The sequence below is a fragment of the Nuphar pumila genome, chromosome 3, assembly GCF_984573655.1.
Source record: "Nuphar pumila chromosome 3, dmNupPumi1.hap1.1, whole genome shotgun sequence".
NCBI classification, from domain to species: Eukaryota; Viridiplantae; Streptophyta; class Magnoliopsida; order Nymphaeales; family Nymphaeaceae; genus Nuphar; species Nuphar pumila.
The window spans coordinates 54,892,653-55,181,010 of NC_143251.1; the positions used below are offsets into that span (position 1 = coordinate 54,892,653).

At 37.4% G+C, this 288,358-nt stretch overlaps 4 protein-coding genes and 1 long non-coding RNA gene across 8 annotated transcripts; 2 read left to right on the forward strand and 3 right to left on the reverse strand.

Annotated features, from left to right (window-relative positions):
• Window positions 1-9,943: 9,943 nt before the first annotated feature.
• On the reverse strand, window positions 9,944-31,350 carry LOC149842914 (pentatricopeptide (PPR) repeat-containing protein). The gene is made up of 4 exons (XM_090000765.1): window positions 28,596-31,350; window positions 11,187-11,347; window positions 10,885-11,030; window positions 9,944-10,131 (listed from the first exon to the last, which is right to left on the reverse strand). The coding sequence occupies exon 1, from the start codon at window positions 31,348-31,350 to the stop codon at window positions 29,014-29,016; it is 2,337 nt and encodes a 778-aa protein (XP_089856891.1). The 3' UTR covers window positions 9,944-10,131; window positions 10,885-11,030; window positions 11,187-11,347; window positions 28,596-29,013.
• Window positions 31,351-39,080: 7,730 nt separating this feature from the next.
• On the forward strand, window positions 39,081-54,411 carry LOC149842915 (uncharacterized). The gene is made up of 3 exons (XR_016431100.1): window positions 39,081-39,122; window positions 39,875-40,196; window positions 54,264-54,411. It is a non-coding gene; the product is annotated as an uncharacterized LOC149842915 (long non-coding RNA).
• A 12,738-nt stretch (window positions 54,412-67,149) lies between these two features.
• Window positions 67,150-136,336, forward strand: COP13 (Proteasome component (PCI) domain protein). Of its 2 annotated transcripts, XM_090001639.1 has the most exons (13): window positions 67,150-67,221; window positions 67,357-67,559; window positions 69,008-69,123; window positions 69,311-69,557; window positions 69,820-69,877; window positions 69,964-70,053; window positions 94,053-94,115; window positions 126,601-126,690; window positions 127,008-127,166; window positions 127,267-127,388; window positions 135,380-135,452; window positions 135,525-135,595; window positions 135,679-136,336. In XM_090001639.1, the coding sequence occupies exons 2-12, from the start codon at window positions 67,375-67,377 to the stop codon at window positions 135,591-135,593; spliced, it is 1,272 nt and encodes a 423-aa protein (XP_089857765.1). In that variant the 5' UTR covers window positions 67,150-67,221; window positions 67,357-67,374; the 3' UTR covers window positions 135,594-135,595; window positions 135,679-136,336. The 2 variants fall into 2 exon arrangements, with proteins under 2 accessions (XP_089857765.1, XP_089857766.1); XM_090001640.1 differs by lacking the exon at window positions 126,601-126,690.
• A 35,548-nt stretch (window positions 136,337-171,884) lies between these two features.
• LOC149842917 (adenylate kinase 4) lies at window positions 171,885-185,566 on the reverse strand. Of its 2 annotated transcripts, XM_090001641.1 has the most exons (7): window positions 185,406-185,566; window positions 181,586-181,731; window positions 181,347-181,466; window positions 181,008-181,175; window positions 174,843-174,932; window positions 172,132-172,209; window positions 171,885-172,061 (listed from the first exon to the last, which is right to left on the reverse strand). In XM_090001641.1, the coding sequence occupies exons 1-7, from the start codon at window positions 185,512-185,514 to the stop codon at window positions 171,978-171,980; spliced, it is 795 nt and encodes a 264-aa protein (XP_089857767.1). In that variant the 5' UTR covers window positions 185,515-185,566; the 3' UTR covers window positions 171,885-171,977. The 2 variants fall into 2 exon arrangements, with proteins under 2 accessions (XP_089857767.1, XP_089857768.1); XM_090001642.1 differs by having other exon boundaries at window positions 171,919-172,209.
• A 7,958-nt stretch (window positions 185,567-193,524) lies between these two features.
• LOC149842918 (cytochrome P450 85A1-like) lies at window positions 193,525-201,598 on the reverse strand. 2 transcript variants are annotated; one of them, XR_016431099.1, is made up of 6 exons: window positions 201,418-201,598; window positions 200,880-201,060; window positions 200,644-200,793; window positions 200,294-200,547; window positions 193,909-194,463; window positions 193,525-193,831 (listed from the first exon to the last, which is right to left on the reverse strand). XR_016431099.1 is itself a non-coding variant. In XM_090001643.1 (4 exons), exons 1-4 carry the CDS (start codon window positions 201,543-201,545, stop codon window positions 200,455-200,457), a joined length of 552 nt encoding a protein of 183 aa, XP_089857769.1. In that variant the 5' UTR covers window positions 201,546-201,598; the 3' UTR covers window positions 200,181-200,454. The 2 variants fall into 2 exon arrangements, 1 of the variants encoding a protein (XP_089857769.1); XM_090001643.1 differs by lacking the exons at window positions 193,525-193,831; window positions 193,909-194,463 and having other exon boundaries at window positions 200,181-200,547.
• Between the last annotated feature and the right edge of the window lie 86,760 nt (window positions 201,599-288,358).

The window sequence follows — 288,358 nt, forward strand, 5'->3', positions numbered from 1 at the left end:
AGGTATTATGACATCAAAGAAAAAAATGTTAGAATATCCATAAATCTCATTTTTTATAAAGCCAGCCAAGTAAATCTGTATATGCTCCTACACAAGTCTCGACTGAAAAGGAATACTATTCCCCTTGGTTGTGAAGAGTTGCATTTCTGGGTTTGTATCGATATTAGCATCAATGGTAAATCAGCAAATGCTCAAGAAGAACATGCTGATATGCAAACAAAAAATCAACATAAACAAGAGAATGAAGTCGGATTTGAGAAAATAGGAAGATCAAATCTGACATATTTAGATTCAATAAGAAATAGATAAGCGAGGAATATAAGTAGACAAAAGAGAGAAGAGTCCCAACCGTGGGCCGATCTTAATGAGTTGTTTGATCCCAATCTACTTTGATACTATGTAAGATTAAAAAAGTAGAAGGCAAAAGAAGAGAAAGAGTCAAGTTGGGGAACTTTAACCTTATGTTTTTCTCTCTTGGAAATATCATAAGTCTCTCTTTGTATGTTATAAAACAGTAGCAATGTTACAAAAATGCCCTGACAAAGATAACAACTTACTAAAAACATTAAAAGGGTAATATAGTAATGTGGGAAAAGGCATGTATATTTGTTACAAACACATTAAGTTGGATCTGGATCACAGATCTAGATCTATATCCAGATCACATTCCAACAACAAAGACATATTTGGCAATAATAAAAAACACATCTAAGTTTCGGTGATTGCAACACCATTTAACAATGGCTATGAAGGAAGTCAACCTTGGTTTGTTCATTAACCATGAAAAAGTTTAGGTGTATTCCAAAACTTGAGTCGCTACTATCCATAAGGGAATTCCCTAACTTTGGCTTTGTGGCAAGGGATGCACATCAATTAGTTTGAACTCATGATATCACATGTTATAATTAGATATTGTAATCATATATTATTTAGTTGGACAATAATTTTTGGATCATGTTTTGGATATTAGTTGATACTAGATCTATCTCATATTTGTTTATATTAAGGTTTCTATGGTTTATTCATTGTTTGCTATATATATTCATTATAGAGAGATAAAAAGGAGCTTGATGAATGAATTATTGACAATTCTAGTTTTTTTTCCTGCGTTTTGGGTTATTTTCACTAATTTCCTACTTGATTATTTTGTAGTTGTGCTAGGTGTCAATTCTTATAGGGTTCAAGAGCTATCCTCCTATTCACTGCATCAGAAGCCCTTTAAAAATTCTACTTGTGTGGATTGATTCAAAAGCTAATTTCTACTAAAAAAGCAATATAGATTGCATTTATTGGTCAAATTTCATTAAGGAAAAGAAAAACTACTACCTTCTAGTTGGATAATAATTTTTGGATCATGTTTCGGATATTAGTTAATATTGGATCTATCTCATATTTGTTTATGATTAAGGTTTCTAGGGTTTCTTCATTGTTTGCTATATATATTCTTTATAGAAAGATAAAAAGTAGTTTGACGAATGAATTATTGACAATTTTAGTTTTTTTTCCTGCATTTTGGGTTATTTTCACTAATTTTCTACTTGATTATTTTGTAGTTGTGCTAGGTGTCAATTCTTATAGAGTTAAAGAGCGATACTCCTAATCACTACATCAAAAGCCCTTTAAAATTCTATTTGTGTGAATTGATTCAAAAGCTAATTTCTACTAAACAAGCAATATTGATTGCATTTATTGGTCAAATTTCATTAAGGAAAAGAAAAACTACTACCATCTACCCTGCACTATGCAAACATTCACATCTACACTTGCCTTATATATAGACATAGATGTCTACTCCAAAATTGAATGTAGCAAAGTGCACGTTGCATCATTGTAGATCGAGCTGCTAAAAGTTTTTAGAGATGGTAGCAATTGTGACTAAGGACTGTATTGTTTTCTTTTTCTTTTTTTCATTGTTGGATACATCGATCCAACATTGTTGACACGTTTGCCCTTGTTTGCTCCTCACATTCACACTAACATTGCTTTTTCATGTTATGCAAACATACTACATATGCTATTAAATAGTGCCTTTTCAATGAAATATGATTATATGTGCTTTAAAATTCATAAAAATCTTAAGTTGTTAACTTTTTAAGCCTTATAAAAACTTGCTCATGTATTGTAATTGAATGATCCAAAATCGAAACCCTAACAAACAAATCCTATAGATCACAACTATAAGGTTGGATTCTAGAAAAAAATAAAAAATTTAGAAAATTAAAACCATCCGCAACCACCAATCTCTTGTTGGGTTTCTCTACTTATTCAGTTTCGCCGCACTCCAAGCCCTATTTGTTGCAGTCTCTTTCAAGCACGTCGCCCGATCTTGTTGAGGACCATTTCGTATTCGCTGGACAGCGATTTGTAGAAGTCCTTATCAGCTGAATGACGATTCAGTTGTTCAGAGTTTGTGGATCAGCGATTTGTGGTTTAGGTTTGGAGCTGCGTAAGTCGACTTTGAATTCGCTGGATAGCGATTTGTGGTTATCGTTGAATAGTGATTTGTGGTTATCGCTGGAATAGTGATTTGTGTTGTCAGTCAAACAGCGATTTGTGGTATCACTGGATAGTGATTTGGTTATCGCTGAAATAGTGATTTGTGTTGTCAGCAGGACAACGATTTGGAGCATCGCTGAATAGTGATTTGTGGTTATCGCGGAATAGCGATTTGTACTGTCAACAGGACAACGATTTGGGTATCGCTGGATAGCGATTTGTGGCTTCAGATGGAAGTCAGTTCGTGTCATCACCGCATGGCGATTTATGGTCATCGTTGGATAGCGATTTGTGGCATCGCGACATGGTGATTTGTGGGTATTGCTGGAATTGCAATTGGTGCTCCTGGCGCTTTGTAAGTTGTGCAAGACGTTTAGTCTTTTCGCATTTATTGCAGGTCTCATCCTCTACTTAAGGGATGGATGAGCGGGAAAATAGAAGGTCGTCTGGTGCACGCAGAACATTAGAGAGAGTGTGTGTGTGAGGAACACTTTTAGGGCACCGAAGGAGTGCGGAGAGAACAAGAGCAAGAAGTGTTGCTACACTTCTTTCAGGACAACTTCGTCAAGCTGGTTCTTCAGATCATTCGTTCTTTGTTCTTCTGTGAGGTATATCTTCTTGTTTATTTGTTACACCTCATGTGTTTGTAAGGCTTATGTCTTTTGGCCACTTTGTAATCTTTGCAAGAAGATAGTGGAAGGTGCTGGCCTATCTGTCGCCGTGGACGTACCTCAGTTGAGAGAGAACCACGTAAATCATTGTGTGCACTGTTGGTTTGTTTTTTATTTCTTCCACTATCATCGTCGCATTGTTTCCATCGATTCATACTAGTGGGGAAGACTCGATCCATTAGTTTGTTTCTGCTTTATCCCCAACATCTGGTATCAGAGCTTTGGTTTGTATATTCGTGTGTGAAGTCATGAAAAACAACGTTGTCGGATGTATGATCAGTTTGAATGGCACAAACTGGATGACATGGAAAACTAAGATAGAAGACCTCTTAGTTTGTAAAGATCCGGATGGACCCACTGAGAGTGTCAGCGGCAAACCAAAAGAGATGAAAGACGATGAATGGAAAAAGCTAGACCAAAAGGCGATCGGTTTCATTCGGCAGTGGATGGACGACAGTGTCTTTCATCATGTTTCTATAGAAACTTCGGCGCATGGTCATTGAACCAAACAAGACTTTTCTATTTCGGAAGCTTATAAACCTCAAGTATAAAGAGGGTAGTTCTATCACAGAGCATTTGAACGACATCAAAAGCATTGTGAATCAACTGGCCATAATGAAAATTGCTTTTGATGATGAGCTACGAGCTTTGTTGCTCCTCAGTTTCCTTCTTGAGAGTTGGGAAACTTTGGTGGTTACTATTAGTAACTTTGCACCTGATGGAACGGTAACTATGAGCCAAGTTATCAGCAGCCTGCTGAATGAAGAGACCAGAGGAAGGTCATCAAATGTTGCTTCTACCTCTGAGGCATTTGTGGTTGAAAACAAGGGGAGAGGCAATAGTAAGAGCAAGACCTCGCACTTCCATGGCCAATCCAGAGGCCACTCACACTCGAGCTCAAAAAAGGATGTCGAGTGCTATTATTGTCACAAGAAGGGGCATATGAAGAGGGATTGCATGAAGCTCAAGTTCAAGGAGTAGAGCAGAGAAAAGAGTCCAGAAGAGAAGCAGGGTGCCACAGCCGCAGTCACAGAAGAAGAGCTCATGGTTGTCTTTGATGGCACCAACATAAATTTGATCGGTCAGGAGACTGATTGGGTGATTGACTCTGGAGCTTCGTTTCATGTTACCTCACGGGCTAACTTCTTCACTTCCTATTCGCAAGGTGATTTCGGTAATATCCAAATGGAAAATGAAGATGTGTCAAAGATTATTGGCATAGGCGACATCTGCTTAGAAACAAGCATTGGCTGCAAGGTGTTGTTGAAAGATGTGAGGCATGTACCAGACATCCGACTAAGTCTGATCTCTGCCGAAAAGTTGGATGATGAGGGCTACAACAATACCTTCAGTGATGGAATGTGGAAGCTAACCAAGGGTTCCTTGGTGGTAGTCAGAGGGACAAAGGTTGGTTCCATTTACACTTTGCAAGCGAAGATCTGCAAGAGTGTTGTGAATACTGTGGAGACCGGTTCATCCACAAAGTGATGGCATAGAAGGCTCGGTCATATGAGCGAGAAGGGGCTGCAAGTTCTGGTTAAGAAAGAGCTCCTGGCAAATGCAACAGATACATCGTTAGAACCATGTGTCTATTGCTTCCATGGCAAACAGAATAGAGTTTCTTTCCATAGAAGCATTGCATCTAGAAAATCTCATGTTCTAGATCTTGTATATTCTGATGTATGTGGACCTTCAAAGATCAAGACACTTGGTGGTGTACTATACTTTGTGACTTTCACTGATGATCACTCAAGGAAAGTTTGGACTTATACTCTGAGAACTAAAGACCAAGTTTTAGAGGTATTCAAGCATTTTCAGGCCATGGCTGAAAGAGAAACTGGCAGACAGTTGATGTGTGTTCGCTCGGACAATGGTGGTGAATACCTTGGGCCATTTGATTAATACTGCATAAATCACGGCATCAAGCATGAAAGGACCATGAGGATGAAACCTCAACAGAATGGGGTTGCTGAGAGGATGGATCGCACCATTCTTGAGAGAGTCAGATGTTTGTTGTCTCACTCTAAATTGCCAAGATCTTTCTGGGGTGAGGCAATGAGGACAACAGTTAATCTCATCAACTTGTCTCCTTCTATTTCTTTGAAGGGAGATGTTCTAGAGAAAGCTTGGACTGGGAAAGAACCTTCCTATGGACACTTGAGAGTGTTCGGCTGCAGAGCATTTGTTCACATTCTGAAGGAAGAGAGGTCCAAGCTTGATCCAAAAGTCAAGCAGTGCATCTTCCTTGGCTATGGACATGAAGAGTTTGGCTGCAGACTGTATGACCCTGTTGATAAGAAAGTGGTCAGAAGTCAAGATGTTGTCTTCTTGGAAGATCAGACCATTGAAGACATTGGTCAGTCTGAGCCATCAGAGTCCAGTAAATGTGATCTTGTTGATATAGATCCCCTTGATGCATCGGCTGTTCAGGATCCTGTGGAGGAGATGCCACCTCCTCAGGATGATGCAGAGGAAGGAAGTGCTGAGACAGAAGTTGAGGGGGAGCCAGCACCCCAAGAGCCACTTCCTCAGACTCCGATAAGGAGGTCTACCAGGAAGAAACAACCATCAAGGAAATACTCATCAAATGAGTATATGATGATTACAGATCAAGGTGAGCCAGAAACTTTTGAAGAAGCTTTGGAGGATGCAAACCAAGTTGAGTGGCTTAAGGCAATGAAAGAAAAGATGGATTCATTGCATGAGAATCACACCTTTGATCTGGTAAAGACACCTAAAGGGAAAAAGGTGTTGAAGAACAAGTGGGTCTTCAAGCAGAAGACTGACGGCAACAACTCCCAACCTAGGTACAAGGCACGGCTTGTAGTGAAAGGTTTTGCTCAGAAGAAGGGAGTTGATTTTGATGAAATCTTCTCGCCAGTTGTGAAGATATCCTACATCCGAACTGTGCTCAGTATAGCTGCAAGCATGAATTTAGAAGTTGAGCAGCTTGATGTGAAAATTGCATTTCTGCATGGTGACTTGGAGGAAGAAATTTATATGGAGGAACCTGAGGGCTTCATTGACAAGGGTAAAGGACACCTTGTCTGCAAGCTGAAGAAGAGCTTGTATGGATTAAAGTAAGCACCAAGGCAGTGGTATAAGAAATTTGATTCCTTCATGATTGAGCATGGATATTCAAGAACCTTCATAGACCATTGTGTGTTTGTGAAGAAATTTCCAAATGGTAATTTTACCATTCTCTTGCTCTATGTGGATGATATGCTGATTGTGGGCCAAGACATCAGCATGATAAACGAGTTGAAGCTGGAGTTGAGTGAGACCTTTGCCATGAAGGATTTAGGTCCGGCAAAACAGATTCTTGGGATGAGAATCGTTCGTGACAGATCACATAGGTTGATCTGGTTATCGCAAGAGAAGCATATCAGAAAGGTTCTTGAGAGGTTCAACATGGACAAGGCAAAGCTTGTTAATTGTCCACTTGCAGGTCACTTCAAACTCAGCTCAAGGCAATGCTCTGCAAATGATGAAAAAGGAATCGAGATGCAGAAAATTTTCTATGCTTCGACAGTAGGTTCGTTGATGTATGCTATGGTCTGTACTCGACCAGACATAGCTCATGTTGTTGGAGTTGTTAGTCATTTTTTGTCAAATCCAGGGAAGGAACACTGAGCAGCAGTGAAATGGATTCTCAGGTATCTTCAAAGCACTTCAAAATTGAGTTGTGCTTTGGAAAGGGTGAACCTATTCTTAAAGAGTTCACAGATTCTGATATGGCTGGTGATGTAGACAGTAGAAAGTCTACTTTTGGGTATTTGGTTACCTTTGCAGGGGGGAGCAGTTGCATGGCAGTCGAAATTGCAGAAGTGTGTAGCTCTTTCTACTACAGAGGCTGAATTCATCGCCATTACAGAAGCCAACAAGGAGTTGTTGTGGGTGAAAAAAATCTTGTAAGAGTTGGGCTTGAAGCAAGAAGTGTGTATTCTTCACTGTGGTAGCCAGAGTGCGATTCACTTGAGTAAGAATTCCTCGTTTCATTTAAGATCAAAACATATCGATGTTCGATATCATTGGATTCGGGATGTCTTGAATGAAAAATTACTGCATCTGGAGAAAGTGCATACTGATGACAACACATTAGATATGCTGACCAAATCATTGCCCAAGGACAAACATGAGAAGTGTCGATTCCTAGCAGGAATGGAAGAAGCTTCCACATAAGTCGATAAGGGGGAGAATTATTGGGTTTCTCTCCTTATTCAGTTTCGCCGCACTCCAAGCCCTATTCGTTGCAGTATCTTTCAAGCACGTCGCCTGATCTTGTTGAGGACGGTTTCGTATTCGCTGGACAGCGATTTGTAGAAGTCCTTATTAGTTGAATGACGATTCAGCTGTTCAGAGTTTGTGGATTAGTGATTTGTGGTTTGGGTATGGAGCTACATAAGTTGACTTTGTATTCGCTGGATAGCGATTTGTGGTTATCGCTGAATAGCGATTTGTGGTTATTGCTGGAATAGCGATTTGTGCTGTCAGTCGGACAGCGATTTGTGGTATCACTGGATAGTGATTTGGTTATCGCTGAAATAGCGATTTGTGCTGTCAGCAGAACAACGATTTGGAGCATTGCTGAATAGCGATTTGTGGTTATCGCGGAATAGCGATTTGTACTGTCAGCAAGACAGCAATTTGGGTATCGCTGGATAACGATTTGTGGCTTCAGCTGGAAGTCGGTTCGTGTCATCACCGCATGGTGATTTATGGTCATCGTTGGATAGCGATTTGTGGCAATTTGTGGGTATTGCTGGAATTGCAATTGGCGCTCCTGACGCTTTATAAGTTATGCAAGACGTTTAATCTTTTCGCATTTATTGCGGGTCTCATCCTCTACTTAAGGGATGGGTGAGAGGAAAAACAAAAGGTCGTCTAGTGCACGCAGAACATTAGAGAGAGAGTGTGAGGAACACTTTTAGGGCACCGAAGGGGTGCGGAGAGAACAAGAGCAAGAAGTGTTGCTACACTTCTTTCAGGACAGCTTCGTCAAACTGGTTCTTCAGATCATTTGTTCTTTGTTCTTCTGTGAGGTATATCCTCTTGTTTATTTGTTACACCTCGTGTGTTTGTAAGGCTTATGTCTTTTGGCCACTTTATAATCTTTACAAGAAGATAGTGGAAGGTGTTGACCTATCGATCGTCGTGGACGTACCTCATTTGAGAGGGAACCACGTAAATCGTTGTGTGCACTGTTGGTTTGTTTTTTATTTCTTTCACTGTCATGGTTGCATTGTTTCCATCGATCCACACTAGTGGGGAAGACTCGATCTGTTAGTTTGTTTTTGCTTTATCCCCAACATCTCTCTTTCTCTATCTCTCTCATATAAGAGTAGGGGGGTGTTGTGTACTATGATTTCCCAAGATGCTCTGATACTATATAAGATTAAAAAAGGAAGAAGGCAAAAGAAGATGATATGTTTAATATGATTTATTTATCAGTAGTTTTTGTCATATCCAATAAGTCATGATTCAATTTTAAAGATTAATGGCGCACAACCAATGAAGATAATGGTTAATAAAGATGGTTTAAAAATAACGAAAAATGTGGCATTGGAATCAATGTCAGCACACAGAATAAATTAAACATGTCAAACATGATCCAAATGTTAATTTAGGTATCATCATATCTACATACATCAAAAGTGAGTCAATGCAGCATTTTTTTTTTTTTGGAGAAAACATTTTCACATGGGTGGTATCTTGTGTCTCAGGGATGCTTTACCCCTGTGAAATCGCCCCTTATATAGCGTGTCCTGTCTCCTTTTAGCCATGACCATGTGATATTAGACTCAGGGCCTTGGTTTAGGCTCAGTTCAGGCTGATTAATATGATTCTTAGGCTGGCACATTTCCTGCGTTTTCTTTAGGAAATCAATGTGTTGAGATGGTGCTCTTCATCGGTATTTGGCTTATTAGAGCTGGGAAATACTAGCGTGCTGGATGAATAAGGTTGCACCATCTTATATTAGGATTCGAATCTCAATTGGTAGGGAATGTTTTGTTTGGATATGTGAGTTCCACGTTTCACCTATCAAATATAGCATTAAAATGAATTTGATCACATTAAATCTAGCTTGACAGGCAAAGCTGAGGAATACTCACTGTGGGATCTGAACTTGAGACACTCGGTTATAATAGTGCGACGACCTAACCATACGGCTATCTTATTCAACCCCAAGAATGAGCTCAAATTGATTTTCACCCTAACTTGTTAGTCCTAAATTTTAGGAGGAATGGTACACAAGGGCTCCGACTCATTTAGTAGGGGCAACTTGTGAATGTCACCAAGATGACTGGATGGCACAAGTTCTAAACCCACGGGTAGCGCCCCTTGCTGCAAGGTCGAAGCTGGGTGTACTTCCCAATGAGCATGGGGGACCTCAAGGGTTTTACCGATTGAAGGCCAGCCAATGTGCAGTCAGTGATTTGGGGGGGGGGGGGGGGGGGGGTAGTTGGATTTGATTTTTAGCTGATATGGCTTGGATTTCTTTTATAGACCTAATGATTAAGTGACCAAACTTAATGGCAGATATTCACAGATAAATCCTGACAAAAAATGTATTTAAAGAACGAGGAAACATTGCCACACACACACACACGGAGGGAGAGAGAGAAAGAGAGCGAGCGAGCTGGCAAAGGGTTATGTACTTCCACCGAAATGTAACAATAACATCAAACCATCAAGCATTGCACAAAAGTTCCATCACATACAAGAGAGAGAGAGAGAGAGATGGCAAAGGGTTATCTGATTCCACCGAATGTAACAATAACGTCATACCATTAAGCATTGTATAAAAGTTCATCACATACAAAACTTGGGTCATCTCCCTTCAAATATACAACTTTTATCACTGACTCTTGAAGGTAACGGGCTAATTTTTTAAGGCTTCTCTATCATCTTCATGGAAAATAAATTTCCTTCCAGTAACCGCCATTTCGGTGTCTGGTATTTCCTGTTACAATAGCACAAAATAAAGAGTTAAATATGGTTATGATATCTAATTAATTATATCCAAGGGAACACTCCAATTTACTACCGTGTCATTTCTTCTTATATGCTATTCTTAATTGGAAAACTACACAAGAATAGCGTGACCTGTCCTTTCAGATGCGTCCATGTGATCTAGATTATATAAAAGCAGTCCTTCAAAAGTACCATATCCACAATCTAGTCACACAATCTGTGAGTTTGAATTCCTCCATGAATGCCTACTTAAGTCAGATGATCATAATAAAGTGTATTCAACACAAGTGGTTGATGACAATGAATTGGTCTGGAGCTGGCTAACTTGAACCAACCGAATCAGAACCCAGGAAAAGTTGCAGTTAAAGTCAGACTCCATTTGGACAAGTCTTTAGCTGAACCATTTTTTTTATAAATTTGGCAATGAAAAAATTAAAGGAAAAGCATTCAGAACAACTAACCATGTAGAAAAGTCTTGCCACCACATTACAGTAAATATCTTCAACATTAGGATTAACACTTCCAAAGGCTTTGAACATAAACAATTACAAAAATCAAGAGAAATAAAAAACGGAAATCTTCTCCAGTTCAACATCTGCTTTTTTTGTGCTCTTAGGTGTTTTGGCTCTGATTTGTGGCAACGAAAAGCAAATTACATAGAGACCTCGCTCAAAAATATGATCAGTTTGACACCTGAAAATGATAAGACAAAGGAGCATGGAAAACAGGAGCTGAATATCACCGTTGAAGGTACATCTGCTCATGGGTGCAAGATCCATTTCATAGAGACATTAGGAGATCCACCTTCTTGGCTATGCAATTTATGCCAGCATGCCAGCCTTTGCACAATGACGAGACATAAAATCATACTCATTTCGATATGCATTTCTGTTATATAGGACAAGAAAGATGAAAGCATTAGAATAGTTCTTGAAAATCAATATCCTCACATAGACACACACATGCACACGTATCCATATCTATACTCGCATTTATTTGAAGCTTGAAACTTAAAAAGTATATTGTACCACAGTGCACACATACCGATGAAAAAAATATCCTTTACTGCTAACTGCTAATCAACAGCCTACTACAATTCATTCCAACTCAAATCTGACTCTCAAGCCTGAACCAATCCACTCAAGCGATAGCTGCATCTGTTGAACAAATTGGAGATGATGAGGATGCTAATCCTGCCAAGTAACCTGTATGAACATGAACAGTTTCTGTAAAATGTTGGTCTTACATAAAAGACAAGGAATCTGGAGAGGAATGTCAAGACAGAAAATAATTGTTGACACGCTGACAAGTAGATGGCAATAAAAGAGTTCAGCTTAGGAATAACTGAAAAAAGGCAAAATGAAAGAGAAGAGCAATCTAGAGAATGTTTGGAAAGTGCGTTCAGCATGTCATCAATTCATCACTTATAGGAAGAAGTTAAAATGCACAGATTAATATACTCTGTGTGTGTATGAGTGCACGCACCATGCATGAAAAATTACACAGTAATGACAACTATAGATTTGCAAGCAAAGCATTTCAAGAGTATAGTTGCTGCGCGTAGTTAGGTAACCATACAACCAAAGTTTTGGAATTGAGTAGACCTCAAATATACTCAATTCAGAGAGCTACTGTGATTCCATGTACACTATCCATGGAAACATAGTTCAAAAGAACCGTAAATCATGAGCTAATTTATCCAGTCTTGACTCGGGACTCTGTTAGGTCAATATAGTAACTCAGCAAGGCTTTGCGAAACTTCTAGTTTATATATTGTTGGTTTGGGTACCGGGTCCACCCATGATGGGCGAGATCCGGACCCGGCCCACGTTAAAGAAAGGGGCGGTTTGAAAACCGCCCATTTTCCCCACTTCTAGGGCAATGTTTTCTGTTGTGTGTACAATGGAGGGAATGAACACTGTAGAGGAACGAGAGACAGAAAAATACAAAGCATTGGGTGTTTGAGAGAGAAGAGAGTCTGTGTGAGACACAGGAAGATACAAAAGGTTGGACCTTTGTGTGTTTAAGAAAAGAGAAAATACTGTGTACGTTGGTACACTGTGGATGACATTATATTGTGTCTTTGAAAGAGAGATCTCAATAGAGAGATATGTGCACAGAGAAAAGAAACAGTAAGAAGAAGAAGATAGTGCGTTTTGTGGTGAATCAACGTGATTAGCATTTGGACTCGTGGAATCATCGTTCTCTCCAAGTGAGAGCACGAACCCGTTGAGCAAAGCAAGTATCAAAGATCCTTATTTCCGCTTCCGCAATAACGATAAAAGGTATGTATCGTTTCCCATCATTGGTATCAGAGCCAAGTTTTTTTTTTATGTTGTTTTTGCTTGCGGAAATATCCCCTTCGTTGATAAAAGGCCGGGACTATATGCGTTCATGATGGACGCTTGCGACAGGGCATCATACGAAAAAAAAAAAATTGAATGTATAGCCAGACCGCTGGCCTAGTCGGCGGACTTGTTACAGCCGCAGGTGGTTTGGGCTCCGGCCAGGCGGTCTGTTACAGCCGCAGGTTCTGCGACTAGGTCGCAGACCTGGGTTGCAGCAAGCCCTATTGTGGAGCAGGCCAGACCATGCGGCACAGGCCGCGGACCTGCCCATGTCCTGCGGCGGCACTGGCTGCATTTTTTTTGCTTCAAGCCTGCGGCATAGGCCGCAGGCTCAGTCCGGCCTGACCCGGCCCTGCGGCACAGGCTGCAGGCGTTTATGCTCCCTGCCTTGCGGCATAGGCCACAGGCCGAGTTCATGGAACTGCGGCACGGGCTGAGAAATTTTTTTTGGCTGAACCCTGGCAGGGCCAGGGTCCATGTGGGTTGAGGCATATTGGCTAGTGGTTGGAGCCATAATTTTTGTTTGAGCCACGGATAAGCCAGGGATTCATGAATCCGTTTTATTATATATTTTATTCATGTATGTGAATGAATATGATATAAACATATTGATTATACGATGAATTTTTAAGTACTTTGGAAGTACTTATTCTATGAGTTAATATCTTATTCAAACAGTCATAATACAGTTTAGGTAAATATAATCATCTTAGGGAAAGTGGGAGATGATTGTGAACATAGTGATCTTTCGATTCCACGCCCTATGAAAAATTATATGTTATCTAATCGTGTGATTATGACTGCATATAGATGTGCTAATGATTAACTCCGCCTGTGTAGTTATACACTGCCGGTCCCAAGCCCGGATAAAGGAGGAGGGTTGCGGTAGGCCTGTGACAGCCAGCATAAAAACTTTGTCATATCCTATGAAAATGAACCAATATGAGAATTTCGTTGGGGCGTTCCCTACTGAGCGATGCGCTGTACTCTCTAGGCCCGGAGGCAGTGATAAATGTGCAAGGGTTGCTAGGTCGTCGCCCAGAAGCGACGCGTCACACCGGCGCCCGGGTGTGGTGTCAAATAGGCAAGGGTTCCCTCACTTTGTTGGACGGGTGGGGGTAAAGAAGTTAGTCCAAGACCATAAAATTAGGTTAGCCACTTGGAACATAGGGTCTTTAACTGGTAAGTTGGTAGAGTTAGTAGATGTTATGTGTAGGAGAAAGATTGATATTTTATGTCTTCAAGAGACCAAATGGGTAGGTGAGAAAGCTAAAGTGATAGAACCTTGGGGATATAAGATTTGGTATACAGGAATAAATAGGAATAGGAATGGAGTAGGGATTGTTATGAGTCGTCAGTTTATAGATAATGTAGTTGAGGTCCGTAGGAAGGGTGATAGAATTTTACTTATTAAATTAGTATTAGGTACGGATATTATTAATATTATTAGTGTTTATGCACCTCAAGTAGGTTTAGATGATTCCATTAAGCATCAATTTTGGGAAGATTTAGATGGAGTAGTACAAGAGACATCTTATGGAGAAAAGCTTTTCATCGGCGGTGACCTTAATGGACATGTAGGCATTAGTAGGGATGGATTTGAGAATATCCATGGAGGCTATGGTATAGGAGAAAAAAATGAAAGTGGAGAAAGGATTTTAGATTTTTGTTTGTCCTATGATATGATCTTAGCAAACACTTGGTTTAGGAAGAGGGAGTCTCACCTAGTAACATTTAAAAGTGGGGTTAATACGAGTCAGATAGATTTTTTTCTACTTAGAAAGAGAGATAGGGGTTGTTGCATCGATTGTAAGGTTATACCAGGAGAAAGTGTAGCTACACAACATAGAGTCTTAATTTTAGATCTTAGAATTAGACAATGCCGCAAAAGGGATAGACATAGGATAGATCCTAGAATTAAGTGGTGGGCACTGAAAGGAGCTAAACAAGGAATGTTTGTAGAGCAGGTAGTTAAGGAAGTTGATTGGTGTCTCGAGGAGGATTCAGAATCAATGTGGAATAAGATAGCGGGTGGTATGAGAAAAGTAGCTAAGGAGGTATTGGGTGAGTCTAAAGGCGGTGCACCACTAGGTAAGGATACATCATGGTGGAACGAGGATGTCAAATTAGCTATTAAGGTTAAAAGAGAGTGTTATAGAAATCTAAGTAAGAGTCGTGATAATGAGAATTTGGAGAAGTATATGATAGCAAAGAAGGAAGCTAAAAAAGTTGTTCGAAACGCGAGGGCTAAGGTATATAAGGAGGTTTATGACAAGTTGGATACCAAAGAAGGCGAGAAGGATATTTATAGGCTTGCAAAGATGAGAGATAGGAAATCGAAGGATTTGGGTATGGTTAGATGTATCAAAGATGAAACGCAAAGGGTTTTAGTCAAAGATGAGGAGATTAAGGAGAGATGGAAAGATTATTTTGATAAGCTATTTAATGATAGTCATGCTCAAGATCTTGGAGACTTCTCCATTCCTTTTCATGAGATAAATCGTGACTTCATGCGCAAGATTCAAAAGAAAGAAATTGCAGAGGCTTTGAAGAAAATGAAATCAAGAAGGGCAGTTGGCCCAGATGGTATACCTATCGAGGCTTGGAAATGCTTGGGAGAGAAAGGTTTAGAATGGTTGACAAATCTTTTTAACTTGATTTGGCGAACAAATAAGATGCCTAATGAGTGGAGGAAGAGTACTTTGGTGCCTTTATATAAGAATAAGGGTGATATACAAGATTGCACAAACTATCGTGGTATAAAACTCATGAGTCATACTATGAAACTTTGGGAGAGGGTGATTGAGTCTAGGTTGAGGAAGGTTGTCATGATATCGGAGAATCAATTTGGTTTTATGCCTGGAAGATCAACTATGGAAGCTATACATCTTCTTAGACAACTTATTGAAAGATATAGAGAGAGGAACAAAGATTTGCATATGGTTTTTATTGATTTAGAGAAGGCATACGATAGAGTACCTAGGGACGTTCTCTGGTGGACAATGATGAAGAAAGGTGTTTCTCTCAAGTACATTAGTATAATTAAAGATATGTATGAAGGAGTAGTAACCAATGTCCGCACTTGTGGAGGGGTGACAACCAATTTTCCGATAACGGTTGGGTTACATCAAGGATCTGCTTTAAGCCCTTTCCTATTTGCGATAGTGATGGATGAGCTTACGAGATCAATTCAAGAAAATGTACCGTGGTGTATGTTGTTTGCTGATGATATTGTTTTGATTGATGAGTCTAGAGCTGGGGTTAATGCTAAGTTAGAATTATGGAGACAAACATTGGAAGCTAGAGGTTTTAAGTTGAGTAAGAGTAAGACTGAATATATGGAATGTCGGTTTAGTAAGCAACGAAGTAGTGATGGGAGTGTAGTGAAGCTTGGTGAGCAAGATATACCGGTGAATGATTATTTCAAATATTTGGGATCCATCATTCAAAAGTATGGAGAAATTGATGGAGATGTAAATCATAGGATAAAGGTTGGGTGGATGAAATGGAAAAGTGCTATTGGAGTGTTGTGCGATCGTAGAATGCCATTGCGGTTGAAGGGAAAGTTTTATAGGACGACTATTAGACCCGCTTTACTATATGGTACGGAATGTTGGGCTGCCAAGAGACATCATATTCAAAAAATGAGTGTAGCTGAGATGCGGATGCTTAGATGGATGTGTGGAAATACAATAAAAGATAAGATTCGGAATGAAGAGATACGTAAGAAGGTAGGTGTTGCACCCATTGAAAATAAGATGCGAGAGAATCGTTTACGGTGGTTTGGACATATTCGGCGAAGGCCTAATGATGCTCCAGTTAGAAGGTTGGAGAAATGGGAAAATATATTAGTTAAAAGAGGTCGGGGTAGGCCTAGGAAGACTTGGATGGAGATGATAGGAAAGGATATGAATGCTTTGAACCTCACCGAGGACATGGCGTTGGATAGAAATGATTGGAGGAAAAGGATTCATGTGGAAGACCCAAAATGAATTTCTTTTTTGGTTCATATCGCTGACCCCAATTGTTTTGGGATGAAGGCGTAGTTGTTGTTGTTGTTGTTGTATAGATGTGCTAATGATTAGATCATAACATGCTTGAATAACATTTTTGTGCATTGTTTTACTCTTATTTTAAAAGGACATGGCTACACCAAGTAAATTAATAATGGACTTGGCACGAATTGAAAAACTGAATGGTGTATGATATATGGCATAGAAAAAATTAATTTACACTGGAGGAGGCTGAGGCCTTGGAGGCTCTCAACCATACTATGGATCGACCTGAAATTGGTAATGGGGCACAATCTCATAGGGACATGGAGACCTATGAGAAATGGAAGCGCATGAATATTGTTGCGTGTGTCACCATACTATGTTCTATGCAGGATAACATAATGTGTCAATTTGAGCATTATAAGACTGCTCAACAGATGTGGATGGCCCTTAAAGATAAGTTTGGGGGAACATCAGCCACAAAGCTAAGGAGGCTGACCATCAGGTTCGATTCATATAGAAAGTCCCCTCAGCACACCATGAGCCAACATCTCAGAGAGATGGCAAACATGATTAGAGAGCTCAATAGTGCAGGGCATACCCTTACAGATGAACAACAGGTTCAGGCTGTTATTCGCTCTCTGCCACACAGTTGGGAGCAAATGAAAATTAATATGACTCATAACGAAAGTATTAAGACTTTCGATGATATCGCCCATCATGTAGAGCTGGAAAATGATCGCCTTGAGGCGACTCAATCATCTAGCATGAGGGCATATGTGGCAGAAAGCTCTAAAAGGCCAAATTCTTTTAAGAAGAAATTTTATAGACCAAGGAGGTTCAAGAAGGGTGACAAGAAGGGACAAGACAAAAAGAAAGAAAAGAAGCCTTATCCGCGCTCTGAGAAGCGTGAAAGCAAGAAAAATAAGGCAAATGCAAAATGCTTTAAGTGTGGCAATTTGGATCATTATGCTCGTGAATGTCATGAGCAGGAGAAGGTACATTCTCTTAAAACTCCTGTGTTTTGTGCAAATGTTTGTAGTTGTGCACTAATTATTGAATCTAATCCTATGTGAATTGTAGACTCAGGAGCTACCGACCATGTGATCAAAGACCGCACAAACTTCGTCGAATATAGAAAAATGTCATCTGGTTCGAAGTGGTTGTTCTTGGGGAACAACACTAAAGCAGAAGTCAAAGGGATCGGGACTTGCAAATTGGATTTGCGAGAAGGGCGATCTTTATTATTATATGATGTTCTGCATGTTCCAGAGATTCGACGAAATTTGATTTCAGTTTCTGCTTTGTCTATGTTAAACTATAAACTTGTGTTTGGAGATGTCAATGTTGACATCTTTTGTGGACATACTTTAGTTGCTTCTGGTTTCTTGATGAATGGTTTCTATGTGTTGGACACTGAACTTAAAAATTTGAATGTTAGTGATGAATGTTTTTCTCTTGTTTCAACTGCTAATAATATGGATGTGGATGTATCCGTATGGCATGCTCGACTTGGACATATAGGGCAAAAGAGAATGGATAGGCTCGCACGATAGGGTCTTTTGGGATCTCTTGCGAAGATTGAAATGCCTATATGTGAGCATTGTCTTGCTGGGAAAGCAACTCGATTGCCTTTTGGAAAGGCAATTAGAGCAACCTATCATCTTCAATTAATTCATTCAGATATATGTGGACCAATGAATGTGGCAATGAGACATGGAGTTTTTTATTTCATTACTTTTATTGATGATTATACACGATTTAGCCATGTGTATTTAATTTCACATAAATCTGAAGCATTGGATTGCTTTAGATCCTTTATGAACATGGTAGATAATCAACTTGATCGTAGGATCAAGGCATTGAGAACATATCGTGGACGTGAATATCTATCCGAACAATTCAAGAAATTGTGTGATGATAAAGGGATAGATAGACAATTAACTACTCCTCGAACTCCGCAACAAAATGGTGTTGCAGAAATGAGGAATAGGACCCTCTTAGAGATGGTCAGGTCCATGATGGCGCAGGCAAATTTACCCATTTCCTTTTGGGGTGATTATTTGTTGACTGTTGCTCATGTATTAAATCGTGTACCATCTAAATCTATTTCTTCAACTCCCTACGAATTATGGAAAGTCAGAAAGCCAGATTCGGCTTATCTCAGACCCTGGGGGTCTGCTGCATATGTCCATAATCTTTCTCATCAATATGAAAAATTGGGTCCGAGGGAAAATAAATGTATCTTTATAAGATACTGTGAACATTCGAAAGGATATGTGTTCTTAGGAGAGAATACAGATGGGAGTATTTCTGAGATAGATTCTAGAGATGCCATGTTTATTAAAAGTAACTTTCCTAAAAGAGGAGAGATAGAGCGTCACATCCAGTTCTATGAATTGGATGATGAAGAACAATCTAAAGAGACGGATCATCATGTTTTAGAGACACAAGAGGATGTGTCTATACCACTATTGGATAGTGGGAGTAACACTCAAGTGGATATCAATTTTGATGAAGATCTGGCAACTCGAAAGAGTTTAAGGAAAAGAATTCCTCGTCGGAGATTTCAAATCGAAGGGGAAGCCTTTGTAGTCATACCCCAAGATGATGAGATACCTAAGAGTGTTAGAGATGCTCTGTCTTGTTCAAAAAGGGATGAATGGCATAAAGCAATAGAAGAGGAAATGAAATCCATGGCATCAAATGAGGTCTGGGATCTTGTTAATCTTCCAAAAGGAAGAAAACTTATTGGGAGCAAATGGGTTCTCAATATTAAGAGGAATGCTGATGGATCAATCGAGCGATATAAAGCTCGTTTGGTTGCTAAAGGATACACACAGATGGCAGGGATAGACTATGATGAAACATTCTCACCTGTGGTCAAATTGACCTCTATTCGCCTTTTGTTAGCCATAGTGTCACATATGGATTTAGAATTACATCAGATGGACATTAAAACTGCATTCCTTAATGGAAAACTGAATGAAGAAATATATATGGAACAACCTGAAAGGTTTGTTACTGCTGGTTTTGAGCGCAAAGTGTGCAAGCTCAAACGATCCATTTATTGATTAAAGCAGTCATCCAAACAATGGTATTTAAGGTTTCATGAGACCATCATGAGCAATGACTTTGATATGATTGATGAGGACCACTGTGTTTATCTTAAGCGTCAAGGTCCAAAATTTGTAATTCTAACTCTATATGTAGATGATATTTTATTGGCTAGTAATCATTTGGAGTTTCTAAAAAACATTAAAGAATGGTTCTCTATTTATTTTGAAATGAAAGACATGAGTGAAGCATGTTTTATGCTGGGCATAGAGATTAAAAGAAATTGTTTAAGAAGACTTCTTTATCTTTCACAAGAGTCATATATAAAGAAGGTCTTAGAACGATTTCATATGCAAGATTGTAAACCCATAGATATTCCTGTTGCAAAAGAGAATGATTTAAGTCTTAAGATGTGTCCAAAGGAATCAAAAGAAATAGAAGCTATGTCCAAAGTCCCTTACTCCAGTGCAGTAGGCAGTCTTATGTACCTTATGATGTGCACCCGACCTGGCATATGTTATGCAGTAGAGTTGGTGAGTAGATATCAAGCTAATCCAGGACAAGCCCATTGGAAGGCTGTCAAGAGGATTATAAGATATCTTAAAGGCACATCAGATTCAGTTCTTTGTTACCATAGTGGTAACATGTGTGTGGTAGCCTATACTAATGCAGATTGGGGCGGAGACCCTGATGAGTGTAAGTCTACGTCTGGCTATGTGTTCTTGATGAACAATGGTGTTATATCTTGGTGTAGCAAGAAGCAAACGTGTGTAGCCTTGTCCACAATGGAAGCTGAATTTGTTGCAGGCTCGTTCGCAGTGCAGGAATGTGTTTGGTTAAGGAGATTCATCAAACATTTGGGACTCTCTTCTGAAGCAATACTGTCAGTGACTTTATTCTATGATAATCAAGCGGCAATTGCGTTTGTTAAGAATCCCAAGTTTCACAATAGAACCAAACATATTGATACGAGATGCAAGTATATGCGCGATATTGTATCTAAAGGCAAGGTTGCCTTGGCATATGTTAATACCCAAGATATGGTGGCAGATCCCTTTACTAAGCCAATCAATAGGGATTCTTATGTTAAACATGTAAAATCTATGAGTATTTGTAAGATTTGATATGCTAATGTTATTCATATTTCTTTCTATGATCATTGTATAGCATGTTGTACATCTATATAAGTATGCTATCAGGTTTGAGATAAATCTTCTCACACAGATTTATCGCCTCAGATGCTGCTTGTGGGCGGGCTGAGATGAGATGCAACAAAATCCAGGGTTGCAGAATTAATTAGCATGTCGGATTTTGGGGATATCATATGATAATAACTCAAAAGAGTGGGAATATAATGAGTTATGATATTCGCCATATATACGTATATGAGATACATCGCCCTAACTAGGTTAGGATGAGGTCTCGTGTATATTTAACTATATGGAGAGACCGACCTTGCTTTCTAAATGTCAAGGGTAACCTAGTTGACTAGATCTGAGGACTTGGATAGACATTGCATGAGAATGTGCATCCTGAAGGACTCAAGTTAGTTTCTCGGGGAGAAACTGAACTAGTATAGATCTGTACGGCAGAGAATTTATGGTGTATGCATACACTCACTGGAGTGAGAAAATCTTGCCGTAATACGTGAGTCATACCACGTATGTGTTAAATTATGTATATATAAATATATATTTATATATATACTTATATATATACATACGTATATATATAAGTATATATATACATATATGTATATATATACATATTTCTTTTTTGTTTTCTTTTTCTCCAAATACCCAATAGGGGTATTTTGGTAAATCCCCATGTAAACTCTCCCCTCTCCTTTTTCTCTCCCTTTTTACTTTTTCTTTTTCTTTTTTTTCTTTTTTTCTTTTACTTTTTGTAAGACCACAAGGGGCCCCACCCTTCTTGTCGTTGGGGCCCCAACGGTCATATTTATGACCGTTGGGGCTCCCAACGACTAGATGGGAGCCCCCTTGTGGTCCCTTCTTCTTGGCTTCCTCCTCTATAAATAGAGGAGGCTTTCCCTTGTATGAGTATTGGGTTTTTTATCCTCTTCTTTATTTCTTCAATAATATCCAACTTATGACTTTGAGTCATTTCTCCTTTTGTGGTCTTTTTGTATACACTTTTAGTGTTTGTGCTCTTGGCTCTTGTGATCACTCTTAAGGAATATTTTGCCTTATTGTTGCTTCCGCCCCTCTTCATTACATGGTATCAGAGCAAGGTTGGTGATCGGGCTTCTCTTTTTTGTTATCTTGGGACGTGTGCCTCTCAAGCTTTTGAAGAAAGGAAGAAGATTTGGTACCTATGGAACGCGATTCTAAAGTTGAGCTTTCTTTTAAGCTCAATTGATTCAATTATCTTATGTGGGCCTCCGCTATGGAAAATCATCTAAGAGGTAAGAAACTTTGGGGTTTTGTTATGGGAACTACTCCTGAACCCTCTCTTGTTCTCACTAAAATTGAAAATGAGGTTGAAAAAGCTTTAGATGGCGATGAGCGCATCAAAGCTATCAATGACTATCAATCCAAAGTTGAGGATTGGAAAAGTAACCATGCCAATGGTTTATGAACAATGTGGACCTCAAAAATTCTGCCAACATTGCTAAATTTAGAAGAGCCAATGAGGCATGGTTCTTTCTTAAGGGTATGTATACCCAAAAGAATCTAGCTAGACAATTTTTTTTTCAAGAAAAAATCCGTTCCACTAGACAAGCGGATATGAGTGTCCATGACTACTTTAGCTCTTTAACCCCTCTTTGGGATGAGCTTGTTCTTCTTGAGCCTAAATGGGTGGCTCCGGAAGATATTGAGTTGAGAAGGGAACAAATTGAAAAGGAACACTTTTTCCAATTTCTCCATGGTCTTCGACCGGAATTTGAACAAGTTAGGGCATCCCTTCTTCATAAAAGTAAAGCCTTACCCATTGAGGACGCCCTTGCCGAAGTATGCCAAGAAGAAACTCGACTTGGCCTAAGTATTAAGAGTGATGAAGTTTTGGCCGTTACTAGGCCAAGATCAAATGTAAAAGCATATAGACCTCCCCACTTTAACAAAAATAATGGATCTAGAAAGGGAGTGATTTGTCACTATTGTAATGAACCGGGACACATTAGACCGGTTTGCCCAAAGCTTAAGGGAAAAGTGGCCGCGGTTGGAGAAAATTCTCTAAAGAAAGAAGAAGAAAGTGCTAAAGAGGGAGATATCAAAGAAACTCTTAATCATATCTCCGAAGTCCTCCAACATCTTCTCAAGACTTCTTCATCTTCAACATCCGGAGCCGCCATCGCCTATTCTTCATCACCTCCAGGTATGTGGATACTAAACTCCGGTGCTTCTTTTCATATGACATCTCATAAAAACTCTCTTTCTAATGTTTTTTCCGAACTCATACCTTCTTATATTTCAACGGCCGATGGGACATCTTTAAAAATTGAAAGTACTGGAACACTTGATTTTAAAACTTCTCAAAACTTTTTTGTTCCTAAGGTGAGAATCATTCCAAAAATTAATCTAAATCTTTTTTCCGTTTCCCAAATCACTGATCATGGATGCCAAGTCTCTTTCTCACCTAAAGATTGCACCGTGCAGGATCTCCAGTCAGGAAAGCTGATTGGGCAAGGCCATAGAAGGGGTGATCTTTATTTTATGGACTTTTTGACTCTTCCACCAAAGTTATTTTGCAATCTTATAAAGGACAAAAGTATTGGAATTTGGCATGAGAGACTTGGTCATCCAAATTTTGTAAAGATGTCTCTTTTTCCTTTTTTGAACAATACTTGTAAAGACAAACACATGACTTGTAAAGATTGCATTTTTGGGAAATTTAAAGCTATTACATTCCCTCAAAGAAATTATTTCACCACTCGACCTTTTGAACTTGTTCATTCCGATGTATGGGGACCTTCCCCTATCTTATCCAAAGGAGGATTTTCGTACTATGTGGTCTTTATTGATGACTTCACTCGATTTTCATGGATTTACTTCCTAAGTCGCAAATCCGAAGTTTTCTCCTTCTTTAAAGAATTCCATGCAATGGTTAAAAATCAATTTTTAGGAAATCTATCAATTCTTAGATCTGATTTGGGAGGCGAATACATGTTCAATGAATTTCAAATCTATTTGAAAGAAAATGAAATTTGCCATCAACGTTCTTGTCCAAACACTCCGCAACAAAATGGTCTTGCGGAAAGAAAGCATAGACACATAATAGAAACCACAAGAACTTTATTAATTTCAAAAAATATTCCAAAATCCTTTTGGGCCGAAGCGGTTCTAACCTCAACATATCTTATCAATAGAACCCCTTCATCTTCTTTGAAAAATCTTTCTCCATTTGAAAAACTTTACAATATGTCTCCCGATTATAAAAGACTAAGAGTTTTCGGATGTAAATGCTTTGTTCTAACTCACAAAAATGATAAACTTTCTCATAGGGCAATTGAATGTATTTTCTTAGGATATGTCGAAAAACAAAAAGGTTATCGATGTTTTGACATACTAAAAAACAAACTTTATATCTCAAAAGATGTTACATTCCTAAAAGAAGAAAATGGTTTTTCACATAAACCAAATGAAAATATTGATTATTCTTTTTTATTTGACTTGTTACCTCAAGAAAACATCACAGATGGTCATGTTGAATCTAGTGAATCTCTCATAGAAGATCATTTTGAACCTCCAAATGATGACCAAAGTTTGGAAGAAAATATACCAAGACAAACACAAGTCTACTCTAGAAGGAATGAAAGTAATCCACCTTGTGCCCTTGAAAAATTCTCTCAAAATGAGTCGATTGAAGAATCCTCTCAAAGAAGATCAAATCGTATTTCTAAAATACCAAATAGATCTGTATCTTATGATTCTTTTTCTCTAAATTTTCGAGCATATCTGCTAGCTCTTCACTCATTTCATGAACCATCTCATTATAATGATGCTAAACAATATGCCCATTGGAATGAAGCAATGGAACTGGAACTTAATGCACTTAAAAGGGCACAAACTTGAGAAATCATTGATCCACCCAATGGCAAGAAACCCATTGGATGTAGATGGGTTTTTAAAGTAAAAACTAAGAGTGATGGCTCATTAGAAAGATATAAGGCTAGGTTAGTGGCCAAAGGATATGCCCAAGAATATGGGCTAGATTATGATGAAACTTTGGCCCCAGTTGCTCGAATGACTAGTGTTCGAGCTCTTATTGCAATAGCCTCTATTAAAAATGGCCAATTTTTCAATTTGATGTCAAAAATGTCTTTTTAAATGGAAATTTAAATGAAGAAGTTTATATGGAACCTTCCTCCGGGTATGAATTTAAATGAAAAATTTTTTAAATTAAAAAAGGCCTTATATGGACTTAAGCAAGCTCCTAAAGCTTGGTATGACAAGTTTAGTAATATATTAATCAATTTAGGATTCACTTCTTGCTATACTGACACTGTTCTTTTTGTTAAGAAGACAGGTGATTTCATTGTTATTCTTCTGTTGTATGTTGATGATATGATCATCACTGGGAGCGACAAAAATGGGGTAAATGATATGAAGTCTATGTTAAAAGAAACTTTTGATATGTCTGACCTTGGATACTTGAGATATTTTTTAAGAATTGAAGTGGCTTACTCCTCGCGAGGATATATCCTATCTCAAATGAAATTAGCAGCAAACATTTGTACCAAGTCAGGAATATCTGATGAAAAGAAAGTTGAGACTCCTGAAGTTATCAATGCAAAACTGAGACTTGAGGATGGTGTTCTTCTTGAGGATCCAACCCCCTACCGTCAATTAATTAGATCTCTCACCTACTTATCCATCACCCGTCCAGATATAGCTCATGCAGTTCATGCTGCAAGCCAGTTTCAGCATGCACCTACTTCAGTTCATATGGCGACTGTAATGAGAATTGTGCGATACATCAAAAATACCATCTCCAAGGGACTCTTCTTATCCTCTTCCTCATCTCTTGAATTAACTTTTTTACTAATGCTGACTGGAGAGGAAATCCCAATGATCGTATCTCAACTACTGGTCTTTGTATTTTTTTAGGTGAATCTCTCATTTCGTGGAGATGCAAGAAGCAGCAGAAGGTCTCACTATCATCCACTGAAGCTGAATATCGGGCCATGGCAATGACAACTATGGAAATCGTATGGCTCAGAAGTCTCCTTGGTGACATGGGCGTCCTCATTTCCTCTCCCACCAAGCTCTGCTGTGATAACAAAAGTGCGATATACATTGCAAGCAATCATATTTTTCACGAGCGGACCAAGCATATCGAAATGGATTGCCATTATGTTCGAGACGAATATCTCGCTTCTTCACCAAAGCGCTACCAACTCCACGATTTATGTTTCTTCTTAGCAAACTTTCGGTCTTCTCCCCGTAAAGTTTGAGGGGGCATGTTAAATTATGTATATATAAATATATATTTATACATATATACTTATATATATATATATACATACGTATATATATAAGTATATATATACATATTTCTTTTTTGTTTTCTTTTTCTCCAAATACCCAATAGGGGTATTTTGGTAAATCCCCATGTAAACTCTCCCCTCTCCTTTTTCTCTCCCTTTTTACTTTTTCTTTTTTTCTTTTTTTCTTTTTTTCTTTTTTTCTTTTTTTCTTTTACTTTTTATAAGACCACAAGGGGCCCCACCCTTCTTGTCGTTGGGGCCCCAACGGTCATATTTATGACCGTTGGGGCTCCCAACGACTAGATGGGAGCCCCCTTGTGGTCCCTTCTTCTTGGCTTCCTCCTCTATAAATAGAGGAGGCCTTCCCTTGTATGAGTATTGGGTTTTTTACCCTCTTCTTTCTTTCTTCAATAATATCCAACTTATGACTTTGAGTCATTTCTCCTTTTGTGGTCTTTTTGTATACACTTTTAGTGTTTGTGCTCTTGGCTCTTGTGATCACTCTTAAGGAGTATTTTGCCTTATTGTTGCTTTCGCCCCCTCTTCATTACAGTATGTCGCACCATAACTTTAAGTCGGCCACAAAAGGAAATGAAGAATGATCCCTGCTTCTTCATTGTGTGAGTCTTTGATATATATATATATATATATATATATATATATATATATATATATATTTTTGTCCTTATTGACTTTTGACCTTATTTTAAGGAGAAAGATAAGTGTTGCTACTTTAGCATGTTGCTTAAGGTCATGTATGATTCGGTCTAAAAGAACATGTTTGGGAAAGCAACTTATCTTGATTTAAAGAATAAGAGTTGGAAATGAAGATCATTTGACATTTTCAAATTATGCACATGTTAAAAGCTAGCTTATTTTTTCCACATCCTTGGGATGTTTGGGTTTATGATAAAACATGTGACATAATGAAAGGCCTTGTCTAGCATAGCTTAGCACTATAATATGTGCAGAGGGATTTAGTATGCTAGAATGTGAAAAATGTATTTGATGTAGGACACAGTGAGCTTCTTACCTGGCTTGTGCAGGTATATGTTGTGTTATCTTATTATTTGCAGGTTTAGGCTATTATGTTACACTAACCGGTACATAATATGCCTCCACTCCCTAAGCTCACGGGTTGCACGGTCCATTTGCCAGTATGAATACACGATGTTATTCACCATATGAGCATGTTTGGTGTTCCTTCTTCTAAGATCTCTTCCCATCATGTGTGAGTGGGAGAATGTTGGTTTGGGTACCGGGTCCACCCATGATGGGCGAGATCCAGACCCGGCCCACGTTAAAAAAAGGGGCAGTTTGAAAACCGCCCATTTTCCCCACTTCTAGGGCAATGTTTTATGTTGTGTGTACAGTGGAGGGAATGAACACTGTAGAGGAACGAGAGAGAGAAAAATACAGAGCATTGGGTGTTTGAGAGAGAAGAGAGTCTGTGTGAGACAGGAAGATACAAAAGGTTGGACCTTTGTGTGTTTAAGAAAAGAGAAAATACTGTGTACGTTGGTACACAGTGGATGACATTATATTGTGTCTTTGAAAGAGAGATCTCAATAGAGAGATATGTGCACAGAGAAAAGAAACAGTAAGAAGAAAATAGTGCGTTTTGTGGTGAATCAACGTGATTAGCATTTGGACTCGTGGAATCATCGTTCTTTTCAAGTGAGAGCACGAACCCGTTGAGCAAAGCAAGCATCAAAGATCCTTATTTCCGCTTCCGCAATAACGATAAAAGGTATGTATCGTTTCCCATCATATATAATTATACTATAAATATATTGTAGATACAAAAATCAGTATCCAATAGCAGAAATATCTATAACATCAAAATATTAACATATACTTATCAGAAAAAGATATTAACTTGTACAATAACAATTAGACAACATCTAGTGATACAACTGACATCTGAATCTTCAAAGATATGAAACATCAATGCAGATTGATTATATTTATGGGTCACTGAACTAGTATCTCAAGCATAATAATCCATTACTTACTATGATATGTAAACCATCCAATTCAACAGTCAATCATCATAGAAAGAAAGTAGTGAACTTTTCAAATTGATAAAATGATCAACATTTTTCCAATGCAAAACCAATGTCACAAATAAAAAATAATAAATGTTAGTAGTTAGAATAGCTAGAATACTATATGTTACTGAAAATTAGCATATGATATAAGTTTATGTATAAATAAAATGGATAAAATTCCATTTCTATCATCATAAATCCTACATATGATGTTAATCATGCAATGAAAACCTAGAAAATTGAAAATGTAAAGGTAGATATGTGCAAAGCGAATCAACCAACTCGGTTGACCCAGTAGGATGGTCAACCAAGTTGGCTTGGAGGAGTCATCTTATCAACCCCACATGTTCTTGCTTATTTCAATTAAGTGCCAATTCTTAGAAAATAAAAAGTTGATTTACTCAGTGAAACACTTGAAAACAAGCATCAGCTAGAAGAATGTGGAACATGAAACAAGACTTGGTGAAGTAGCATATGGAAGTGCTCATAGAAGAAAAGAAATTTAAAGGAAAGATGATAATGCTGAAAGAACATTGCACTAGCAAATTCCTGACCTCCAAAGCTGGCAGTTAACGAGCATACACCAATTAATTCTGTTCACAGGTGAAACAATATAGAGCTATACGTCTTGATTTTCCCTTCAAGCCTAATCCTTTCAGGTGGGCCAGGATTCTCACACAGATCCAGCACTCTCTATCTGCATGGTTCTCCTTCCAGTGTCTTATCTCCTCGCCCACGTGTAAGTAGAAAAGCAGATGCAGCAGTCATTTGCCCTGTTCAAGCAACACAGAATCTGCTCCTCTTTCAACCTTAGGGTATGTAGGAATCAGATTCACACATTTTTGTCATAAGATGCATATCCAGCAAGCAGTTTTTAATTTGATCTCAACTAGGTCCCTGTGTTTGTAATTGTGCATTGAGGAAACTGATATCAGTCTCTTTCTATTGTTTTGGCACTTGTGTTAGTGAATCCTACCAATAGTCTCCGCATGAGCATGAGCCATTTTTGAAATGATGAAATCTAGTAGCATCCCTTAGAACAATCTCCCTTTGAACAAGTCTTGAGACAAACTTGAACCAAGCATGACAGTCGTTACAAACTCTTAAATTTTTCATTATCCTTAATGTGCTTTCCTCTGCAGTACTGATCAACCCAAAAGCAACAGCAAGTTTCTCACTATGGTGCCTCAAGAGTAGCTCTTTTAACTCATCCTCAAGATCATGTAACACTGAACTAGTATGAGGCTCATAACCCAATTCCTTGACTTGTCTGCAAAGCTTATTCACCATTGCATATATCTCCTCTCTTTGTGGGTGTAACCCATCTTCTACTCCAAAAACATGAACCATCTTCTTGATTTGAATCCAGCTGCACCCTGGGTCTTTCTTCACCCCTCTGTCCTTCATCATCTTCCTAATTTCTGCTGCTTCCTGCCATTGACCATATGAAGCGTACACATTGGCAATTGCTGCATATGCTCCACTGTTGTCAGGTTCAATCATTAACAGTTTCTCTGCGGCCCTTCTTGCCAAGTCCACGTTGTTATGAATTCTACATGCAGAGAGAAGGGCACCCCATATTACAACATCCGGTTTGATGGGCATGCTGTTAATGAAGTCATCAGCCTCTTTCAGCAACCCAGCACGCCCAAGAAGATCAATCATGCATGCATAGTGACTCATCCGTGGCTCGATGGCATGCACTTCATGCATCAATCTGAAATAGTGCCGGCCTAGCTCAACCAAACCTGCATGACTGCAAGCTACCAGCATGCCTACATATGTAATGTGATCAGGCTTTATTCCTTTCTCAAGCATTTCATCAAACAGCTGTAGAGCCTCATTACCAAGACCATGCTGTGCTCTTGCCATAATCATGCTAGTGTAAGAGACTGCATCATGCACACCTGCATGCTTGAAAACATATTCAGCTCTGGTCATGCTTCCGCACCGTGCATACATTGTGACAAGTGCATTTGAGATGGAAGTTGTCATTCTAATGCCAGCTCTAATCACCTGTGCATGCAACTGCTTGCCATAATCCAAAATTCCCGAGCTTGCACATACACTAAGTACACAAGCAATGGTGTAGTCATTTGGCTCAGCCCCCTCAAGCAACATCATCTGAAAGAGTGCTAGCGCTTCATGGTCTAGTCCATGTTGAGCATATCCAACAATCATAGCTGTCCATAAGACCACGTCCTTACCACGAACTGAATCAAAAACATCACGAGCAAGCTGCACTTCACCAAATTTAATATAGCCGGATATAAGTGCAGTCAATGTAATCACATTAAGAACAGGTGTTTGGTAAGCAATTTTGCGAGCAGTTTCCAATTTTCCAGACTTCGCATACATTGCAATTAGTGCATTACTAAGATGACTATAAGAGAAAAATTCAAATTTTATGATGTAGGCATGCAACTGCATGCCTGCCTTCAAGAATTCAAGATTGGCACAGGCTGTTATGGCACTAGTTAATGTGAAATTGTCAGGTTTAACCAACTGGGCTTGCATTTGAGCAAACAATTCTAATGCCTGCAAGTCGAACCCTTGCTGATTGTATCCAGCAATTATTGAATTCCACGAGATACCATCTCGATCAGGCATCATTTCGAACAGCTCTCTAGCTTGTTCAATCTGACCAGACTGTGCATACAAAGAGATCAACGAATTCCATGATGAAACGCTCCGCACCCGCATCCTATTGAACACAACCTCTGCAACCACCGGGTCACCGCACTTGGCATACATGTTGAGAAGCGAATTGGCGACTGGAATGTATGCACTCAATCCAAACTTAACCACACAAGAGTGCACCTTCCTGCCGATATCTAAAGCACCAAGAGCAGCACAAGAAGAAAGTATGTTGGTGAACGTGAACTGAGTAGGTGTCACTCCCTCTCGAATCATGTCAAGAAAAAACCCGATGGCGTGTTCATGTAGGCCAACAAGGTTCAGCCCAACCATCATCACCGTCCACGAGACCGAGTCTCGTTCAGGCATTTGATCAAATAGTTGTCTTGCGATTCCGAGCTGCCCGCATTTAGCGTGCATGGAAATAACGGTGTTCCATGAAGATGCATTTCGTTGAGGAATTTCATCAAACAGCTTGCGTGCATCTTCAAAGAGGCCAGTCTTAGAGTAAAAGTTGATGAGATTGTTACAGAGGAAGGCACCGTCGTGAAGATTCAACTTCACCAACAAAGAATGGATCGATTTGCCGCATTTCACGTCGCGGGTATCAAAGCACAAACGCAACAGCGATACGTATCGGTCGACTGATGCTGATGCCGATCCGATACGCATCGCACTCGACTACCGAACGGGGCGGGTCGTACGACCTGTGTTGTGGTTGGAACTTGATGCGGGGTTGCATAAATGAACTCGATTGTGCCTCCTTTGAATCGATGCAGCTCCGAACCGGAGAGTGACTCGGGTTTGGTTTATCGAACCAGCCTATGCACTTTTCCGATCCGTCTTAGTCATTGGCTCGGTTCGCATTTGGCTCCTGTGCGAACAACGGTTTGCAAGAGAGATATGTGGACCGTCCAAACTCGAAAACGTAAGGTCCTCATTTATAGCTGTCGTGGGCCATATTTCAGGCATGGTTTGTGGGTCCGGTTCATGGCTTCGTATTTTTTTCTTTTTCTTTTTCAAAGGCAAGCTGGGGTTAGGCATACCCCACGAGTTATTATTCAACGTACCACTGGGGTTTGAACCTGCAAAGTCCCACCACAAGGAGACATGCACTGACAGCTCCTACCAATCTGCAGAGCCCCATTGGTCCTCAGATCCTTTCTTTGAGGGTGATGCCGAAAGTAGGGGTGTACCGGGGTTTGATTCAACCGAACCATGTAGGGAGTCCGATGCAACATTTTGGATATGAATCTAACCCATTCATATCCAAAATATTGCATGGCCTGAATCAAACCCTGGTACACCCCTACTGTTGGGTTTCTAGGACCTTGGTGTGCAGTGAGGGAGGAGCACCAGAGATACCAAGGAGATAAAAATAAGGATTGTGATTAACGGTTTGTTTTAAGCGGCATTTTCTCGATACACATATCGATATTCTCTTGCAAAGGCAAGGGCTAGGTATATATCTGTCTTTCCTGGGTAGTTGTTTCTTAGCATAACAGTCTTTTTGGATTTTGAAACTTATTGAGAATCCAATGATATGTGGGGCCCACCATTAAGATTGTAGCTCGTGGATTCCCTGTGTTGTATCCTATAAGATATGATCCTCACCACAATGTTTGTAGTTCCATGAAGTTTCATACATGAGACCTTATGATCATATTGAATTTGGATCCTACACTAAATCCAATTTTTATAGTCAATTTAGTTTTTAGATCCAACATTTTTCATTTAGCCATATTAGGCAAACACCCTTATTATATCATAATTAGTGCATCATATATCATATATAGCACTTCATGATCAAACATACACCTAATAAGTTAATGCATGATTTTAAGGGTTATATCAATATGTGAATATGATGTTTTCTCACATGATATGAGATATTTTTTATATAATTATATGAATTTTGCATAATTTATATTCAAGTACAAGGTTTTCACGCATGCTATAGGTTATTTTCTATATAGCCATGTATATTTATTTAATTTTAAATGTGATATTTTTCACATATGCTATGAGTTATTTCTCAAATAGTTATGTGGTGTTTTCATCATCATATGAACCATTATTTTTGCATTATATGATATGAGTTTAGTCATGACATTGTTCTTGCATGCACTAATTTCATATAACCATATAGGTTTTTCATCATGTCATAGTTTAAATTTAACTCTTAATGTGCAAAATCATAAATAAACAAATACATTATATTGGGGTCTCACTTTCTTAGTTAGGCATATGGTTATTACGACTCTTTCATGATCATATCATCGAACACCATCATGTCCACATGCACACTAGTGGAGTATTATGGATTTTTTCAACTCATGGATTCATGATAAAATATGATCTGCCAAATTTAGCAAATACTCTCAATTTTTAAAACTTCTACCATAGTCAATACTCTCACTATCTATGTGTACTATTATATGCAACATGCATAAATTCTCATCATGGAGGTCGATATATATTCAGATCAAAATAATCATAAATATAACTAAAAACATGAATAACACCATGTTGCATACCATGGATAAGCTTATAATACATAAAAAACATTTCTTCGTGCATTCATACAAACAAACCATAAGGAACATTATTTATGATGATTATTTATCATCATATGCAAATAAATTATATCTACATGCACTTATAAAATTATAATTCAGCTCTCACTTTTTCAATGCATTGTATTTAAGCAATATGCATATTAAGTCATCACAAACCATAAGCAATATGAATAATAAGTAAATTACAGCATAAATCTTCATATCTATATCCAATTTACACATGCACTAGATTCATATCCAATAGGAATTATCTCATTATCATTTGGATATGCCAAACATAATAAGTCAAAACAAAGGCTTTAAACTTATCAAAAATAATAATCAACAATCATGTCAATATATAAGTTTAGATCCACTTAAAAAAATTATCCAAAATCATTGAATTTGTATGAGTCCATATCCAAAACCGACTTGAGATGTTATCGTCACGTCCATCATGATCTATATTAAAAAATAAAAATATATGCAAGCTTAAATAACTCGTGCAAAATCATGTATCATGAGAGATCTTACCATTATCTAAATTCAAATGGATCTACACCACACATTTAGTATTATACTAATTTGGATCTATCCAGGTTAAACTAGGACCCATACTTTAGACACCCAAAATTTTCAAGATGCCCAAATAATAACATTATTGGCAAGTGCTTTATCAGATCTTAAGGCAGAAAACCCAAAACTGAGTCATTTTCTACCCTAGTTTACGAAAAAACTCAAAAAGTTAAGTATAACCCTTAGAATTTTAGAAAAAAAAACCCAACAAAATAAAATACTCAAAATACATCAAAATCTCCAAATTTTAGGGTTTGCCTTTCGATAGGTTTTGTCATCTGGTAGATTTGTTGTCTGATAGGTTTTGTCACCCGTTATTGGGGATGACAAAGTGGTCTTCATCATCCAGTATTGTCTAACCCGTCTTGTCCTCTTTTATCCCTAGAGACAACATTCCAAAAATAGTGTTCAGCTTTAGGCATGACACACTTAGTGCCATCCAACTTTGGAGACAACACACTTGGTGTCGTCCAGTTTAGGGGATGGCACAACATATTGTCGTCTAATCCCTGTTTGACCTGTCCAGCTTCGGGGATGGCAAAAGGTTTTGATGTTCAATCTTCAGACGATAAAACCCTTTTATCGTACACTACTTTGAATGTACAAATAAGTCATTTGGCTTATTCATGTCTGATCCCAACTGCCCTACGTGTTTTTTCAAAAGGAATATTTCTTTCGGATGAACTTTCATCTCAAATTGGACTCTTTTGGATATGTCTTAACCTCATTTGGGATAGATCTTAACCTATTTGGGTCAAATCTGAACCCAAAAGATCTCATGATCTAGATCATGTTTTGAATCTTATAAATAAGGGCTCACCCCTATAATCCGATCATCTGAAATTCTCAAGTTTGAATGCTAGCCCTATAGAGAACGCCTAACCTAGCTTTGCCTACACTATGTGTAATACCCAGAATTTTTAATGATTCATAAATTCTGAAAAAAAATTAAATTTTGATTTTGATTTATTCTGGGTATGAATTATAGTTTTAAAACCTTGATTTATGTGGTAAGTATTGATCAAAATGAAGAATTGAATTTATATTTGAAATCCTGATAAAATTTTGTAGTGGATTGTTAAAAATTGGAATTCAAGGACATTTTCATCATTAATCAAATTATAAAAGGTACCCTGGTAATTTTCTAATCTAGTAGCATTTTTCGATAAAATCACCAACTATATAGGGTCAAAATAGTAAATTTTCTTTTGAAAATATTTTCAGGAAATTAATAAATTTGTCAGGGACAAAAACGGTAATTTGCCACACAAGTGGCAGGCCCAACAATTTTTTGAACTATAGAAGGGCAATAAAGTAACTTCCAAATTTTCATATGGCAATTATGAAAGATGGGATTTGAATTAGGGCAAAACATGTATAAAAAAAATAGAAATCAAATAAAATATAATAATTTATATTATTTTATTCCAAAGACCATGGTTTTGGAAAACCACTAGCCCAAAACAAAGGGCAGACATGGTTTTTTCAAAACCATGAGCTGACATGTGTCACCTCACAGTGAGGAGGTGACACCTAGCCCTCTTTTCTCTGTGACAAATGTCATAAATAAATAATAAAATATAAAAAATTTGACAAGTGTCTTTAAAATATATATTTTTATTAAACTCATGTGACATTTGTCACTTGAGTGGGCCCCACAGGGGGCGAAAGCACCTCCTCTCTCCCCTATAAATACCCCCTCACCCCCATTTTCTCTCCCCAAGTTCTGAAGACCTTTCTCTCTCTAAGCTCTCTCTCTCCTACTTTCTCTCTCTAACCTTGAATTCCTCGCTCTAGTTTTTAAGTCTAAACCTCCATTAAATCTTATATTTTTTTTAAGAAACCCCTTCTAGCCTCTTCCCTCTCCTTAGACAAGATCCATTATTTCGTAGGAATTCCAATGGGCTAGATCCAACCTCGAGAGTGTTGCCTGTAGGAGTTTTGCTATATTTAGCAGAAAAATCAGATTTGGATCGCGAAAGTGCTACCCAATTTTTCTAAACCAGGTCAGTACTCAAATTCTTCTTCTAGATTCAAATTCATAATTGTAGGACCTCCTATTCTCCCTCTGAACCCTAGGACTTCTCTTTTTGGATTGAAATTTTGGTAATTTTGCAAATGTAATCCAACCCTGCCTCTATGCAGGGGAAGCTCTCTCAATTTTTTCTAAATATTGTTAAGTATTGAGAACTGCTATAATAGTAGTTCTGGCAAAATTTTTCTAAAAGATTTTTGAAAATTAAAGTTTTTATAGCAGAAGTTCTGCCAAAACTATTTTACATTTTTAAAAAAAGTAGAATTAGTATAGCAGTAATTCTGGCCATTTTTTAGTTATTTTAATAAGAATTTTGACAAAAGTTTTTAAAATATTTCAAAAAATTTAAGTTTATTTAGTAGAAATGATGTCAAATTTTTTATAGTTATTTCAAAAAATAATATTTTTTATAAATAAAATTCTGTTAAAATTTTCAAAATCCTTTTTAAATACCTTAGTCAATTTTTTTGAAAAATCTTTATAAAAATATTTGTAACGCAAAGTTATGTTCAAATTTTTATAACTAGAATTCAAGTTGAGACCCTTTTTCGAATATTTGAGTTATTAAAGAGGAAACTCTATAATTTTTTTATAAATTTGTTTTTAAGATCATTTCTAAATATTTTTTAGATTTTCGGTAATTCCTTAAAAAGATATTTCTTTAAATTTATAAGGCAAATACTGTCCAAATTTTAATATAAAAATATTATCTAATTTAATAAATTTTATCATATTAAATCAAAGCACAAACACTTTATCCTATTCTTCTTCATTTTATAAAAAAACCAAGGTAAGTTATTCTATCAAAATCTTATGATTTTTATATTAGACATGTTTTTGATACATGCATGATTATTTAAATTTGATTCATGATTGAATGCATATTTTAATATCTACATACATTAAATACCTGTTTTGAATGATAAGATTTCAAATTTTATGATTTTGAATCAAATTTTATTAAGTATTATGGTCAAGACTTTGATGATTTTTGATTTTGATAAAAAAAAGAATTTTGTGTAGTATGTTGAATTTTGAAAGATTTTATTATGCAGACTTTCTAAATTAAAAAGGTGCAATAAGGCACCCATTTGCTTCATGAGTCATGTTTACATACAAATTTAGTTTTCGTCTTCACAGGCAAGTGCTCATTTTTACAGAGCAAAATTCTCGATGGGCTGGGTACATAAAACCCTAGTATTTTTTAAAAAAAAGTGATTTGGCTATTGAGCTTAGTTTTGAAATTGTTAAAGTCCTATAAAAAGAACCCTTCAAACCCATTCACGTTTATCCTACCTTGAAAGGGGTAGTTGTACAACCAGGAGTGTCACTGTTATGATGATGATTTTTGGGAGCGATAAATTCTCTAGGGCCTCCTGTTACTCAGGTTGAGGAGGCTGAGACCAACGTGTCTCAGACTGCTGAAGTCAGTGGATGCATTCGATTCTCCTGTTTGCTCACCATTTGTGAGAATCTTTTCGGTTATTGATCACTTGCTTGAGAGTCAGTTTCATTCAGGTATTCGTGTAATCCACATTAAAATAATATACCCCCAAAATGCTTAGTCTGAAGTGTGAGTGTTCTTCATCGTACCATGAGGATGATTAAATATTGAAACAATGATTTTTTTTCTTTGCAGAATTTGATATAAAAATATGCCTTGTTAATATCACACATAATCATGTTTTAAATTGTCATGTTTTAAATTATTTTAAATCCCATAATTGTTCTTATATATATGCATTTTTATTTTAAATTACTAAAATCATGCTTAATATTTAAATTATATGATTTTGATTAATAGCTTACCTGACTGTCATAAGTCTGACCCCATTTTATGGGGATTACAAGTTCAGATATAGAGTAGGCAATATTACAGTGGATGTTGGACAAGAGCGACATCGAAAATTCTAGATTCTCAAGATCTCTAGATTAATTTAGGATTCATTTTAAATTTAATCCTAAATGTTTTATTTTCTATACCTTGTGAAAAATACTATGTATATAATGTTGGTGTAAAATTAATGTTGCTTTTATTATGGTTTGTAAAATGTGACGTACCCGGAGTTTAAAACCGGAAGCCAAAAACCATTTTCACCGTTTATTTAAAAAGAAATAATTTTTTTAAATTTTTTAATGGTTTTAAAAGCCAGGGGCGTTACACTTTGTTCCTCAAGACTTAAACCGTCATATCAATGTGGAGGTGTTGTCAAAGTCATCGAATAACCCTTGTACCTACGCAGAGGTGTTATAAGACCAAAAAGAGAACAAAACCGACCCTCGAGTATGAAAAAAGTAAATTTTCATATCATTCACTTAGATTTATTCTTTTATTCCAATTTTTATTATTTTAGAACAAATACTTATATAATTTTGATCTTTATTGCATATTTGAGCATCTTGATGGTGCAATTAGGGCTATGAAGATCGAAGAATTTATCTAGATCCTACATTCTCGTCAGGCGAAGGATGATCGAGACTCGTATATGACATTTTTATACTTTCAAAATGATTTTGGGAATCTGGGTAAGTTATTCTTTTCTAACATTCAAATTTTTTATCAATAATTTTTTGACGATTCACGGACATTATATATATTTTTATTTTTATAGTTATAATTGTATTGCCAGGAGAATTTGAGCTCTAATGAGCTCAAAACCTCTATTTTTGGGTTTTTTTGGTGTTTGATAAAACCCCTCTTTATTGTCTGATATCTTTTTGTCGTCCGACCCCTTCTGCTATTCGCTTTTCTGCGGTCTTCGGACTTCATCGTTTGTTCCCTTAATTGGATGGGGACTCTTGGTCTTATTCTTCGGTATCTTTTCATTGACCTGCCACCTCTATATACCCTGTCGTCTTGCAAAAACTCCTAATTTAGGGTTTGTCGTCGGGTAGCAGCATTGTTGTTCGATAGCTTTTGTCATCCGATAGCCTTATCGTCTAGTAGCTATTACCGTCACGTAACATTGTTATTATAAAATAAAGATATAATAAATATAAGTATTAACTGCGGTTTTTAAAAGCTGTATTTAAAAATAGTTATTAATTATAATTTAATATAGAGTAGTAGCTAACAATGAGTTTTAACTATTTAATCTTAGTAATAAAAATAAAGTATTAATTAAAACGGTTGAAAATCATACTTAAAAAGTCAAAATACCTTTGTTAATATTCTTGCCAAAAGCGTGTACATCGATGGTTGCTGCAGATCCTGTCCCCCTTGCCTCATGTTCTTCCGGTTGAAGGAAATGAATGCAAGACTCAAGAAAGAGAAAGTAAGGGCCACTAGATTCTTCATCTTCGCTTTATGTAACGTTATTAAGTATTCTATTGTCACAAATTGCACCATGCCCTGATTTTTGTTGTTGTTCTATGGCATTCACATTTGACATTTCTATGACATTTCTAGTTGAAACAACTTTTTCTGTACTAGAAAATGCAGAATAAGAATTTTGCTTATGGAACCTTTGGGAAAATATATTCAGCAGGCATATAGCTTCAGCAAATGTTCTATTTAGATGCAAAAAAAGTCCAAGAAAAAATTTCGATGGATGTGTAATGCTTGTGATGTTCAATTGATCAGTCTTGTTCCCTTAGGTTCTTAGTACATGAAGGTCTGGGTTGCCTGCAGATATGATTTGTTTAATGTAAGCATTTATTGGTATTAAATGGTGAACTGAGTGCAGTTTGACATTAGTGAGACAAATGTAGTTTACTTTATCCATATGTTTGTGATAAATCCTTCAAAATTTATATTGAAGCATTTTGCAGCATTCTAGCTGCATGATACCGTGGTATGTTATTGAAACTCCAGATGGCCAGTCTCATGTAGATTGCATTTTACGAGGGAAGCTAGTCTCCAGAAATAGAGATTGTTGCCCATGTCAAGTTTTCTCTGGTTGAAGAGTTTTAGGTTTAGATAGTGATAAGTGAATATGCATCTGGAATTTAGTTTTAGACAGTGATGAGTGAGTATGCATCTATAATTGTTTCCGACAGTTCGTGTTCAAGGAAGTTTGATATGCAGTGCAGGGACAAGTTCCTTATTCAAAGTGCGGTAGTCCCAGATGGCACCACTGTGGAAAAATTTTCCATGGTTTTGGTGAGTCTCACATATAATCTTCTGAATTACCATCTTGCATTTTTCATATTGTGAATTGTAAACCATTATTTTTTCAGTTTGTAAAAGAAAATGGTAGAGTTATTGAAGAAAAGAAGTTGAGAGTGGCCCTTGTCAGCCCTCCCCACTCACCAGTATTGCAACCTATGGATGGTTTAGTGAAGCTTCAAAGCCTGAGAGAAGAAAGAAGTGCCATAATCTAGCATCAGGAAATGTTGCAAGAGAACTTGTTAGTAACTTCATTTATTGTCTCTCTATCTTAAGCCTTTTTTTCGCTTTTCTGATTATTTGTTATATGTTTTTTTCTCCTCCCTTCTCTAAGTTCTTTATTCTTTCAATCATTGTCCATGGATTTTTTATTTGACATAATTTTTTTTGTCTAGGTGCTAGCAAAGCGAAGAAGAGTTCAAATTCGAGGGTTTATTATGTATCGCGATTCCTGTGATAGCGATTACTCTGTATAGCGCTTACTATGTATAGTGATTATGAAGTTATCACGATTTGTACTTATGTTTGCTAAATCGTATAGCAATTACTAGTTTAGGGCTTATTACTTATAGTGTTTCTTGTGATAACGATTGCTTAATATGTCGATTACTCAGTATAGCGATTATGAAGATACCATTATTTGTACTTATGTTTGATAAATCATACAATGATTACTGGTTTAGGGTTTATTATTTATAGTGTTTTCTGTAATAGCAATTAATTAGTTTAACGATTAATAAGTATAGCAATTATGAAGTTACCACGATTTGTACTTATGTTTGCTAAATCATATAGCGATTACTAGTTTTGAGTTTATTATGTATAGTGATTTCTGCAATAGCGATTACTCGGTATAACGACTATGAAGCTAGCATGATTTGTACTTACTGTTGCTAAATCGTATAACAATTACCGGTTTAGGGTTTATTACTTATAGTGTTTCCTGTGATAACAATTACTTAGTATAGCGATTAATAGGTATATCGATTATAATGTTACCACGATTTGTACTTATGTTTGCTAAATCCTATAGCGATTACTAGTTTTGATTTTATTTTGTATAGTGATTCCTGTAATAGTGCTTACTATATATAGTGATTATGAAGTTACCACGATTTGTACTTAAGTTTGTTTAATCGTTAAGCGATTACTGATTTAGGGTTTATTATTTGTAGCGTTTCCTTTAGGTGCAAGGAACGTCACATAACATTAGTTTAGGGTCTAGAGTTTAGGGAGACGTCATCTGACACGCTACTGATGTTATGCGACGTGCCATTCATTTGCACGTACTAACATTGTTTCGATGATACTAGCAAATGAAACGTCTTTTAATTATTGCGCAATGTAATTTATTTATTTGTTAATATTCTTTTTGCGTGATTTTTAAAAACTGGCGGGATGTGAAACGACATGAAGAATAAATGAATGAAGTGTCGTGTTTTGCAAGGAACACAAGACGTTTCCTTTAAGAGCATGAAATATGTGACGTTTCATTTAAAGAAGAAAAAGAAACTTTCCTATAACCTGCTTCGTGAGCAACGAATAGAAAAATTGATGTTTTTTCTAACCTACTTCGTTGCAAAAGCTGTATCGATGTCGAAGAAGGACGCTGCGATTCAGTCAAACGTCCACAAAAAAGGGTACCTTCGATTCCTATAACCTGCTTCATCTTTTTTACGTCGTTTACAGTTCATTTACTGAATATAATGCTACAGTTCGTTTACTAAATATTCAGCTAATTTTCAGTGCAACATCTACAAAACAAGGTGCCAGAAAACTCAACAAAGTGCTCGAAGAGAACATCGACCGGATGCGAGATGAATTTGCATAAGTACATACTATCAGTAATTTTGTACGTATGAAACCACTATCAGTTATACATTTACGTATGCCATGGGTATGTATATTAACAAGTGCATATTTGTTGTAAACAGACAATACACGATTTCGTCATGTATATTCAAAGAAAGGGAACAACCATGTTGGTCTACATAATCACTCCTTATTTTATGGTATATCGGTTATCTTATATGTTTATCTTTTTTTATTTACTAATGTACCTTCGTGTTTTAAACTTACTATTATTACTGTTTTGTTCAACAGAGTAGTATCCGTCGAATGCCATACATGGTTGAATTTGTAGACAGATTACAATACTGGGGTAACGATGACCAAATGGTAGACTTTTGTTTAAGTGAAAACGTTTGTGACCATATCGATTTGTAAGATGTTAAATCTATTTAAGATCTTGTTTTGATTCTTAATATCGATTTTTAAGCTATCAATATGAATTTGCATATTGATTTAAGATATTGTTTTTATATTTATTATCGATTTTTATGTTGATTCTAAATATCGATTTTTAAGATATTGTTTAGATTCTTAATATTGATTTAAGATATTGTTTTGATTGTTAATATTGATTTCTATGTTGATTCTTAATACCTATTTTTAAGCAATCAACATATCGATTTAAGATATTGTTCTAATTCTTAATATCGTTTTTATTCTGATTCTTAATATCGATTTATGATATTATTTTTATTCTTAATATCAATTTTTAAGATATCAATACGAATTTCTAAATCGATTTAAGATATTGCTTTGAATCTTAATATTGATTTCTATGTTGATTCTTAATATCGATTTAAGATATTATTTTGATTCTTAATATCGATTTCTATGCTGATTCTTAATATCTTTTTTTAAGCTATCAATAAGAATTTTCATATCGATTTAAGATGTTCTGATTCTTAATATCGATTTAAGATATTGGTTTGATTTTTAATATCGATTTATATGTTGATTCTTAACATCAATTTTTATGGTATCAGTACGCATTTTCATATCCATTTTAAGATATTTTATAATTGATTTGCAGATATTGATTCCTACATTGTGGCAATCGGAAAAGCATTGAGTCTTATACGTGTTGGATGTATGAGAACAAAAAATATGGTTATACAACTCCTTGGACTATAACATTGGTGTAGACCGTGACATTGGGCATTTGGTAAGTTTCTATCTTTAAGATTACCGTATCTTGTACCGTGGCTTAGAATTTACTTGCTTTTGCATAAACCATGAGTTGGATTTTTTAGAGACATGTTGGGTGTCGACATTGGCCATGGATGCTCCTTTACAAAATAATGGCATCGATTATGGCATTTTTGTAATGAAGTATATTGAAGCAATATACTATGGACGAGCACCAGAATTCACCGCTGTATGTTGTACACTTAAACATGTTTTATTATCTTATATTATTGGTGACTACATTTTTATATTGGTCTGACTTTCGAGTTTTGTTTTTTAAGGATGATATACCTAGATTCCACACAAAACTATGCGAAATATTTAAGAATTTTCTGGTTGACGAAGATACAAAAACCCAGACTGCAAGAATACCTAGAAAGCTACGAAGGACGCAAGGCCCCCAGGAGTAAGAGGAAGTCCTTTTAAACGTCTACATATTCTTAAGGATAACGTGAAGAGGGTTACATTCTACTGCTGAGAGAGCGAGAGCAATTTTTGGTTCAACTTTCAATTTTTAAATTTTTTGTGTACAAATATTTGTAACAGATTTTGTAAACTGTGTATACAAATTTTGTAAGACTGTGTACAAAATTCACATTGATCCATAAACCAAAATTATGAACCTGGCACACGTGTGTTGAATACGCAAATCACCACCTCAAGCGCCCAAATCGCAACAATGTAAATTCTGTAGGCGTACATTTCAAAATCATAATACAAATATCTTACAAATTGACACATCTTATAATTTATAGGATATTATATCATTTTTTATGAGATATTGTTTTGTTTGTTAATATCAATTTGTAATATATTATACTGAATTGTCGTATATCGATTTATACTATATTATGTATTTTCTAGTGTCTATTTGTGAGATATTGTTTTGTTTGTTATTATCGATTTATAACATATTATGTTGAATTGTCGTATATCGATTTATAAGATATTATGTGTTTTCTAGTGTCAATTTGTGAGATATTGTTTTGGTTGTTAAAATCGATTTGTAATATATTATGTTGAATTGTTGTATATCGATTTGTAAGATATTATGTGTTTTCTAGTGTCGTTTTGTGAGATATTGTTTTGTTTGTTGATATCGATTTGTAATATATTATGCTGAATTGCCTTATATCGATTTGTAGGATATTATGCTTAATTGACATATACTGATTTTTAATATATTATGTTGAATTGACGTATATCGATTTGTAAGATAATGTGTTTTCCAATATCGATTTGTGAGATATTGTTTTGGTTGTTAATATCGATTTGTAATATATTATACTGAATTGTCGTATATCGATTTGTAAGATATTATGCTGAATTGCTTAATATCGATTTGTAATATATTATGTTGAATTGTCGTATCTCGATTTGTAAGATATTATGTGTTTTTTAGTGTCGTTTTGTCAGATATTGTTTTGTTTGTTAATATTGATTTGTAATATGTTTTGCTGAATTGTTGTATATCGATTTATATGATATTATGCTGAATTGATGCATACCGATTTGTAATATATTATGTTGAATTGCAGTATATCGATTTATAAGATAATATGTGTTTTCTAGTATCGATTTGTGAGACATTGTTTTGGTTGTTAATATTGATTTGTAATATATTATGCTGAATTATCGTATATTGATTTGTAAGATATTATGCTGAATTGCTTAATATTGATTTTTAATATATTATGCTGAATTGTTGTATATCGATTTGTAAGATAATGTATTTTCTAGTATCGATTTGTGAGATATAATTTTGTTTGTTAATATCGGTTTGTAAGCTATTATGTTGAATTTCTGTATCGATTTGTAATATATTATGCTCAATTGCTGTATATCGATTTGTAAGATATCATGTATCTTCTAGTGTCGATTTTTATGATATTTGTAGTATGAGTTCTATTGTAGAATTATAATAAAGAATTATAACATTACAACAAAGAATTATCGATTTACAACAAAGAATTATAGAATTACAACAAAGAATTATCGATTTACAACAAAGAATTATCGATATGGCAAGCACAGAAGAGATGTTGATGGTGAACGTGGGAGCTCATACAATCTCACAGACCGCCTTCTTGGAGGCTCCTCCAACACAGGTCTCCTAGACAACGAGGCATCATGGTACAACAATCTTGGAGGAGAAAACTGAAGTAGGGAAGATGGTGGCTCCAATTTCAACTGCAACCGCTTTCTTGGTGGGGTTGGCTCCTCCAGCATGGGTTTCTTCGGCGATGTTGGTGTGTCGCGATAAGACAACAACAAAACAAAGGGTGGAAAAGATGGAGGTTCCTCGATTTGTTGGATATTATGCTGAATTGTCGTATATCGATTTGTAATATATTTTGCTGAATTGTCTTAAATCGATTTGTAATATATTATATTTTTTCGAGTATCGATTTGTGAGATATGATTTGTTAATATTAATTTGTAAGCTATTATATTGAATTTCTTTATCGATTTGTAATATATTATGCTCAATTGTTGTATATCAAATTGTAAGATATTATGTGTTTTCTAGTGTCAATTTTTATGATATTTGTAGTATGATTTCTATTATAGAATTACAATAAAAAATTATAACATTACAATAAAGAATTATCGATTTACAACAAAGAATTATAGAATTACAATAAAAAATTATTGATTTACAACAATGAATTATAGAACTACAATAAAGAATTATAGAATGCTAAACATTACAACGATTTGTAAGATATGAAAGTTAAATGCTACAACGATTTTGTAGATGAAGAATCCACACGCGATTCCTGTGTTGCGTTGCTCACTTTTGAATTGAACTGTGCCTGTCATGAAATAGAACAATATCATATACTATATTATGTTCAACAAGAAATGCAAACATCCTCCCAAAATTGTTACATACCAAAAGACTTGTCAAACTCATGCCATCGTTCCACTCAAACATGTTGGGTGGATTGCAGGTTCCAACATTGTAGTGCACGTCTGTATGGTATTGCTGCATGTTAAAAATTATACAAGTTAGATATTGATAGGTTACACGTAATACAAATTACATGAGAAACAATATACTTGTATTACATACATGTTCTTGCGAAGGGCTTGGTTGCTTAGGGGTTGGCTGTTTCTTAGACATTTTCTTGCCAACTAATTCTAGTGCACCCTTTGTCCTCCAACGACTGCGATCAGAGGCAGATTTCCTTTTGATACCCTTTGCTAGGTGAATATTTTCATCATAATCTACAATGTTTACTCATGACTTGTTAAAGATGATGTTTACGCTTCGACGCAACTTCTCACAAGGGTCAGGAGAGGCGTGATTTTCACCTACGTTGTTCGATCATGTTTTCTTAGATTGGTCTTCACGAGTTGCAACAGACTCATGGTAAATTGACTGCATTTTTTAAAGTATTTTTTTTGACATTTTTTTCTTACATACATAGGCTTCTTTGCTTTTCGATGCCAAATCTGCAACATGCATAAGTGACCTACATAGTTGTTACTAACGGGAGGATATCTGACACTTCTCATCAACACTAGATGGACTGACATTATTTGTATCTAGCAGTTCAATCTTTGCTTATTTCGTCCATCTTCGCATTATATATGACTCAGGTATTTCTTGTATCTTCTCTTTATTAAGTGCCTTTAATGTATAACGACATAAAATACCTTTGAATTTAAATATTTTGCATGTACATTCAACTCTTCCGTTGTCAACATTGTACGTAACATGTGCTTCTTGCCTTTTTGGATGCTCTTTGCACTCTCATACAACATGGTATTTGTGTATATTCTCATATTGTACATGTCCTTCTATATTGCAATTCATGACCTGTATAACCTCCTTCTTAGTCTATTCAAATACAGTTGGTGTATACAGATTTGCAGGTCACGTCAATATTTTCATGCCCAAAGTTACAGGGCGGGTGTTGAAGCATTTTATATCTTGTTCAAGCTCATTCTGTCTAAGACCGTCTATAAATAATTCATATTATTCCATGAAATGAAACATTGTTAAACATGAATACAAGGTTTTTTTCAGTGTGTCATGCATAAATTAGCTCTTTGTGTGCTTATCATACCTGCACAAAAGTATTATCTTCCATATGCCAATGCCCACTTCTCTTTGTCTGCACATAAATGTTGTAACCACACACAGTCTTCAAGGTTGTACATCTGAATCATTTGCTCTCAATCAGACATAAAGATGACCTCGTCTATGCTCTCAAGTACACATTGTCTAAATTTTTTATCAAACCCTGTCTTCTGATTAAAAATGTGTCTTATGTTCTTTGCCGCATTTTGAAAGATATGCCACAAACATAGGCGATGATGTGCATATGGCCATACATGAGACATTGCAGCCGCAATTGCATGATCACCATCTGTAAGTACAACTCTAGGGTGCTTCCCATTTATTGCCTGTGTAAATACTATGAATAATCACTCAAAGGTTTTCTTGGTCTGGTCATACAAAAAAGCGCCGCCTAATATGCAACTCCTTGAGTGATGATTCACTTCGACAAACTGCGCAAATGACTACAGTTTCGTATTAATCTTTACTGTCGTATAAAAATAAGCACATCATTAAAGCATTCATAATGCACTATTGACTTTGAATCTGCTTAAAACATATTCACAACATACCCATCTTCATCCAGTTGCATTGCACTAAAGAAACCAAGGTCAATGTTTGATTTTTTCTGTAGGTAATCAACCAAAGAACATATTCCTCCATTCTTCATATTTTCTGACATCTTCCTTCTCAAGTGGTTTCTTAGATCCATTGGTGTGAATGGTACATTTTCGTGACCACCATCTACGTGCGCGTACAAATTGTATGTCTTCCTTAGTGCAATGTTGACGCTATCAGCTATTTCAACAATTGCAGCATGCGCTTGGGTTACTTTACGATGCGACCTTAACATAAGAGTCATAATTAAAGCTGCTAATTCATGGTTATTATCATTGATTAAAATACAAACTACATATTTCTCATTCAGAAGTCTTCTTAACACCATTCTCGCTGGACAACTGCATCTTGAAGCTGACTTGCTCTTTGTTGGATTTTCACTTGACTTCTTCCAACCTTGCTTATAACAAACATGTCTTTCTCACCACGACACCCTGTGTATTTTTTGCTCAAGAATACCTTCTAACACTGAAGCCAAGTTTTAAGGCATAATCATTGTAAAATTTGTATGCAGCTTCTTTATTATTAAACTACATTCCCTCTACGGGAGCAGAGTCAAGTGTACTATCATGTAGACTTGAGGTGTCTGCACCTTTGTCAAGTGCATTGTCATGATCGTCTACCTCATTATCGAATTGCATTTCATCTGCTGAAATATTCAAGTCAAGAGTGAATCTAATGCTTGCACCCTTCTTATCATGTGCATCATTAGTGTACATATTCAATTCTTCAGGTGCATCGATAGTATGGATGTTCGTTGCTATATGACTTCCCAATGATTGAGATACAACATCTTCACTGCAACTAGTTGATATGCTCAACACTGTCATGAGCAAAATATCAATTTGCGTTAGCCAACTCATATGTTTACTACGATTTATTCAAGATGCATATAACAACGACTACTGATTAGTTAAGCAAGTCAAAGAAACGATTGAATGAATCACAGTAACAAAGATTCAACATAATAACTTACAAATCGATATTAACAAACAAAATCATATCTTACAAATTGACACAAGAAAACACATAATATCTTACAAATCGATATACGACAATTCAACATAATATATTACAAATCGGTATACAACAATTCAACATAATATCTTACAAATTGATGTATGACAATTCAACAAAATATATTACAAATTGATAGTAACAAACAAAACAATATCTCACAAATCGACAATAGAAAACACACAATATCTTACAAATCGATATACGACAATTCAACATAATATATTATAAATCGATATTAACAAACAAAAAATATCTCACAAATCGATAATAAAAAATACATAATATCTTACAAATCGATATACGACAATTCAACATAATATATTACAAATCGATATTAACAAATAAAACAATATCTCACAAATCGTCACTAGAAAACACACAATAACTTACAAATCGATATACAACAATTCAACATAATATATTATAAATCGATATCAACAAACAAAACAATATCTCGCAAATCGATGCTAGAAAACGCATAATATCTTACAAATCGATATATGACAATTCATCATAATATATTATAAATCGATATTAACAAACAAAACAATATCTCACAAATTGATATACATGTTACTACAACCGTGATTTGGTTATATTGCATATACTGAGTGAATGGACGATACCGAATGGGGTAGAGGCCCTTGCTCGCATCTGTAACCAAGCATTCTTGTCAGAAGATCCCACTGCCTTACAAATATCTTTAAGTTTCCAACCGTCGAAACGATAAAATTTACTTGCAATAACAAAACAACGCCTTAATGACACTCACGATGACATACGTTCTTCAACAATAACATGATAACATGGAAATGTACTCACGACGCTTTAATGACACTTGTTGGAATGTTTGTGCGTCATTGTTCTTTTCCATACTGCCTAACAAAAATAAAGAAGAGAAGGCTGTAAAAAGAGATGGTCGACAAATTTCCTGTGATGCCCACAAATGATCGAATTAGTCGTTCGATTTATAGTTATCTCCATGAGGTAGGAACGAACTCGGAAAAGTTTTCTATCTAACACAAGGTAGGAACGAGAAGGCGGCCATGTGTTGTAGCAAAACAAAGGCGGAACGTGCAAATCTATATATGGAAAGCAAGATGACATTTTCGTCAAAAGCATATCTACCTTTTTTTATGTCATTTTATTATAAAATCATCGTGGGCAACATTGTCATATGAATTATCTTGGGTCCCAAGATATTCCTCTGTACACACTGAAACACGCAAATTTGTGTTCCGGGGAGAACACACAACACCCTTTATGTGCCAAAGGTTCGATGCTAATCGTTCCTCGAAGCCGAGGTCGGTATCCGTGATTGGTTTCTCAGTCAGTGGAATACCGCGACCAACAATGTATAATAAAAAATATAAATAAAAGGGGGGTAGAGATCTCCCTCTACCGATTCAGTCATCAACAACCCGCGTCAAGTGACAAAGGAGACCCCTTACGGCGACGTGAGGGGTGGCATCGTTGCCTGCATTGGGTGGTCACAACTGGAGTCTGGGGTTTTGTCCGTGCGCATAGGAGGAGGTGTTGTGTTTTCTGCCTCAACTACAATGGAGGTGCGGGCAATGCTCATGGAGGAGAGCGGCATAAATGGCGTATGTGGCATTGAGGGGGATTGACTCGGAGCCCGTGAAACCGTTGAACTCTGGGTTGAGGCGCATCATCCAACTGAGCATGTGATTGAAAGACCAATTCTCCATGACGAGGAGCACCACAGTCTTTATCGGCCCAGGAATCGGTGCAGGTCAACATGGAACCGACTGAGATGTCGACTGCAAAGGGCAGCAGAGCTGTTGGAGGGGCGAGCCTGTAGAGGAAGAAAAAACAGGAAAGGGTTTGAGAGGCGATGGTGCCCCTGTGAAAACTAACAAAGTTGCATGAAGACGGTGGAACCTCAAGACGCAACAAAACTGCAGGGAAGGTGGAGGAGAACCCCATACCTATTTGAGCATCGTTGTCGGCGTCAGGGGTGGAGGAGACCCCCCGTTTCGATTCCGGCGGTCGGACCCGACATCAGAGGATCTTCTCGTCGGTCAGCAGCCCGAGGACCTTCTTGTTGCCGGTGTGATGGGTTTACAGAGGGGACAGAGGCCATCCTCGTCAAATGGCCAGGCCCTGCACCTCGTTGGTGGTGCAGGCAGAGGCATAGCTAGGATTCATGTGAGGGGCGGGGGGGGGGGGGGGGGCAAACATGGGTGTAGCAAAAAAAAAAACTTTGGTGTGATAGTCTGGGGTTTGGGGGCAACGCCCCCCCCCCCCCCCCCCCCCGCCTCAATTTTTTTTTGAGATAAAATAAAAATGGCTACAATTATTAATAAAAATCTATTTCATATGGACAAATCAAACTATTTGCTACAGTCAGGGTTGGGCTAGGACTGGGCTATAAAAATGGATAAAAATCTATTTCATATGGAATCAGGGCTGGGCTAGGACTAGGCTTTTAATTTTTTTTTTTAACTGGGCCAGGAGGCAGGATTGGGCTACAACCCAGTTCTGCCCCCCCCAGCTCCGCCTATAGGTGTAGGTGAGAGGCAAACCCCGCCGGTTGGTGGTAGGTAGTGGAGAATCCCGTTGGGCGGCTGCTGCAGGATACAGGAGGTGGTGGAGACCTCTCCGACCGGAAGCAGATCTGGTCATGCTGAACATGTGTGTTTTTACTCCTGCCAACATCGTGGTCGTCCGTTTTGTATTTTGAAAGCTTAAAAGTCAACAAAACAGTTATATGCTACGTGGCATTCATCCAAAATGTACACAGATGGCCACGTTGTTGGCACGAGCAAAAACACTTCATGACCTGATCTGCTTTCCCTCCGGCCGCTCCCTTCTTATTCACTCTCAGGTTTTCTCCTTTTATATAAAAGGGGAAACCCTAAAGGCTTCCTTTTTACCGAAACAAAAGAAAAGAAATAAGATAGAAAAAAAATAAAAATGAAGGAAAATAATAAAAAGAAAAGAAAATGAAAAAAAAGAATTGAGAACCCTCATGTTATTTAATTTTTTTATTCTTAAAATAATATTACATTATTGCCCCTGTCCTTGCACCCTCTTTTAAGTAAAATTACTTGTTTACCTTTTCTTTTCTTGTTAATCTAGCATATGTCTTTTATTTTTCAAATCAGAGCTTTATTTATGAGAAATTTCATAGGCTTGTTCTCCCAAAATTACACTCTCAATCTTTTTGAGAATTTAGAAAAAACCCTTAACCTTTCTGTTTAACTCAGTAAGTTTTAAAATTTATGTTTTAAGTTTCATTTTATTGCCTTTGCCATAACATTCTCCTAACTTTTTAGAATTTACAAAAAAATTGTTTTGATTTACTAAAAACCTCTAGATGTCACATTTTGACACAAAAATGAATTTGGATCTACTTATGATCCGGATTGATGATAAGTTTAGATCCAAATTAGCATGATGAGTTCTAAAATTTATTGGTATAATTGATCCATTATGTGTGTATTTTGTATGATGCATTTTTGGATCCTCTGATTACATGAGTTCAATTTTGATCTAAATTTTATGATGGATCTATATAATAGTATGTTAAATACATTTTGAATCTAAGTGGGGATAGTCCTTTGCTTTCGAATCATGTTTTGGTCTTAATTTATATGGATCTGGTATGCCTAGTATTGATCAAGTTTTTATGGATTAAGGTTAACTAGACTAGTGGTGTGAGTTTTATGAAAACGCTTTTTAAAACAACATTTTTATTCAAAATCAAGTGAAAGTCTGACAAAAAAATATAAAAACCGGCTCGCACGAGTGGTGGAGTCTGGGTCGATCTCAGGGAACGGGAACTACTTTGCATTCAACACACAATTTAAACTACTCTTTATTGCAAAAAAAAAATCAATTAATTGAATTAATAAAAGAGAGAGTGTAGCCTTTTGCGGAGGACTTTAAACAATAATTAACGGCCTTATTACAACCCAAATAATTGAAATAAAAATAAAATAAAAAACTAATATAAAAATAAAAGCAAAAGTGTCTTTAGTGCTCTGAGTCTTTACTAGTCCCCTTGTGTTTCCTTTTTATCTCTCGATCTTTGATTTTCTCTCCTCTGCGGACTCCCTGAGGGCCTTTTTAGGGGACCTTTTAGGAACTTCAGAGGGATCTTGAGGGGTACGAAAAGGGCTCTACTGCACGTTTCAACGCTTTCCTGCAAAACACAAAAACAAAACACAGCATAAAGAGAAAGCTACAAGAAAATCAAATATAAATATGAAAAAAAATCACAAGAACATGAACTAACTATGAACAAACTTGTAACAACCTAACACTAAAAGACAAAATTGCAAAGCAACCTAACTGACTCTAATTCATGAAAGCAAATGTAACAAACTACGAACTAATGTTAACTAAAAACAAAAGAAACTAGACTAACCGAATATCAAGAATTAATTAAACTAGCTATTGACAAATAATTCTTTTTGAAATAAACTAAGATCAAACTAAAAAGAAACAAACTAGCAAATTAAGTATCAAGAAGAAAATCGTGAATAGCACCAATTCACTTGACAACCTAATTAAATCTAACCAAGTATGACAAACTAAACTAGCTTTTGATTAACTAAAATCAATCAACCGTTAGATCAAAACCAATTAATATTAACAAATAATTGGAAGTTGGCTAATCATGAAAACATATTAAAATAAATTCTAAAGAACTAAATCTGGACACACGTTGATTCCAAAAACTACTAAACAGCATCTATGAAATATGTAAACCTAATCTACTTAATCTAAAATTGCACAAAAGAAGACCACACTGTTCGGCTGTTACTATTCAGCAAAAGAAAAACTTATCTCAAAAAAAAAAATTATGATTAAACAAAACTAAAAACTCTGATCATGAATAACAGAAAAATCATCACAGCTGGCTGAATACATTAAAAACTAAACTTTACCCTACAGCTTAAGCATGAATATTAGCTATGGTCATTGAAGTCCGTATGTTACTTAAAAGAAACATCATTCAGCTACCACAATACCTTTGATTCTAATCTAAGCATTAATTTAAAAACTATTAGATCTAAATAAATTACTGTCTTGCTAAAAAAATGACAGGAATCCACGCTAAGTTATGTGGCTGATTACCTAACTAACCTAATAAAAACAAACACTACTCTCTATGCTACCGCTTTTACCTAATCTAGTAAATAATTTGACTAACTAAAGAAAAAACTAATCTAATATTCTGATGAAAGCTTAATATCAGATATTAAATCAATAAGTAACTAATTCAGAATTGAACAAAAACACAGAAGTTCAGATCTACTTGATGTAAAGAAAAAAAATTCAAAAAAATGATGCAAGAAGCTAAATCGGGTAATAAAAAAACTTTTTATATGATCTAAAAACAAAACGCCGAATCAAGAAAACACGATGCAGGTTATTCTAAACTAGATCTAACCTAAAACTAATCAAGAATCAAGAGAATAAAATATAAAACCTATATTAACACTACGAACTACCTAAATCAAGATCTTTCAATGCTTAAATTAAGAAAGTGGCTAAACTACTTAAAACGAAATCTATTTTTTTTTGTATTTTCAGATGCAAGATATGAAATAAACTATATTAATATTCAGTTAATGCGATGACCAAATAAAACTACATGCAATGCTATGCTTTATGCGATGCAAAACTAGATCTACGGTGAAAAAGAGGGAGAAAGAAGCAAACCATCATGGATCGCCTCTGACAGATTGGGTGAGAAGAGAAGATGGTCTTTTCCAGCTGAACACACGACTCTCCGACAAAAATCATGGTTGTTGACGACAGATTGGATGCGAAAAGAAGATAAAAATAGAAGAAGAAGAAGAAGAAGAGATGGGGAGAAATCGGCAAGGATCGAAAAGGGAGGAAGAGAAGAGAGGGAGGGAGCAAAGGGGGACTTGAGGCTGTTGAAAAAATTGTCCTCTTAGCCCTCAAAACCAGTATTTATAATCCTTAATTAGGTTAAAATTTAAAATTTTAAAAAGAGTTCGATAATTTTTCTCAATTTTTAAAACAGGGTCTCTTTCTAAAAAACATGTTTTTTCTAAAAATCAAAACTTCCTAAACTAATTAATATTAGCTAATTCAAACCTAACCTAACTAAAATACAATTAAGAAAATCTAAAACTAATAAAATACTAAAAATGTTGGGTAAGCTTTGAAATACATGCTTTTTTTGATAAATTCAATTTCAATATGATTTCTCAAAACTAACGATAAAAAATAGATTTTTAATGCGATTTTTCAACAGATCATGCATAAAATAAGATGAATAGAATGCAAATATCATGCATGATCAACTAGGATCGATTAAATATAATATTTGGATTAATATTGGATATGATACTTAGATCAATATTGGATCTATTAAACTTGAATGGATCTAGATAGATCTAATTGCGTACATGATATAGGTGAGTTTGATCTATATGAGATCTAAGAACATTTTTATGTGATTGCATATTATTTTAATGCATATGCTTTATGAATGACATTCAAGTTTATTTAACTTGGTTATGCGAAACTATGTATGGTTTGATGCATGTATAATTTGGATAGTTCTTTATTAGGTCCTCTTATTGGACGAATCTAGTGTTGGATCCAGATAAGTATAATGTTAGATATATTATATAGATCTAGATTTGATCTAAATTTTATGGTGAATCTGGATAGAACCAGGCAAAGTTTTTTGGACCTAATAATATATTCTGCATGGGTCCTAGTTTGACCCAGATAAATCTAGATAAGTATAAATGTCAGATGTGTGGTGTTGATCTATTTGAATTTGGAACATATGTATATGGATTTGGATTATGGTCAAATATCTTATGATGCATGATTTTGTATAAGTTATTTAAGTTTGCATGAAGATCCATTCTTTTCTTATGGATCATGTTGGACTTGATCATAACATCTCAAGTTGGTTTTAGATATGGACTCATATAAATCCAATGGATTTGAATATAATTTTTTTGTGTAGACCATGTAATATATCTAAAATTATATGTTGACATACTTATGATTTAATTGTTTATTATTATAAGATTAAAGCCTAAGAATTGGCTTATCATATTTGGCATATCCAGATGGTAATCAGATAACTTTTATTGGATATGGATCCAGTGCATATCCAAATTTGATATGAATATGTGGACTTATGCTATGCCTTACTTCTTAATGCATATTGGTTCTAGTTTGTGATATTTTAATGCAAATATTGCTTAATTGTAATGCATTGAAAAAGTGAGAGCTGAATTATAATTTGCATATGATGATTAGTCAAGCTCCTTATGGTTTGTTTTATGAATGTATGAAGAGTTAATTTTCATGTGTCAGAAGCTTATGCATAGTATGCATCATGGTGTTATTCATGATTTTAATAATACTTATGATTATTTGAATATGGATATATCGATCCAAAATTATTAGGTGATGGTTAACCTGATGAGAATTTAAACATGTTGCATGTGATGATGATGCACATGAATAATGAAAGTATTAACTATGGTGAAAGTTTTGAAAAGTGAAAGTATTTGTTATGTTTGATAAATCATATTTTATCACGAATTCCCGAGTTAATAAAAATTCATAGTACTCCATTAGTGTGCATGTGGACATGATGATCTTCGATGATATGGTTATGGAAGAGTCATAAGAATCCCATGACTAACTAAGAAAGTAAGATTTACATTGTGATGCATTGGAATGAATATGACAACTTTATGATATATGTCATGATATTGCACATTAAGAGATTATTTAAATTATGACGTAATGAGAAACCCATAGGGTTATATAAAATGAGTGCATGAAAGGATGATGTAATAGTTAAACCCTATACCATATGTGGAAAGAATTATGGTTCATATAATGATGAAAAAATCATATATGACTATGTAGAAAATAACTCATAACATGTACGAAAAACATCATACTTGAAAATGAAGGAAAGTGCACATAGTTACGTGGGAAATAACCCATAGCATGTATAAAAACCTCGTACTTGAATATTAAAATGATAGAAAAGTTCATATGATTATGTGAAAAATAACTTATAACATGTGAAAAAAATATCATATTTAAATATTGATATAACCCAATGAATTGTGCATATTTATTTGGTGCATATTTTGTCAAAAAGTGTTACAAGCAATACATAATGCACAATTTATGATACAAAGTGGGTATTTGACCCGTATGTCCAAGTGAGAGATGTTGGATCCGGATTAAGATTCAGTGTGATTATAACAGTCTCATATATAGTGATATCTAAAGAACCACACAATGGTAGGCTCGTAACTCACAAGTAAACTACAACGTATGCATTGAAAATGTATTAAATATATATTTAATTCAATATATAACAAAAAAGCTAAGAAGATAATAGGTTTTGCATTATTTTTCTTTAAAAAAATATAAAGAAACATGTCTTAAATGTTTTAAAATATAAAAGAAACAAAAAATAGAAAATGCAAACTTAAAATAAAAAAAGAGTTTTTTCAAAAAATATCATGATAATATCGCGAGATACTTCCTTTAATATGGCTACCTTAAAATATCACTATTTCTCAAGATATTTTCAAAATATCGCCCATATTGGTGACAATGGATTGAACCATAATTCAAAGACACCAACTTGCCTAGTTTAGGGAGCCATAAGGATTCATCTTGTAGATATTTAACCATGACCAACTGAACCTAAGGGTTAGTTAGGTGTGTAAGAACAACCCATGCAAGCTTCGCAAGATCGGCTTTATTGATATCATCCAACTTCTTGATGCTTAGTCTACCCGTCTCCACATGTTTATAAACATGTTCCCAGCTTATTAAGTGAACATGCCTGTTTTGAGTGGCCCCATGCCAAAGGAAATTTCTAATAATGCATTCCAACTCATTGATAATGGAAGTTGGGAGACGAAAACTTAACATCCGAAATATGGGAAGCGCTGAAAGAACTGATCAAGATCACGCGCGTTGCCAATGAGAGGAGTTCCCCATTCCGCCCCACCCCTCGAGCTTGGATCTGAACTTCACCACTAGTATCTCACACATGGATTTCACCGAGCGTCCCTGGAAGAGTAGCGCATCCAAATAGTTGACGAGTAAGCATGTAGGCTGTATTTTTGGGTTTTTATCAGAGCTTTTATTGGATGTAAATTTTGTAAAGAATCAGTGAGAGTTCACCTCTGAATTTTGTAATCAATCAATGTATACATCATGATTGTTTTGCTAAAAAGGTTTTTTCTTCCCTTGTACTAAAAATTATTTGCAAAAGATTTTTAAAGATTTAAAAAAAAATGTTTGATTTTCTGTTGTGTGTGCTCTATTTAAAAAAATAAAAAATTAACTCAATTTATCAAGAGTCTGGGGTGCGTTACATCTTGCTAAAAATGAAAAGAGCATCATCAACATATAAATAAAGAATGGTTCCTTGTGAAAATTTTAACTGCCACCGGTTGGATATGCATCACTCTATACGTTATGTACAAACTACATGATAATCTTTTCATAACTTTATGGGGGGAGATTGGATCTCCATGTTGGATTCCTCTGCTCCTCCAAAATTGCTCGCCAGGTTTCTCATTAATCACTACGGCAAAAGGATAAGCGAGTTCCCTATGAATTTTCACACCACTCGGGTCATACACTTTGACCACATTTGCTTTGAAAACCACCTCTTTCTTCTTGTTTGTCATTGAATCAACTATCGCATTAGCAAGAAGAGTGTTTTGTTGAATGAATCTGCTCCTCAAAAAATCCCTCTGGGTGGGGCTAATCAGTGTCTCCGTGATACTGCCCATACGGCCCACCATAATTTTTGTAATTATTTTATGTACAAAATTATAAAGGCTTATGGGGCCGAATACTATTAGGGGGTGTGATAGACCTCAAGGGGTTTTATCAACAAAGGCTGGTACTAGGCTCGATTGTGTCCATAGCCACCCGGTTGGAGCCAATGAGAAGCGCGTTTTCCTCTTAACTAGTGAAAAGAAAAGAAGCTTTTGTTATATATAGTCCTTAAAATAGATGTTTGCTAAGAAAGCAAACAAATTAACCATGTTTACCATTATCATTTATGTATGCCAAAGCTTTTGGTAATCACCTTTGATTTAGCCTAAGGGGTAGTTTTGTCTAATATATATATATATATATATATATATATATATATATAAAGAAAAATTGAAAGAGAAAGAGAGAGAAGAGTGTAGGTACTTGATCAATAACCCCTATCGTCCATCGTGCACATTAATGGACGGTCACGTGCAAAAAAAACTCATCAAAAATGGCTTTTTCTCCAAAAACTACCCGTAGCGGCGTTTTTTGTGGGCCGCTAAAGGCCATAGGGATGCACACATCATTACAAAATTGTAATGATGTGCACGTCCCTTTTACCTTGAGTGGCGCTAAAAAAGTGTCGCTAAAGAATCTTTTCTGCTTGTTTTTGCACCAAAAGCGTTGTTTTTAGCATTTTTTATCCCGCTGACCGTCTACCAAGCGTGATGGACGGTCAACTTGATTAAGTAGGTGCTCAAGCACATACGCTCTAGTCTCTCTCCATATATGAAAAATATTTGCTACTAATGAAGCTAAGGAACTAATGAGCTAGAAATCATAAGTGCAAGTGGTAGCCAGATGTTTTTTACATGGTTTATTTGCTAAGGAACAAGCCTTGATTGTGCTCTTCTGATGTAAAAATGTGATCTTTTGAGTTATGAAATTTTAGCACAATATGGGCCGTTGATTTTTAGATCCCTTTAAAAACCTAATTACTTGTCATAATCACATGTTTCAAAACAAGTTTCTTAATAAAGAAACCATGTAGATCACATCCTTAACATTTGTTTTATAAAAAAAATAGATTTGTTTTTAAGAAAACAGTGATTTATACTCATTAATTCCTTACCTTCATTAATAACCAATATTTACCCTATATACACTACTTATAAAAGGGGCAATGAGAAGCATTAAGGGGTCAAAAATTAGTTGCATTATAATATTTTAAAAACGACAAAGAGAGTGTCTTGTGTTGGATGTAATTTACTAAATTGTCTTTATATATACAAGAGCATCGGCCTGTCCATATGTCCAAGCCCTACAAGAAAACTGAAATAATAAGAAAAAACATCATCAAATGCTATTTATTAAGAGACTAAGATTCCCATAGTTTCTTAATAAGAGAGAGAGAGAGAGAGAGGTTCTCAACAATTTCGTATGATTATAATGATTTTATTATGACAATGAAGAGGGAGAGAGGGAGTTATAATGAAAACCCGATCATTTATTCAAAAACTACAATATGCCATGTAACACCTTTTTTTTTAAACTACGTAGAGAAGGGGCAAACAAATTTTTAATTACAAGTCAAAACACATGAGAAGAATGTAATTTTTAAAAACATAATGAAATATTTAATTTTTTGCTCCTAATACCCTCACTTCTGCTTTTATAATATTTTAGGATTTTTTGCTTTTATAGGAGTATTCGGGTCACACAACATTTTGTAAATGACAGGGTGAACATTGTGCTTGTTATTATCATTCATTAAATTAGTTGTTTAAATGTTATTTAATAGAAAGAGAAATTAGAAAAATTACTTATATGAGATCTTATCGGACGTTAGAGAGTAAAAGAGAAACTAGGAAAGCTATTTATATGGGTTTTATAGAAAAAAGAAATTAGGAGAGATACTTAAGTAGGGATCCTATGATGAGAGAGAGAGAAAGAGAGAGAGAGAGAGAAACATTTATCATTCAACATTACCAAAATACATCCAACCGAATATTGGATGAGAGAGGAACATAAGAGTAAGACAGCCACCATCTAGATAGTGACTGTGCACAGTTCAGAGTACAAGTAGATCCAAACCTCCGTCTCTACTATGTAATTTAAGAGTCAGATACACATCAAACATAACCCGCTGACGTAGCCTTCCAAAATTGAATTTAATGCCCCTGAAAAAGATATTGTTTCTTTCAGTCCATATCACCCACCATGCTGAAAACAACCATAGCCGCCACAATAATCTCCCTTTTTTTTGTTTCGTAAACTCATGGGACCAAACAAGAGGTCCCGAATAATCGAACTCGAACGCGTTTGAACCGGCGGTGCACCCCAAGTTTGAAAGAATAGGTCTAAAACTATCGGGCAAAACCAAAATAGGTGAGTCGTGTCCTCTACCGCCTTCTCACAAAGAACACATATGCTTGGAAACTGAAGCCCCCGTTTCCTGACATTAATCTGGGCTTGAACACGATCCAGAGCCACTAACGACGCGAACGCCTTTGCCCTTGGAGCGGGCCCCTTACCCCATATACAATCAATGGAAAACCAATCCATCCCAGATGGCAACAAAGAATAGTAAACTTGCTTAATGGATAACCTATCTCCGCTCGCCATGGCCCAGTGAAGCCACGGGCGACCATGGCCAGGCCTAAGATCCCTATCACTGAAGGAGCGAAATGTTTTTCGCCACTCCAACCAGAGGGACGAATGACACACTGAACTGGGCGTCGAAAGAAGGGAGTCAGGCAAACTACCATATTTTTCCCTAACAAACGTAGCCCAAGAAGATGGAGATATGGAAGCGACCCAAGCCCACTTCAAGACTAAAACGATGCTCATCTTTCTCAGAGCCGGAATCTCCAAGCCGCCTCGCTGCTTCGGGAGAACGATCTGCTGCCAAGAAACAAGCGGGTATTTTTTGTAAGACGCATTCTCAGACCAAAGAAAGTGCGAAAGCAAACGGTTAATCGTTCGTTCTACTGTCGTCGGTATAATGGATATGCTCATACGAAAATCTGGTAATCTGGCCAAAACATGACGAATGAGCGTCAATCGTCCCGCAAAAGATAAATATCGGGCCTTCCAAGACTGCAATCTCCCTTGCACCCGCTCTATAGTAGACGTCCAAGATGAAGTTCTCGACGGTTGCAGTGAGTGCAATGATAGACCCAAGAAATTAACATGAAGGTCGGATATCGGGCAGTTGAAGATCCTTGCAGCAGCCGATTGGAGGAGAGGGTCAGCATTGAGTAAGACCAGAGCGCACTTACTCTCGTTCAGGCGAAAGCCATACATTGCAGCGAATATTTTAATAATGAAGCACAACCTAGACATTTGATTAACATTCGCATGACCAAATATTAAAGTATCATCTGCATATTGAATTGTGTGACCAACAAAACCAGGAATGCCCAACGAATTCAAGAAGCTTGTTTGTTCTGCCCTTTTCATGAGAATAGGTAAACCCTCTGCCGCGATATTAAAGAGGATGGGGGCTAGGGGACAACCCTGTCGCACGCCTTTAGCCAACTTGAATTTTTCCCCTCTTATTCCGTTGATGCACACCGACGATACTGATTTCGTGACCAGCTCCTTAACCCATGCAATAAACCGGTTGTTGAACCCCATATTTGTTAGAGATTCAAACAAAAAATCTCATGACAGACTATCATAAGCCTTGTGAAAATCCAATTTTAACAAGAAGTACGGTGCTCCAGTCAACTGTAAAGAGTGAAGAAGCTTAGTTGCACAAATAAATGACCCTTGCACACTTCGACCTGGAATAAAAGCCCCCTGATTCAGAGAGACAAGTTGATCAATGACAGCGCACAACCGGTTAGCCAACACCTTAGATATAATGCGATACAGAGCGCCCATCACCGAAATCAGCCTGAAGTTGGATATGTCTGACACCCCTTGCCTTTTAGGAATCAAAGAAATGACTGTCACATGGTATGGTTTAGGCAGCCTGGGATTACGATAAAATTCATCGAACAACTGGAGCAGGTCAGCTTTAACAATTGGCCAAAAAGCTTTGAAGAAGTCTACGTGAAAACCATCAAGGCCTGGGGCCTTCCATCCTGTGAGGCTGCTAATAGCATCTGAAATCTCAGCTTCGGTGAATCTAGCCTGCAAAAGAACAACTTGGTTTGCCGCCAACCGCTTATAACCCATATCGTCGATGACCCCCCCAACGCCTACGTCAGTCGAATACAACCTGGAGAAATAAGAAGTAATAGCTGGCAGACAATTATGCTGATCAAACTGGCATCCATCGATCTCGATCGAGAGGAACCGGTTCTTTATGTACTTATTTGATGCGTTCATATGAAAAAATCGTGTATTATCATTGCCATTTGCCAACCATGTAACTCTGACCCTCAATTTTCATCTAAGCTCATCTCGCGCTCTCTATTCTGCAACAAGGGCAGAGAGAGCAACGATACGCTCCTGCAATTGAAGCACTTGACCCTCCGCACACCAACAAGATCGACCTGACGTTGGGCCAAGGAGGAGAGCTCAACTTCCCACTGACCGATGAACCTAAACTTGTTCAGGTTGTTAACGCTGAGCCATTCTTTAATACGATGCCGAAGACGAAGAAGCTTTGCATGGATGCGGATGGCCACCCAAGATCCTGAAACCGGTTGAGCCCACGATTGACCAACCAGCTGCTGAAAGTCTGGCACACGAACCCACCATTCCTCAAAGGAGAACCTGCGACACGCTTTAAAGCCTGCGCCCCAAGAAACAATTAGTTGTCCATGATCGGACATGGTCCGCGACATCAGGCAAGCAGTGACATCCGGGACTGCGTGAAATAGATCTGGTGAGAGAAATACACGATCTAGTATCCGTAAGCAAAGGCGAGACCTCATATTTGACCACGAGAATTGCTCCCACACATGAGGTACCGAGTACAGCTGGTTCCGCTGAACAAACTCCTGAAACCCCCTAATAGAGGAGTTGAGAAGAACCGGTAGACTAGAATCATGCGTAGACAATAGGCAATTGAAATCTCCTCCCAAACACTGAAGAACTCCAAAGGTAACCAAAACTCGGTCCAAGTCAGCACAGAAAGTTAGTCGCGAGGACGACACAACAGGACCATACACAAAGGTGAAGACGACATCTTGTAGCGACGACAACAAGTTTGCATAAAGAGAGATAGAATAGAGACCAATATCCACTATTGTCGCCTTAAGAGAAGCTTTCCAAAGAACCAAGTTGCCTCCAGCAAAGCCAACGACCTGTTTAAAAGCATATGCTGCACCTCTTCATAAGTAAGACGCCACTGATAACGAAATATCTTCCATTTTGGTTTCACAAATTGCAACGATGTCCGGACTTTCATATCTAATCCAGTCAGCTAAAAACAATCGTTTATGAGAGCAATTCATGCCCCTAATGTTCCAAATAACATCTTCATGATAAGAAATCAAGTAGCACCCTAGTGCGCCTTTGCCTAAATGAGCGTCGCACTGAGCTTGATCCATCTTCTTGAAACTGGGCTTGCAAACGGCCCAATGATTTCACTCTACGAAGGCTATTTGCAACCCTGTCCGCCGATTGTACTCGAGGAACAATCTGCTGCTGGATCGAAGAAAGCTATCCGGGTGAAATCTGCACTCCTAATGCCCGCGCAGCTTCGGCGAAGGACATACCCCAAATGACGAACCTGTCCTCGACCCCCTGTGCCCCACAATCCGAACGTAACAAATCTTGGAAAGGTTGTGGATGCACAGGTTGCGAGCAAGAGACCTCTGAGACCCCCTGAACAGGTGCTCCGAGATCGTCCACGGGACAACCCCCGTCTTGATCGAGCAGGCCGTCCGTCGAACACAAAAATTGAGTTTGATGCGACATGCAAGGAGAAATCGAGACCATGCAGGTAAAACCAAAAAAACACATCGGGGCAGACCCCATGCAAACCAGGATGCCTATATGGGGTAGGAAGCTCGACAAGATACGACAGGTAGAATCGGTAGAACAAAAGATTCCACGATCATCAAAAAAAGAATGAGCCCCGGATCCATCATGGTCGATAGATGCAACACACCTCTCAGAAGCAAGATTGTGCTGGCGACTCAATAATCGAAGAGGCAAACCAGATGAACGTACGTTAGATGTACGAACAAAGCCCAAAAAATTCTCCATGTAAGTTGACCCACACTCCATCCCGAAAACAGTCGTACTCATTAACTCGTTAGGGCGAATGTGACAGCTAGCCAACTGATAAGGACGCTTCTCGATGGTTGCTCCGAGATACGAACAAAAGAACTGCGGTGAACAATCGGCCTTGCGGAACGAACATACGGCATCAGATATCTTCAACGGTACCCAAAGCGATCCGATCTTAACCCCCGAAAATGGAGAGGTGCATGCCTCGAAAGCACACACTTGCGCCACATCACAGAAAGATACACCAGGTTTACAAAGAGCAGGTACCCATTGCCTGGCATGTGGTGAAGTTTTCGGCATACGAGACTCACCGGCTAGACAAACAATACGTCGAATTCTCGAACTATCCGAGCCACACCTATGACAAAAAACTCTGGAACGAAAATTGCGATTGTAATACACATTACACCACCAGTCCCCTGGCTTTGCCCGACCCACATCGGCCCGTCGCCTAAGGTTACAACAAGATGGTTGCCACGTCGGACTAACCAACTTCCACCCCTCTAATACATCCTTGTTAGAGCACGGCCGAAAAAAAGGAGCACTGAGCGGCTTTTTTTCAGGGAAGGTGGAAGGCCAATCTGAAGGCTGGAGACGTGATACTGCTCCTCCAGGATTGGAACGGGGAGTTCAGCAATGCTGCTTGGGCAATCTTTGATCTCAGCGACAATCCGTTGAGGTTGGGGAGTGCAGACTATGCAGAACGCGGGAGGGGCTCTGCTGGCTGAGCTCTACCACGGTGAGTAGGGGCTGCCGCAAATGTCTACCGCTGGGGGCCAATGTTGGAGATGGTGGTTTGGGAGTGGCCGACGGCTAGAGATGGACGGTGGTCGATGATGGCTAAATATGAATGCTGACGTTGGTGGCCGCAAATGGCTGCCGCTAGGGGCCAACGTAGGTCGATGAGGCTATAGATGGATGCTGACGGCGGTGGCCGCCGATGGCTGCCTGATGGCCGAGAAAGAGAGATAGGGGTTTGAGAGTGTTGAGGGACAAGGAGAAACAGCCATTGGGGATGGGGATGAGGGTTTGGGGTTTGGGGTTTGGGAGTATTGACAGAAGATCAAGAGCCGCAGATGGCTGCCGCTGGGGCCGACGGCGGTCGAAAGAGGCTATAGATGGGCGCTGACTCTCAGCCGCAGAGAGAGAGAGTCTAAATTTAGCTTTACTCATCATATTTGAGAGAGAGAGAGAGAGAGAGAGAGAGAGAGAGAGAGAGAGAGAGAGAGAGAGAGAGAGAGTCTAAATTTAGCTTTACTCATCATATTTGATGACTGTGTATCTGAAATTTAGCTTTACTCATCATATTTGATGACTGTGTATCTGTTTACTCATGTTTGATCTGTGTGTGCGTGCAAGCGGGAAGGAAACAGAAGAAAATAGATTTAGGGGCAGATTAGTACTAGGTGTACCCAAACTTAACCAATTGGATCTGAGAGGTCTAAAAACTGGACAATTACAAAAAACGGGTTAGTTCTTGGCTGTGCAATTCTCATACATTAATAGATTTCCTATTCATCAGGTTTTTGTTCCTGACCCGATTTGTTCTCCACAATGTGCACCCTGCATTAATCTGCCTGAACTTGGCTTATACTGAAACCCCACTCTACCCGAACCAATAAATGCACTGAGTACATACTCAATGGACCAAAACTCGAATAATTTGATATCGGGACCAATTTAACCACTACATTAACGTTCATTATACTTTGTTCTCATGAAGTTACTAAAATAAAAATACTTTTTGGTAACTTGTTACCCACAAACGCTAAAACATTATTGTCAACGTTAACCTTATAAACCCGTTTGAGCCTAATCCTATTGGCAATCAACTTGAACCGTACCACAATTAGACCCGAAACCTGATCCAACCCAAATCGTTATGGACCCTTGCCCATTTTTGTCCGACCCGAAATAAGGCTAAACCAGCCTCATATGGGTTTCGCTTCTTATTAGCTGAGGTCCCATTCAAAGTCTTATTCTCAGGAAATTCTCGCGATATTTTCGAAATTTTGATTTTTTTCAAGAAAATCTCTAGAAAATATTGGCACATACAAGATATAAGTAGACAACATTATAGTCAACATATAAACAATAAAAAAGAAACTTGCAAATAAAATAACTTTTAACACATTAATATCACGCTAAAACTAAAATAGTTTTAAAATCGACATTTTTTTTAAGTATCACGTTTTTAATGACAAAATAATGGCTATTTTCCATCAAAATATCGGGCGATATTTTTCCACGGTTCAGGTTTGGGCTCAATTTTCACTTTTTCAGGGTCGATTAAAAACCAAGTCTGGCGAAACCGATCGAACTGAACCTGAACCGACTAGACCCACTTACACCGTTTATTTAGTAGAGCAGCGTTTGGGACTGGCTGCCATGAGAGATCTCTAGTTTTGTAGAGTTCATGAAAAGCAAGAACTTGGTCTACTTTTTCATATTTCCTGATCTTGGTGACGCAAACACCACCCGCGTATAAGAAGGGAGCCTCTGCTGCTTCAATCAGCTTCCGAAGAACAAAGGCCGCTTCGACTCCATAGAGGTACACGCTCTCTCTCTCTCTCTCTCTCAAATGGGTCTTGTTTGGTTTGATGGAGACTCTAATTTTCTTCCTTAGTCTGACACCGTTGTTTATTGATGTGTTTCGTTGATTTTTGCTCTCTCTCTCTCTCTCTAGGATTTCTTCCTCACCACAATGGACTCCGTGGAGGCTCTAATCACGCACATTCAAGGGCTGTCTGGTAGCCCCGACGATGTCAACCATCTTCACTCTCTTCTGAAGCAGGAGGAGGACTCTCTTCAATCTCAGGGTTCCCGATTGGGTTCCTTCTTGCACCTCCTTGATCCTGCCAATCACTCCCTTGGTTACCTCTACTTGCTGTAAGCCCTCCCATTCTTTCATTGTCACTGTTCATGCTGATGCCCAATTGCCATGCTTCCCCTTTTCCTGCATGACCTTCTAAAAGGGTTTATCTCAAGCTTGTGGTATCATACAGGTGGATTGTTCGTTATTTGCTTATTTTCATGTTTTTTCCTTTCTCATGACATGATTCTTGGTTAGTGGGTGTGATTATATGTTTTTCTATGCATATTGATGCATTATTGATCATTAATGTATGAGGCATTCTCGGAGTTAATTATTGGTTCGCAGCATTCGATATCAAAATTATATGGTGTTGCACAAAAATGAGATGACATTTTGAATGGGATTTCATTGATACAAGTGATTAACCATATGGAACGCGTCTGGCTAATTTGTTTGTTTATATATTTTATGTCGAGATTTTAGTGTTATCTATGTCAGGAAAATCAGGTTATTACAATGGAAGTTTCTATTGAGAACGCAAATTTTTTATATGGGTGTAAAAATGTACCCATTTGGTATAGGCGGTTATGGTCATATTCTTTCGTATTTGTGTTTTGTTGTATATGTTGATGCATTCTTTATGAGCAACTTTTGTTGCCTGGTTCATAATTTTCAATTTCAGGTATCAAATCATTTTGCGTCGTTAAGAACTGAGGCATGTTTTCTTGTGAAGGATTGAAATTTGGTAGATACTAGTTGTGTATTTTAAACAGAAAACGTATTTCTTATAGGCTTTGTTTGAATGCGTTTTTATTTATTGTCTACGACATAAATAAAAACACATTTTATAAATAAGAATTTTCTCTTTATTTATATAATTAAATCATTTGGTTCAGAAACTATTTAAACTAGGAAAAAGAAAGAGGGATAGGTGGTATGTGAAAGATGATGAAGAAAAGAGGCATATCAATTCTTATGGGGTTTGAGGAACCCAAGCCATCTCTCAAATCTGCAAGTCCACCCATAAGTTTTCCTGCACCAGATTTTAGAACTAAAGGAGCATTCTCTAATAAGCTTGCCAGAAACTTGTGTGGGTTCCTTTCTATCTTAGGAGAAAACAGAAACTTTCCTTTATGCAAAAAATTGCATGTATTTTTTGCCTTTATTTTTAACAGAAACATGCATTCTTGCTTGTGACTGGTACCGAGTTGTCTCTCGAATAATGTTTGGAGAGATCAAACACACCTAAGACCGAGAAAACATGTCAAATTCATCCAGTGCCTTTCCTTGATTATGAATTGAGTTAGAGAAGTGGACCTGGGTTAAATTTCATAAGGATAGATGCTATCGTTGAGATTCCTTTTTCTCACATGCGATATTCATTGGTATGCATCAGGGAAAAGAGCAATACACCCTGATATTACTTTGAATTTTTATTGTTTGTGATTGCTATTGAAATGAGCTAAGTTTTCTTAAGTGTTCAATGGGGATTATATCTTATTTTGTGTTTGTGATTCCACAGGGAGGCTCATACATCAGGTTCAATTCTGAAAGAGGAAACTAATGGCTTCTTGGTTACTATTGCTAACTTTATCAGTGCTTGCTCTGCAGAACAGATACAAGTGGCACCTGATAAATGTAATTTAGTTCATTCTAATTAATAGTTTAAGTTTTAAATGATTCAGATCTTAAGCATTGATTAGGGATCCTTTTTTTTGTTCTTTGATTTCTGGAATTCATGTTATTTGGTTCATGATATCAATTTTCTTTTTTATGGTTTTAATTTATTTTATTTATCTTAGCATTCAACCATTTATATTTTCAGTTATATCTCTTTGCAAATGGTTCAAAGAACACGTTATGCAGCTCCAAGTGCCAATACAAGGGATAGCTCCATTGCGTGTGGCTATTCGTAAACTTCAGTCATCATCTGAACACCTGACTGCTCTACATCCAGACTTTCTGCTTTTATGCTTATTGGCAAAGTGCTATAAAGCCAGTTTAAGCATCTTAGATGATGACATTTCTGAAATTGATCAGCCTAAGGACTTCTTTCTATACTGCTATTACGGGTTGGTTTGTTTCTTATGCTTGATTTATAGGTCTTATGGGTTTTCCAAGTTTTGTTATTTTAACTTTTTCTTCCTCTTGAAAATTTTGTTACTTTATCTTTCTCTTCGTTGGTCTATCTAAGCGCTCTCAATAGATTTTATCTTTTCCATATATTGTCCACAGGCTTCTTTTTAAGCTTAATATTTCTTTTTAGTTTTGACTCAGGTTCATGCTTTGTTAATGTAGTGGGCTGTAATTATTTTGATTGTTCATATCATGCAGAGGAATGATACATATAGGACTGAAGCGATTCCATAAGGCATTGGAGTTTTTGCATCATGTATGTTGCTAATGCAGCTCAACACTCCGTGACTTTTTCTTTTCATCAATGACTTCAGTGTGAATAGATCTAACATAGCATTACAGGCCACTACGTCGCCAATGCCTATTATACATGCTGTTGCTGTTGAAGCTTACAAGAAATACATTTTGGTTTCTCTTATACAAAATGGACAGGTACAGTTGAGATCTTCATCAAATATTGGTGTTATCATTGAATTTAGTTGCTTGTTATTATAGATCTGTAAGGAACTACAAGTACAGTCTTCAGAATGGTTGTATGTCATCACTATTTTTTAAAATGTTTTTCTCTTTTTCAGTAATTAAGAAATAGAACTCTGAGGGTCAATGAGCTGCCCTACTTTTTTCTGGGAACTTACAACCAAAATAGGCTGAAATAATGGCTCAAAAAGTTTTTAGTTCCCAATGACATAAATAGAAAACCAGATCTTGTAATTTGAGATGAACTATGTGATTCAGTATGGTATGTCCACGTATCAATCAATTCATTTTTGAATGCTGTATGTACAATTCACAAACCATTTAATGTTTTATGTTAAAAGTGGATAAAGTGTATCATACCTATGGTGCAATATGATGTTTATGGAGTTGGTCGAGTTTTGGGCTGTTTCTAGATCCTATTAAAGTTCATTGAGCACACTTTCAGTTGCAGTCAGTCTAACATGTGATGAACCTACATATCCTCTTGTATATTAGTTATGTGGGAAAAGTTAACAAAAATGGTTGTATCCCCGTGTCCACATCCTAATCCATGTGACATAGAGCTCAAGCTTCTTCATTTGGCCTAAAGGTTCAATGTTGTGAATAGCGTTGAGGTGTAGCCTAGCACTTCACCAAAAACTAAAGCGAGGCATAAGCCTCTAGGTGTAAAGCGCAAGCCTCAAAAATTTTTTTAACTTAAAAAAACATTTAAAAATATCTACAAATAGAAACAAATAAAAGAAATGCTTTATTGATGGAGAAACAACCAATAAATAGAAAATCTCAAAAAATACCGAAAAATTAGTGCAATTTGAAACTATAGTTCCTTGATATCATCCTACATCTCTTCCAATTCCAATTGTTAAACCACAAAACTTGCATATAAGAAAAGACTAAAACAAAGAATCAATTACAATTTAGAGTTATAAAAACAAACAAATGAACAATCAATTACAATTACATATAAAAACACAAATAAGGAGATGTAAAACCTTTTCCAGCTCATGTATTTTACTACTTTATACTATTGCTTGCAGGAGATGTAGAACAACAATCAAAAGTTTGCAAATAGCCTCAATCAACTCATACGAAAAAAAATCCAATAGCCAGGGAAAAGATTCATGACTTTCAGGACAAAAACTTTAGTTACAGATTTGCTAACCATAATAGCTGTAACAGAAAGTTAGATCCTCACAGTTTGTTGATAAGTGTAGAACAAAAAGCTCAAAGAGCAATCAGCATGAGTATAGGAAAATCTATAACCTTAGAATCAAATGAAAAGTTACTTCTCCAAGGTCCAAACAATACAAGATGTCTTGCTACATGCTTCCAGAACTGAAAAACTCAGTTGCACTTAAGACTAACCTAAACTGGTACACACAAGAAATAGCAATAATGACACACAACAATAGCTAAAAAATGAGCAAGGATCACATGCAAAATTTTCCTACATATCAGAGACTAACATTGCTAATAAGATAAACATCAAACAGACCATGATAATCATAAACGACCATAAAAAAAATTAGAGGTAAAGAATTATTCAACAAGTCTGTCTATGCATGCTTTCACAGAAGAAGAAGAAGAAGAAGAAGAAGAAGAAGAAGAAGAAGAAGAAGAAGAAGAAGAAGAAGAAGAAGAAGAGGAGGCGAGCAGAAGGGAGGAAGAAAAGGGGAGAAGCAGAAGAAATAGTGGGGGAAGAAGAGGCAGAGGAAGAAGGAGAAGAGAAAAATGAAGAGGGAGAGAAAGAAGAAAGGGGAGGAAGAAGAAAGGGGAGGAAGAAGAGGCGGCGGTACACATAGGTTTGTTGTTGTTTCTTCTTTTTCTTCTGGAGACGCAACGCGAGAGAGAGGGAGAGACAAGACACAAGACACGAGAGAGAGGGAGAGTCGAGAGGCGAAAGAGAAGAGGGAGATGCATGTTAATATATATAAAATCCATTTTGTTCTAGTTTGCCGATAGGGGCATTTTCAATCTTTTCACATGTACTCATAGTTGTTTTCTAGAAACAACTATTTTTCTACTTTAGTTTTTATATTTCTTTTAAATGTATTTTGTTTCCTTATTTTATTTTTTTAATACCATTTGGGGCCCCACTCATGGAGTCGTTGGGGCCCCAACGGTCATAAATATGACCGTTGGGAGCTCCCCAACGACTCTATGAGGGAGCTCCCAATGGCCTCCCCTCTCCTCATTATATGTATAAATAGGGGATGTTCCCCTTTGTTCTCTCAATGTATTCCAAGCCTCCTGATTTTTATTATTTACTTGTTGGCATTACCTTTTGAGGCTTTTTGTATTGTCCCATCGTGGACTTCTTGCTTATGTGCTCATTGTGCCTTTGTAATTGTCCACAATTGGACTTAGTTGATGCTTTTGCATCTTTGGATTGTAATTCTGCATACTTCATTACATGGTATCATAGCAAAGTTGTGCTCTTTAAAGGTGACCATTGAAAGTTCGTGATTCACGGGTCAAAGTTCTTGCCACAATTTAAGTGGAGATCTCTTCCATTGTAAGGCTCGTGTAAAAACGAATGTTTGGATCCAGGTTGGATCTGATCGAATCTGGGTGCCCATACGATTAGCCTATTTAAACCCCCCATAAGGGGGGGTTTCTTTTTAACGCAACTCGGACCCCGTCCCCGAGCCCTCCTGCCTCTCATCCCTCTCCTCGACTGTCTCTCTCCCCGACTCTCACTCGACTCCGACCCTCCCTGCACCTTGCCGAAGCCTCCCTCCTACTCCCTCCTGTTTCTCTCTCCCTGATTCTCACTCAACCTTGACCCTCCCTTCATCTCGCTGGAGCCTCCCTCTAACTCCTTCCCGTTTCTCTCTCCCCGACTCTCACCCGAGACCCCGTCTCTCCTTGTAAGTGTCTCTCTCTCTCTCTCCCTCCTTTCTCTTCCCTATTTTCCATCGACAAACCAGAGCCACCAGTGGTGGTGGCTCTGGCTCACCAGGAGGGAGGGTGTTGAGCACCCTCTCCTCTCCTCTCTTCTCTGTTTGTCGCTTGCAGATCAGAGTCACCAACGGTGGTGACTTTGGCTCGCCAGGAGGGAGGGTGTCGAGCACCCTCTTCCCCTGTCGACCGGGTGGGGCGACTGAAGCTGCCCCCCCCCTGTTGTATTTCCCTCGTTGGCAACCGAAAGCCACCAGCGATGGTGGCTCTGGCTCGCCAGGAGAGAGGGTGTCAAGCACCCTCTCCTTCCTCCTCTGGTTGTTGACGTTTTTTTTGAGAAGGGGCAGTCGAAGGGAGATGCCTCTCCCTCCTGCCCCTCTGATTGAATGGAGGGCATGCGCCTGCCTCCTTTTTCTGGAAAGACAGGAGGGGTTAGGCACCCCCCCTTATCGCTCGGTTGGCCGAGTGGAGGGATCGAGCCATCTCCACCCGACTCTTTTTGTTTCCCTTTTGTTGGTTCGAACAAGGAACCAAAGCCACTTGGGCGGTGGCTCTGTTTCGCCACCCCAGGCAGCGACAGCGACAACAAGGTTGCCGTTGTGCCAACCTGGGTTCAATTTCCGCCATGGTGCCCCAAGTTGGGGTGCACCTTGGGGCTCGACTCGGCTTAGTAGAGCCACCAAAGTGCCTTGCTCCCTCTTTCTTCTGGTCGGTGCCCCTCGCACGCAACAAGAACAACTGGTGCTGCCTTGGGCTTGGCCAGAACCGAGCCGAGCTCGGGCCCAATTGAGTTCAACATGGTCCCTAGTCATTTAGGGATTAAGACCCACTCGGTTGGAAAACAAGCCTAGCTCTGTAGTCGACCTAGTTCAACTCGGTCTTTGTGCCCCTTTTTAACCAAGTCAAAACCCGTCTCGGTCTGGTCGACTCGAATTGAGTTCGGGTTTGACCCCTGCAATGCAATCATTGCCTCGTCCAATAAAATAAGGTTTTAACATAATCCTTTATGTAGTGCAATATAATCCTTTTAGCGCTTCACACTGGCACAACGGATGCGACACGCTTGCCAAGGCACAAGCCTTTAAGAACCTACACTTGGAATCATTAGGGATTCAGACTATCTTCGAGATAGGAGAAAGTTGCATACTAGAACAAATGTCGGAATACTTCCAATTTATAAGTATTATATTATTTTAGAAACCACTAGGACACTACTTATTTTAAAAGACATTTCAAAAAGTTTTTGGGCTGAGTCCGCTCTAACATCAACTTATTTGATAAATAGAACGATCTCATTATCCTTGCAAAACATATCTCCTTATGAAAAAATATTTGAAAGAACACCCGACTTCAATCGGTTGCAGATCTTTGGTTATAAGTGTTTTGTGCATTTCCATAAAAGAGATAAATTATCTAAAAAAGTCATTAAATGTGTATTCATGAGCTATGGAGAAAACAAAAAGGATATAGATGTTTTGATCCTACGAGTAATAAACTATATGTTTCAAAATATGTAACCTTTTTGAAAAATGAAAATGGTTTTGAGAAAGACCAAAGAAAAAATGAAGTTGATTATACCTTTTTATTTGATCTCTTGCCACAAGAAGAGTTGAATTCTTGTGATGATTCTTTGGATGACATAGGGGATCATCCCTTAAATATCATTGAAAATGGTGATGATAATGTGCAAGAAAAATCACATATAAATAATGATATTATTGATAAATCTATGCAAACTTATACCCAACGTGAACAAAGGAATCCTCTAAATGCTTTAGAAAAATATTCTCAAAATTCATCGTTAGAGGAAGCCTTTCTTAGGAGATTCAATTGTATCTGCAACTGTGATCATTGCAAAATTTTTTCTCTTATTCCTCTTTTCCTTTCCTTTCCCTTTCTAGTCTCTATTCCCTTTTTGAAGGGGAATAAAATATAGAAAAAAAGAGAGAAAAGAAATGAAAGAAGAGCGAGAAACTCTTTTGCAAAGGTCTCACTTGACCTTAATTTTGAAAATATTTTAAAATTACTCGCCTTCGTTTTTTGAAAATTTGCGGGAAAAGATGAAGAGACGAGATTCGCTCGTTGGTACGAGGTTCGACCGTTCCTGGTGCTTTTACCAAGGGTAATCGAATCAAGAATCGAACTTATGCCTTTTGCTTTGCCTAAATATTGTCTAAGAATTTATTCTAAGTCTAAAATGCACAAAGAATCATGCTTATGCAATGCAAATGCAAGGATGTATGCTTTTGAGAAAATAGCTTAGAAATTTTGGGATTTATCCAAGTGATTCTGAAATAGATTTAATAATGTAGTGAATAAATGATTCAAAGGGTTGAAATTGATTTGAAAAAGTTATATTTTGAATCTAACTCAGAATTTGAAATAGATATGGAAGAAGAGACTTTGAAATTCTAAGTCTTGGAATAATCAGAGTTTGGAAAGTAAATTTTGAATGAAGAGAAAAGAAGAATTTGAATTTAGAAGTAAGAATGAAATTTCAAAGTCAAGATGAACTTTGAATTTGGATCGATTTTCAAGAATCGATTTTGAAAGGGATCTTTGGTCTTGAGTTTTGAATTCAGAACCTGAAATATGAATTGAAATCTAGATAAAATTTGAAAATGAGACTGGATTTGAGAAATTCGGATGAAATTTGAAAATGGAATTGGTTTTGACATTTGGAATTCAAGATAGAATTTGGATTTGAAATTTGGAATCTTAGATGGAACTTGGATTTAAAATCTTGAATCCAATATGGAATTGGATTTGAAATCTAGAGTTCAAGATAGAATTTGGATTTGAAATTTGGAATCCTAGATGGAACTTGGATTTAAAATCTGGAATCCAATGTGGAATTGGATTTGAAATCTGGAGTCCTAGATGGAATCAGATTTGAAATCTGGAATCCTAGATGGGATTGGGTCCGAAATCTGGAATCCAAGATGGATTTGGGTTTTTAAATCTGGAGTCCTTGATGGAATGAGATTTGAAATCTAGAATCCTAGATGAAATTGGATTTGAGATCTGGAATCCAATATGGAATTAGAAGATGGATATGGGAACCTATGAGATTTCGATCTCATATGTGTGGTTCAGCCTGCACAGGAAAGTAGAGAGAGAGAGAGAGAGAGAGAGAGAGAGAGAGAGAGAGAGAGAGAGAGAGAGAGAGATGCACAATCGGCTGGGGCGGCACACCTTTTGCTCGATCTCCAAACCCTAACTTTTATAAAACAAAACAAGTATACAACAAGCCTTGTAATATCAGAGATATTACAAGGATGCCATTAATGAAGATGAATATAGCATGTGTTTCATTTAATATGCCATGCGTATGGATCTGGATCCAGATCCATACACATGGTATATTTTAACACCCTCCCTCAAGTTGTACGTGATTTTGGAGCATGTACAACTTGCTCTTCAATAACCAAAATTGACGTCCTGTTAACCCCTTGGTAAACAGGTCTGCCACTTGATCTTCTGTTCGAACATGACGTAGTTCTATCTCCTTCATCTCGACTTTCTGCCGTATGAAATGTTGATCAATCTCAATGTGCTTCGTTCTGCTATGCTGGATAAGATTACATGCAATGTTTATTGCGCTTTGATTGTCACATAAAAGAAATGATCGAATAATTGTCTCCCCAAGATCACTCAATAAGTGTCTAATCCATGTGGCTTCTGCCGTGCCTGCAGCCATCGATCTGTATTCAGCCTCTGTACTCGATCGTGCCACTGCCTTCTGTTTTCTGCTGCTCCAGGACACTAAATTGTGTCTAATATATACACAATATCCAGAGACAGATCATCTCTCATCTGGATCCTCTGCCCAATCTGCGTCTGTATAAGTGATGAGTTCATGTCCTCTATGCAGATTATCGTTCTTGCGATAAACAAGTCCGTCTCCTATAGTTCCTTTTAAATAGCGTAGAATGCGCTTCACAGCTTCCATATGACCCTCCGTTGGAGCATGCATAAACTGGGATACCTGATTGACAGCATAAACTATATCAGGTCTGGTAAAGGTCAAGTACTGTAACATCCCCACGAGAATTCTATACGTTGTAGGGTTGACACAAAGATGACCATCCTCAGAGCTCAGCCTTTGATGTAATACACTAAGAGTACTGACTGGTTTGCAATTCGTCATCCCGGCTCTTTCCAGAAGGTTAAGAGTGTATTTTTGTTGCACGAGTGTCAATGTGTCTTGTTGTCTGTCAACTTCCACACCAAGAAAGTACCTCAACTCCCCTAAATCTTTCATCTTGAAAGTTTTCATAAAAAACTGCTTCACGTCTTGCACATGATTATCTGAACTCTCAGTGATCACAATGTCATCAACATATACCTTTTGGCAAATGAAGAGTGAGTGATCTAGAGGGCATCTTCTAAAACCATAACTCTGAATTTGCATAGAGAAACTTTCAAACCAGGAACGGGAGGACTGTTTCAACCCATACAGAGATTTTCTTAGTTTGCACACCCAGGCAGTAGGATCCTTCTCGGCATAACCAGGAGGTTGCTCCATATACACTTCTTCCTTTAAAGTTCCATGCAAAAATGCATTTTTAACATCCATCTGGCTAAGGCTCCAACGTCGATCGACTGCTAGGGATATGATGACACGAATAGTACCCATTTTGACTGCCGGACTAAAAGTTTCATCGTAGTCTTCACCATATTGTTGTGTGAATCCTCGAGCAACAAGTCGTGCCTTATATCTGTCAATGCTTCCTTCAGGCTTATACTTTGTTTTATAAACCCATTTTGAGCCAACTACATTCTTTCCTTCTGGCCGAGGGACTATTTCCCATGTCTGGCATTCATGAAGAGCTTCCATTTCTTCATTCATAGCTTCAGTCCAATGACGGGATTGAAGAGCTTGATTAAAACAAGTGGGTTCATCCTGTTTTGTGAGCTGAGACATAAACAACTGGAAATCAAGGGAGAAGGTCTCATAACTCACCCATCGTTGAATAGGATGCTTAATGCGTGACGGCCTTTGAGCCGGATCATTGGCGATGCTTTCCACATTCCTCGGCTCTGTATTTTTGTCCCGTCTAGTGTATATCTGCCCAGAGAAGCGTTCTACTGGGGGTGGTTTAACTGAAGACTCAACTGGAGATAATTCAACATGCATCTGTGAGTCATTCAACTCCCTACTCAAGCTGAAGGAAGGACAATTTGTCTGACATGTTTCTCCTGTATTAGCAAAAAGATCTGCGCTCATCCATGGATCATATACTTCTAATTCTCGAGATGACAACGCTGCAGAGTCATTGATCTGAAAATTTCGTTCGTCAAAAACAACATTTCTGGAGGTCCTAATACGTTTTGTAGTAGGATCATAACATCGATAACCTTTGTATTCATCTGCATACTCAACAAATCTGCACTTGACAACCTTGTCCTGAAACTTATTTCGCAGATATGAATCAACATGTACATAACATACACAACCAAAAACACGCAGCTCATCGTAAGAGGGATGTTGCCCGAATAAAGTATAATAGGGAGATTTCCGATCCAAAAGTGCCATAGGAAGACGATTTATGATATGAACAGATGTGTGAAAAACTTCTGTCCAGAGACTAACGGGCACATTGCTATCATGTAACATGCTCATCGCGCTCTCTACAATATGCCTGTGTTTCCTCTCCGCAACCCCATTTTGTTGAGGAGTATGAGGGCAAGAAACTTGTCGACTTATTCCTTTATCCCGAAGAAAGGCAATAAACTCGTTCGATGAATACTCTCCTCCACCATCACAGTGTAAATGCACAATATCACAAGCAAACTTTGTTTTGACTATCGAATGGAATTCCCGAAATATTTGAAAAACTTCATGCTTGTGTTTTAAGAAATATATCCAAGTATAACGGGAATAAGAATCAATAAAGATAACATAGTAACGGCTGCCAGAAAGAGAAGGAATAGGTGCGGTTCCCCAAACATCAGAACAAATAATCTCAAATGGCTTTGAAGCTCTTTTATTTATAATATGAAAAGGAAGAACATGACTTTTGCAGAGTTCGCATGAAGAACATTTATTATTATTATCAAAAAATGAACATAAACTAGACTCTGGAAGGAGACCATCAGATACAAGGTTTTCAACGAAACCCCGACTACAATGTCTCAAACGACTATGCCAAGTATCTGACTTATTACAATGAGATGAATTAAAAACTTCCAATGAAGGGAAAAACAAAGACTCTGAAGGTGAAGACACTGAAGAATGCTTGGACGACTTCAACTGGAGAACTGAGACTTAAGACGAAGACACTGAAGGAATCTCCTTGAAGACATACATGTTTCCTTGTCGCTCCCCCTTAGCGAACGTCTCCTTCGTTCGTAGATCCTTAACATAAACAGAAGAGGGAGTAAATTCGACGGAAGAATTCATATCGTCAACAAGTTTAGCTACAAAAACAACGTTCTTTTTAATATTAGGAGCAAGAAGGACATTGGACAAGTGAAGTGAGGACTTTGACATAGGGATATGTGCACTGCCAGTATGACTAATGGAGTGATAAGTTCCATCTCCCGTAACTATACTACCTTTTTCAAAATAAGGCAATAAGTGAGATAACTTACCCGCATTACCCGTAACATGTGTGGCGGCACCTGAATCAACATACCATTCGCCTTGTTCATTTTGCTTGATCGTCATCTGCGATAATGCTGATAACAAAAGTTGTTGCACATCTGTGGATGGCCCTTTTGTGTCCACAGTAGTAGCTGATTTATTCTCAATTTTGTTTATTTTCCCTCTATTCTGTAGATTGAACCAACAATCAACTTTCACATGTCCTCTTTTGTTATATAAGAAACAAGTGGGCACTCTCCTCTGATTCTCTGTATTAAAACCCCCTGAAATATTAGGTGTAGGCAAGATACCACGTCCTCCCTGCCCAAAACGTCCGCGACCTCTGCCTCCTTGATGCCCTCCATTCCCTCGTCCAAAACCTACAGAAGTGTCCATGGCCAAAACTGAATGAGTACGAGTTGATTCATTTCCTTCTGCCCTTTGTTTCATAATCATCTCATGTTGGAGAAGTTTCGCTTGAAGGTCGTCAAAAGTGGGCAACTGCGAATGGCATGATAAAGCCGTGATAAGTATGTCAAAATCAGGACCCAATCCATTGAGAAGTTGTTGAACTTTATCTTTATCTGCAATAACACTTCCAATAACCGCCAATTGATCAGTAATACTCTTCAAGCGGCCTATGTATTCCATGACTGTCATGGAGCCTTTCTTCAAACTTTGAAATTCATTTTTTAAGTACATAACTCGGGTTTCTGATATCTGAGAATATGTCTGAGACAACTTACTCCACAGATCCGCCGCAGTGCAATCATCTGAAAGAGTAACCAACACTTCTTGAGAGAGTGTTGACGTAATATAAGCAACCAAAGACTGATCCCGCTTCCTCCAAGCTGTATACTCTGGATTCTTAATAGAAATGGTAATTGTGTCACCCTTCTCATCCTTGGTTTCCTGCAAAATAAGGCCTGGTGGTATAGGAACTAAACCATCCAGATGTTCATCAAGATCCTGACTCCGTATAAAAGGAAGGATTTGCCTCTTCCAAGTCAAAAAATTAGAATGAGTAAGTTTTTCTGTAACGAGCTGACTCAAGAAATTTGCAGAGGGACCGGATGACGATGAGTAATCCATATCAATGGGACAATGAATAAGCAAACAAAACGAATGGAAAGAAACAAACAGGTTTGAGATCACTTAATCAATAAGTAATTTTCCTTTTTTTTTTTGCAGTTCAGAATCGAGATTGTAAACAGTTACAATCTGTCTGTAGGCGGTGCACAGGGGACACTAAAATAACAATAAAGGAAAAAATTTCTGGAATCAAGGAATGAATGAAACTGACAGACGTTAAAAGTTCTGGAAATCAAAGAATGAATAAAAAATATGACAGATCTGTTGGAATACACAGTAGATCTGAATGTGATTCAGATCTGCTATGAACCTGTTGGATACTTAGGAAACACAGGGTCGGTCAAACCTGTTGGATACTTAGGGAACCTTTGGTGAACAAATTAGGAGGAGAAGAGGATGACCAGAGGCAGATCAGAACCTGTTGACGAGAAGAAAAGCACGACTTTGAGGATAATATGAGAGGATGAGGACTGGAGGCAAGTCGACACTCGTTGACGAGAAGGAGGAGACGAAGGTCTGGAGACAAATTGGCACTTGTTGACGAGAAGAAGGAAACGAAGGTCTGGAGGCAAATCGGCACTCGTTGATGAGAAGAAGGAGACGACTTTTCACGCCCTTCACGCCCAGAAATTTGGCTGCTCTGATACCATATGAGATTTCGATCTCATATGTGTGGTTCAGCCTGCACAGGAAAGTAGAGAGAGAGAGAGAGAGAGAGAGAGAGAGAGAGAGAGAGAGAGAGAGAGAGAGAGAGAGAGATGCACAATCGGCTGGGGCGGCACACCTTTTGCTCGACCTCCAAACCCTAACTTTTATAAAACAAAACAAGTATACAACAAGCCTTGTAATATCAGAGATATTACAAGGATGCCATTAATGAAGATGAATATAGCATGTGTTTCATTTAATATGCCATGCGTATGGATCTGGATCCAGATCCATACGCATGGTATATTTTAACAGAACCCAGATAGAATTTGGATTTGGATTCAAGAAATCCATATAGAACTTGAAGATGGATTTTGATTTTGAGAAATCCTGATTGAATTTGAAAGTGGGTTTGAGTTTAGGGAAAATCAGATTTTGAGATTCAGAATCAATCTTAAAACCTTTATTTTGGATAAATGAATTGAATTTGAGAATTAAGACTCAATCTTTAGATAGAACTTTGGAGATTTTGAAAAATAAAGAATAAACTTGATTCTTGAAATCAGGAGATGAATATGAAAATTCCAAAGTTTAAATTGAACTTTGAAATACGATCTGGGATATTGAATTGAATTTAAAATTGAATCTTGAAAATGGAAATGAATTTGAATTTTCAAAGTTGAATTGAACTTTGAAATTGGATTTGAATTGGAAATTGAATTTTGAATATAGAAGTGAATTCAAAATTTCAAAGTCAATTTGGACCAGAGTTACCGGAAGCGCCTAGGTAAAAGGGGAAGCGCGCTTCCCCGAAGCGCACTTCGGAAGCGCGAAACGTTGCGCTTCTGAAGCGTGAGGGGAAGCATCCCCCTTTTTTAGGAAGCACACTTCCCTTTTATGGGAAGCACATTTTTCTTTTATGGGAAGCGCGCTTCCCCCATGCTTCCCCCTCGCTTCCCCATTTTTTTCATTTTTTTCGCTTCCCCCTCGCTTCCGGTTCGCTTCCTAGGTCGCTTCCGGTTCGCTTCCTAGGTCGCTTCCGAGATGGTTCATAATTTTCTTCTAAGTGGTCCCACGCTTTTCCGCTTCCTAAATTTTTGAAAGTGCCTCGCTTCCCGTATCGCTTTCCGCTCCCGCTTTCTCGACTGGTAACTATGATTTGGACTTTGAAATTGAAGTTTGAAATTTTGAAATGAGATAGAATTGAAAATAGAAAGATGAATTTAAATAGGAATTGAAGATTGATTTGAGAAATAAAGAAGATATTTGAAGAATTATCTCAAAATCACTTGGATTTTTGAAAATAACTTGAAATAATTTGAAAAATATGATGTGATTTTATTCTAAATGATGAATGAATTAAAGAATTTTGAAAATTGGATATTGAAAAACATATTTCATTCTTTAAATGAATTGAAATAAGATTGAAGATATAATATATTTCTGATTATGGTCATAAAATGTATTATAAAATAATCTATATTTAAATTCAGATGAAGAATAAAACACATTTTGGTGCCTTTATAAAGTTTAAAATGAAATTAAATCTCAATATATCCTGACTATGACTATTGATATATATTTTGAGTCAATTTCAAGTTAAACTCTGATAAATGAAGAAAAATCCAGAAAATATGATGATTTTTGAAAGAGATTCAGTGTGGATCCAATGTTATTCCATAAAAGATAAAAATCCTAAGCATTGTTCACATTTTGACTATGACCATCAATGAGAATCATTTGCTTATGATTTATTACCTTTTATTAGAATGACGCACATGCCATTCGTGTTTCACCATAGTGGATTTTGAAGTAAAAAGAAAAAATGAGATGAAAATAGGTAATTCATGATATTTACATGCTCATACATTCTAACATATGCTAAAAATGTAAACATTTCTTATTGATACCTAGCTATTACAACTTGAATTGGATTTACAATTACAAAATCTTCAAATTCAAGAATGGTGGAATTTTAACACTTTAATCCCTCCTGCAAAACAGAATTAGTGAAGCAAGGATGCAACCTAAAGGAAGATAGTTGGAAAATATCATATCCAAATCTATATGCATGTGACTAATGAAGAAGTATATGCATATAAGCCTAGATTGAACTATATATGAATGCCTAGACTAGAAAATATATCAATGCCTAGAAGAACTGAAGACTTGTATAAAATGGAACACCCATGCATGACTAAACTGAAAATATACCCATGTTGAAATATCAATGCTAATATGCAATTTATAGAATGTGAGTGCAGCAAGATAGCTGAATGTAAGTGTTGAGCATAGGTGAATGATGACATAAATGATATTGTGAGGGATAAAAAATAAAGGGTGGATGTAGCGTGCTGTATATAATACACAATGATGACAACAGGTGCACTGCTGCAAATGCAATGGGTGGTAACACTGTAATAGGTTTTACAACATGTGCTATGAAGAATAATGCTTGGTGTATAGATGCAATTAAGTGCATAGTGGATTTGATGTGACAATGGGTAATGTGTGGTGATACACTATGCACAGGGGAATGCAGGAGAGATGTGGTAACAGATGGGGCTGTATATGTAATGGAAGTAGGTGCTGACAACAAGCAGAGGTTTACGGGTGGCAGCAGGGTATGGTTGCTGTGAATGACCCTACAACAGTGGGAGGAGGATTTTGGGCCATGCAACAAATGCTGTGTAAATTGCATAATTTACAAATGGTGTCACAACTTGTAGGTGGTAAATGATGACAGGGGAGGCACACGGATGGGAAGTGGAATGATGTAAACAATGGCAAGAGGTGAACAATGCCTTTTGCAGGAAAAGTGCAGAAAATGCATGCTGGGGTGCAATGTGATTGTTATTGCAGTAGGTGAGGAGGTGCATAACTCAGTAACATTGACCAATAATGTTACAAAATCAGAGATAAACAAATATGATGACATTAATAATGAAGAGCATCATAACTTGACGTACCTTATGTCAAAGAGCCCCCTTTTTTTATTCTTTCTTGGCCTCCCAAATCAACACATCTGATAACGCCATTGCTTAATATTGGAATAAGTGGTAAGTACCAGCTATCTTGGTTTCAATGAAATTCTGCAGCAAGGAAGTGCCTCTCTTATTTTCCATCATGATGAAGATCTCTTTGCCCCCAGCAGATGCTTTAAGGAAATAGTCATCTAGGTCCTTCACCATCCCAACTAAACTATTGTTGGACTTCCAAACAACCATAGCCACTGCTTTATTTTGAATGTTGTACGCATGGTTTGCATACCTCAAGGTATTTAAAATTTACTCTGCATTTGTTCCAGCAGGGCTAACACAAGCTGTCCAATTACCACCATTACTATCACCAACATTACCACCATCATGACCACTTCCATCACCACCACAACTTTTTCACTTCCATCATTATCACCCTATCACCACTACCATCATCACCATCGTTCAATCATCTTCCATCTGCCCTCTAGAATATTTAGACATTCACGTCAAAGAGCCTTTCTTTCTTTCTTGGCCTCCCAAATCAACGCATCATGTCGCCCAAATGGTGCATAAGCAGCAAGAATGCAGAGGGAAAGAAGTGCAATGTGCGGCAGAAACAATCCCTTTTCACCAGTGCAAAGTGCTTGAAGGTTTTCTGCAGTCTTTGGAACAACATCAGAATAGAGCCCAAATACCATCTTTGCAGTGGGGTTTCCACCGATAGACACACCAAGAAATGTAAGAGGATTTCTTTTCTTAGCCATTTTTTTGTTATAGATTTCTGGGTTATGCAACTTGATCCATAATAGGAATGGGGTTAAATGACCCAGATTGCTAAAGTAGCAAACAAGGAAGCGATATAAATCTGGTTCAACCTGTGAGAATGGCCTAACAGACTATAAACAAGAAATTTCAAGACTTAACTAGCTATCCTGTGAAACAAGGGGTGGATACAGGGAATCTGTTTTACCTATGAAGAAAGCAATTTCATCATGGTGCAGTTAATATTAAAATCCCTATATCTTCAATCTGAGCAATGATTTGCTCAATGCTAATATCCTAAACAGGAAGACAGAAGGAAGGCTACAAATGTCACTCTGAAACGCAATGACGAAATTAAGCATATCCGAACAGATGCATCAGTATAAGCAGGACGAGCAAGACATATCATCTCTAATATTACAAACCCTTCCCTGAACTTCACAGCAGCGATGTATGTTGATGCAGGACAGATTAACACAGTGCCATGAACATGGCAAATCAAGACAAGATATCCAATGTAAAAGGATATTAATAACAAAAGATCAAAGACAGTAAAAAAAAAGAAGAAAAATTATGTATTAATAAGATGATAAGACAAGACCTCAAAGGTATTAATGGTTTGGGATACACAGAACAATATAATTAAAATTAAAGAAAACAAAAATAAGCGGGGGAACGAAACTTAAATTACAGAAAATATCAACTATATGCAAAATGAACTCGATGTAGATAACCCAGATAACTGAAGACCCAATAAATTCGATCCAGATTTACCACTCAGACAAATATATTCTCATACCATTTTTTTTAACAGGTCCTTGAATTTGACCAGCCATGCGAAGCAGATTCATTGATTTAAAGGCTCTGGTATTTACTCGGTGTGACCCATTGGGGATCACTTATAGGGATAACAGGGACGGGGTCATTGGCACCGACCTGAAGCTAGAAAGCTTGCAGGTTTGGTGCTCACCTGATTAAACACAATGGATGTAGATGGGAGATCAGCATGAACCCAGGAAATTAAAATCCAACTGATAATGGATGAACAGAACGGAAAATCGGAAACCAAAAGTGAAAATAGAAACCCAAAACAAAAGGGAAATTAAAATACAAAATGGTCATCAGACATAAACCGAGAATTGTGATAAGAAGAGACAATCAAAGATAAAAACAGGCGATGGATTGGAATGAGGATGTAAATGAAACAATATATATATATATATATATATATATATATATATATATATATATATATATATAAGAAAACGAAAAATATGTTGGAATCCATATATTCCATTGCTGTAGCAAATGATAGATCAATCCTGCTATAAGCAGGTCGATCCTATCATGGGTGCCTCATAGGGAGGAAAGAAAATAAAGATCGATACAGAGTTATACTATAAGCAAATTTTTACAGAAAATCAAAAGGAAAAGGGGGGGGGGTTCTTTACCTTCTTGGTTATTGTGAGATTTCGAAACTTGAAGAAGGGAGGCTGAAGTTTCTTCAGTGGCTTAGAGGGGAAAGCACCAGAAGAAGGAAGAAGATGCGTGATGCAATGGCGGGGTGGAAAACAGATGGATTGGTCTCGGCCCCTGCGGCTTCTTTTATAACGAGAAGCCGTTAGGGGTCTTACCAGTTCAGTTCAAATTTTTTTGAGAATTTTCAAAATGCTGGTCTTTTCAACAAGTTTTTCTAAAAAAGTGGTTTTCACAAACCTGATTTTCAAAAAAGGTGCTTTAAAAGGCCATTTTTTTGTATTTTCTTTTTTCGATTTTCTTATTTTTTTGTTATTTTCTTGACGTTTTCTACATTTTTTTTGTATTTTTGAAATAAAAACTTCAAAACTATGAGAAAATGAAGGATTTTAAACTATTTTTGCAAAATTTTAAAAATATTTACAAAAGATGGGTTTTCTGAGAATTTGGGGTTATCATTTGAAAATTTATTCAGAAAATGGGTTTTAGATCCGGGTTTTGACATTGGATCCGAATCCAAAATCTAGTCAGATATAAAAAATGGATTCTGATTCCAGTGAATCCGAGAAATAACTGGAATTTAGATTGGAACTGACTCAATTTATTCAGAAAATGGGGGCCAGGGGCACAAAAAGAATTTTTACAAAAAATTGAAAAATTTGGGGTGTTCACGTCAACCCACCAAATAGGTTTGTATCTTATGATACATTAACACCAAAATATAGGTCATGTCTAATTTCTTTACATTCCTATCATGAACCATCACATTATAATGAAGCCAAAAATCTTCCTCAATGAGTTGAAGCTATGAGTATAGAACTTAGTACTCTTGGAAAAGCTAAAATATGAGAAATAACTTCATTACCCATAGAAAAGAAATTTATAGGTTATAGATGGGTTTTTAAGGTTAAAACCAAGACTGTTGGGTCTCTAGAATGATACAAAGCTAGGCTAGTGGTCAAAGGGTACTCTCAAGAGTATGGTATTCACTATGAAGAAACATTCGCCCCGTTAGTTAGAATGACTAGTGTTAGTACCCTTATAGCCGTTGCATCCATTGAAAAAATGACCCTTCTACCAACTAAATGTGAAAAATGCTTTTCTAAATGGTGAATTAATTGAAGAGGTTTACATGGATCCTCCGTCGGGGTTTTGTATTGAAAAAGGTAAAATCCTTAAATTTAAAAAAAACTTTATATGGTCTAAAACAAGCTCCAAAAGCTTGATATGATAAATTTAGTAATGTAATGACTCATCTGGTTTTCATTCATGTGATACTGACACTGTTTTTTTTTGTTAAAAGTACAAGTTCTATAGTTGTTATTCTTCTACTTTACGTAGATGATATGATTATCACTGAAAGTGACAAACAAGGAATCAGTGATATTAAAAATATTTTAAAAGAAAACTTTGATATGTCTGATTTAGGTTTCTTAAGATACTTCTTAGGTATTGAAGTTGCGTATTCTCTATGTCTGATTTAGGTATTGAAGTTGCGTAATGACTTATCTGGTTTTCATTCATGTGATACTGACATTGCTTTTTTTTGTTAAAAGTACAAGTTCTATAGTTGTTATTCTTCTACTTTACGTAGATGATATGATTATCACTGAAAGTGACAAACAAGGAATCAGTGATATTAAAAATATTTTAAAAGAAAACTTTGATATGTCTGATTTAGGTTTCTTAAGATACTTCTTAGGTATTGAAGTTGCGTATTCTCTATGAAACTTGTTGCTGATATTTGTAATAAGTTTGATATTTCATATGATAAGAAGATAGAAACTCCAGAAGTAATTAATGCTAAATTGAGGCTGAAAGATGGGACTACTCGAAGATCCTACTCCTTGCCGTCAACTTGTTGGGTCACTCACATACTTATCCATCACTCGGCTAGACATAGCTCATGCACTTCACTCTATTAGTCAGTTTCAACATGCTCCTACTACTGTGCACATAAGTGATGTCTTGTGAATTGCCAGATACATTAAAAATACTATAACCAAGGGGTTTTTCTATCCTCATCTTCTTTATTTGATTTACATGCCTATACTGATGCTGATTGAGATGAAAATTCCAATGATAGAGTCTCAACTACCAGTTTTTGTGTGTTTTTAGGTGACTATGATTTTATGGAGATGCAAGAAACAACATAAAATATCCCTATCCTCAACTGAAGCCGAATATCGTACAATGACTACTATAACCATGGAGCTTGTGTGACTTCGAAGTCTTCTCAGTGATATGAGAATAATTATCTCCACTCCTTCGAAGATGTGTTGCGACAATAAGAGTGCAATTTACATCGCAAGCAACCACACCTTCCATGAGCGTACTAAACATATCGAGATGGGTTATCATTATGTTTGTGATGAATATCCGAGAGGAACTATTACATTGCCGTATGTTACATTAGAGTACCAGTTGACAGATTTCTTCACAAAAGCTCTTTTTACTCCTCGCTTTATTTTTCTCCTTAGCAAACTTTCGGTTATTTTTCCGTAAGTTTGAGGAGAGTGTTAAATATATATATATATATATATCCATTTTGTTCTAGTTTGCCTGATAGGGGCATTTTCGTCTTTTCAAATGTACTCATAGTTGTTTTCTAGAAACAACTATTTTTCTAGTTTAGTTTTTATATTTCTTTTAAATGTATTTTTTTCCTTTTTTTATTTTCTTTTTGAATACCATTTGGGGCCCCACTCATGGAGTCGTTGGGGCATATGATTGTTGAGAGCTCCCCAACGACTCTATAAGGGAGCTCCCAATGGCCTGCCCTCTCTTCATTATTATGTATAAATAGGGGATGTTCCCCTTTGTTCTCTCAATGTATTTCAAGCCTCCTTCAATAAGACATTTTTCTTTACTTGTTAGCATTGCCTTTTGAGGCTTTTTGTATTGTCCCATCGTGGACTTCTTGCTTATGTGTTCATTGTGCCTTTGTAATTGTCCATTATTGGACTTAGTTGATGCTTTTGTATCTTTGGCTTGTAATTCCGCATACTTCGTTACAATTCAGAGAGAGAGAGAGAGAGAGAGAGAGAGAGAGAGAGAGAGAGAGAGAGTAGGGTCGGGCCTCCCTCAAAATCTTGGTCAAATGGGGGCTTTGACCCCATTTGACTTGGATTAATTGAGGCACATGCCTCACATTGAGGCGTATGCATCATAACCCATGAGGCGTACGCCTTAGTGATTTTACACTATATGCTTGTTCCTTGAGGTACAAAGGGCTTCACCTTGGGGCGAGTTGTGTTTTTTGTGCCTTAAAGCACATTTTTAATAACATTGATCACATATTGGAAGTAGGAAGCGGAAGCGAGAATCAATGCATTTTAAAATGTATAGGAAGCGGGAAGCGAGGAATAAAAAACAATATAAGAATTGAATGAGAATAGAAATGAAACACAAATAAAAACTATAATAAAAGTGACTATTCTTAAATTTCATGTTTTTTTAGTGTAAGAATTGCATTTTTAACAAAATCTAAAAATGATGATTGCCAATTTAAAGAAAGCACGTAGAAGTGAGTAAGAAGCATGAGAGAAAACACATAAAAAACATGAAAAGTATAGTGAGAAAACATATAAGAAGAACAAATGATGCGTGTGGAAAGCATAAAAGAATCGAGATTCCCATAAAGTTTTGGAAGCGAGGAGTATCGTGCTTCCGAAGCGAGTTTCCGAAAAGCAGGCTTCCCACCTATCTAAGAAGCTTCCAGTAACTCTACTAAATACTCCACAGGACTAAACATCAATAACCAACAACATTTATTGTTCAACGAAATTGGGTTATCTTTTTTCCAGAGTTCGGTACTCTAGGATTATGATGTTTTAGCATTCCCTATGTTGGGTTCTCTTGTAGAAAGATTTGGGAACAGAACACGATGCAGATACACTTGGTATGACATGACAATCCTAAAAAAACAGGTCATGAGAAAATAACCATACATGCACATAGATGTGTATGTGTATATATTTATTCATTTCTATATAAAATCTCAACCTAAAGCAATAAAATATTATTATTTCAGCTTTTCAAGTGCAAACTCCTGAACGACAATTTTAAATCACTATAAACGTCAAATAATAAACTAAGTTGAAAAGGAATACAAAATAAATAATCAAAATAATAAAAGAAATAGAAAAAAAATAACAATGTTGATTATGTGTGATGTTGGTTTGTATATAAAATCTCAACCTAAAGCAATAAAATATTATTATTTCAAGTGCAAACTTCTGAACAACAATTCTAAATAACTATAACTAAAAACATCAAATAATAAACTAAGTTGAAAAGGAATACAAAATAAATAATCAAAATCATAAAAGAAATAACTAAAAGTTAATGACACAATGTTGATTATGTCTGACGCTGGTTTGACTATGTTCATGAAGTATCCTGGTGTGTCCAAGAGTCATGTTGCGTCGACACGGGATACACATGCCGTGTGACAGATTTTTCTCACTGGTTTATGTTTTACTTGTTTATATGTTCTATAAAACATAAAAAATATGTCCTTACGAACAGGAAAATGAGAAGTGGCATTTTTTGTAGTATCTAGAGAGGTTAAATTCAGTTTTGCTAGTCACATATAGTGCGAAACCAACATTTTCTCTACACTACAAAAGGGTTTAAGTAATTTAGCTGTATGAACTTATTTAAGACTAATTAGTACATGGTGTTCCAAAATAATGCTATTGTTTTGGTATTTAAGCAAATCTTTTTTCTTTCTCATTTGACATGTGTTCTTTCTCTTCTCATTATAACTTACATAATACCTTATAAAAGAAAAATCTGTCGCAAACAGGTTTTTCTTCAGCTTTTAAACAAGTTATGTTTTCTTATCTATTCATAGATTAAAAAAAGTGTGCATGCATTCTTAGTTAAACCTGCCAGCAGTCCTAGTTCAGAACTATTTCTGTTGAAACAAGTTGCTAAGGCCAGGATTTGTGGTTTAAAATATGTAATTTTGAAACATTTTGCCAAGTCTAACTGATATCAAATATCCATTACATTGAATCATTGGACCCTTTATGATAGTATGTTTTAATAACAATAGTCACTGAAATTGCAACACTATGGGGATTTCAAAGTAAGCCAAAATTGCGACCCTTTATGATAGTATGTTGGTAAAATATCATGGTATTTTCAAAATATCATCAGAATACGTAATATCATGATATTATGATGATGTTTTAAAAAAATCTTATTTTTATATATTTTAAGCCTACTTTTTCTATTCTTTGTTCCTTTGTATTTTAAAAGCTTTTCAAACTTGTTACTTTGTATTTTTGCAAGAAAAATAGTGCAAAACCTCAATTTTTAAAGCTTCTGATATTTTCTTGAGAAAAACTACATTTTAAAAGAATTCTGACAAAAACCCTCCTTGAGAAATTGCCAAGAATGGCACCTGCTGATTATGCTTCAGACAAACACTTCTAATAATTGAAAATCCTAAGTCTAGTATTTGTTTAGATGTTTTTATTCTATAAACTTATCCATATTTTAACATCATAAAATATGTTACTTAAAGCACACTACATTGTCTATTTGGTTGATATATTAATATATTATGATATAGGGTCTGTCTAGAGAAAGATGATGAAGGGTTGCTTATTTTGGGAAATTTTCTTAGAAAGATAGGGTGGAGACCTGTAGTTGCCTATTTTTGAGGAAAGTCTCTAGACATGTTTTGCACATTCTAACATCAGGAGAAAGTGTTGTTATCCAGCTTAAACACTTGCATTCATTATATAATGTATTAAAGCAAGGATGTAAAAAGCATATCAGTGTCTGTATCAGCTGGGCCCAAAATAGAATACATATTGTGTCATAAAAAATCATATTGTGTTACAAAAATCTAAAAATCCAAAAAGTTTTACGAATTTCATAATGTAAGAAACGATGATACTAGTTACAAAACAAAATCATATCACATATCAAACAATTATGAACTACATAAAACACTGAACATCTAATATCAAGATAATATGCTATGAATGACATGCATATATCACAAGAAAAATGCAAATTATGAAATTACATATTAAGTAATTAAACAATGAAACTAAGCACATGTTTAAACAAACAAAAACAAATTCTCAAAGTGTTGATTTTTCAATACTTAAAGTTTTACATAATTAAAAAAAGAAAGTTTTTTCAATACTCAAAGTTTTACATAACAAAAAAAGTAGATACTTTAACTTCTATACGAAGTAATTGAGGGGCTTTTATGTTAAAAAAAAGGGGAAATCAGACACACCTGTATTGAGATTAGGGTGTGTATCCTATTGAGTTACCTGATAGTTACGATATGTATGTGTAGTGTGTCGTACAATACGTTACAATGCTTGCAACATTTTATTAAGGTGACTATGCATGCAAAAAAAAAATATTGTAGCAATGATGTCACATCACCTAATACTGCACAATATTGCAATATTTGGATGTACCTAGACAGATCTATAGTCAATTCCTTCACTATTAGGGTATTAATTTGGACTTTCTATGTTGTCTACTTCATTAAGATCATGAACTAGATATTGGAAGAAATGCAAATTGCATTCACAGAGTTGGACTTTGTTGGTCTAGTAGGGGTGCCCAGCAGGCTGGCCTGACTCGAGATTGATGGATCATGGTGTGGTCAAACCTGGTCCATTAAAGGGACAGGCCAGGCCAGTTGTTAAAAACCTCATCCAGACATGGCAGGATGCCCAACTCAAGGCTGGCCCAGCATGGCTTGTCCAACGGGCCAGTCAGACCTGGCCCACCAAGGGACAAGCCAGGCTAGGCCTCAAAAATTTGGCCCAAGATCTAAACAATTGGATGTCCACCCCTAGTCAAAACCCTAATTTTTTTATGCATGATATGTATCTTCTCAATTTGACCTTATTTTTTGAAAGGTTTCCTTGCCAAGTCTATTGGATTGGGATCAATATTAGAAAGCATTCTATGTTGTTTTTTGCCATTTACTAGTCTGACTTCTCGATACATGGTTAACGTGATCAGGATTAAACCAAGCTTGCTCTGAGATTTATGGGATTGATTTTAACTCAAAACCCTGTTGATTCATGTAGAATTTGATTTTTTTCATGAACTTATCTTTGTATTCTTCTTTGTGGTTGTTGTTGTTTATATATTTGATCTTTCCATTATTTTGATGATCATCATCCTCAGTGCATCCTTCTGAAGAAAAAAAAAGGTTTTACTGTTTTTCAATGTTGTTCTTTTTCATGATAATTGGAACATGTTTCTTCTTTTCTTCAAATATGGAAAATGATTTAGTGTCCGGTTACAGTCACTATATAAAATCAAGCTTCCCTATCAAGTTACTTTGATCATGGATTTGTGGAAAGTGAATTGGTGGTGTAAATGGGTAACACTGCCAAAGGCATCAAATATTCCACGCTAGCATTTAAATTTTTTCTGGTGCTACTATAATCTAGCACTATAATGGATATGCCTTATCAAGCAGTTTCTTATATGTTTTAGTTTTGTAACAGCTACCTAGTTTCCCGAAGTACACTTCTAGTGCAGCACAAAGGTATCTGAAATTATATTCTCAGGTATGGAAGGATTTTCTTTTATTATTTATTTTCTAAATCAATTCCTGTATGGTAGGCCCATCTGTAGCATTTTTATGTTCAAATCTAAATTTTCATTCTCTCTCTCTCTCTCTCTCGGTATTTTCAGTTGTTTAAATCTGTAAGTTACATTGATAATGGTTTATTTGGCATTTCTTGGCATTTCTACTTTGGATTTGGTATTTAAGATTTATACCATGGACAGAATAATCTATAAGTGGTTGGGAAAAGAAAAATAAGTCCAGCATCTTTCGAGTGTGTGTGTGTGTGTGTGTGTGTAGGTGGTGGGAAGGAAGCAAATGCATTTTGAGGATCTTTCAAGTTACTATAACTGAGAAAGTTGTCTGCATAGAAATTCCTGTTTTGATAATTTATCCTGGCATCAGTCATATTAAAATAATTTTAGCAGTTATTTATGCTCTCTATTGCTGGGATTTTTGTGGAAGGAAAGTAGGAAACTTTTTGTTCTTTGAAGATAAATAACTATTTTTTATCAATCCAATTTTCAAAAGTTTGAGTCCTATACTGGTCTTGGAACTCCATTGTGCTTCCTTACTTTTCAATGCATTCTTTCTTCATTATTTAGATAATCATCTTTTAGTATTGGTTCTTGTAGCTTGTTCTTAAATTCCACAACTGATAGTTGATAACAACTTTAACGACCTTTGTCAGCCATGTGAATTTAAAAATTTTATTTTTTTCTGGCCATGGATTGCGCCAACAAAGCTATCTTTATGCTTCTATGAAAAGCATATTTGCACTTACTCAGTAGATGGCATACTCACAAATGTCGGTCTCAGCTATATCTTGGTGAGGCAAAATCTCGGGATATTATAGGTTTTTAAAAAAATCTTGGAATTAAAAAAACTGAAACTTTGAAAAAACAAGAAAAAACAGAAAAAAACAGAAAAAAACAGAAAAAACCCTTCTTTCCTTCTTTCTTTCTTCCTTCCTTTCTCCATCTGCTGAGTTATTGTAGGCATATATCATGATATTATCGTGATATATATAAATGCCAATATTTTCAAAATATTGTGAGATTTTCCCTTTAAAGACATTTTTTTATTTTATAGTGATAATATTACAATTTTTGTGACTATGGTTGACAATTACAAGCTAGGTAATTCTTTTCTGAAAAGTATTTGCATGAGCTTTAAACTTAAAAAAGGAAGAAAAAGAAAGCCTGGGTGGTTCTATTCTATATAAAATGCTTCCATGTGCTAGTTAGTGAAATGTGCTGATCTTGACTTGGCTTTATTTGGCTGTTTCCAATTTCATTTAGAGGTCATAAAATCCGTTTGTTGAGCAAAAAATGTGGTACTTTTGGATATGTTATGTTTTACATTCCAGCTTTAAACATGGGTCATCAAGTTGTGTTTAGTATGTAGGCATATATATGTTATGCGTTTTGTCACATAGAAAGTAGAAACAGACACAAGTATGGGACACAAAAAAGACTAAAACTAAGATATGGGGACATGACCATGTAGATGGTTTTTTTTTTACGAATCATTTTGCCAAGAGAGCATGGGTGACTTTCTTGGAAGATAAGGGTTAACATTTGGTAATGGTGTCATTACGTACAAACACCTCTTTTCTTCTCATATTTTTTTTCATTTTTTGGTTGTTTTTCATGAAACTAGCCTTACATATGTGATCTACTGTTAAAATATGTGTACTCGTACACATATATGTATGTTGAAATATAATCCTTAAATGTACATATATATATATAAAGATACGTATACATATATATGTATACGTATCTCTATTTATATATATATATATATAAATATATATATTTTCTCTTCCTAAAATACCCTCAAGGGTATTCTTGTAATTTGTCATTTTACGCATATTCCAATTAGAATATGCATTGTAATATTTCTTTTATTTTTTATTTTTGTTTTTTATTTTTTGGTTTTTCGTACCATATTGGGGGCCTCCCAATAGAGACGTTGGGAGCCCCCAACGGTCACAAATGTGACCGTTGGGGGCTCTCCAACGCCTCCTTTGGGAGCCCCCAAGGTGGTCCCTTTTTGTGCTTATAAATAGGGGATTTTCTCTTTATATTTTTCATTGGTTGGAGGAGCTTTTGCTCCATGTAATGGGTGTTACACCCTTATTTTCTTCAATGATATCAACTTATGCCTTATAGGCATTTTTGCCCCTTTGTGGGTTTATGTGTTAGCACATTATGTGCTTGTGTTTTCCCTTTAGTGGGTATATTCGCACTTCATGTGCATATGTATTGGTTCATTATTGAACCTAATATATTCAAAGCCGCTTCTTTACATGGTATCAGAGCAAGGTTGTGATCGAGTTGTTCTTTGTTGCATTGGGAAGCGTGCTATTCAAGAAACGTTAAAGAAGAATGGTGAAGTTCTCGTTTCTCTCTTTTGCTTATTAAAATTATTTGGTATGCATTATATTTTTAAGCATTGTGCATTATGAATAGTTAGATATGTTTTTGCATAACTCTTTTGCTTCTTAAAAATATTTGGTATGCATTATATTTCTTTAAGTATTGTGCATTATAAAGAATTAGATATATTTTTGCATATGTGTTCTCCTTGTCATTATGAGTTTGGATTCTTAAACATTCCATTGAAGCTTTTGTATTATTCTCTTTCGTATGTCTTTTCTTGAAAAATAAGTTTTTAAGAAAGTTATGTTAGAAGTAAAATGTTTGTGAGTTATGTAGCATTGCTCACATACTCTCATCATGATTATTTCATATTAAAAGTATGTGTTTACCTTCTAAAATGTCCTATATGAGGTCTTTTTTATAATAACATGTGTTTTTTGAAAAATGATGTTTTATTTTTCTACCTAATGAGTTCTTTTTCATACGAACAATGTTTGATTAAAAAGGCATTTTTTGAATTAATTTTTAAAAAATGATCCCATGAAATATGGTTATTCTCTTTTCATTCTTCAATTCAATTTCAAGAATACGTTTTATTATAAGATTTATGGTCTTCATTAATGTTGCATACATTAGAAGTTGGTTATAATCTATTAAGTCATATAATATTATGAATTTTTTGTTTATAGATTTATGCCATAACGCAATCCTAGTATTCCCTTTGAGATTTTCTCCACTATAATAAAGTTTTCCCTCTTCCTTTCGTATGTACCCTCTTTTGAGAATTTTGTTGGATCTCTCTTTGAGAGGTTTTTTTGATCCTTGTAAATATTCTTATGAGTATATACTCTTTAAGAAGACTTCATGATTGTTATAAGTTTCTTTTTAATATTGATTTTTATGAGACTTTTTAAATATTATCATTTTTTGAAAGCTTGAGAGTCTCAAGCATTTGCTTCTTTTATGAAATACATGCATTATTGCATGTTTGCTATTATTACTCTTTTTGCGTATTTTGATCAAGTGTTGTGAGAGTGTCTTCGTACACTTCTTTTATAAAAAAATTATGCTTGTATGCGTTTTGTCTATTCATAGACATTTTCACATGGTTCTCTTTTTTCAATAAAGAGATTTTTTTATTGCCTTCTTTAGGGCTTGTGTTTGTTTTTATCTCTTAGTGGACTTGTAAGGTTGCTTCTTTTATCATTATAAATGCTTCCGCAATATCTTGGTACACGTTGTCCTAAATTTGCACATTTAAGATTATTGTCATTCTACATCTTGGTATGCATATAATTGCAAATTATAAAGGTTTGATTTGTTTCTTGGATTATTCCAAATCCTTTCTCACACATGACATAGCTTAAATATTTCATGTTGTGTTTATTAAGTTTTTTTATAATGATCATGATTGAACATAATTTCGTATATATGCAACATTATTGTTATATAGCATATTGTTGTGATTAATTATGTTGGACCTTTGAATCGACCCTCTTTGTAAAATCCATATTTGGAAAATGTTTTCCTTAAGAGTTCATTGCCTTTTTATGACATTTTATCTTCTATCCATCACATGTTGTATGATGCATCAATCCTTTTTTTTTATGGCCTTATTGTTATATTAGAGATGATTGTTGAGGTGAGTTATGGGCACCTTGTGTTATGTCATTTTAGATTGTCCACTTGCCATATTATAGATGGTGGTTGAGGTGAGTTATGGGCACCTTGGGACTCTAGAATGATTTGGTATATGAGCTCTAATTATGAGTGTGTCACTCGTTTGATTTTGACCATTGATCTTATGGATGCTCTTATTTATATATAAATGTGATGGATATATGATGTTTGAAACCTTAAAAGTTTTAAGGTATATTAAAATCAAGGGTGTTGAGGTTTATTGCCCAACCTTTTTATTGTTTATGAAACTTATGAGTGCATTTGCACATTTGTGATTTCGTGTTTTGTGCTTTTTGTGCACAAGTGTTCCAAGTGTTCTTGGTGTGTGTATGTTCCAAAATATTGTTGTTATGGGTATTCTTTTTGAAGAATATTGTTCTATTGATTCAAGGTTTTATTTATATGTTTGTCATTACAAGTTTTATTGCCTCAAAAGTCTTCTCCTTTTATAACTCTTATCTAAGTGTCATCATATGTAGATAAGAATTTTATTACACCTTTGTGTGTTGGTAGCCCTTTGTTGGCATTATTCTCTTGGTCTAGTAGCTGAACACACTTGTCTTGAGTGTTATTATATGTAGACAAGGCACGTTGATTCACACCATGGTGTGTGATTTTACTCCATGTTGGCATTTGTGTCCTTGTTTGAGTCGCTGCAATGTATGCCCATGGTTGGCTTCTTTCACTCATTTAAAGTGCCATTTTATGTAGACAAGAGATGTATTGTGTTTTAGCCCATGGTTGGCTTGATACTCTTGTTCTAGTAGTTGAACATACTTGTTTTTGAGTGTCTTTTTACGTAGACAAGAGATACTTTTGGTCCATGTTGGCGTGTATTCTCTTGTTCTTGTCGTTGATACACTCATTTCAAGTATTATTATATGTAGACAAGAGGTATTTTTACACACCTTTGTGTGTGTTTTGGCCTTTAATGGCATTATGAATATGTTCTTGTTCTAGTAGCTTATACACTTGATTTGTAGTTTTTGGAGGACTAATGAGGTAGTTGCTTGTAGTAGATGAACTACTATTGAAAATTGCAAAATTTTCTTCATAACTTGTGTTTTTTTGATACAAGTGAATCATATCTATGATATGTTTTTAAATCAAATTGATATTTTAGCATTTAATCTATATATTAAGTGCTTACAGTTTTTCGGCCACTTTTGTATTTGATATGCAAAATGAGTCTTTTTTCTCAAATGATATTCATTTTTGAATCTTGGGTAGATATTTTAATATACTTAGTCAAATCATGCTTTTTATATATGACATTTGTTTGACATAGATCTTCTCCCTAAAGATGTTAAAAACTCTATTGTTGATCTATGCGTGTTAAATATACCTTTATAAAGCCTCTCTTATTGAAGTTCATATTTGTCATGCCTTTGGACACTTGTATCCGTGTTCTTTTAAAACCTTTTGAACTCTTGTGTTCATTTTGACTAAAGTATGTTTGGAGCATGTTCATTAATGATTTCTTTAAGTGTTAATTCATTTTATGATAATATATGCATATGCTCATTATGGCCTTTTAGGCCCTCATTCAATAAAGCATATGTAGCTTATGCCTTTTCGTAGGCTTATTGTGGTGTCCCTTAGTAGACCATTTTGTTATTCCCCATTATGGGGTTGTGTTTGTCCAATGTTGGACCTTATAAATGCATTATGCATTTTTGCAATTCGTTTCCGCTCACTCTTTAACATGATATATGATTTTGAAACTTTGGTTTTCTAAATTTTCTTTTCATACTAAAGTAATTATCCTATCATGTGCTTCAAATTTCTATGCATAAGTTATAATTTTGCACCTTGTTAGGAATGTTCCATTTGAGTAAAGTGCAAAGATATTTTTTACTTGTTCTTTGTTGTTATTCCACAGGATCTTGGAGATAGGATAAAGAGAAGTACCCTAGATGGTTCGGGAAATGTGTTCACCATTAGAAGGCAATTGGAGGAAGGCATTTTCAAGTTTCAATTGCATCCTTACCGAAGCCTCCTGAAGTCTTGCGACTTGTTTCAATCTTTTCGTTTCCCCTCAAAGATTGAGGGGGGGTGTTAAAATATGTGTACTCGTACATATATATGTATGTATGTTGAAATATAATCCTTAAATGTACATATATATATATATATATATATATAAAGATACGTATACATATATATGTATACGTATCTCTATTTATATATATATATAAATATATAAATATATATATATAAATATATAAATATATAAATATATATATATATAAATATATTTATATATAAATATATATTTTCTCTTTCTAAAATACCCTCAAGGGTATTCTTGTAATTTGTCATTTTACGCATATTTCAATTAGAATATGCATTGTAATATTTCTTTTATTTTTATTTTTGTTTTTTATTTTTTTGTTTTTCGTACCATATTGGGGGCCTCCCAATAGAGACTTTGGGAGCCCCCAACAGTCACAAATGTGACCGTTGGGGGCTCTCCAACGTCTCCTTTGGGAGCCCCCAAGGTGGTCCCTTTTTGTGCTTATAAATAGGGGATTTTCCCTTTATATTTTTCATTGGTTGGAGGAGCTTTTGCTCCATGTAATGGGTGTTACACCCTTATTTTCTTCAATGATATCAACTTATGCCTTATAGGCATTTTTGCCCCTTTGTGGGTTTATGTGTTAACACATTATTTGCTTGTGTTTTCCCTTTAGTGGGTATATTCGCACTTCATGTGCATATGTATTGGTTCATTATTGAACCTAATATATTCAAAGCCGCTTCTTTACATCTACATGTATTTCTTAGTGGGAATCGGCTCTTGAATCATCCGATTACCATATGTAGGTGGGTTTTTATAAGGCTTTAAAAATAAATAGCCTACAATGTGAGATTCTTTCTCGGGTCATAAAATTGTGTTTTTTTGTCAAAAAATTGATCCAAAAGCCGATTCCCACTATTTTGAACATGCTGAATCCACCCATGAGGTAAGATTGGATCAAAACAACCCATGTCATGGAAATCTAGAAGCGTTTTAAGTAATGGCACCGTTACCAAATGTTATCTCTATTTACAAATACTTGCCTAAGTTTTGAACTATTTATGAAAAAGTGCCCAACTTTTGAATAATTACAAACGATTGCTTGAGCTAAGAAAATATTTTCATAAAGAGCTGTGTTTTCTAACTACACCACATTAATTATAGTTAGCTGATGAAAATGATGTTTGTACTAGAAGCGCCGTAGGGAATGGGGAAGCATGCTTCCTCGAAGCGTGTTTCGAAAGCGCAAAACGTCACACTTTCAAAATGTGTTGGGAAACACAAAAAAATTGGGAAGCGTGCTTCCCATTTAGGGGAAGCTTGCTTCCCCTTTTTTTCTTTTTTTTTTTGTATTTTTATTTTTTTCTCTTTTTTCGCTTTCCCTTCGCTTCCTAGGTTGCTTCCAGTTCGCTTCCTTGGTCGCTTTCGAGACGATTTCTGATTTGTTTCTAAGTCGTCCCATGCTTCTCGCTTTGTAAAATTTTGAAAATGCCTCGCTTCTTGCTTCCGCTTCCCGAATCGCTTTCTGCTCCGCTTCCTCGACTAACAACTCTGGTTTGTACCCTTAGGATGGTTCTTTGACCACCTTTCCCATTTATCCTGAGGATTCAACGAGGGTTTCACCAGAGAACTTCTTGGCCACACTGCTGCCGAGAGGTCTCTCTCTCTCTGGCTCTTGATGCACTTCCTAAAGATCTCTTCAAAACCTGGAATAGGATGATTTTCTCTTCCTCTTCAACCACTTCACCTCTTCTTGCTCTCACATCTTCACATCTTTATTTTCTTGTATGTTAACCCACACAATCCATCATTTATACAAAAATAGTCATGGTGGTCTTAGTTTCTCTCCATTTTTCAAATATCCATCTTTCATTTTCTCAATTTATTTATGAGATTCAAGATGCTTGGTTAATGGACTGCCTTCATTTTTCTCAATCTTTGCACAACTACCTCCTTCAGTGAAAAGCAATGGCAAGACTCTAAAGTTCTTGGGCTTAAAGTGACTTCAACCACAACAAAACCTTCGTTTAATCCTTAGAAAAGGAGGAAATGGTAACAGAGTCCATCATATGGGTAGAGCTATCAATTTCTAACAGCTAATATCAGTTTAACCATGGTGAATGTGCTGTGGTTAGAAGAGGTGGCTTTTTGTGAAAAACATTTTAACCTAAGCGGTTTTTTGTAATTCTTCAAATGTTAGGCAGTCATTTGTAAACAAGCCAAAAGTTAGGTGGGTATTTGTAGTTTTCTCATACACACAATACATACATATACATTAGAAAATCATAATCTATATTCTATTTATGAGCAGTATTTTAGTTTGTTGCTTCTTTCTAATAGTTCACTATTTATGTAATGCCTAAAATTTTCATGTCATATTAGAACTTGCATGCCATAGTCACAGAGAGTCATATGTTGTGGGCCTCTGGTTGCTAAGGCTTAAAAGTGTTACATTGGTGTTGGACTATGGGTATGGGTATGGGTATGGCAGGTACATGGCAAGTTCGAAAAATGTGGGGACGGGGACACAACTATATATATATATATATATATATATATATATCTATATATGTGTGTGTGTGTGTATTTTAAATGTAAAAGAAAAAAGAGTAAAATGAATTCTTTTAAAACATAAAAAGGTGTAAAAGAAAAAAAGGAGTAAAATGAAATTTTTTAAAACATAAAAGGGTGTAAAAGAAAAATAAAGAGTAAAATGAATTTTTTTAAAACATAAAGGGTTACTTTTTTACCCCATTCCCACCTCTCTCTCTCTATATATACACACACACACACAAAGGAGGAGGAGGAGGACCCCATACCTCTCTCTATGGAGGTAGGTACCTCTTTCTCTCTTTCTCATTCCCCCCTCTCATTTACCCTCCTCTCTGTTATGATCCCAACTCATCCCCTTTGAAAATTGATTTTTTTTTAAATAATTGCGAAAACCAAAACCCAAGGATTTGGGGCCTCACAGACTTTACAACTTTCAAACCACAAGAGATATCTATATTGAACCATCCAATCAAATAACTAACTTTATTAATCCATAAATAAATGTCATATAACAGGAATAAAATGAAATCTAGAGCCACATTGTCCAAGAATAAAACAAATAAGTTACGCAGTCTCGTAAGCTCCATGTGGCAGCCATCCTCATCACTAAGCTTCAGATCTTGTAAAAAACATAAGGAGTACTAGGTAAGAATCAAAGATCTTTTGTACAAATTCTTCTAAAAATCCAAATAGGCAAGAAACAATATAAATAAAATTCATGCAAGTATTCATAGAAAATATAACAACAACAATCACATAAAGCATTTACTATTCAAGCATTTGAAAATAGTTATCATGCAATAACTATTTCTCACATGAAACAAAAACATGTAAGAATGCATGAATTAATGCAGAACAGTAAATATGCATAATTCCAATTCACATGTAAAGCCCAGGTCAAAAAAAAAAAAATTGGACCCGGGCTGGACCCGACCCAGGCCCGTTCTCGTTAGGGTTTTAAAACTCGACTCAGGAAGAGGAGAAATCCTCTTCGCGAGCGCCGCACCCCACCCGCGCCGCTCCTTTCCCCCCTCCTCGACTGGATAAGGGAAACCCCTTGAGGGTTTCCCCGATTATCGCCCCCCTGAGCTCTTTAAGAGCATCGCAGGAGGGCAAAGGGAGGCACACCTCCCTCTCGAGCCTCCTCCTCCTCGCACCGACGCCCCTTGCGAACCTCGACACCCTCTCTTTCAGGTCCGATCGACGCCCTCATCGCCACCATCGTCGTCGATTTTCTCCCAGGTACGTACCCCCCCCCGTCTTCTAATCCTTCTCTCTCTCTCTCTGGAGGTTCGTCGGAGTGCCAGCGGGGGGGGGGGGGGCAATGGCCCCTGCGACACCCTCACTCCTCTGTGGGTGATCGGACGACCAACGGGAGGTCGGTTGTCCCCTTGTCACCCCCTCTCCTTTGGGGCATGCTCGAGGGTCGGCAGCCCCTGCCGTCCTTACCCCTCCTCTGTGACCTGCCAAGGGGTCGACAGGAGGTTGGTGGCTCCTGCTGCCCCGATCTCTCTCTCTCTCTGTTGGTCGTTGAAGGTCTGGCAGGGGGGCTGGCGACCTCTGCCGTACCCCCCCCCCCCCCCCCCCCCCTAATCGCCGCTATGCTGTCAGGCAGGGGTCGGGGCCCCTACCATTCATCGTTTCGTTAGGCAGGGGCCGAGGCACTTGTCATTATTTGCTTTGTCAGGCAGGGGCGGACGCCCCTGCCGTCTACTGTTTTGTCTTGGCAGGCAGGGGCCTCAGTCCCTGCCATTCATTGTTTTAGCAGACAGGGGCCGAGGCCCCTGCCATTTATTATTTCGTCAAGCAGGGGCCGAGACCCTTGCTATTCAGTGTTGCCAGGCAGGGGCCGAGGCCCCTGCCATACGCTACTTTGTCAGGCAGGGGCCGAGGCCCCTGCCCTTCACTTCTTTGTCAGGCAGGGGTCGAGGCCCTTGCCATTCGCTATTTTGGTAGGCAGGGACCGAGGCCCCTACCATTTGTTGTTCGGTCAGGAAGGGGTTGAGGTCTCCTGTTGCCTAAACCTACTCTTATGGATCGACGGGGGTCGAGCCCCTGCCTTCCTCGGTCCTTTTAGCAGGACAACAGGGGTGATACCTCTGTTGCCTAGGCTTACTCGTTTGGTAGTGATCCTACCCATGCTCTCATCACACCATTAATTATATTAGCATAATTGAATATTTCACACTCTTGTAGATTTACGCAACGGGTCCCATTCGTGCTTCACGGCCCGACCCTCGTATTATCTACACTCGTAGACGCATGCAGCTGCACGACATCCCAAGGTAGGGAAAAGTCGCACGAGGATTTTGGATGAATGAAATAAAATATAAGACTTCTGAGATAGAATAGTTATTTTACATACCTGCTTACCTGAAGAATTATTTAACTTATGATTGTCTGGTTAGTATTTTCCTCGTTCTTATTCCTCTGGAATTTCATGCTTAATGTATGCAATATGAGTGGACTCATTTTTACAGAAATGCCTATGACTGTGTCTATGTACTTGCTCACTGTTGTGATTTTTTCTATATATGCCGTATTGTTATTTCATGATGAAACTTGTAGCCTCCCTCAAGCAAGCCTCGTAGGGTGTGCAGGTGTACATACCACATTTTGTCCTTTTGGAAAAGTGTGAAATGGTGTATAAACACTAAAAGCTTGAGAGGAGGTGTTTCCTCGTGCAAGGCTGACTCCTCGAGAATGGATGTCTACTTATAAAGCTTGCAAGCTAGTTATGCGTTGCTAGATGCAACTAAGTGTATCCCGAGTCGGTTACTCGGAAGAAATGTTTGGATTTACAGTGATCCCAGGACTTGTCTGAGTCGTCCTGTTCCTTAGTAATTGAGCATGCCAAGTATATTACTGTTCTATGTAATACTGTGATGGGTCATCCATCGAGAAACCCACGAATTTGCTATTGTAACCGGACCTTAAGACATGTACGATATAAATTTTACGAGGGGTCATGGAATACCTTGAAGTGGGCAATCAACACTTTATTGATATAAATGAGATAATGTCGGCCTCCACAGGCCAATTGCTCAAAGAGCAATACATGTCATGTAGGAACCAAAAGAATCACAAGACATTAAATGTTGCCCTCTCATCGTAGTCGTACCTCTAGGTAGGTACGACCGTACTTTTAGACAAGTACGTCCCATGTGTATTACGATGTTTGGATGATGAGGTTGTAGCAATCTCGAAGCGTGCATTTAGCACAATGCTGAGATCACATAAATGGTGACAACTCGCCTTCACATGCAAGATGCTCGGGTGGGTCTAACAGACCAGAGCATGTAGAATGGAGCGACGGTTAAGAAACCTTCATCGTACTCATTCGACCTTTACGGTTCATTAAGGGAGAGGATGGATGGTACAAAAACTCCGATGAACAGGTTGTTAACAACCACCCCACGGGCAAAAGATTCGGCTTCCCCAGTCATTGGAGTTAGGGGAATTGGGATTACAATAAATTATCCTAGGTGGTAACTCCCAAGTACTTCTGCAGAAGTTGGATGCATCCATGGGCCACGAATGCCTTGGAGGATTTACTCTCTTGGTCACTAATCATCCCCTTAGGAGCGAATTCAGTCAGCCATTCAGAATAATGAAAAACACCTGACATAATAAATCCCCGGATCAGACTCGACTGTTTCTACGTTTCGCGTCTGTGCGTACCCACAGGCCAGTAAATATCAGAACTTAAAGAATATCTTTTTAAATAGATGTAGATGATTCAGACTTACACTACTTGAAATGTTTCAAACAATAGCTCTTTGCATATGTCTACTTGAAATGTTTCAAACAATAGCTCTTTGCATATGTTACACTTGCTAGAATAGATTATTTGAATGTAATAAACAACTTATCTCATGAATGTCCTGCTTTATTTTATTCTACTTTATCTATTCGTGTACCTACTGGTTTGTTATGAAATTGACCAATTTCATGGGCAGGTGATGAGTAGGACTTCACAAGCGGCCGATGGCGTAGTGCAACATGGCTTAAGATTTTTCTTCTTTCTGATGACGTTTTGGCTCTGAGTTTTGGAGTTTTCTTTAGATTATTGGACTTTGGGAAAGTGCTCATTCTGTAATAAACTACAGATTTTAATAATAACTTATTGTTTTATTTCCTTCCTTTAAGTAGTTGTTCATGTGAAATGATGTTTTTTAGCTAACGTACCCAGGATTTGTTAACTTGTGCTCTTTTCTAAATGTCTTCCGCTGTCGCTTTTAAAAGTGAAAATTTTAAATCTTTGAAAGATTTTTCAATAATGTCTTCGAAATCACAAGTTGAAATTTTGGGGCGTTACAACTTGGTATCAGAGCCAGATCAGAAAGAGGCGAATCTTGACCATTGAGCATCCCATCATGCTGTAAGTAAGTCTTTGATATTTTACAACATGTTTAGACTAAATTATATTCTTGTTTCTATTCGTAGTATAGTTAGAAAGATGAATTTGTTTGTTAGTTCTAATGGTAGTCACAGAAGGGGCACGCGTACGTTGCGTGGCCGCTCTGTAAGGGGCAAACAGGGGATGTTTGGGGCTGGTTATTGGGCTAACCGCCCTCCTCTACCCACCTTTACGGATGAGCAAGGCTTCCCACTACCGACCGCCTACCAAATACCCTTGGGAGCAACGTGGGCTGAGGTGTATACTCGAGAAGGTGGATTTGTGCCTTTGCATGTTCTGGTGCGGCAGCAGGCATCACAAGAGTCGTCGTGAGTTTATGTTCCCCCTGAGTTAGCAGAGGAGTGCGTTTTCTGTGGAGAATCAGGGCACACCATGAATGACTGCCTACGCAAGGCCGAGCACGATGACAAGATCGCAATTTCGACTGCAAGCGAGCAACCACCACCTCTCGCAGAACCAGTGGGCGGTGTATCACCCACATACACGCCTGCAATTGATTCGTCAAGTTATAGTCTTGGCTCACCAGAATATACTCCGGCGACGCCCCTCTATGGGCAGGAGACCTCCTATGAGGAGCCACCTCCCTTCACCCCTAAGCGCAGATTTAGGCGCACAGACAATAAAAGAGAATATCTTAGGCAGTACTCTAGCCATCCCTAAGGTGTGGTAGCACCTACCAAGTTTTGTTGGAGTCCGTGAACTCCTTTTATCATCATGAAACAAAACTTTTTGCTTGTGTACCAGCATTGTTGGATTCAAAATAAATGACTTTCGTAATAAAGACCTATATTTTGCCCTGTATGCTTATGTTTTGTTGTGCCTCTTCGGTATTTTTGACTCTTAACCTTGGTTGCTTTTCAAGGATGACGGGGAACTCAAGCAACAACATGGCTGATGAGTTGCGTGAGCAGAGGGGATTCATGATGGATACCCTCAACTCCTTGGCAGAGGCGATTCGTAGCCAGGGTCCCCCACAACAGGATCCAGGTTCCCTTATTGGGAATACACCAACCGCCACTTATGAGAAATTTCTGAAGCTTGACCCTCCTACCTTCTCTGACAAGGTTGACTCTGACTTGGCGGAGAATTGGGTCAAAGAGGTGGAACGAGTGTTCCAAGTGTTATCCGTTCCTGACGATAAGAAGACGATGTTCGGGTCCTTTCGATTGAAGGACGATGCCCGCGAATGGTGGGTCACTACCCGGGAAGTGCATTTCCCGGGTGCTAAGGTGATTCCTTGGGAGTCTTTCCGGAGGGCTTTCCTCGGAAACTACTTCCCTACTCATGCGAGGGAAAAGAAAAAGGTAGAATTTCTGGAGCTGTGTTAAGGCAACTTAAGTTTGAACGAGTATATCGCCAAATTTCAACGGTTGGAGCGCTACTGTCCCCACCTGTTCGAGGATGATCATAAGCGGGCTGGGAAGTTCATTCGTGGATTGAAGGACTCAAGCATAGGATTCTCACCAGTATGCCCGCGAGTTTTTCTGCGGGTGTAGCAACAGCCACCCTACTGAACGAGGATTGGGAGCGTTCAAAGAGTGTGCAGGCCAAAAAGCCACCTGTGACAGGTGGTGATCAAAAGAGGACCTATTCCGGCGGCCCAGGGCAGCGGCCACCATTACCTGTGAAGACCGAGGGACGGAAGAAACAGTTCCCTCCGGCAAAGCGCCAACGACAGCAGGGCCATCCAACGCCCAGGTAGCCATCTGGAGATAGCTGCCCCAAGTGCAAGAGGCCTCACGTAGGACAATCTTGTCCGCGGGACACTGGCGGATGCCTGTACTGTGGCAAGATGGGTCACTTCATACGTGACTGCCGAAAGAAAGCAACAGATGACCTCAAGCGAACCGGCAACATATCTCAGCCTCCTCGACCACCTCATCATCAGCAGCAGCGAGCACAACCAAGCAGTGTCAAGGACTCGGGTCGAGTTTATGCAGCCACGGTCGAACGATTGACAAAAGAGAATCTCGTTCAAGGTACCATTCTTGTTGCTGGTCAAGCAACTTTTGCACTTTTTGATTGTGGTGCCACACACTCATTTGTTTCAGAAAAAATTGTAGAACAATTGCATATAACTGTAAAACCACTTGACAATGCTTTAGATGTGTATAACCTCGTTGGGAAGAACACGGTTTGCACCACTTATATACCTGAATTGGACGTAGTTGTGGCAGAGCGATACTTGCCTGCTTGTGCCATCTTGCTTGAGATGACAAAATTTGACGTTATCCTAGGCATGGATTGGTTGCACAAGTATCATGCCAAGATATTTTGCCGTGATGGCAAGATCGTTTTATCACCTCCAGGCTCTTTGAGAGTAGAATTCAGAATTCCCAGACCTCTGCGAGCAAGTCGGATGATCTCGACGCTAAAGGCGCAGAACTTCTTGCGGAAAGGATATACTGCCTTTTTGGTTAGGGTTATCCAATTGGATCCAATGCCTATTCCCATCAGCGAGCTGGATGTTGTTCGCGATTATCCCGACGTTTTTCTTAAAGAGCTATCGGGACTTCCGCCGTCTCGTGAGGTAGAATTCAATATTGAATTGCTACCAAGTACAACGCCAATCTCTAAAGCACCTTACAAGATGGCGCCAACTGAGCTTGAGGAGCTCAAGAAGCAGTTGTAGGAGTTGTTGGATCAGAGATTCATTCGCCCCAGTGTATCTCCTTGGGGAGCTCCTGTGCTTTTTGTGAAAAAGGATGGGACCTTGCGATTGTGCATCGACTACCGAATGCTCAACCAGGCTACGATAAAAAACAAGTACCCACTGTCGCGTATCGAAGACTCGTTCGATCAGTTACAAAAGGCTAAAGTTTTCTCGAAAATTGATCTTAGGTCTGGATACCATCAAATCAGAATTAAGAATGATGATATTCTTAAGACGGCCTTTCAGACGAGATACGAACATTATGAGTTCACGGTCATGCCTTTCGGACTGACCAATGCCCCTGCAGCTTTCATGGACTTAATGAATAGGGTGTTCAAGTCATTTTTGGACACCTTCGTGATCGTGTTCATCGACGACATCTTGGTGTACTCAGAAAGTCGAGAACAACATCGGGAACACCTAATCATCGTGATGGAGACCCTGCGATAGGAACGTTTGTATGCCAAGTTCTGTAAATGTGAATTCTGGCTCGAAGAAGTTATGTTTTTGGGACACATTATTTCTAAGGAATGAGTGTTCGTGGACCCTACAAAGGTTGAGGCGATACTTAGTTGGCAGCAACCGAAGAACGCACGTAATATCAGGAGTTTTCTTGGATTAGCTGGGTACTACAGACGATTCATTCAGGATTTTTCAAAAATTGCGATACCACTGACGAAGTTGCTGAAGAAAGAGGCTAGATTCTTATGGGACGAGAAGTGCGAGACGAGTTTTCAGTTATTGAAGGAGCGACTTACCAATGCTCTTATTTTGACCTTAGCTTCTGGTAAAGGCGGATTCGTGATTTATACTGATGCCTCTGGGTTAGGCCTAGGGGTCGTGTTGATGCAGAATGGGAAAGTGATCGCTTACACCTCTCGGCAACTTAAAATCCATGGGAAGAATTACCCAACTCATGATTTAGAGTTAGCTGCGGTAGTGTTCGCACTGAAGATATGACGACACTACTTTTATGGGGAGCAGTTCGAGGCATTCACTGATCATAAGAGCCTTAAGTATTTTTTTTCGCAGAAATAATTAAACATGAGGCAACGATGATGGCTAGAATTCCTCAGAGATTACGATTTCACCCTCTCCTACCACCCAGGAAAGGCGAATGTCGTGGCTGACGCCCTCAGCCGCAAAGCACCTGAAGTTTCGATTAATGCCTTATTTGTTGGATGGAGGTTGGTCGAAGACCTAGCCTCTTGGGAACCTTTCGCAATCACTCAAGGTTCAATTGGTTTATCTCATCTTGTTGCTCAACCTGAACTACTAGCTAGGATCATCAATGGGCAGAAGACGGATGCACGCTACGAGAAGTTGAAGACTCAAGCGATACTGGCAGATACACCTTTTCGTCTGAAGGAGGATGAAAGTATATGGCTAAGGAGCGCCTTTGGGTTCCTGATGACCCGGTCTTACGAGACAAAATTCTTGCGGAAGCCCACAAGTCTAGATATACCATTCACCCTGGCGGCACGAAGATGTTCAAGGACCTACAACGGAGTTATTGGTGGAACGGTATGAAACGAGACATGGCTAGGTATGTCTCGAAGTGTTTGACGTGCCAACAGATCAAGATCGAACACCAGAGACCCAGTGGGGTCATGCAGCAGATAGAGATCCCTCTATGGAAGTGGGAGGATATCACCATGGACTTCATAGTCGGTCTATCGAGGACGTGGAGGAAGCATGACACAATTTGGGTGATTGTCGATAGACTCACCAGGTCTGCTCACTTTCTGCCTATCCGTCTCAACCAGTCATTAGATAGTCTCACTGATCTCTATGTTAGAGAGATTGTGAGACTGCATGGCGTTTCAGTCTCGATTATCTCCGATCTTGATCCTAGATTCACTTTGAGGTTTTGGGAACAACTTCAACTGACTTTTGACACAAAGTTGAAGTTCAGTACTGCGTTTCACCCTCAGACTGACGGGCAGCTGGAACGTACGATTCAGACCTTGGAAGACATGCTTCGAGCTTGTATGATGGACTGAAAGGGAGAGTATGATTCCCACATCAGTCTGGCGGAATTCGCGTATAACAACAACTATCATGCGAGCATCAGGATGGTCCCATACGAAGCTTTGTATGGGAGGCCTTGCCGATCACCTGTCTATTGGGATGAAGTCGGTGAACGAAGGCTGAAGGCACCCATAGTTCTAGAACACTATACTCAACAAGTGCAAATGATTCGGGAACGACTCCGCACCGCTAAGAGTCGGCAGAAAAGCTATGCAGATAGATGCCGGCGAGAGCTTACCTTCGCAATTGGTGAGATGGTTTTTGTTAAGGTATCTCAAACAAAGAGCATATTTCGGTTCGGGAAAAAGGGAAAGCTAAGTCCTAGATACATCGGACCGTTCGAAATCCTGGAGCGGATTGGAGAAGCAGCTTATCGCGTGACGTTACCTCCTCAGTACGCTCAGATCCATAATGTTTTTCACGTATCTATGTTGAGGAAGTACATTCATGATCCATCGCACATCATTCATTATGATGATGTGGACATTAGAGGGGACTTGACATTCGAAGAAAGACCAATGAAGATTGTCGATCGTCGTGACCAAAAGCTAAGATCAAAGACCATTTCCTTCATAAAGGTTTGGTGGCAACATCATGGAATTGACGAATGTACTTGGGAACCTGAGAACGATATCGGGGAAAAATTTCCTGACCTGTATTTTGATTCTTGAATGCAATAAATATATTTCGCGGACGAAATTCTTTTAAGAGGGGTAGGCTGCAAAGCTCAGGTCAAAAAAAAAAAGGAAAAAAAAAGAAAAGAAAAATTGGACCCGGGCCGGGACGGGTCTGGACTCGACCCAGGCCCGTTCTCATTAGGGTTTTAAAACCCTACTCAGGAAGAGGATTTTAAAACAAATCCTCTTCCTGAGCACCACACCCCACCCGCGCCGCTCCTTTCCCCCCTCCTCGACTGGATAAGGGAAACCCCTTGAGGGTTTTCCCGATTACCGCCCCCCGTGAGCTCTTTAAGAGCATTGCAGGAGGGCAAAGGGAGGCACGCCTCCCTCTCGAGCCTCCTCCTCCTCGCACCGACGCCCCTTGCGAACCTCGACAGCCTCTCTTTCAGGTCCGATCGATGCCGTCGCCGCCACCATCGCCGTCGATCTTCTCTTAGGTACGTACCTCCCCCCCGTCTTCTAATCCTTCTCTCTCTCTCTGGAGGTTCGTCGGAGTGCCAGCGGGGGGGCCAATGGCCCCTGCGACGCCCTCACTCCTCTGTGGGCGATCGGACGGCTGACGAGAGGTCGGTTGTCCCCCTGTCACCCCCTCTCCTTTGGGGCATGCTCGAGGGTTGGCAGCCCCTGCTGTCCTTACCCCTCCTCTATGACCTGCCAAGGGGTCGACAGGAGGTTGGTGGCTCCTGCCGCCCCGATCTCTCTCTCTCTCTCTCTCTGTTGGTCATTGAAGGTCTGGCAGGGAGGCTGACGACCTCTACCGCATCCCCCCCCTAATCGCCATTGTGCTGTCAGGCAGGGGCCCCTGCCATTCATCGTTTCGTTAGGCAGGGGCCGAGGCCCTTGCCATTATTTGCTTTGTCAGGCAGGGGCCGACGCCCCTGCAGTCTACTATTTTGTCTTGTCAGGCAGGGGCCTCGACCCCTGCCATTCATTGTTTTAGCAGACAGGGGCGGAGGCCCCTTCCATTTATTATTTCGTCAAGCAGGGGCCGAGACCCTTGCTATTCAGTGTTGCCAGGCAAGGGCCGAGGCCCTTGCCATTTGTTGCTTCGTGAGACAGGGGCCGAAGCCCCTGCCGACTGTTTTGTCAGGCAGGGGCCGAGGCCCCTGCCATTTGTTGTTCGGTCAGGAAGGGGCTGAGGTCCCCTGTTGCCTAAACCTATCCTTGTGGATCGACGGGGGTCGAGCCCCTGCCATCCTTGGTCCTTTTAGCAGGACAACAGGGGTGATACCTCTGCCGCCTAGGCTTACTCGTTTGGTAGGGATCCTACCCATGCTCTCGTCGCACCATTAATTATATTAGCATAATTGAATATTTCACACTCTTGCAGATTTACGCAACAGGTCCCGTTCGTGATCCGCGGCCCGATTCTCGTATTATCTACACTCGTAGACGCACACAACTGCACGACATCCCGAGGTAGGGGAAAGTCACACGAGGATTTTGGATGAATGAAATAAAATATAAGACTTCTGAGATAGAATAGTTATTTTACATACCTACTTACCTGAAGAATTATTTAACTTATGATTGTCTGGTTAGTGTTTTCCTCGTTCTTATTCCTCTGGAATTTCATGCTTAATGTATGCAATACGAGTGGACTCATTTTTACAGAAATGCCTATGACTGTGTCTATGTACTTGCTCACTGTTGTGATTTTTTCTATATATGCCGTGTTGTTATTTCATGATAAAACTTGTAGCCTCCCTCAGGCAAGCCTCGTAGGGTGTGCAGGTGTACGTATCACATTTTGTCCTTTTGGAAATGTGTGAAATGATGTACAAATACTAAAAGCTTGAGAGGAGGTGTTTCCTCGTGCAAGGATGACTCCTCGAGAATGAATGTCTACTTATAAAGCTTGCGAGCTAGTTATGCGTTGCTAGATGCAATTAAGTGTATCCCGAGTCGGTTACTCGAAAGAAATGTTTGGATCTACAGTGATCCTAGGACTTGTCTGAGATGTCTTGTTCCTTAGTAATTGAGCATGCCAAGTATATTACTGTTATATGTAATACTGTGATGGGTCATCCATCGAGAAACTCACGAATTTGCTATTGTAACCGGACCTTAAGACATGTACAATATAAATTTTATGAGGGGTCATGGAGTACCTTGAAGTGGGCAATCAACACTTTATTGATATAAATGAGATAATGTCGGCCTCCACAGGCCAATTGCTCAAAGAGAAATACATGTCATGTAGGAACCAAAAGAATCACAAGACATTAAATGTTGCCCTCTCATCGTAGTCGTACCTCTAGGTAGGTACGACCGTACTTTTACACAAGTACGTCCCATGTGTGTTACGATGTTTGGATGATGAGGTTGTAGCAACCTCGAAGCGTGCATTTAGCATAATGCTGAGATCACATAAATGGTGACAACTCGCCTTCACAGGCAAGATGCTCGGGTGGGTCTAACAGACCAGAGCATGTAGAATGGAGCGGCGGTTAAGAAACCCCCGTCGTACTCATTCGACCTTCACGGTTTATCAAGGAAGATGATGGATGGTACAAAAACTTCGATGGACAGGTTGTTAAGGCCAGTAAATATCAGAACTTAAAAAATATCTTTTTAAATAGATGTAAATGATTGAGACTTACACTACTTGAAATGTTTCAAACAATAGCTCTTTGCATATGTTACACTTGTTAGAATAGATTACAATTATACTTGTTATTTTAATGTAATAAACTGCTTATCTCATAAATGTTCTGCTTTATTTTATTCTACTTTATCTATTCGTGCACCTATTGGTTTGTTATGAAATTGGCCCATTTCATAGGCAGGTGATGAGGACTTTACAAGCGACCGATGGCGTGGTGCAACATGGCTTAAGATTTCTCTTCTTTCTGCTGGCGTTTTGGCTCTGAGTTTTGGAGTTTTCTTTAGATTATTGAACTTTGGGAAAGTGCTCATTCTGTAATAAACTACAAATTTTAATAATAACTTATTTTTTTATTTCCTTACTTCCTTTAAGTAGTTGTTCATGTGAAATAGTGGTTTTTCAGCTAACATACCCAAGATTTGTTAACTTGTGCTCCTTTCTAAATGTCTTCCGCTATCGCTTTTAAAAGGAAAACTTTAAATCTGTGAAAGGTTTTTCGATAATGTCTTCGAAATCACAAGTTGAAATTTTGGGGCGTTACATCACATGTATGAACAATTTGTTAAGTTATTATCAGAGTTCTCTTTTGCATGCATGTCCCTATTAAATGCGCACAAGTTTAGTTTCATTTTTTATTAAACCCACATATACTCAAAACGTGCAAAACAATTCCCGAATTCCAATATAGGTTCTCAGTTGTAGCTTAACACACAATTTGTATTTTATTACTGAGTTTAACATTTGTTCATCGACCGATATCAAGAATCAACAACATCCATCAAAACATTAGAAATCAACATCTAATATCGGAAAACAAGGGAAATTAACATCTACTAATGTCACTTTCTTGGTATACCAATAATAATAGCTGTGTCTACAACACCACCTCCAAGAAAAGTGGCGGAAAACTCCATAAAACCGTGGTCCGGAGGCGAACCACCATATCGGGTTCAAGGATACAATTGCATACGGAGTTTTAGTATCCTCACGATTTTTCCAAAACCATCATCTAGGATTCTCAAACTGTAGAAGGGACATCTAGGAAGAAAAACATTAATTAGACTGTTTATCTTTTTATCAAAAGTCAAATTCTTTACAACAGAATCGTTTTGCAAATCAACATGCAAAACGCAACACGAGACCTTGGCCCGTTATAAAATTTAACAGTGCAATTAATTCAAAAAACCAATAATTTCAAATGGATTTTTATAATGCATACAACAAGTCTTAGAGCAACACATGCTCGTGGTCCACATGGCCTACAATGTTTCACATCTGACTACCGATGCATCTTATGCAAAAATCCTCAGTGAACATGTAACAACACAATTATTCAAATATGTCCACAATGCACATTCATTCATACACAATAAGAATGTACATATAAAACAATTTGCATATGCATATGAATACTTGCTTGCAAAATGCATTTTACTTTCATGATTCATCTCATGCATAACATCCAAACATACACATGACCATGTTAATGCAACATTAAAATAACTTCAGAGTTTATGTATTCATGATATTCCCATCTATGCCAACATAATATTCAATTTTATGAACATACATAACCAATAAATACCTTTAGCAATTCGAGCATGCTCGGGATACAAAACACAACTACCGAGCCCAAGCTATGCTACATACACAGGACAACACTAGCATGCTATTGACCAGTGTTGTGAGAGGCGTACGCCTCAGAGGCGAGGCGCACGCTCAAGGTACTGAGGCGTTGCTGTGATGCGCTTAAAGTAAAGTTTCACTTCTAATATGCCATTTAAGTCAACTGTACTCCCCATGTTTCTGACATCCAGCAGTGCAAGTTAGTGAAATGTTTCACTAGTGCGAGGCATTGAGTGTGATGCGGCTGATGCCACATATTTTTACGATATTTTAGATAATACTTCACGTTGAGGCATCACACTCATGTTGTGAGAGGCGTACGCCTCAGAGGCGAAGCGCAGGCTCAACGCCTCGCTTCGCCTCATCGCATTTAACAACCTTGCTATTGACATCATGTTTTATTGCATAAACATGCAGCCAATGGTATTGGACAACGGACAATGTTGCACATAAATGTGTAACCTTGTTCTGCCCTATAACAACCCACCAAAATCATAAATAGAACACCTCTTACAGGATTAGAATACACAGGACAACACTAGTATGCTATTGGCATCATGTTTCTCTTGCAAAAACATGCAGCCAATGGTGTTGGACATCGGACAATATTGCACATAAATGTGTAACCTTGTTCTGCCCTATAACAACCTAAGTCACACGGACTTGGCTAGGGAGGCGCCGCACCCGAGTCGATACGCCTCGACACGGGCGCGAACACGGGCCAGACTCGGTCAACGCCGAGTCGGACTCGGTCAACGCCGAGTCGGACTCGGTCAACGAATCTGTCCTTGTTTTGGACTCGGTCAACGTTGACCGAGTCTATTTTTGTTTATTTTTAGGGCAAAAAACAAAAAAAATGATATATATATATATAACATCAACAACAACTATGGCTTCATCCCAAAACAATTGGGGTTGGCGATATGAACCAAAAAAGAAAATCATTCTGGGTCTTCCACATAAATCCTTCTCCTCCAATCATTTCTATTCAATGCCATGTCCTCGGTGAGGTTCAAAGCATCCATATATATATAGCATGAGCCTCAAACATAAGCCCCAGAAAAAAAAATTCGGGGGGTGATGCTCCCCTACACCCCCGCTAGGGGCGCCCCCCCTAGATCCCCGCGCCGGGGGGAGCCCCGGACCCCCCTTTCTGCAAGGGCAAACAATTTGCAAAGTTTGTAAAAACACTCATGCTAGTGCCAAACTTTAGAGGACAATATCCACATATATGCACACACTATATATATATATATATTAAAAAATATAGATACATATATATAGCCGTGTCCCCGTGTCCAAAATTTTTGAAATTGCGCCGCACCCGTGTCGCACCCATACCCGTACCCATGTGACATAGATAACAGCCCACCAAAATTATAAATAGAACACCTCTTACAGGATTAGAATAACTTATTTGGTAGTATTAAGAAACAATAAAATTCTGCCAAACCATGACAGCATAAATAAAAATACAATTCCAGCATTAGAATAACTCATTTGATTCATATAGAGAGTTCCTTAAATAAATCAGAATTTCAGCAGGTCATAAGACAACATTAAAAACAATTTTAACTAACCTAATGACATCAAATACAAATATGATATGAAAGCAATCATGACAACCTTCAAATAGCTTTAATATAACATGTTAAAAATGCTGAAAAAATCTATTATTCATCCTAACAGAAAATCAGGTTTTCGTTTCTTTTAACAGTGAAGGGTTTTAGCATATGCACATAGGCCTTAGTGGAAAATTTAAAACACAGTAAATCAACATACTATGAACATGAGACAGGTCTGGTTTGGATCGTGTCTGATCCCAAACCAGACCTCGATGGATCATATATATATTTGGTCATATAAACACCTGGTTGATAAACCTACTGCTAGCTAGATTTTGCAACAATGGTTCCTTGATTCTTATTATTCTAGAGATCCTCTTAAGAGTAAATATTTCAAAATCTTGTAATTGCTGTTCTTTGTAAATCATTTATCTGTTTTTTATAAATCTTCAACACATGTGCATATGTTTTAATGGCAATGTTTTTTTTTTTGTCTTTTGAAGCATTGTCTACTAACAGTTATGATAAAAACAGTTATAAACATGATGTCTGGAACAGTATGGAACTATGATAGGTTTGATCCCAAAATCAGACCTCAATGGGCTGAATACATCCCTGTCCGGTTTTCCACACACACACACACACACACACACACATATATATATATATATATATATATATATATATATATATATATATATATATATATATTAGGCCTTGCGGTCGGCCTGGCTTGCTTGCGTGCACACAAAAAGAAATTGGTAGATCTGGACCAGATCTGCGTACCAAAAAAAATTGCAGATCTGTCTACTTGTACGGTGGGACAGATTTGTTCGGATCTGTCCACATGGACAGGAGACAGGTCTGTCCATATGGATAGTAGAACTGATTTAGCATGAAATCAGAAAATCAAATACATGCCATGATGGAAATAAATGACTGATTTAGCATTATATGTATATATATCGGCTGAAAAAGAAAGGAAACATCTCATGTATATGTTTATTGATATATATATACACAATCGACATAATGTTATATACAGTGTTGTGAAAAGCGTTGAGGTGTAGCGAGGTGTTCCACCAAAATCTGAGGCGAGGCGTAAGGCGTAAGCCTCAATTTTTTTTTAAATTAAAAAAACTATAAAAAATATTTAAAATTATAAATAAATAAAAATTGCTTTATTGATAAAGCAACAACCATCGTAAAATCAGTAATTTCACTGGTGACAAAATAATATACATGAAAAATATGATGCATCTTTCCTGCACCAGCACCCGTACCAAACCCTATAGGGTCAAGGTATGGTGATAAACAAGGAGGTCCGATTAGAACCTGGGTCAAATTCAAAACTGACTAATATATGGAGCTGGGTATGGTTTATAAAATTTCATGGGGCCCAACCCCAGTTTCGAATAAGATCCACAACTTTTCAATGTAAAACATATAAATGATATTATTTTGCTGGTTATGGTTAGAGTTTGGTTATGCAATTCCTATATGGTTCGACTATGAATTCTCGTGGTAGGTCTCACTGAACCAGAATCCGGACCCGGTACCAGTATCATAAATCAAATTTGGGTTTGAACACACTTGAATCCAACGAAACCCGACCTCTTGACACCCTTAATTCTGGCTCAGATGATTCAAGTTGAGTTTGAGCTCAGTTCGTGCTAGCTCATTTAGTTTAAATAACTGAATTTTTTAAAGGTTCGTGATGAGAATGAAACCATGATCCATTGGCTACAAGAATACCGACCAACTAATTGAGCCAACATATTATTTTTTGTATCACGTATGCTCATTTAGACAATCCTAAATAAGTTTGAGTCAAGCCGAACAGTGGGTGTTTGACTAGGCTCGTACTACGTGAGCTGTTCAGTCCTATTTGTCGAGCTCACTTAGCAGTTGGTTTGCCAACTCTCTTCAAAGAATCAAAGAAGGTTGTCGTATCGTATCAGCATAAAATAGATACCTTTTACCCTGAATCGGTTATTTTTTAATAAATATAAAAAATACTTAAAATTATTATTTTAATATTAATTTAATAAATTTAACATATGTCACGTTTTGACCTTTGTGTTCTTTCATTTTCACATCCCACTTTTAATCATTTTGGCACGACCCCTCAACCTCAACCCCTTTCCCTCTTCACCTTGGATTTTTCACACACACACACACACAGAGAGAGAGAGAGAGAGAGAGAGAGAGAGAGAGAGAGAGAGAGAGAGAGAGAGAGAGAGAGAGAGAGAGAGAGAGAGAGAGATGAACAACGCGTTCAAGGCGAGGGTGGGTATCGAGTGGAGCCCCCACCTATACATAACGCTGGTGAGAGGGCTGCCAGGGACCCGAAAGCTCCACCGGCGGACCCTCGAGGCCCTCTGCCTCATGCGATGGAACACCCCCACCGTCGGCGGCATGCTCCAACAGGTCTTTCTCTCTCTCTTTGAATGAATGGATGAATAAATAAGATTAAAAGTGAGAGGCGTATACACCTCACCTTGAGGTGCGCCTCAAGCCGTATGAGGCGCACGCCTTGGGGCATTTGCGCTTTATGCTTGCTCCTCAAGGCACAAAGGCCCTCACCTTGAGGCGATGCGCGTTTTTGCGTCTTGAGACGCGCTTTTAATAACATTGGTTATATATATATACATATTCTTATATTCTAAATCAGTTTTTTTTCTCCTTTCTTTTTCTTTTCCACCAAAACATTACATAAACCTAAATTAGGCTATTTCTCCTCGTTCAAATCGATAGAAGAACCCGTACCTTTGATCGAAGATGAAAAAAGATCAGAAATATACGGCGGATACCCAGAACGGAAGGAGATCCCTCTCCTTCTTCTTCCTTTCTTTTTTCCTCTCTTTTTTTTTCTTTCTTTTCCCTTCCTCCTCTCTCTCTCTCTTTCTCTAGAAAAGGAAATCTAGAGAGAGGGGCGAGTTAGACCCTTTTATAATTTTTTTTTGGTCTTTTAGAGAGAGGGTGACATCCCTTCTCGAGTTTCTCACCCATTTGGCTTGGAGTGTAGAACTCTACCTCTAACCTCTTTTTCACTTTTTAACAAATTTATTATTTTATTGTTTTTACTTTTTACTACACGTGGGTTCTTCTAGAATCCCTACATATTAGGTAGAGTTTCACAAATGTAGAACTCTGTCATACCAAAATTTAATTTTTGGAAGTAATTAAAATTAATAATTAATTAAATTTTAATAATTAATTAATTAATTATTATTTATTAAATAATAAAATTTCAGAAAATTCCATAGGGTATCTTAACCCTCTAAGAGTCTTTTTAACTTGCAAATTTACTCATATACAACAACAACAACTACGCCTTCATCCCAAAACAATTGGGGTCGGCGATATGAACCAACAAAGAAAATCATTATGGGTCTTCCACATGAATCCTTCTCCTCCATTCATTTCTATCCAATGCCATGTCCTCGGTGAGGTTCAAAGCATTCATATCCTTTCTTATCACCTCCATCCATGTCTTCCTAGGCCTACCCTGACCTCTTTTAACTAAAACCCTAGCGTAAGATACATAATGCTATTGACTATGGAGAACTTTAGGAAAACCTGTTTGAAAAAAATCATTGTGTCAACGAGAATCCAGTCATTTCACTTTCAGCAAATTTCTTGATGGAAACATGGGGTTTACGAAGAAATTGGGTGGATCGCTTCTGAGTCGGGTTATTTATCCTCAACTTTGGTGAAATTTTCAAACTAAAACTTCAAATTTGCAAGTCCCCACATGGTCATGTTCTAAATGGCGAGATAACTGTTTTTTTTTTTATGGCAGCAGCTCCTGTTCAGGTTTCAACAACAACAACAACAACTACGCCTTCATCCCAAAATAATTGGGGTCGGCGATATGAACCAAAAAAGAAAATCATTATGGGTCTTCCACATGAATCCTTCTCCTCCAATCATTTCTATCCAATGTCATGTCCTTGGTGAGGTTCAAAGCATTCATATCCTTTCCTATCACCTCCATCCATGTTTTCCTAGGCCTACCCCGACCTCTTTTAACTAATATATTTTCCCATTTCTCCATCCTTCTAACTGGAGCATCATTAGGCCTTCGCCGAATATGTCCAAACCACCGTAAACGATTCTCTCTCATCTTATTTTCAATGGGTGCAACGCCTACCTTCTTACGTATCTCCTCGTTCCGAATCTTATCTTTTATTGTATTTCCACACATCCATCTCAGCATACGCATCTCAGCTACACTCATTTTTTGAATATGATGTCTCTTGGCAGCCCAACATTCCGTACCATATAGTAAAGCATGCCTAATAGTCGTCCTATAAAACTTTCCCTTCAACCGCAATGGCATTCTACGATCGCACAACACTCCAGTTGCACTCTTCCATTTCATCCACCCAACCTTTATCCTATGATTTACATCTCCATCAATTTCTCCATACTTTTGAATGATAGATCCCAAATATTTGAAAGAATCATCCACCGGTATTTCGTGCTCACCAAGCTTCACTACACTCTCATCACTACTTCGTTGCTTACTAAATCGACATTCCATGTATTCTGTCTTACTCTTACTCAACTTAAAACCTCTTGCTTCCAATGTCTGTCTCCATAATTCTAACTTAGCATTAACCCCAGCTCTAGACTCATCAATCAAAACAATATCATCAGCAAACAACATACACCACGTCACATTTTCTTGAATTGATCTCGTAAGCTCATCCATCACTATAGCAAATAGGAAAGGGCTTAAAGCAGATCCTTGATGTAACCCAACCGTTATAGGAAAATTGGTTGTCACCCCTCCACAAGTGCGGACATTGGTTACTACTCCTTCATACATATCTTTAATTATACTAATGTACTTGAGAGAAACACCTTTCTTCATCATTGTCCACCAGAGAACGTCCCTAGGTACTCTATCGTATGCCTTCTCTAAATCAATAAAAACCATATGCAAATCTTTGTTCCTCTCTCTATATCTTTCAATAAGTTGTCTAAGAAGATGTATAGCTTCCATAGTTGATCTTCCAGGCATAAAACCAAATTGATTCTCCGATATCATGACAATCTTCCTCAACCTAGACTCGATCACCCTCTCCCAAAGTTTCATAGTATGACTCATGAGTTTTATACCACGATAGTTTGTGCAATCTTGTATATCACCCTTATTCTTATATAGAGGCACCAAAGTACTCTTCCTCCACTCATTAGGCATCTTATTTGTCCGCCAAATCTTGTTAAAAAGATTTGTCAACCATTCTAAACCTTTCTCTCCCAAGCATTTCCAAGCCTCGATAGGTATACCATCTGGGCCAACTGCCCTTCTTGATTTCATTTTCTTCAAAGCCTCTGCAATTTCTTTCTTTTGAATCTTGCTCATGAAGTCACGATTCATCTCATGAAAAGGAATTGAAAAGTCTCCAAGATCCTGAGCATGACTTTCATTAAATAGCTTATCAAAATAATCTTTCCATCTCTCCTTAATCTCCTCATCTTTGACTAAAACCCTTTGCGTTTCATCTTTGATACATCTAACCATACCTAGATCCCTCGATTTCCTATCTCTCATCTTTGCAAGCCTATAAATATCCTTCTCACCCTCTTTGGTATCCAACTTGTCATAAACCTCCTTATATACCTTATCCCTCGCGTTCCGAACTACTTTTTTAGCTTCCTTCTTTGCTATCATATACTTCTCCAAATTCTCATTATCACGATTTTTACTTAGATTTCTATAACACTCTCTTTTAACCTTAATAGCTAATTTGACATCCTCGTTCCACCACGATGTATCCTTACCTAGCGGTGCACCGCCTTTAGACTCACCCAATACCTCCTTAGCCACGTTTCTCATGCCACCCGCTATCTTATTCCACATAGATTCTGAATCCTCCTCGAGACACCAATCAACTTCCTTAACTACCCGCTCTACAAACATTCCTTGTTTAGCTTCTTTCAGTGCCCACCACTTAATTCTAGGATCTATCATATGTCTATCCCTTTTGCGGTATTGTCTAATTCTAAGATCTAAAATTAAGACTCTATGTTGTGTAGCTACACTTTCTCCCGGTATAACCTTACAATCGATGCAACAACCCCTATCTCTCTTTCTAAGTAGGAAAAAATCTATCTGACTCGTATTAACCCCACTTTTAAATGTTACTAGGTGAGACTCCCTCTTCCTAAACCAAGTGTTTGCTAAGATCATATCATAGGACAAACCAAAATCTAAAATCTTTTCTCTACTTTCGTTTCTTTCTCCTATACCATAGCCTCCATGGATACTCTCAAATCCATCCCTACTAATGCCTACATGCCCATTAAGGTCACCGCCGATGAAAAGCCTTTCTCCATAAGATATCCCTTGTACTACTCCATCTAAATCTTCCCAAAATTGATGCTTAATGAAATCATCTAAACCTACTTGAGGTGCATAAACACTAATAATATTAATAATATTCGTACCTAATACTAATTTAATAAGTAAAATCCTATCACCCTTCCTACGGACCTCAACTACATTATCTATAAACTCACGACTCATAACAATCCCTACTCCATTCCTATTCCTATTTATTCCTGTATACCAAATCTTATATCCCCAAGGTTCTATCACTTTTGCTTTCTCACCTACCCATTTGGTCTCTTGTAGACATAAAATATCAATCTTTCTCCTACACATAACATCTACTAACTCTACCAACTTACCAGTTAAAGATCCTATGTTCCAAGTGGCTAACCTAATTTTATGGTCTTGGACTAACTTCTTTACCCCCACCCGTCCAACAAAGTGAGGGAACCCTTGCCTATTTGACACCACACCCGGGCGCCGGTGTGACGCGTCGCTTCCGGGTGACGACCTAGCAACCCTTGCCCATTTATCACTGCTTCCGGGCCTATAGAGTACAGCGCGTCGCTCAGTAGGGAACGCCCCAACGAAATTCTCATATTGGTTCATATTCATAGGGTATGACAAAGTTTTTATGCTGGCTGTCACAGGCCTACCGCAACCCTCCTCCTTTATCCGGGCTTGGGACCGGCAGTGTATAACTAGGCGGAGTTTGCAAATTTACTCATATATTGAATTTAAAACTTTAAATTCGTTGGACTTGGATTTTGGATTTGAATTCGATTCTAAGATCCAAATCTATATCTAATATCCATATGGATCATAAACTGGATCAAATTCAGATTAATATGGGTCTTGGATTGGGTCTAGATCCATATCGACTTGGATCATATGGATCAGTTCGGATCTGATCTAATCTAGAACCGGTCACATAGAGGTAGATCATTTTTGAAAAATGCGATTTTCAGGTCAACCGTAGCCCAAATTTCAAAAAACAAAATATCAATGTTTTCAGAATTTTGAAGTGCATCTAATGATATATTATTTGAATTTCGCCTGAATTTAACCAAAATTTCGCTCGATTTTAAAGGTCAAAAAAAAAGTTTTACCACATTTTAATTGATTCGTTTAGGTTTTGTCAATGAGACCTGAACCAAACCCAGACTCAACTGATGCCACCTGAAATCGAGGATTTATCGATTTTACTACAACACTTAGCTAATTTTTATGAAGTCTCAAAATTTAACATAGTAGCAAAACACACGATATTACACTCTCTGTTTGTCGTTTCCCCCCACCCAGGTGAATTCCCCCCAAAAAATGAGAGAGGGGTAAACCAAAGGGTTGGGGGTGGGGAAACAAGAGAGCGAGAGAGGGGGTATAAGGGAAGATGAGAGAGAGGGTTTATCGTGGTGAGGGGAACCAAAATAGTCCCACCCCCTTTGACCACAGGTCAAACACCACAAAAAAATATTTTTGGATCGGGTCGGGGTTGGACCCGGCCCACGGTGTACCCGCACGCAGGTACGGCACCCCATATGGCATGTCCGTGTGACATAGGTGTTGGATCATGTGGACTAAAATGTAAGTCCTTCAAACGTGAGGATGTGTGGTTTTCAGTGCAGCGTTCAAAATTTGCTTCAAACCCCTCTTTCTAGGCTGGTGTTGACATAATTCATACGCATTGTTTAGCACTGTCATGGAATTTAGATTACTTACACTCACTTATAGCACTTTAGAAGAATAATCTGTTGTCTTGTGCTCTGTTCGTTGTTCTCTTATCACATCCAGTTTTTTGCAATCTTTCAAACAACTTGAAACATCTTGCCTTTTTTGGGTGTGATGATTTTGTAGAAAAGGGATAGTAAAGTCTTTCTCCTAAGTTAGGACTCCTAACACAGAAGTGGTTACTCGCAGCCTTATGTCGATTTAGCCAATAGCTACAGCACTGGAAAGATTTCCGAATTGCAGGGCTGTTTCAACTCGAACTTAGAGAAGTATAAGAATGTAAGTATTTCAGTAACGGTACTTTACAGTGTTGTACATCTATACATGGTCTGATCATATTTGCTTTTTGGCTCTCATTTTGTTCAGTTCTTTTACATCTTCAGAAAATATCTTGCCATGTGCATTGCATCTGTTGGATGGGAAAGATAGGAAAATTTTAATCTTTGTTCTTCCATCATCATCATCTTATTCTTCTTGCCTTGTTCCATCTACGTGGAGTTGGCTAAAAAATTGACACTTATGGTTCATAATTCAAGAAAACGTGCATATATGACATCTTCTTTGAATATTGGATAATATTACCGGTTTCTTTACAGGACAACAATGTTGGGTTAGTCAAGCAAGTTTTATCATCTCTTTACAAACGCAACATCCAGAGACTGACTCAAACATACTTGACTTTATCTCTCCAAGATATAGCAAATACAGTACAACTTGAGACTCCCAAGCAAGCAGAGATGCATGTGCTTCAAATGGTAGTTTAACTAAATTCTTTTCTATGTAAATTTTAGATCAGTACTTATTTTCCTTGATATAGTGCCTCTGAATCTTTGATATGGCTTGGTTTTTTCTTAGATTCAAGATGGTGAAATCTTTGCTACAATCAATCAGAAGGATGGGATGGTTAGCTTTCATGAGGACCCCGAGCAGTATAAGACCTGTGAGATGATCCAACATCTTGATTCGTCCATTGCACGGTATGCATTGTGTATCATTTCCATTTCCTTTATCATTTGCTGTACATGAAAGAAATTTGACTGCTATGTTAATTGCATTTATTTTCGTAAGCAATAAAATAAAAACTGAACTGACACCAAGATCAACAAGTATTGTCATAAAAAGTGTCGATGAAAGTCACAGTGCATTGTTGATGTTGCCCATGAACTGTCTTAATGTGTCTTACTTTGTGTTGACGCCAGCACTAAGAGACGATCTATCCCTGGGATAAAAGTGTGAAATTGTCTTATGAAGAGACAATACACATACAAGCATAAATACTTTAGAAAAGAAGTGCACGAAAGCACTCTCACAACACTTGAATAAAATACGCAAAAAGCGTAAAAATAATAAACATGCAACAATGCATGTATTTTATAAAAGGAGCAAATGCTTGAGACTCTCAAGCTTAGGAAATTACAAGGGAGAACACCCCTATTTATACAAAGTGAAAGGAGTGCAAAGGGGGGCTCCCAAAGGAGTCGTTGGGGAGCCCCCAACAGTCACATTTGTGACCGTTGGGGGCCCCCAACGACTCTATTGGGGGACCCCCAATGCACCTTTATGAAAAATATTAAAAATAAAAAAATAAAAAATAAAGAAATGCAAAATACAAAAATAAATTACAACATATTCCAAAATGGAATATGCACAAGATTACAAGAATACCCTTTTCGGGTAAGAAAATAAAATATGTATAAATATATATATTTATATATGTAGAGATACATATACATATAATATATTATATGTATATATATCTCTAAGTATATAAGTATATATATTTATACTTACAACATGGTTTTGGAGATACATTTTAACACCCCCTCAAACTTACGGTGCGATAACCGCAAGTTTGTCAAGAAGGAAATGAAATCTGGGCGAACATAGTGCTTTTGTGAAGAAGTCTGCAAGTTGATACTCAGACGTTATGTATGGTAGATCAATGACCTTCTTCAAATATTCTTCTCTGACATAGTGGCAGTCCATTTCTATATGCTTTATTCGCTCCTGAAAGGTGTGATTCTTGGCAATATAAATTGCACTTTTATTGTCACAGCATAGCTTTGTTGGTTCTCTGATAAATACTCCCATATCTTCAAAAAGTCGTCGAATCCATACAATTTTCATAGTGGTAGATGCCATGGCTCTATATTCGGCTTCAGTGGATGACAGAGAGACCTTCTGTTGTTTTTTGCATCGCCATGAGATCAAAGACTCACCTAAGAAAGCACAAAAACCAGTGGTGGAGTGACTGTTACTAGGGTCACCTCCCCAATCTGAGTCGGTATAAGCAAGTAATTTTAATTCAGAAGAAGAAGATAGAAATACTCCCTTATTCATGGTTCCTTTCAAATATCTGATGATGCGAAGCACAACACTCATATGAACGGTCGTAGGAGCATGCTGAAACTGACTGACGATATGTATAGCATGTGACAAATCAGGTTGAGTAATGCTAAGATACATTAAAGAACCTACCAACTGCCGGTAAGGAGTAGGATCGGTTAGAGGAACACCGTCGTCAATCTTCATTTTAGCTCCCACAACTTCAGGAGTTTCGCATACTTTGTCATCAGAAATTCCTGATCTGTCAATAATCTCACAAGCAAGTTTAGACTGAGATAGAAAATAACCACATTGCGAATAGACAACCTCAATTACAAGAAAATATGTCAGAAAACCCAAGTCTGACATCTCAAATTTTGAAGTCAAGACGGACTTAATACCCTTGACTCCTTGAACATCATCACCTGTAATTAGCATGTCATCAACATAGAGTAATAAAATCACAATTTCTGCATTAGATTTTCTAGTAAATAGAGCAGTATCAGTATAACATGAGGAAAAACCATTTTCCATCATTACACTTGTAAACCTGTCATACCAAGCTTTGGGGGCTTGTTTTAAGCCATAGAGGGCTTTGCGAAGGCGAATAACTTTGTCTTAAGGAATCTTCATGCCTGATGGAGCATCCATGTATACTTCTTCGTTAAGATCACCATTTAAAAAAACATTTTTCACATCCATTTGAAAAATATTCCAATTTTTAATAGATGCAATAGTAATAAGACATCTAACTGTAATCATTCGAACTACAGGAACAAAGGTTTCTTCATAATCAATTCCATATTCTTGCTCATATCCTTTTGCGACTAAGCGAGCTTTGTACCTTTCCAAAGATCCGTCGCTCTTAGTCTTGACCTTAAAAACCCATCGACAACCTAAAGTTTTCTTTCCTATGGGTAGAGTTTGGAAATCCCAAGTTTCAGTTTTTTTAAGAGCATTAAGTTCATTTTGCATAGCTTCTTGCCATTTTATACATTTTTTAGCTTCTTCAAAATTTCTTGGTTCAAAATAAGAATGAATGACACTAAGACAAGCCCTATATCGGGGTGAAAAGGAATCAAAGGAGACAAAACGAGTTGGAGGTCTCCTATTCCTCTCAGATCTTCGGTGATCGAGAGCAGGAACAAGTTCACTATATTGATCAATAGCACTTCTAAAGGTGTCTTGGTTTCTACGTGAGTAGGTTATTGGATCACTTGAAATTTTGTTATCTTGTTCATTGAGTGAGTTATGTTCTTCAACATCACCATCAATTTCCTCATCATGGTTTGATGATATATCATCATCACTAGATATATCATCATTACTAGACAATAAGTCAAAAAGGAAGGAGTAATCAAAATTTTCTTGTTGAGAAACATTTTTTTCAAATCCACTTTCATTTTCCAAAAAAGTTACATTTCTAGAGACATATAACTTATCATCTCGAAGATCATAACAACGAAACCCTTTTTGAGTTTCAGAATATCTAAGAAAGGCGCAGGGGATAGCTTTGGGAGAGAGTTTGTTATTTTTATCCGTAAGTATAAAACACTTACACCCGAAGACTCGTAACCTATTATAATCAGGTTCAAGCTTATATAAAATCTCAAAAGGGGATATTTTCCCTAATATCCTAGATGGTAAGCGATTTATCAGATAAACAGAAGCAAGAGCTGCTTCAGCCCAAAAATTTTTAGGAATGTTTTGGGAAATAAGAAGGGTTCTAGTGGTCTCAATGATGTACCTATGCTTTCTTTCGGCCAACCCATTCTGTTGAGGGGTTTTAAGGCAAGATCTTTGGTGAATAATCCTGTGATCCTCAAGATATACTTTAAATTGATTGGAGAGATACTCTCCTCCAGAATCACTTCTAAAAATCTTTATATTACTGTTGAATTGATTCTTGATCATTGAATGAAAGGTTTTAAAACACGAAAAAACTTCATGTTTGAACTTAAGAAAATAGATCCATGTATATCTGGAGAAATCATCCACAAAAATGACATAATAAGAAAAGCCTCCTTTTGAGACAACAGGTGCGGGTCCCCAAACATCAGAATGAACAATTTCAAAGGTTTTAGATGAGAACATAGTTCTTTGCTCAAAAGGTAAACTTTGCATTTTTTCGAGAATACAATCATTACAAGAAAATAAACTTTTACATAGGTCCTTCGCAAAATGTAAATAAGATAACTTGGTGATATTAGGATGACCAAGTCTCTTGTGCCACATATTTATATCTTTGTTTCAGGCAACATTACAAAAAGATTTTGGAACTTGAAGAGATTCCATATAGTATAAGTCTCCTTTTCTAAAGCCTTCCCCAATCAATTTCCCGGACCGACGATCCTGTATTAAACATTTATCACACGAAAATTTAATATCGCAACCATGGTCCGAGAGTTGAGAAACAAAGAGAAGGTTTAAGTTTAGTTTAGGTATGAATCTAATTTTTGGAATGAAAAAATCTTGAGTTTCAAAATTACCTATTCCTTTAATTTCAAGAGAGGTTCCATCCGTAATGAAAACAAAGGATGGAGAAACATTTTTTGAGTAGTTGGAAAGTGAAAACATGTTTGGGGACATATGAAAAGATGCACCTGAGTCCAAAAGCCAAGAGACTTTACCTGGAAAGGAAGAAGTAGAAACGGCAGCACCGGATGTAGCTCCCTTGAGGAGAGGTTGAAGGGCTTCCACTATTTGATTTAAAGAGAGTGACCCACTTGATGATGCCTCTTCCTTTTGTGGTACACCGGTGGTAGCCATGGCGAGAAACTTCTTCCATTTGGGACATATGGGCTTGATATGCCCCGGTTCTTTACAAAAATGACAAATAATCTTGCTATAGTCTCTCTTTCCTCTTTGTCCACCATCACCTCATTGATTTTGTGATTTGAAATGAGGAGGACGATAGGTCTTTACATTATTTTCGGGTCTTGATACGGCATTGACCTCATTGTTTTCTTCATAATTACAAGAAATCGCAAGAACATTTGATCCTTGTTTACATAAACTCATACGAGTCTCTTCACCACTTAATTTGGTGAGAACATCTTCAAGAGAAGGAGTAAATGAGGATAGAAGTGAAGACCTTATTTGCTCAAATTCCCGTCTTAACCCATTCAAAAAATTGAAGAACTGATCTTTTTCAAGTTGCTTGTGGCGGAGTTCAATTGCCTCTCCACTCCATTTTGGTTCAAGCATGGAAAGCTCATCCCAAATGGAGGAGAGGTCGGCAAAATATTCCCTAATAGATATTTCACCTTGAGTAAGGGAGAGGGCCTTCTTTTGAAGGTAATACTTATGGGATAGATCTCTTGATGTATACATTTTCTCGAGATAATGCCAAGCTTCCGATGCTCTTTTGAATTTGACAATATTGGCATTAATCTTTGTTTCAACGGATACGAAGAACCAAGAAAGAATCTTGAAGTTCTTCATTTCCCATTCGTCGTGCTTCTTGGAGTATTCTTCAAGAGCTTTGATCCTTTCCTCTCCCTCAAGAATCTTGATCTCACTTCCGTCTATTACAGTTATTTTGGGTTCCGGTTCTGGAATTTTGCCTTGCACATAACCCCATAATCCTTTACCTTTTATGTGAGCCTCCATGTTCCCGACCCAAATATGATAGTTGGACCAATTTAACTTGAAGCCAAGAGCGAAGTGAGACTCTTTTTCACCCATTAAGGAGTAAAGAAAATGAGAAAAGGGGCGTACCAACACAATGCTTCAACTTCTAGCTTGCACAAGATCCTTCTAAAATATTTGAGAAGCAAGATCCACCACTTCAACTTCTACAGATCCGAAGGCACGGTTTTCGAGGCACTTGAAAAAAAGAGAATCCCACGATCCTCAATCACCAACCGAGCTCTGATACCATGTGAAATTGTCTATGAAGAGACAATACACATACAAGCATAAATACTTTAGAAAAGAAGTGCACGAAAGCACTCTCACAACACTTAATAAAATACGCAAAAAGCGTAAAAATAATAAACATGCAACAATGCATGTATTTTATAAAAGGAGCAAATGCTTGAGACTCTCAAGCTTAGGAAATTACAAGGGGGAACACCCCTATTTATACAAAGTGAAAGGAGTGCAAAGGGGGGCTCCCAAAGGAGTCGTTGGGGAGCCCCCAACGACTCTATTGGGGGACCCCCAATGCACTTTTATGAAAAATATAAAAAAAAACTAAAAATAAAGAAATGCAAAATACAAAAATAAATTACAACATATTCCAAAATGGAATATGCGCAAGATTACAAGAATACCCTTTTCGGGTAAGAAAATAAAATATGTATAAATATATATATTTATATATGTAGAGATACATATACATATAATATATTATATGTATATATATCTCTAAGTATATAAGTATATATATTTATACTTACAACATGGTTTTGGAGATACATTTTAACAAAAAGTCACAAAACTACTCTCTCTCTCTCTCCCTAGATTGACAAGGTGCTTCTATTTGATTATTTGCATGTTTTTCAATAATATATTAGTTTGGTTTCCAGGTTGTTTAGCAGAGAGCATTGCGTTTGTGTGGTCTCTTCATCATTATCCACTGAAACAGTCCAAGAAAGATTTCCTTTTTGTATCATCTATGTGAATCAGTAGAGCTGATATGTGAATATGTTTCTATTAGAGGGAGAATGATACATGATGCATTTAGAAGTTGTTTTTTCAATTGCTCCTTTGACCTCTACGACTATGCTATTGATGCTTAACGGATTTGTAAATACCATTAACTGGCAACATGTTGATGATGATTTATTTTGTTAAAGCTAACTATCCTAGATTTTGTACTCAGAATGTCATAAAGAAAGGCATCAGAAGCTGTAACTTTATCACATGGGTAGAGGCCTCTGCTCTGTAGTACTGTTTCAATAAATACATTCACCTGGTGTTCTGGACCTAAAAGTTTCTAATTTCCATAATTTTATAGATTGCCTGCTTATATCCACAGCTGGTGAATGACTATAAAACTGTCATAGAAATGAATCATCAGTTCCATCCAAATCTTCCAGAATCCCAACCACAGAGAGTGTCAAAGACTAATTTTATTCATCATCCGGAGCTGCTACATATCTGCAATTCTGCATACATGAACTGTTGGTTTAGAAATATCTTTCCAGGGCACTTGCTGTCAATAGGTGCATTCAGAAATGACTTGGATGAGTAGTGGAGTTCAGATTGTGATGATGACACACCAATAAATGTACTGCAAAAGTACATGGAAAACTTTGTTTCTGTCTGGAGAAGCATTTTATTCTGAGCTAGGAGATTCCTATTTGTGAATAAGATCTACTGAACAATATGGCATTCTGATTTCTATTTTTTTGTTTTTAAATAGCTGGTGTCCGATGTATGATGGATTTCTGGATAATAGTTGTGTATGATGGTGTTCTTGCAAGACCATGGATCATTTCCCTTTACCAGTGACCTGGAAAGTCACTTTTAGAAATTGATTTTTCAATATGTAGCAGTGGTAATAATGCATGATTTTGTGCTTTTTTCAACATGAACTAGTAGTGCATAGGGGTTCAGGCCTGGTTGCCCATGGGCTGCCTGTGGCCTAGCCCATTTAGCCTGGGTTTGGGCCATTTTTAGTCCCAGTCTGTACTGGTCCAGGCTTAGGTCCTGTCTGTGGGCCATGGGCTGGTCCTTATTTTTCTTTTAAAAGTAAAAAAGCATCCCACAGCCCCCCTGTGGCTGGGCCTGGGCCTGTTTAGGCCAGGGTTCTGACCCACAGACTGGCCTGTCCTTTTCATGGGCCTTGTTTGATGGGCTGTGCTGGTCCGGTGCCCATGCCTAGCAGTGCAACACCTTAGTGACTTGGGGAGTTGGCCCCAGTTGTAGTAAGGGCTTTTAGATGATACTCATTATTAATGTCACGAAGCTTAGATGCAATGTGGGAAGATCTCTTTGATACTTTCTAAACAGAGGTACTTAACTTGACATCAGTACCCTTTTGTTTTTGGACATCTGTCATGCATTTCCAAAAAAAAGAAAAAAAAAGAAAAAAAGAAAAGGAAAGCCAATTGGGAGCATCACACGTCTCATGGATTGGTTGGGGAATCACCAGATAGGTTCTAACCATTGGTTTTATTCATCCCACATTCAAACCATTAAGAATTGTTTTTCAAGGTTATCTTGTTCTTTAAATGAAGTGTTCTGAGTGTATCCCACTTTTAGGCAACAGGAACAAATCTTATTTAGAGCACCATTCACAATGCGAACAATATACTCTTCATCTTCATTTGGTTTTAAGTGCTTTTCTTATCCTGGTCACTTGAAACATTGAAAGTATCAAATTTCAAATAAGCTTGTGAATAGGAAAAGTATACTTTCCATGTATACAAGAATAAATAATTCACTTGTTAAGGTGCGGTTTTCACCAGGAATGAGGTGACTAATTTATAGATACCTCATGAACTGTATTTGTTTCCATTAAAACACAACTTTGTGCTATCGAGATTGACATTGCTATTATTCTTATATGCAGACATTTTTGCTTTTCCAATGACCAAAGGGTTCCATATTGTCTTTGTTATCATGCATTTGGAACCCTCTTTTTTCTTTTTTTCAAATATCCAGTTGGGACTCATTTCATCTGCTGTTACAGGATAATGGCAATCTCCAAGAAGCTGAAAGCCGTTGAAGAGAGTATTGCATGTGATCCTTCATATCTTACAAAGGTAATCTTGTATTAATGTTTATTGTACACCCTATAAAGTGTAGGAACCTAAAACTCAAAATGCTTTCTTCAGGCTGGAAGAGAGAGGTCAAGATTGGATTTTGATGATTTTGATGGTGTTCCCCAAAAGTTCCTGGTCTAAAGGTGGTTACAGTATTAACAACTTGATTCATGTACCATTTTATAGCATTCATGCATACCAGCATAACAAAGGTCTGATTGAACAGTGTGCAGGGCGAATCTTTGTGCTTGCTGAAGTTTTGATATCCATGTCTGATCCTGGTAGGGGTGAATGTGCCGACTGCTCAAAATCAATTCCTCTCCTGTTTTTCCCCCCCAAATATATACAGAAGCGGTTGTTCCCTACATAGCCCTTGAGGGGAAAAGGAATTCTAAACTTCTTATGTGTCTACATTTTACGTTTCAATGTGTTTCTTTTTTAAAGTGCAATTTCTTGTTTATGTTCACACTTACATCTCATGGAAGTTAACTGCAAGGTTGGAGACAGTTGCCAATCCGATCACACTAACTCACCATATTCATCGATTTGTGCTTACATTGTGGCACTTCACAAGTCGGTGTTGGTTGTTGAGAAGCATCTCTACCATTGAATTTTTGAGATGCATCTTATGTCCTCTGCTCATCATGTTTTGCATTCTCTCAATGGCAATCAGCAGGGGCAACCTGATATTGTTGGGCATGACAAAAAAAAAATTGTTCTATGAGATTACCCACCATATGGTGAACTATGTGCTTTTAATTACTAGCAGCACGTCACAGGGTTGTGATCATTGAGTCTTTTTTGCTAATCTTCACAGATATTTCAATGTTACATTATAGGGTGTGTTACAGGACACGAGAGTAACATGAAATTGTCATCATTTGTTAATCAGTTTGTTATGTGATACAAGGAATTTGGCGGGATTTTGTTGTTTTCATACTTGGCATGTGGCCAACTGTGTTGTGTACAAGTTCAGCATTAGGACCAAGTTCAAGGGGTAAGGGGTGCTTAGCTGGTCACGTTAACGAATGGGGAAAAAGAAAAAAAAAAGAAGGAAAAGGAAGCAATGTAGGACCAAAAAGCCAAGCAAGTATACCCTAAAGGAGCAATCCCAATAGGGCTGTCATGGGTGCACTCAAGCCTCTTGAGTTCTAGGGTGGATAAAATGGAACTCCAAACTTGACCCGCATAAAGGATATCTACAATATGTATAAAGTATATAAGAAAATGCTCAGGTCAGCTGAGTCGGGTCGAGTATCCAGTAAAAAGTCATACCCAAATCTGATCCACATGTTACTCGAAGTTTGGTTCAGTTGAACCGGATTATTTTGATTTTTTTTATCAATGTTATCCGGGTCGAGGTAATAACATTGACGTTGATACTTTTTAAGCCCATGTCCTGTTATTAGGATTCAGCTTAGGTTGGGTGCTTGACAACTTTCACTCATTGGCAGCCTTATTTCTAACACATTGAAAGCGACACTCACTAATGAAGGAAACAATTGTTCAGTCAATGAAAGCTGTGCAAATCGCCTTAGAACCTAATAGGGCTGGTAAACTAACTGAGCTGCTCGTCACTCGTCCCCTCGTTCTTGATTGGTTCATATAGCTTGTGGGCAGAGCTGTGAGCTACTCGTTTAGCTTAAACGAGTCAAGCCCCAAATACAAGGTGTTGGTCTTGGCTTAGGTGTGTGTGTGTGTGGTCACTAGAATATGAGAAATAGAAATATGAACATTTCCAATGTTTTTTTTTTCCAAATCCAACAATGTAGGTTCCAGATGTATTTGGCATGGTAAATTTGCTAGGAATCAACTGTTGGATTGTTTATATTTATGAAGATTATGAGCCCTTGATTTTAAAGCCTTAAAAAATCTTGTTTATGCATCATAATGAGATGATTCAAGGGCTGGTCCTTATAAAACCAAACACGTATCACATCCATACGGATGGACTTGAGAGAAGAAGAAAAATCCATGAAAACCGTGGTTCACACTATAATTCTTATATTTTCAGTTCTCATATTCCAATGATTGGTAAACAAACTGAGCAGCTCATCACTCGGCACAGTTTGGCTCATCACAAACTCATTCTTGATTGATTCATATAGCTTGTGGTCCAAGCATGGAGCTGCTCGTTTAGCTTAAACGAGTCAAGCCCCAAATACAAGGTTAGGGGTGTGTGGTCACTGGAATATAAGACCTAGAAATATGAACATTTCCAATGTTTTTTTTTTCAAATCCAACCATGTAGGTTGCAGATGTATTTGGCATGGTAAATTTGCTAGGAATCAACTGTTGGATTGTTTATGTTTGATGAAAAAACATGATTTTTAAATGCTTGGATATTTATGAAGATTATGAGCCATTGATTTTAAAGCCTTAAAAAATCTTGTTTATGCATCATAATCGGATGATTCAAGAACTAGTCCTTATAAAACCAAGCACGTAGATCACATCCATGCGGATAGACTTAAGAGAAGAAAAAAATCCACGAAAACCGTGGTTCACACAATAGTTCTTATATTTTCAGTTCTCGTATTCTAGTGACTCTCTCTCTCTCTCTCTCTCTCTCTCTCTCTCTCTCTCTCTCTATATATATATATATATATATATATATATATATATATATATATATATATATATATATATATATATATATATATATATATATATATATATATAACGAGAAGGATGCATGAGAAACATATACATAAAATATGAATTATTAAGTGTAATATATAAAATACATGTTTTAAGTATAATATATTAAAAATACATATATATTCCATGTGTAAATAACATGGAATGTTTTTACATGATCTAGCTTGTATTCGTCTCATCTTGTTTAAGATGAGTCGAGCTTGAGCTTGAGTCGAGTCATGAACTCAAACCACTAGCTAGTAGATAAACAAGTCGAGCCCGAACATGACCTGTTTGGTTCTTTCGGCTTGCTTTCCTGACCTAGCACCTAGGCGTACAAAGTGCATGGAAGAGCCTATTAACATGATTAATAGGCCATGTATGATGATTTTTATTTTAAACTCATATTGGCCGAGTCCAATCGATATGAAAGGGTCTTCGTTTAATTTTGGGAAAGATTTTCTTTTAAGCCCAAATCGGACGTCTAATTTCACCGGATCGTCTGTATGAACTAAGATCAAAGAGCCCGTCTTGAGTCACTCAGTGAGTCAGCGCCTAGGGCAGTGCTTCATAGGCCGGAGGAATCCTGTCTTCTTACATTGAGTACAGGCAATGTGAGTATAATTCAAGTTTAGGAAGTTTCAAACTGTACACCATACTGGAGTTATTATTAAATCAGCACTAAATATATTTATAGTGAAATAAGCAGCAGATAAAGTCCCAGTCTGGATTGGGTTGCTTACGGTTTGGACATAAAAAAAAATCCCCATTTTGGATCCAAGTGGTCCATGTGACAGGTTTAACTAGTTCGCTGCTTTGATTCGATCCAGTTGGCCTTGGGTATAAACACGAGAGAGAGAGAGAGAGAGAGAGAGAGAGAGAGAGAGAGAGAGAGAGAGAGAGAGAGAGAGAGAGAGAGAGAGAGAGAGAGATGAGCTCGATTTGCTCTAACTATGTGTCTGACTTGTGACCAATCTTTGATCTAGCTAAGGCCACATGTAAGACTCATAAAAGTGCCGAATGCTTGAGGTGTTCAAGATGAAGCGGGCTCATTTACACATAAATACATTTTTTCAAATCTGGAAGCAATAGGATTTGAACTTCAAGCCAAAACACCTTAGAGTATATAATGTACTCTACATCATGTGATGTAAAATATATCTAAAATATGTTTAATGAACCTTTATGAGTGGAGCAGAGCCAAACATATTTTACAAGTTTGAAGGAGCTCATTATGAGCTGAGTACGAGCCAAACCACAAGCGGCTCATCTTGTTTCTCAGCACTAACCACATGGTGCTGAGCACCACATCATCTCCACGCAAATGTATTCACATCGCATGTTAGTTTTGCACTCTGACAGATATTTAGCATGGTAACAACATTGCATATAATGGACACAATCATGAGAATAACACCAATAACTCTTGACTGAACTCTTGACTGAGTCAGATCCAGGATAAAGGTTTTGCAATTTTTGGCCTTTCCGGATCCGACTCTCCCATGTATTTAGCTGTTCCAAACCCGACCCATTTGCATCTCTAGCAGCCCAGCTTGTTTTGTGAATATTGACCTAGTCTGGGTTCTCAGTCGACAAAATCTTCTGGATTGTTTCAGACTTCACCAAACGCTGCTGCTCTGTAGGGAAAAAGGGCTACTGATCATCCTGATGTATGATTCGTTCGGACAGAGCCAACCCTGTCTTCTGGGGTGGCCGCCCATCCTGACCAACCTTTAGCAAAACTCTAATTGGCATCGCACGCATGCATGCATGCAACCGTACACAACAAACCAAGTTATAAAAAGAAAAAAGGGTCTAAATGCAGCACATAAAAGTTAACGTATGACCAAGTGCTTCATATGATCATTTATAAAGCATGCAGTAATTGTTACGTCCTACCAAGTTAAACATCCTAATTTCTAATCGATTCAAAAGGGCAATAGTTCAAGCGCTTTTAATTTGCTTAATCAGATCCTATGAATATAATCTTCATAGCTTATTTAGTGGAAAGATCATGTATTAGATCATACAGCTTTTATGATTAAAGCCTTTCCTAAGGAGAGCTAAAAATCAATTGCCCATATTGCATAAAAAATTTATGATAAAAAAAACAAGTCTTGACCAAAAGCACGCTTTCTTTCTACTAAACAATGATAAAACATCTACAGATTACAATATATGAAAAACAATTGCAATTAAGAGTTCTTTGAATCGGTTGGGACTGGCTAGGATGATAAACTGGTTAAAAGTCTACAAGCATGTATTTCCCACGGACTAACAAAGGTTCATATCACAAACCCATGCCCATTCGAAAATTTTAAGGGCCAAATCATATGCACATATGAACTGAAAACTTTCATCTCTATACAAATGCTTGTGTTCTTTGGACTACAAAGTAGCCATGGATCCGCATTCTCCACAGATTCTCAACTAAAACTGACTACTTTATTTACATGCTCCAAATCCAAAATGGAAGATGAAGAAATTACTCTTACAGCCGTTAAATCACTAGCATTCAGCATCTAAAGTTGGGGTTAGATCCACATCCTCATCAGATAAGTGTTTCTGTACATCTCTCTCTCTCTCTCTCTCTCTCTCTCTCTCTCTCTCTCTCTCTCTCTATATATATATATATATATATATATATATATATATATATAGCCTTCTTTCTTCAAAACCTATATGGTGATCAGTGGCAGTAAGCAGTCTTAAAGAAACAACTCAAAATGTATGGGTTTTATCTCATATGCATTGCTCATTAAACACAACCATAGAGAACTTATTGGAGCCATATTCTTGGCCATGGATCAACATTTTCCTAGCTGTTCTCCCAGTCAAAAAGATTATCATTCATACGCATGCTTCAAATTCAAAATAAGATAAAAGGCATAAAAGGAATGTACTTACCACTGTAATCAACATTCACTCATTCAGATATGTGACTTGGTTAATTTTGGCAATGCCATGGTGTTAGTTGGATATCAGCATAAGGTGAATCTTGCTCGACATGTATAAAATCTTGCGTCTACAAAACCTACATGGTAGTCAACAATTCTAAAGAAAATCTCTCAACAATATAAAACGAGAAACCATCATTATGACTCGGATGTCCCATTACAGGCAGAGGGGTTGCACACTGCAAGATACAACTTGTGACATACTTGAACGCCGTAAAACGACCTACCTAGCCAGGTGTACTTGGTTGTCAAAGGCGGTGCCTAGGCAACCTAGGCGACTAGGTTTGGGCAGTGGGGCCACTTAGGCTTTAAACCTAAATCGGTCCTATTTTTTTTTGTTGTTGATGAAGTAAGCCAAATTATAAGAACAAAGTGCAAAGGCACATTCAAGTGACAATACAAAGGCACGATACAAGCACAAGAGTGCAAAAGCACAAAGTCCGTTATGGGAAAGTACAAAGTGTTTGATAATATGCTTGAAAAAGCATTGAGAGAATAAGGGGGAGAGAACCCCTATTTATACACAAAAAAAGGAGGAGAGGGAGTCACCTTGGAGAGCTGCCAATTAGAGTTGACTCTATGGTCTAAAAGACCATAAAGTCCCTCCAAGAACTCCCTAATTACAAAAAAGGAAAAAAATAAATAGAAACTAATAAAAAAAATGTTTTTAATAAACAATATTTACATGTGAAAAGATAAAAATGCCCCTATAGGGCATCTAACTATTATAATACCAATATATATATATATATATATATATATATATATATATATTAACACAATTGACCTGTATAAAAGGGGAAAAGGGGCCCTAATTTTCTCCTTTTTCCCTTTTTGCTTTCTCTCTCTCTCTCTCTCTCTTGGGTTTTTGCAAGAAGAAGAGAACCAAGAGGTACACCCTCCTCTTTCTTTCTCTCTCTCTTGGGTTTTTGAAAGAAGAGGACCAAGAGGTACGCCCCCCCCCCTCTCTCTATTGTTCTCACTCTTTCTTTCACTCTCTCTTTTGTTCTCGATCCTTTTCTTTTTTTTCCTTTTCCTTCCCTTTTCATTTTTTTTCTTCTTCTTCCTGTCTTTCCTTTCTCTTCCTTTTTTTTCTTCTTACTTTTAATTATACTAAATTTTGGTTATATAATATATATTGTATTTTAGTATATTATATATATATATTGCATTTATATATAAATATATTTGTGTATGTAATGTAATTTATAATCTAATTATATAGAATATCGTATCTACGTAATGCAATTTATAATATAAATAATTTGTTTATATATAATCTGTTTGACTGTTTCTGAGTTATATTTTTTAGCTAATTTTGTGGTTGACTGGTTCCGATGTTATGTTTGTGAGTTATATTTTTTGTTGACTGTTTCTGAGTTTTGTATCTTTTTGAGTTATATTTCCGAGTTATATATCTGTGTGTACTTCATATATGATTTGTTTTACTGTTCTCTTTCAAAAATCATACTTCACATGCACACACAGATGTTGATGCACAGTTGCACACATATATATCTATTTTCTGTGAAAATATATATTAACATATCATAAACATATATTATAAATTTATAATATTATGTGTTTGTGTGTTTCATATATATATGTGTGTGTGCGCGTGTGTGTGTGTGTGTGTGTGTGTGTAATTCATCTATAATCTATTTAACTATTTCTGAGTTATATTTTTGGTTGATTGTTTAGTGTTTATGAGTTATGTATACATTATATAGTTTATAACATTATGTTTTTGTGATTTTGTATATATTAACATATTATAACTTATAAGCATATATATTTATGTATATGTATATATTGTATGGTTTATGTATTTATTTTTCACACATATGATATATATGAACATTGTTGCTTACTCCTTTTAATTTGGCGAATTTACATGTTTTTTTATTGTGATTCTTTAGAACAACAATGAAAGGGGCTTCTTTTGCAAGTGCTAGCCGGTCCACTCTAAGTTTAACATTTCAAAAATTGGATGATATGCATAACTTAAAGCAAAAATCTAATGATCTAGCATAGAATTGGGCCTATTGTATGGATAAAAAATATTTGAATTATGTGATGTGCGGTCAATGTGGATGAACTTATAAATGATGCATATACAGAATAAAGCGACATTTACTTGGGATTTAAAGCAACATAAAGGCTTGTGATGAAACAAATGCATAAATCAAGCAAGAACTTTCTAAGTACACAAAAGAATTGAAGAAGAGAAAGATGAAAGAAATAATAAAGAGACAATTATTATATATGAAAGATCAGAATACATGTTCTTAGCTTCCAATTCTGGTGAAGGACTTGCTACAGATTCAGAGATGAAGGGGTAGCCGAGTAGTACATTCGGCTTGAGACCACCACATGAAAAAGAACCTATGGATATGTACTTTCAAGGTGATACAGATAAAGGAAGGCAAGAAAACAAACAAACCATGTTAGAGAACTGTTTCAAAAAAGAAAAAAGAGAAGCAATGTGCTAGTACATTTATAGGTGGTTTTAAGAAACTAAAATACCATTTCATACAACGAAGTTGCCTTCATTTCAGATTATGATTGAAGCCATAGGCCAATTTGGACCAGGGATGAAGCTTCCATCATACCACGAGCTGCAAAAACTAATTTTGAAGAAAAAAATTAAGAAAGGAGTTCTTAGACCAATACAAAGTGCATTGGTTCAAATATGGATACAACATGTCAGATGGATAGACTGATACCAAAGAGCAAAAACTTAATATTTTTTTGGTTAATTGCCTCTTAGGAACAATGTTTTGGAAATTAGTTGATACATCTGATGAAGTTAAATATGCAAATTTGCTTTTTAGAATGTTGAATGAGATTGTTGGAAAAGGGAATATGGTTCAAGTTGTTACTGTAAAACCTATAATATTTGGATATTATTAATAAATAAATAATTCATCTTTATCTTTGAGTTAGAAACATGTTTCTATCATTTAAATCTCATTTAGTATTTAAATGCTCAATTACTCATTTTTGGCTAACAAGGGTAAAATTGGTATTTTTGAAATTATTTTAGATATTTAATAATCAATTATATTACTTCTATTCAAAAATATGTTTTTAAGAATTTTGTAAAATATTGGTGTGATATCATTGAATTTTGAAATTTATTAGATGAATTTAGCAAGTTAAAAATCTACATTTTTAACCAAGGAGCATTTTTGTTATTTTAATCAAAAGTACTATTTAAAGTATTTAATCTATGTTTTGGAGTAACCAAATTTGGTGAGATGGAGATGTTGGTGTATACAACATTTTCTGCTCAACAGTTAATATTTATTGGTGGTTCACCCTATCTTTCTAGATTTTGGGGGATTTTATATTTTAGAGCTTTTGGCAATTTTGATCGTGCACCAAGTGTTCGATGCATCGTTGCTTGAGCAGTCTTTGTGAATTTCAAAACCCTTCAGCCTTTTGGGTTTAGATTTGTTGTTGTTCTTCACATTAATAAAGTAAGATACCATAACTGAACTTGTAGAGAGCATGTTTAGGCACTAATTGTATAAGCATGATGTTGTTGCGCTAAATATTTAAATGAATTGCAAATAGAAATTATGCACACACACCGTACTTAGTTGTGGATATCTAGGGTTGTTATGTATGCATAAGTTGCCCTATATTTTAACTTATTTGAGTGCATGATATACAAAAAATGTGATACTTATGCTAAATATCAAAATGGCTATAAACTAGTGTGCATTGAATGCAATGCAATGCAAAATGCAAATCAAGTAAATGTCCATAGTAAGTACGTGGTGTAAATGCATCACCCAATAAATTTATTTTTATTGTATGCAACACTTTTCTACTCACACACATCACTTAGTTGCAGATATGTAGAACTATTATGATTGTAGTTCAGAGATCATGCTGAGCATGATTTAAATGTATGAGAATAAAAGTGATTTTCTTGTCGTAGTTCGAAGATCATGCTCGTCATGATTTTAGATAGCGGAATATGAAGTGTATTTCTTGTAAGTATATGTTTGAGAATGCATTTGTGTGAATAAATGTTGCATAAATTAATGTGTTTGACATGACCATATTGAATGCTAGTGTGAAATAATAATTGTGTAATCATGCACAAAAGCATGAGCGATAAAATCATGTTCATGATAGGATTATGCAAATATCATTATGCATGGACTAATACTATAATGAAATGGATCCAATCAAATAAACATGCAAAAACACACTTTCAATCAAGTAGAATACTTGATTGAATCACCAAACCACCCACACAAGGGTCAAATAAGTTTGTTATTGCATAGAAACACTTATAAAATAACTTAAAGAAATACAAGGCCAAAAAGATCTATCTATAATACAATGAGGGGCCAAAGGGGGCAGCTCCATGTAGTCATTGGGGTTGCACCCAATGGTCACATTTGTGACCATTGGGGCAGCTCCAACGGCCACATGGAGTTGTCCCTTTTATGAAAAAAGTAAAAAACAAAAAACAAAAAAAAAGATAAAAATACAAGAAAAGTAAAATACAAAAAGAAATAAAATGTCAGCCCCTAATGGGCTGATGCCTACTCAATGAAAAGATCAAAATACCCCTGATGGGTATTTCGGTTCATATATATATATATATATATATATTTTAACACCCCTCCCTTAAACTCATGGTGGGATAACCGAGAGTTTGCCAAGTAGGAACTAAAATCGAGGTGATAGAAGCGCTTTAGTGAAAAAGTTCACTAGTTGGTACTATGAGGGAACGTAAGGCAATGTGATGGTCTTCTTTAAAAATTCCTCACGGACATAGTGGCAATCTATTTCAATATGTTTTGTTCTCTCATAAAATGTATGATTGCTTGCAATGTAAACTGCGCTCTTATTGTCACAACATAGTCTAGAGGGTTCTGTAATGTGAATTCCCAAGTCCTTTAGTAGTTGTCTCAACCATACTAACTCTGATGTAGTTGTTGTCATGGCACGATACTCAGCTTCAGTTGAGGAAAGCATCACCTTCTGCTGCTTCTTGCATTGCCATGAAATTAAGAAATCACTTACATATACACATAAACCAGTAGTTGAGCATCTATCATTTATATCCCCTCCTCAATCAGAATATGCATTGACTTTTAATGAGGAAGCAGATGATAAAAACAATCAATGATTGATGGATTTTTTAATATATCTAACAATTCTCATTACAACACTCATATGCACTGTAATGGGAGCATACTGAAATTGACTAACAGAATGAATAGTATGCGATATATTAGGACGAGTAATAGAAAGATAAGACAAAGCTCCAATCATTTGTCTGTAGAGAGTTGGATCTTGTACAGGCTTGCCATCATCTTTCTTCATTTTGACATTTATGACCTCTAGAGTATCAACCCATTTTTCATCTGAGAGTCTTTATCGTTCAATGATCTCTGTTGCATACTTAGTCTGTGACAAAAAATAACTATGAGGTGAGTAGGCAACTTTTATTCTAAGAAAATACTGCAAAAAGCTAAGATCTGTCATATCAAAGTTGACTTTAAGCATATCTTTGATATGATTAACTTCCTGCGTATCACCTTTTGTGATTATCATATCATCTATGTAAAGTAGTAAGATCACCATCCCTACATTGGAAGACTTAACAAACAACGTAGTGTCAGTAAAACAAAATTTAAAATGAAGTTATGTAACCACATTACTGAACCTATCATACCAAGCTTTGAGAGTTTGTTTTAGGCCATACAAGGCTGTGCGTAACCGAAGAATTTTCCCATGTGCTAAGTTCAAGCCTGAGGGGGGTCCATGTAAACCTCATCGTCCAAATTACCAATCAAAAATGCATTTTTTACATCCATTTAAAATATAGGCTATTTTTTAATCAAGGCTATAACAGTGAGAGTTCTAATAGTTGTCATTCGAGCAACTAGAGCAAACGTCCCATCGTAGTCAATTCAATATTTTTGACTGTATCCTTTGACTACTAACCTAGCTTTGTATCGTTCTAATGTTCCATCGCCTTTGATTTTTATCTTGTACACCCATCTACACCTTATAGTTTTCCTTTCTTTAGGTAATGCTTGGATTTCTCAAGTTTTTGCTTTTTCCAAGACTTATAATTCATCATTCATGGCCTTAATCCATTCAAGATGATGTTTAGCCTCATGTTCGGAATATGAGTGTATGACCATTAGGCATGATCTATACCTTGGTTCAAAGGAATCATAGAATACAAATCTACTAGAGGCTTTTGAAATTCTTATAGATTTTTTAAGACTAGAAGAATCTACTTCTTGATTTTGAGAATATCTTTTTAAATCACATGATGAATGATCTTCTCTACATCGAACATAGGTTTGTATATCATTATGAGATGGGTCTATATCATTAAGACCCTCATTCACACTCTCATTTGCATTATGTGTGTCACGAATATTTTCACATTGTTTATGTTCATTGACAAGGTAAAAAAGGAATTAGTAGTCCAGATCTATATTAATTTGGACCATATGGATCAGATCCGGTCCAATCTAATTCAGACCCGGTCCCATCGAGATGGGCCTTTTTTGAAAAATTATGATTTTCGAGCCAACCGTAGCCCGAATTTAGAAAAGTAAAATACTGTTGGACTCAGAATTTTGAAGCGCATCTAACGATATATGCCTTCTTATTTGATCTTCTTCCTCTTCTCTCTCTTTGATCTCACCTAATAGCACGTGTGTGGTGGTGAATCCAGCCTATGCAGAGAGCCCAATCCCTTCACATGTTTTATTTCAAAGATCCAAGAAGGGTACACTACTTGGAAAAATGATTCGAAAGCCTCTGCAGTCTTAGTTTTGTTGTACCACCCTCTTTGAAGCCTAACTCAAGTACTCAACCCTATAACTATATGATATTAGTTTTATAGACCTATAACCAGACCCTAGGTTGCATTAGATTCCTTTTCATAGCCTTAGAACCAAAACCATATCTACCCAATCAACTCGAAAAGCTTATTTTTACTGTTTTAACTTTCCAGACTTTCAAAGACCTATTTTACTATTTTTTGACCTATAACAACTTATCATAATCCTGACACACGTCCTAGGTTATCAGGAAGCCCTTGGTTCAATACATATCAGATATGAACCGAAACCCTCTTCTGATTGGCCTCGATGGCCATTTATAGCCTACTCGATTTTCCTATTTATGTAGTTCTTTTACTAGAACTTTCCAAAACCTTCACCACAATTATCCTTAGACCATTGCCCCATCGTGTCCAGTGGGTTTTCGCACTTAGACACGTCCAGCCTATCCTCAGAGGGCCAAGAACTTCAGGTTTGATCCTCTTACTTCTATGAAGCTCAGACTAGAGTACTCGTCTAATGCTAGCCCGAAGTTTCCTTCATATCCAAGTTCTGAACCTTCAAAACTGGATCTTTAAGAGGGCCTAACAATAAGAGGGGTTGAAGATCTGGATGTCATCGAAAAAGTCCGGTATGAACCATTAGAGGTAGGGTTAAAACACGTCCTTCATCAAACCTTGAAAGGTTGTTGGTACATTGGTGAGACTGAAAGACAACACCAGAAACTCGTAGTGACCATCGTGAGTCCATAACGCGGTCTTATGCACATCGTCTAAGGCCATACAAATCTGGTGATAGCCGGATCGGAGATCCAACTTCGAAAAGTAGTGTGACACATGCAGTTCATCCAATAACTCATCAGTCACCGAGATCGGGTACTTGTGCTTCATCATGATTTGATTAAGAGCTCAATAATCGATACAAAACCACCAAGATCTATCCTTCTTCACTAGTAGAACTAAAGAAGAATACAAAATCTTGCTAGCTCTGATGATCTCATCCAATAGCATCTCTATCACTAGCTGCTCAATCTCCAACTTCTGAGCATGTGCATATTTGTATGGCCGAACATTAGCCAGCTTGAACTTAGGCTCAATCAGAATCACATGGTCATGAGACTGAGAGGGGGGTAGGCCCTTTGGCTCATTGAACAACGTGCCAAACTCTAGGAGCAAGGCCTCCAAATCATTGTGTCTCTGCAAGGGTCGTGGGCACCCCATTCACTACCATCATCACAAATATCTATGACACACCCTCCTAAACCACCTTGGCGAGCTGTTTAGACTTAGCCAGAGAAACAGGTGTCTGCAAAGTAATCGAACTTCATAATCATATCCTTAAAGTTCCACCAAACAAAACCCAAGGACTGAAGTACTACATCCCCAACACCATGCATGTACCCATAATCGGTAGTACGAACATGTTCGTGGTCAGGACCATCCTCTGGATCTGCAGCCTAACTCTAAAGCATAGAAAGGTATATTTGAGTTTGCTACCGTTCTCAACCACTACCTCGAAAAGGTGTTGAGGGGAAGTCGCACACTTGGCACTCTTAGTTGTCTACACACATACAAAGTTGTGCGTCGAACCGATGTATGCATTGAGATAGAGAACTGACCAATTCTACCCAACACTCTCATGGTTTGCGGTATTGTACAAAATCTCTGCAACCGCTTCCGAAGTGTCATCAACCGTATCAGTCAACTTGGCGTTGTTGGTCTCACCATCCTCGACCTCACTATCACACAAGTATAGATTTAGAACCTTACACTTGTGGTTCCTTGTCCATACCTTGTCAGATTGAAAGCATAGGCCCTTCTTGAGATGCTCCTTTTTGTGTTCGTAGGAGAGTCGCTTCACTTCCATCTTAGGGTGTGACTCCTGTGCACACCCCATCTGTGAAGGGGGAACCATAGCTTGATCGACAGGCCTTTGGGGGTGGTCTCTTTGGAAGAACAGGACATTGCTTGGCTAGGGAACGGGTTCACCTAGAGCATGAACCTATGGTTGGATGTCCCACTAGAGCAGGTCCAACGTGAGATCATCCTGGAGAGCTTCTCCTCGGCCACACATGCAAGCCTTATATCAAGGAGATGAGTCTCGTGCCCTAAACCTCGATTTGCAGGTTTGACTTGAGGCCTGAAATGAATGTCCCAATCAATGATTCTTAGGACCACCTGGTAACGAGGTTACTCAACCTCTCAAATTTTTCATGGTACTCAATGACATTGCCCTGTTGACAGATCTTGGACAATGTAACATGGTGATTGGCGTATGCTAGCTAACTGTCCAAACCGAATCACCAAGGCTCTAGAAAACACTTTTCAAGTTGGCATCCCCAACTGGGTTTCCAACCAGTGGTACCATCAGATAATCTCTTCTTCTAAGTAGATCGAGACAAAGGCTACCCGGTGTTCGTCGGGCATCTTTGCAATAAGGAAGTATTGCTCAACTCGAAACAACCAACTCGTAGGAGAGGGTTGTGTATGTTCGCCCCCGATGATTCACTGAATCCCACGTTCGTGTTCGGGGGATCGAATGAGCGCCACATATTCATGCACATGGGGCTCGTATTCCCGTGTATGTTGACATAACTTTGCATCGGACTCTGGTGCTGTTGCAAAGACTTAATCACCCTTACTTGCTTTTCTTGCCCTGAAATGACGGTTCGAGGAAATGACAAAAATATCCTCCATTCAAAAGTTGTGAAACGACGGGTGGGGAAAAGGACAAAAAAGTCCTCCTTCCAGAAAGTTTGATGTTAACCATTTAAAGTGGAGACGTTCGCCTGCGCCATCTGCTGTAACAGTGCTCCCATTATCAACGTTCCAGTGTTACAAAACATTCCAGTGTCTTCTCTTCATTACTGCTGTCGTTAGGCATCATGGAAGAAAGCAATGATTCACAAACATTCCAACCAGTGCCATCAAGGCACAGTGAGTAGCTTTTCATCTCATCATGCTATCGATGAAGAAGGCATGTCGTCTTGTGTGCCATTAAGGCATTGTTTGGTTATTGCAGGTAGATCTTGTTATTACGAAGGTTGGAAACTTATCGATATTTGTAAGACGCTGGGACCTGTTGACAAGAACGCTTGTTTGCAGATGCTAGGAAGGGCCTCTACCCCCATCAGGTATCCTACAGTCACTCATCATATGCATTGTATCTCAAACCGCTGTATTAGTAACAGACTCTCGTTTTTGTGAGATACATTTTTGTTAGTTAATATCGATTTGTTTGCTATTATGTTCAAGTTCTTCCTTATCGATTTGTAATTTATTGTGTGATATATTTATCGACCTTTTAGATAGTATGTTTTTGTATCGTCGAGTTATAAGTTATAAAAACTGAACTGCCGTATCGATTTTCAATCTGACAAATCGCTATACATATCGTTTTGTAAGATATTATATGTTTTGTAATATGTATTTGTAAGATATTTGTACACAGACTTTGAAAACGTTTGGGTGCAGAAAGTTCAAAAGATTTGTTTGTAAACGTAGATCTTTGTTCAAAAGTCAAGCTTCTCATTTTTCCAAAAATGCAATGATTACAATTGAAATTACTTTTACAGAGATCTTTGTCTTCGCAATCGCTGTATTTGTCTTCACCTCAAAAGAATAGCGCACAAAGTATTGGCGAAGACAAATACAACGATTGTTTGCCATCGCTGATTACAGCGATGCAAATAATCAATAGATAAGGAAAGGATTTGTTGCCATCGCTGGATACTTCATGCTTTGAGTCGGAGAGCGATCTGTGGCATCACAGCATAAATCCGAGTGCACAAGTTCAAAAGATTTGTTTGTAAACGTAGATCTTTGTTCAAAAGTCAAGCTTCTCATTTTTCCAAAAATGTAATAATTATAATTGAAATTACTATTACAGAGATCTTTGTCTTCGCAATCGCTGTATTTGTCTTTGCCTCAAAAGAATAGCGCACAAAGTATTGGCGAAGACAAATACAACGATTGTTTGCCATCGCTGATTACAGCGATACAAATAATCAATAGATAAGGAAAGGATTTGTTGCCATCGCTGGATACTTCATGTTTTGAGTCAGAGAGCGATCTGTGGCATCGCAACATAGTGATTTGTGGGTATTGTTCGAATGTCAAATCACACGTGGAAAACGTAATTTTGAATATTTAAAACTTAATGAGTGGCATGGAAAGACATATTTTTGAATACTTCGAACACAAGCATTTAATTTGGCGGCGGTTATAAAAAAAAGGCGGCATGCGAAAAGCCGTATTTATATTTTTTTTAAACGCAATCAATTAATTAGCTTCGTGCTTTGAGTCGGAGAGCGATTTGTGGCATCGCAGCATAGTGATTTTTGGGTATTGTTTGAATGTCTAATCACACGTGGATAGCGATATGTGGCATCGCAGCGTAGAACGTTGTTGATTATTGTTGTACTGTCAATCTTAGCGTGATGCGAAAGATTGTTCAAGTGTGCTGCGATGTGTGGCATCGCAGCGTAGGACTGTCAATCACTGTGCTGCGATGCCACAGATCGCTATTCAACGATAACCACAAATCGCCATACACCTCCAGTTAACTTCTTCTCCAGCAAATCTTTCGCGTTCCCGACACCTCCACTTGCCTTTTGAAATCATTATTGTCATTTCTCTATTTGAAAGCATTAGAACACATATATGCATGATTGAATCACTATGAAGTTTTTTTGACAAACTTAGAACATATATATGCTTGATTAAATCACTATGAATTTTTTTTGACAACCTTAGAAGACATATATGCTTGATTGAATCACTATGATTTTTTTTTGACAACATTAGAACAAATATATGCAAGATTGAATCACTAGATTTTTTTTGACAACCGTAGAACACATATATGCATGATTGAATCACTACAATTTTTTTTTACAAACTTAGAACACATATATGCATAATTAAATCACTATAATTTTTTTTTACAGCGGTAAAACACATATATGCATGATTGAATCACTATAATTTTTTTTTTCAAAAGCTTAGAACATATTTATGCATGATTGAATCACTATTATTTTTTTTTTACAACCTCAGAACACATATATTCAATATTGAACCACTATGATATTTTTTTGACAGCCTTATAACACTTTTTTGCATGATTGAATCACTATGATTTTTTTTATGAGAGCCTTAGAATACATATATGCAAGATTGAGTCACTATGAATTTTTTTTGGTAGCCTTAGAACACATATATGCATGATTGAATCACTATGATTTTTTTTGACAACCTTAGAACACATATATTTAATCACAAATATATGCATGATTCAATGTCTAAGATTTTTTTTTGACAGCAATAGAACACATATATGCATGAGTGAATCACTATAATATTTTTTGACAAGCTTAGAACACATATATTCATGATTGAATCAATATAAAAAAATATTGACAGCGTTAGAACACATATATGCATGATTGAGTCACTATAAAATTATTTGGCAACATTACAACCCATATATGCATGATTGAATCAACATAATTTTTTTTTGACCGACTTACAACACATATATGCATGATTGAATCACTATGAGTTTTTTTTTACAACCTACGAACATATATATGCAAGATTGAATCACTATGATTTTTTTTAGGGCCTTAGAATACATATGTGCAAGATTGAATTTTTTTTGAAAGCCTTGGAACACATATATGCATGATCGAATCACTAAAAAAAAAATTTAACAGCCTTAGAACACATATATGCATGATTAAATCACTATGAATTTTTTTTGTCAAACTTAGAACACATATATGCATGATTGATTCTAAATGAACTTTTTTTACAGCCTTAGAACACATATGCATGATTGAATCACTATGATTTTTTTGTCAAAATTAGAACACAAATATGCATGTTTGATTCTTAATGAACTTTTTTTTATAACCTCAGAACACATATGCATGATTGAATCATAGTGAATTTTTTTTGAGAGCCTTATAACACATATATGCTTGATTGCATCACTGTGATTTTTTTTTGGCAGCCTTAGAACATATATATGCATGATTGAAATTTTTTTGATAGCCTTTGAAAAAATATATGCATGATTGGATCACTATGAATTTTTTTTGACAACCTTAGGAAACATATATGCATGATTGAATCACTATAATTTTTTGGACAACCTTACAACACATATATGAGTGATTGAATCACTATGAAGTTTTGTTGACAGCCTTAAAACATATATATGGCAGATTGAAAATTTTTTAACAGCCTTAGAACACATATATGCATGATTGAATCACTATGATTTTTTTTGACAACCTTAGAACACATATATGCATGATTGAATCACTATGATTTCACGTCTTGTTCAAGCTCATTCTGTCTTAGACCGTCTACAAATAATTCATATTGTTCCATGAAACGAAACATTGTTAAACATGAATACAGGGTTTTCTTCAGCGTGGCATGCATAGATTCGGCTCTTTGTGTGCTTATCATACCTGCACAAAAGTATTGTCTTCCATATGCCAATGCCCACTTCTCTTTTTCTGCATATAAATTTTGTAACCACAGACAGCCAGCAAGGTCGTATGTCTTAATCATTTTGTCCCAATCTGACTTAAAGGTGACCTCGTCTACGCTATGAAGTACACACCTTGTAAAATGTTTGTCAAACCCTGTATTCTGATTAAATATGTGTCCTATGTTCTTTGCTGCATTTTGAAAGATATGCCACAAACACAGGCGATGATGTGCATCTGGCCACACATGAAGCACTGCAGCCGCAATTGCGTGATCACGATCTGTAAGTACAGTTTCAGGATGCTTCCCGTTCATTGCCTGTGTAAATACTCTGAACAACCACTCAAAGGTTTCCTTGGTCTGGTCATACACAAAAGCACCGCCTAATATACAACTCTGTGCGTGATGGTTGTATCTGATGAGGTGTGAGTAGCTTCCAACCAGTTCCATCAAGGCGGCGTGAGTAGCTTCCCAGCATCATGCTATCTGTAATCAGTGATGGCAAACAATCACTGTATTTGTTCTAATATTCAAAAATACGTCTTTCCATGCCGCTCATTAAGTTTTAAATATTCAAAAATACGTTTTCCACGTGTGATTTGACATTCGAACAATACCCACAAATCACTATACTGCGATGCCACAGATCGCTCTCCGACTCAAAGCACGAAGTATCCAGCGATGACAATAAATCATTTCCTTATCTATTGATTATTTGCATCGCTGTAATCAGCGATGGCAAACAATCGCTGTATTTGTCTTCGCCAATACTTTGTGCGCTATTCTTTCGAGGCGAAGACAAATACAGCGATTGCGAAGACAAAGATCTCTGTAATAGTAATTTCAATTGTAATCATTGCATTTTTGGAAAAATGAGAAGCTTGACTTTTGAACAAAGATCTACGTTTACAAACAAATCTTTTGAACTTGTGCACTCGGATTTATGCTGCGATGCCACAGATCGCTCTCCGACTCAAAGCACGAAGTATCCAGCGATGGCAACAAATCCTTTCCTTATCTATTGATTATTTGCATCGTTGTAATCAGCGATGGCAAACAATCGCTGTATTTGTCTTCGCCAATACTTTGTGCGCTATTCTTTCGAGGCGAAGACAAATACAACGATTGCGAAGACAAAGATCTCTGTAAAAGTAATTTCAATTGTAATCATTGCATTTTTGGAAAAATGAGAAGCTTGACTTTTAAACAAAGATCTACGTTTACAAACAAATCTTTTGAACTTGTGCACTCGGATTTATGCTGCGATGCCCCAGATCGCTCTCCGACTCAAAGCACGAAGTATCCAGCGATGGCAACAAATCCTTTCCTTATCTATTGATTATTTGCATCGCTGTAATCAGCGATGGCAAACAATCGCTGTATTTGTCTTCGCCAATACTTTGTGCGCTATTCTTTCGAGGCGAAGACAAATACAGCGATTGCGATGGCAAAGATCTCTGTAAAAGTAATTTCAATTATAATCATTGCATTTTTTGGAAAAATGAGAAGCTTGACTTTTGAACAAAGATCTACGTTTACAAACAAATCTTTTGAACTTCTGCACTCGGATTTATGCTGCGATGCCACAGATCGCTCTCCGACTCAAAGCACGAAGTATCCAGCGATGGCAACAAATCCTTTCCTTATCTATTGATTATTTGCATCGCTGTAATCAGCGATGGCAAACAATCGCTGTATTTGTCTTCGCCAATACTTTGTGCGCTATTCTTTCGAGGACCGACACTCGTAGTATCTAAGGGAGGATTTGCTTACTATGTTATTTTTTTTATGATTATTCAAGATTTTGTTGGATATACTTCCTTAAACATAAGCATGAAGTCTTTGCATCGTTTAAGACATATCATATGATGATTAAAAATCAATTTAATGATAATTTAAAAATCTTTAGAGTTGATTCCGGAGGAGAGTATCTTTCAAATGATTTTAAAAACTATCTTGAAAACCATAGAATAGTTCATCATAGATCTTGTCCAAAAACACCACAACAAAACAGTCTAGCTGAAAGAAAACATAGGTATATTATTGAAACAACTAGAACTTTACTCATTTCTCAAAACATTCCAAAAAGTTTTTGGGCCGAGGCGGCTCTTACATCCGTTTATCTTATAAATCACTTTTCTTCAAAAAATCTAAACAAAACTTCAGCTTTTAAAATTTTATACCAAAAGGAACCCGACTAAAATAGGTTAAGAATCTTTGGATGTAAATGTTTTGTCCTTACCGACAAAAATGACAAACTCTCACCAAAAGTCATTCCTTATGCATTTCTTGGATATTCTGAAACTCAAAAAAGATTTAGATGCTATGATGTTAAGAACGACAAACTATATGTTTCTAGGAATGTGACTTTCTTAGATAACGTTAGTGGTTTTGAGAAGGATGAATCCCATAAAGAGAATATGGATTACTCTTTCTTGTTTAAGTTACTATCTAGAAATGATGATATTTTTAGTGATGATGAACTCAATTAGTTTAGTAAAAAAGAAAATATAGATGAAGACAACCATCCTTCTTATCAACCTACTAATCCTCTCATAGAGGAAAGTTTATTTATTACCGAGACCCAAAGTCGGAAAGATGTAATAATAAAGAATTAAAAAGTAAAAGAATTTCACGTTACCGCAACTCATTATACAATTACAACAAATGTATAGCGTGATAAAAATGAAAATCTAGGATTTATTCCGAGTCACTGGACGAATCTGATGAAATTTCATAGACTTGTCTCTCACTTTTTATTGGTGGACCGTCTATCCTGGGTGGCCTCCACGTTGCAAAACCTTGCCTAAGAAGACTGGTCATCATGTCCACCACTGCATTCAATTGGGTCCCCATAGTGCTTACTTCTGTCCTTAATTTCTTATTCTCCCTCTCAATAAGTTCGAACCTTGCGGCAGAGACAGTCTTCTCTTTTGGAGCAAGAGTTTGGTCTTCCTCGTGATTTGTTACTGATGGACTAGTCGTATTAACCAGATCGAGGCGACGTTTTGGTTGTAGAGGCTGGGCTACAACATGAGAAGGGACAGTTGGGAGGCATGGGTTGACAATTTTCTCAATCTTCCGATTTCGCCGCATTGGTTCCCAATAGCTTTCGAAATAGAAGGGATCAAATTGTCGTCCTTCATGATCATACGGTACGGCAGGGACACCACCTGAGTTCCAATTAAATAATTTGTCCCTGTACCGATCGCTCCAATTCACGTGCCTGCCCCCACCATTATTCATCTTCCTTCTCACCTCCAAAGGCTTATTTGAGATAGACTGCCCCAAGCCAGATTGTAGGAGAACTCGACTACCTTGCTGCATCTCGGCTTCAAAATTGCAGAATAGCCACAAATCGCGGCCAGACAATCTGGCAGCCTCCGCAACAACGTCTTCATCATCGCCCCCATCTCCATAAGGTCTCCACAAAACCTGTACATTGGTAATTCTTTTTAATAACGAATGACAAATATATTAAAATTTATTTACGCATGATATGGTAACAACGATATGCACTACGGAAGACAATCCTGCAGCGATATATACTTAAGAATGTTGAACATTACAACGACTTATAATACTCAATGGTAAATGTTGACGCGATTGTAAACAATTTTAGAACGTTTACCTCGTTTAATTGCAGCCCATCTAAAATGGACTTAGCATTATAAACTGCGACGTTTATTCTGGCCCAGCGACCGATCTTTGGAAAACCACAAATCGGAGGGCCACACCGTGGACACAATGGGATAATATGTTCCAACGCCCAGGCCTAACAAAAAAAATATTATTAGCAACGCCACAGACTGCAATGAGATTTGTCTACAAATACTAAGTATGTAATCAACAAATACCTGAACAAATGGCCAAAATCCGCCAACTGTTTTCGTACCATTACTCGCACGGTGGAGTTGACTGTACAGGTGTGCGAGCATAGCGGCACCCCAGGCATAGTTGTCGACTTCGTCTAAGTCTACCAGGTACTGCAGCCACATGGAACTTATTCTCGAACCAGAACAATCGGAAAATAATGTAAGAGAAAAAAAATAAAGAAGGAAGCCGCGCAACTCTTGGTCAGCTGTTTCAGATGCACAAGTAGCGGAGTGACCTTCCCATTTATTACGAAAAACTGAGACCTTCATTGATGTGGAATTGCTTCCACCAGAAATACATTGACTCCATTCGTCCATCGACATTCCTAGAAGGGCAGTGCAGTTTTCCCTTGCGTTATAGTTTGAATGCCGTAATAGGACAGCACTGCCATCGCACTTAAGGCCAGTGATCCTCGCAACATCTTCTAGAGTCATGGTGATCTCAAAAGAATCAAACTGGAATGTGTTAGTCTTATCATTCCACTTATTTACCAAGTGAGTCATGGTATTCCAGCAAGTTTCAAAATATTGCTGGTCCAAAAGGCCACCGAAGTGCATATTTCGTAGTCGGTCCTTCTGATATGCACTCAGTTGACCATACCAAGACAGAACTACAGGCCTTTGACAGCGACCTCCGAGCTTTTCACCTGGTGCTCTACTTCTCTTGTGACCTCCCTGTAACACAAAATAACATATTATTCCTACAAATTATAAATTACTTCCATTTGTACTTATAAATACTATTCTACTAACCGCTATAAATAATATCGGTTGCAGACATACTATCGCAGTAATCGCTATAAATATCAATACCTAACACAGTAATCGCTATACCAAAATCGCTAAACATATTATTAAATCTTCGCAGACAGGACGTATATATTTACCTTGGTCGCTATTTTCTGTTGTTCTCGCTCCAACCTGGGACTTTCTGGTGGGTCCACTGCCTCGAACTGCCTTTCAATCTCCATCTCTACCGGCTCCACCGTCGCCTTCCTTTCTCTCGCCTTCCTTCCTCTCGCCTTCCTTTTCTCATCCTTCTTCTGCTTCCTTTCTCTGTCCCTATTCTCCTCCTCCTCCTTCTGCTTCCTTTCTCTCTCCTTTTCCGCCTGCTCCTTCTGATTCCTTTCTCTCTCGCGTTTCTCCTCCTCCTTCTCCTTCCTTTCTCTCTCCCTTTTCTCCTCCTCCTCCTTCTGCTTTCTTTCTCTCTGCCTTTTCTCCTCCTCCTTCTCCTTCCTTTCTCTCTCCCTTTTCTCCTCCTCCTCCTTCTGCTTCCTTTCTCTCTGCCTTTTCTCCTCCTCCTTCTCCTTCCTTTCTCTCTCCCTTTTCTCCTCCTGCATCCTTTCTCTCTCCTTTTTCGCATCCTCCTCCTTCTCCTTCCTTTCTCTCTCCTTTATCTCCTCCTCCTTCTGCTTCCTTTGTCTCTCCCTTTTCGCCTCTTCCTCCTGCTTCTTCCTTTCCCTTTCCTTTTCTTTCTCCTCCTTCTCCTTCAGCCGCCTTTCTTTCTCCTCGATTTCTTGTTTCCTTCTATGCAGCAGTTCTTCCACCTGCTTCTTCCTTTCTCTTTCCTTTTCTTCCTCCTTCTCCTTCTGCCGCCTTTCTTTCTCTTGCAGTTGTTGTTTCCTTCTTTCCTGCAATTCTTCCTCCTGCTTCTTCCTTTCTCTTTCCTTCTCTACCTCCTCCTCCTTCTCCTTCAGTTGCTTTTCCTTCTTTTCCTCATTCTCCTTCTGCTGCCTTTGCATTTCCTTAGCTTCCTCGAACTCCAACTCCCTCCTTCGCCTTTCCTTTTCTTCCTCAAATTGAGGAATATTCTGTTCCTTCTCTTCCTCCTCCTTATTCATTTGCCTTCGCCTCTCCTCCGCCTCCTTGTGTCGCATTGCTCTACTCTCCAAGTTTCTCCTACGAGCCTCCGCCATCATATTGCTAAAATCCCTTTCCCACTCCTCCGCCTTCTTCTTCCTCTTTTCCATCTGTTGTGCGTTAATCCTCCACCTTCTATTTATATTCTCTTCAATATTTCTGGCCTTTGCCTTCTCTTCGTCATCCTTGTTCTGCATCTTTCGTTCTTCAGAGTTCTTCCTTTGGTCCGCAGCCTCGATATCTGATGGATAATCCTCCACAAAATACGATTCCAAGGCTTTTTCCCTGTCTTCATCGTTCTCAATCTTAAGTATATTTTGGTATCTTTCAAAAACTTTAGATAGATGGGACTGGCGGATCACTTCTCTAATAGACAACCCATAGAACGAAGGGGTATCTCTAATCTGATGAGGCGCAGACATTGTTAACCTGCACAACACAATACACGATCATCATCATTAGAAATCGTCAGAATATTTGGGTTCATAATACAAATCCTTGTATAAGAACCAATCTTCAGATTGAAGAAAGAAAACTTACACGAAACTCACTGAAACGATGGGAATTTGGATATTCCAACTGTAGAGTAAGCAACAGTAACAACTAATACGCAACAGAAGGTGGCAACGATGCTGCGACTGCGCGTAAGACGGAAACAGATGCTCTGGTAAAAAGGAAAGGATGCTCCGGCAACTTGAGATGAAAGCAAAGAATCTTCGGTAGAGTGCTTAGAGCGAGAAAGGATTTTTTTGAACTATTTGTATCATACAACATAACGCTTGCTACATACGCAAACTCTGCGGAACGTTTTCCCGCGATATCGATGGAGGGCAGTTTTGTCATTTTCACGAACCGACGATTCAGTTTTCTAGAAGGAGGGCATTTATGTCCGTCCGAGGAAGAGGAACCGACGATTCAGTTTTCTAGAAGGAGGGCATTTATTTCTGTAAATTTTCAGCGATATCTATTGTCATTTCATTCCCCATTTTAACTTCAACGATACATTACAACCACCTGCGAAACATTTTCCCGCGATATCGATAGAGGGCAGTTTTGTCATTTTCACGAACCGACGATTCAGTTTTCTAGAAGGAGGGCATTTATGTCCGTCCGAGGAAGAGGAACCGACGATTCAGTTTTCTAGAAGGAGGGCATTTATTTCTGTAAATTTTCAGCGATATCTATTGTCATTTCATTCCCCATTTTAACTTCAACGATACATTACAACCACCTGCGGAACGTTTTCCCGCGATATCGATGGAGGGCAGTTTTGTCATTTTCACGAACCGACGATTCAGTTTTCTAGAAGGAGAGCATTTATGTTCGTCCGAGGAAGAGGAAGCGAATGGCGGTAAAAGTTACTTAAGTCTTTGCTGCGGCACCAAATTACGATGCAATATGATGGCGACCCACATGGGGATACATGCCGGTCTGCATCTTATACGTGGCGCGGTTTGGAACCCCCGAACATGAGATCTCAGTACCGGCTCTGTAAATAATTCCGCAAATCGCTATAGCGATTTGTAGTGTCTTCCGCAAATCGCTATAACGATTTGTAGTGTTATTCAGTAAGCAAATCGCTGTAAATCTCTACCCGAATTAGGACCAACTTGTCAGGGCCATATCTCCCTAACCAGAGGTCATATTTCAAATCCGTAAAAAGTGGTGTCTTCGTTATTGAGTCTAGTTTATTTCTGTAAATTTTCAGCGATTTCTATTGTCAGTTCATTCCCCATTTTAACTTCAACGATACATTACAACCACAATCATCAAAAGAAAGATTGCCCAAGCCTTGCCGGATTCTGCACTGTTGCTTTTGAAATTGTTGGGGTCCTCTCGAGCGAGCTCTCCAAGCAATGTGAGTCCCATCATCGCCAAATCTTCCAAGGTGATCGTCATCTCTCCCCACGGAAACACAAAGGTGTTGGTCTCCCAGCACCATGCTTCAAACAGAGCCCTTATCACGTTGGCCTGGCACTTTATGTTCCCTAAGGATGCCTTCAAAGCCCCGTAGATCCCAACCTTGTTCCAACCTCCTCCGAACTTGGGTTCCAGTCGCCGGAACCAGTCGGACAGCCCGAGCAGCGGCCTCATTGCACCTTCTAACCTGCAATTTCTGGACCAATCTGCCCTGTCGGACTTGATTTCGGCTTCGAGGGGTGGCATTTCCATCGACGTCTCAAACGCCGCAACCTCCTCTTCTTCTTCCACCTCTCCAACGGTTGGCTGCAACAGTTGGGCTTCACCCTTCCAAACAGCTATGCTCAGAGCAACATGTCAACGTCCCACTGATAGGCAAAACAATATTTCAAAGGTTATTTATCATAATGCCAGCTTTAGTTGAATCTATTTTGATTGCAATGTTTGAAGCATCTCTTTCTTGCTTTGATTGTTTGTGTTTGTTGCTTGTTGCTTAAGTGCTTCTCAGTAAGCAGAATCTGGCCCTCATGTTCATCTCGATTGGATTACTGAGATTCCGCCAGTAAGATCCGTAGTCCTTCTTGCTGCTAACTCTTTACATTTGCAGGTTGTTTCTTCAAATGATTATAATAATGACAAATATGCGAAGAAGTTCAGTATCAGTGTTTCTAATGCGCTTGCTACTTGTCCTGCTCGGGTTTTGCCAACTCCTCGTATGAGTTGATCAGAATAATGAACAAAACAATAAATTACATATGATCAACTCACACGAGGAGTTGGCAAAACCCGAGCAGGACAAGTAGCAAGCGCATTAGAAACACTGATACTGAACTCCTTCGCATATTTGTCATTATTATAATCATTTGAAGAAACAACCTGCAAATGTAAAGAGTTAGCAGCAAGGACTACGGATCTTACTGGAGAAATCTCAACCCTCTAACTCTCTCTCTCCCTTCTATTTCTGCTTCTGTGCACATCCATCAGAAGATCCTACATTGCTCCATCAAGCACCGACTGACCTGCACATTGACTGTTGTGGGTCCTTACTGATGAGCTGCCTCTAAATTTATTCGACTTTGGGTCCTTACTGCACTTGAAGTTGAGTCGTTGTATTTTTTGTTATTCGGTGGGTGGTGAGGCCCTCCTCTACTCTCTCAAGACTCTTAGCTTGGGCAATCTTTCTTTTGATGAAAGGTGTTAGCTTGAGTAAATGTGCAGGTCAGTCGGTGCTTAATGGAGCAATGTATGATCTTCTAATGGATGTGCACAAAAGCAGAAATAGAAGGGAGAGAGAGAGAGAGAGAGAGAGAGAGAGAGAGAGTTGAATGATGCTACCCACGCTGGGATGAGCCCCCAAACCCTCCTCCTGTAAGGGTAAAAACTTTGAATCAGGCTCTACAACAGTCAATGTGCAGGTCAGTCGGTGCTTGATGGAGCAATGTATGATCTTCTAATGGATGTGCACAGAAGCAGAAATAGAAGGGAGAGAGAGAGAGTAAGAGGGTTGATGTTCATGGCCTCCTCCAGGGGAGATTTCTTTTTCGGATAATCCTCCAGTGCAGAGACTGGGTCTTAAATAATCATCTTCGGGGCACTTAAGTCTTTACAACCACTCCTTTTCAAGAATCGTCATTTTTTTTGCACCAATGGAGGAGAGGGTACTTAAGTCTTTGCAATCGCATCAAACTCCAACGCTAATTAATGCTGACAAACATGGGGATACGAGACGCACATGCTTACATACGTGGTGTTCTTTGGGACCCCCGATCATGAGATGTAGCTAACTGCCCTGTTCGGGGGGGGGAAACATATAACCTGCTTCGAACTCATAGGGTCCACTTCGGCAAACTTCAAAAACTCCAACCTAGGTTGTTGACCTTGATAGGGTCCATTTGAGAAACCCGAAGACTGGTCGCCCAAGTTGGACTCCCCACAATGATCGTGTCGTCCATCCAACTAGTTCTAGATACCATCTATAGCCATGATGAGTTATCATAAATGCTCGTCCAGTTTCCCATTAAGAGTCGTCATAGTATCCTTGAGGTTGCCCATGGTCCGATTCAAGTCAACGATTTGGTCGTCCACTTTATGAGTCTGGGTCTAAAACTCGATATGTAGTTCCCCTACCAACTCCTGAGCTTTGGTCATGTCATGGGTGTTTAGGGTTACAAATCCAAGAAGGGCTTGGGTCCTCGCTTAGGTTCGGATTAACAGGGTTGACATAATCGTTGGGACCAGTCCTAGGGGAACACGAACTCTGATGGGGCACACAGGAAAGTGGTACGGTAATAGTAAGATGGAAAAATTCAACCACATAACTACAAAGCCACTGATACAGTCCTCTGGCTCTCAAAGACACAGAAAAGCATCTCGGTGGATGTAAAAACAACCTGAGTCCTCTGGCTCTCAAAGACACAGAAAAGCATCTCGGTGGATGTAAAAACAACCTGAATCCTTCGGACTAAGGGTTGATCAGCGTTGGGTCTGATCTAAATCCACACATAGTAAAGAATCTGAAGCAATTGAACAAAATATGATTTAGAAAATAAAAATGGACATCACATCAAACCTGTACAAAAACTGTGAAGGGTGTGGGCCCTTGTTGTGGTGTCCAAAGAGAACAGAGGGATGGTGTGGTTCCCGAAATCACTGCATGGAAAATGAGAAGGTTACACGAGTCTCGAGAAAAACATTTTGATACCAAATGTCAAGATTCGAACTCCTGTGGAGAACGACCCTATGGATCCGGTACGTTGAATGGGGCACGACTAGGAAAACATGCATGCGAGCTGCGGAAGGGTCAGGCATGGCCTGGGCAGTAGGCTGGGATGATGCAGTAAGCTGGTGCGCAGCTGCAACCGGTGATGAAAGAGGAGGTGACACGCTGTCTGCAAGCAGCAGGCATGGTAAAAGGGCACGTTCGGTCAAGCGAATATGCTGCAACATGGGCCAAGGGTGAAATGATGGACACATGTCACTGAGTCGGGCACGACAGAGGCAAGCATGGGCGGGCATGAGGCTGGTGCGTGTCACGGGGCTCGGATATGGTTAGCGTGAAAACCAACAGGGAGAGAGTTTTCTCACCTTGTGGGTTCTAAGAACGAGGCGGTGGTGGGCATCAACTGTAAGGGATGGTTGAGAGAAAAGAATTGTTTCCTTGAAAGCAATCACTCACATGAACACGAACGAAGAAAAGAGAAATAACTCAATAATCTTCATTAAGGAATAAACTAAACTATACATGCCTACTTATAAAAACACAAAACGATAAAAGGGTAAATGTACAGGTACAATCCCCACTTGTATGGGATTAAGGGGAGCTTCCAACCAGAGTCTTAGACTGGGCAGGACTCCAGGCTAGGCTTCTCAGGGAGTCTTGGGAGAAGTGAAGACTCTTTCTCTCTGCTCAATCACAGTTGGGTGGTTCCTGGATGGGGTGGATCCAGCTGGTCGGGCCTACAGCACATGCGGTCCGTAACACTAGTAGCACCCACCCACCATGTGACCAGACTCAAATCCATGCTTAGAGCTGGTTCCAATGTGGTAAGAACAGATATAGTTTTGGGTCAAGCATGATCCAAACCATACCCTACCACTTTGCCACACTGCAAAACTCGCTTCGTGTACACGGTACTAAAGAAGTTGGATTGTTGGGTCTGAGATACCTGAAGTCTCATTTTGACTGCCTACAATGGATTCAGTTAAGGATGCAACGAACCAGATTCAGTATACCACTTTTATGATTTTTGGCTGTTCCAATCGGCTCCGGATCTAAGTTTTCTATGTATTTAGCTAAGCCAGATCTGATCAGTTTGCATCCCTAGCTTTCGCTCATCTAGCAAGGGCAATTCTAACGTCACCAAGCTAAAGGAATGTAGTTCAAAACTCATGGGTGCACATACCTTGGGGCCTGTTTGGATTCAAGTATAGGGAGTAATTGGAATCCAATTCCACTCAATTCCCAATTCTTTGGTTTGGTTTCACATTATGCATGTGAAATGGGATTCCCATTCCCTGAATTCCTGAGAATATGATTCTCATTTTAAAGCAGGGAATTCAATTCTGGATAATTGGATTCTTTTGTTGCTTACAGTAAAATCTCCCCCCCCCCCCCTTCCCTCTCTCTCGTCCTTCTTTCTTTCTTCGGAGGTTGGCATCACGTGGTCGGAGAAGAGAGCTGTAAGTCGGAGGTAATCTCTCTCTCTTCTTCGAATCTTGTTCGTGAATATTTTAAAAGTTATATCTGCTTCTGCTTCTGATTTTTTGCTTTCTGCATTTTTGGTGGAGATCTAGAGCATTTTTCACATCAGAATCTGAAACCCTAGCGTAAGATACATAATGCTATTGACTATGGAGAACTTTAGGAAAACCTGTTTGAAAAAAAATCATTGTGTCAACGAGAATCCAGTCATTTCACTTTCAGCAAATTTCTTGATGGAAACATGGGGTTTATGAAGAAATTGGGTGGATCGCTTCTGAGTCTGGTTATTTATCCTCAACTTTGGTGAAATTTTCAAACTAAAACTTCAAATTTGCAAGTCCCCACATGGTCATGTTCTAAATGGCGAGATAACTGGTTTTTTTTATGGCAGCAGCTCTTGTTCAGGTTTCAACAACAACAACAACAACTACGCCTTCATCCCAAAACAATTGGGGTCGGCGATATGAACCAACAAAGAAAATCATTATGGGTCTTCCACATGAATCCTTCTCCTCCATTCATTTCTATCCAATGCTCGGTGAGGTTCAAAGCATTCATGTCCTTTCTTATCACCTCCATCCATGTCTTCCTAGGCCTACCCCGACCTCTTTTAACTAATATATTTTCCCATTTCTCCATCCTTCTAACTGGAGCATCATTAGGCCTTCGTTGAATATGTCCAAACCACCGTAAACGATTCTCTCTCATCTTATTTTCAATGGGTGCAACGCCTACCTTCTTACGTATCTTCTCGTTCTGAATCTTATCTTTTATTGTATTTTCACACATCCATCTCAGCATACGCATCTCAGCTACACTCATTTTTTGAATATGATGTCTCTTGGCAGCCCAACATTCCGTACTATATAGTAAAGCGGGCCTAATAGTTGTCCTATAAAACTTTCCCTTCAACCGCAATGGCATTCTACGATCGCACAACACTCCAGTTGCACTTTTCCATTTCATCCACCCAACCTTTATCCTATGATTTACATCTCCATCAATTTCTCCATACTTTTGAATGATAGATCCCAAATATTTGAAACAATCATCCACCGGTATTTCTTGCTCACCAAGCTTCACTACACTCTCATCATTACTTCGTTGCTTACTAAACCAACATTCCATGTATTTTGTCTTACTCTTACTCAACTTAAAACCTCTTGCTTCCAATGTCTGTCTCCATAATTCTAACTTAGCATTAACCCCAACTCTAGACTCATCAATCAAAACAATATCATCAACAAACAACATACACCACGGCACATTTTCTTGAATTTATCTCGTAAGCTCATCCATCACTATAGCAAATAGGAAAGGGCTTAAAGCAGATCCTTGATGTAACCCAACCGTTATAGGAAAATTGGTTGTCACCCCTCCACAAGTGCGGGCATTGGTTACTACTCCTTCATACATATCTTTAATTATTTTAATGTACTTGAGAAAAACACCTTTCTTCATCATTGTCCACCAGAGAACGTCCCTAGGTACTCTATCGTATGCTTTCTCTAAATCAATAAAAACCATATGCAAATCTTTATTCATCTCTCTATTTCTCTCAATAAGTTGTCTAAGAAGATGTATAGCTTCCATAGTTGATCTTCCAGGCATAAAACCAAATTGATTCTCCGATATCATGACAACCTTCCTCAACCTAGACTCAATCACCCTCTCCCAAAGTTTCATAGTATGACTCATGAGTTTTATACCACGATAGTTTGTGCAATCTTGTATATCACCCTTATTCTTATATAGAAGCACCAAAGTACTCTTCCTCCACTCATTAGGCATCTTATTTGTCCGCCAAATCTTGTTAAAAAGATTTGTCAACCATTCTAAACCTTTCTCTCCCAAGCATTTCCAAGCCTCGATAGGTATACCATCTGGGCCAACTGCCCTTCTTGATTTCATTTTCTTCAAAGCCTCTGCAATTTCTTTCTTTTGAATCTTGCTCATGAAGTCACGATTCATCTCATGAAAAGGAATTGAAAAGTCTCCAAGATCCTGAGCATGACTTTCATTAAATAGCTTATCAAAATAATCTTTCCATCTCTCCTTAATCTCCTCATCTATGACTAAAACCCTTTGTGTTTCATCTTTGATACATCTAACCATACCCAGATCCCTCGATTTCCTATCTCTCATCTTTGCAAGCCTATAAATATCCTTCTCGCCTTCTTTGGTATCCAACTTGTCATAAACCTCCTTATATACCTTATCCCTCGCGTTCCGAACTACTTTTTTAGCTTCCTTTTTTGCTATCATATACTTCTCCAAATTCTCCTTATCACGATTCTTACTTAGATTTCTATAACACTCTCTTTTAACCTTAATAGCTAATTTGACATCCTCATTCCACCACAATGTATCCTTACCTAGCGGTGCACCGCCTTTAGACTCACCCAATACCTCCTTAGCCACCTTTCTCATGCCACCCGCTATCTTATTCCACATTGATTTTGAATCCTCCTCGAGACACCAATCAGCTTCCTTAACTACCTGCTCTACAAACATTCTTTGTTTAGCTCCTTTCAGTGCCCACCACTTAATTATAGGACCTATCCTATGTCTATCCCTTTTGCGGCATTGTCTAATTCTAAGATCTAAAATTAAAACTCTATGTTGTGTAGCTACACTTTCTCCCGGTATAACCTTACAATCGATGCAACAACCCCTATCTCTCTTTCTAAGTAGGAAAAAAATCTATCTGACTCGTATTAACCCCACTTTTAAATGTTACTAAGTGAGACTCCCTCTTCCTAAACCAAGTGTTTGCTAAGATCATATCATAGGACAAACCAAAATCTAAAATCCTTTCTCCACTTTCGTTTCTTTCTCCTATACCATAGCCTCCATGGATACTCTCAAAACCATCCCTACTAATGCCTACATGCCCATTAAGGTCACCGCCGATAAAAAACTTTTCTCCATAAGATATCCCTTGTACTACTCCATCTAAATCTTTCCAAAATCGACGCTTAATGGAATCATCTAAACCTACTTGAGGAGCATAAACACTAATAATATTAATAATATTTGTACCTAATACTAATTTAATAAGTAAAATCCTATCACCCTTCCTACGGACCTCAACTACATTATCTATAAACTCACGACTCATAACAATCCCTACTCCATTCCTATTCCTATTTATTCCTGTATACCAAATCTTATATCACCAAGGTTCTATCACTTTTGCTTTCTCACCTACCCATTTGGTCTCTTGTAGACATAAAATATCAATCTTTCTCCTACACATAATATCTACTAACTCTACCAACTTACCAGTTAAAGACCCTATGTTCCAAGAGGCTAACCTAAGTTTATGGTCTTGGACTAACTTCTTTACCCCCACCCGTCCAACAAAGTGAGGGAACCCTTGTCTATTTGACACCACACCCGGGCGCCGGTGTGACGCGTCGCTTCCGAGCGACGACCTAGCAACCCTTGCCCATTTATCACTGCCTCCGAGCCTATAGAGTACAGCGCGTCGCTCAGTAGGGAACGCCCCAACGAAATTTTCATATTGGTTCAGGTTTCATTTAGCTAAATCTGAGAGGATTTGATCTCCCTATTTGAAGTTCTGGCAGTTCTTTCCAGCCTGGTGTAAAATTTGTGGATCGTCTTCGATAATGTAACCAAAGGCTTGAATTGTAAACTGTTTAACAATGTTGTAATATGTTTTCTTATCGTATAAACCAAAATTTCAATTTTCTGTTTCAACTGTACATGACAATGTTTTTTGTTATTGGAGAGAGAGAGAGAGAGAGAGAGAGAACTGTGTTGGATTTAAGTGAAATATAAAACCTGAAGTTGGAAATGGATTCCACTTCTACAAGCAACTCAAACAAAGGAATGGGAATCTGCCCCCAATTTAATGAAGTGAACCAAAACGAAGTAATTGGAATCCTTGGGAATTGAAATTGAATTCCATATAATTCTTTGAATTCAAAGTTGGGCATAGTTTCTCATAGGCAAGAGAGAGGCGAGGTTTCTACACCAATGAGCTAGCAAGTGAGTCAGGTGATTTTCCTTGATCATCCAAAAAAAAATCTCATTTTGACTTGGGGATGTAAATGCCTATGAATGGTACTAAGATCCGCTTGCACATGGTACTAAGATTCCCATGCAGTATTACTAAATCTATCACAAAGATACATGAACAGGAAGAGACAAGATGTGGGTTAGACTAGTAAGTTCAATTTTTTTTTCCAAAAATGAGACACGATACATGAAAATTTTGTAATTTTTAATCAATAAAAACTAATTTTTTATATTTTTAATATTTTTAATATTAAAAAATGTTTTTTGAAATACTACTCAGAAGTAATACAGCATTATTTAAAAAAGTAAATTAATGGCCGTAGGAATCCTTGTCAGAATCAATGTGTTCATGTGTGTTCACTCGTGTCACTGGGGACACAACCAAAATGGCGTGTCCCCGTGACAGTGTTAAACCAACATTACCTTGAATGTTTGCTGCTAGCAAATGAAAAGTACAAAAAAAGAAAAAAGCATGTGAAGTTCCAAGCACATATTCTACTTTGATCTGTGATACATGAATGAACCATTCTGCAGTGATGGGGTGACAAATATAAGACCCAGGCCTGCATTCTGATGCTGCCATGTTTAGAAATCCAGGGTTTTTGAGAACTCCCAAAAGGACAAGGGTTCGAGGACTCTCACCTTACATGTGGCAGCAGTTCACACAAGGCTTCAATCATCAATTAGGCTCTGTTTGGGGGCCTTAAATAGGAGGTGTTGTGGTTTCCCCCAGTGCTCTCATGCACTCTGCCGTTTGGGGGGCAGTGGTGCTGCCAAAACACTGCATTGAGAGTGGAGTTGGCAGCCTCAGCACCACATTTCAACACCATTCACAGGAGGATGTTTTTGGCAACTCCATCAACACTAGATTTTGGCAACATATCTTCTCAAAAAAAGATTTTGGCAACATATGGAAATGGTGTTTCCATCTTAATGCAAGGCTCTCAAACAAAGCCTTAATGGTGATGCAATCATTTTTTCATGAATCCACCATAAAGATGCAAATCAACTCAAGCTAGGTTAAAACAAAACCACCAGCATAATATGCATAGACAGTGGCTAACATTGCAAGGCATCTATCATCAAAATATGAAGCATTCCAAGTGAAGCTGTTCATATGTGCAGAATTATTCACAGTAATAGAAGCTATTAGTGTATGCAAAACAATGGCTATGTATATAGATGCGTCTAATAGGATCCACATGGAGGATGTGGGGTACAGCTTATTCTTGACATATATAAAGGTTTTCACAGAATTTCCAGACAATCTCCCCTGAAAATGAAGAGGCTATCGTCTCCAGGAAGAAAAAAAAAGAATTAAGAGAAATCTCCAAAAAAAAGATACTTCTGGAGAAAATTAAAAGTCACATACTAAAATGTTCACCAAGCATCTTGAAATAGCTCATGTAAGATGCCTGTAGCAGTGTTCATGGGAATTCCAATATCCTACTACAAGTTAGATATCATTACATTATAGCACATGAACCTTAGACTTGGGTGTACAGACACCAGTTTTAAGAAATGGTGAGACCAGAAAACTGTGTGTGTGTGTGTGTGATTGAAAGCAAACAGATTACTAATATGTATCTCTCTTTCAACACTGCATATATCATTGAAACTTCCATTATTGCATCAGCACCTTGAAAGCTTAAGAGAAATTAAAGAGTTACATAGTAATAAACTACATCAACATTAATGAAACAAAATGATTACAGAACAATCCTCAAATTTGTTGAACAAGATAGCTGACCCGAATGCATCCGTTCCAGTATAATCCTAGAGAATTGGTTGGATAAGTAAAAAAAGATATAGCCAAGATAAATTATGACGATAGTACTTTCTGAACCTCGGTAGTGACCTCATTCTGTGGCTTCTCAGCATGAAGGTCTGCAACAGCACCCTTCTTTGAATAATAATCGATAACCTGCAATTCAGGCAAAAAAACTTGGTTTCAGCATTTTGAAAGAACTTCGCATGAAGACCACCGACCACATTGATATCAAGCCTGTGATCGTGTGTATTTTTTATTTGTGAGAAGAATCAGTTGATGAGAACTATCAAACCATGATTGAAAAAACAAAATAAAATCTTCACAGAAAACTACCCAAATGTTTTTGTGCAATTACCTTTTAATAGAATGCATGATTTAACTTCTAGATCGGCTTCTTAGTCAGTTTTGAACAAACTTAATGTAGTTTACTATGGTGGCGTAGAGTTAATAAAACATGTGGGAGCAATGAAAACTTATTATGGGCCTACAGTTCCATCTCCAATAAAAGAATTACCAGAAAGCTCTTTTAAGGAAATAACTTGCTGACAGCAGAAATATCATGCTCATCGGTCAATTTTAATGAAGGGCTTACGGCATAACTTAACTGAGTCATTAGTTGGTACCAATATTGAAGCAACTTCATATTTTATAATAATTATACATTACAAGATTGGCTTATACAACAAACAAGTCACAGCTGCTCTGCTTATAATTAATTATATTTCTTGGCAATATTTTGTGAAATGGTGCTCCCAGAGAAATGTCTGCTAAGATTAATGTATCTTTTTTTCATATTTATTATAATATATATATATATATATATATATATATAGGGACTAAGTCAAACTTGTTTTACTAGCTCCCAATGGCTAGAATTCTAGCCATTGGGAGGTCTCGCACTCTTTACTTGAGAAGACCTTCTCTCCTCTCTTCCTCTATTTAATACAATATATATAGAAAATATTTAATAAGACACTTTATAGTTTTCAAAATCATTTAAAGAGGAATTTTAAATCACATGCATTAAAGTCACTTTAAAATCTCTCTCTCTCTCTCTCTCTCTCTATATATATATATATATATATATATATATATATATATATATATATATCACAAAAGGCACATTAATGCATAAAAGGCATGGTTTTTTTTTTTTAAACAACATCAATTCTATGAAGAAATAACTCACAAAAGTGTTTTAATCACAAAGAGGAGAGAAGGTCCTCTCAAGTAAAGAGGGAGAGACCTCCCAACGGCTAGAATTCTGGCCGTTGGGACTAAGTCAACTTGCTTGACTTAGTCCCTAATTATATATATATATACATATAGTATGCATATAAAGATATATATACGTATATACTATACTATATACATAAATATATATATGTACAAATAACTATATATATGTATGTATGTACATAATATATATATACAAAAAAAAGATACATTAATCTTAACAATGTCTTTAGACTTTCAGTGCATATACACTACACTGCATCATAAGTCTCGTTCCCAGCTATTAAGGAGGCCAACTTGGTTGTTATGATGCCAACTATACTTCGACATTGTTGTTATGATGCACAAGGAACATTTGATGAAATGATGACCAATAAAACAGACAAGTCAATGAAAGATGAAAAATCTCTTTTCAATTCAGCAAGTAGATGGTACTAAACACAAAGTACATGCAAGATGAAGTCACACAACTGAAACATTCCATAAAAGAGCTCTCTAAAATGACATTGACAATGACAACACAAGAAATAAGCTGTCACAGGGATTCAGCCAACTAGGTGCTGCACCCGCGTCGACGTGACCCAATGCGGGTGCAGTCAACCCGACCCTGGGTACGGTCAACGCACCAAGGGTCATAAATGTTCAAATTTTGGACTTTAAAAAAAAAAAAGAGCCCCATGAAATGGGCTGAGAGGAGGATTAGGGAAAAAAAAAATTTCCTCTCCTCCCGACCCTAAAGCCAGTGACGACTACGAGCTACCACCGTCCGGCGATGCCTCCTCTCCATCTCCAACCCAGGTACGCATTCTCTCTCTCTCAATCTCTCTCTCCTTTCGTCTCTCAATCTCTCTTCTGAGAACACTAAAAACCCAACCTTAATCATAACCCAAAACTTTGATCCGTTTATAGGTTTAAGAACCATAATCACAAATCTCATTTTCTTGTGATGTTTTCAAAAATCTGTTTTCTTAGATAAATATCAGAAAAGTTATGGTATTTAAAAAAAATTGGGTTTTCCCAAAAAAGTGAAGGAAATGTTTTGGCGTATATATATAGTAATACGCTGGTTCTTCCCACTTTCTTGTTCTGTCCCATTCTGCTCAGCTCAAAATCACAGTTTTTTGGTGTTTTTTCTCACATCCAACACCATAGATGTGATATATAGGTTTTGTTTAGTGGGAACCGGCTTTTGGATCACCGGAATCTGATTTGTATACAGGTTTTCCCGGTGATTCAAAATCAATGGCTATGAAGGTATCAGTTTTTTTTGCTCATAAAAACATATTTTTTCATCAAAAAATCATGATCCAAGAGTCGATTCTCACTAAATCGAGCATGCTAAACACATCTAACGGTTCAGATCTATCATAAGACACTTCAAAACTATGGGGCAGAATGGGGCAAAACGAGAAATGAGGCCTAATATGTTCAGTTCTCATATATATATATATATATATATATATATATATATATATATATATATATATATACCATCCCGTACCCATGTGACATAGGAAATAAGCAATACTAAATTCAATGAGTAGCCATACAGGTTCAGTTTGCCTATGGAAAGATTCCAGCCTTGACTTGAGAACTGCTGCTGTGTCATCCTTCCGTTGGATCAGTGGCTCACCAGTCACCTTCAACACATAAGCAAAAATAAGGGAATAGATTAGGATTATTTCTAACAAGGTGTACTAGAAAAATTACGATAAAAAATTTCAACTATAATTTAGGGAACCTAGTTATGAACTTGCAATGTTGCATCCCTAATACATACTTGCACACCCATTCCTTAGCCGAAAGAAGCTGTCTGATGGGATTGTGTGTGTGTGTGTGTGTGTGTGTGTGTGTGTGTGTGCAATTTAAGACTCCAAAAATCTATTCTAAAATTACAAGCTACCAAGCCAAGAATCAAGATCATTAATACTAGTGTCAAGAACAAACTCTAAACAGAAAATTTGCAAGAAATGACAATGGCACAAGATCACAAAAGAAGTATACACAAAATCTTTGTCATTGATGTTGATCGTGTCAATTATATCTTTGAATGTGTCCATGAAGTTGCTATGATTTGTCTGGAGTCTATGTATATGTGGGATAATATTTAGTCATGGTGACTTGACCGTCTAACATATAGCTGGAAATTGTGGCTGCAGGACACATTGACACCATTCAACCTCATGGATGCACTCAGCATGGTCTGTTACGTATGGAATGCGCCTTGGATTGCGTTTTTCGATGTAGAAACATAATCTTTTGAGCTGTGGAATCTTTAACATTGTGAGCCATTGATTTTTTAAAACATTGGAAAATCCACTTGCACATCATAATACATGATCCAAAACCCATTTCCTACTAACAACCTTGTAGATCACATCTGTAGGGTGGTCTGCCAAAAAAACGAAGAAAATGGATTTTCTACGCACTTAAAGTTTAGGCATTAATAAAAAATGCACCTAAGTTTTGGAAAATTTTAAAAAGGCACCTATATTTTTGCACCTAAAAAACAAACTTTCATCCATTTAACCTAAGTTATCACTAACCTAAGATGAGGTAGTTAATTTACTAGTGAACTGATACAGAGCATCCCGAAGATCCGAACATTGAAGACGAATTGGATTCAAATCCAATTCACCAAACCCGATCCAGGATGCGACTCGTTGCAGATCCAATCGTGCAGGACTATCTGAGTCCAATTGGATCTCCGAGAAAATACAAAATCCATTTGCTTATGATGTTATAAGTTCTGAGATACTTTGCTTTTGCCTTCTCAGAATTTGTATTTTGATGTTTAATTCCATTTTGCATGTTTGGAATCATACTAGACTTTTTCCCATATTTTATTTCTTTTATTTCTTTTTTTTTAGGTGCCGGATTCTACGGATCCGGATAGTTCTAGTGCCCTGTAGGATTGTTTCAGGGTACTAGATGGTGTATGGGGATCCAGGGTAGTTTTATTTTTATTTTTCTGCATTTTAATTTTTAATGCATTTTACCTGTGGGTCCGAATCTTTAAACATTGTTTGGAACTTACCCAAGATCCAAACTCTTGTTGGACCCCATGGGTGGCGTCACTTAGAGTGGACACTCATGACCTTCATTTGAAATTCTATTTGACTCAAAGTCAAAGAGCTGTTGGAGGTGCTTTTAATCCCTTGTGCTATTTTTAGCTTAGTCAAGCCTTGGGAGAGCCCTTGCTTGGGGAAGGGTTCTCTCTCTTTAATGAGACCCCTTCCCCATATGTGATAAAATCTAAGGGGGGTCGGCATTTTGAAGGAGGCTGGCTTTTGAATCTTAAAAAAAACGAAAATGGGAAAGGAAGGAATAAAATCAACTTTTTGGGTGTGAGCAAGAAGAAGAGGTCTTTTGGTAGTGAGAAAGAAGAAGGAAAGTTCATTTTAGAGAAGAAAAGGGCTTGTGCACAAGTGGGAGGTTTGATCCGGAGATCATCCGAGTGGTGGTGCTATCGTTTGCCTTGGTGAAGGCTGTTGAACATCATCTTCAATCTTGTTGTTGCAAACAAGATAACAATTTCCAAACTTGTTATGTCTAGTTTGTGTCTTGCATAGTTGTTGTTATTCGTATACTAGATTTCCTGTTAGAGCTTGTGAAACTATTCTTCAAAGTATTAGTAAAGTTATTCTTGTGATTCTGTTATTCCAAATCTCGATTGTGGTTGATGCATGTTTGCGTTCTTATTGAATCTCATTTCTGTAAAAGAAACTCGTTTCTGCATTCGGGTATGTCTGACACGGTCCCAGTGTTCGGGTCGTATCTCCCTAGATACTAGGTCAAATCGTATGATCTTTGGCTTGTTGAAAAGCTAAGATCCTACCCGTCAACTTTGTTGCTTACTGTTTCTCTTGAATCATCGTTGTTTGGCCATCATCAAAATTCCTGGAAAACTTCTAACGTCTGGATAAGACTTGAGTCTTGTTCTGTGCAAAACAGCTCTGTTACTGTTTCGTATTTTTAGCATATCTTTTTTATTATTGCATGAAAAATTGCAAATCATATCTTGTTGGAAAGATAACATCATACGATGCATCTTTCGTGTTTATGATTTTTCCTGAATCGAATTCGTTGATAGCCTAAAATAGTCGTCAAATCTGCTTGCCGATAGTCGGACATTTGCTTGAAAGTTTGTCGTACTTGTGTATCTTCGTCATCCGTGCTTAGTTTTTCGAATTAAAACCTGATCTAAAAAAATAGTTTTCTGCTTGAGAATACTCATGTTCTGAGTTTTTGTTGATTCGATCGTTTGATATATCGAAAAGTTGCTTGTTTTGCTGCATGTTAGAAAATCTATTCTATATCTCAAATAGTCTAAAACAAAAAATACAGCAACTTGATTTAAGCATAAGTCACAAAATATTACTCCGAAATTTACAAACTTTGGTTCATTAGAAAGTTAGAAAAATTTCACAAAACTTTTCAATTCTGAGTTTTCCTGAATCCGGTCGTCAGAGGGATCATAAATCCCCTCGAAAAAATCAGACTGGTCACCTAACAATGCAGGGTGTCCTGTCCATCCACCTCGTTGAATCTGTCGTAACTTTGTCAACGTAGAACTGAATCCAGTGTTTTTGGATCCGTTGGAAAGTTGTGCGTGTTGTGCAACTTTCCCGTGTCGTCCACCAACGTCGAAACAAAGTGCCCAGACCTCGAATAGCCGATTGTTTGAGTCCTGGTCGGACTCACCTGCGTATTTTAGCTTCCGCACGTGAAGATTCATTTTGGATCTCGGATCGTGAATCGACTCCCACGTCGATTCTACATCATTAACCCTTTAAAGACTCATTCCCTCTTTTTTAGGTGTATTTTTTAAAATATGATGTTGAAGGTAAAATGGTAATTCCACATCGCATTCAACAACAAACATGTTGGTAGTAAACTCCTAGGCCTTTTTAACTAACCATGATATTTTTAGGTGTGTTTTTTAAATTTTCCAAAAAACTTAGGTGTTTTTTTTTATTAATGCCCAAACTTTAGGTGCCTTTTTGAAATTTTCCCAAAAAAAAGTACTATATTCATAACAAAGATAGACCAAGGGAGAAGGGTGAAAGGCACTCAAGAGCTATGTCACAGGGACATGCCACCTAGGGGGTGACAGATTCGGACACAAGACATATTGTGATTCACATAGGACATGACTGACACCATGTTTGATACAACCAACACATATGACATGGTGCCCGACACGGTGTTCGACATGACTAACAGAGTGTCTGACATGCCTGATATGATGACTGACACACCTGACACGGTGTCCAACACATTCGACACGGTGTCCTACACAACTATAAATATAGTTTTTAAAATTGTTAATGTATAACATATATTATATATAATTATATAAATATATATTATATATGTAAGACCGTGTCCTCGAATCCTAATTTTTGAAAATTGTCATATCGCATCAGTCGTATCTGCATCGTGTCCCATACCTGCATCCGCATCCATGTGACATTGCCCAAGAGCCATGGCACTATCCAATCATGAATTGAAATAAGTTCTAACTTTATTTTTTAAATTTTTTCTTGGATTTAGTAAAAGAGTCATTTAAAAAATTCAAATAATTATCATTTTTTTACATAAAAATAGCTGAAAACTTATAGGAGAAAATATGATACAAACAATTAATAAAATAAATTGCGTGAATGACTAAAAATCCTCAAAAGGGATGTCAAAATGAAATGGAGTGGGAAGGTTGGACATCCTAAAAGGAGGGTTTACTACTTGACACAAAACAGACGAGAATTAAAAATAACTAAGATCATATTTGCCTGTGAAAAGACTTGAAAATATCCCACAAAATCTTATAATGTGATTTCATCCAGAACTTCTCAATGCATACCTCCACACCTCACTACAGAAAAATAATTCTGTTTTGTCCTTATTTGGCTACTGAGATGGTGAGATAGAAATGATACGAGTAGATGGGTTAGTGGTGATAAAGTAATAAACCATCAAGATTTGTGCTTTACAAATAAATCATCAAAGTTGTATCTGAAGATTCTGAACAACAAAGAGAATTGTAAAATATTAGTGAACGGTATTAACTATTAAAGGCATAAGCAGTGTTGTGAGAGGCGAACGCCTCAGTACCTGAAGCGTACGCCTCAGAGGCGAAGCGCACGCTGAAGGTACTGAGGCGCTGTAGTGAAGCGTTTGAGTCTTTGAGTCTCGAAGCGCACGCTTCACATGGGTGAAGCATGCGCCTCGCGTCGAGACGCGCTTCGCTTCTAAGGCGTAAGCATCAGCGTCACCAGGCCCGGCCTCCACGCAAAGCTCAGCAACGAAAAAGAAAAATAACGCAAATTCTCTGCTAAACTCAAAAAGAACGCAAGAAAAGGAAATCTGCCTCACGAGACAGTATAAAATCCCCAAAAATCATACCGATTTTTGCTGAGCTCTGCAACCTCCAACTCTGAGGACGACGAAGAGCGAGTTCTGATACAGAAGGCGCTCTACCTACGTAACGAAAAAGAAAAATAGCGCAAATTCTCTGTTAAACTCAAAAATAACGCCAGAAAAGGAAATCTGCCTCACGAAACACAAAATCCCCAAAAATCTTACGATTTTTTGCCGATCTCTGCAATCTCCAACTCCGAGGAAGACGACGAGCGAGCAGAGTTGCGTATCCTCGGTCTCAGAATCGGTCGCCTTCCCCTTCTTCTTCTTCTTCTTCTCCTTCTGGTGTTGCAGGAGAGGCTGAAAGAAGGCCGTGAAGTCTCGACGAAGGCCTTTGATTTCGAGATTTTCCAAGCAGAAGAGCAAGGAAGCGACGTCCATCGTTGATTGGAGACGCGAATTAGGGCAAGAACGATAGATTGAATCAACGATCAGAATGAGAACCAGAGAGAGAGAGAAAAAGAAGCTTGCAGGGGAAGAAAGGGAGGTTTGCGGGGGAGGGGGGGGATTTGTTTGGGGCCGAATTTGACGATGTGTGTTTTAGAAACACACATACAAAGTGATATTTAAAAATACCGATATAATGCCAAAAGCAAGATATTTAAAAATGTTCGTTCTGTCAACATATTGCATTTTTATCGTGATGCTAAAGTGAAAAATGAACGTTCTTATCATCTATGTTTTAATAAAATTTCATTATTTTATTAATATTATATATTTTATTATTTTGATCATGAAGCTTACGCTTCAACGCCTCGCTTCGCCTCATCGCATTTAACAACCTTGGGCATAAGATACTTTCCAAGCATATCTATGTTGCTACAAAAATCATGTTGCAAAATCACTCAAAATGCTTGGTGTACTCAGGTCTCTCAACTTTTCTTTAACTAATCAAGACAATGGGACCAAATTGTTTCTTTTATCCCAAGAGAAAAAACATCATATGCAAGTACTAACACAGAGGCAAACTTCATTGAGGGCGGCGGGTAAATCAATTTAATCTATGAAATGAAAGAAGATGATAATGCCAGAAATGCAACAACACAAGGCTATTGACCTCAAGTTTGCTCTAGCTTTCTTTTTCCTTTTAAATCATGAAACTACTGACTATGATAAGAGAAACAACTCAATAAGTTGGTCAAACATTTATAATTTATCTTGGAAGATTTATGTAATATATCAGAGTCAACAATTGTGATGTAGACAAAGTTTAGACAACTCAGAAGTTACTAAGAGCAAGTCCAAAGAAAAGGGTACCATGACGAGAAAAGAGAAACAAAGGGAACTGCACTTACGTCATCAGCCCCTGGTACTTTTGGAGGGGCAAACTTTGTGTGATAGGTACGACCACTGGAAGGATGGATCCAGCGACCAGTAATTCTCTCCTCCAGGACTGAATCATCGATAGCAAAGTTGAGCACCTTGTCAATTTTTGTCCCTTGCTTTTCAAGCATCTCATCAAGCTGTCCTCACAGGAGTAGGAAAAGAAGAAATTTGATGAAATACTCCCAAAGAATAATCATTCATCCACAAATTTAGTTACCATGAACAATGAAACACATTTTACAGATAACAATAGAAAAATTATGACTAGTAAAATGCTTATTTAAAGCAGCATCTGATATAAAGTTAACCTTCTCTGCTTGAACTGCTGTCCTAGGAAATCCATCAAGTATGAAACCTTTTTGACAAGAAGGTTTCCTTATTGCTTCATCAATTATTCCAACAACCAAATCATCTGAGACTAATTCTCCCTGCAAAAGCAATAAAAATGAAAAATGAAAAATGAAAAATGAAAAAGAAAGACAAGTGATAGCCTGTCACTATCTTACGAACTGATAAGAACATCTAAAATTAAAATAGGCAAACATACCTTATCCATAGCCTCCTTAGCCTTAATGCCAAGAGGAGTTTTAGCAGCAACAGCTGTTCTCAGCATATCTCCAGTTGCCAAGTGGCATAGACAATATTCATCCTTAATAATGGGTGACTGTGTACCCTTTCCAGATCCTGGTGGACCTGTCATTAATCCAAAAGACAAGTGATCATAAATGGTACAGACATCAAATACTGATGCCAGAACATTGCTGCCTTGCATCAGTTGACAGCTGATTAAGTTTTAGCAGGTAGAGATGATACTTGGTTATTGTTTATGATGATTTTGATAAGACTTGAATCATGTGATTGTGACATGTAAGCAGTTTTTTTAAGGGCTTCAAAAATCAATGGCCCACAATGTAACAAAATTTCATGACTCAAAAAAATCATATTTTTACATTGAAAAAACATGATCCAAGGTTTTATCCTCAGCAAACAAATCATGTTGAACACATCTACATGGACAGATTTGTAGGTACTTCTTGCTTAATCTAAACTTTTACTTGTGTTTTTTACTCATCACTTTTATTATATGTGTATTTATTATCTAAACATGTTTTCTTATTCATTTATGATTTTTTTTTTAAATGCTGGAGTTTTTTATTTAGATTTATCAACTAGACCTATATTATTGTGAGAAACTGCCTTGCATATATTTTTATATCTGTAAGTTCAGATTAACCAAACACCTATGCATGCTTTTATAAGCCGTTTAGGATGGTTAGGAGATACGACCGTCTAGGATCTCTCTCTCTCTCTCTCTCTCTCTCTCTCTTGTATTTAGTGAAACACAAAAAGTGCATTTCCAATTATCACCACTCAATATCACATAATAGGAGCACCTTGTGATGATATGGCACTATTTGCCTAAAAATGGGCCATTATGAACAATGCAAAATGTTAGCCCACTTCTGCAATATTACATAATAAAACATCTCATACTCATCTTATGGCCTTGTTTATTGTAAACACTTGACCAGTGTTGTGAAAAGTGTGCCTCAAGGCACAAAAAGCACGCCTCGCCTCAAGGTGATGGCCTTTGTGCCTTGAGGCGCACAGATATAAGGCGCACGCCTCATAGTACTTGGGTCAAATGGGGGTCAAAGCCCCCATTAGAACCAAATTTAATGCGTTAAATTTGCCTAGCAATGGGGTCTGCTCAACCCTTACTTCATCTCACTCAACTTGTAGCCAGAAATAGGGATGGCAGTGGACCGGGGGAAAGCGGGGCCCCGCCCCGCCTCGCCCTGTTTGGACCGGGGATGAAGGGTATGAAACGGGGATGGAGGCGGGGGTGGAGGATAAAATCCATCCCCGCCGCGGAGGCGGGGCGGGGGTGGACGTGCACTTTTCCCCGCCCCGCCCCGTCCCCGCCACGATCCCCGCCTAATCCCCGCCCAACCCCGCCCCGACCACTTTTCCCCGCAATATCCCCGCCCCACCCCGCCTCATCCCCGTTTGGACCGGGGATGAAGGGTATGAAACAGGGATGGAGGCGGGGGTGGAGGATAAAATCCATCCCCGCCGCGGAGGCGGGGCGGGGGTGGAGGATAAAATTTTGAGGCGGGGCGGGGGTGGAAACCTTGTCCCCCGCCCCGCCCCACTGCCATCCCTAGCCAGAAATGGGGGTCGTCGGGACCCCCCTCTATCCAGTGGGTTGATGTCTTCTTTTTCCTTTTCAATAAAATGATTCTTGTGTATTGCAATCCTTCTCTCTATTTTTTGCCAGGAAAGGTGCCCAAATCGGTTTAATAGGTGAATCGTTTTCTCAAAAAACCCTGAATCAAATCGATTTTTTTGTGAATCAGTACTTTTTCAACATCAGATGACACATATCATTAAAAAATAAAAATAATAATAACTTTTTTAAAATGTTAAAAAATGCTAGTTGAATCAACCCTGAATGTTGCCTTTGGACCAATTTAATCTGAATTGGCCGATTCAGGTCGATTCTGACAACATTGGTCGGAAACCCCCTATCGTCTATTTTTTTTTTCTCAAGACGTGATTCATGTGTATTGAAATAATTGACCTTGTGCACTGTTAAATTGTACATATATATATATATATATTATTGATGTATATATTTTTTATTTTCTTTAGTTTATTTTTATTTTATCTAGTTCATTTAAAAATAGATCTAGTTCTTTTAGAACTAGAGTTGGACTAGTCAACACTTTGTTGACTGGTCAAAGGAGTCGTTGGACTAGCTCCAACGGCTCTATTTCCAGCCATTGGAGTTAGTCCAACGACTCTTTTGAGTCCCTCTTGCTTGTATATAAATAGGGGTGTTCCCCCTCTCTTGTAATACAATGCTTCTTGCATGGTGATGAATAAAATAATATTTATTTTAGTCCTCTTGTGAAATACACCTTGTGTGGGTTTGGTATTGAGTGTGCCCTTTTGTGGACACTTGTTGTGCATGTTCTTTTGAATCTTTGGTGAGCATATTGAGTGTGATTGAAAGATTCTTGTTTCTTTACATGGTATGAGTGCCTTGGTTGCTCAATAAAAACAAATATACATCAATAATATATATAATATATATATATATATATATAAATGTATATATGTACAATTTAAGAGTGCACCTCCTTCCATCTAGAACCTGGTTGTTTTTTTGGATAAATAGTATTTATATTAGATGAACAATATTATGTAATCATGAAGCATGAAGTTTTTAACTGTTCAAACAAGTATATATTGTTCTGGGTCATGATTCTTGTAGAACGTGAATCATCCAAAATACATGAAGCTGACTATTTTTTATTTTGTGGCACCAGATTAGAGATCGTAACCAGCCTCTCTGCAAGTGCAAGGTTTTCATGCTACAATATGCATGCAAGATAGTAGAAAAACTGAAAGTACTCACGATAAAGAAACCTAATTATAGTGATATGGGAACCTAAGCATTTTATGTTACTAAAAAAACTTGCAGGGCCTAATCCAGTATAATTGACCATTTCAGTTGTGTGAAGAGAGAGGGAGAGAGAGAGTTTCCACTCCAATTTTCTTATGTATACACAAACAGAGAAAAATATTTCTCAAAAAATTCCAGCCTGCTTTTCTCATACCACACAAACAAGCGAAAATCTTTCATTTTGAAAAGTTCTCATAGGCAAAATTCCTATGAGATTTTTTCCTGTTTCCAAACGTGCCCAGAAAGAAGTATATCTACCTATGAATGTAAAAAAAGGTAAAAATAGAACAAGTGGTATATACCAATTGAAATAAGCTCAGTATAAACATTATTAAAAAAACACCCATCTCTCCTCAACATGAAACCAAACACCACAAAGGCCACCAAGATCAACAAAACATGAAAAGGTTCCAAGTATACATTATATTGAACAGAACAAATCCCAAACATTATGCAGAAAAAACTGCATACAGAACGAAACACCATGCCGACATTCACCCATCTCAGAAAAAATGGGGAAAAAGGTGGGTATCAAATATCTCAATAATCAACCACAAAAAGCAGAAAAAAAAAACTCCAAGACCAAAAAACCAAACAACAAATACCAACATGCAGCTTCTCTAAATCACAACGTACTCATGCAACCGAAACCCATAATCCATCTCTTCTAGTTTAAACTTCAGCCACATTTCGTTATTCCCTAAATTCAAACCCTCTAATATCCCTCTAGGCACAAAATTCACATAGCCTCCACAAAAGAGAAGACACCAACAATTGCAAATCGTTTCAAAACAAAGTAAAAATTCGTCTAGTCCTGCAAAATCACATTTGAAGAGATACCATCCTAACAAATCTCCCCCAAAAAGAGGGAAAATAAAAAAGATCGAGAAATTACCGATTAAAATGAGCCTTTTGTCGGGTTTGTTCGCGCATTTCATCCGACGGAGGAGCTCCGTCATCAGCTCGATGGAGGATACATCAGCTAGATCCGTCGAAGTCGCCATTCTCTCTCTCTCTCTCACTCTCTCTACAGAGTACCAATAAACAGAGAGAGAAGGGAACTTGTGAGAGAGAGAACCTTACAAATGGCGCTCAGAAAAACAAATACTTTTATTGTCCCAACTGCCAAGTTGCCCCTGAGTATGTTGTCAGTATCAGTATCGTCCCTGAATCGTTTGACTACCGATTCATATGTATCGGTCGTTACCGATACTCAACTGAATCAGTATCGGCTCAAAAATAATGAAAATTATAACGTGTCAATAATAATGTGAAACGTGTTAAAACCATTAAAATAATATTTAAAAAGTATTTTTATAACGTGTCAACTCAACACCTTCACAACCACACCGCTGGCAACCCCCACAATGGTTTCTAAGTTAAAATTTATAGAATTTGGAAGCTGAACACCAAGCTCAAACTGACTTGTTACAAAATAAATAGTATTTCAAAGTTGTGAGAAATAAGATTTAAACTCTAAACTTATTGCTTGCAAGCCAAACACTTCAAAGATTTACATTTTATGATGTAAAATATGTTTATTACTAGCTAATGTGCTTATATGAGTTGAGCCAAGTCAAACACTCATGGTTCATGCTTAACTTTTTTTAGCCTAATTTATGAGTTTGATTAAGCTCTTTACAAGCTGAACACAAACCAAGCAACGAGCAGCTTATATTATTCTCTACTCCTAGCTGTTTATTTTAATCTTGATTAGTTTATTACACTAGCTGAGTTTAAGCTCATTTATTTTCCAAACTGTGTAAATACAACTTAAATATATTATCTGATGCATTCATTTCAGGAGTGATTGATTTCTCTTAATAGTAGGAGGGCATGGTTAGTTTCTCGATTTTTACTCTTTTTTTTAAGAAACATGTTTATTTTTTTTATGTGATTTTCATGGTCTGTTTGGTAGGAATAGGCTTCTGGATCGTCCAATTATGACATATGAGCTGGTTTTTATAAGACTTAAAAGATCGACGACTCATAATTTTCATAAATTTAAGGACTCATAAAATTATATTTTTATATTAAAAAAACATGATCTAATAGTTGATTTCTAGCAAATAAATCATGTTGAATACATTTGTAAGGTCAAATTTGCCAAACACAACTATAAACATAAAAAAATAGCACTGTCCATGCCACATGGATGTCTTGGAGGAACCAAATTTCCTTCATTGCAAAAGGAAAATGTTGCATTAAGATGTATAACAAATACCAGCAGTATTTTGAAAACAGAATGATTTTATAACAATAGACTCAAAAGCTGATAAATTGCTACTAACACAACAAGAACATTTTTATGTAATTTAGATTTTCTTTTATACTTATGATATTTTATGGTTTTACATATGCTGATATTTTTATCAATATTTTTTGAGAAAAAATAAAACTTTTTAAATACGTTGTGAGATTTTCTTTACCATTTTTTTTAAGAACTAGATTGTCTAGAGATCAAGCATCCTCACTTTTTAATGAAAAGGTGATGGGTTTGCCTTTGTCATTGCTTATATTGTATAAGAAATAAGTTAGATTAGATATGGAGTTTCTTAAACATATAGCTCTGTCTCTTTCGATCGACCACAACTTGGCCAACTAGGAATTGGAGACATTCGGGAGCAGCTTTGTCTCTAATCAGATCTTTTTTCAACTGGTTTTTATTCTAAAGATGTGATCTTAATGTTCACTTAGAACTTAAAAAAAAAAATCTCAAATTTCAAGTTTGTCTGAGTTGAGTCTATCTTGAATATAAAGAGCTTGTTTGAACTCATGAATTAGTCTTAGTAACAAGCAGTGTTGGGCTCAGCTCAGCGCAGCTTATATAGGCTCATTAACTATTAACAAATATATTTTACATATATTTTATATCATAGAGCACAAATGGTTGACGTGTTTGGCAAGCCATGCATTTAGGGTTCAAATTGTATTGCTTACAAGTTACAATTTTAAAACAATGCATTTATTTTGCAAAATGAGCTGTGCCAGTTTGAGCTTAGCTTAGTAAGTTTAGAGTCCAATTTCCATTATTGTCAACTAAAAAAATGTGTGCATGTTTTTTTTATTAATGAGCCACCTTAAACTCGGCTCATTTAACTCATATGATTAAGTTGAGCTATGTTCATTTTGCCAACAACCTCTACTTGGTTTATTTAGCTCATTTACCAGCCCTACCTTAAAATGTAAGAAATCTCTCTCCCTTCGATTCAAACACATCCTTGTACAGAAAATCATATGGTGGCTTTGTAACGCCGCCCCCCTGGGGCGGTTACGAGACGAGGGGGGAGCATAACCCCTCTCCCTCTCCCACGAAAATGGAAAGTGAGAGAGGGAAGGGGGAAAATGTCTTTCCCCATTAAAGGAAAGAGAGGGGGTGAGGGGGTAACGGATGCCTATAAAACTTGTAAAATTTTGACAATTATCGAAATAAATAAAAGTGAAATTTCTTTCGAACAAATATGATATTATTCGAATGGATTTGGTTCAAATGGATATTGGATCCGAACAAGATTATATGGATCCAGTATTTGGATTCAAATAGGGTAAGTGGATTCGAATCCCAAATGGATCAAAAACCTAATTAAAATTCAATTGGATCATAATAGATCCAAATATCGTAAACTCCCAATCAAGATTGAAAAATCAATTAGAACATTCTATAGGTTTGTAGTATTCGGGAACCCAAATTCAAAAAAAATAGTCTGAGACCCATTGGGGAAAACCCGAATAATGGTATATTTAAATTAAATTAGACAAAACTTGCAACAAAATGAAGTATCGTATTGTGGAGAGGTTTGTTGCCTTTTAGAGGTTTGACGCAAGTTCAAATACCACCGCACCCATGCACGGTTTAATGAAGAAACGTTGCTTTGAAAAATGAAAGGTTGAAAAACTCAATTGAGGAAAGTTATTATTTTCTCTTCCATTCTCACACATTTTTTAAGATGACACAAAATAAAAAATAAGAAGAGGGGCAAAATGGAGATTATCAATTTTTATAACTTTATCAAAAACGATAATCTCGAGTTATTGTTATCACTATTATCCTCGTCAGGAGAAAGGACAATTTCTAGAATATGAAAATCTTAGCATTGAACCAAGAGAAAATAAGTTGCCAAAAAAAATCTAAACCCATGATTTTTGTTTGGTCTCTCTCTCTCTCCCTCTTCTTTCTTCTTCCCTCTTCCTCATGTTTTTTCTTAGGCTAAAGAGGTGTAGGTGTGGCTGTCATGGAGGGTGCGGACAAGCAGGTGATTGTGCAACTCCGTTTCCAGCATTTTTTATCTTCATCTATCGATCCCTTCTCTTAAGGTAGGGATTCTAAATCCATACTCATAGGCTGACTTGTATACGTAATCATACAGTAGGCTCCCTCTATGCATAGACTAGGATTGAGTTTGTGTGCATAGAGCATGCATCCAACGGCTTTTTTGTGGGTGATTCATGATCAGCCACAAAACCAGCATAAGAGATGGTTTTTAAACAAGTCTCATGCAGAGAATGATTTAAAAAAAAAAGTATATATGTTTTGAAATATTGTGTTCTATTTTTAAGTTTAAGCAAAAATAGATTTTTTTGGCTAACCTGTTCATTTTTGAGGTTTATGCAGAAAATCAGGTATTGGGGTTCTGTCAATATGCTTAGCGCTATTCATGGTGTTGTATAGGATAGATATATGGGTTTTATCACATCTGGAACTAGAGTGATTCTTTACCCTGATCTATCAGAAGAAAAAAGTATATATATGTCAGACCGACCCCGACCAGGATGGATGCAGATTAGGTCATGTTGAATAAGAGTCTTTTGCTCATGCTAAAATCGTGGCCGACCATTGTAGGTTTCGGATGAATGCCACGTGGCACTTAACGTTTTCGTTAAGTGCTGAATTTTCCGTTAAATTTTTGAATGAAAAAAGTAAAAAAAGTGTACGAAACCTTAAAAAATGCCAGCCTTTCGGGGTCTCTCACTCGTCTCTGTCTTGGCGGTCTTCTCTCTCGCTATGGTGGAGGTGGAGACGTGCAGCCCCTTTCTCGTCTCTCTCGCTGTTGTAGAGGTGGAGATGCGCAGAGACGCTGGAAGCCCTCTATGGTTTCTCTCGTTTCTCATTCTCTTCTCTCTTGTGTGGAGGTGAAAACGTGCAGTCCGGCGGTTTCTGCAATCGAATCAGAGAATGGAAGGAGAGATCTCGCAGCAAAGGGTAGCTCCATCAGCTCCTTTTTTTTTTGAGATTTCCATTTTCCTGTTTTATTTATCAAAAAATGTTATTTTATTTTTCCATCAATTATAATGGTTTTCTTTATGTTTGCATGATCGGTTAGTTTAGATGATGGAATTTTTTGAATTTTTTTATGGCCTTGTTGGAGATCGAATGGTTGTGGTGAATCAGGGGGTCTCGGAATCTTGTTTTTAGGGCAACAGGATTCAGATAATGGAATTTGTTGGTTGTTTGTTTAAGGGTATGCAAATATCGATTGGATTTATATACGCCTTGTCGCTGTGCATTTACAGAGGACTTGTTTTGTTTCTTGTATGATATGTTTGTCAGTCTTTTGATGTTTTTATTTGTTTCCTTCATTTTTTATGGAAGGAAACCCATTCGATCTTACTGTTCTGGGAATTTGATTGTTTTTTCTTGAGTTGAGTATCATGATTTATCGAGAGATCTGAGGTGGTGTTGAATCACTAAGGAATTAGTGTGTAGGCGTGTCTTTCAAAATTTCGTTGTTGTTTGGATGAAAATTTGTTTTTTCGGTCTTGAAAGGCATGCACCAGCTGACTAGGCATTTCAAAATTATATGGTAGAAATGATAGCATGGCTACCAATAACACAGTTATGCAGTCATAAGCAAGAAACTCTTTTGAATTGATTATGACAACTTGTGTACATCAAATTACAGATTTTCTAGGTACTAGTTTGCAAAATTTGGTAGAAGGTAAATTTGCACAAATGGTAACAAAGCAAGGGCAAACGCATCCATTCAAAAAGTCTGGCTATCAAAATTGGTTCTGGTGGAAGTGAGCTATCTGTCGCAACGTATTCAATCTATTAAGAGGGGCACAATAAACATGGTTTTGATAAAAGATATTTCGGAGGAAGAGATGGATGATCATCATCATGGGGCCTAGAGTTGTCAGCATGAGCTTAGGATGTTCCTCAAGCCTTATAGGAAAAAAAAAACATCTTAAGACAGGATGCCTTCAAACTTTTAAATTCAATTGTAACAACTATGGTTCTTGAAGAGATTTGATGTCTTACAAACTCCTGTTGTATAGCTGCAATTATCATTCTCAGGTGTTTTCTCATTTCATTTGAAACAATGGACAAGTAAAAATTCTTGTTTTCATTGCAGCCATTAATCTTGTGTAATTTTACCACAGCCTTCTTGCATTCAAAATTAAGATCCACATTGTACTTAAGGATGAAACTTACAGACTTTAATTGAACTATTGAGACTTCTTCTCTCAAAGAACCTCAACTAAGAAATTTCTCCTATTTATGTCATCATTGATTCTGGGTTCTGTAGTTTCACTTTGTTTGGAAACCATATCATCTGGGTCCTGCCCAAGCTTGAAAGGTAGAAGTTAAGTTGGCCTTCTGCTGTTTGATTCCTATGTTCTTTTTCGGTAGTGGGAGAAGGAAGCATGCCACAAGAAAACCATGTGGACCTCAAAAGCCATTTCTATGTTTTGCACTATTGCGCTGATCAATGGTTCCATACTGAGTGCTTGCTAGGGGCTTGTGTCACGTTAGGGCTGAAATTGCCCAAAAAAAGGAAAAAAATCCTTGCAACAAGCCATTTCAATCCTACAGGAGGAATACATGATCTAAACGGAGCAAGTTGCTTAATCAATGCAAGTTAAGCGTACCCGTTTGCCAAGTTCTCCACTACAAGAGCGGCCTAACTTTTTGTGGCCCTCACATTAAAAGAGATCAATTGTAGCATGTTTTCAATGAACAGAATGTTAGGATTAAAGATTAATAGGTACAAGATAAATGATTTGATGCTCTATGAAGCATATTCTTTTGCCTGGTCACTTCATTACACAAGCGTGGGGAGCCTAATTGTGCTTGACCTTCCTATTTTTGTATTTCACTGCATCCTAAAATCCACACTTGCTGCATAATTAAAGCACTTGGTAATGTTAAATTTAGTGGCTTTCAATTGGTATACTTACACTCTTAGTGACTTGAAAGATCAAATGCTTGTGCTAGTCCATGTCAGCTTGGTATTGAAATTTTGAAATGCCATAACTGTTCATCACATATACATCTTGCAATTTTATATGCTAATTCCGTCTTATTCGATGGACAGGGTAAAACTCTATTGAATGCATCTGGGTTCTGGTCCACTTCTAGGTGTCTGTGCACTCTGAAATGGTTCAATTTTCATCACTATTTTGAGTTAGGTTCAGCGGCTGATTTTTGCTGATACACCCAATGTCTTTGAATTCCTCTTCTCCGTGGCAAGAGAAGGCGAGTAATTTCTTCTCATCCTCAGGTGGGAAATCTCCTCCTGTTACTTATGGATCTGAGCTTTGTGCAGCTTTTGTTCTGTCATTGTAGTTTACTGTTTTTAGAATGGTTAACATGATTATTGCAGGGGTCAAGTTGAAAAAAACTGGTCAGTCTGTGGGTGAAGTCACAAAAGATGCGGTGAAAATGTTGCTGAAGTGGCAGAACAGTTTGGGTCTTTGGTCAAGAGGCGGTGATGTCTTATTCAGCAAAACATGCAGCAGCAAACATCAAATGAATCCATTCAAGAACGTATACGTTCTGCTGCCAATTCAACCAGTAGTATGCTAAAAAGAGGCATATCAGAGACAAAGGAAAAGGTCACTGTTGGCAAGATCAAAGTTGAGGAGGCAATTTCAATATATAGGATTATGGATTTTCAATTCCTCTACTTAGTCATACAAGTGATATCAAATCTGAAATGCATTTGTGTTATTCATGCTTTTCCAAGTTTCACTTGATGCATGTCTTTTCAGTTTCGGATAATTTATGGTTGATGTTGTGTTAAAAATTTATTCGATGGGTTCTCCCGGGTAGCAAAGAAGACTACAAATAAAAGCAAGAGTATCTTGTCAAACATTGAGCGATGGCACAAGGTATTGCCCATTGCTGTATTTGCTCATTCATTGTCTTGATTGATGTCGCATGTTTTCTGGTCCTTGTTTGTTTCTCGTACTGTGCAGGGTGTAGCTAGTAGCGATGGTGAGTCCTCTTTTTCCAGTACAAATAGCTTCTTCAAAGATAAAAATTGAAATGTGTAGTACGCATCTGATTGTATTGGATTTTTGCATCTGTGATTTTTTACTGTGTAATTCTTTTTGTTCATCAAATTCTCTATTAATAATGGTGCATTGCTTATTTCACTGGTAGGTCCAAGTTCCTAGAGAACTGGCTTCAGTCCTTTCTGAGTAACCCACCACGGTCCATGGTGGTGGGTTTTTAGCATGCTATTCTTGCATGGCATCAGTGCATTTTCGTACTGATGCTCGTGTCCAAAAAGTGACGCTAATTGGTCAGCATGGGTGAAGTGGTTAAGGCACTCGAAGATGCGTGCTTAAGGTGGAGGACCAACCTGCATCTACCATTCCACACCACACATCTCACTTGGGAACTGCGAGAGTGGGGCCGCGATGCGGCCTGGCATGCATATGACCAAATGAGGTGCTGGTAGGTTCAACACGGCCTGTGAACAACTTTGAGTATCAGCCTGTCCTTAAATGTTCTAATAAGTAATTTCAACGTCTCTATCAACTGGGACAGGTGATCGGAGCAAGCTCGACCACCTGACCCACCTCACATCAATTGCGCGAGAGCATATGACCCTGGGCCCCAAAAGCATGGAGTTGATGACACATGGTGTGCCCCCATTGGCTATAGCGTGGTGGAGCATGATTGCTATGGTCACCTGATCCGCTCTCCTATCACCTGAGCTTTTAATCCATCCCAGTGAACATACTATAGAAAATGCTTACAAACATAACCATTATTCACCTAGAAAATGTTTAGACTCATGCTTGAACAAAAGCATGGTCTCTGAGGAAATCATACAACCAAAATGCATGCCACATTTGCATTTTTTGAAAAAAGTTTTCTAACAGAGGCTACAAGTTTGGGGGAAAATGGTAACCAAAGCTTCGAAATTTTTCTAGAACAATTGTATCACATGGTTTCATTGATCATGCTCTGAGAGAGGAGTTATCAGATATGGTGCAGTTCGATGATAAGGGTAGGTCAAGGGCTTTCTCTGCAATCCTTCTGTCCTCGTTAATTCTCATAATCAGGTCTTTGAGTGAAGGGAAATTCGTCTGACAGTAGTCATGGAAGAAAATGGTTTAGAATCTCAAAATGCAGTCAGAAAAAATTCAGATTGGGAGAACACTACCTGAGATCTGATGTAGCCAATGATAGCAAGACGAAGCTCTTCGCCATAGAAATCCTCGTTAAAATGATGAAGCAGCCAGGGTTCCTGAAACGGTATATTCTTGGACAAAAGAAGATTTTGACCATCTCTTACAGTCGAGTTGGATTATAAATTGCCACTTTCAAGAACATGGTTATGTATTCCTAGGTCAGATGAATCAATAGCAAGAAGGAACACGGGTTGATGGACTCCAAGTTTAGCTAAGGACTGCCAGAAAATACATGGAGTAAGGGCAAGGTTGGGAAAGCAGCTGCAAGAAACCATAGAGGCTCCATTGAATTTTTTTTATAAGCCAAATAGCTAGCTATTTTAAGCATATTAATTGGTCTAGGAGATGAGAGAAACCATGAGTTTTCTTAGCTGTCACTGTCATCACTTCATCCCAGGTTAGTGGTCTGAACCAGCGATGCATAGAATCTTTTATAGAAAATAGTATATACACATCATGGCTTTGTAGTCGTCCCAGGTTAGTGGTTCCCCTGTTGCTTTTGTTCTTCTAATTGCCAAGTGTTCTTCCTGCAGTAAAACAATCATGGATAGAAGGACAAAAAGTTCAGTATTGCAGCAATAACTTTGGAGAAATTTTCTCACAATTAAATAGTTAAAGCCAGATGAAAAAAAAACTTCTACTGTCAAAAAATCAGAACGCACGATTTCTAGCTCTATTACCAATTCCCCATGACAAAAAAACAAAAATACCAACAATCACAATGACTGGTTTTAGTTGATCAAATGACTATTTGGTCCATCAAAAAAAAACAATGCAAAAGAAACAAAATGTTTGCCAATTGATAAGGAGAATCTTAAAAATTCAATAAAATAAGCTCACAAAGGCTTCTAGCCGACCCCATATGGTTGTGATAAGGCATGATTATGAATAGATGATGACATAAGAAAGTTTCTCTATTTAAGAAGAAATATATTTTTAACTAATAATGTAACGGCCCAAAATCATGGACTTGAAACCTTTTATGAAAAAGGTTGAAAGCTTTGAAATCAATTATTTATCAGAGTTTAAAACAGAAGTTCAGCGGAAGATCAGGTTCAAAACAACAAATCCCTAGACCTTGAGCACATTACAACCAAAAACCAGATTCCCCCTTACAAACCGATTGCAGTTCAAATATATATTTTATTGAAATGAAAAGAAGAACCACATTTTGGTAATACAGTTTTAGAAATGCAGAATCATAATCAAAAGAGATGCTTTCAAAGAAACCTTATACCGCATCTATCAAAAGTATCCCCAGGAGCACAACGTCAGGAAAGGGCATTGCCTTGAATGCATCGCGTCATCATGTCATCGCAAGCTGTCTCAACCTGTTCACCACCTGCCCATGAAAATGGGTCAGTCACACAACAGACTAGTAGGGGTGCAAAGGACAAGAAAGAGCAGAAGCTGCAATAAGTAAGATAAACGTTAGCCCAAGCAAAAACAAGCAAGACTAACAGATCTAACCAAATGTGCTGTGGAGTAAGCAAAGCTCCAGTAAAGCAGACAGCTACTTAAAAGAGCAGGAAGGATCAGAGTGCTTGAACATACAACTATAGCAATCTCACAAATATAATAGGTGAAGAGTAACTAACTCTATCCACCAGCCAAGCAAAAGCAATTGCAAAAGGCAGGTATTCATAACAACATTCGAAATAAATACAAGTACCATTATATGGTTCAGCCTATCGGCCAGCAACTACATTGATCGTGAGGCACAAGCTATTGCATCACAAGCAATTTGTAAGCTACACAGGATAAGCAATCAACTAGTATGAGAAGCTAGTTATCACCAAGCACAGAACTGCGTAAGCAGTTTAACCAACAAGGGTAACGCTTCGACAGGCGTACCTAGCTCAACGAGTAGCATACCTAACTACCGAGCTAACAAGCAAGCAAGCAATGCACGTCACAATATGCATATCTCAAGATCATGTGCATAAGTTATATCTTGTCTCATTACTGAGCAGGCCGTTGTGGGTACGCACAAGGCAAAACGTAGAAACAGCCGAGATCGATTCGGGGGTCCATTATGCTATGTATTTTATTATACCCCGAATGACTGACTGAGTCCGCTTCCTAAGGGGACGGTCTGTGACCAAGAGAGTAAATCCCCAAAGGCAAACAAAGGCCCAATGGATGCGCATCCGTACTTCTGCAGAAGTGGCCCAAAGGATTTCCCCTAACCTCCGATGACTGGGGAAGGTCGGATCTTTGCCCGAGATTGCCATATATGACTGTCCATCGGAGTTTTGTACCATCCATCCTCTCTCTTGATGAACCGTTCCGAATGAGCACGACGGAGGGTTTCTTAACCGTCGTCCCATTCTCATGCTCTGGTCTTTCAACCCAATCGAGCATCTTGCCTGTGAAGGCGCATGATTATTATTTAGGTGAGTTATACGCGCCATTGCGCGTTCGAGACAAGCACACAATTCACATCTTACTCACAGCAGTATACATCGTAACTATTCACATATACAATCATGATAAAAAGGGGGTCAATCCTCAGTGAGGGTAGAAACATCACTCTTGTGATCTCAAACACATGCCATTGCATGTTCGAGGCAGACATAGGCCTCTCATCCTACTCATCGTAGTACGCAACATACCTGTTCAAAAGTACAACCACGATAAAAAGGGTATGGATCTCTCGCAGGAAATCCCAAAGCTTCTACTTTATAGAAACCCGCAGTGAACTCATTCGAGTTCCAACTGATCGTGCTCGGGTCCTTTAGACAATTGCGAGCAACCCGCCTATTAGGCGAAAGCAACATAACAGGATTAGCTTAATGTGTCAATACACGCTTAGAGGTTACTGTAGACCTCTCGTTCTGCTCTCGTAGCCCAAACATATCGTATGTGACTAAGGGTACAACTACAAGAGGAGGGACATGGATCCTTCGTAAAAGATCCAACAATACCTTCACGAAGGAAGGCACCACAATCATGGTTGAACCAGAAAGCCTAGAAACTAGGTCTCGCATCAAAGGTGAGGTAGCGCCGATCTAGCGATGGCGCAAGTACCTCGCCAGGATTCCCGCCCCTACTCGTGCACAGGCTTCTAAACCAGGCTATCTGAGTCAAATCGAATAGGTGAACTAAGGTTGTAACACACCTATCCCGAATGCACCGCTTTGGGAGATCTGGCCGCTATCACTTTACAAGCTATACATTCCTGAAAATAGGATCGCACCTAAGACGATGTCTTTTGAGAACTGAAGTACATAAGTGCGTGCCGTGGCTTGTAAGCCAAGTGAAACGATATACACTATACATTCGAAGTTGCACGCAGGGAGTGCAAGCTGACAAGAGGCAAACGCATGCACATACTAATACAAAGGCAAAACGAAGGACAAGACTCAGTGGGCGAAACCGTACCGCGAGGGTAGAACGCTAAAGCTCCACACGAGGTATGAGATCATACCTCGATCATCGTAACGCACAAGCAGGCAAACACGTAAGCAACTCGTGAGGTAAGAGATCCTATACTGACCACGCGAGTGTAAAGGACGACTCACGAGGCATGGGGTTGCACCTCGATAGATCAATAAGCGCAAGTAAGAAAAGGAGCATGCGACAAAGATAGGATACATGCACGAACAAGGCATATGCACGAAGCGCAGCAACAAGGTAAAGACGAATACATACAAAAGGTAAGTGCAAGAGCAAGCACGACAGCACAGGAAAGTAAAATACGAAGAGTAAAGCAGAAGCAAAGCCATGGCGCATAAAGCACAGGGCAACAAGTAAAAACAAGAAGTAAAGTGCAAGAACGTAAAGAAGGACCAGGCATCCTGGAGAACAAGGCAAGCATAAGCAAGTAAATGCCAAGGCGCAAAGCGCGGGGCAACAGAAAAGTAAAGTGCGAGAAAGTAGGGAGGACAAGGATCGCGAAACCGCGTCCTTGAGTTAAAAGACATGGAATGTAAAGACAGGAATGAAAAGCCTAGGCACATATAGCGCGGCGGCGACAGAAAGGAAAGTGCAAGAAAGTAAAGAGGACAAAGATCGCGAAACCGCGTCCTTGAAGGTAAAGACATACGTATATATATTATACGTATACATATATCATCCTCTTTTAGTTATCTTTCTTATTTTAGCGTTTATCAGTTCATTGTCCTTTCACACAAGAATCCCCTACCTTAAGGGCTGCGGTTCCTCGTACGCATGCAACGTAGGCAAACAAGAGCTCGAGCCACAGAGGGCGAGCTAGATCCTCCGTTCAACCTGGAGAGCTTAGATAGTTAGCATATGCCGAAATAAACAAGCAACACAAGGCAGCAAGGCCTCCTTGCCGGCAGGAGGCAGATGCAGAAACTCTGCATCCTGCAGACAAGGGTGCCAGAGGCAGGGGCCTCAGCCCTGCTTGGCAAAAGCTGCAGAGGCAGGGAGCAGGAGCTCCCTGTCTGCCAGCACAAAGAAAGGCAGGGGAGGGAGCAGAAGCTCCCTGCCACAACAAGGCGGGGGGGGGGGGGACACCCCCTGTCAGAACACGAGACAGGGGCGCAGCCCCCCTGCCGACAGCAAGAACAAGGCAAGGGGGCAAAGCCCCTTGCCAGAGAACAAAGATGCACACAGGGAAGCAGGGGGGGCTTCGCCCCCTGCTGGCATGATGCAGGAGGCAGGGGGACAGAACCCCCTGCCGAAGAGCAACAGAGGGTGCAGGGGGACTCCGCCCCCTGCAGGGGAAACAACAGGAGAGCAGGGGGCTTCAACCCCTGCTGAGGAAAAACAGAAGGCAGGGGAGGAGCCTCTCCCCCTACCAGAAACAACAAGGGAGCAGGGGGGCTCGCCCCCTGCCAGAAAACAAATGCAGGGGGCCTCGCCCCCTGCAGGCAAACACAAAAAGGAACAGGGGGGAGGGACCCCCTGTCAACAAAACAAATGGCAGGGGGACGGAACCCACTACCAGCACAACAAGGATGGCAGGGGGAAGCCGAGCCCCCTGCCGACAAAGAAAAAGAGGCAGGGGGCCGATCCCCCTACCGAGAAGCAACGGAGGGCAGGGGGAGCCCCCCCCCCCCCCCTACCAGAAAACGATAGGAGTGCAGGGGGGATCGCCCCCTACCGGGAAACAATCACAAAGGTAGGGGGGGGCGCCCCCTACCGAGAACAAAGAAAGAGTGACAGGGGGCGGAACCCCCTGCCAAGAAGGGTCAACGACAGGGGACTCAACCCCCTGTCGACCATCAGCAAACAGGGAGGCAGGGGGGTTTTAACCCCCTGCCAACAAGTGGTGACGACAGGGGGCTCAGCCCCCCTGTCGATCCACCCTGCACAAAGGAGAACAAAGGGGAGGGTTATACCTCCGAAAAATCGCAGCAAACGGGGCCGTCGGAGGCTGGCGTCGACTGAGGTCACCGAACGGAGGGTGGTGTTGCCGAAGTCGGAAGGCTGTCGCCGGCACACGGGGTCCCTGGCACCACCGATGGCCAGACAAGGAGGGGACGAGCGGCGACCGGCGGCGAGTCGCCGGCACTCGGCGACTGCAGGGAGGAAAAGCAGAGGGGTGACCGATGGCGACGAAACCTCGCTCGAAGGGTGAGAGGCGAAGAGGTGGTGGCCGTGCTTGCAGGATACCGGTGCTCGGGGGGTCGTCGGTGGCTCCCACGACACAGGGAACGAAAAGGGGGGGTTCTGCCGGAGCTAAAAGGCCGTCGGTGGCCGGCGCAGGGAGCAGAACAAGGGGGATGCTGAGGCTGCCGACTGTCGAAGGTCGCCGGCGCTCGAAGGCCACTGGGTCATCGGAACTCAAAGGGGAGGCGAAGAGGGGAGTGCTCGCACCGTCGGGAGGCCGCAGGGAGGATCGCCGGTCGTCAGGGAGGCTGCTGGACGAAATCACTCGCCGGCGTCTCCGATCGCCGGCGGCAGCGTGAGGGGCGGGAGATCGGAGCAGAGGAGAGAGAGAAGGGGCGAGGGTTTTACCCCTCGCCCGAGACACCTGCGTCTTTTTAAAAGACGCAGGTTCTCGAGAGTTCGAGAACCCGGGTCCGGGTTGAGCTCGGGTCCGGCCCGGATCCGGGCCCGACACAGGGGTCAGACCCTGACTTGTGTCCGACACGTGCCGGGCACGTGTCTGACACGAGTTAGACGCGATTTTTTTTTTCACGGGCTTTACAAATAATACCAACTATTTTGCCTCAGGTACTTTAGGACATCCAATCCACCCCCAAAGAACCAAGTATAGAACAAAGAAAAGAAGAAGAAGAAAATATTATGGCACTTTTCTGAAAAAAAAGAAAAAAGAAAAAAGAAAAAATGGATAGGAAGACATGGAAGCAACATTGGTTCAACCATTGCACAATTGTAAATTCAAAAATAAATTTCAAACAAATTAGCTCGATTCCTCACCCTAAGCTGGCAAAGTGCTCTGGGGTTATCATGTAGATAGTTGACAGCCATCATGGTGGTGGTGGTGGAAACGGTTTCATAACTAGCATAGATGATTGCAATAATCAAATCAAGAATTTGATCGTCAGTAAGTCTGTACTTGACTTTCTCATCATCTGTCGTTAGTACAGTTCCAAGCATGTCATCATAGGTAGCTTGGAAGCTCTTCTTTCTTCAATGAGTTTCCCCAGAAATTTAAGAATGTTCTCCCTTGCCTATTAACAAAAACACAAACAGAACATAACCCAGTTCAGATGAGTATGAAAACTAACTTGCAACAGAACATGCAAATCTGAGAAATAGGATCACACCTGAAATCCACGACGATAGTTTGTCCCAGGAAGATTGATTGGCATCGACAGAGTCCTCTCAACCAATTTATAGAACTCAGGCCTGAAGGCGTCTGCTACTACACCAGGAGAGATACCAGCGACTTGCTTGAGTGACAAAAAAAATGCCATCTACACATGAAACAGAGAACTCGAGTCAGCAATATATTTGTTATTGAGACAATACCAATTTAAGAGCATATGAAGATTCTTCATACCTCTTTGGTTTGCACTTGAATATCAAGTATGTTGCCACTCCAGTTATGGATATGGGATCTCATGAAACTGTCAATGTCTTTCAGAGGGACATCTCTGATCATGTTGGTGTTGATGAGGGCAAGCATTGCGCCTCTCATGGTCTTATGAAGGGACACAGGGATTGCCGCAATGTTCCATTTTCTGTAAATGCACAGCGACGAGGCGTATATCAATCCAATCGATATTTGCATACCCTTAAACAAACAACAAACAACAAACAAATTCCATTATCTGAATCCTGTTGCCCTAAAAACAAGATTCCGAGACCCCTTGATTCGCGGCAACCATTCGATCTCCAACAAGGCGATAAAAAAATTCAAAAAATTCCATCATCTAAACCAACCGACAATGATCTTTTGCATCACCATTACCATACATACAAACATAAAGAAAACCATTATAATTGATGGAAAAAGAAAATAAAATAAAAGAACATTTTTTGATAAATAAAACAGGAAAATGGAAATCTCAAAAAAAAAAAGGAGGTGATGGAGCTACCCTTTGCTGCGAGATCCCTCCTTCCATTCTCTGATTCCATTGCAGAAACCGCCGGCCTGCGCGTTTTCACCTCCACACCAGAGATAAGAGAACGAGAAACGAGAGAGACCATCGAGGGCTTCCAGCATCTCGGCGCATCTCCACCTCTACAACATCGAGAGAGACGAGAAAGGGGCTGCGCGTCTCCACCTCCACCACAGCGAGAGAGAAGACCGCCAAGACAGAGACGAGAGAGGGACCCCGAAAGGCTGGCGGTTTGTAGGGTTTCGTACACTTTTTTTAATTACTTTTTTCATTAAAAAATTTGAGGGAAAACTCAGCACTTAACGGAAACGTTAAGTGCCACGTGGCATTCATCCGAAACCTACAATGGTCGGCCACGATTTTAGCATGAGCAAAAGATTCATGTTCAGAATGACCTGATCTGCTTCCAATCAGGATGGGTCTGTTCGGTTCCAAGAAAGAGAAAATAAAAATCTCTGTTGGATGCTATTATTAGTTGTATGCATTTCTATAACGAGAATCACACCCTTCTAGCCTATCTCGGGAGTGAAAGCAAGAGCCAATGCTATGTCCTGATTGTTTTAAAAGGGTACTTTGTTATATTTGGGCTTTTTATTAACTAAGGATTTCTTGAACCGAATCCATTTTAAGTTTTTATATTAAGTTAGGTCTATCTTTAGTGGTTGTGTTAATCGACCAACATACTATTAGGCTTAAGTCTTTTTTTACTAGCATATGCATCGGGTTAACTACATATCATTTTATTTCATTAGTTAATTTCTAGTCAAATTAATGTTGTTTCTCTTGGCTAAACAAACCTATGAGTATCTAAATCTCTGATGGACTAGTCTGTATCGTACCTTGATGTACAAACATTCTAGATCGTAGCTGGATGGTGTGAAGACAAACCTGGATCAAGTAGAGCGAAGCATAGAACTGCTTGATCAGCACCTTAGATTGCACCAAAAGGAGCCTAGACCGAACCAATAGAAACTGGATTGGATCTCATGGATCCAGCTTGCTTTAGGTTTGTCTGAGGATTTATGGTTCACAAGGGTAAACTACAAGTTCTAGATTCATTGAAAGGGTTAGAGGAACAAAGATGATTTGGTGGTATAAGGTCAAGGGACGGGTTTACCGTCTTGTTCATGTAATTGCATAAGATGCTAAATTAGACCAGCAACGTTTCAATTCAACTGTCCTAACTTGGATTCACTTGGAAAAGGCTCTCAACATTGTCATCTTTTGATACACAAGCTATCTAGTAGCATGAACCATTGTCTGCTTAGATAACTCGCATGAAAAAAAAAACAAGAGTTTTCTTTCTAGTAAGAAGCGGATCCACCTTCGCCTTCGCATAGTAGGCTGCTTCTCTGGCTTAGCTAGCTGCATGCTCACCCACCTTATGGGTATCTGCACACGCATGCATGCAATGTAGGGATGGTAATTATTCAACAAATGAGGTTCCACTCACTAAGTTTTTCTCTGTGGACTCATAATAAAAGTCTTGCTGTCATCTATTCATGCCTTTACTTTTTTATTCCCTAGAGGTAAAAGAAAAAAAAAATGAGGTTTGACTTGTTAATATATATAAACCAACATTTTATTCCGGATCGGTTTTTGGTGCACTCTGTTATGACTGCAGCAAGCCATGTGTGCAACAAATTAACTGCAACCCCAATGAAAAAAAAGGGAGAGTATAAAACATTTATGCATTTGCTTGACTGTTATGAAAAAAAAGAAAAATATATGTATTACGTGATTGTCTATCTGTGTCTTGTTCGTTATGCCGTATGCAAATCCAGAACCAACGGTTACCCGGTTCGTAACTCCCTCGTTATGAAGAGTTTTAAGGAACAATTTGTGGTGTATACTGGCCGACAAACACGTGCATTTATGATAGTAGGATGAGTTCAAACCTCATCTCATATACAACTTTGCGTTTATTGTAACAGCATGGCAAACTTTGCCTAACCTGGTGTTGAACTGAACACGGGCAGGTTACGTTGTGTGTAGTATAAACTCTCGATGATAATGTGTTGTTGCCAGTGATAAATTAATATGTGGATATACTGTATAGTATCATATAAAACTATATTGTATATTTTAAATGAGTGTAATATTGGGTGAATTGATAGTGCATACCACCAAATCAATGCTTGTGATGATTTCCACCTAATCAGACCATTTCATATTAGTAAGTGTAGGCATTATCCATCAGCTCAGACATAAACTCTATTATTGGTTCTGAAATTTTGCCTTATTATGCCATCGTGATATCATATATATAAAAAATGAATGTTAGTCTCGAGTGATGTTTGAATTCATGGAAGTATGTTCATGTATATTGGTTTTAGTTTACCTATGTTGGTTTAGTACCTTCTGTTGAGACTCAAAGGGGAGTCTGACTCTCTGATATTACTATTTTATAGATGTGGTGAAATGAGCTATGGAGCAGGTGCGGGATGCCATGCAAACCATCTGATCTTTTTGAATACCAGTGGCATTTATTATTTTTAATGTTTACCACTCTTTGTTTTACCATGGATAAATGAATTATTGAATAAATGTTTTCAATTCTTTTTCATGATGTGTTTCGTTGTTGCAAATACTTATAACTCACCCAACTTGTTTGAGTCAAACTAAAAGAATATTTTTGCTAAAAAAATAAATAAATTTGACACATATTTTTTAGTTTGAGTTTTGGGGCGTTACAATGCCCCTCACCCATGGCTATAAAAAACTATGGGATCCTCCTCCTTTCCCCCATTCGATACAGCACCACTTAAGAGAGAGACTCAGAGGGAGAAGGAGAGGAGGAGGCACAACCACCATCGACCACAGGTAAGCCCCGTTCTTTCTTTTTCTTGTTTTCTTTTCAAAGAACAAGATGCCAACAACCACGAGGCTGCCAGCGAGTTTCAGAGACACAGGGAAAGGGAGAACCTTGTCCCTGCCTCTTATAAAGGAGTATAGCAGAGGGGTTTTCCCTTTGATATTGCTACCGAACGGTCACAGAAAAAAAAATATAGATGCGACAGACCAAGTCAGGTCTGTGTATTAGCAACAGATCGACTCGGTCTGAACAGACCGAGTCAAATCTGACTTTTGGCAGACCAACTCGGGTCCGATTAGCTTTAGCAGATCGACTCAGTCTTGACAGACCGAGCCCAATTTATGTTCAGGACAGACCGAGTCAGGTCTGTTTCTGCGGATCGACTCAGTCCAGACCAAGTCAGGCCCGATTTAAGTCATACCGAGACAATCAAATTTTAATATATATATATATAGTGGACAAATCAAGATAGCGAAGACCTCAATTTTCCAATATGAACCAGATCCAAGTTTAGATCCAAAACTCAAATTGGATTGTAGGTACCCAAAGTGGATCCAAAACTAATCGGATCTAGTTGGGTTTAATCCAAATCCAAAACTTTTCAGCATAGACGCTATGCTTGTACCAAACCATCACAAAAAAGTTTGGATCGGGCATACTAGATCCAAGATCCAGTCATAGTTGCAGTTGAAAAACCTAAGTGATCTGTTTTAAAATCAGAATGGATCTGGATCCAGAATTTAATACGAATTAGATATGGTGTAAAGACAACATAAATAAAAAACTATTACATGGAATCAGGGGTGGTCAAAAAGTAAAAAAACCATTTTGCCCTCAGTGTGCCCGATTAGTAAAGAAGTCATAACTTGGTACCCCGAGGTCAGATTCAAGTGATTTTTGAATCTTTAGATTCTCCTTTTTTAGTAGGATCCATTAGTAGAGGATGTGATGGCAAACTCTAAAAGAACAGAGTCAGGGTTTGATATTAAAACCTAAGAGTATTTTCCTATTTTTTCATAAAAGATGAGACTTTAAATGATAATACGAAATATTCATTTATTTCAGATCAAAATTTGTGAGCAACTAAGGATATTTCTTAGAATTAAAATTTAAAAGTTCTAGGTAAGCGAACATTTACAAATTCCTCCTTAGTTGAATAAAATACATGTTAGTTGATTTAGGCATCTTTCAATGTGATTCCATGTGCTTTAAGTATGCTAGTTTTATTTATCTTGAATAGAACATTGTTTAGCATGTTTAGGGGTCCATAAATTATGATATTCAATATAATGCTTAAATATGATGAAACATATGTCATATTGCTTGATTCATGGCATGATTTAATTATGAATGTATTATGTGTGGAGGAAATCATGACATTACTTCATTTAAAAGATTGATGTATGATTTTGAGAATTGAGTGTAGAGTTCCAGAATTTCGGGGTAGGAACTATCCTTAGAATGTCACACTTATGCCTTGGGAGGGACATTATAAGTGTCATGATTTAATAAGTATATGGTGTGTTGTTATCCTTAAAGTTTTGACAGATAAACACGTGTTAAAAAGTAGTTAGTGGACATACATTGATGATTATATAATGCACTAACTTTAAGATATAAATGTTAAAAGAATAATGTGTATAGGATAACCACACAGAGCATAATAAGAAACTCTACTAGGAGGCATAGTTTAGGACATTATTAAGGTGTGTACCTCGTGTGTACCTTGAGAATATCTCACCCATTCCTAAGTGACCTTTAGGGGTTAAAACATTGCCCACGCATGTAGGATGTAACATAAACCACAAAACCTTGGGAGCAGGTATAGCTTCTCGATACCTTGGGGACAGGTATAGCTCCTTGAGACACATTGGGGCAGGTATAACTCTTTGAGTACCTTGAGGGCATGTATAACTACCCTAGCTCTTCGACTAGCTATTGATTGAGTTCTTTGTGGCTCTTGGCTTACAACTGCAACAACTGTGTTCATAAGTTGATTTGGATCATGTTGTTGTGAGTGGTTCATATGTCTGGTCAATGTCGTAGACTCTGAGTTGTCTACATGAGTTGCTACGCCCGAAGCAACTATGTCTGAAATAGTCGATTAGAGTAGAGTATGATGATAAAGATATAGTAAAATAAAGTAAAATTCATCAACAACATATGCACATAATTAGCAAACTAAACTAAGACTATGAGCTTAGAGCTCACTACAGTTGTAATAGTCATGTCTATTATCTTAGAGCTCACTACAGTTATAATAGTCATGTCTATTTATAAATGAAAACTTACTAGGTTATAGACTCACTCACTCTCTTGGTTGTAACTGTAGGTTTAGAAACTGCTGCCAACTGCAGGAATTAGTAAAGGACTTTAACTTTGCCACCAGATTTCATCACGTTTGAAGTATGACTCACTTTCACTCTTCTGTTTATTTTGCTTATGATAGTTGTACTTGGATGATTATGATTATTGTAAATGGTTGTATGGACCTTCAGTTATTGAATGAAAAAAAATTCTAGCATGATTTTTGAGATTATTTTTAAAGTTATTATAGTAATTTCCCTCTTAAAACTAACGTTCACGAACTCTGGCTTGAGAGGCCTTGGTTTGGGTCATTACAGGTTTTGTAAACAAGATAGAAATATGGGTTTTCCTTGTTTGCATATTGGGACATTATATTCAATTCTAGTTACTATTGTGGTAAATTTGGCTATAAAAAGAAGGTGAATTCTAAGTTTGGTAGGTAGTTTGTTACGTTGGATCTATTGCGGCATCCATACTTTCTCCTCCCACCAACCCTCTTGTCTTGATTTTTGTGGTTATTGAGAGCATTTGGGACTGGACTTTGCAATAAAGGATATGATCTCAAACTCTTGCGGTACATCTTCGTGTGGTGGGACGTTGTAGGTTCAAAACCCAGTGGTAGTGGTGGGGGTCTGCCTAACCCCAGCTAGACAAAAAAAACATTTCACACCAAATAGAGATTGCCAGCCCAATTTTGGATTAGTTCTTAGGACACCTCTTATGGGACCTTGGTTGAACACATGCATATCATGAGTAAGGTGTCAATGCGTCAGGTATGACCAGATCTTGACCGATACTGGCTCCAGCAGGATCTGAGTTTGGTGATAAAGAAAGATGTTAAATTAACTATTTTGGATCCAACCCAGGGGGGTTGGCATAGTGGGGTGAGGCCTTGGCTGCTAGGCAGGGCAACCAAGGTTTAATTCCCATGGGTGTCGCCCCTTTGCGCAAGCCAACGCGTAGCATAGTCCTTGGGGTCAGGGGTCCTAATATCGAAGTTTATGCTGACGGCACGACAACCGTAGGTATGTTAGGCTGAGCCAGTGCAACCAGGTTTTCATGCCAGGTGCAATTTCTTTGGGTTATAAATAAAAAAAAAACTATTTTGGATCCATGGGACCACCCCGGTGGTTACCCATGTGGTGAGTGGGGACTGTGTCATGCTGATTGCCCAGGAATGAATCCTGATGGCGCATGGGGGCTGTTGTTACCTTATCATGGTTGGGGCACATAAGGCTGGGTGCTTGTGTCCTCAACCAGGAATTTTACCATGCAGGGAGGCAGGCCTGTTAAGTGACCATGATGTCGTTGAGGTTTTTCCTTGGTCATAAAAGAAAACTATTTTGGATTCCTGATTAACATATGTATAGCAAGGTGTCACGGGCTTACTTTTTTTTCAATAAGCCAGTGCGTTGTGACAGTCCTTCCTTACCGCCACAAGCCTATCTAGCGCTCTGTCACGAGCATAGAATGCTTCACAAACCCGCAACACGCCAAGTTGTCCAGCCTAACAGCCAAAGGCTGCGTATCAACACCTTTTCATGTGCTAAATCATTTTCATTGGCTCTGTGCACCACCCCATGCGCAGCTGCCTAGCGGAAGCTGATCAAGCATATTTCCAAATACGCATTCCATGTAGTCCATGCCGCTTAGTGCATAGTCGTCCTATATCAGCTATCACTTTCGAAAGAGGCATAAACTTTCTCTTAGCCTTGCGTGCCATGAAGCGTATTGCAGCTCCATGAGCATGACATAGCAAAACCTCGCCACTGAAGGAACAAGACCTTGCGGCCCCCAGTCCAAAGGCTAGTTGATGATTGAACACCATAGCAAAGAGCACCACCTAAACTCATTCGCCGGTGCCTAGGTATTCACTCACCTAGCCCCGAGTCACCATACTCGGTTGAAACCACGTAATGTGGTTTCTGGAGGAATTAGCCCTAACTCACATGCACCCCCGTGCATCCAACCGCTACGCATGAGAAACATCTTACAAGCCGAGAAGTCCTTAACCAAATCTTCAAAGGCAACATCCTCTGATCCGCTGACACTGCTTAATCGAACAATGCTCCATGTTTGTGCCGCCACATAGCGATGCACTAACGATGATACATATGCCTATCGCATGCCATGCTTCCACCACACGTCACCAATCAAGCGAACGCATACTGCACGTTCCTACACTCGATGCATTTTCCACTAAGTAGAGCTCTGCACTACACATGCCCCATTCTGAAAGATTGACCCAAAACATTCTCTCCCACCCAAAACCATTGTCGTCCTCGACAATGCTGGTGCAGGTAAGAACACAATCTTCACTAATATGTTAGTTTCTCTTTGTACTTATCTTTGGTTTACTCTTTTTCTTTCGCCTACTCGACTTGTTCTGGTTTACATCCACCATCACTGCAACCTTTAACAGGCCAAGTCCCATACCTTTAATGCATCTCCGATCACTTAGACAACTGTCTTCTGCTCTATCAACATTGAGCATTCTCTGCTCGTGAGACCACAATATAGTCTCATACATAAACGGGTCATCCTCGCCCGCACGGCAAACTTGTCATCTTGATGCTCATGGCTGAGGTGCCTTCCAACCCCAGCAAGGGAAAGTTCAAGCCTTTCGTGGTCCTCACAGAGAAAGATGACCACCAATGCATGCCGCAGGGATATCAACTCCCTTAAGCACCAACTTGCAGTTTTCCATAGGTCTAAACTAGTCCTCAAGTGGGGAACGCCTGCTTACGTATCACCCCAATGCGATCCTTCAAAGTGTCATCCTGGGCACTTGTCCTCATAACGACACTTTGCCCTAATGCTGCACTCCACTCCTGAAGTCAGCATGTTGTACTCTCTATCAGAGTCAACAAAATATTCCCGCATGAACCAATGAGCCATGTGATGATGAATAAAATATATATTTTCTTAATACATTTTCACTGCATAAATGCATCATCTATTGGTTTAGAACCCACACTTAGGTGCATATTGATGTTAGGAAGCTATGGTTCGAATTTCATCAAAATCAGACTTAAAATGAAGAAGTTATTGCATTTCTAGTGTTGCGGGTCAAACCTCGGAGTTGCATCAGTTATTCAGGATCCAAATCGTCCATCTGGATCTTGGATCTTGACCAAAACAGAGATAGATCCACTCCATCCCAGCCTTGCACATTTTTCATAAATGATTTTCTAAAAACCTTCTCTAGAAAGAGGCACCCAAACATTATTTTGTTTTTAAACTCTTTTCTGAAAATAACCAAAAATAAAACCTATTGTTTAAATAGTAGTTGACGCCCAGCTTGGAGATGTCTTTGCTTTGGTTTTCGTGCCCTAGGGGCACGAATCTTGGTCCATCCCTCTTCTCCCCCATCATCCCATGCCATTGCCATTGGAGCTTGAAGATTTGCTTGAGATTCAAGCATTCTTTCTTGTCTTTCTTCCATACCTTTTCAGTTCTTTTTCCTCCCTGTTGGTTAATCACCATGTTGGCTGTGTTTTGCAGGTGTAGCAGAGGTTGAAGACACTTTCTCTTGCGTGGAAGAGCGAGACACTCCAACAAGAGGGATCGGCTCTCCCTCCATCTGATCTTCTAAGCCACCTGATCGAGAATCGGTTTCTCCTCCGCCCTCGGTGGACTTCAAACGTGTTGCAGCTGCATAATACAGTTCCATGGTGTTATTCCAGCATCACCGAGGTTCCTTGTGGTGCGAAAGCCTAGCAAAGTCTGTTTTTTCCTTCCCCACAGTCGTCAGATCGCCCTGGAGGTTGGTCTTCTCATCCCTTGCTTCTAGATAAAACCCAAGTTGTGCGTGTGTTTGTGTGCTGTGTATTTTCTGTTTTTCGTCAGCCTTAGTGTAGATGTTTTGTGCATAAACCAACACGTAGATGTGTTTAGGTGTTTTATTTTAGTTAAATAGTATTTTCAGTCCAACGTTGGTGTTTTGGGTGCATGCGTGTGTGACTGCAATTTCTGTTTGTGTGCTGCCTGCGTTTTTCTATCCTTTCTGCATAATAGTTAGATCTATTTTCATGTTCATCGTCCAGCATAGATTAAGTATTTTTACTTTAAGTTGATTACATGGTTTAAATCCTGATATTATCTTCTAGTTCATATTTTGATCTATTGATTCATTGTGCGTAGTGATTTCTGTAGGTTATATTAATCGATTAGTTTTTAATAAGCTGTAGCATTTTTCTGCAACTATTAGTCTGATAAAATTAATTCTAGTTAGTTTAAATTAGTGTATTTACTGTGTAGATTAAGGAGTTTTCATAGGTAGCAATTTTAGTTTTAGATTAAAAACGGTTTTGGTTTTAGATTAGCCGATTGTAGTAGAATTTTGTTTAACGTTTTCTGTTCTTGATTTATGTATATCATAGCAGTAATATTTACATTTGCATGTCATAGGTTAAAAGTCCAGATTTTCGCACAGTAGTGTAGTGTAATTTAGTTTTTTTTTATTAGAGTTATGGTGATTAATTAAATTTAGTTTAATTAGGTGTTGCTTTGTAAAAATCGTGTTCTGTCTTGTTAAATTCTTGTGTTGTTAAAATTTTGCAGGTGATAGTAAGTTGACTTAATGTTTGATTCATTTTAGAATAGATGTAATCATAGATTAGGTTTAAAACGTCTAGATTCAATGTAGAATGTGTTCCTGTAAAAATGTTCTTAGCATTTTAGTTTAGGTAATTTTTTCATTGTGTGTTAGTTTTCTAAAATCAATTTGTATAGTTTAAGTAAGTTTTGAATTGTGTGATAGTGAGTTAATTCGAATTTGGTAGGTTCCTTTTGAATGCTTTAGGTAATGAGTTATAGTGTCTAGGTTCAGTGTATTTCGTTTTAGGCAATTTAGAATTACTCTAGTAATTTTGATTTGTGTGTAGTAGCTAAAATAGCTAGATTTTCATTTTCGGTTTTACTTCTTATTCATGCCCTTTGATTGATTTATATATATATATATATATATATATATATATATATATATATATATATTAATGTAGTTAGATTAATGTTATATTAGCTTAGTTAGTTAATTAGTTTATAATTTAGAAAAAGGGCAATGTGGTCTTTGTTGTTAGAAAAACGGTTTTGGTAAGGTTACAGCTCCTCCAAATTCGTGGGAATGATTTAAGGAAGGTTTAATGATTTTTATCCAGCAAGATATAAGGACTTCTTCCCTTTGCGCATTTAGAAATAAAGTTGAATTTCAAATCACTTTCTAAAATCGTCCGCAATGCTTTGGGGAAGTTTTTCAAAAGGAGTTTAGTGCTTTTAATGAAAGATGAAAAACATATGGGCCAATTAGCTGGACTGTTTTCTCTTTTTCTAAACCTTTCCTATTTAGCTATTAAGGTAAGAAGGGTGGTCCTTACCAAATTCGTGTGTGAGCATTAATAAGCCCTTTTAATTAATTTGCTTGTCTGACATAGCTTAGGTAGGAAGTAATCTTAGTTTACATTTCATTTAGGAGTTAAATTAGATATGCATTCTTGCTTTAGTAAGTAATCATTAATTATTAGGTATGGTTAATCCATAGGGTGACGTGTAATTCAAAGCTCTATCCTAAACCGCCACCCTATCTAACATTAGTTACCCCTATTAACCCTAGGTATCTAACCTTAGGTAGTTATCTAACTCTAGTTAAACTCTAACCCTAGTTAACCATAGCTAACCTTAGTTAAGTTGTTAACCATAGTTAGTTAATTTAACCTAACTTAGTCCTAACCATAGTTAAACTAGCATTAGGATAATGTCGTGTTCCACTAGGTTTTAGAATTAATACTAGATTAGTTAGTTAGTTAATTATACTAGCTAGAGTTATTTGTTAAGTATTTAGTTAATTAGTTAGTTTAGGTTAGATAGAATACATTAGGTTTAATTAGATTCATGCATTTAGATAGTTTAATTAGAATAGGATCTTAGATTAGGATAGATTATTATTATCGGTTTGTTTAGATTAGGTTCAATTTTAGTTTGTTTAAGTCATTTACAATTTTTATAATTAGTTTAATTGTTGCTCTGTTATGTAGTTTAGCAGTAGATTAGATTAGTTTAGGACTGTTTATGTATGTGATTTAATGCTAAAGTGTCATTGGTGGATTTGCACAAATGAATAGTGTACTGAATGAAGAACCCGATTTTTATCATGTCTTGCACTCGTTATTTTATGTTGAAAATTTTGGAGTTTTCTGAAAATTATTTTTCTATTCTTTACATCCATGTGTTCACTGTCTGCAGACCAAAATTCAGCTCATTCCGAGTTGATTTGGTCTGGTTTTTAAGTGTTTTGTGAAAACAACTTTTTCAGAATTTTCAATTTTGGGTCTTGCGATTTCCAGAATTATCCTGATTTTGAAACGCTTATATCTGAAGTTTCAGAAAGTATTTTTCAAATCTGTAAAGTGTGTCAGTTTTTTGGATTTGTCAGGAACAAAACATAAGTGATTTTGTGAATTTTGGAATTCGTTTGACCTTTCAAATTATCAGTTTGCGAAAAGCTGTCAGAATCCACTTTTGCACTGTTTAGGGACAAAACAATCATTTAGTCATTTGTTTGATTTAACGTAGTTTTTACTATTTTCTAGCTTTTAATTAGTGAATTAACTGTAGATAGACTAATTAGGATTGATTAGTTTAGTTCTTTTAGCTAGTAATTGTATTTTTAGTTTTTGTTAGTTATTTAACTGTAGTTTAACTTAAGAATTAGTTTAGCAATAATTGTAGATGTAATTAAGATTTAATTTTTACTTGTTTACTAACTTTTTGTTTTCATTGTGTAGGTTGATAAGTTAGAAACCAAGATTTACAGGTGTATTTCAAATGTGAAGTGCAACTGCACATGTGGTGAAAAGACAAATTTACGCCTGGCCATCTGGAGAAGACTTAGATGCCTGCTTTAGTTTATTCTTAGGTTTTTTAGATGTTATTTACTTAGAAATGTAACATTAACATAGTTTTAAAACTCTGTTATATTAATAAATTGTTATTTTAGAATTAATTCAGAATATATCATGTTCCCTGTGGATTCGACCCGTACTCGGCACTTCTGTGGAAAGTCGGTTTTTATTATCTTTTGTTGACGATTTTCCAAGTGTTTTTATTGAAAAATATTGTTTTAAAAATACCATCTTCAAGAAATACAATCACCATGAACAACAACTTTTTCTTCACACGCAATCCATTGAAGATCTGCTAACTCAAGGAACCAAAACAGTGAGCATCCTACTCAACATGGGCACTCCACTAACCCACAATCATGGGAGAGAATCTAGAAGTTTTGTTTAGTCTCCCATACTCAAAGGTGCAAATTCTTCCAACTGAATCTAGCGTGCATTCTCTGCATGCACAAGGCAAACGCTACGCTCCACCTGTGAGCCTAACACACAACTAGTAGGAATCTTTGGCTTATCTACATTCCCTTAGCCAACTGAACAACAAACATAGACTTTTGCTTATCATTGACAAGATGTCCCATACCATCCTGTCAACATCCTGCTTCTGTGCTCGGTCAACCACACTTCAGCTGCGCAAAATTACGTAACTAAGATAAACCATCGTTGTCCTCTACAATGTCGCACACAATGAAGAACAAGGTCTCTGTGAATCTTTCTGCTCTGATGCCAATTTGTCACGGGTTTACTTTTTTTCAATAAGCCAGTGCGGCGCGATGATCCTTCCTTACCGTCGCAAGCCTATCTATCGCTCTGTCATGGGCATAGAATGCTTTGTAAACCCACAACATGCCAATCTGGCCAGCCTAATGGCCAAAGGCCATGTATCAACACCTTTCTATGTGCTGAATCATTTTCATTGGCCCTGCACACCACCCCATGCACAACTGCCTAGCAAAAGTTGATCAAGCATATTTCCAAATGTGCATTCCATGTAGTCCATGCTGCTTAGTGCATAGTCGTCCCATACAAGCTATTACTTTCGAAAGAGGCACAAACTTTCTTTTATCTTTGTGTGCTATGAAGCGTATTGCAGCTCCATGCGCACGACATAGCAAAACCTCACCACTGAAGGAACAAGACCTTGCGGCCTCCAGTCCGAAGACCAGTTGATGATTGAACACCATAACAAAGAGCATCGCCCACACTCATTCGCCAGTGCCTAGGCATTCAATCGCCTAACCCCGAGTCACCATACTCGGTTGGAACCACCTAAGGTGATTCTTGGGAGAATTAGCTCTAACCCACACGCACCCTGTGCATCCAACCGCTACGCGTCGGAAACATCTTACAAGCTGAGAGGTCCTTAACCAAATCTTCAAAGGCAAGACCCTCTGATCCGCTGGCACTGCTTAACCGAACAATGCTCCACGTTTGTGCCACCACGCAACGATGCACTAACGATGATATCGATGACTATTGCATGCCATGCTACCACTGCATGTCACCGATCAAGCGAACACATACCCCACGTTCCTACACTCGATGTATTTTCCACTCAGTAGAACTCTGCACTGCACATGCCCCATTTTGAAAGATCATCCCAGGATAATTCTGTTATAATCTGCAGAAAAGTGAGTCTTCAGGCTACAACCCGTTTGAGATAGCCACGGGGTAGCAGCCACTGACATTGCACACTCTTGCCACAAAAGAAAAGGGAAGGCCATCCTTCGCCTATTAGTTTGTTCGCAATTGGCATGAGCAGAATGAATTGGCGAATGCATTCCTACACAAGGTGGAAAAGATAATGGAGAAATGGGCGGACAAGCATCGTCAACCCGCTGGGTTTTCAAGTTGGGGACCAAGTGTTGGTGAAGCTTTATCCTGTTCGCACATGCATCTTCCGCGGGTGGCATCGCAGACTGATCAGAAAGTATGAAGGACCATTCACCATCATAAAGAAGGTAGGTAAACTGGCATACAAGCTGGAATTTCCCTCAGATTTCAAGGTACACCCGGTGTTCCACGTGTGCAACCTTAAGCAGTTCTATCCAGATAATGGAGATTCAGAACACAGTGTGCCATAACACGCTCCCATCATGTAGAGGGTCCCGACAACACAATGGGTCGAGAAACACCTCTGTCAGATCCTTCACCACAAGGTTAACTACTTGGGCGAAGTGAAGAAATACCTAGTGCAATGGGAGGAAACAACAAAACCTACATGGGAGATAACTTTTCGGATGAACAATCGCTACCCGACTGAAGTTAGGGCTTACCATAAAACAAATGGCGCCAAGGACAACGCATGATTTGATGGGGGGAGCATGTTCCCTTGTGACTTACATTGTAAAGTTGCATCTAGAGTCTGTTTTGCTTTTGTTGAGTCTGATGTAAGCTGCCCGGTTCAGGTGAATCAATACCCTAAAGGGGCAGCCCGTATACTTGAACTGTAATAGCCTGCGGGCAAAATTGTGAATGAATCAAATGTGTTGAGCTTTCTTTTGTTCACCCTCGTTATGATTGCTTCTTGTGATTGCAATTCTTTTGCCTCTATTCTCTCTTGCTCTCTGATTACAAGCTTCCATGACTGGCAAGCGAGCGACAATCAAGTAGGCTTGCAGCGGTGAGGAAGGATCATCACGTCATGCTGACCTATTGAAGGAAATAGGCCCATGACACCATGTATGATTTATGTAATTTCAATTGGTTATATTGGTGTGCAAACCAGTTTGATTAGCTAATTAGTATATGTTTTAAATTAAAAAACTATTTTGATTTTTTACTTTAGTTTAAAGTAGAAATTTTTAGGAAATTAAGAAATAGCCAAGTAGGGGATTTGCCAAATAGGATGGGCCCACATAGGGGCATCCCCTTCTTGGGATCCTACTTGTTTAATTAATTATAATTTACTTTTTATTTTTATTCTATTTAATTTCCCTAATTAAAATCCTAATTGATTTTTTTATTGGATCCAAATCTAATTTAGGTCCAAATTCATTTAGGTAAATCCACATCCAAATTAACTTTTAAATTAGATCCAAATTCAAATCCCAGATCCAAATTTATATTTAAATAAATTAAGTTATAAATATAAATTTATATTTAATTAAATCCAAATTCAAATTTGAATTGACATTCATATTAACTCTAAGATAAATATATAAATTCCATAATCAAGACAAAATTTTTTATTTATTATTTAATAAATACAAAAAATTTATAGGTATTACACTTGATTTGCTGCTTGTGACATCGTGCTTATGGAGCTCGACATATGCATTGTAGCATGCCCTACACTTGTTTATTGACTGCAGTGTTGTATGGTGTGAGCCACCATGTCATAATGTTGTGGAGCTTGATTGTGGTGTGCCGCAATGTGTAATTTCTGGGATTGCCAAGAGACTGCAACATGATTGTGTGCCCAATGCCATGTCTGTTGGTTTGACCACACATTCTCAATTATCCTCTTTTGCTAAATGTGAGGCACATGATTTATGTATAGCATTGCACAAGGCCCCAAAGGAGGCCTGCATTAAGCCGGTCACACCGCTCTCTCAGCTTTATGGACAAGGGTATTTGCATGTATTGAGTTGGTCACTCAGGGCTTCAAAAAAAAATTGTAAGAATTCCATTGGTTCACGAGGTGCCAAAATAGGTGTGCATGCTCCTAGTCGATCATCTGTGAGCATGAACATAAATAAAAAAAAATATCATAAGAGCTTCGTCTATGCAAAAAGCACCAAAAGAGGCATTTCGCTAAGATTGCATATGGCGCCAAAACAAGTGTGCATACTTGTGATCATCGCAAAAATTTTCCTCTCTTGTGGTTTATCTCTCTTCCTTCTCTTTTTCCTTTCTAACTCCTATTTCCTCATTTTTGAAGGGAGAAAATAGAAGAAAGAAAAGAAGAGAGAAGAGAAAAAGAAAAGAAAGAAGAGAAGAGAAACTCTTTTGCGAAGGTCTCACTTGACCTTGATTTGAAAATATTTAAGAAAATAACTCACCTCTGTTTTGAAATATTGCGGAAAAAATTGGGAGACAGGATTCGCTCGTCAGTACGAGGTTTGATCGTTCCTGGCGCCTTTACCAGAGGTAATCAAACCAAGGATCGAATTTATGCCTTTTTGCTTTGCCTAAATATTATCTAAGAATTTATTCTAAATCTAAATGTACAAAGAATCATGCTTGTGCAATGCAAGAATGTATGCTCTTTTTGGAAAATGATTTGGAAATCTCCAAGTGTTTCTGAGATGAATTTGATAATGTAGTGAAGGAATGGTTTATAACTTAGAACTTGAAATAGATCTTGGATATATATTTGAAGTTCTAAGTCTTTGAAATAATCAGAGTTTGGGAAGATAAATCTGAACTTTGAAAAGAATGATTTGAAATGGAGATAAAAGGAAGAGAAATGAAGTTTCAAAGTCAGAAATGTATTTTGAATTTGAATTTTGAAACTGAGATTTGAAGTGGAATTGAATTTCAGATTTAAAGTTTGAACTCAGGATGAAATTTGGGTTTTTTGAGTAATCCAAATGAAAAAAGTAGAAATGAATTTAAGAAGTTCAGATGAGATCTGAAAGTGGAATTGGATTTGAAATCCGAAAATCAGGATAGAATTTGAATCCACAGTCTGAATCCTAAAATGGAATTTGAATCTGAAATCTGAGATCCAAGATGGAATTGAATTCTGGATCCTAAATAGAATTTGGATCTAAAGTCTGAGATTCAAGATGGATATGGATTCTGGATCCTATAATGGGTTTTGGATCTGAAGTCTGAGATCCAAGATGGAATTGGATTCTGGGTCCTAAAATGAATTTGGATATGAAGTTTGAGATCCAAGATGAAGTTGAATTCTGGATCTAGAATCCTAAATGGGAATTGGATCCGAAATCTGGAATCCAAGATGTAATTTGGATCTAATTTTGGATGTGGATTTGAAAGTCCAAATGGGACTTTTGAAGATGTGTCTGAAACTTTAAATTGAACTTTGGAATTGAATTTTGAATTGATTTAGAAATTTGAAGTTTGAATACAAAAATGATTTTGAAATTTCAAAGTCAAATTGGACTTTGAAATTGAGCCTTGAAATGAGATAGAATTTGGATTTGAAATAGAAACTTGAAGAAAGATATTCAAAATCACTTGGGTTTTTGAAAAAGAATTTTGAAAATATGATGCAATTCTATCATAAATGATGAATGAATTTAAAGAATTTGAAATTGGATTTAAAAAGCATATTTCATTCTTTAAATGAATTAAGAATGAGATTGAAGATATAATACATCCCTGACTATGGTCATTGAATGTATTATATAATAACCACATTTAAATTCAAGTGAAGAATAAAACATATTTCGGTGCTTTTATAGAGTTTACAATGAAATTAACTCTCAATATATCCTGACTATGGCCATTGATATATGTATTAAATTAATTTTTAAACTAAACTTTGATAAAAGAGGAAAATATTTAGGAAAATATGATGAATTTTGAAAAGGATCCAGTGTGGATCCGGTATTATTTTATAAAAGATAAAAATCCTAAGTTTTATTTACATATTGACTATGACCATTGATGTAAATCATCAACTTAGGATTAATTACCTTCTACAAAATGGTGCACGTAACATTCGTGGTACCATTTGTGAAATTTTGAAATAAAGGAAAATAATGAAACAAATGATAGTTATATGCTCATTCATTCTATCTAAGGTTGGAAATGCAAAATTTTCATTAATATCTAACTATTACAAGTTTTTTTTTTAGATTGAATTTAAAATAAAAGCTCCTAATCTAAATAAGAATCTAACAATTGCTATATATTTCTGCAAAACAAGGTTAATATAAAACAACATGCTAAGAATGTGGAAGATGTTATGGTAGAATTGGCATACTTATAAACTGAATGTGACATCTACTTCTAATGAAAGAAATACACATATATATATATATATACATACCAATGAGATAAATATATACATATATGCATATCAAATAAAGAGGAAAACATGCATGAAAAGAGCATTCAAACAATACTTATACTAATGGGGACGACATATATGTGTGCCTAAGCCTGATGTGAATGCCTTATGTTAGATGGAATGCAATAGGAGAAACCAATGAGAGTAGGATGCTGGTGTACACTACCTACCAATGCCTATACTGACCCATCATGCATGCAACCAACATTCTGGTCTCAATAGACAATACATGCTCACCTCATGCACCAACACTATTTTGCTCAACGCTGATGCACTGTTAGTCCAGATTTACTTATGTATTCTTACCTCTAATTGTACCTGATCAAACTCACTAATGCATAGTATCTATCGTAGATTAATGCATGTTGCTTGGTCAAGACTGATCTATGCACTGACGCAAACTCGCTAACCTATTGGTTGTTAATATAATAACACAGACTAACCGTTAGTCCACATTAATACACACTACATGATGCCAACACACTAAATGTTAATGTATATGTTGACTGCAAGAGGCCACCCAACATAGTCTGTATCAACCTTCAGTGCTCAACACTGATTTATTCACTCATATGATTCACATACATACATGTTACTTAATGCTCTACTTCCTAACTTAGAGAAATCATAATGGGGGTCATATATGATAATAATAAAAAACAAATGTTAGATATCAAAACACAGATATAACACATTACGAATCTGCTGCCAAGCTCAGATACAACTATTTCTTGTAGCAACTGCCAATGAACGCAAAATATACTCCATTGGAGACCAATTACCAAATTCCTTTCGGAAAGGCCATGTATTTATGTGAGGTTAAGCAATAACCAGATCACTTTAACAATGATCATTGAAGATTCCTGTAACTGAATAGTTCTGTCCCCTGAATGAAAATTTGTGAGAATGTAGAAATATCCATGGTGATTTTCCAGAAAATATGACACACCATATTCACATTTCTGAACTTGCTGCAGCCCATGCTTAAGATTGGTTGCACTAACCTTCCTCAGATGAAGTCTTTGAGTTAGAGTCCACAGTAGTGAACTTGCCACCTTTTATGCTTGCGATGTCAACACTGTAATTTGTATTCTGCTCTTCAAACAACAATGTATCCACATTATTTGATCCCAGAATTGTATAAAGCACTACGTAAGGTCGCCGAATATCATCTGCACTGTGTACATTAAAACACTGCTGCCCTCAGCCCATGCCGAGCTAACAACCCTATGCACAGTTGTTTTTTTTTTCAGCAAGAGAGGCAGTTTTTAGATCTTTTACCCAAAGTGTGAACAACTCCATACCATTACTATCAAAGTATAAGCAAGGAAATTACAATCAGGGGAAATTCTACATGTGCCTATATGAACATAGCTATTGCCATGGGAATCATAGCAGTGGTGGAAACCACTTGATTGGGGATTCTTTGATGCACACCACAGTTTCCCGATGGTAGTGGTGGTGAGGAAGTGATGGAGCTGTGAAAAAAAAAGGTGGGCAAGGTAAAATGAATTGCAGCAAGATGCTGCTGTGAATTCAGGAGAAGGGTAGGGTGCAAATGTACAGAGAGTGAATACTATGTGCTGTGTAGGAAAAGTGCACAGGTGCAACTGCTGTAGAGGTTGTTACATGTGCTGGTAGTGAAGTGGTAATGGTCAACATGCTTGGGCGGTAAAGAGGGAGTTGATGATAGCAAGCAATGAAGAAAAACATGCTCAAAAGGGACCAATAAAGAAGAACAAAAAGCCTCCCATCACTATACCTTAACAATAGAAAGTCATTTCCATGGAGGACTAATGTGAGCTAGCCTATCTTATTAAAATAGAAATTATTGGAATCAAAGCAAATTCTCTAATGGAAGAATACAATCCATAGTACTCAAATGCATGGAGCATAATTTAGAGCTTAAAAGAAAACCTCATACCTGAGTAAAATGCACATCCATATGCCCTGGTTCCATAGAATCACAAGAGAGAGAGAAAACAAAACTTCATTAATCGCCTAATCACTTAATTAACTAGTTTATAGGAACAGGGTCCTGAGTAACATGTGGGCACATCCTCTAGGGGAAAGTATCATATCTTGTAACAACCAGTTTAAGGGTTTTAGGTTTTGTCTGCAGATCCACACGAAAGATAGTAGTTAGAAGATGGTGGGTTCAAATCATCTAGAATAAACATCAAGCCACAATATTTCAAGTAGTAATAAAACGAAGCTACCATGTAAGCAGAATTATCACACTTACCACTATGTGAGTTTTGACTTGTTGGCAGCGGTAGCCTGTCAGACTCCCATGACATGTGTAGGCAACTAGGTATACCAAGAATATGCAAATTTTAGGCGTGTAAGCACCAATCACTTTCTTGATGTTTCATCATTAACCATTAAACAGGGATACTCAGATATGAGATCACAAGGCGCAATTGATCTTGGTTAAATAGGGATGAAGTCTCAAATGCTACAGCAACCAGAAGATATAATATTGATGTTAAAAAAGAGAGTCAAAACAGCAAAAAAAAGAAATGCGATAAGGATAATATATGAACATAGATGCAGAGCATAATGCTGGAAAAAAAAAAACCCATTGGTACCTTGATGCAAAGAATGGGATATGAAAATACTGTGATCTATGAATTGCTGTTGTGAGACGAGAACATGAACTAAAAAAAAAAGGGTTATCGATGCTTCCTGTACATGAATGGTCAGCAAAGAAAAAAAAAGGGTAGACAAAATGTACAATAAGCAACAATTAATGAAAGGAAATTGAAATAGAACTAGCAAACACCAGTCCAATATTGAAACCACATGCAAGCTAAGAGGGAAAATACGGGTAAATCAGCGATGAAGCAAATACAACGCCTAATTGATATGCCAAAAACAAAAATGCAGATAAATAAAAAAAAAGAGGCATTGTGAAAGGAATGTGTGCAGATTGTGCTAAGTTAACATTATAAAAGCAAAATGAGAGCTGCTGAGTGAAATAAAAGCACAAGATAGAAGATAATGAAGGCATCGTGCTAAAGTTAAATTGATAATCATGTGTTAACCCGAAACAACCATGATAACTACAGGATTTTCAAAGGTATAATAACATATTCGCATCAACAAGAAAGGAGATGAACTTCAGACATCATCAAACAATAAACCAACTGTAAACAGACCTTTAAACAAAAAACAAAGAATGGGAGTAAGAAATCAGAAATATGAACAAGGGATCCAGGTAAAGAAGAAAAAGGGAGAAAGAAAAAAAAAAGAAAATGAAAAATAACAGAAAAATGTTGGAGTTCTAAGACTCCATTGATATCGCACTGGAATAGATCGACATTGCCATAGGCAATCCAACGCTACCCACTGTGCTTTTAAAGAAAGAAAAAAAATCCAAATGAAGGGAGAAGGGGTACTCACTTGTAGTTGTTGAAAGTCTTGGAACGGTCGATTCCCCTCAGTCAAGTGGAAGAGAACCAAGTAAATAAGAAGATGAAGAAGAAGATTGAGAAGAAGAAGCTATGATAGGGTAAAGGCCATCGTAAAGGGGGAAACAGGGAGGAATGTAAGGGAGGAAAAACCAGAGAAAGAACGTGGGATGGAGGGGTGAAAACAGATTGAGGAGGAGCAGTAGAACCAACACTGACTGCAACTCTGCAGATGAGGGATTACCCTTTTAGCTGCTTAAAAGGAGAGGCTTTGAGAAGCAAGAAAATAGAAAACGAAAGATCAATCCCCGCCATTGGTGCTGCAACTCATTGATGTTGCCACTCTCTTGTTGCTTGAGGGGAATCCCTCTACTGCTGAAGAAACAGAAAAGGAAAATCGTCGAGAAGAAGGAGAGAATCGGTGGAGTGAAAGCGGTCGATGCGTGAAGAAAAAAGGGGTGCGGGGGTGAAGAGGCAGTGAAGTGGGGTTTGCCTTTGCCGATTCTTAAAGAGGAGAGAAGAAGGGTCTGGAAGGAAGGTTCGTTGGTGATGGGTGGAGGAGAACCCAAGGGTGGTTGGCGATTGAAGGTGGAAATGAAAGGGAGATGCACATGGGGTTTTGCCATGGAGGGTTCGGGCGAGAGAGGGCGAAGGCCAGAGAGAGGATTCTTGAAACCCTAAGTATTTCGTTAAAGCTTTTTATATATAAAAAAAAGGATGATTTTTTTTTAAAGATTTTCAAAAGAGCTGTCCTTTTTAAAAGTTCTTTAAAAAAAATGGTTTTAGAAGATTTTTTCAAAAAGGAGTTTTTTCAAAAACTATTATTTTTTTTTGCTTTTCTATATTTTTATTTTTTTGCTCTTTTCTTCACTTTCTATATTTTTTGATATTTTTGAAATAAAGCTATGAAACTAAGAAAAATAAGGGATTTAAAAATCATTTTATAATTTTTGAGAAATATTTACAAAAAGAGGTTTTTTGAAAATTTGGGTTTGATTTCTTCAGAAAATGAGTTTGGACCTAAGTTTTGAGAAAATATTCGATTGTTAAACCTCGAATCGAGGAATATAACACGATGGATCCAAACGGATACCAGACGAAGTGTCTAAGCTTTTCAAAAGTTATTTTGGTAATTTTGAGAATTTGGTTTAGAAATTGGACAACGAAGCTCAGATTTGAATCTTTTATCTGGATCCGGATCCGAAACTAAGTTAGATGTATAAAAATGAACTAAATTTCAATAAAATCTGAGAAATGACTGAAATTTAAATCTAAAACTGACTTGATTGCTCAGAAAATGGGGTCAGGGGCAAAAAGGGAATATTTACAATATTTTGAAAAATTTGGGGTGTTTACAGATGCCCCTCTTTGCTACTAAGCCGGTTGAAAGCCGAGCTTAGTGGCAAAGAAACACTCTAAATTTTGAAAAATGTTCCAGTGAGCATATCTGAGCTGGGTGTGGAAGAATTTATTTTGAAAGCATGGCTTTTCAGGCTTAAAAGCTTATCCTGAATGGTTCTAGAGGGACAAAATCCTCGTCAATGATATGACTGAATAATAGAAATGAAAAAATCGTGATGGGACTTTGGGTGAAGGTCCTGAAATGGTGACAGATAAGAATTTTGATCAAGTCTCATGAGTGGGACAAGATTAACCTTTTGGAATGACTCAGGTTTTAGCCCTTAACCTGGATGAGACAAAGATAGATCAAAGATAATTTGGGTGGGGAAAGGAATATAAGCGGACCTCGATGGGGCATTTTTGAGAGAAATGCCTTGTGAGATGAAATTCAAGTATGACCCTTTCTCTGAATGGATATACAAAATATGGATTCATTTGTGGAGAAAAACCATGACGAGACTGGAAGGATTACCTCGTCAAAATGAGGCTCAGATTTAACCCAAACCTGAACGGAAGATACCTCATGAAATGAGGTTCAGGCTTAACCCTTAACCTGAAGGGGACGACCATACAGAATCCTCAAACAAGGAAGTCGTGATGGGACAACAAAATGCATCGCCAAAGCGAGATTCAGGTTTAACCCTTGACTTGAGTGGGGGAATCACACAAATTCCTAAAATAAAGAAACCGTGGTGGGACTAGAAAGGATATTCAGTCGAAATGAGACTCAGGTTTAACCCTAATCTGAATGAAAAGATACCTCACGAGGCGAGGTTCAGGCTTAACCCTTAACCTGAAAGGGGCGACCATACGGAATCCTCGGGTGAAGAAACTATGATGGGACCTTCAGAGTTTAGACGAACAAATCTGAAAGGGGTTTGTGAGAAAAGAAAAACAAGGGATTCCCTAAAGCTTGGAAAATGGATGATCTGGGGCGTCTCATTGCTGGGACTAAATCAGCTTTCTAAAAACAGACAACCTCTCGCAGAAGGTTTGGGTGATACCTCGAGGAGCGAGGTGACATGTTTAATCCTTAGCCTGAATGGATACAGAATCCTCGAGGAGCAAAGAAACTGTGATGGGACCTCTAGACTTCGCACAACAAGTCCAAGAGGAGTTTGCAAAATGATGAAAATAGGGGTCCCTAAAGCTTAAAAAGGGGTTGATCTTGGGTGCCTCATTACTGAAACTGAAAATAGCTTTTGACAATAACAGACCTTTTGCAGAAGGTTCAGGTTTAACCCTTATCCTGAGCGGGAACTGTCTGTGGCGGGACAGTGGGGAACGCAGGGAAGTGTGCAGATCCGAGAGCGCTCAGATCAGACGGAAGGAAAGGACTTTCCAGTCCTAAGGAGGGATGATGTCTGGATACCTCAAAACGAACATCAAGTTCACACTTCATTTTGGGATAATGAGAAAGTATTTCCAATAAGATGTCAAAAATTGTAGTTGATTTAAAATGATTGAATTGTGCTTATGTGTAAAAATATCACCTCTTTTTACCTAGAGTATTAGTTCCAATTGGACTAACTCCGTAGAATCAAGAATCAAATTCAAATTTGTTGTTGTTGGGCTTCTTCAAGGAGGATATCACTTTCCTTGATATGAAAAGAGAGAAAATATTCTTAGTTTCATAAAAGCAATTGAGTAAAAAGATATTGATAAAAAATATACACATAGAAAAAGATGATTCTTGGCAGTTTCAGGCAGTTTGATATCCTGGGGCTTTTTCCATGATGATCTTTTTGCACTCTCTTTGAGTCATGGAGCTTTCATGGCTTTTACATCATCCTTCATTTTGAAGATGTCTTGACTTTTCTCTCTTTTTCGGGGAAAGGTATGTCACAAACTCCTTCATCTTGGAGATGCTCCGATCCTTCTTTTATCTCAGGAATTATATTGATGATATTGGCTAAAAAAGGTTTTTAGATGATAGCAGAAATCAAATATCTTTTAGGGTTTGTCTGGAAGTTCATCGCAGTCGTCTTCATCTTGATGGTGCTCTGAACGTTCCCTGGAAGGATCTATCACAAACTCCTTCATCTCGGAGATTATCCAAATCTTCTTTGGCCCCGGAGATCTAGCTCGCATATTTGTCTTCATCTTGACGACAATTGAGATATCCCTTTTGCGGATATTTGATTGCAGCTTAGATGACTGGGGAGATATGGACTGGGTAGGTTCTTTTTTTACTGCCCAGGATATTTCCACTGTCTTACTGCCAAAAGAATGATCTTTAAGAATGTGTCATAGCTATGATCAATATTAGTTTACTTATGACTTTTCAATATCATTGAATTTTTCCATTGCCGGTCATATTGAAGATTTTTTCTTCATCCTCTTGGTTGACCAACAGAAAGAAAACTTGAATTTAGCTCTTATTCCGCAAAAGTCTTGCTCTTTTAGAAATAATACTAAAGGTAGTTTGAGGGAATTCTTTGTGCGATGAAAATTTTGAGATCAACAGTGACTTTTGATAGCAAATTGGCAAAGTATTCTTGAAATCCTTAATGAAAGAAATTACTTGATGTCAAATCAACACGTCCATAACAAAATTCTCCTCTCTTTTTCCCCAAAAGAAGAGACTCAGGCTTAGCCCTTACCTGAATGGGAAGTTGGAAATACTCCTCTCTTCCCCAAAGAGGAGGTGTTTGCAAAACGGAACTTTCAAAGAGAAAATAAGTTTTCATCAAAACTCTCTATCTCTAGGCTTCTCTTATGAAAAGGTGGCAGAAAAACAAAGTTGAGAAAGTATCACAGATGAACGAGTTCATCACACTCTCCCTAGAAGAGGGTCCTCTGTGAAGGGGTTGGCCAAAGATGAGAAAAACAAGGGCCACAAAAAGAAATGAGCTTTCGTCGAAGCTCTCCCTGAAAAAAGGATTCTTTTGTGTAAAGTTAGTTGTTGTTTTGCAAACTGTTCGCGAAGAAAACGAGTCCCTTCAAACTCTCCCTAGAAAAGGGTTCTTGCGAACGAAAGATGGTTGTATGCGAAAGGAACGAGCTCCCTCGAACTCTCCCTGAAGAGGGTACTTCGCAAGAGAAAAAGATTGATTTTTGACAAAATGATAACCCGAAGGTTGAAATTGAGAATTTAGAGCTTGAATTGTTGACAATTGGTTAGTACAAAGACCGAACCTGGAGGGCTGACTTGATCAGTCAGCCAAACACTAGCACGAGCACTAGATGTACCAGCACGAGCACTGGATTTGAAAATGTACCAGCACGAGCACTGGGTTTTGAAAAATACACCAGTATGAGCATTGGGTTTCAAAAAAAAATGCCCCAGTACAAGCGTTGGGTTTCGAAAATGCACACCAGTACAAGCACTGGGTTTTCGAAATTGCTCACCAGTACGAGCACTGGTTTTCTAAAATGCATACCAGTAAGAGCACTGGGTTTCGAAATGCACACCAGCACGAGCACTGGGTTTTCAAAAGTGCACACCAGCATGAGCACTGGGTTTCAAAATGCACGCCAGCACGAGCACTGGGTTTTTGAAAGTATACACCAGTACGAGCACTGGGTTTTTCAAAGATGTATACCATCACGAGCACTGGATTTCAAAAAAGTACCAGTACGAGCACTGGATTTTGAGGAAGAGACCGACATTCGAAGATACTCGAGAATTAAGCGAGAATGATTGTCGGTGTTTCAGGATTATCTCTTATCCTAAAGGAGAAATTCGGGTTTGTCCCTTAACCTGAAAGGGAAGGCAAGGAGAACTTTGGTCCAATACAAGCATTGGATCAACAGGGGAAATTCGAGTCGGAACTCGAAAATTCAAAGATAAGAATATACAAAAAGCGAAAATCTGAGTCAAAACCTCATTTTTCAAAATAAAAGAATGAATGAGAATCAAGTTTGAGAACTCGAATTTTCAAAGGAACGATCTGTTCCAACACGAGTGTTGGATCCGATAGGAAGTTCGAGTCGAAACTCGTAACTTCAAACGAAAAGATAAAAAGGAAGACCCGAGTCGGAACCCGGTTTTTCAAAATAAAAGACAAAAGGGGAAAATCGAGTTTTTTGAAAACTCAAATTTTCAAAAGAACGATCGGTTCCAACACGAGCATTAAATTCGATAGGAAGTCCGAGTCGAAACTCAGAGCTTCAAACGCCACATAAAAGGGGAAAGCCCGAGTCAGAACCCGAATCTTCAAAATAATGGAAAAAAGGGAAAACCCGAGTTTGAAAACTCGAATCTTCGAAGAAACGATCGGTTCCAACACGAGTGTCAAATTCGATAGGAAGTCCGAGTCGAAACTCGGAACTTCAAATGCCATATAAAAAGGAAAAACCCGAGTCGGAACCTGGATCTTTAAAATAATGAAAAAAGGGAGAACCTGAATTTGAAAACTCGAATCTTCGAAGGAACGATCGGTTTCAACACGAGTGTCGAATTCGATATGAAGTCTGAGTCGGAACTCAGAACTTCAAACGCCATATAAAAAGGAAAAACCCGAGTCGGAACCCGGATCTTTAAAATAATGAAAAAAGGGAAAACCCGAGTTTGAAAACTCGAATTTTTGAAAGAACGATTGGTTCCAACACGAGTGTTGAATCCGATAGGAAGTCCGAGTCGGAACTCGGAACTTCAAATGCCATATAAAAGGGAAAAATCCAAGTCGGAACCCGGATCTTTAAAATAATGAAAAAAGGGAAAACCCGAGTCTGAAAACTCGAATCTTTAAAGGAACAATCAGTTTCAACACGAGTGTCGAATCCGATAGGAAGTCTGAGTCAGAACTCGGAACTTCAAATGTCATATAAAAGGGAAAAACCCGAGTCGGAACCCGGATCTTTAAAATAATGAAAAAAGGGAAAACCTGAGTTTGAAAACTCAAATCTTCAAAGGAACGATCGGTTCCAACATGAGTGTCGAATCCGATAGGAAGTTCGAGTCGGAACTCGAAACTTCAAACGCCATATAAAAAAGAAAAACCCGAGTCGGAACCCGGATCTTTAAAATAATAAAAAAAGGGAAAACCCGAGTTTGAAAACTCGAATCTTCGAATGAACGATCGGTTCCAACACGAGTGTCGAATCTGATAGGAAGTCCGAGTCGGAACTCGGAACTTCAAATGCCATATAAAAGGGAAAAACCCGAGTCGGAACCCGGATCTTTAAAATAATGAAAAAGGGAAAACCCGAGTTTGAAAACTCGAATCTTCAAAGGAACGATCGGTTCCAACACGAGTGTCGAATCCGATAGGAAGTCCGAGTCGGAACTCAGAACTTCAAATGTTATATAAAAGGGAAAAACCCGAGTCGAAACCCGGATCTTTAAAATAACAAAAACAGGAAAATTTGAGTTTGAAAACTCGAATCTTCAAAGGAGAGATCGGTTCCAACACGAGTGTCGAATCCAATAGGAAGTCCGAGTCGGAACTCAGAACTTCAAACGTCATATAAAAAAGGGGAAAAACCTGAGTCGGAACTCGGATTTTGAAAACAAAAAAAAAAAACAAAAACCTGAGTTGGAACTCAGATGAGAAGGAAATAATTCCTACCCAAGAGTCGGATTTTAGAAGGATTGACAAAATGTATGAATAGATTCTGACAATGAAGAAGATGAGAGATTCATTCGAGATCCTTGACCCAAGATGGCCTAAGATTCGAGTCTATTTATGACGGCTTTGGGATTTCCCCTTATCCTGAAGGAGTATAGAATAAAATTTGAGGTGGATTGAGGAATTTATGGGGAATAATTCAGGTTTATCCCCTAACCTGAAAGGGAAAAAGAATAAAATTTATAAAAATGAAGAAGAATTTAAAGAAATTTATTGAAGATTTATTTTAAAAAAAAATTCTCACGGGTAGCATTGGTGCTCCTATGAGGGGTCTCAGGATTATCCCTTATCCTGAATGGGAACACTTCGGAAAATGAGGGTCAGGTTTTTCCCTTAACCTGAGCGGGAAAAGAATAAAAGGATACCTCATTGAAAAGAGGCATCCGGTTTGTCCCTTAACCTGAATGGGTATGTGAAAGAATAGAAAAAAAAATTAATAAAGAGAAATTGATAGATATTCACAAAATCGAGAGAGATTAAAAAAGTTGTCTTTTCAAAAGAATTCTCATAGGTGGCATTATTGCTCCTATGGGGGGTTTCAGGATTATTCCTTATCCTGAATGGGAACACCTCGGACAACGAGGGTCAGGTTTATCCCTAAACCTGAGAGGGAAAAAGAATAAAAGAATACCTCATTGAAAAGAGGCATCAGGTTTGTCCTTAACCTGAAAGGGTTTGTGAAAGAATAGAATTTTGGAAAAATTAATAAAGAGAAATTGATAGATATTTACAAAATCGAGAAAGATTGAAAAATTGTCTTTACAAAAGAATTCTCATAGGTAGCCTTATTGCTCCTATGAGAGGCTTCAGGATTATCCCTTATCCTGAATGGGAACACCTCGGAAAACAAGGGCCAGGTTTTTCCCTTAACCTGAAAGGGTAAACGAATAAAAGAATGCCTCATTAAAAAGAGGCATCAGGTTTATCCCTTAACCTGAAAGGGTTATAAGAAAAAGGTTGATAAAATTTGATAAAATTGATGAAAAATTCATAAAAAATGACAAAAATTAATGGATAATAAATTGAAAAATTTGATTAAATTGGAAAATGAAATGAATGCAATTAATAAAGATAACAAGATTAAGTGAAAATTTGATAAGATTTTTAGAAAAGAGTTTGCCTGATCCTGCCTGCACGTGAGATCTTTAAAGTGAAAAGGAAAATATTAATTTGAAAGGCAAGTGAGAAACCATTTTGGGAAGAAAATACATCGCAAGAAGAAGGATTAGTACCCGAACTGATCTTTAAAAGGGAATCAAACATGAGAGATCATCATGAGGGTCAATTTTTGAAGGTAATGGTTTGAAACCTGATTTTTGAAAAAGAGAAGATCAACACCAGGGTTTGAAGACGATGGTTCAAAACAAAAAGTTGATTTTTGAATATAATTGTTTAAAACCAATTTTGGAAGATAAGATCAACACAAGGATTGATTTTTCAATGCAATGGTTCAAAACCTATTTTTGAAAAATATGATCAACACGAGAGTTGATTTTTCAGTGCAATGGTTCGAAACCTATTTTTTTTGAAAATATGATCAACACGAGGGTTGATTTTTCAATGCAATAGTTTAAAACCTATTTTTGAAAATATGATCAACACGAGGGTTGATTTTTCAATGCAATGGTTCAAAACCTATTTTTGAAAATATGATCAACATGAGGGTTGATTTTTCAACGCAATGGTTCAAAACCTATTTTTGAAAACATGATCAACACGAGAGTTGATTTTTGACAAAGGTTGGAAAAAATATTTGAACTTTTTGGTTATCATAACGAAGACTTTCAAAATTTCATGATTTTTGAAAAACTCTCATAGATAATATCATTTCTCTCGTGAATGATGTCCGGATTGTCCCGTATTTTAAAGTGAATAGGAATATAATGCCTCAGTATGGCAAAAGAAAGAAGTATTGGACATCTAAGTTTATGAAGAAAATCAATATTTCATTAATAAGCAGAAATTGATAACAATACCGAATATTTACATACTTTGACCAAAAAAGGGCATAAAAGGCGGGGTTGACTTGCCCCTACAAGGTGACTGAGAAAAAAGGAGAAAAATAGGAAAAATTTTGACATCCTTAATTCTTCGAGTGGTCCGAAAGAGTCTAGGTCGGAACTGCAGGCTACTCCTCTGCTTCCTCTGGTACCAAAATTTCTTTGTTGATGAAATTCTGTATGATGTTTTTGAGGACGAAGCAATACTCTGTATCGTGTCCCCTTACTCGATGAAATTTGCAGAAAGACTCTTTCCATTTTCCCATGGTGACCGAATGATCAACTCTCTTTGGAAGTTTGATCATATCTTTCGTGAGCAGGTATCCGAGAACCTCCTCGACTGGCTGACCTAGAGGGGAAAACTCGCGATCATAACTCCAACCATCATGCTTGGTCTCGTTTGGCTTGCCTGATTTTTGTCGAGAGATGTCCCTTTTCTGGGAGCTGGACTGAGCATGCTTGGTTAGGGGTATTAGGCACTTTTCTTCTTCGTCTTCAACAAAAGGATTTTTATCAATGCAGTATTGAACAATGTTCTTGAAGACAAATCAATGATCAGTGTCATGTCCTGTTGTCCGATGGAACCTACAGAATTGGTTTTTGTATTTTCCCATGATAGTGGAAGGACTCGTGGCTTTTGGGAGCCTGACTAATCTCTTGGTCAACATGTATTCAAGAACTTTGTCTAGCGGCTCATCCAAGGGAGTGAAATATCGGTTACTGATCCATTCTTTATGTTTTGGCTCTCCCTGATTCTTCTCCTTCTGTGGAGGACTGGATTGAAGCAGTTCATCTTGGTTTCTGCTGAACTTTCCCTTTTGGCCTCTAGATTGCTCCAAATTGCTGCTTTGATTGCCCAGGTTGCCTTGGTTGCTACCTCTGCTGGTTTTAGAACTTCCTGCACTGCTATCGTCGTGCTTGCTTATTGGGAAGGCGACAGGTGTCTCTTTCTTGGTGGGAGCTTTTCCGAAACTGGCTTCAGCCTGCTCGGATAATATCTCAACCATCATCTTTTTGAACAACCGATATATAGCAGGATCAATATCATTCTGGTTGTCCTGAACTCCTTCTCTGGCAAACCTCTGAGAGTCCATTTCTCACTTTCTGCTTTTAACTGGTGCGGTCTTTAATCTTAGTCTGAACCACCCGTTAATACCAAATGCTCTCTCTGTAGGGCAAAATGGGACCTTTTTAGAAAGATTTTGGAGGAAATTTTGATAAAAGAAGAAATCAAATTGACAAAAGATGCCCCACCGCTAGGGATTGAGTCTGCACAAAAGGCACGACAATCGTGTCTTTATCCCGTGAGAAGAAATAAACAATTTTAGAATATGATCAAGAGGACATCTCTTGATGAAAGAGATTTTCATTATAAAATGGTGAGGAATAGATTTTGAAGATACACAAAAGAAAATTTTTAGAAAAATAGATTGTAAAAAAAAAAAAATTTGAAAAATTGCAGGCAGGATCATAAAAGAATTAAAGAAATCAGAAAAAGAGAAGAAAAATATACCTGGGGTTTCTGAAAATAAGGGAGAGTTTCGAATAATATACCTAGGGTTTTGAAAAGGTTTGATATATATATATACATATATAAGAAAACACGAGAGACATTGAATAACCAAAGCTATACAAACAAAGATGTGCACACAACACTCCCTAAAGGCAGACTCTATATGCAATATTTGAAATGGCTGATAGGACCTTAATCCTAACTCTAAGATTTAGATCATCTGATTCTAATCAAGGTATGCCGATATACTCAAGGCGAAGCTCGAAGTACGTGGCATAAGATATTCCTCCGGTTCTAAGGTAATGGCTTCCCAACATCCTTGAGCACCTACCGATATACCTCAGACTATGGCCCTTTGGTACGTGGTAGGGGGGCGCGAACCCAAATAAGTTGTCCAGTTGTCAGGCTCTCTCCCAAACTATGGTTCAGTGAGACAGCCCAGCAACGTGAAGACCGGGACAATATAGGTAGGGATGTTTTCGAAAACATGTTCAACATACAAATAAAACCAGAAAGCTCTAATGCAAGTCCTAAAAGAGATAGATTTAAATGAAAAGAAGCATACACTTTGCATACATTGTTTACATTCAATCCCTAGAATTGAGGAGAGTTGTATTTCAGATCTAAGTCTAATGTGAACATGAAATAATCTCCTCAATATGGTCCTACCAAACCATACTTAGATCCTATATGCAATGATGTCAGCTAGGACAGAGTCTACGCTCCTAAGGTTTGCATGAAAATGAAGCTGACATTTATAGAATAAAGACTTAGATAATATCAGAGCAAAGCAAAAGACAAAAATTCGACCGGACGGAGACGGGTCTCATCACGGTCGCCAAAACTGTGATCATCGCAAAATTTTTCCTCTCTTGTGGTTTATCTCTCTTCCTTCTCTTTTTTCTTTCTAACTCATATTTCCTCCTTTTTGAAGGGAGAAAATAGAAGAAAGAAAAGAAGAGAGAAGAGAAAAAGAAAAGAAAGAAGAGAAGATGAACTCTTTTGCGAAGGTCTCACTTGACCTTGATTTGAAAATATTGAAGAAAATTACTCGCCTCCGTTTTGAAAATATCTGCGGAAAAATGGAGAGACGGGATTCGCTCGTCGGTACGAGGTTTGATCATTCCTGGCGCCTTTACCATAGGTAATCGAACCAAGGATCGAATTTATGTCTTTTTGCTTTGCCTAAATATTATTTAAGAATTTATTCTAAATCTAAATGCACAAAGAATCATGCTTGTGCAATACAAGGATGTAAGCTCTTTTTGGAAAATGATTTAGAAATCTCCAAGTGTTTCTGAGATGAATTTGATAATGTAGTGAAGGAATGGTTTATAACTTAGAACTTGAGATAGATCTTGGATATATATTTGAAGTTCTAAGTCTTTGAAATAATCAAAGTTTGGGAAGATAAATTTAAACTTTGAAAAGAATGATTTGAAATGAAGATAAAAGGAAGAGAAAGGAAGTTTCAAAGTCAATAATGTATTTTGAATTTGAAATTTGAACCTGAGATTTGAAGTGGAATTGAATTTCAAATTTAAAGTTTGAACTCAGGATGCAATTTGGGTTTTTTGAGTAATCCAAAAGAAAAAAGTAGAAATGAATTTAAGAAGTCCAGATGAGATCTGAAAGTGGAATTGGATTTGAAATCCGAAAATCAGGATAGAATTTGAATCCACAGTCTGAATCCTAAAATGGAATTTGAATCTAAAATCTGAGATCCAAGATGGAATTGGATCCGAAATTTGAAATGGAATTTGGATCTGAAATTTGAGATCCAAGATGGAATTGAATTCTGGATCCTAATTGGAATTTGGATTTGAAGTCTGAGATCCAAGATGGAATTGGATTCTGGATGCTAAAATGGGTTTTGGATATGAAGTCTGAGATCCAAGATGGAATTGGATTCTGGATCCTAAAATGGGTTTTGGATATGAAGTCTGAGATCCAAGATGGAATTAGATTCTGGATCCTAAAATGGATTTGGATTTGAAGTTTGAGATCCAAGATGAAGTTGAATTCTGGATCTAGAATCCTAAATGGGAATTGGATCCGAAATCTGGAATCCAAGATGTAATTTGGATCTAATTTTGGATGTGGATTTGAAAGTCCAAATGGGACTTTTGAAGATGTGTCTGAAACTTTAAATTGAACTTTGGAATTGAATTTTGAATTGATTTAGAAATTTGAAGTTTGAATACAAAAATGATTTTGAAATTTCAAAGTCAAATTGGACTTTGAAATTGAGCCTTGAAATGAGATAGAATTTGGATTTGAAATAGAAACTTGAAGAAAGATATTCAAAATCACTTGGGTTTTTGAAAAAGAATTTTGAAAATATGATGCAATTCTATCATAAATGATGAATGAATTTAAAGAATTTGAAATTGGATTTAAAAAGCATATTTCATTCTTTAAATGAATTAAGAATGAGATTGAAGATATAATACATCCCTGACTATGGTCATTGAATGTATTATATAATAACCACATTTAAATTCAAGTGAAGAATAAAACATATTTCGGTGCTTTTATAGAGTTTACAATGAAATTAACTCTCAATATATCCTGACTATGGCCATTGATATATGTATTAAATTAATTTTTAAACTAAACTTTGATAAAAGAGGAAAATATTTAGGAAAATATGATGAATTTTGAAAAGGATCCAGTGTGGATCCGGTATTATTTTATAAAAGATAAAAATCCTAAGTTTTATTTACATATTGACTATGGCCATTGATGTAAATCATCAACTTAGGATTAATTACCTTCTACAAAATGGTGCACGTAACATTCGTGGTACCATTTGTGAAATTTTGAAATAAAGGAAAATAATGAAACAAATGATAGTTATATGCTCATTCATTCTATCTAAGGTTGGAAATGCAAAATTTTCATTAATATCTAACTATTACAAGTTTTTTTTTTAGATTGAATTTAAAATAAAAGCTCCTAATCTAAATAAGAATCTAACAATTGCTATATATTTCTGCAAAACAAGGTTAATATAAAACAACATGCTAAGAATGTGGAAGATGTTATGGTAGAATTGGCATACTTATAAACTGAATGTGACATCTACTTCTAATGAAAGAAATACACATATATATATATATACATACCAATGAGATAAATATATACATATATGCATATCAAATAAAGAGGAAAACATGCATGAAAAGAGCATTCAAACAATACTTATACTAATGGGGACGACATATATGTGTGCCTAAGCCTGATGTGAATGCCTTATGTTAGATGGAATGCAATAGGAGAAACCAATGAGAGTAGGATGCTGGTGTACACTACCTACCAATGCCTATACTGACCCATCATGCATGCAACCGACATTCCTGTCTCAATAGACAATACATGCTCACCTCATGTACCGACACTATTTTGCTCAACGCTGATGCACTGTTAGTCCAGATTTACTGATGTATTCTTACCTCTAATTGTACCTGATCGAACTAACTAATGCATAGTATCTATCATAAATTAATGCATGTTGCTTGGTCAAGACTGATCTATGCACTGACACAGACTCGCTAACCTACTGGTTGTTAATATAATAACACAGACTAACCGTTAGTCCACATTAATACACACTACATGATGCCAACACACTAACTGTTAATGCATATGTTGACTGCAAGAGGCCACCCAACACAGTCTGTATCAACCTTCAGTGCTCAGCACTGATTTATTCACTCATATGATTCACATACATACAGGTTACTTAATGCTCTACTTCCTAACTCAGAGAAATCATAATGGGGGTCATATATGATAATAATAATAAAAAAATGTTAGATATCAAAACACAGATATAACACATTACGAATCTGCTGCCAAGCTCAGATACAACTATTCCTTGTAGTAGCTGCCAACGAATGCAAAATATACTCCATTGGAGACCAGTTACCAAATTCCTTTCGGAAAGACCATGTATTTATGTGAGGTTCAGCAATAACCAGATCACTTTAACAATGATCATTGAAGATTCCTGTAACTGAATAGTTTTGTCCCCTGAATGAAAATTTGTGAGAATGTAGAAATATCCATGGTGATGTTCCAGAAAATATGACACACCACATTCACATTTTTGAACTTGCTGCAGCCCATGCTAAAGATTGGTTGCACTAACCTTCCTCAGATGAAGTCTTTGAGTTAGAGTCCACAGTAGTGAACTTGCCACCTTTTATGCTTGCGACATCAACACTGTAATTTGTATTCTGCTCTTCAAACAACAATGTATCCACATTATTTGATCCCAGAATGGTATAAAGCACTCTGTAAGGTCGCCGAATCTCATCTGCACTGTGTACATTAAAACACTGTTGCCCTCAGCCCATGCCGAGCTAACAACCCTATGCACAGTTGATTTTTTTTTCAGCAAGAGAGGCAGTTTTTAGATCTTTTACCCAAAGTGTGAACAACTCCATACCATTACTATCCAGAGTATAAGCGAGGAAATTACAATCAGGGGAAATTCTACATGTGCCTATATGAACATAGCTATTGCCAGGGGAATCATAGCAGTGGTGGAAACCACTTGATTGGGGATTCTTTGATGCACACCACAATTTCCCGATGGTAGTGGTGGTGAGGAAGTGATGGAGCTGTGAAAAAAAAAGGTGGGCAAGGTAAAATGAATTGCAGCAAGATGCTGCTGTGAATTCAGGAGAAGGGTAGGGTGCAAATGTACAGAGAGTGAATACTATGTGCTGTGTAGGGAAAGTGCACAGGTGCAACTGCTGTAGAGGTTGTTACATGTGCTGGTAGTGAAGTGGCAATGGTCAACATGCTTGGGCGGTAAAAGGGGAGTTGATGATAGCAAGCAATGAAGAAAAACATGATAAAAAAGGACCATTAAAGAAGAACAGAAAGCCTCCCATCACTATACCTTAACAATAGAAAGTCATTTCCATGGAGAACTAATGTGAGCTAGCCTATCTTATTAAAATAGAACTTATTGGAATCAAAGCAAATTCTCTAATGGAAGAATACAATCCATAGTACTCAAATGCATGGTGCATAATTTAGAGCTTAAAAGAAAACCTCATACCTGAGTAAAATGCACATCCATATGCCCTGGTTCCATAGAATCACAAGAGAAAAAAAAACTTCATTAATCGCCCAATCAGTTAATTAACTAGTTTACAGGAACAGGGTCCTGAGTAACATGTGGGCACATCCTCTAGGGGAAAGTATCATATCTTGTAACAACTAGTTTAAGGGTTTTAGGTTTTGTCTGCAGATCCACACAAAAGATAGTAGTTAGAAGATGGTGGGTTCAAATCATCTAGAATAAACATCAAGCAACAATCCAAGCCACAATATTTCAAGTAGTGATAACACGAAGCTACCAGGTAAGCAGAATTATCACACTTACCACTATGTGAGTTCTGACTTGTTGGCAGCGGTAGCCTGTCAGACTCCCATGACATGTATAGGCAACCAGGTATACCAAGAATATGCAAATTTTAGGCGTGTAAGCACCAATCACTTTCTTGATGTTTCATCATTAACTGTTAAACAGGGATACTCAGATATGAGATCACAAGGCAAAATTGATCATGGTTAAATAGGGATGAAATCTCAAATGCTACAACAACCAGAAGATATAATATTGATGTTCAAAAAGAGAGACAAAACAACAACAAAAAGAAATGCGATAAGGATAATATATGAACATAGATGCAGAGCATAATGCTGAAAAATAAAATAAAAACCCATTGGTACCTTGATGCATAGAATAGGATATGAAAATACTGTGATCTATGAATTGCTGTTGTGAGACAAGAACATGAACTAAAAAAAAAGGGTTATCGATGCTTCCTGTACATGAATGGTCAACAAAGAAAAAAAAGGGTAGACACAATGTACAATAAGCAACAATTAATGAAAAGAAATTGAAATAGAACTAGCAAACACCAGTCCAATACTGAAACCACACGCAAGCTAAGAGGGAAAATATGGGTAAATCAGCAATGAAGCAAATACAATGCCTAATTGATATGCCAAAAACAAAAATGCAGATAAATAAAAAAAAAGAGGCATCGTGAAAGGAATGTGTGCAGATTGTGCTAAGTTAACATTATAAAAGCAAAATGAGAGCTGATGAGTGAAATAAAAGCACAAGATAGAAGATAATGAAGGCATCGTGCTGAAGTTAAATTGATAATCATGTGTTAACCCGAAACAGCCATGATAACTACAGGATTTTCAAAGGTATAATAACGTATTGGCAGCAACAAGAAAGGAGATGAACTTTAGACATCATCAAACAAGAAACCAACTGTAAACAGACCTTTAAACAGAAAACAAAGAATGGGAGTAAGAAGTCAGAAATATGAACAAGGGATCTAGGTAAAGAAGAAAAAGGGAGAAAAAAAATGGAAAATAACAGAAAAATGTTGGAGTTCTAAGACTCCATTGATATCGCACTGGAATAGATCGACATTGCCATAGGCAATCCAACGCTACCCACTGTGCTTTTAAAGAAAGAAAAAAAATCCAAATGAAGGGAGAAGGGGAACTCACTTGTAGTTGCTGAAATTCTTGGAACAGTCGATTTCTCTCAGTCAAGTGGAAGAGAACCAAGTAAATAAGAAGATGAAGAAGAAGATTGAGAAGGCCACATCGTAAAGGGGGAAACGGGGAGGAATGTAAGGGAGGAAAAACCAGAGAAAGAACGTGGGATGGAGGGGTGAAAACAGATTGAGGAGGAGCAGTAGAACCAACACTGACTGCAACTCTGCAGATGAGGGATTACCCTTTTAGCTGCTTAAAAGGAGAGGCTTTGAGAAGCAAGAAAATAGAAAACGAAAGATCAATCCCCGCCATTGGTGCTGCAACTCATTGATGTTGCCACTCTCTTGTTGCTTGAGGGGAATCCCTCTACTGCTGAAGAAACAGAAAAGGAAAATCGTCGAGAAGAAGGAGAGAATCGGTGGAGTGAAAGCGGTCGATGCGTGAAGAAAAAAGGGGTGCGGGGGTGAAGAGGCAGTGAAGTGGGGTTTGCCTTTGCCGATTCTTAAAGAGGAGAGAAGAAGGGTCTGGAAGGGAGGTTCGTTGGTGATGGGTGGATGATAACCCAAGGGTGGTTGGCGATTGAAGGTGGAAACGAAAGGGGGATGCACATGGGGTTTTGCCATGGAGGGTTGAGGTGAGAGAGGGAGAAGGCCCGAGAGAGGGTTCTTGAAACCCTAAGTTTTCGTTAAAGCTTTTTATATATTAAAAAAAGGAGGAAATTTTGTTTTGTTTTTTTTTTAAAGATTTTCAAAAGAGCTATCCTTTTTAAAACTTCTTTTAAAAGAAATGGTTTTAGAAGATGTTTTCAAAAAGGAGTTTTTTCAAAAACTATTATTTTTTTTTGCTTTTCTATATTTTTATTTTTTTGCTCTTTTCTTCACTTTCTATATATTTTTGATAATTTTGAAATAAAGCTATGAAACTAAGAAAAATAAGGAATTTAAAAATCATTTTATAATTTTTGAGAAATATTTACAAAAAGAGGTTTTCTGAAAATTTGGGTTTGATTTCTTCAGAAAATGGGTTTGGACCTAAGTTTTGAGAAAATATTCGATTTTTAAACCTCGAATCGAGGAATATAACATGATGGATCCAAACGGATACCAGACGAAGTGTCTGAGCTTTTCAAAAGTTATTTTAGTAATTTTGAGAATTTGGTTTAAAAATTGGACAACGAAGCTCAGATTTGAATCTTTTATCTGGATTCGGATCCGAAACTAAGTTAGATGTATAAAAATGAACTAAATCTTAATAAAATATGAGAAATGATTGGAATTTAAATCTAAAACTGACTTGATTGCTCAGAAAATGGGGTCAAGGGCAAAAAGAGAATATTTACAATATTTTAAAAAATTTGGGGTGTTTACAATACTCTTAGTTGGTTATCTGCGGAGGCCTCCCATGTCTCTCTCTATCTCTCTCTTTCTTTCTCTCACCTTAAAATTTGATTACACACCCCCACAAACCTTCAAATCTACTAAGCAATGGCCATAACATAGCAAAAGAGGTACTCCACACCGAGAGAAACTCATACTTAGTATATTATAGAGATTGTTTTCTACATTTTGTAGTTTCATGGATACTAGGGTCCAAAGCGGCCCACTGGTGTGAGTTTTATGAAAATAATTTTTAAAACAATATTTTTAATGAAAACTAAGTGAAAGCCAGACACCAAATAATAAAAACTGACCCGCACGAGTGATGGAGTCCGGGTCAAATTCAGGGAACGGGAAATACTTTGTATTCAAGCAAACAATCTAAACTACGCTTTATTGCCAAAAATAAAAATCAATTAATTAATTTAACTAAGCGTGTTGCCCCTGCAGAGGACTTAAACAAATAAAAATATAATAATAAGCCTTATTACAAACCCCAAATTGTATTGAATTAAATAAAATAAAAGCCTAATCTAGAAATAAAGGAAAAAGTATTCTATGCTAGAGTCTTTTGTCTCCTTGATCTTCTTCTAGGTTGAGCACTTTTGCATGGTTTGATTAAGGTCTCTCTGAGGGTTTGAGGGGCCTGAAGGGCCTTTCAAGGAGACCTTTTAGGGACCTCAGAGGGCTCTTTGGGGGTACAAAAAGGGCTCACTGCACGTCTACATGCTTCCTTGCAAGACACAAATCACAAAACAGAGAAAATGAACTATGAGAAAATCAAGAGTTAGTATGAAGAAAAATCACAAAAACATGAATTTACTAACATGAACTAAACTAATAACATGTAACTAACTATGAACCAACTAATAACAAACTAAAGTGCTAAAAGACAAAATAACAAAACAACCTAACTAACAAATCAAGAAACTAATTACTAACAAACTAATGATTAACTAATTCAAGATATGTTAATAGTCTAACTAATGGATTACACGTTAATGACATTACTCTCTACCTATGAAAGCATTAAATCAAGAAAGAAACTTGTAATATGATACCTATAAGAATTCATAATTAAACCTACGCTAAACAACCTGAATACTAACCAATAAATGGCTAAAAATCAAATGAATGTGAGTCACTAACCGCTGAAATGAATTAACATCAATTGCTAAGAATAAATACAAACTAACGCCAACGGCCTAGCTAATGTCATGAAACACTACCACATGCTAGCAAAGAATCACTAGAAAACATAAAAAGAAAAACGTTAACCAAAAGCAATAATAGATGAAATAAACAATTACTAAAATAGCAACCTGTGAAATAACCAGCTAATACAACGTGCTATAAACTAATGAAATAAATAGAATGACACACCAAAGACTAATGTAAAACAAATCAAATGCAGCTAGTGAAATAGTGCACAAAAGACTAAAATAACAACTAATTGAAACTCATTCGACTAATAAAATAAAGAACGTCAATAATATAAAAAAATGAACTAGTATTTAACGCAACAAGAGAAACATGACTAATCCTAAAAAAATGTGGAACAGAAACTAAATGATTCCACTAATAAACCATCTACATCAATTCTAAAAATGCAGTTGACAAAGATTTCTTTTGGCAAACAAAAGAAACGACTCAACTGATAAACAGTTGAGTCGTGATTGACGATGAATACCCATTTGCCAACAAAATTGATCTGCGTGAACTTTAAAAAAATATTTAATGTTATGAATCTAACTAATGAACTTTAGTCTACCGCATAGTGGAATCATGCAGAAAATGCATGTCCACTATACCGTCTGACTCTATACAACAACAACAACAAACAACAACTACGCCTTCATCCCAAAACAATTGGGGTCAGCGATATGAACCAAAAAAGAAATTCATTTTGGGTCTTCCACATGAATCCTTTTCCTCCAATCATTTCTATCCAACGCCATGTCCTCGGTGAAGTTCAAAGCATTCATATCCTTTCCTATCATCTCCATCCAAGTCTTCCTAGGCCTACCCCGACCTCTTTTAACTAATATATTTTCCCATTTCTCCAACCTTCTAACTGGAGCATCATTAGGCCTTCGCCGAATATGTCCAAACCACCGTAAACGATTCTCTCGCATCTTATTTTCAATGGGTGCAACACCTACCTTCTTACGTATCTCTTCGTTCCAAATCTTATCTTTTATTGTATTTCCACACATCCATCTAAGCATCCGCATCTCAGCTACACTCATTTTTTGAATATGATGTCTCTTGGCAGCCCAACATTCCGTACCATATAGTAAAGCGGGTCTAATAGTCGTCCTATAAAACTTTCCCTTCAACCGCAATGGCATTCTACGATCGCACAGCACTCCAGTAGCACTTTTCCATTTCATCCACCCAACCTTTATCCTATGATTTACATCTTTATCAATTTCTCCATACTTTTGAATAATAGATCCCAAATATTTGAAAGAATCATCCACCGGTATTTCGTGCTCACCAAGCTTCACTACACTCCCATCACTACTTCGTTGCTTACTAAATCGACATTCCATGTATTCTGTCTTACTCTTACTCAACTTAAAACCTCTAGCTTCCAATGTCTGTCTCCATAATTCTAACTTAGCATTAACCCCAGCTCTAGACTCATCAATCAAAACAATATCATCAGCAAACAACATACACCACGGTACATTTTCTTGAATTGATCTCGTAAGCTCATCCATCACTATCGCAAATAGGAAAGGGCTTAAAGCAGATCCTTGATGTAACCCAACCGTTATCGGGAAATTGGTTGTCACCCCTCCACAAGTGCGGACATTGGTTACTACTCCTTCATACATATCTTTAATTATACTAATGTACTTGAGAGAAACACCTTTCTTCATCATTGTCCACCAGAGAACGTCCCTAGGTACTCTATCGTATGCCTTCTCTAAATCAATAAAAACCATATGCAAATCTTTGTTCCTCTCTCTATATCTTTCAATAAGTTGTCTAAGAAGATGTATAGCTTCCATAGTTGATCTTCTAGGCATAAAACCAAATTGATTCTCCGATATCATGACAACCTTCCTCAACCTAGACTCAATCACCCTCTCCCAAAGTTTCATAGTATGACTCATGAGTTTTATACCACGATAGTTTGTGCAATCTTGTATATCACCCTTATTCTTATATAAAGGCACCAAAGTACTCTTCCTCCACTCATTAGGCATCTTATTTGTTCGCCAAATCAAGTTAAAAAGATTTGTCAACCATTCTAAACCTTTCTCTCCCAAGCATTTCCAAGCCTCGATAGGTATACCATCTGGGCCAACTGCCCTTCTTGATTTCATTTTCTTCAAAGCCTCTGCAATTTCTTTCTTTTGAATCTTGCGCATGAAGTCACGATTTATCTCATGAAAAGGAATGGAGAAGTCTCCAAGATCTTGAGCATGACTATCATTAAATAGCTTATCAAAATAATCTTTCCATCTCTCCTTAATCTCCTCATCTTTGACTAAAACCCTTTGCGTTTCATCTTTGATACATCTAACCATACCCAAATCCTTCGATTTCCTATCTCTCATCTTTGCAAGCCTATAAATATCCTTCTCGCCTTCTTTGGTATCCAACTTGTCATAAACCTCCTTATATACCTTAGCCCTCGCGTTTCAAACAACTTTTTTAGCTTCCTTCTTTGCTATCATATACTTCTCCAAATTCTCATTATCACGACTCTTACTTAGATTTCTATAACACTCTCTTTTAACCTTAATAGCTAATTTGACATCCTCGTTCCACCATGATATATCCTTACCTAGTGGTGCACCGCCTTTAGACTCACCCAATACCTCCTTAGCTACTTTTCTCATACCACCCGCTATCTTATTCCACATTGATTCTGAATCCTCCTCGAGACACCAATCAACTTCCTTAACTACCTGCTCTACAAACATTCCTTGTTTAGCTCCTTTCAGTGCCCACCACTTAATTCTAGGATCTATCCTATGTCTATCCCTTTTGCGGCATTGTCTAATTCTAAGATCTAAAATTAAGACTCTATGTTGTGTAGCTACACTTTCTCCTGGTATAACCTTACAATCAATGCAACAACCCCTATCTCTCTTTCTAAGTAGGAAAAAATCTATCTGACTCGTATTAACCCCACTTTTAAATGTTACTAGGTGAGACTCCCTCTTCCTAAACCAAGTGTTTGCTAAGATCATATCATAGGACAAAAAAAAATCTAAAATCCTTTCTCCACTTTCATTTCTTTCTCCTATACCATAGCCTCCATGGATATTCTCAAATCCATCCCTACTAATGCCTACATGTCCATTAAGGTCACCGCCGATGAAAAGCTTTTCTCCATAAGATGTCTCTTGTACTACTCCATCTAAATCTTCCCAAAATTGATGCTTAATGGAATCATCTAAACCTACTTGAGGTGCATAAACACTAATAATATTAATAATATCCGTACCTAATACTAATTTAATAAGTAAAATTCTATCACCCTTCCTACGGACCTCAACTACATTATCTATAAACTGACGACTCATAACAATCCCTACTCCATTCCTATTCCTATTTATTCCTGTATACCAAATCTATATGTTTTTAAAATTAAATCTACTAAAAAAATTCAGATTCAAATTAGGAATTAAGCAGACCGCAATTCTAAAAACTATGAATATCAAAATATACTATAAGCTATGTCGTGAACAATTTAATCTATTCTAAACTATAAAATATGATCAGATCTATCCTATATGCAAAAAATCAAGATCTTAATCTACGCTATGTGCAATAAAGATGCAGAAAACAAATATGATACATGCAATGTATATAAAGCTACGGAGATGGGGGAGAAGAAGCAAACCTAACGGCTTACCTTCGATGGAGGGGTTGAGAAGAAGAGTGATTTTTACCTTTGATTGGCGCGTACCTCCATCGAGTAAGGCAAGAAGAACCAGCGACAGAGATACGTTAGAAGCAAGACAAATCCGAGGGGGAGAAGAAGAGATCGAAGGAGAATCAGTTGGGATCGAGAAGGAGGAAAAGAAGAGAGAGGTGAGAAGAGACTGCATTTTTTTCAAGATGCAAAAATAGCTTCCATGGCTGGAAAAGTTCTATTTATAATAAAAATTAGGTTAAAACATATTTTCTATGGAAGTTCAAAATATTTTTCAAAATTTCAAAGCAGGTCTTCCTCAAAAACGTGTTTTTCAAAAGATGTTTTTCCTAAACTAATTAAAAATTAGTAAAACACTCCTAATCTAATTAAACTACGAATTAGAAAAATTCTAAACTAATAAAAAAAACACTGAAAAATGCAGGGCAAGCTCTGAAAATGCGATTTTTCTTGAATTTTCTATTTCAAATCAATTTCTTGAAAGCAATGATAAAAATAAGTTTTTAATGTGATTTTATCATGGATCATGCATAAATAAAGATGAATAAAATGTGAATAATATGCATGATTACCCACCTTGACTCAAAAATCTCCAACAAGGAGTTTGTGCCATGGTGGATGGTACCACCTGGGTGGGACCCAAGCCATGCATCAAAAGACATGCCCCTAACCCTGACTCCTCCCCCTCTTCCCCATGAATGCCCATCATTGTCTGTCTCTGGATTTTGATCTTGAAGGTCTAAAAATTTGTGTCTCTCTCATCTCGCCCCCTCTTGTTACTCTTGGAGTGCACTGATGACCTCTCTGGTGCCACAACACCACTGGTGGCTTCTCTAATGTTGCATAAAAAATGGTGACAATCCTCTCCCTCTATCGCTCTCCAAGAATAGATGTGATCAAAGCAGATTATATAACCCCCCCCCCCCAAAGATGCAGAGTTTGCTACAGTGCGTGTTCGGGGGTCCAAATGAGAGCCACATATATAACCACATGGGGCTTGTATCTTCGTGTGTGTTGACATCACTTAGCGTCGAAGTCTGGTGCAGTTGCAAAGACTTAAGTACCCTTTCCCACCATTTCTGCCATGAAATGACAGTTTGAGAAAAGGACAAAAAATGTCCAACATCTAGAAAAGTGAAATGCCGGTTCGAGAAAAGAATAAAAATGTCCTCCATCCAGAAAAGGGAGGATGATGTTAACTCTTAAAAGTCCAAACATTCCATTTTTACCCTAAGCAGTAAATGTTTGCACCATCTGTTGTAACAGGAGCTCCCTCTGACGCCGCACCCTTTGCCGTCGTCTGCTGCTGTCAGAGCACCCTTTGTCATCGTTTGCTGCCGCTGGAGAAACCCTTGTCATCATCTGCTGCCGTCGAAACACCCTTTGCCATCGTCTGCTGCCGCTGGAGCAACCTTTGTCTAAAGTTCATAAGACAAGAAAGCCCTCATCGTTCGATGGGATGACTATTGGAGAAATTATCTGCCAGTCCCATATATATGAGCGTTATGAAAGGTACCAAAATATAATGAAGATTGAGAATGATAAAGACATGGACAAAGCATTGAAATTGTATAATACAGAGCATTATCCATCAGATATTGAGGCTGAAGAGCAAAGGAAGAAGGATAATGAAGAACTAAAGATGAAGAAGAAGAAGAAGGATGACAAAGAGAAGGAAAAGCAAAGGAAGAAGGAGGAGGAGAATGAAAAGCAAAGGAAAAAAAGACAAATAAAGAAGGAGGAGGAGAGAAAAATGTAAAGAAAGAATAAGGAGGAGGAAGAGAAGTTAAGGCAATTGAGGAAGAAGAAGGAGAAGGAAAAAGAGGAGGAGAGGGAAAGGTGAAGGAAGAATAAGGAGGAGGAGGAAGAGAAGGAAAGGAAATTCAAGAAGAAGAAGGAGGAGGAAGATAAAAAAAGGCAAATGATGAAGATGCAAAAGGAAAGGCAAAGAAAAAAGCATCAGGATGAGAAAGAAAAGGAAAGGCAAAAGAAGGAGAAGGAGGACGAGGAAGAGAAAGAAAAACAAAGGAAGGAGAAGGAGGATGAGGAAGAGAATGAAAGGAAAAGGAAAGAGAAATAGGATGAGGAAGAGAAGGAAAGGCAAAAGAAGAAGGAGGACGAGGAAGATAAGGAAAGAGAAAGAAAGAAACAGGAGGAGGAAGAGAAGGAAAGGAAAATGAAAAAGCAGGAGGAGGAAGAGAAAGAAAGGGAAAGGAAGGAAGAAGTAGAAAAGCATAGGAAGAAGGCGAAGGAGAGAAGGAAGAAAGAAGTAAAAAAGCAGAGGAGGGAGAGGGCAAAGCAAAGGAGCAACAAGAAAGGCAAAGGAGGAGAGAATGAATCAGGAACAAGAAAGGCAGAGGAGGGAGGAGGATGAGCGAGTGATGAAGCAACAAGAAAGGCAGAGGATGGAGGGAGGGGATGAAGAGGAGAAAAGTGTGACCAAGGTACGTAAATCGCTCCTGTCTGCAATGATTTACTATGATATGTATTATTATGTATAGCGATTACTGTGATAACGATTACTATGTATAGCGATTACTGTGACAATGATTACTATGTATAGTGATTATTGTGACCTATGTATAGTGATTACCGTAATAGCGATTAGTACGTATAGCGATTACATAATGATTTAATGTGATAGGTATTATTATGTATACTGATTACTATGATAACGATTACTATTTATAGCAATTATTGTGATAGTGATTACTATGTATAACAATTACTATGACCTATGTATAGCGATTACTTTGATATCGATTATTGTGTATACGATTACAGTGATAGCGAGTGTGCAACAATTATTATATATAGTGATTACTGTGTACAACGATGTCTAGAAGTATAAATGAGACTAATTTTGATTTGATACGAATAATATGTTATTTGTGTTACAGGGAGGTCAAAAGAGAAGTAGAGCACCAGGTGAAAAGCTCAGAGGGCGCTGTCAGTGACTTGTAGTTCAGTCGTGGTATGGACAACTGAGTGAATATCAGAAGGACCAATTATGAAATATGCACTTTGGCGACCTTCTAGACCAACATTATTTTGAAACATGCTGGAACACCATGTCCCACTTGGTCAATAAGTGGAATCATAAGATGAACACATTCCAGTTTGATTGTTTTGCGATCACTATGACCCTAGAAGATGTGGTGCGGATTATGGGTCTTAAGTGTCATGAAAGTGTTGTCCTAGCACGGGATTCAAACTATAACGCAAGGGACAAGTGCACGACCCTTCTAAGAATGTTGATGAATGACTGGGGTCAATGTATTTCTGGTGAAAGCAATTTTACATCGATGAAAGTTTTTTCTTTCCGTAATAAATAGGAAGGTCGGTCCGCTACATGTGCATCTAAAAGAGCTGACCAAGAGTTGCACGACTTCCTTGTTTATTTTTTTGGACTTACTTTATTTTCAGATTTGTCTGGTTCGAGGTTAAGTTACCTGTGACTGCAGTTCTTAGAAGACTTAGATGAAGTCGACAACTATGCATGGGGTGTTGCTATGCTCGCGCACTTGTACAATCAACTTTACCATGCGAGTAAGGGTACAAAAACTATTAGAGGGTGTTATCATCACAAAATTTTTACTTTTTGCGAGTCAAACTGACCTTTGAAAAAGTTTTTGAAAATAACTCGCCTCCGTTTTAAAATGCGGGATAATTCCGAAGAATGGGACTTGCCTGTCGGTACGAGGTTCAACCATTCCTGGCGCCTTTACCAGAGGTAATTGAACCAAGGATCAATTGTGTGCTTAGCTTTGCTCAACTTGTCTAAATCATGTTCTATTTCCTAAATGCACAAAGAATCAGGTATGTGCTATGAATTTCTGAAAATGCAAGTTTGAAAACATGATGTTTGCTTCAAAGATTGGAAAATATTTGGAGATTCCTAGAAAATATAACACTTGGAAAATCGTGAATCATGGTTGAGATATTGTATCTGAGAAAGTGAAAATCGATTGATGAAGAATCTAGAGGTTTTGTGAAAATCGATTTTGAAAAATATGAAATAACTTTGGAAAACTTGATTTATTTGAATTAGAACTTTGAAATTGAAAATATAACTTAGAAAAATCGAATTTGGAACTTGGGAAATACTTGAAATATCATTGGCAAATCCATATTTTGAGAAAATCGATTTTTGAATAAGACTTAGAAAAATTTGAGAAAACTGATTTCTCTGAATTGAAATTGAAATTGAAATTTGTAAATGCATGAATTGAATGAATATGGATTTGAAATACTTGATTTTGAGGAATTGAGGAAATCTTTTTTGTATTTTTGAGAAATGCAGTGCATTTTTGAAGTTAGCCTAAGAGTGTAGGCTGAATGTGGCTAATACGAAGATTACAAATCTGGGTCTCATTCATATTCTGACTATGGCCATAAATACAAATTCCACCAAGTTTGTCAACTCCATAAGAGCTAGTGCACGTGCCATTCATGTAGACCATAGTGAATTTGAAATATGTGTATGAATAATGCATTCATCAGACATTTAATATTTGCAGAATTAAACTATATGCAATGCAATCCTAGTCTAAGCTGAAATTTAAATTCTTATGCCAAATTTAATTTAATTTACATCACTATTGAATTTAAATGACTGAAAATAAAGTCTTCAATGTCTCTGCGAAACAAGAAAAAATTGGTTAATGAGAATATGTTGGCTTTTCTAGGTTTATCCAGTAATATCTAGAAATTACTGGATTTTGCTAGATATAAGCCTTTTCTATGATTCCCTTAAATCAAAATTGATAAAATATGAATTAAAATTGAATAAATATGAAAATAGAATTTGAAATTTCGAAATTGGGGTCAAAATGACCAAAATACCCCTGATAGCAAGACTATGGCCTTGAAATCAGGTTTTTTAGAAAGATATTTTATAAAATGCAAGTTTTGAAATTCAAATGAAGATAAATCAAACTAAATATGATATGACATGATTAAAAATATGAAAATTAGGATTTAGAATTTCGAAATTGAGGTCAAATGACCAAATTGCTCCCGATAGCAAGACTATGGCCTTGAAATCAGGGTTTTCTGAAATAGATTTTGATAAAAACTTGGGATTTATGATTGAAATAAACACAAACTCAAACATGAAACATCCTAACATGATTATAAACATGAACAAACCCTAAAAACATGCACTTATGCACGAAAATCAAGAAATATCACCAAAATTGTGATTTTATCAGTGTTTTTGGATCTTTCAGGTATCCTGTTTTGCAATTTTATTAATTCAGACATCAAATGAATTCTAAATTTGATAAAAATTGGCACAGACACTTATTATAAACCTAAAATCAGATTGGAATTGCAAAAATAATTTTTTGACATTATTTTAATCCGAAAATTACATTAACAACCTAAAATAAGCTATTTTTAACCTAGGTCACAAACCAGTTTCAGAGTTAGACCCGAATCAGGAGTCAATCTTCCATGAAAACTTCTGAATTTTTACAGAGATAAACTAGGAAGAAAAACAGAGATTTCCCAATTTACATATTGGAAAAAGCATCTTCGGTTAGGGAGAAACCCTTTCGGCAATCTGAACTACAATCTAACAAACCTAACAGGGGTTAAAACAGCTACTTCATATTGAAAATACAGACATAAATAGCAAAATTAATCAAAAATTTCTGAAATTTTAACAGTGAATATTAGACATAAAAATAATAAAACTCCTTTTTTACATATCATGAATCAGATCTGTGGTTTGAGATCTATGGTTGTTACAAGTCTGATTAGGGTTTTGGTAAACCCTAACGAGTTTTAAATTTAAAATCAAACTTTCTGTCAGAGTAAAAATACTAAACAGAGGCAAAAAATTACCAACATTTCACAGTAAATATATCATCTCAACATGAATCCATAGCACTTTACGGATCTTGAATCGGACATCGGATGAGAGAAATATCATAACAGCAAGTTACTCTTTTGATTTTAACAACGATTTTAAAGCATTAAAAACCCGATTTGATGTCTGATTTTTTTGACAGGGTTTCCGAATCCAAAAACATCTGATTTTTTTACAGTAGTTCACTGACACATCCGTATATCACATATAAAAAAATCAGAAATTTACAGTGAGTACTTCAATACGAAATAACAAGCTCTTTTCTGATCTAAGCTTAAAACACACAGAAATTTGATAAAACCTAATAAAGCATGCATTAATCAATGAAAACAATAAAGAAAATACCAAAACAGTAAAATAAAATTGATTTCTATGCTGGAAAACGTGTAATAAACATAAATAAGCAAATAAATAAATATAATACAGGGAATCCATGGCTGAAATTTGCTTTCACCTTTGAAATCATGGATTTAACCCATTTAACGGGTAAACCTCACGTTTCGTCGGTTAAGAACATGAAAAACGTACCTCTCATTGATTCTAATGGATTAGAATCCTTGAAATCACCCTCAAATTGAGTTAGATCATCTTCTTGGGTCGATTTTGGGGTTCTTGGATGAAATCCATGGTTAAATCCATGAACACAAGAGTTTCCATGGTGAAATCTATTGAAAAATCATAAAAAAACTAATAAAATAATAATAAAATAATATTAAATACCTCACCTTGGGGCTGCAGCTGCAATGGAGAAAGGTGGAGGTGCTGGAGAGGAGAGAGATGCCACGAAAATTTGAGAGAAAAAGAGCTCCTTTTGCCCCTTTAAAGACCCCTTTTTATAGTTTTTCAAAACCCATGTAATTAGGACTAATTAATACTTAACTTTGACTTTTTCAAACTCTATCTAAAACCACCAAGGGAGGATGATTTTTTATGGTTTACTAACCCTAAATGAACTCTAACTAAACCTTAATTAACACCTAATTAAACCCTAAAAAGTCCAAATGTGGCACCACCTAGTATGGACCCACATTTGGTTTTTAAAACCTGAATTTAAAACCTTTAAAAACCAATGGTTTAAAAGTTAAATAAAATTGATTTTTAAAATTGCTTTTGACTCCTCTAAACCCCTAACCTAACTAGGACAATGACTAAACCTAGTCTAACCTTGACTTCTTCAAATGTGGCGCCACCCCGAGTGGGCCCCACTTGAATTTTCAAAAACGATTTTAAAACTTGAAAATGAGAGGTTTTTCAAAAGAGATTCAAAAGTAGACTTGAAATCAAAAGTTTTGAAATGGCATAGAGTTCCAACTGGGTTAGAACTCCTCTCGATATGGCTCCAACTGAGTGGACCCCACATCAGAGTTTTAAAAATTTGAAATAAATGCTGAAATGACTTTAAAAAAGGGTTAAAATCAATAGTTGAAATTCATAATTTTTGAAAATAGAGTTCTAAGCGAACTGGAACTCTGGGCTAGAGTCCTGGATTTATAAGACTCTGAGATTTTGGGTTTTAAAAGCCAAATGAAGGAGTTTCTGAAAATATTTTATCAAAAATGATGAAATAAGTCAGAAAATACTGTCAGGGTTAGACTCCTAACTCAATCAGGACTCTGAAATAAAGTCCTAAATTAACTGGACTCTACAGAATGACCTGATTTTTGAAAACAAATGGAAATAAATAAAAAATGGAGTAAAAACAAACTTCAAAACAGACTCCTGACTGGACTAGGACTCTGGGACAGAGTCCTGATCGGACTGAAACTCTAGATTTTTTGGTATTTTCTGAAAAACAAATGAAAGAACTTGTCAAAACAGTGAAAACAATAACGAATATTGAAATAAAGCAGAGTTCTGATTCAACTGAGACTCTGAGGACAGAGTCCTGATTAAACTAGGACTCTCAGATTTTTAGATTTTCTGAGAAAACAAATGAGAGAATTTTGAAAAATAGTTAAAAATAGGATGAAATCGAAGTTTCAGTTCAGAGTTCGGATCTGATTAGGACTCTGAGAAAGAGTCCTGATTCGATCAGAACTATAAGAATTTTGGTTTTCTGATAAGCAAATGATGAAATTTGGGCAAAGCCTTTGAAAACCAATGAAGTATAAAAACCAATTTTGGATAGAATCCTACTTCGATCAGGACTCTGGGGTAGAGTCCTAATTTGATCAGGACTCTGAGATAAAATCTCAGAATTTTGAAATTCTTTGATAAAAGTGTAATAGTTTTGGTAGATTGAAAGATTTCTGAAAGATTCTCTCAAAATTGAAATCAGGATCAGAGTCCTGATGCAACTAGGACTCTCTGAACAGAGTCCTGTTTTGACTGGAACTCTGAGTTTCTGACTCATTTTGAAGGATTTTGAAAGATTTGATTGAAAATGGATAAAATAGCTATAAAAGATTAGAGTCCCAATCCAGTTATAACTCTGAAGAAGAGTCCTGATCCAACTGGACTCTTGAAGAAGAGTCCTGATCCAACTAGGACTCTAAAATTTTGGCCAAAACAAAAGATTTTGAAAGGTTTTTTTTTTAAAATAGGTAAAAAGGTAGTAAAAATTAGAGTTTTGATCCGACTAGGACTCTGAAAAAAGAGTCCTGATCCAACTAGGACTCTAAGATTTTGGCCAAAATGGAGGAAATGGACAAGGGATAGGACCATAACTGGTTCAAAATCAGAATGATGTTTTAAAAAGGTTCAAAAAGATTCAAACTGATGAAAATACAGAGTCCTGATCCAACTAGGACTCTAAAAATTTTGAGATTTTTGATAAATGAAAGAATCCAGAAGCGACACCACCTAAATGAGCCTCATCTGAGAATTGAAATCAATTGAAATTGAGTTTGAAATGAATCCAGATCATTTTCTAAGAAAGTATTTCAAAATATAAGGTCCCGGGGGTTGGAAAATGACAGAATGTTGAATAAAAACCCAGTTTTTGAAATTGATTTTGAAAGAAAAAGTTTTAAAACTCAAATCTAGATTAAATATTTTAAAAACATGAGTGCTGGATCTCGAAAATGGGATGCAATGACATGCAATGTTATGCAATGCAATGAAATGATATGCTGAATTCATGCAATGAGAAGCAATGACACATGAAATGGATGAATACTGAATGAGGAGGAAAATTTGGGGTGTTTACAGAGGGTTTTGGCTATTTGTCTAGGTAATTGTTTATTATATATTTGATAGTTGTAGACTAAAATCGTTGAAGGTTATAGTCTTACTAATATATTGTTTTTGTAGGCCTGGGCATGGGAGCATATTGTCGCCTTGCATCCTCAGTATGGCCCTGTGATTTATGGTTTTCCCAAGATCGGCCGATGGCCTATAATAAATGTCAAGGAGGATAATGCTAAGTTCATTTTAGATGGTCTGCAATTAAATGAGGTAAATGGTTTAAAATCGTTTACAATCATTTCAGCATTTATCATTCATTAGTATAAGTTGTTGAAATGTTAAATATTTTTAAGTAATGATCGCTGCAAAGTTTTGTCTTCGTTAGTACAAATCATTATCGTATTAGCATTTAGCATTCATTAGTATAAATTGTTCTAATGTTTAACATTCTTAAGTAATAATCGTTGCTGAATTTTGTATTCCTTAGTACAAATCGTTATCGCTTTAGCATTTAACTTTCATTAGTGTAAATCTTTAAAATGTTTATCATTCTTAAGTAATCATCATTGCAACATTTTGTTTTCATTAATACAAATCGTTATCGCATTAACATTTAGCATTCATTAGTATAAATCATTCTAATGTTTAGCATTCTTAAGTAATGATCATTACAGGATTTTGTCTTCGTTAGTACAAAGCATTATCGTTTTAGCATTTAGCATTCATTATTGTAAATCATTGTAATATGTAGCATTCATTAGTGTAAATCATTTTAATATAAAGCACTCATTAGTAACAATCGTTATAACATATTTAGCACTCATTATTATAAATCATTTTAATATTTATCATTCATTAGCATGAATAATTAAATCTATACCTAAACCATAATCTCCAATGTACAGGTTATGTGGAGACTGTATGGAGATGGGAATGATGAGGACCAAGAGGTTGTTGCAGAGGCTGCGAGACTGTCTCGCTGCGATCTTTGGCTGTTTAACAAATCTGAAGTCGAGTTGCAGCATGGTAATCGAGTTCTCCTACAAGCTGGCTTGGGACATTCTACCCCAAAACAGTCTGTGAAAGTGAGAAGGAAGATGAATAGTGGTGGGGCCAGGAATGTGAATTGGCACGAACGCTTCAGGAAATAATTGGATAGCTGGAACAAAGGAGGTGTTCATGCCATAGTATATGATTATAAAGAACGACAATATGACCTCAACTATTTTAAAAAATATTGGGAACCCATACGTCAAAATCTGAAGATTGAGAAGAAACAACGTGCAAATATTGGGAACCCATGCATCCCTCCTGTCTCCTAGCATATCGTCTCCCAGCATAAAAAAAATGTTCATCGTCTCCCTCTAGCTACAACAACGATTCCCTCAGTTACACTACAGGATGATGAGCGAACACAACTCACAAAAACGAAGGTAGTCTTCGCCACAAGGTTAGAGATATTGGAGAGGAAAAATAAGGAGTTACGGAAGTAGGTGCAGAATTTGGGGAGACAAATGCAGTCATAATATGGTACATTGGTAGAGATGATTATCAGTGGTTTTAATAAAATTGAGGGAACCAAGATGCCACTGAGGAAAGAGAGTCCACCAAGGAAAAAAAAGAGATGATTTGTATGTCATAGTTCATCTGAGTCGTCAAGTGCCACTGAATAAACATTATGTGATTTTTGTATCCTGAGAATTATTTATTATAATTCTATAATTCTTTGTTATAATTCTATAATTTTTTTTTGTAACGTAACATTCTATAAATGTATATTTCTTTTTTTAATAAGTGTAACACACAAGTGCCACTGAACAAATCACTGTAATGTTCAGCCTTCATAAAAAAATCAAAGACGCATTTAACATTGTGTACTATAGAAATTATGATTTGCTTTTATGAGCTATCTTCCTATCGTGATTTACATAATGATTGATAAAAGGCAGAAACAATTTGTATGTATGAAGGCTACATGCTATCGCGATTTGCTTGATACCGATTGGCTTACAACCAGTTATAATTCTTTGTTGTAACATAACATTCCATAATTATATAGTTATTTCTATAAGAGATCACAATTTGGTTTTAATTGAAGTGTTCTATCACTATCTGTACAACAACGAACATAAAGCGAAAATGATTTGTCCTATCGCAATTTATGTTTACGAGCTTTGTCTATGTGAACGATATATCCTATCGCGATTTACACAATGACTGGTTCATAAAAGGTGGAAAGGAAAAACAATAAATAAATCGACATGATGTTTGGACTTAGTAAAGAAGAAATTGATGATCTTCAACGATATATCATGACCAATGGTTTGGCTTAGATACAATACATGACCATCAAATTCAAAGAAAATAGACATCATCATCAGCATCACCCCCACGTCCAAATAGTGATGTGCTTCGAATGCAATCCGGGTGCGCAGGAAATCCAACTTGCTAGTGTAAAAAGCTTCAAGGTAGAGCTGACGAAGCTGTAGAATGTATGGATCCCAACAGGCAGAGAAGATGGAGCCCGCACGACTGTAGCATATTTTTCATGAAGTATATCAAAGATTAGGCATATATTTTTCTAAATGCGAAGGATGGTTTGCGAACAATAGAAGGTTCAATTGTAGGAATAGATCAAATAGATGGTCATCAACATCACCCTCTATCTATCATGTAGAATATTTGTGCTTGCTTCGATATGATGACAACGATTTTGGATGATTATGGTTGTTATATTCTGCATAAACTTTGATATACTTCACGACAAATATGTTACAATCATATGTGTCATGAATATATCAATGTATACACAAAAGATAACCACCATAATCATCATCAAAGATTATTCAGATATTTTCTTGCGGCGTGAAACAACTAGGTTATCAGAAAAAGATGAAAAATGAGTTGCACTGTCGCAGAAAAGAGGTTAAATAGATTAGGGTTTTAGACTTGGACAACCGGTCGGGTCAGGTAGAGTTTTACATAGAATAGGGTTTTACACAAATCTATATTAGGGTTTTACATATACTATGGTTTTATGCATGTGTACACAAATTGACATGATGTTTAGACTTAGTAAAGTACAAATTGAGGTAACTTCATAAATATAAATCGATTTACAACTTGATACCGATTCATATTGTGATTTGTCTTTACAAGCTTTCTCTATGTGAACAATATGTTCTATCACGATTTACACAATAATTGATTCATAAAAGGCGGAAAAGAAAAACAATAAACAAATCGACACGATGTTTAGACTTAGTAAAGTACAAATCACGGTAACTTTATAAATACAAATTGATTTCGTTTAGAAAGACAAACAAAGATATATTGTTGTCTCGGTAACTTCATAACTACTAAAATATGTGTATTTTGTTAAAATACATCATGACCAATTGTTTGGTTTAGATACAATACATAACCATCATGGATATGAAAAGAGTTCTGACACAAATCAGGGTTTGGACCGGACCTATAAGAGATTTGGGTCCATTTAAGAACCAAATAAATATAATGTAATGTAAAAAGTATTTTAGATCCATTTAGAGACCAAATTAAATCCTACTAAGAAAATAAGATATCAAATATACTTGAAGACTCAATTAGATCCAATTATGTAAATTAACATTTGCACCCATTTGGAGATCCAATTGGATTCCAATAAGTAAATAAGGCTTTTGGATCTACTTGAAACCTAAATGGATCTCATGAAGGTAAAATAAATTTGTTTGGATCTGAATTCAATTCGTGACCCAAATAGATCCTACTTAAGAAAGAAAGATTTGGATTCACTTATGATCTAAATGAAACTAATTTTACTAGAATATAATAAGTTTTAGATCTATCTAAATTCCAAATGGATCCTACTTAAATAAATAGAATTTGAGACCCAAATAAATTTAATTTATATATATATATATATGTGTGTATCTCTCTCTCTCTCTCTATATATATATAATAGTTTAGATTGGGTTTGGATTTGATGAGAGCTAAATGGGTCTCACAACCAACCCAATCCAATCACCTCCCCACCTAAACCCATCCTCTCAATCGAATACATCCCAACCCACCAAATCAGTTTGAATATCTTATAGCGATTTGCCTTTACAAATCAAGGTAACTTCATAAATACAAATCGATTTACAACTTGATACCGATTTAAGTAACAGTTGTAAATCGATATCACGATTTTTCTTTATAAGCTTTGTCTATAGCGATTTACACAATGACTGATTCATATGTCTTATAGTGATTTATATAATAACTAATCCATAAAAGGTGGAAAAGAAAAAAATAAACAAATTGATACGATGTTTAGACCTAGTAAAGTACAAATCAAGGTAACTTCATAAATACAAATCAATTTCGTTCAAAAAGACAAACAAAGACATTGTTGTCGCAGCAACTTCATAACTACTAATCGATGCATTTTACATCCACATTCATTTACAAAAAATGTGTGTATTTATTTAAAATACATCATGACCATTGGTTTGGCTTAGATACAATACATGACCATCATGGATATGGAAATAGTTTAGACACAAATCAGGGTTTTGCAACCAGTTATAATTTATTTTTGTAAAAGGTGAAAAAGGAAAATAATAAACAAATTGCGATGATGTTTTTTAATTTATTTTGTATAGCGATTTGCAAATTCAATGAAATCTTTTAATTCATGCACAATGTAATTTATTTGTGCACTATTTTTGAAAATGAACGGTATGTGAAACGATGTTTCTTTTATAAATGAATGACACATCGCACAATTACAGGAGGGTGTCGCTTTGCTTTGCTTTGTGAGTAAGAAACAGACGAAATGACATTTCCTTTATAAACGACGTGTTCGTGGGTCGAACATATAACCTACTTCATTGCAAAGGAGGTATCGATGGTGAGGAAGGAGACAACAATAACTACACGGCCAACAACGATGAATCAGGTGTATATTTTCTAAACCTCGGGATGAGTTTCTTCAAAAATTATCTCTTTTATGTCATATATTTGATTTGTGTTGTGTACTATAGAAATGAATTGAAATATCATTTATTGAATATTCTGCTAATGTCAATGGAACATCCACAAAAAAAGGTGCCCAAAAACTTAGCAAAGAGCTCCAAGATAACATTAACCGACTGCAAGATAAATTTGCAGAAGGAAACACTATCAGTAATTTTGTATGTATGAAACCACTATCAGTTATATATTTATGTATGCCATGGGTATGTATGTTAATACATGCATATTTATTGTAAACAGACTATATACGATTTTGTCATGTATATTTAAAGCAACGCAACAACCAATACTAGAAGCGTCGTCACCCCATATTTCATGGTATATCGGTTCTCTTATATGTTTATTTTCTTTTTTGATTTACACTTGTTGCTTCATGTTTTAACCTTACTATTATCATTATTTCATTCAACAGAGTTTCCTCCGCCGACTACCATATGCCATTGGATTTCAAGATGGACTACAATGTTGGGGTAACGATGATCACTGCAGAGACTTTTGGTCAAGTGAAAAGGTAAGTGAAGAAACCTGTTGTCCAAGGTTTATGAGACATAACAGTCCTAACATGATTTATACTATCGATTTGTAAGATATTATATTGATTTAAGACATTGTTTTGATTCTTAATATTGATTTGTATGCTGATTCTAAGCTATCAATATGAATTTTTATATCAATTTGTAAGACGTTTTATTGTCGATTTGCAGATATTGATTCCTATATTATGGTAATCTTCTAAGCATTGGGTCTTATACGTGATTGATTTACGGAAAAAACAATTATGGTGCTACAACTCATTAGACTTTGACACTGGTATACAATGTGACATTATGTATTTAGTAAGTTTCTATCTATAAGTGTATCATATCTTATACGGTGGCCCAAAATTTACTTGCTTCTGTATTAACCACATGAGGGATTCCTCAAAGACATCTTGGGTGTCAACATTGGCGAGTGGAGGTTTTACTGCACACATGATGCTCCTTTACAAAATAATGGCATTGATTATGGCATATTTGTAATAAAGTATATTGAAGCAATATACAATGGACAAGAACCTAATTTTGACGTTGTATGCTCGACACTTAAACATGTTTTATCATCCTATATTATTGGAGATTCAATTTATATATTGGTGTCACATTACCTTTTTGTTGCAAAATAATATACCTGGATTCCGCACAAAACTATGCAAAAAAATGATGGAGTTTCTAATTGCGGAAGAGAGAAAAGCTCAGCCAACAAGAATACCTAGAAGGCAACGAACGACGCGACCCCCCAGAAGTAATATGATGTACAAATATTCGTAACCAATTTTGTAGACTGTGTATACAAATTTTGTATATAAAATTTGTAAGACTGTCCATACAAACTATGTAAATCTTTCTGGGTTGAAATAAAAATTCAACAATTACCTCGATTTTAATAAACACGACAATAAGTTAGACTATTATTTGTACTCATGTACAGTGCAATTTTCATCTAGTTATGACCGACATAGACATCGTTGTGTAAATCACGATAGGACATTACATAGTATAATGATTTATATACCAAATAAATCACCATAAAGGCGATTTACTAATGGTATAAAAATTAAGACCCAAATAAATCTATTCTAATGTAAAAAGTATTTTAGATCTATTTAGAGACCAAATTGGATCTTACTAAGAAAATAAGATATCGAATCTACTTGAAGACTCATTTAGATCCCATTATGTAAATTAACATTTGGACCCATTTGTATATCTAATTGGATTCCAATAAGTAAAAAAGGCTTTTGGATCTACTTGAGACCTAAATAGATCTCATGAAGGTAAAATGAATTTGTTTGGATCTGAATTCAATTTGAGACTCAAATAGATCCTACTTAAGAAAAAAGATTTGGATTCACTTATGATCTAAATACTTCTTTTTAGTGTACCGTGAATTTCACTAGAATATAATAAGTTTTGGATCTATCTAAATTCCAAATGGATCCTACTTAAATAAATAGAATTTGGGTTCATTTGAGATACAAATAAATTTAATTAACATATATATATATATATAAATGTGTATCTCTCTCTATATATAATAGTTTAGATTGGGTTTGGATTTGATGAGAGCTAAACGAGTCTCATAACCAAGCCAATCCAATCAATCCCCCACCTAAACCCATCAATTCAATCAAATACATCCCATCCCACCAAATCCGTTTGATTATCCTATCGCGATTTGCCTTTATGAGCTTTGTCTATGTGAACGATATGCCCTATCATGATTTACACAATGACTAATTTATAAAAAGCGAAAAAAAATAATAAACAAATCGACATGATGTTTAGACTTAGTAAAGTACAAATCGATGTAACTTTAACGGTACAAATCGATGTAACTTTAACGATACAAATCTAAATAACTTCATAAATACAAATTGATTTCATTCACAAAGACAAACAAAGACATATCGTTGTTATGGTAACTTCATAACTAAAAATCGATGTGATTTACAACCATATTCATTTACAAAAAATATGTGTATTTAGTTACAATACATCATGACCAATGGTTTGACTTAGATACATGTGATCATCGCAAAATTTTTCCTTTCTTGTGGTTTCTCTCTCTTCCTTCTCTTTTTCCTTTCTAACCTCTATTTTCCTCCTTTTTGAAGGGAGAAAAATAGAAGACAGAAAAGAAGAGAGAAGAGAAAAGAAAAGAAATAGAAGAAAAGGAACTCTTTTGCGGGGTCTCACTTGACCTTGATTTGAAATATTTAAAAAATTACTCGCCTCCGTTTTGAAAATATCTGCGGGAAAATGGAGAGACGGGATTCGCTCGTCGGTATGAGGTTCAACCATTCCTGGCGCCTTTACCAGGGGTAATCAAACCAAGGATTGAATCTATGCCTTTTGCTTTGCCTAAATATTATCTAAGAATTTATCCTAAGTCTAAAAATGCAAAAAGAATCATGCTTGTGCAATGCAAGGATGTATGCTCTTTTGGGAAAATGTTTTGAAAAATCTCCAAGTTTTTTCTGAGATAGAATTGATAATAGAATGAAGAAATGATTTTTAGAACTTGAGATAGATCGGAAAAGATATGTGAAGTTCTAAGTCTTTGAAATAATGAGAGTTGGAAGAATAATTTTGATTTTGAAAAAGAATGATTTAAAGCTGAGGAAAAAGGAAAAGGAATGAATTTTCAAAGTCAGAATTTGACTTTAAATTTGAATTTTGAACCTGGTTTTAAGAGGAGATGAAATTTGAAGTGATATTGAATTCCAGATTTAAAGTTTGAAATCAGGATGGATTTGAGAAATCCAAATGATATAAAAAATGGAAATGGATTTAGGAAGTTCGGATGAGATGGAATTAGATTTGAAATCTATAAATGAAATGGAATTGGATTCTTGATCCTAAATAGAATTGGATCCAAGATCTGGAATCCAAGATGAAATTGGATTCTGAATCCTAAAATGGATTTTTGGATCTTAAAATGGGTTTAGGATCTGAAATCTGAGATCCAAGATAGAGTTGGACTCTGGACCCTAAGATGGATTTTGGATCTAAAGTCTGAGATCCAAAGTGAAACTGGGTTCTGGATTTTAAGATGGATTTTGGATCTGAAGTCTGAGATCCAAAGTGGATCTGGGTTCTGGTTTCTGGTTTCTAACATGGATTTTGGATATGAAGACTGAGATCCAAAGTGGAAGTTGAATTCTGAATCCTAAAATGGATTTGGATTTTTGAAAATCTAAATGGGACTTTCGAAGATGGATCTGAGTTTTTGAAAACCCTGATTGAATTTAAAATTTAGGAAAGGTCAAGCTTTGAGATTTAGAATCAATCTCAAACTTTGATTTTGAATTTAAAGATAGGAAGATAAGCTTGGTTTTGAATTTGGAGATGAATTAGAAACTTCAAAGTTAAATTGAACTTTGAATTTGGATTTTGCATTTAAATTGGAAACTTAAAGTTTGAATACAAAAAATAATTTTGGAATTTCAAAGTCAAATTAGACTTTTAAATTGAGATAGAATTGAAATTTGAGATACAAGATGATTTTGAAGTTTCAAAGTCAAATTGGACTTTGAAATTGAATTTTTGAATCTTGAGAAAATAGAATTGAATTTTGAATCTATAAATAAGATTTGATCTAAGAAATGAAGAAAAGAATCACTTGAAATTTTGAAAAGGGAATTTTTGAAAATATGATGCAATTCTATCCTAAATGATGAATGAATTTAGATAATTTTTGAAACTGTATTTTGAAAATCGTATTTCATTCTTTAGATGAATGTAAATAAGATTAATGATATAATACACCCCTGACTATGGTCATTGAATGTATTATATAATAATTACATTTAAATTTAGGTGAATAATCAAACATATTTTGGTGCTTTCATAGAGTTTAGAATGAAATTAACTCTCAATATACCCTGACTATGGCCATTGGTATATATATTAAATTAATTTTAATTTAAATTCTGATAAAAGAAGAAAATATTTAAAGAAAATATGATGAAATTTGAAAAGGATCTAGTGTGGATCCAATGTTATTTTATAAAAGATAAAAATACTAAGTTTTGTCTACATCCTGACTATGGCCATTGATGTAAATCATCAACTTAGGATTAATTACCTCTTACGAAACGGTGCACGTGCCATTCGTGTTCCCATTTGTGAGATTTTGGAAAATAAAGGTAAAAAAGCATGAAAATAAGCAATTTATGATGTTTACAATGCTGATTCATTCTGTCTAAAACAGGAAATGTAAATTCTCATTAATATCTAACTATTACAATACATGAAATTGAATTTGCAACTCCCAATAATGATATTTTCCACATATTCCCTGCAAAATACTATAGTTAGTATGAAAGCAAAAGGGAATTGCATATTTCAAATATGCCAAATGTGAGGTGCTCACATGTCAAGATATTTATGATTTAAGATGTAAGAAATGATATATACATATCTACATACCTACCTACCTACATACATATATGTATATGAGTATATATATATATATATATATATATATATATATATATATATATATATATATATATATATATATATATACCACATATGACCTACATGCAACATAGGTAGATGAGAGTAATGCTGGAATCTACAGGTATTGAATAAATGGATAAATGTAGGAATTATCATGGTAAAGGAGCTATAAGTGCTAAACATAGTGAAGTGGAAACAATCTAAGTATAGGTGAGTGTTAGCAGGAGAAGAAGTGATCATGAGCTGTACACTAAGCTCATGGGTACTGCTATGCTCCTGTGAAAAATTCACAACAAGGTAAGGGCTATGGGTGATTTAGATTAACTGTAGAAAGCATTCCTAAGGAATAAACAGAACCAAGTAACTCGGATCTGCAAGTCTGGAAATCGGTTTTTGAAGAGATGATTCAAACAAAGGGCTATTGAAGACCATCAACACGGGTCTTAATCTCAACGATTCTGCTGTGTCTTCCTCATTTGAGGACTCCTATAAGTCTCTTAATCATTAAGACCACAACCATTGTGGGATCCAAGTGTATCAGATGGGCTTGAAATCTAAAAAAAAGAAAGAAGGTATTTAAGAAAAATGACTTTAACCAATTCAAAATTTATATACAATAATAGGAATCCAATGAAAGAGCATAGTAAGACATCTAGTGTTGCAACCAGTATTCTGAAATGTAAAGAAAAAAAAAACAAGTTGTATCTCTAGTGTCCTACTGCAAAGCTAACGAATTCAAAATATCAGATTGACAAAAAATTAGTGACCAACTCCTAGTCAACCAATTAGCAAAATCTAGAATCCAGACATCCCTGATCTTCAGAAGGCATTTCTATCATATGGGATCAATTATTTTTTTTGTTCCATTATTTTCCAAAAAAGAAAAAGAAAAATCAAACTTCGTATTTTACTGGATTTCGATCAGATGATGACCATATGGCAACGATCACATGATTGGAGTTGATCCAGAGATCAAATCCAGGTCTGAATCATCATTCAGTATAAACGCAATCTGGATGAAAATTATACAGATTTACAGGGAAAACGATGAAAGAAAGATATGCAAAAAAAAAAATCTAAACATCCCTTACTCCAGTCGGTCTGATGGTGAAAAATGTCCCTGTCTCTTTATAATGGTCAAAGTCATCTGATATGCAAACTAGCTTGTTGAACTTATTCCCACCAGCAGTGTTCTGCTGAGCTAACCTACGCAGATGTGATTTTTCATTTTTTTTTAGCAATGGAGGGCATCAAATCGCATGGCCTCCTTTATGAAGAAATCTGTTACTTAGTGCAAAGGGATGTGAAAACAGGAAGCAGAATATACTTCTCGATGGGTTGTTTAGTATGAATATAGGGACGCATGCCAAATGAACATGGTATTAAAAAAAATGAATAGAATAATAATAAGTAAACAAAGAAAATACAACACTATCTAACTATGTTATTAGTAACTATAGGAACTGTAGTGAGAAATGGACCCTAGTGTCTGGTGAATTTTGACTTAAAACAGATAACGATAAAAAAAAATGGGTAGCTATATGCACAGAAGGGGACTGAGAGTGTAAATGGGAAGGCTGGGTACAGATGTTGAATACCTCTATGCTATGGTAAGCATTTAGGGTATAGATGAGCCACGGTATGAAGAGCTGTAACCCAAAGGCAAGAACCAGAATAGTTGTTGGCCTAGTAATGAACAATATATAAAACATGTTGAGACTAAATAGATGATATAGATATGAACACCAATGATTAATTAGATAAACTCTAAACCTGCAGATGCCACACAACTTTTGGTTATTCATAACAACCAACGTACAGGAGAGAAGGAGAAAACAAAAAGAAAAGAAAAAGCTAGATGAATCTAATTGGCATAGAAGCAGCTAGGCTAACAACCATATAAGAAAATAAGAAAAATGGTAGATGGATTATACCAAAAACCCAAGTCTGGACTGGGGCTAATGCAATGATAGATGAAGCACGATATACCTGATAACATGGCCTGCTTACCTGTGATAACAAATTTATAGACCAAACTGATGAATGATAAACTTATTGTAAAACATCCCAGGCCATGCAGCAGGTGACAACCTACCTGGCGTGTCAATGTCTATGCACACAGTAAACCCCTGCCCACGAAGGCTAGGATTCTCAACAGATTGTGATGAACCTTTAGATACCATTGCTAATTGAGCATCCAAAAGAGTTATCAACAATGGCAACAATATATGAAATAAACCGAACTGAAGAAAGTTAAGTGCTAATGATCAAAATAAAATGGAGATCAAAGAGATGACTTCATAATCTTAACAAAGTAACTACAAAAATCATAAAAGGGAAACAAAGGCACGATATTATATTATAGGAATAGAAGAGAGCAATGAGAAGAGCCAATCTTCTGTTGCAAGATAAGAACGGATGCTGCAATGACCATGAATCTATACTGCTCAGGGAAACAGAGCGTGGATATCATAGATATGTGCCAAAGAGAAGAGAAAAAAAAATGTTGATGAGGAAGATGATGAACTAACAATCAGCTGTAGAGGAACCGAATGAGCACACTGACGGCATACAGGGACCCAAATACAATGAGAAGTTGAAATACCCAGATGACGTTGCATCAACATGTCGCATGGGTATCTCCATACCTCTCAAAACCGAAAAAAATATGAGACAAATATAAGAGAAATAAAAAAAATAAAGAAAAATGAAATAAAATAACAAGAGTGTTGGAGCATGATTGCTACGTCGTTGTTGCACACTGGTGGATCAATGTTGCCATAAACAACTTGACACCATCAAAAGGGTTTTGAAAGAAATAAGGATAAAAGAATCATAGCATCGAGAAGAGAAAGAAAAAAAAAGAAGAGAAAAAAAAAACGGTAAGCAAAAGGCAGAGATAAGACTGAAGTGCTAAATTCAGTCGAACTGACGATGTCATTGTAAAGCATCATTGGTTATTAGTAAAGAAAAACAATGAAAATCCCTTATGGATTCAAAACAAAGATAAACATCGAACCATAGGATATAGAACTATAGATAAAACAAAAGGGATGGTACTCTAAACCGGCGTTAACATTTTATGAAAATCAAGACAGCTTCAAGGATGAAAAAAAAGAAATCCTTACCTGATTTGCAAAAAGGGGGGACGGGCCAGACTTCTTTCGAGCGGTTGCAGAGAAATCGCCTTTGGGAGACCAACCCTTCAGCTCTTACAGGAGGGAGTCTTCGAGAGAGAGAGAGCGAATGGCGCAAACAAATGGTTTTTTTTTTTACCGATCTCCCCGCCGTGTAGTGGTTGGGATGGGCTTCCCTTCTTGATGGATTTTCGTGGTTTTGGTGTTGATAATGGCTTTAGTAGGAAAACTTGATGCAGTGAAATGGAGAATGGTGTATCAATCACGGATGATGAGAGTAAGGGGATGGCGAATGCGTGGAATGGCCTCCTTTTTTTAAAGACGAAGGAGAAAGCTCCAGAAGGGCTTCCGTTAGAGATGGAGGGTTTGGAGAGAGGGGAAGGCCTGTGAGGCCGTTGGCTATCGACGGTTCTGGAGCCATCCCTATGAAGCATGCGATGATGGTTCTTGAGGAAGCTTCGTGAAGAAGAGGGGGGCGATGGTGTGTAAGGGTGTAACCCGGGACGGAGTTAGCAAGGTGAAGATGGAGAGAGACCGAGACGAGACAGAGAAAAAGAGGGTGGTGGAGAAGGCATGAGAGAGCCTTCGCAACCCTAAAGAAGACACATTTTTTTTCTTTTTTTCGTAAAAACCCTTCAGTATTAAAGATTTTCAAAAGGCCGACTCTTTTTCAAAAGCTTTTGCAAAAACTATTTTTAGTAAAAAGGCTTATATAAAAAAAAGAAGGAAGTTTTTCAAAACCAATTTTCGTTTTTCACTCTTTTTTTTTATATTATTATTTTTTTTGTTCTTTTCTTCATTTTCTATATTTTTTTTTGTATTTTCAAGAAATATTTACAAAAGATGGTTTTTCTAAGAAATTTGGGTTTGATTCCTTCAGAAAATGGGTTTGGACCCAAGTTTTGAGAGAGAAAAATATATTCGAGTTTTAAAACTCGAATCGAGGAATATAACACGATGGATCCAAACGGATACCGGACGAACTGTCTGAGCTTTTCAAAAAGTTAATTTGAAAATTTCGAGAATTTGGGTTTGAAATTGGATAATGAAGCTCATATTTTGATCTTTTATCTGGATCCGGATCCGAAATTGAGTCAGATATATAAAATGAATTTAATTTCAACAAAACTTGAGAAATAAAATGGAATTCAGATTTAAAAGTGACTCAATTACCCGAAAAATGGGGTCAGGGGTAAAAAGGGGAATATTAAAAAGTTTTTGAAAAATTTGGGGTGTTTACAGATGCCCCTCTTTGCTACTAAGCCGATAAAAAGCCGAGTTTAGTGGCAAATATAACACTCTAAATTTTGAAAAATGCCCCAATCAGTAGATCTGAACTAGGTGTGGAAGAATTATGGCTTTTCAGGCTTAAAGCCTTGTCCTGAATGGCTTGGGGGAGACGAAATCCTCGAAAATGACATGACTGAATAGATAGAAATGAGGAAATCATGATGGGACTTTGGTAAAGGTCCCAGAATGATGAAAGATAAGAATTTTGATCAAGTCTCATGTGTGAGACAAGATCAGCCTTCCGGAATGACTTAGATTTAGCCCTTAACCTGGATGGGATGAAGATATATCAAGAAAATTTGGATGGGAAAAGGAACATAGGCAGACCTCGATGGGACATTTTGAGAGAAAAATGCCTCGTGAGATGAAATTCTAGCATGATCATTTCCTGGATGGATGTACAGAGCATGGATTCCTTTGTGGGAAAAAACCATGATGGGACTCAGAGGATTACCTCGTCGGAACGAGATTCAGGTTTAACCCAAACCTGAAAGGAAGGTACCTCGTGGAGCGAGGTTCAGGCTTCACCCTTATCCTGAAAGGGATGACCATACAGGATCCTCGAACAAGGAAGTCATGATGGGACAACAAAATGCATCGCCAAAGCAAGATTCAGGTTTAGCCCTTGACCAGAGTGGAGGGAAACCATACGAATTCCTCGAATGAAGGAACTACGATGGGACTAGAAAGGATATCTAGTTGAAACAAGACTCAGGTTTAACCTTAACCTGAACGGAAAGATACCTCGCAAGGCGAGGTTCAGGCTTAACCCTTAACCTGAAAGGGGCGACCATACGGAATCCTCGGATGAAGAAACCATAATGGGACCTCCGAAATTTGGACGAACAAATCCGAATGGGGTTTGCGAGAAGATAAAAACAAGAAATTCCCTAAAGCTTGGAAAGGGGATGATCTGGGGCGTCTCATTGCTGAGACTAAATCATCTTTCTAAAGACAGACGACCTCTCGCAGAAGGTTGGGGGTGATACCTTGAGGAGCGAAGTAACAAGTTTAATCCTTAGCCTGAATGGATACAGGATCCTCGAAGAGCGAGGAAACTATGATGGGACCTCTAGACTTCGCACAACAAGTCTGAGAGGGGTTTGCAAAAGGATAAAAATGGGGGTCCCTAAAGCTTGAAAAGGGATTGTTCTTGGGCGCCTCATTGCTGAGACTGTAAATAGCTTTTAACAATAACAGGCCTTTTGCAAAAAGTTCAGGTTTAACCCTTATCCTGAGCGGGAACTATCTATGGCTGGACAGTGGGGAACGCAGGGAAGCGTGCGAATCTGAGGGTGCTTAGATCAGACAGAAAGAAAGGACCTTTCAGTTCTAAGGAGGGATGACGTCAGGATATGTCAAAACGAACATCAAGTCCTTGCTTCATGTTGGGATAATGAGAAAATATTGCCAATAGGATGTCAAAAATTGTATTTGAATAAAAAAAATGATTGAATTTTGCATATATGTGAAAATATCACATCTTTCTACCTAGAGTATTAGCTCTAATTAGGCTGACTCCGTAGAATCAAGAATCAAATTCAAAATTGTTGTTGTTGGTGATTTTTCAAGGAAGATATCAATTTCCTTGATATGAGAAGAGAGGAAGCATTCTTAGCTTCATAAAAGCAATTGAGTGAAAAGATATTAATGAAGGAATTTCATATAGAAAAAGATGATTCCTGGCAGTTTCGGGCAGTTTGATATCCTGGGCATTCCCCATGATGATCTTGTGCACTCTTTTGAGTCATGGAGCTTTCTTGGGCTTTTACATCATCCTTCATTTTGGAGATGTCCTGACTTTTCTCTCTTTTTCGGGAAAGGGTACGTCACAAACTCCTTCATCTTGGAGATGCACTGATCCTTCTTTTTCTTTCTCAGAAATTAGGCTTGAAGATATTGATTCATTGGTCAAAATTGCTCTAGATAGCAGAAATCAAATATCTTTTAGGGTTTGTCGGGAGGTTCATCGTAGTTGCCTTCATCTTGACGGTGTGCTAAACATACCCTGGAAGGATCCATCACAAACTCTTTCATCTCGGGGATGATCCAAATCTTCTTTGTTCCCAGGGGTCTAGCTCGCATATTCGTCTTCATCTTGACGACAATTGAGAGATCCCTTTTGCGTATATTTGATTGCAGCTCAGGTGACTGAGGAGATATGGATTGGGTAGGTTCCTTTTACTGCCCAGGATATTTCCACTGTCTTACTGCCAAAAGAATGAACTTTAAGAATGTGCCATAGCTATGATCAATATCAATTCACTTATGACTTTTCAACATCATTGAATTTTTCCTTTGCTGGTCATATCGAAGATTTTTCGAAAATGCATATCAGTACGAGCACTGGGTTTTCGAAGTGCACACCAGCACAGACACTGGGTTTTCGAAATGCACACCAGTACAGGCACTGGATTTTTCCATGGAGAGTTAAAAATGAGACCGACATTCGAAGAAACTTGAGAATTTAAGTGAGAATGATTGTCGAGGTTTCAGGATTATCCCTTCTTCTGAAGGGGATGTTCAGGTTTGTCCCTTAACCTGAAAGGAAACGAGAATTTTTGGTCCAAGCATTGGATCAACAGGGGAAATTCGAGTTGGAACTCGAGAAAATAAGAATATACAAAGAGTGAAAATCCGAGTCAGAACCCGGTTCTTCAAAATAAAAGAAATGAGTGAGAATCAAGTTTTTGAGAACTCGAATTCTCGACGTAACAATCGGTTCCAATACGGGCATCAGATCCAAAAGGAAGTCTGAGTCGGAACCTGGAACTTCAAAAATAAGAATATGCAAAAAGGGAAAATCCGAGTCGGAACCTGGTTTTCAAAAATAAAGATAAAAAGAATGAATGAGAATCGAGTTTAGGAACTCGAATTCTCGACATCACAATTGGTTCCAACACGAGCATTAGATCCAAAAGGAGGTCCGAGTTGGAACTCGAAGCTCCCGAAATGAGAATATACAAAAGGGGAAAATCTGAGTCGGAACCCGGTTTTTCAAAAATAGAAGAATGAATGAGAATCGAGTTTGAAAACTTGAATTCTTGATGCAACGATTGGTTCCAATATGAGCATTGGATCCAAAAGGAAGTTCGAGTCGGAACTCGAAACTTCAGAAATAAGAATATACAAGAGGGAAAAATCCGAGTCGGAACCTGATCTTTCAAAAATAGAAGAATGAAAGAATGAGAATCGAATTTGATAACTCGAATTCTCGACATAACAATTGGTTCCAATATAAGCATCCGATCTAAAGGGAAGTTCGAGTTGGAACTCGAAGCTTCAGAAATAAGAATATAAAAAAGGGAAAAATTTGAGTCGGAACCCGGTTTTTTAAAAGATAAAAAGGAAAAAATCTGAGTCGGGGCTCGGATCTTTAAAAAATAAAATAAGATGAAAACAAAGCCTGAGTCGGAACTCAGGTGGGAGGAAAATAGCTCCTTCCCAAAAGTCGGGTTTTAGAAGGATTGACAAAAAGCATGAATAGATTCCGACTATGAGGATGAGAAACTTATTCAAGGTCCTTGACCCAAGATGGCCTAAGACCTGAATTTTATTTAGAATGGTTTTCAAGATTATCCCTGGTCCTGAAGAGAATTTGACAAAGTCTAACAAGATTGATAGAAACGGATAAAGGATAAAAGGGTTGATAAAAGGAATAAATTAATAAAGTTGACAATAAAGATTTAGTAAAAATTGACAGAAATTTGAGAGAAATTGATAATAGAAGGATTTAGGATTATCCCCTGTCTTGAAAGAAAGTAAAAGGGCCTCACGAGACGAGGTTCAGGTTTTATCCCTTAACCTGAAAGGGGAATACCTTATTGAAACGAGGCATCAGGTTTATCCGTTAACCTAAAAGGGTTAAAAAATAAAGGAATAAAATTTAATAAAATTGATAAATCTTGAAAAAAATTGATAAGATTGACAATAAATTGATAAAGATTTGATTAGATTGGAAAATTAAACAAATATGATTTAATAAAGATAACAAGATTAACAAAAAAGTTGATAAGATTTTTAGAAAAAGATTCGTCCGATCCTGCCTGCATATGATGAAGGAAGACGAGTATAGATAAAAAATAAAAATGCCCCAGTATCAGGGAGAAATATGTGAGAACTCAATAGAAGATTATTGCTTTATTGAAAGAGACTTTTGAAGAGTACAAAAGGCTAAGATGAACAATTTAAGTGTAAAATCTCTTCAAATGTAAAGCATTAATAGGATCTGGCAGTTCTACTCCATCTGCGTTGATCAGACGATAGGAATTATGAGGCAGCGCTTCCTTAACCACATAAGGGCCTTCCCAATTGGGTGACCACTTGCCCTTCGGTCGATGCTTGAGATGAGCATAAGATCATTGACTCGGAATCTTCTCTCAATAACTGATTTGGCGTAGTGTCGGGCTATCCTCTGACGATAGGTCTGAGCGTGCTCTACTGCCTTGAGCCTTTTCTTATCTAACAGATCAAGCTGTACCAACCTCTGTTGCTGATACTGATCAAGAGGGAGTTCAATGAGCGACGCAAACTTGAGTGCGGGCTTATGAACTTGGAGAGGTAACACTACCTCGGTCCCGTAGACAAGTTCTGAAGGAGTAGCATTGGTTGGGATCCGAATGGTGGTTCGGTATGCCCAAAGTGCATCATGCATCTTCTCGTGCCAATCGCAGCCTGTCTCTACAGTTCTTTCCAGAATGCGGATCAAAATTCTGTTGGTGGCCTCTGCCTGGCCATTTCCTTGAGGATAATAAGGAGCGAATAAATGATGATGAATCCCGAACTTCGAGCAGAAGGTCTTCATCCTCTCATTCTTGAAATGGCTGTCATTGTCTGACACAATATCATGTGGGACGCCAAAGCGGCAGAGAAGATTCTCGTGAATGAAAGAAGCTACGTGTCAGCCTTCCACTGTTCGTAGAGTTACAACTTCGACCCATTTGGTGAAGTATTCTGTAGCGGCGAGGAAATATCGGTGGCCATTAGATGCAGAAGGAGTGATCGGACCCACTACGTCGAAGGCCCACATCGAAAAAGGCCAGGAGAAACCACAGACTGCAAGTATGCGGCTGGCGCATGAATGGAGGGTGCGTGCATTTGACATTTCACGCATTTTCTCACAAATTGATGGCAATCCTGCTGCATGGTTTTCCAATAATACCCTGCCCGAATAATTTGTTTGACGAGTGTTTGGTAGCCGATATGACCACCACGAATTCCCTCGTGTGCCTCTCGGACAACTTTCAGGGCTTCATCCTTATCTAAGCATCTGACGTACTCTGAACTGAACCCATGATGGTAGAGAGTATTGGCGAGGATGAAATAACGGGCCGACATGCGTTGGATCGCGTGCTGCTCCTTTCTTGGCATTTTAGATGGAAATTCACCAGTTTCAATAAAGCTTTTGATGCCTTGGTACCAAGGCTTCTCTTTTTGAGCGGCTTGGTTCACTTGTTCAGCTAGAATGTAGGCAGGTTGATCAAGTCTGACGATTTCAAAAGAATGACAGAATTCACTGTCTTTGAACGACAAGATAGAGCCAAGACAGGCCAAACCATCGGCTATATGGTTGTATTCCCTCTTGACATGGTTGAGCTGAAATTCTTCAAAATTGCCTATAAGAGCTAAGGCAATCTTCTGATAGGGAATTAATTTTGAATCCTTGACTTGCCATTCGGCATTAACTTGACTGACAACAAGCAATGAGTCGCCGAAGGCATGCACTCTCTTGACATCAAAGTCTTGCAAAATCTTGAGGCCTTGTATTAGAGCTTCATACTCAACCATGTTGTGAGTATATTCAAAGTTGAGTTTAAGGGAATAAAGGATCATCTCCTTTTCTGGAGTGATCAACAGGATCCCAATCCCTATACCGGACATATTTCTGGCTCCATCAAAGAATAGAGTCCAAACTGGGGACTCCGGAACACTGCAGATGCGATCATCAGGAAAATCATCTTCCGCTTTGATCTCTTCTGTCAACGGGAAATCTGCCAACTGATCTGCGATGGACTGACCCTTGACTAACTTTTGAGATACATATTCCAAGTCGTATTGCATCAGGAGAACTTGCCATTTCGCAATTCGTTCAGTGAGGAAAGGCTGCTCAAGGATGTACTTGAGAGGATTAAGTCTTGATAAAATTTTGATTTCTGATGCTAATAGATAATGTCTCAGCTTTTGACACATCCATACTAATGCCAGACATGTCTTCTCCATCTGAGAGTATCTTTTCTCATAATCAACGAAAGTCTTGCTGATGTAGTAGATGGCATGCTCTATCCGGCTGCCTTCCTTATACTGTGCAAGAAATCTGCTACAAGCATTATGGTTGACGGAAATATATAAGAGAAGCGACTTTCTCAGTTCTGGCGGCTTCAGAACAGACAGATTGAGGAGACACTGCTTGATGCGCTCAAATGAGAGCTGGCATTCTGGTCCCCACGCAAATTTTACCTCTTTTCTCAACAAGTGATTGAAGGGTTCGCATCTCATGGCCAATTTGGAGATGAAGCGCCGAATAGACTGAATGCAACCCTGAAGGCTTCGCAGTTCTTTGAGATTGGTGGGAGGCGGCATATCAATGATTGTTTTTGCCTTGGCAGGATCCACCTCTATGACTTTCTTGCTGATCATATAGTCTAACAACTTGCCTGACTCTACTCCGAAGACACATTTCTGCGGATTGAGTCTCATCTTATAGATGATAAGTCTTTCAAAGACTTGGCCGAGAGCATCAAGATGATCCTCTCCCTCTTTTGACTTGACCAAGATGTCATCCACATAGGCATCCATGTTCTTGTGAATCTGGTCATGAAAAATAACTGCCATTGCTCTCTGATAGGTTGCCTCAGCATTCTTGAGCCCGAACGACATGACCGTATAGCAAAATGTACCCCAAGGTGTAGTAAAAGAAGTTTTGGATTGGTCACGAGCGACCAATTTAATTTGATTGTAGCCTGAGTATCCATCCATAAAGGAAAACAAGGCATGGCCTGTCGTGCTATCGATCAAAAGATCGATGTGGGGGAGTGGATAATCATCCTTTGGGGTTGCTTTGTTTAGATCTCTGAAATCAATACAAATCCGGACTTTGCCATTCTTTTTGGGAACTGCCATGATGTTCGCCAACCAGTCTGGGTATTCGATAGTCCGGATGAATCCTGCTTTTAACAACTCCTCAAGTCCTTCCTTAACTTGTGGTGCCACTCGGAGATCCATTTTCTTAATTTCTACTTGATTGGTTTGCAATCTGGCTTCAGCACAAGGCGATGTTCGACCAGCTTGGGATCTAAGCCCGGCATATCCTCATAAGTCCAGGAAAAGACTTCTTGGTGCTATTTGAGGAAATGGATGAGTCTCTCCTTCTCATCTGAACTTAAGCTGGAGCCAATTTTAAGGATTTTCGGATCATCATCTGAACCGATGTTGACATCCTCTATCAGATCTTGAACTAACGGCGACGGTTCGTCCTGCTTCTGAATGCTGGCAAATCCTGAATTGCTGCGTCGAACTCTGCTAACTCTTCGATCTGCGTTGTTACCTTGCTGACCTCTGCCTCTGCCTTTGTCTTGTAGATTCTGGCCGGTTTGGATTTATTTTGAGAAAAGTTGGTATTGATAACGAGTTTTTTGAGCGATTTAGGAGCCATGATTCCGGCAATCCTGAAAGCGCAAAGAAGGTTTTTGAGAAAAGGATAAAAGGTTTGAAAATAGCCTTTTGTACAAAAACAAAGAAGGACAATCATAGAAAAGGATATAAGCAAAGCATTTGTGTACACCAAGATGAGTAGAGGAAACAAAATTTTCATTGATTAAGTAATTTTGATATTTACAGAGGATTGTTGAAAAAAAAAGAAACTGGGGCGGATCTTTGCCCTTTACAAGATGACATTGAAAAAGAAAAGAGAAAGCAAAAAACACTGGCATTGTCTTCTTCACTGGGCTCCTTTGATAAAGGTGGTCTTCCTGCCGGACGATTGACCTGTAAAACCCAAGCCTGTACCCTCAACATGCCGAGTGGGGACGATTGGCTCCAGGATGCCGTCTTCCTTTTTGCCCAGGCCCCTGAAGGGTTGATAACTGTGCTTCATCAGAAGATCAAACCCTCTCTTAGTTTTTGAGAATTGAGAAAACAGAGAGTGATCTTGAAAGGAAGTGCAATCGAGGCACCCACCCAGCTTGAAGAAGTGAGGCCCCTGCCACTGGGTTATTGTTGCCGCATTTTTTGTTGGCTGGACCTCTTTTAACTTCAGCATGTCCAAGCTTTCACTCAGATTGATTTCATCGACTTCCCTGATGCTCGGGATGTCGGCAGTGAAAGTAGGACGGGGTATCATTGGCTGCGGGAGTCGCTCTTCCGGATCCTCTCCTAGGACCGTGTGTAAACACCCCAAATTTTCATCCTCGTTCAATGTCTACATTTCTTGTGTCATTGCATATCACCGCATGAATTCGACATATCATTTCATTGCATTGCATGTCATTACATCTCATTTTCGAGATCCATCACTCATGTTTTCAAAATATTTAATCCAGATTTGAGTTTTAAAACTTTTTTTTTCGAAATCAATTTCAAAACCTGGGTTTTTATTCAACATTCTGTCATTTTCCGACCCCGGGACCTTACATTTCGAAATGTTTTCTCAGAAAATAATCTGGATTCATTTTAAACTCAATTTTCAACTGATTTCAATTCTCAGATGAGACCCATTTAGGTGGTGTCGCTTCTGGATTCCTTTACTTGTCAAAAATCTCCAAAAATTTTAGAGTCCTAGTTGGATCAGGACTCTTTTTCCAGAGTCCTAGTCGGATCAAAACTCTAATTTTTACTACCTTTTTACCTGTTTTTGAAGAAAACCTTTCAAAATCTTCTATTTTGGCCAAAATCTTAGAGTCCTAGTTGAATCAGGACTATTTTTCCAGAGTTCCAGTCGAATAAGAACTCTTCTTTAGAGTTTTAATCGGATTAGGACTCTAATCTTTTACAGCTATTTTATCCATTTTCAATCAAATATTTCAAAATCCTTCAAAATGAGTCAGAAACTCAGAGTTTCAGTCAAAACAGGACTCTGTTTAGAGAGTCCTAGTTGGATCAGGACTCTGATCCTGATTTCAATTTTGAGAGAATCCTTCAGAAATCTTTCAATCTACCAAAACTATTACACTTTTATCAAAGAATTTCAAAATTTTGAGATTTTATCTCAGAGTCCTGATCAAATTAGGACTCTACCCCATAGTCCTGATCGAAGTAGGATTCTATCCAAAATTGGTTTTTATACTTCATTTTCACTGGTTTTCAAAGGCTTTGCCCAAATTTCATAATTTGCTTATCAGAAAACCAAAATTCTTTTAGTTCTGATCAAACCAGGACTCTTTCTCAGAGTCCTAATCAGATCAGGACTCTAAACCAAAACTTCGATTTCATCCTGTTTTTAACTGTTTTTCAAAATTCTCTGATTTGTTTTATCAGAAAATCCAAAAATCTGAGAGTCCTAGTTCAATCAGGACTCTATCCTCAGAGTCTCAGTTGAATCAGAACTCTGTTTTATTCCAATATTCATTATTGTTTTCACTATTTTGACAAGTTCTTTAATCTATTTTTCAGAAAAATACCAAAAAATCTAGAGTTTCAGTTCGATCAGGACTCTGTCCCAGAGTCCTAGTCCAGTCAGGAGTCCATTTTTACTTCCATTTTCATTTATTTCCATTTGTTTTAAAAAATTAGGTCATTTTGTAGAGTCCAGTTGATCCAGGACTCTATTTCAGAGTTCTGATCGAGTTAGAAGTCTAACCCTGACTGTATTTTCTGACTTGTTTCACCATTTTCGATTAAATCTTTTCAAAAAACTTCTTCATTTGGCTTTTAAAAACCAAAATCACAGAGTCCTAAAAATCCAAGACTCTAACCCAGAGTTCCAGTTCGCTTGAGACTCTACTTTCAAAACTTTGAATTTCAACTATTGATTTAAACCCCTTTTAAAAGCCATTTTCAGTATTTATTTCAAATTTTCAAAACTCTAATGTGGGGTCCACTCAGATAGAGCCATATCTAGAGGAGTTTTAACCCAGTTGGAACTCTATGTGTAATACCCGCGATTTTTATCAGATAAATAAACTTAGATTTTAAGTCATTAAGGTGATACAAGAATATTTTATTGTTTTAATTATTTATTCATAATTGGATCTTGGATAACCTATTTGGATCTTCAATGTTGGATCCCAAATATCCTGTTTAGAACTCCGATATTCCATTTGGATCTTAGATATCGGACCACGAACCTTAAATTGAATATTTAATAATGGATTTCGGTCAAATGGATTGGATTTCTGGTAATGGATCCTCATTATCGGGATCAAATTTGATATTGGATCCAGGATGAATGAAGCGGATCAACAAAGTTTAAATCAAAATTTTAATGGTAAAATTTCTATCTTGGGTCTACAACACTTTAGTGGGATTGGTATAGCCTAGGCGATGTTCGGATCCATAACATTGCATTTGGATCTTCGACATCGAAACTTCAATATTAACCTGGATCCTGGATCCATATTAAGTTATGTCAATTTTTGATTAACGTAAACGGATCCATATCAATTGGGGGGCACATATATATAATATCATACATATGTATTAGAAAATAAAATAAAATATATTTGGATCCATAGTTAGATTCATATGGATCAAACCTGCAGACCCAAACAATGGTTGGGTCACGGATCCAAATCGTGATCGGATCCAACTGTGGCGGGTCATGGGTTCGGGTTCAGTCGAACCAAACTTGCACCCGTTGGTGCGTTAAAAACCAAATCACGAAAAAAAAGGTTTTAAGTTAAAAAGGGGGTGGGGCTGCTACAGGCCCTACCCGATAAGAAGGGGCGTTAGGGTTCTCTCAGAACCCTAACGCAGGCTGTATCATGTAGAGGAGGAGGCAGTGATGGTGCGCAGCCGCCGGCAGCGATGCTGTCATTCCTTCTTCCCTCTCGTACTCCCTTGACCTCCTCGGCTCGTCGGAGGAGACCCCACGCCGGCAAGCTTTTCATCTCACTCTCACTCTCTCTCTCTTTCTCGATTGGTGTCGCAGTAGTGGAACAGCAAGTCCGACCGACCATCGTCTCTCGACAGCAACCTCTCCTTGCCAGACAAGGTAGGATCCTGTGCTGTTATTGTAGGTGTTGATTGATATCTTGAATGGGATGGGGTTTGTCGAGGGAAGGAGTCTGGGTTTTCGTAGGTAGTTTAGAAAGGGGTTTTTGTAGGGATCGATACCCCCTTTTTGATTAGATATCAATTGATCTATTGTTTGTTGGTGTTTCTGTCATGCCGGAAATTACTGTGTATTGCATGCTTCGATGCAGGTGTTTGAGATTCCATTGGCTGCTACCCAGATTTGGGGGGTTTTTGTGTACAACTCTAATTCGAATGGAATATGGGGGTTATGGTTGCTGAAATCTAACTTGATTAATATATTTTTGGCTGTCATGGAACCCTATTTGATCACGGCTGTGGGAAAACCCCAAAAATCAACAAACTTGGGGGATTTTCGGCAACAGTGAAATCCAGATGTTCTTGTTCTAGTTTTATAGGCTTGGAAGATTCGATGGGATGTTTCTGTTTTAAGTTTGGAGTGAAATGAGTGATGAATTGTTTTGGCAGGGGTGTTTGGTAGGAAGGATCTGAGTAGTTTAGCTGTTGGTTTTGTTCAGTATGGTATGGTTTTGTCTCTTCAGTAATTTGTGTGTTTTGTTATACATATTATTAGATCAGTCTATTGTTACGTTCTGGCAAATTTATATGAAGGTGACACTATGATTGTGCTGATTTATTTGAATTGTGCCTGGAGATGGACTCGATATGCATGTGTTTCTTGTATTAATTTCTTTTTGCTACTAAGATGTGTGCAATCAACATTTTAGACATGAAATCTATAATGACTGTTAAAGGATTACTTTACAGAAATTCTTTGTAAAGCATTACAGTTTATTTCCGCATGTAAACCCTGTATGATTTTCTGGTGAATAAATGTCCAAAACTCATGATTTATGGTAAAAGTTATAGTCATTATTGAGATTGTTGTCTTTAATGAAAATCTTGAATTAATAAACAAAGGTATTTTGTCCTTGATGTGTTGTAGGTTTTCAGCCTACTGGCTAATTTTGATCAGTTTGTTCATGTTCTGTACAATGATGGTGAAATAGTGAACGTGCCATTTAGTTAATCAAGTCTATGCTAATGACAATACTGCGAGATCTTGACGTTCAACATTCAACTGACATGTTTCCTTGTTTTATCATCTTTTCCCAATAAAGAAGACTTCAACCCTTGAAAGATAATATAGGTTGTATAACACGGGTTGAAGTCAAATCCTTAGCATTTGACCCATACAATGACTACCTGTTATATTAATTCTGTTCAAATTAGGAAATCTGGTCCACATAATTTACGGTTCTGTTATTATAAATCTGATCCAGACAGCATAAGGTTCTGTTATATTGTGTATTTGAGAATGTTCAAATTTTTGCATCGGATCCACACAGCTTAGGGTTCTGCTATGTTTACCAATATATTTGAGAATGGTCAAATTATAAAACCAGATTCAAACAGATTGTAGTTCTGTGATTATGCTATATGGCTCTCAAGAAAAACTAAAATTGGGTCTGCGTGTTTTTCAAGGTTGAAACAACAAATCAGACTTTGTAATATGTTAAACAATAAATTGCATCCTTCCAGGTTTCTCTAGTGTTGTGATTGATCTACATGAAATACCACGTGCTTAAACTGTTTTTTGTCAGAAAATGTATGATTTGAATTGCTTGTATGCAGCATGTTAACTGTGTTTGAGGAATGAGGTTATATTGGTTCCAAACATATGATGATGCACTTAGTGACATATGGACATGTGCCTTTCCGCGAGGCAGACACTTGGAGAAAACCCTGCCTAATGGGCAATATGGGTTGAATACCCGATACGGGTATTTAGGCTATTAGCCTGTGTGTTATGGCAAGAAAAATGATGAAAACTTAATCATAAAGGTTGTGCGACCGACTGGTTTAAAGGTACCAGGGTCTTGGTACTTTACAGTTTAAAGGTACCGAAGCAATTAGAACAATGATCATAATACTGATAAGAAACTTAAATATAATATTATTGCTCGACTGGTTTAAAGGCACCGGGGCATTCGTGCTTGACTGGTTTAAAGGCACCGGTGCAATTTGAGTGGGTTATGCAATCAATATGACAAAGCATTGGGACTGTTCTATACCCCTTGGTAAAATGACTAAGGTTGGGAATTCTACTGCTAGGATAGTGGAAGGAAGTTGGGGAAATACCCCATACTTCGGGAAAATAATTAAATGAAAAGATTAACTCACTCAGATTCGGGCTTACCTTGGAGAGGGTAGGTGGTACAAAACTCCGGGGACATGTTTCTTTGTTTCGAGCTAAAGTGACTCGTCGGTCCCCAGTCCTCGGAGTTGGGGGACCCGGACTACCAATATGTCCTAGGTGGTAGCTTTTTGTTCTTCTGCAGAAGTTAGGGATGCATCCTGTTTTGGTTTTGGCCTTTGGGAGGTTCTCTCGGTCACTGGCCGCTCCCTTGGGATTTCAGTCACAGTTAGAATGTTTGGGTTAATAAAACAACTCTGAATAATATACCCCCGAACGTTCTCTTCTGTGATGGTTGCCTTGGCCCGTGTGTACCCACGGGATAAGATAAGATAAAATAATCATTATTTAGAATAGTTAGGTATCACAGTGAGTAGAGTCATTAAAGAGACAATTTTATATTCTTTCTAGCATGCTTTATGTTCTGAGCGTGTGATGTAATTCAAATCCTGAAATGTGTAGATACGAGATGATTGAACTATTACATGAAAGTAATGTAGGTTATTGTTAGTTGCTGTTGCATAACCTACCTCACTTGCTTATTAGTGTTGCGTAATATGCTACACCTGCTCAGTTATTGTTATGGAATATGCTTACATGCTCAGGTTTATGATTGTTGATTTTTGTTGCATAATCTGCTTACTTGTTTAGATATATGTTGATAGATATATGTTGAAAATCCACTTGACACTCACGTCACATGCTAGATTCATGATATACCTGCATTAAGAGTTACGGTTTTCCTACTTAGACGTTGTAGTCTAATTCCAATCATTTTACTATTTTTCAGGTAAAGACTAGGATTTGTGAGCGGCTGCTGGATGAGGCATCAGATCGAGATTTTTGGATTTATTGTTCCAGGGATCGCTTGGGTCATTGAAATTTTTAACTGTTCATATCATTTAAAACTCTGATGTCATTATTCATTGATAGTGGAATACAATAAACGTTTTGGCTTTTTCTCCACTGTAATGTTCCAGAATGTTTAACCCCATAATATTACTTGTTTTCGCTGTTATATAAAAAAAAATCTTCAAATTTTGGGTTAAAATTTTGGGGCGTTACACTATGCCATTTCAAAACTTTTGATTTCAAGTCTACGTTTGAATTTCTTTTGAAAAACCTCTCATTTTCAAGTTTTAAAATCGTTTTTGAAAATTCAAGTGGGGCCCACTTGGGGTGGCGCCACATTTGAAGAAGTCAAGGTTAGACTAGGGTTAGTCAGTGTCTTGGTTAGTGTTAGAGGTTTAGAGGATTCAAAATAAATTTTAAAAATCCATTTTATTTAAGTTTTAAACCATTGGTTTTTAAAGGTTTTAAATTCAGGTTTTAAAAACCAAATGTGGGTCCATACTAGGTGGTGCCACATTTGGACTTTTTAGGGTTTAATTAGGTGTTAATTAAGGTTTAGTTAGAGTTCATTTAGGGTTAGAAAACCACAAAAAAATCATCCTCCCTTGGTGGTTTTAGATAGAGTTTGAAAAAGTCAAAGTTAGGTATTAATTAGTCTCAATTACATGGGTTTTGAAAAACTATAAAAAGGGGTCTTTAGAGGAAAAAAAAGAGCACTTTTTCTCTCAAATTTTTGTGGCTTTTCTCTCCTCTCCAGAACCTCCACCTTCCTCCATTGCAGTTGTAGCCCCAAGGTGAGTTATTTAATATTATTTTATTATTTTTATTAGTTTTTTATGATTTTTCAATAGATTTCACCATGGAAACTCTTGTGTTCATGGATTTAACCATGGATTTCATCCAAGAACCCCAAAATCAATTCAAGAAGATGATCAAACTCTATTCCATGCTGTTTTTCATGATTCTAATCCATTAGAATCGTTTATTGCATTATTTTTTATATTCTTAACCATTAAAACATGTGATTTACTCGTTAAATAGGTTAAATCTATGCTTTTTAAGGTAAAATCAAATTCCAGCCATGGATTCCCTGTATTTTATTTATTTATTTGCTTATTTATGTTTATTACATGTTTTCCAGCATATAAATCAATTTTATTTTACTGTTTTGGTATTTCCTTTATTGTTTTCATTGATTAATGCATGCTTTATTAGGTTTTATCAAATTTCTGTGTGTTTTAAGCTTAGATCAGAAAAGAGCTTGTTATTTCGTATTGAAGTACTCACTGTAAATTTCTGATTTTTTTATATGTGATACACGGATGTGTCAGTGAACTACTGTAAAAAAATCAGATGTTTTTGGATTTGGAAACCCTGTCAGAAAAATCAGACATCAAATAGGGTTTTTAAAGCTTTAAAATCATTGTTAAAATCAAAAGAGTAACTTGCTGTTATGATATTTCTCTCATCAGATGTCCGATTCAAAATTCGTAAAATGCTATAGATTCATGTTAATATTATCTATTTACTGTGAAATTTTGGTAATTTTTGGCCTCTTTTTAGTATTTTTCCTATGACAGAAAGTTTGATTTTAAATTTAAAACTCGTTAGGGTTTACCAAAACCCTAATCAAACTTGTGTTATTCATAGATCCCAAACCACAGATCCGATTCATGATCTGTAAAACGTGAGTATTATTATTTTTTTGTATACTATTTACTGTTAAAATTTCAGAAATGTTTGACTAATTTTGCTATTTATGTCTGTATTTTCAATCTGAAGTAGCTGTTTTAACCCCTGTTAGGTTTGTTAGATTCTAGTTCAGATTGCCGAAAGGGTTTCTCCCTAACCGGAGATGCTTTTTCCAATATGTAAATTGGAAAATCTCTGTTTTTCTTTCTAGTTTATCTCTATAAAAATTCAGAAGTTTTCATAGAGAATTGGCCCCTGATTCGGGTCTAACTCTGAAACTGGTTTGTGACCTAGGTTAAAAATAACTTATTTTAGGTTGTTAATGTTATTTTCGGATTAAAATAATGTTAAAAAATTATTTTTGCAATTCCAATATGATTTTAGGGTTATAATAAGTGTCTGTGCCAATTTTTATGAAATTTAGAATTCATTTGATGTCTGAATTAATCAAATTGCAAAACAAGGTCCTTGAAAGATCCAAAAACATTGATAAAATCACAATTTTGGTGATATTTCTTGATTTTCGTACATAAGTGTATGATTTTAGGGTTTGTTCATGTTTAGAATCATATTAGGATGTTTCATGTTTTATTTTGTGTTATTTCAATCATAAATCTCAAATTTTTATCAAAATCTATTTCAGAAAACCCTGATTTCAAGGCCATAGTCTTGCTATCAGGGGCATTTTGGTCATTTGACCTCAATTTCGAAATTCTAAACCCTATTTTCCATATTTTTAATCATGTCACATCATATTTAGTTTGATTTATCTTCATTTGAATTTCAAAACTTGCATTTTATAAAATATATTTCTGAAAACCCTGATTTCAAGGCCATAGTCTTGCTATCAAGGGTATTTTGGTCATTCTGACCCCAATTTCGAAATTTCATATCTTATCTTCCTTATTTATTCAATTTTATTTCATATTTCATCATTTTGATTTAAGGAAATCATGGAAAATGGCTTATGTCTAGCAAAATCTAGTAATTTCTAGATATTACTTGATAAACCTAGAAAAGCCAACATATTTTCATTAACCAGTTTTTCTAGTTTTGCAGGGACATTGAAGACTTTATTTTCAGTCATTTAAATTCAATAGTGATGTAAGATAAATTAAATTTGGAATAAGAATTTAAATTTCAGCTTAGACTAGGATTACATTGCATATAGTTTAATTCTGCAAATATTAAATGTCTGATGAATGTATCATTCATGCACATTTTCATAAATTCACTATGGTCTACACAAATAGTACATGCACTAGCTCTTATGGAGTTGACAAATTTGGTGGAATTTGTATTTATGGCCATAGTCAGAATACAAATGATACCCAGATTTGTAATCTTCGTATTAGCCACATTCAGCCTACACTCTTAGGCTAACTTCAAAATGCACTGCATTTCTCAAAAATACAAAAGGGATTTCTTCAATTCCTCAAAATCAAGTATTTCAAATCCATATTCATTCAATTCATGCATTTGCAAATTCCAATTTCAATTCAGAGAAATCAGTTTTCTCAAATTTTTCTAAGTCTTATTCAAAAATCGACTTTCTCAAAATATGGATTTGCCAATGATATTTCAAGTATTTCCCAAGTTCCAAATTCGATTTTTCTAAGTTATATTTTCAATTTCAAAGTTCTAATTCAAAGAAATCAAGTTTTCCAAAGTTATTTCACATTTCTCAAAATCGATTTTCACAAAACCTCTAGATTCTTCATAAATCGATTTTCACTTTCTGAGATACAATATCTCAACCATGATTCACGATTTTCAAAGAGTTTATTTTCCAAATATTTTCCAATCTTTGAAGTAAACATCATGTTTTCAAATATGCATTTTCAGAAATTCATAGCACATGCCTGATTCTTTGTGCATTTAGGAAATAGAACATGATTTAGACAAGTTGAGCAAAGTTAAGCATACAATTGATCCTTGGTTTGATTACCCCTGGTAAAGGCGCCAGGAACGGTTGAACCTCGTACCGACAGACGAGTCCTATTCTTCGAAATTATCCTGCATTTTAAAACGGAGGCGAGTTATTTTCAAAAATCTTTTTCAAAGGTCAGTTTGAAACGCAAAAGTAAAAATTTTGCGATGATAACAGGTTTGGCGACCGTGATGGGACTTGTCTTCGCTTGATCAATTGTGTGCTTAACCTAGTTCAAATGGTCAAAATCGTGTTCCATGGAATGTCAGCTTTTATTTCATGATATCATGTGAACCTAGGAGCCTAGACTCAAACCCAGCTGACATGGATTGCATGTAGACTAGGTATGGTTTGGTAGGACCATATTGAGGAGGAAATTTTCATGCTCACATAGACTTAGGTCTAATACAACCCTCCTCAATCTAGGCTTGATTGAAAACAATGTTTGATTCTTCAAAATTTTTAAAATATCTATCTCTTTAGGTTTTAGAGCCTTCTGATTTGCTTGCATGTGATCATGTTTTCAAAAACCACCTCACCTACTTTTACCCGGTCTTTACGTTGCTGGGCTCTCTTCCAGAACCATAGTTCGGGACAGAGCCTCACAACTGGGCCACCTATTTGGGTGAAAACCCCCTGCCATGTACCAAGGGCCATAGTCCAACGTATATCGGCAGGTGCTCAAGGATGTTGGAAAACTTGAACCTAGAACCGGAGAAATTGATTTTATGCCACGTACATCGCGCCTTGGCTTGAGTATATAGGCATAGCATGATTGGATACAGTTGATCTGAACCTTAGAGTTAGGATTAAGGTCCTACAGCCATTGCAAAACTTGTGCATCTAGAGTCAGCTTTTAGGGAATGTTGTATGTGCATACTTG

Excerpts from the sequence above, each read along its gene's own strand:
- LOC149842914 (XM_090000765.1), bottom strand. The coding sequence starts at position 31,350 with ATGCGTATCGGATCGGCATCAGCATCAGTCGACCGATACGTATCGCTG.
- COP13 (XM_090001639.1), top strand. The coding sequence starts at position 67,375 with ATGGACTCCGTGGAGGCTCTAATCACGCACATTCAAGGGCTGTCTGGT. Across the intron at positions 69,878-69,963 it reads CATTGGAGTTTTTGCATCAT|GCCACTACGTCGCCAATGCC; the intron begins GTATGTTGCTAA and ends ATAGCATTACAG. Across the intron at positions 127,167-127,266 it reads AGATGCATGTGCTTCAAATG|ATTCAAGATGGTGAAATCTT; the intron begins GTAGTTTAACTA and ends GTTTTTTCTTAG.
- LOC149842917 (XM_090001641.1), bottom strand. The coding sequence starts at position 185,514 with ATGGCGACTTCGACGGATCTAGCTGATGTATCCTCCATCGAGCTGATG. Across the intron at positions 181,467-181,585 it reads CTAAGGAGGCTATGGATAAG|GGAGAATTAGTCTCAGATGA; the intron begins GTATGTTTGCCT and ends TTGCTTTTGCAG. Across the intron at positions 174,933-181,007 it reads AAGTACCAGGGGCTGATGAC|GTGACTGGTGAGCCACTGAT; the intron begins GTAAGTGCAGTT and ends TATGTGTTGAAG.
- LOC149842918 (XM_090001643.1), bottom strand. The coding sequence starts at position 201,545 with ATGCTGGAAGCCCTCGATGGTCTCTCTCGTTTCTCGTTCTCTTATCTC. Across the intron at positions 201,061-201,417 it reads GAGGGATCTCGCAGCAAAGG|AAAATGGAACATTGCGGCAA; the intron begins GTAGCTCCATCA and ends GTGCATTTACAG. Across the intron at positions 200,794-200,879 it reads TTCAAGTGCAAACCAAAGAG|ATGGCATTTTTTTTGTCACT; the intron begins GTATGAAGAATC and ends TTTCATGTGTAG.